Source organism: Emydura macquarii, unplaced genomic scaffold, assembly GCF_026122565.2.
Source record: "Emydura macquarii macquarii isolate MOO-44397 ecotype Brisbane River unplaced genomic scaffold, CSIRO-AGI_Emac_v2 contig_383, whole genome shotgun sequence".
NCBI lineage: Eukaryota > Metazoa > Chordata > Testudines > Chelidae > Emydura > Emydura macquarii.
The window spans coordinates 4,584,241-4,826,411 of record NW_027130520.1 but is presented as its reverse complement, the minus strand read 5'-3'; the positions used below and the strand labels follow the sequence as shown (position 1 = coordinate 4,826,411).

General features: G+C 40.8%; 5 protein-coding genes and 1 non-coding gene across 10 annotated transcripts; 3 read left to right on the top strand and 3 right to left on the bottom strand.

The window, feature by feature from the left end:
* Nucleotides 1–26,938: 26,938 nt before the first annotated feature.
* POP1 (POP1 homolog, ribonuclease P/MRP subunit) lies at nucleotides 26,939–61,733 on the bottom strand. Of its 2 annotated transcripts, none has more exons than XM_067537062.1 (16): nucleotides 61,572–61,733; nucleotides 59,997–60,143; nucleotides 57,685–57,867; nucleotides 56,133–56,308; nucleotides 54,753–55,001; nucleotides 54,049–54,136; nucleotides 53,469–53,656; nucleotides 50,912–51,162; nucleotides 50,674–50,767; nucleotides 49,453–49,564; nucleotides 48,005–48,124; nucleotides 38,174–38,289; nucleotides 36,144–36,335; nucleotides 35,053–35,207; nucleotides 29,265–29,606; nucleotides 26,939–28,297 (listed from the first exon to the last, which is right to left on the bottom strand). In XM_067537062.1, exons 2-16 carry the CDS (start codon nucleotides 60,139–60,141, stop codon nucleotides 27,646–27,648), a joined length of 3,063 nt encoding a protein of 1,020 aa, XP_067393163.1. In that variant the 5' UTR covers nucleotides 60,142–60,143; nucleotides 61,572–61,733; the 3' UTR covers nucleotides 26,939–27,645. The 2 variants fall into 2 exon arrangements, with proteins under 2 accessions (XP_067393163.1, XP_067393173.1); XM_067537072.1 differs by having other exon boundaries at nucleotides 57,685–57,864.
* A 136-nt stretch (nucleotides 61,734–61,869) lies between these two features.
* Nucleotides 61,870–71,018, top strand: RIDA (reactive intermediate imine deaminase A homolog). Its single transcript, XM_067537053.1, has 6 exons — nucleotides 61,870–62,038; nucleotides 64,164–64,269; nucleotides 65,528–65,582; nucleotides 66,895–66,963; nucleotides 69,550–69,605; nucleotides 70,066–71,018. Exons 1-6 carry the CDS (start codon nucleotides 61,974–61,976, stop codon nucleotides 70,126–70,128), a joined length of 414 nt encoding a protein of 137 aa, XP_067393154.1. The 5' UTR covers nucleotides 61,870–61,973; the 3' UTR covers nucleotides 70,129–71,018.
* Nucleotides 71,019–80,102: 9,084 nt separating this feature from the next.
* On the bottom strand, nucleotides 80,103–96,069 carry ERICH5 (glutamate rich 5). 2 transcript variants are annotated; one of them, XM_067537041.1, is made up of 4 exons: nucleotides 95,880–96,069; nucleotides 86,284–86,679; nucleotides 83,734–83,850; nucleotides 80,103–80,413 (listed from the first exon to the last, which is right to left on the bottom strand). In XM_067537041.1, the coding sequence occupies exons 1-4, from the start codon at nucleotides 95,962–95,964 to the stop codon at nucleotides 80,391–80,393; spliced, it is 621 nt and encodes a 206-aa protein (XP_067393142.1). In that variant the 5' UTR covers nucleotides 95,965–96,069; the 3' UTR covers nucleotides 80,103–80,390. The 2 variants fall into 2 exon arrangements, with proteins under 2 accessions (XP_067393142.1, XP_067393132.1); XM_067537031.1 differs by lacking the exons at nucleotides 80,103–80,413; nucleotides 83,734–83,850 and having other exon boundaries at nucleotides 86,041–86,679.
* An 11,054-nt stretch (nucleotides 96,070–107,123) lies between these two features.
* Nucleotides 107,124–111,732, top strand: RPL30 (ribosomal protein L30). The gene is made up of 5 exons (XM_067537020.1): nucleotides 107,124–107,224; nucleotides 107,311–107,361; nucleotides 108,556–108,701; nucleotides 110,066–110,196; nucleotides 111,632–111,732. The coding sequence occupies exons 2-5, from the start codon at nucleotides 107,341–107,343 to the stop codon at nucleotides 111,679–111,681; spliced, it is 348 nt and encodes a 115-aa protein (XP_067393121.1). The 5' UTR covers nucleotides 107,124–107,224; nucleotides 107,311–107,340; the 3' UTR covers nucleotides 111,682–111,732.
* LOC137146206 (small nucleolar RNA SNORA72) lies at nucleotides 111,134–111,261 on the top strand. The gene has a single exon (XR_010917849.1). It is a non-coding gene; the product is annotated as a small nucleolar RNA SNORA72 (small nucleolar RNA).
* Nucleotides 111,733–114,109: 2,377 nt separating the features above from the next.
* Nucleotides 114,110–227,511, bottom strand: MATN2 (matrilin 2). Of its 3 annotated transcripts, XM_067536996.1 has the most exons (23): nucleotides 227,414–227,511; nucleotides 222,149–222,325; nucleotides 198,574–199,143; nucleotides 180,639–180,761; nucleotides 174,938–175,060; nucleotides 166,399–166,521; nucleotides 161,790–161,912; nucleotides 155,802–155,924; nucleotides 153,353–153,475; nucleotides 145,153–145,275; nucleotides 142,251–142,373; nucleotides 141,979–142,101; nucleotides 141,766–141,888; nucleotides 141,482–141,604; nucleotides 141,201–141,323; nucleotides 140,920–141,042; nucleotides 140,453–140,575; nucleotides 131,679–132,092; nucleotides 128,057–128,209; nucleotides 118,949–119,020; nucleotides 118,166–118,279; nucleotides 117,719–117,817; nucleotides 114,110–114,454 (listed from the first exon to the last, which is right to left on the bottom strand). In XM_067536996.1, the coding sequence occupies exons 2-23, from the start codon at nucleotides 222,282–222,284 to the stop codon at nucleotides 114,402–114,404; spliced, it is 3,333 nt and encodes a 1,110-aa protein (XP_067393097.1). In that variant the 5' UTR covers nucleotides 222,285–222,325; nucleotides 227,414–227,511; the 3' UTR covers nucleotides 114,110–114,401. The 3 variants fall into 3 exon arrangements, 2 of the variants coding, with proteins under 2 accessions (XP_067393097.1, XP_067393105.1); XR_010917805.1 differs by lacking the exons at nucleotides 114,110–114,454; nucleotides 117,719–117,817 and adding an exon at nucleotides 119,865–119,908 and having other exon boundaries at nucleotides 118,217–118,279; XM_067537004.1 differs by lacking the exons at nucleotides 114,110–114,454; nucleotides 117,719–117,817; nucleotides 118,166–118,279; nucleotides 118,949–119,020 and adding an exon at nucleotides 118,812–118,910.
* Between the last annotated feature and the right edge of the window lie 14,660 nt (nucleotides 227,512–242,171).

Here is a 242,171-nt window from a genome sequence, read left to right as displayed (position 1 = left end):
GCAGGAATAATACTTCCAACATAAAAGAAATTAAAAAAAAATTGTCAACACAAATCATTGGCCAAACCCCAAATCTTGCTAACTGGCTTTTGATATGCTACGTAATGGCATGAGTAGTGGCATAACCCATTAACCAACCCATTAACACAGGCTGATTGCAGTAGTGTCACATAGAGCAGTGCTTCTCAGTGACCAGCCTGTGGATCTGCACTTATCCCTGAGATCTCCCTGACACAGTTTAGGAAGACAGCAAACCGGTCCCTGGCAGCAGCAAGGTTGAGCACCACTGATACAGAGGAAAGAGTAACCTATGTCTGAAATCCCCGCCATAGCATGCTGCCATTGAAAATGGGGTCAGGTGACCTAAACAAAGAACTAACAAAATGCAGTTGAATTAAAGCACTGCAGAAATGGTTCTAAAATGTAAGATACTTGTCATCATAATTCGATAAATTGTGATGCTAGCAAATCACAGACATCAGAAGAGAGAACACAGTTCTGATGTTTTCTGCTGGCTGTGTTGTAACAATCAAATGGCTGGTTTCAGTTGTTAGCTATTCTGTGAGCTTGTCAGCCATGTGCCTTTCGAACAAGTGACAGACCAGTGCCAGAGCACACAGAACAGATAGAGCCTATAGAATTCCTGCAAGGTATTTACAACCTGTACTTTAGGGGGGAAATTTGTGTTTGCACTCTGATGGGATGTTAGATGGGGTGGGTTCTGAGTTACTGTAGAGAATTCTTTCTGGGTATCTGGCGGGTGAGTCTTGCCCACATGCTCAGGGTTTAGCTGATCACCATATTTGGGGTCAGGAAGGAATTTTCCCCCAGGGCAGATTGGCAGAGGCCCTGGGTTTTTTTTTGCCTTCCTCTGCAGCATGGGGCACGGGTCAGTTGCTGATGGATTCTCTGTACCTTGAAGTTTTTTAACCATGATTTGAGGACTTCAGTAACTCAGTCATAGGTTAGGGGTCTATTACAGGAGTGGGTAGGTGAGGTTCTGTGGCCTGCGTTGTGCAGGAGGTCAGACTAGATGATCATAATGGTCCCTTCTGACCTTAGAGTCTATGAGTTTATGAACTTCACCCTGACTGAACCCATGTAAAGTGGATGCACAGCAGCAATAGAGCCTGCCTACTGTCCCTCGTGGCAGTTGCCCTGCATAGAGGGCCTCTTTTGCTCTATGCCAGCTCCTCTAGGAGCCCCTGCTGCAGGAGGCTGTCTGAGGCATGGCTGGGGTAAACCTATATCCTGGCTATTCCCCAGTAGTGCAAGCACCTTCAGAGGCTGTAGCAACCAAGGTGCACGGTCATCTCAGTGTTACTTTGTGCTTCCCCTGACTCTATTGTACACACCTGTTGTCTGTCATCTTATATTTGGATTGCTGGCTCTATGGGGCAGGAACCATCTTTTTAATGGGTGTCTATACAGAGCCTAGCACAATAGGGTCCTGATCCATGATCAGGGTTCTTAGGCACTACTGCAATATACACAATTGATATAGCAAGCTTGGGCAGTCCCAGGGTAGGGGAGACACAAACCCCCAACTCCTCTATTGATGCACTGGGCTCAGCACCAGTTCAAGGGTGAATTTCCTTCCTGGGACTCTTTCACCAAGAAGCTACCTCTGTCGTATTATGATCCTATAATTCAATTTATTCTTTACATGCAGTCTTGATTTACAAAATATCCAAAGCTATAATGGAAAACATCTCTATACATACCAGGAATCACACTGGCTTAATGTAGCTGAAATGTGAGGAGGGGCAGAGACACATATCTGGACTGAGGAGGTATAGCAATCTCTGCATTTCATGAGCAGCATTTATAAAGAAAAAGTAAAACTCCACCTGAGTTGTGCTCCTGTTGGGACAGGTGTAATAAAGACCCCGGCACCATTTTAGCAGTGTCAGGGTGCTACAAGTGATGGAGCAGAAGTAGTGTATAGGCGCAAGTGTTGTTATGAGCACCACTACCACCTCCAGTCCACATAATCAACATTAGTATTTGGTACACGGCAAAAGTGAATAGCTACGAGAGCGAAGCCAGATAGGCCATTATGTCACGGCTCTGCCCAAGTGCTCTGTAGAACTCACACGGCACATTTTTTCCTCTACAACTGACTAAAAGAGTAAGAGTATTTCTCCTGCAGATCTCCTGAACAAAAACCAACCTCATATGAAATCATCAGCCAGACACACACATCCCAGTGCAGTGTTTCCAAAACCATAGGGGTGCATGGAGAACTACAGTGACTCTAGACACCTCTGTATTCACACCCGACGCACTACTGTGACCTCTAGGCATCCATGTAGCCACACCACTGTAACCCTGGGCAGCCCTGTATTTAAATTCCTCCATTCTACTGCAAAAATATTTATACAAAATATGCTTTCCAAGGTATCATATGAAAGCTAATAACACACACTAGTTATTAATATCACTGTGAAAGGCATGTGTTAACCTTTTATATGACATGAATTCCCTCTGTATGATGTTACTAGAACGTGACAGCCTAGCCTAGATAAAGGTGATAAACAGGCTTGTCCTTTACAGAGGAAGGTAGATTTACCTCAGTTTCTGAATTAGCAGTGAACAAAGCCATTGAGCTAAACCTGAGCCTCAACTCGAGGACAGAGCATTAACATGGCTCTGTACCGCAGATAGACTCAGGAGACTGGATCCCCAGGAGGCCTTCCTGATTTGTAAGCCAAGGGCAATGCCTTTGAGGAATATAAGGAACAGAGGACTCCATCTTCATTCTTCACCTTAGGAGACATAGAACCACACAATTTGACCTATGTGATGGATTCTGGCCAGTAAATGTTAGAAAGGAGATTGTGGGTGAGAGAAACCAACTTGAACAAAGACTGTATCTTGCTAGATTACGTTTTAGACTTTTGGCTGCATGTGCTCACTTTTATCTGTGTGACCATTTCTACCTTTATCAGTTTTACTTGGTATCACTTAATCCCTGCTCTTCTGTTAATCAATTTATTTTACTTTTGCTATAAAGCAGCTCAGGGCTGTGTTTGAAGGGAAGAGTGCATTTATCCCAGTTAAATTAATAAACTGTGATGTACTGACTCTTTAACAGAGCAGTGAATTTAATATCTTCTGTGAATGAACAGTGATAGGGACCACGCACTGCAAAGAAACACCTCTGAGGAGCTTGGGGGCTAGCGTTCACTGACTGTTACCTGCTAGGAGAGGTCTGGGCCAGGAGAGCCTTGAGGAGTTTGCCGGTGAGGAAGACAGATGGGTGTGGCAGGGAGTTGACACACAGTCTAATCACCAGCAAAGCTCTCTCTGGCAGAGGCAGAGGGGTCATACAGTGCCTCACAGCTCTGGGTATCCCCAGAAGCGTGTGACAACTATTCAGTATCGCTCTCCCTTGTTCTTCACAGTTTCAGCTTCCATTTAAAAGTGGGAGCTTATCCCCATGTCCAAAAACTTGGAGGACCGCAGAGGATGAACAAACTAAGATACTTTTAATAACACGTGGGTGGGTTAGGGAGCAGTGATTGGTTTCATTTTTACTGAATGCGGGGGAGGCTCAGCTTTTTTAAAAAATTGGGAAACATTGTCCTAGAGAGTATTTGGTGCCTCAGAAAGAGCTGTAAAATAAGAATCGGACTACAGCTAATAGATGTACAGCCTCTTCTTTTTAAATTTAATTAGGAATGGTCCAAGAGTGGAGATGTCAGGGATTCCATTTTCAATATTCACAAAGGCTTTGCCTTTCTGTTCCTTCTGAGTGAGCTGCATCTTGCTAAGACAGACAAAGATACTCTTTTTGTTTCCTTCTCAGCTGCAGGATAGCAGTACAATTACTGGCATCCTAAACTTACTGGCATCATGCAGAAGTGTAAAAAAGAAAAACAGACAGACAGACTTAAAGAGAGTGAAAAATTAAACTTTTCTTTCAGAAAAAGATTAACAGTTATAATTGGTCCAGATATCTGAATTCTTCTAAAGACTGCACATTTATCATCATGAATGTCAAAATTTCCATTGGCAACCTTCATTAAGTTTCTCAAAGTCAACCATCAACACCCACACACGTTAGCAGACAGCACAGCATAACCAATAATATAGTCAGTAGGTGTAGTAATCATGCTGTTCTCTCTTCCCATCACTTTCTATATATATTTGTAAAGCAGATATAAAATACATCTAGGAAAGCTTTGGTCTTGCTTCTCTTTGTACACATCATGCAAAGATGACTTGTCTTCAAAAGTATTATTCTGAAAAACAGAGACAAGAGCAACATCTCTGCTATATTGTCATAACTACATCCTCCCTACAGTTGCAAGGGTCGTCCCCCCCCCCTCTCCCCAGACCATCACTTACAAAAGTATTAAGTATAATTTGCCACAGAGAACAAAAAAGCACTTTATTACTGAGCATTTTGCTATAGGGAACTGTGTGAGCACATACATATATGATCAGGCATGACAATTACTAACACCTGTGTTTCACACCCCATGGTACAAATGTCAAACCATTCCATGGTTTATACTATGCTGCTAGATGTCTCTGTGCTCCACTGCTCCCAATGACATGGCTTCAGTAGTAACCATGTACTTCAAAGGGGAAAACACTCCACAAGGAGATTAAACACTGAACAGCATGGCATAAACAGAGCCTACAAGTGTGTCAGGGGAACCTCTCAAGATTTTATTGCCACTGGCTTTGGAAGCCTGCACAACGTGATAGAACTACAGATCTTTCAAGTCTGATTTTGAGGTGCTGGCTGGCCACCCTCCCCTGTTGACGTCAGTGGGAACTGGGAGTTTTCAGCATTCTGAAAGTAATGGCTGCTCCCTGCCCACCTTCTGTTTGTCTTGAGTAAATGTATGGCTTCATCTCATCTTCCTCCAGCTAAATGTCATTAAGGCAGAAGTGTTCCTCTGCCCAGAAGGTGAATCCTCAAACACAGCTCAATTGCCTTGCACTCCCTCCTCAGCTCAGGCTTTCCATTAACTCCACTGTTGTTGTCTTCAGGTCTGAACTTTGCTTCTTCCATATCTGCCAATCAGCACATTGTGCACCATTGGGTATGCTGCTGTCTCCATTCCACCTCTGCTGAAATTCTCATCCACACCCAAATCTCTATTCTCTGTGCATTACAGTATTCAGTTTTAAACTCTCCTCCCTCCCCTGTGTTAGCAGCGTGCCTGTCTCACAGAACTTGTCTCCCCCACTCGCTAACTCATCTAGCATCTCCACTCTGCACCACCATATAGTCTTTTTTCTCATGTTGCAGTAACCTTCTGCTTTGCAACTCCTTAACTAAACTAGACTTTCTGTATTGCTCTGCTTCACTACTCTCAGTTCAAATTTCATCTGAAGATACATCTTTTCTTCCTAGATTATACATAACAATTTCTCCCTGCAGCTGTTTTTTAATTTAACCTTTTAACTATTGTTTACTTGGGAAATGGTTTGTATGTAAAGCTATAATGGGTCCATAACTTAAGGTTGGAAAGGGGTTTCCATTATAACCGCATTTTCATTCACTCATAACTTTATGAAACTGTCACCTTTTAAGCTCAGATTTTCCAGGCCTGGAAGCTGCTTAAAGCTATGTGTTTTTTGTTTTCTTGGAAAGCTTGAGCAACAGAAATTCAGCCATTATTGAGTGAGAGGAGAGTGAAAAAAAATACTTTCCCCATTAAAAAAATACCTTTGCAATTCCCCTACCCAACCCCAAACAACTCTTCAGCTTAAATGGCAGAGATTTGGACATTGCCATTTGACATTGAAATAGCCCTCCCTGAATAACAGTGGGGCCTTGTCCTGGAGGAAAAATTTTGAGATTTGACAGAGTTATGGGCATTTGGAAATCAACTAATGAGCATGTGCAGTAGAATGTTATTGTTTTACTAAGCTTATTAAGTGTGCACCTGGTGACTGCATGTGTAACCAATTTAGTTGTGCACTGAGTCGCACAGGCTCCAGAATGGCTGCAAACCAACCATAGGAAACAAAGATATGGAGAAAGGGTTATATCCCATAGCAGGGGTAAGTGCCTGAAAATTTCTTAGCTGTGCAGGAGTGTGCTCTTCTACAGCTCTGCGCCCGTGGCGTTTGGCATCAATTCTGTAGAGCTGACATGACTGAAGCGCTCAGATAAACTGCTGCCCACAGAGTAAGTTCATCTACAGCTATGCTCTGTAGCAGTGTAGCTCTGCTGGAGCTTAGGTTAGCTTCAGGCATAGTGGATTCGACTCACATGGAAAATGCAAACTAGTTCGAATTCTATATGAGCAATATAGTCAACCAAGAAATCATACCAAATACAAACTCTGGATGTGTATTTCTCTGAGAAAAGGAGAGCAAGATACACTATGAATACTGACAATAAATACTCTTCAGAAGTATGCACACAAAAGAATAATGTCCTCAGGGCAGAGACTGACTCTTACCACGTATCAGTACAGTGCCAAGCACAATGGGGTCCTGATCTTGGCTGGGCCCAGTAGGTACCAACATTACACAAATAATACATATTATTCATAATAATATCCTGCTAGACACCTAGTACCTGGGTATGGGGGAAACATTCTAACACATTCCTTAAAAAGAAGAGACCTTGCCCAAATAAACCCACCAAAACTTCCAAATCCATCAGTGGGAGTTGCAGGGACTTATGACCACTCAGGACTTGTTGGTGAGTCAATAAAGCGATATTGAATCAATATAGGAACTGTCATATGAGATAAGATTAGTGATCTAGCCAGACCATTAGCCTGTCTCTGACTCTGGCTAGAACCAGACACTCCAGAGGAAAGTGTAAGAAACGCTGTAGCTGGCAACGGTGGAATCTTCAGGGAGATTCTTTCTAGCCCCCACTAGTTAAAAGTTGATTTATGCACTAAAAATCTGAGAGTTTATTATTACCATAGGACCTAATGGCTCTGATCAGGGCTAAGCACTTTACACATACATAATATCTATCCTGATTCCAGAGATTTTACAGTCTATACAGGTTAAAAAGACATCATCAGGTGAGTAAAACTGAAAAACAACCCTGTGTATTTTAATAAGTGGAAGCATCTGAACCCTTCTACATGTTAAATGTTATCTAATGTAACTGGATGTTCTCATTATCTGTATAAATGTCTAATTACGACAATGATAATTGTCATAGTGTAAGTATATAAGAAAAAATACTGGATGTTACACAAGGATCTCAGCCTGTTGGGGGGAAAAATGTTTGATACAATACCTTCTGATTTGAGAAATGGGATGTGAACATCTAATAGAGGGGGCATCAGCCAGGTAAACACAAGCTGAAATTTTGACATTTGCTGACTTGATTGTTTACTGGTAAAAGCTTAACAGTCTATTAGGATCTGTAGGATTTTTCCATGGAATACAAAACAAGTATTTGAACCCTGCAGAGACTTACACGTGAGTAACTCTATACATGCATAAAGTTATGCATCTGCATAATTATTTGCAGGATCAGCAACTAAAACTTGGATTCTGTTACTCAGGAAAAAAGCAGTCCTGGCAAGATTACTAGCATGGGCATATACATCAAAAATACATAACCAAAGTGAACAATATAAGAAATGTATAAAAGACCTGATGACATAGGAAAGAGAGAAAAATGATGTGGCAAATACAGGGGAAAAGGTCATGAGAAAAACCAAGAAAAGTAAATTGCATTAGCAGGATAATAGAGCATGACCTTACCAATTGGCAAAGAGGTAGAAATCTTAACCCTAGGAGTCCTATTGGTTTGTGGTTGCTGGAAAGTTGGCTAGAAGTGAAGCATTCAAGACTGACTCAGCTCTAGGGTTTCTGCTATACTAAGCAAACTAACACATGAACACACCTCCCAGCTAAGAGTCACTCTCATAATGAACAGTCGTAATAAATATATGTTATTGCTAATATTTTGCTACCCTAGGCAACCACTTATTCTGCCCTGTAAGATACAGCCAGGAAGAACTAGATATTGTAGAATCTCTTTGCTGCTCCAGTTCAGTCCAATTTTATGATCTTAAAAATTGTCATTTGGTAGGGAACAAAATAATCATTGCTCCTTGTTGGGGAGTCATAAATTCTCATTATTCAAGCTGAGTATATTTCTTTACTTCCTTGACGAAGAGACATTGCTTATATGTACTGTTGCAGTTGGGTTTCCCGATTTTATTTGCACTGACTATCACTTGATTAAATGTGAAAAGCCTAAGAGGCTTGATGATTTTATAGCGTGAGTTTTGGTCCAGTTTTCTTGGATCATGCATAGATCCATGTGAGTTCTTCAGCTGTGTGAGCTGGCTCCTAATTATTGCTGGTTCCTATTCCGACCTCTGCCAGTCAGTATTTTTCTTCTTTCAGCATTAGGTTTGATTTGAATTGCCAAAAAACAGAGATTGAGGTTTTTATTTTTTAGAGGAGAGTAATCGGTTTAGAATGTGTGCATGTGCCCAGTGCATTGGATTTTGAAGGAACAAGCACCCTGTAAAGTCAGGGATACTATAGGGTATTCTTGCTTTGAAAGTAGTATTGAGTTAGATTTAATTATAATGGGACGCTTTATGCAAATAGGAAGCATTTTTAATTTATTAGGGAACTGTAATCCTACTGAGTTTTCTATGAGATGTTTTTGCTTGAGATTTGAAGAAAATGTTTGCCAGATGCCTAGAAGGGATAATAAAGTGCCTATGTCTATCTTTTTTACCAAATATTCTGTTCATGAAGAAAATTGTATTTACAATAATGATGAGGTCCTAAGAATCAAAGAAATGAATAGTGGTAAAAATGAATAATGACATGAAGATTTGAAATATCTGCCAGTGTCAGAACACATCCTGAGAAAATATCTTTTGATACTCCCAATCAAAACGCAAGGGAGAAACCCTGAATAATTTTTGGTTCTGTGTTTTGGGATACAAAGCGATTCCATTTTTGAGCAGAAGGGAGATGGGAAACAGTGCTGGACAACTTGTAATTTGCTCACATTTCTTTAGAAGTAGAGTTTAAGTCCAGTAGACAAAACTGGTTGAGGCCTCAATCAAACAAGGTTATATTTTGGGTTTGTTTGTTTTTTTAAACTTTCACTGGTCTCAACTTTTCAGAGACTGGGAATGCTGAGAAAGATCAGGTTGTATGTTTTTATCTCATTCTATATCCTTGTAAGCTAGTTTATATTTCTGAAAGTATGAACATTAATTTTACATTCATTTACTAGTTTAGAAGCATTTCCTATCAGAGATAGGTCAAATGATCCTTGACATAGAGGGAGTTTCTTTTCTTCTTTCCACATACTCCCTAACAACTAGTTGACAAGATCGTGCTATGTTCTGTACGGAAAAGTATGCTTTACCAAGTGAGTCTTTGATATATTCTTCCCTCTCCTTTGAAAGCAAAGATGAAAGCTGGCCAGCTGTACGAAGAACTATGGCTTAGCCTGATGTTTTTGCAGTCTCTGGATTGAATCTAACAGAAAAATATCAACGTGGACTCTTGTTTTGTAGAAAACGTTTGGAGAAAATTGAGTTAAAATCTAATTTCATGCATATTTTTGGTAGTTATTTAGCCATGTAAGTGGAGTTCCTCATTGTACTGTGGGACAGTATTCCTGGTCTCTCACTTCTGTGTCAATCATGGCAAACACAGGTAAAATCAAAACCACTAATAAGCACATTTGAGAAATAATTGCAAAATTAAAGTCAAGATTTAGTATTAGCAAAATGATCTAGAAGACCCAGACATAATGGGAATGAACAAAACTGCAGTTAAAAAAAACATATCACAGGCCTTCCCTTTATCTTTTTCTGTGTCTTGTGATTACTTTTTAATGATACTCCTCCCCACAGAACTAAAGATAGCAAGGGCACTGAGCACACACAAATAACAGAGAAGCCATCAAAGCATTCAGAGGAAACATTTCATCAGAACCATGTTAAGCCAGGGTGAGTGGAGCCTTCAGTATTTTAATTACCATTTTCTAGTAATGGAGTGAGCCGCATGCATGTTTTGAGAAAGTGAACTGTTTCAAAACAAAGCCAGAAACAGCAAGATAGGTCAAAAAGTTAAGAGACCTAATCATGCCTAGTACATATTTTATTACAGCTATTTCAATGGAAACTTCACGTTATTATATTTATTTTTAAACCCTGACCATGTGCTTGGCATGGTACGGGATAGTCCCAGGTCCAGAGACGTTACCATTTTAAAGGTATAAAGGCCCTTAACCTCACAAAAGGGACTAAACTAGGAAAATCAAAACACAAAACAAATTGATCGCTGCCCCCAATTTAGCCCCATCAGATTACTGCAAATCCAAAGAATAGTCTGAAAGAAAGATCCAAAGAATAGTCTGAAAGAAAGATCCAAAGAATAGTCTGAAGGGCCTGTCGCTAGTGTTCCGATGGGTTACAGATCTTGAAGGTCCCCTACAAGTCCTTGGAGAGTACATGTCGCCTAGTGCAAGGTCTGATTGAAAGAATTGCAGGCAGTGGTCCTAATATCATGTGCATACTGCAATTTCTACTCATTAACACTGGAAGAGGAATAGGACCCATCTTAGCCTGATGAGAAAACAATAGTAGCTGCATCTGTCTACCTCAGGAGAGAGAGAGAAAGAGGGTGAGAGAGTATGTGTTTTCAAATGCCTTCTTTTGGAGTCATGTGGTACAACTGACATCTGGGGTAAACACGTATTTTAATATTTTTATAATCTATAATGTAGCTCAGCATTTCCAGGCTCCTTTGAGTAATGGCCACATCTCTGAGGTGATCTATTTTACTGTGTACTGCATCTGCAATGTTATTGCAACAATGCATCCTCGGGCTGTGATGCTGCATAAAAAGGAACTGACCTGAGGCATTTTTACAAGATAAAATATGGCATACTATTAAAATTCCCCTTCTAAATAAAACAGTTTTCAAACTACAGCGTTTTACCAAACTACATTAAAAACATTACTGGCCTTTGGAGATTTAAAATGTAAATCTACTGGCAAGTCTTTCTGAACCCTCATGTGTAGTTATAAATAAAGCAAATTATTTTCATATTCTCCCTACCACAGAAGAGGATGATTTAACCGTTCACGCACTAGGAAGTCATGTCCCTTTGAGCATGTGCATTGCTTGTGGTGCCAAGATGCAACCATCTAAATATTGATACCTTTCAGTGATAGTTAGTTCCAGTTTTACAGTAAACTGACATCTATTGGAAAGCGTTTGATTCTGTGAGAAGTGAGGATCAGGCCCAAGGCTGGGACTTATGACTTCCTCAATGCTTTCAGTCTTACTGTGCAAATCAAATGGGACCAAAGCAAGGCTAGGTACCACATATTTACTAACCTAACCAATTTCTGCTGCAGTAATTTAAAAACAAAACCAGGTCAGGATTTCTGAGCCTTTTCTCATACTATGCCTTCCTCCCACAACATCCAGCAACTCAAAACTGCCTCATCTGCACCACAGTATTCTTTGGGATGGGTACTCAGCACTGTAAAGGAGATGCTGCTTCCACCTTGCCCCAGAATGGGTGCAGCGCAAATCTATGCAAAAGTTTATTGTATTTGCTCCTGTCATCTAAGGTTCACCAAAGCTGTGGCAGGTTATTTAGCACATCTGCTTCAGATACAGGCTAGAGACAAAATCTCTGTAAATCCCTTATGTTCAAAGACAGCTGCTGGTGACTCTTTTGTGGGTTGCCACAATCTACAGGTTGAGAGTCACAGTTTTGGAGGCTGTTTGACTAATATGCTTCCTAAAGACTAAAAGTAGACTGTGAAGAAAGAACTGATTGCTGATTCTTTCTCTCTTTCTTTTGAAGCCTTTTCTGGACTTTTCCTTGCTGTACTAATGCCTATTTTCATCTGCTCTCCTTTGGAAAGATTTGAAGATCCTTGATATATTTGCCAACTAATTTACAAGAATTATTGCATTGTAAAAATATTCAGAAAATCTGGATGCAACTGATTTTTCTAACAAAATGAATTACTGGAAAATATATATTTGTTTAACACGTTAATCCCTAGGGCACTGTACCCAAAGCACTTCCAACTGAGCCTTTTAAAATCACCATATTAACTTAATAAAAATCACACTTTAGGGAGAAATTTTCCCAGTTTAAGAACACTGATCAATCCTTACCCCTGAATAGTAAAAACATGTATATTAGGCCCTGTAGGGGGTAAATAAGAAGTTATGGCCTATGTTGCTTTCAGTATACAGATGACTCAGCTCTCTATGATCTCTCTGTCTCACCATCCAGTGCTGTTGAACAACTGACCTAATGTTTGGCTGAGACTGACACATGGATGAGAACTAGCTCAACTAAAATAAGACTGAGATAAGCTTTGTGGCTTGAGGAAGCAACTATAAAGTATGGCCAGGGTAATCTCTGCTCCATTTACCAAGAGTGCCTGCTCGCCATTTGTTACCACAGTGAACAAACAAAAGGTGTTGCGTGATATACCTTGACTTTAGCAAAGCTTTTGATACGGTCTCCCACAGAAGGTGTTGCGTGAACAAACAGAAGGTGTTGCATGATACACCTTGACTTTAGCAAAGCTTTTGATATGGTCTCTCACAGTATTCTTATCAGCAAGTTAAGGAAGTATGGGTTGGATGAATGGATTATAAAATGGATAGAGAACTGGCTAGAGCATAGGGCTCAACGAGTAGTGATCAATGGCTCCATGTCTAGCTGGCAGCCGATCACAAGCAGAGTGCCCCAGGGGTTGGTCCTGGGGCCAGTTTTGTTCAACATCTTCATCAATGATCTGGAGGATGGGGTAGATTGCACCCTCAGCAAGTTTGCAGATGACACTAAGCTGGAGGGAGTGGTAGATACCCTGGAAGATAGGGATAGGATACAGAAGGACCTAAACAAACTGGAGGATTGGGCCAAAAGAAATCTAATGAGGTTCAACAAGGAGAAGTGCAGAGTCCTGCACCAAGGACGGAAGAATCCCATGCACAGATACAGACTGGGGATCGACGAGCTAGGCAGCAGTTCTGCAGAAAAGGACTTGGGGGTAACAGTGGATAAGAAGCTGGATATGAGTCAGCAGTGTGCCCTGGTTGCCAAGAAGGCTAATTGCATATTGGGCTGCATTAGTAGGAGCATTGCCAGCAGATCACGGGAAGTGATCATTCCCCTCTATTCAGCACTGGTGAGGCCACATTTGGAGTATTGTGTCCAGTTTTGGGCCCCCCACTACAACAAGGATGTGGAGAAGTTAGAAAGAGTCCAGTGGAGGGCAACAAAAATGATTAGGGGGCTGGAGCACAAGACTTATGAGGAGAGGCTGAAGGAACTAGGCTTGTTCAGTCTACAGAAGAGAAGAATGAGGGGGGATTTGATAGCAGCCTTTAACTACCTGAAAGGGGGTTCCAGGGAGGATGGAGCTAGGCTGTTCTCAATGGTAGTAGATGACAGAACAAGGAGCAATGATCTCAAGTTTTAGTGGGGGAGGTCTAGGTTGGATATTACGAGACCGTTTTTCACTAGGAGGGTGGTGAAGCACTGGAATGGGTTACCTAGGGAGGTGGTGGAATCTCCATCTTTAGAGGTTTTTAAGCTGCGGCTTGACAAAACCCTCGCTGGGATGATTTAGCTGAGGTTAGTCCTGCTTTGAGCAGGGGGTTGGAATAGATGACCTCCTGAGGTCCCTTCCAGCTCTATGATTCTATGATTCTACGATCTCTAGTTGCTCATAAATTATCATTGCCAGCAGTGCCTAGGAAGGGCCTTTCCCCCCATTCTTGGTTTGACTAAGAGATTGTAGCTGATGCAGATGTTGCTATTATTATTATTATTATTGTCACATTTAGGAGCCCTACTCATGAACCAGGATCCCATTGTGTAGGCACCATACAAACACAGAACAAAAAGATTAACTGTAACCTCCTTGGGGTAGGGACCAAGTGTACGTATACCACTGTGATCCATACCTTTGCCAGCTCCTAATTACCAATGCAGCATGTTCTACCTGGCACCACCCCTAAGGCAGCCCAGAAATTAGATCGAGTGTAGACCACAGCAACCCAATTATTAAAAAATTCCATCTTATTGTGAGCAATTGAAATCAGTGTGCTAGGATATGTATTGGCTGCCTATTGGTTCCCAGGTGGCATCTAAGTGTCGGTTTTGGTCTATAAAGCCTAAATGGTTTAGGAGCCATCTATTTTGGATTAGCAGAAGTACTGAGGCTGAAACAGCCTCAATTTACAAGCATTCTCCCTGAGGTTGCTGAGACTCAAGGCGCCCTGTGAGACATGTTTACTTGGGCTTTTTAGGAGGACGGGGCTTGATGACGTGAATGCTTATGCAGGTGGAATGTTGCTGGGGCCAAGTCTTACTGGTGGGGGTAAGCTGCAAGTTGTATTTTGATTATATTGTTAATCGATAATAACAGTACCCTGAGGGTGGGAGTCAGAGGCTTCAGCACAGATTGGATTTCTAACCAAAAAAATAAAATGGAATAGATGGCCATTGTTTGAATGCTACTTAAAATAAAAGCAGTTTTTGAAACTTTAGCATTTCACATTTCAAAGCACCCCCTCTCATTTGGTAGTTTACTCCCCTCTTAACATTTTCTTATTGACCTCATCACTGGTACGTGTCAAGGAATCAGATTTTGCTGCAATTGTTTTTCCAGGTTGACGCCACTGGATGAAAATTCTGGTATCATACATTAGGGATAGTTAACTAAAGTTAGCTTAGGTTTGGGTAAGAAAATTATATTTGGTTTATGTTTGTGGCTAGTATGGAAAAGGCTCCAATCAGCAAGTAAAAGAAAGTCATGAGAGTAAGTAATGACCAACATATGCATGTTGCCTGGGCACCCTAGGTACATGTCTGCCATAACCTACTAAGGCTTGCATCATTGTCAAGTAGTACATAGTCCTATAAAATGTTCTCCAAGACTTGTTTCAAATGATGTCTGACACACTGAAACAAGGTGGCCCATGCCACTGCCACACAAACTATATTGCTATTCAAACCATCACCATCGCACCTGCTATGGACTTCCCACCCTCACACCAGAACACAACTGACCAATAACTATGCAGGGTCACCAGCTTCCACACGGTAGTCACCACCCTTCTCTTCCATGGTGAGTAGTGCTTGTGCTCTCATTGGCTAGTGTTGCAATGGTAGGGCTTGCTCACCAGAGGTACAAAAAAGTCTGCTATTTTGAAGTTCTGTAGCCACTACGTTGTGTCCAAAATAGCAAACAACTTAGTGTAAGTGGGAGAATGGTCCCGCTATTGTGGGGAACTTTCCTGGCTCATATACTACTCCTGTGGAATTGGTTAGTGAAAGGATTTGAGTCCTTGCCCCACTCCCTTTATCCAGGGACCTGCCTGACCGCAAGGACTCGGCTTCTACTCTCCTGTGTGAGAGGGTCCTCGTATTAGTTGGGGCATTGCTGCATTAGTAGGAGCATTGCCAGCAGATCGAGGGAAGTGATTATTCCCTTCTATTCGGCATTGGTGAGGCCACATTTGGAGTATTGTGTCCAGTTTTGGGCCCCCCACTACAAAAAGGATGTGGACAAGTTGGAGAGAGTCCAGCGGAGGGCAACAAAAATGATTAGGGGGCTGGAGCACAGGACTTATGAGGAGAGGCTGAGGGAACTGGGCTTGTTTAGTCTGCAAAAGAGAAGAGTGAGGGGGGATTTGATAGCGGCCTTTAACTACCTGAAAGGGGGTTCCAGGGAGGATGGAGCTAGGCTGTTCTCAATGGTAGTAGCTGACAGAAGAAGGAGCAATGGTCTCAAGTTGCAGTGGGGGGAGGTCTAGGTTGGACATTAGGAAAAAGTTTTTCACTAGGAGGGTGGTGAAGCACTGGAATGGGTTACCTAGGGAGGTGATGGAATCTCCATCTTTAAAGGTTTTTAAGCTGTGGCTTGACAAAGCCCTGGCTGGGATGATTTAGCTGAGGTCAGTCCTGCTTTGAGCAGCGGGTTGGACCAGATGACCTCCTCTGGTCCCTTCCAACCCTAGTATTCTAGGATTCTATGACAACGCTGACAAGGCTGGGCCCAGGATCTCTGGGGGCTCGACCCCCAACTTTGTCATCACTTAGGGCAGAGATTTGGTTGTCCTTAGGGCAAGGCCTCTTGGCTGGTAACGTATCCCTGCCCCAGCCTCTGCTCCCCTCTGCTTCATTGTGGCTGTGGGTCTGCTCAGATCAGCTCCCTGGCCTGGGCGTCTTCTCTGGCTTCCCAGCTGCTGGCTGCTTTGTCCTTAGCTCTGCCCCATCACTGCCAGGCAGGCAGCTCCAGCTCACACAGAGGACGGGATCCTCCCCAGGCCTCCTGGCTCCCTCATTGGCCTGCCCACTCTGTCAATCAGGCTGACCTGGAGCGTTGGCCTCTCTACACTGGCCCTGGGGGCTGTCCATCTCAGGGTCCTGATTTCTCATCGACCCTTCCCCTGTCCTTTGGTGCTGAGAGACAGCCAACTAAAAAGACTCACTAAGTTTCAGTACGGGGCTAACAGTCCCCTTACATTAGTCCCCCTAGTCTGTGGTCATGGTCCAAATCCAAGAGAGATGTGTGACCTGGTGAAGTTTATCTTAAGTATTGCACTCATCTGGCTACTCCAGAAATGGGGCATCTGAGGGATGTGTATAATTATTGTAGCAGAGACTGCTGGTCTCCATTTCTAACTCTCTGCAGGTACTGCTGGAATATGCTTTGCTGTCTCACAATTGCTTTTTACACACCTCCAGTCAAAAGTTTCTTGATAAACAAGGAGTAAGACCTGGGCATTCATCTTGGCTTCCATTTTCAGAAAGTTACCAAGAACTGGCATGGAAACCCAAGGATTTTGGGGGTGTTTCCTCAGAAAATTATGGGAATGTCTCAAAATTTCCCACAAGCCACTGCTTCAGTGAGCTGAGCCAGAAACTGTGGGATATTTACCCAAAGGAACTGCAATGGAGTAGAACAGCATAAGGATGGACATGAGACAAAACTGCCCTAGTCAACCTGACTAGTGTGGACATATCGTAAAATTGGTATATATATATCATTGATTTAATTATCCAGTGTTGACACAGTCTTTATGACTAAGTCACCGTCGTGGCACTGAGGATCTGGAAATCCCAACCACAGCTAATAAAAATTTTTCCTTGGAACGACATAGAATGACAGTATTATTTTTTTTTGACTAACTTTGGCTCAGAGCTTCAAGCACTTTTAACTGATCAAGTTTAAACTACATTTTTACAGGGAGGGTGAAGTCCTGAAGCATAAATCATAGGCTTAAAGAAAAACAACTGTGTAACAATGTGAAACCAACTGTATAACAGTATTATAAGATACAGAACAGGATGCACTTGGACACTACTTTTCTGCTCACTGGCTCACCAGTAATGAGGAATCATAAATCAGAGAGAGAGAATGAAAATCAAAGAAAAGAGGAAGTGTCAAAATGAAATCCTGGCAGGAATTACCAGTATGAGAGAAAGGAAAAGACTCCAGATGTTTAAAAAAAAAAAGACCTTGGGGGAGATTCAGTGAACTTAAGATCCACTAGTAGAAAGATAAGCAGGAAAAAAGATGGAAAGACCCCCTCCCCCAAAAAAGGGGGTGCATGAGGGTGTGTGCATAACATACATAAAAGAAACAAATAAGAAGAAATATCCAGCCCTCCCAAAAAACAAAGGCCTGGAAACTCTTATCCTAGAAATATTCCACTTGAGATCTTAAAGTGAAAGTTCATTAAATCCAGCATCACCATGAGTGCACCTGATTTCACTAGAACCCCACAGACTGTAATATTTAAGGATTTATTTTATTTGTACATTCCTACATGCTATAGTAGAGTTCAAAATGACATAGTGAGGACCTAAAACCTAGGACTGAACAAATAATAAAGTTTTTTCCTATGGGGCCATCTAGTGCACAGTTTCTATATAACAGTAAATCGTCAAAATGTCCTTCTGCTTGAAATGGTACAATTTTTCAATTTATTCTCACAATGAAGATTGCTTAATCAGATGTCTATAATGCACATGATCTAGAAACAGTTGTAAACAATATATGATGGAATTCTATTTCACCCTGTAGTTCCTCTGTGACCCAGCATATTCCACACCATGTCTGAATTCTAGCTAGATGAAGTGATGCAAACAATGTTCTTTAATGAGTTACACAAGTGGTGCACACAGTACTCAGGTGAATCACTTAAAAAAATACATTCACCTAATGGGCTACTCAATGAAACTGGGTGTATAATTCTTGTCAGGATCAAAAGGAAAATTATAAAAAATCCAAATCTAAACAGTACTAGGAATGAACTGGTTGGATTTCTGATTAGTCTTATGAAATATCAATCCCCTTTCCACCATCTGAGACTTTCAATAAAATACAAAGCATTACTGTTTTTAAGTTTAATTCAGTAATGGCTACATAACTAATGCAATACAATGTTCAGAATGTTAATGTTTGTGAACATAAAATATATTAAGACTTTAGAAAAAAAATGTTAATTCCTGTCTTTGCAGTTTGGTTTTAAAATTTAAATGTGTGAATTCATTTCCAAATATAGTCTGTAAGGGGATAAATCACTAAAGCATCTATGTTTAGATTTTTAGTTTGAATCTAAAGAAACAATCTCAATTAATGTAATCCAGTATTAAGAGCAAGTCACAACTTTATTTTATATATAAATTAGGGAAAACTCCCACCAGGTGGTAAGTGTGTTTTCCATAGGCTACAGTACATAGTCTAAGACTTTAAAGCCAGATGGGACCACCATGATCATCTAGTCTGGCCTTCTGCACATCTAAAGCCAATGACCTTACCCACCCTCTCCTGTAATAGGCCCATAACCTCTGGCTGAATTACTGAAGTCCTCAAATCTTGATTTAAAGACTTCAAGTTACAGAAAATCTGTCATTTACTCTAGTTCAAACCAGCAAGTGATCCATGTCCCACACTGCAGAGAAAGGCAAAAAAACCCTTTTGCACTAATGTGACCTGGGAGAAAATTCTTTCCCCAAATATAGTGATCATTAGACCTTGAGTATGTGGGCAAGACCCATCAACCAGACATCAGGGAAAGAATTCACTGTAGTAAGTCATCCTCCTCTAGTGTCCCATCTCCGGCCACTGGAGATGTTTGCTACTAGCAGTCATGGATGGACCACCTGCCATTGTAGGCAATCTCACCATACTATCCTCTCCATAAAAAATGGTTACTGTAACTGTGATTCTTCAAGATGTGATACAGATATGTATTCCACTTACATGTGTGCATGCCCTGTGCATCGGAGTCGGAGATTTTGCCTAGCAGTCCCCACGGCACTCATATGCAGTCTGGATATGGGATGTTATCCATCTAGAGATGGTCTCTGAAGAGACAGCTTGACCCTTCTTGTGGTGTGCATATGACAAGAACAGGCAAGGCAAAGTACGAAATGATTCAATCCTATCCAAACAGAAAGCTAGCATCACCTGACATCCAAAGTATGTAGACTCTGATCTTCCAAAGATGAATGTGGCTTAGGAAAAACACAGGGAAATATACTCCTGGTTCAAATGAAACACCGCATTAGGCAAAAATTGTGGGTGTGGTTGTAAAGTTATCTTGGTTTTGAAGAATTGTGTGTAAGGAGGCCCTGCCATCAGAGTCTGCAATTCACCCATCCTCCTTGCGATGTAATCACTATCAGGAATGTGGTTTTCTAACACAAGAAGGGCAGTGGACAGGATGCTAGAGGCTCAAATGGAGGACTGTACAGAGCTGCCAGAACCGTGTTTAGTTCCCAAAAGGGGACTGGCTCTCAGACAAGAAGACGTAGACAGAGAAACTCTTTCAGGAATATTGTCATCATGGCATTGGAGAAGATTGATTTGCCCTCAACAGGGAGATGAAATGCTGATACTGCTGCCAGATGCGCTCTCAATGAACTAAGAGCAAGCCCTGACTTCTGAAGTTGTAGCAGGTACTCCAAGATGTCATGGATAGAAATCCATGTCAGTTGGATCCCACAGGCCAAGGAGCATATAAAAAACCTCTTCCACTTAGAGCTAAGTAGACCATCCTGGTAGAGGACAGCTGCTGAGCACTGCTCTTCATCTTCATTGAACCATGCAGCAGCCATGCTATGAGTTGCAGGAGCAGAGTGTGGGATGCAAGGTGCAGCCATGATTCAGCATGAGCAGTTCAGGATGGAGAGGAAGTGGCAGGGGAGATCGAATCGACAGTGTGAAAAGGTCGGAGAACCAGCACGGTCTCGGCCATGCTAGGGCAATGAGAATGAGCTTGGTTCGATCTGCCTTGAGCTTGAGGATGAGCTGAGGAATGATCAGGATAGGGGAAAGGTATATAGTAGAGTTGACTGCCAACTGCAGTGGAAGGCATCAAACAGAGAGCCCAGACTGGGCAGAACAGGCGACATTTCCTGTTTTCCTTGTAGCAAACAGGTCACTCGTGGGAATGCCTCATGCTGCAAAGGTGATCCGGAGGACACTCGTCTTCAGGGACCACTCATGACTCAGGGAAAAATACCGGCTGAGATTATCTGTGAAATGATTCTGTACTCTGAGCAAGTGAATGGCCATTGGAGTAATGTTCTCCTTGATGTAGAAGTACCACAGATTGATCGCCTTTAGGCAGAGCACCCTGGTGTGCTCCCTCTAATTTTTTCACATAGTACCTCATGGTGGTATTGTCAGTAAGTATGTGAACCACTGAGTGTCTGATACTATCTCGAAAGGCGCAACATGCATTGTAGATGGCCCAAAGCTCCAGTACATGGATATGGAGTGAGGTCTCCTGCTCTGACCACAGTCCCTGTACCTTCACTGACTCTAGGTGCATCTCCCACAACCCATCAGAGAGGTGTTGGTAACAACTGAAGTGGTTGGTGAGGGCCCTGGTAAATGGTGAGGAACGCCCTGGTAAATGTTCTGTGGATGGAGTCAAGGACCAGTGGAGGAAGATGAACCAATCGTCCAGAGGATGAACGGGAGGATGCTAGACCATTTTGAACCACATTTGAAGGGAGAGACGATGCAAACTGGACCACCTGTGTGCAAGCAGATACATGGACCAACAGTCTCAAACTGTTGTGGAAGGCTGAGAGTGCAGAATGAGGCTAAGATGTCGAATAGTCTGAAAATGGTCGGTCAGCAAGAATGCTCTTGACGTCATGGAAGCTAAAGGCCCCCATGAACTTGATTTTTTTGAACAGGAGACCAGATTGATTTTCTGGTGTTTAGAATGAGATCCAGATGGTAGAACAAGTGAAATAATGTGCTGACATGAACAAGAACTTCCTCTCTGGATCTGCCTCTCAGTAACCCGTCGTCGAAATACAGGAAGATGTGTATTCCCCTTTTTCTGAGATATGCCATAACCATGCATTTGGTGAAAACTCAGGGGGCAGAAGAGAGATTGAATGGGAGGACTGTGTATTGAAAGTGGCATTCTCCCTTGACAAAGTGAAGGAATTTTCTGTGGCTCGGTAAAATCACCATATGAAAATAGGTGTCCTGAAAGTCCAGAACAGCAAACCAGTTCTGAGATCACGTGGGGAGGGTAGTTAATAGAGTGACCCTTTGGAACCCCATATATCTGATTTATTTGTTGAGGACATGAAAGTCAAGAATGGGTCTCACCCTCCCTTGGATTTGGGCATCAGGAAGTACCGGGAGTAAAAACTGTGACCCTGGTGTCCTGGTGGAACCTCCTCCACCACTCCCAAAGCCAATTGCGAGCTGACCTGATTGAGAAGCAGTATGTTATGAGAGGGGTCCCTGAAGAGAAAGAGGGCGGGAGGGAGGGGAGGAGGTGTGGAGAAGAACTCGATGGCATAACCCAATCTGACAATGTCTAGGACCCAGCTGTTGGACGTGATCAAGCCCCAGGCATTGTGAAAGTGGGCCAGTCTGTTCCCAATATAGCAGGGGGATAAGGATGGAAGAGCAATGACTGGAACAGTGCTCTGGACCAAGGAGTAAAAATGAGTGCTAGACAGTGCCAGGGGAAGGCAGATGGACTGGTTGAACACTGAGCCCAACTGCTTTCTCCTATGGGATCTATCCCTCTTTTTGGGGTAGTCCTGTTGCTTCAGAAGAGGGAAAGGCTGAGCAAATCACACTGGGAAATACTGCTGTTGCTGATAAGCACCATAGTGGTGTCTGTGCATCAGCAGAGTGTACACTCCCCCAAGAACCCCAGGGTAGCCACTGTCTTTGGTTTTGCCCGAAAACAGGGTCTGGCCATCAAAAGGCAAGTTCTCAATGGTTTGCTGGACAATACCCAAGTTCTGCAGCCAGGAAGCTCTCCTCATGGTGACCACAGAGGACATCCATCTGGCCAAGGTGTCTGCGATATTGAGTGCGGACTGCAAGGATGTCTTAGCCACCAAGCAGCCTTCTGTGACAAATGCCCGAAACGCCTCCTGCAAAGCCTACGGCAGCTGATTCGCAAACTTGGACATAGCTGTCCAGTTATGAAAATCACATTTGGCCAACAGGGCCTGCTGGTTAGTTATCTGCATTTGTAAGGACAAGGATGTGTAAATATTCCTGCTCATAAGGTCCAGTCATTTGGAAACTCTGCTTAGTGGTGGATTTGAATAAGCTCTGCCAGGCCCTATTGTTCACTAGTCATGACTAGAGAATATGAGGCTAGATGGGAATAAAACCTCTCAAATCCCTGCATGGGAATGAAATAGCACTTTTCCATGTGCTTAGCCAGGGGTGATATCGAGGCCAGAGTGCTCCAGAGGGCCTTAGCTGGTTCGAGAAGCGTGTCATTAATACGGAGGGTGGCTCTCGCTGGGGCAGACAGCTGTAAAAGGTCCACCAATTTTTAGGTATTCTCTTGCAAGAAGCCCGCCTGGCTGCTTAGGGAAGAGGCTATGTGGCGTAAGAGGTCTTGGTATGCTTCAAAATCCTCTAATAGTGAAAGGGAGGAGGTCAGCCAGCACTGCATTGTCTAGAGACAAGGATGAGGCCCTTAACTGAGCCAAAGCTGGATCTTATTCCAGGGATGGCATACTCAGATAGGAGGACTCTGGCTCCACAGGGAGAAGACTGGTGACTGGTCCCACAGAGGTTCTACAGCCACCACTGCAGACCTGGCTGGCAATTTCAACTTTGAATGAGACAAGGAGCAGGACCTCCGCAATCGAGGATCATCCCTCATTCCAAGGAGGCCCCTGATCTAGATAAGGAATCGGTGGCTTGTAAGTGCCAGGACAGGACCTCTGTCCCGATCATGAGACGAATACTTATTTTGGGAACTGTAATGGTCCATTAGCAGCCCTTGGTGCTCTCGTTGGGTGATGGGGAATGGAAGGATGATGACACCAACTCAGTTGCAGAAGACACTCGGGATCCTAGTGATAAAAGTGGAGTGAGATCAGAAGGAGCAAGTAGGTGGCTTGACTCATCCATTGCCCAGAATGAGGCAGGAAGCAGTGCTGCAGATGGAGTCAGTACCATCAGTACCAAGCAAGCTGGTGCTGAAAGCGGTGTGACATTACCCATGGTATAATCTGGACAGACAGCTGTGTCTCCTCAGATCTCCAAACTGAGGTGCTTTTTACAGTGCTTTGCTGTGACAGCAACCACTCCTGGTCCTGCTCTCACACAGCGTCCAGCATATAAATTACTCCCAGTTATATTGTATGAGTGCTATCACTAACTAACTACATTACTGGGCGACACCAGCAAATTCCCAATCCCAGACTCTTCCTCAGAAATGTGCATCTTGTCCTGCCCAGCTCTCTCCTTCTGGACAATACAAACTCATGGAAAGTCCATCATTTAATTAACAGAAAATGATATGCTGTTATCTCACCTGAAGGTTCCCAACCACTACAATTCAAACACCCTGGTTTAGATAAAACAAGTTTATTAATTACAGAAAGAAAAATGTTAAATGATTATAAGGAATCAGGCATAAGTCAGAATTGGTTACAAAGAAAATAAAAGATAAAAGACAAACTAATACCTAATTTTGCAAGCTAAATGAATTTAAAGCAATCGTTTTTCTCACCACATGCTGTTTGCAGTCTGAAAGCCTCCAGGACCCCTCCCCCAGTTCAGTGTTTTTTCAGGTGTTGTTGCTGCTGTGAGCAGAGAGGAATGAAGGAGACATGATTTGTGTTGTGTGCTCTCTATTCCTATACCCGTCTCTTCTCTTTGAGGATCATCTCCAACTGGGGTTCAGGAGACTGGAGGTCTGGGGAACAGGAACTCCTGATTGTTTCTTTGCCAATACGAAAATTTCTTGTTCACACCCTTCTTCCTGCCAAAGAATAGCTGCTTAACCAAGTATAGTTAATTTGATTATGTTGACACCTGGCTGAGGCATCAGTTCACCTTTTCATCTCTCAGGAATTGGTTTGGGCTGTTTCCCCAAATTTGGAATATGCCTTAGCAACATCATACAGTAAAATCTTGTAATTTTACATACAACGTTGCCACACATTTTACCAGGACAATAATGATCAGCAAATTATGAGTTTTCAAACAATACTTCATAAGGCATACTTTGTACAAAATTTATCATAGTCTTGTAAAAGTGGTGGTCACAGGGGTACAGTTTGTCACAAGTGGTGTTGGTCCTGACATGAACCAAAGTAACTGAGCCACTGACTGTACCGAAAGTAAGGGTGGTGAAAACCTCCAAAGCAGCACTTGCTGTGCCGAACTTCATTCCTCTGATGGTTAGAAACTTTCATCTGACTTCAAGCCTAAACTTCTTGATGGCCAGTTTATATCCACTTGTTCTTGTGCCAACAGTGACTCTTAACTGTCTCCCTCCCTAGTATTCATCCCTGATAAATTTATAGAGACCAATCATCTCTCCCCTCAACCTTCCTTTTGTTAAAATAAACAAGCGTAGCTCCTTAAGTCTCCTCTTGTAAGATAGGTATTCTATTCCTCTGATCATCCTACTAGCCCTTTGCTGCACTTCTTCCACTTTGAATTAATCTTTCTGAAACATGGGAGACCAGAACTGCACGCAGTATTCCAGATGAGGTCTCAACAAGGCCTTTTATAATGGTAATAACACTTCCCTACCTATACTGGGAATAACTCATTTGCTGCATCCTAGCCTTTTGCACAGCTGCATCACATTGGCAGCTCATAGTGATAGTGTGATTTATCAATACACTCAGGTCTTTTTCCTCCTCTTGGTCATCCAAATCCTCTCGTATGATACTCTGCACCTTCTGTGCATCAGCAACACTTCCCATGTTTGTGTTATACACAAATTTTATTAGTGCACTCTCCTACAAGATTGTCCATGTTACAATTATCAGAGCTCCTTAACTCAAGGAGGATGAAGTTTTAGGCTGTCATTTTTAAAGATGAATTGTAATGTCTTAGAAATTATATAAATGATGGGACAGTGTAGTGATGCTCACTCTGCAAACTTCTCATGCTGTACCAATCTTGTGAATAAAGAAAACTGCAGGTTCCAGCACATTTTACAAAGACTAAATTCACATTAAAAGGAACCATCAGAAATCTAAATCTATCAAAAGAAAATAGATATAAGATATAATTATTTGTCATTAGGGTTAAAGATGAACTAAAGACTTTTTTTAAGTTCCAACAGTTGAGTGAAGGGTTTTGTTGCTCTCCCACAACAGCTGACCTCCTAGACTTAGGGCAGCTCTTCAATTGTTTAAGGTGTTAAGGTCAAATGAAAAAACACCACAACTTATTTCTAGGCAGGTGAGTAAAACACTGATTTTCAGCTCTTATGCTTGAAAGTATATTTACTTATTAAGTGTAACCCATGTAGTCTCTTTATAGTGATCATACTAGGTCAAACCACTGGTCCATCTAGCCTCATGTCCTTGTCTTCCAACAGTGGTCAGAAGCTTGAAAGGGAAGACGAGAACAGAGCAATTAGTCAGTCATCCATCCTCTGTTGCCCAGTCCCAACTTCTGAAAATCAGAGCTTTAGAGACACCCAGAGCATGAGGTTGCATCCCTGACCATCTTGGCTAATAACCACTGATGGACCTACACTCCATGAATTTATCTAATTCTTTTTTTAACCCATTTATATTTTTGGCCTTAACAACATCCCCTGGCAATGAATGCCACACATTGACTGTGCATTGTGTGAAGAAGCACTGCCTTACGTTTCTTTTAAACCTGCTGCCTATTCATTTTATTGGGTGACCCCTAGTTCTTGTGTTATGGGCAAGGGTAAATAACACCTCCTCATTCACTTTCTCCACACCATTCATGATTTTGTAGACTTCTATCCTATCACCCTTGTCATCTCTCTTCTAAGATGTCCACTCCTAGTCTTTTTAATCTCTCCTCACATGAAAAACTATCCTACACACCTAATCATTTTTGTTGCCCTTCTCTGTACTTTTTCCAATTCTAGTGTAACTTTTTTGAGAGGGGGTGACCAGAACTGCATACAGTACTCAAGATGTGGGCATACCATGGATTTATGTAGTGCATATTTTCTGTCTTATTATGGATCACTTGAGGATTACCTGTTTTGTTCATTCTCTCTGAAGCACCTGGCATTGGCCACTGTCAGAAGACAGGAAACTGGATTAGATGGACCATTGGTCTGACCCAGTATGGCCATTCTTATGTTTCTTATTATCTATTCCTGTCCTAATGATTCCTAATGTTCTGTTAGCTTTTTTGAGTGGCACTGCACCGTGAGCGGATGTTTTCAGAGAACTATCCACAATGGTGCCAACATCCCTTTCTTGAGTAGTAACAGCTAATTTAGACCCCATCATTTTGTATGTACAGTAGGGGTTATGTTTTCCAATGTGCATTACTTTGCACTAAGTTTAGGCTCCTAAGCATCTCATTTAAAGCACTTCACCACACCTTTAAATGACGCAGTAGTTCAGATTCCAAGTTGTAAAGTGTTCTCCTTATACAGTAGGCCAAAAGCACTTTTTTAATGATGAAAAAGGTTAACTCTGAAAAGGAAATTACTTTTTAATAAATTCACACACTGATTCAGAAAGAAAAACATGAGCTTTGGTTGATACAGGTTTGAACACATGCTACAATATTTCACAGCCTTTAACAGAGAAAGGTATTATTTATGTTCCATTTAAGCACTGAATTGTTTCAATGAAAACAAGTTATCTACACTGTTTAGAGGTGGTCACAGATCTTTTCTCTGCAGCAGCCAGAACTGTTCAGCTGGAAGATTGAATGGCCCTTGGAAAGCTGTTTGCTATATACACAGGCCCAGACGGCATACATTTACCAGAAGCATGAACTGTAATCAGAATCCAGAAGCCATATGACCAAAAGCCTTTTGAAGTGGAAGCACTGTAAGGGTGAAATATCTTTGATATTGTTGGCTTCAATTGCATTGGAACAGCAACAAAAAAAATAGCACGCCCTTTAGAAAAACAGTATCAGCATAATCGAAGTGTTTCTGGATGCAACCGCCAACAAATGTTTTAAAACAGAAACTGATATAGCCATTCAAAAGAAAGAAAGAACATTATAAATGATAAACAAACAGGTTAATTTGATGGCAGATAAATTGCCCATTACAGACATGGGATACACAAGCATTTCTTGAGATTTGAGACAAGAATTAGAAAGCCCAGACTTTAGACAAGGCATAATTTCTTTGGTAATATCTGTACACTTTTTCATTGCAATATGATGCTTATACCTCAATATTAAGTCTAGCAAATCTGTATTGCAAAGATGCTGGAGTTCTTAACAAAACAAGCCCTGTTTTATCTGCTGGTTGACTGGATAACATATGCAATAATCCTGTCAAATTAACAAATCCCAGTGCTTCTCCACAGCCAGCAGCTAATGAAAAATCCCCTTGAGTGACAAATCCTAATAGAATTCTAGAGCAGTGTGAAGTAACATCTGGTAGAGGGTCAGGCCATAAGCCAAGAATTAGTTCTTTATGCTCCTCAACTGCCTTTTCCTCCAGGGTATCAGAAGCACCACTTTCTAGAGCCTTCCTGTTCTTTTTCTTTTTTCTCTCTTTTAGCTTCAGTATCTTGTGTTTGAATATGTCGCTGTGTTTGGGTTCTTGAGGACCACAGAAGAGCTGGTCTTTGCTTAGCTGTAGAAAATCCTCCTGTGTTGGAATGCATATCATGGCATGTAATTCAGGGCTACCCTTTCTTAGCAGAGACAAGCTGACCCATACCAATGCCCTTGGGTAGCACTTAAAGATCGGTAAGAGGGCATCTTCAGTCATTTCCTTCTGTCCTAGTTTTGAAGCACGGCGTACCCTCTGACCTCTTTCAGAAGTAGGGAGGCACCAGGCTGATAATTGCTTTAATAGTTTTCTGCTCCTGTTTGAAGTTTAAAAGATGCATCAGGTATGCTCAGCAAAGTACAATACAAAAAGACCTCAGGAGTGCCATTGTAAATTAATGTTTTTTTAAAAAAACACTACCTTGGACAGCCTTTGTAAAGCTTTCAAAATTAAAACAAAGAGAAATACAAACAAAGCACAAGTATAGACCTGTTCACTGAAAAAGGGCACACTCACTTAAAAATCAGTTACATTATCAATGCTTTTGACTTCAAATTTCTTTGAAGCCAGATTTGCCTTTCTTCAGTTTTATAATTATTTTCATACACTAATTGCTATGCAAAATGAGACTCACACCCAGGCATTTCTCTTCATGTGTGCTAGCATGGTGTTACCTCATTTAAATACTGTTCTAGAAGTCATGTAAGACCTCCATGTACTCTATAGAAATATGGGTAGTGAGGGCAACTATCCATACCCACGCATTATTGATAGGAATACAAGTAAATGTACCAGAGTGATAATATTTAAGTTGTTAATAGGAGCTTTTCTAGGTGCTTGTTTTCTGTTTTTAATTTTCATTTACAAATTTCTTTAATAAAATATGCCACTTTCTCCCTACCAATGGATCTCTGAGCCCTCCAAATATTCTTCCCACTGGAGGCAAGCAACACATGCCTACTCCGAAGCAACTAACAACCCAAACTGCTTACTAAAAGGGGCTCCCTATAGTAGGCAGTCCCCTCCACCCCCATCCCCAAATGAGGACGGGTGGGATTAAAACTTGCTTCCAATCACTGCAGGTTCTCTCCCTCCCCTCTCCAAGAGGGCTTTTTATCCCACACTTCACCTGGGTAGCAGAGAATCATCAGGTGAGAATTTATTTCCTCTCCAGGAGCAGGGGGACTCAATCAGATGGTGGATCTTTATGGCCTGCCAGTAAATCATTGCTCTTTATAACAAGCATGCAGGATAGTACTTGCTGGTAAGTTACTCCTACATACCTGAGAACCAAGAAGCCACTATTTGTTGCAACTCCATCTTCTTTGCATAAATTTTGAATCTGTGTCATTTCTTCCATCATGTCACCCTGAGAGCATGTTGTTTCCATTCTCTCTTCCAGCTTGCCAGTCTCGGGGGAATCCCCCATGATCAGTCCAGGTTTGGGATCACAAGGGACCTGTCTTTCAGTTGCACAGCTCTTACTGTCTGGGGATGAAGTAGGCATAGATTCTTCCTGAGCTTTGTTTCTTACTTCCCAGTCCCGGGTTAGTTGCCCCCATGGACAGAGGAAAGGTGCAAGGGTGCCAAGTTTGACATAGTTTGCCCTTTTTGCAGGTGGGCGTCTAAAAGAAAGAAATAGAAAAATGTCCCATAATTTGGAAGCAATGAAACAATGCTCATTACAATGCACCTCAAGAATAAAGAAAAAGATGGTTACTGACTTGTAACTGGTGTTCTTGGAGATGAGTTGCTCATGCCCATTCCAAGTAGGTGTGCACGCTGTATGCACAGTTCGCCGGAAAGTTTTCCCTCAGAAGTACCCGCAGAGTTGGCTCTGGTGTCCCCCTGGAGTTGTGCCGCTATGGCGCTCTAAATAGGGGCCTGACGACCCTTTGCCTCCTCAGTTTCTTCTTGCTGGTTGGTTCCGACAGAGGGGTAGGTGGGTGGGTTTTGGAATGGACACGAGCAACACATCTCGAAGAACACCAGTTACAGGTCTGTAATTCTCTTTTCTTCTTTGAGTGCTTGCTCATGTCAATTTCAAGTAGGTGATTCCCAAGCCAGACCAAGAAGGTGGGGTCGGAGCTCAGATAACTACAGACTGGAGCACTGCTCTGCTGAACGCAGAGTCGTCTCTGGCTTGTCGAGTGATTGCATAATGAGCAGCAAAAGTATGGATGGTGGACCATGTGGCTGCTCTGCAAATGTCCTGAATTGGAACTTGGGCCAGATAGGCCACTGAAGAGGCCTGAGCTCTAGCCGAATAGGCCATAATCTTAGGAGCCAGCACTTTCGCTAAGTCATAGTAGGTCCTGATGCACAAGGCAATCCATGAAGAGATGCTCTAGGAAGGAACCGGAAGACCCTTCATCCTCTCTGCCAGCACCATGAAGAGCTGGGTGGTCTTTCTCAACCGTTTGGTTCTCTCTATACAGAAGACCAATGCTCTTCTGACAACCAGGGAATGTAATCTACGTTCCCAACTGTTAATATGCGGCTTCGGATAGAAGACTGGAAGGAAAATATCCTGGTTTACATGAAACCGGGACACCACCTTTGGTAGAAACACCGGGTGGGGTCGGAGTTGAACCTTATCCTTAAAGAACACGGTGTACGGTGGCTCTGATGTGAGTGTCCTGAGTTTGGAGACTCCTCTGGCTGAAGTGATGGTTACGAGAAATGACACTTTCCAGGATAAATATAACGGAGCATGTTGCGAGCGGCTCGCATGGAGGTCCTGGCTAATGAGTAGGAGGATACAGTCCAGTCTAGGCCCTTCAGGAATCGTGACACCAGTGCATTAGTAAAAACTGAGCGACCTGCCTCCCCTGGATGGAAGGCTAAGATCGCCGCCAGGTATACCTTAATTGAAGACTGTGCTAGGCCCAGCTGTTTTAGGTGCAACAAGTAATCCAGGATTGCGGGGATTGGACCTGATTGAGCTTGCATGCCCCTTTGGTTGATCCATGCCGAGAACCTTTTCCACTGAGCCAGACATATAGCCCTTGTGCAGGGCTTCCTACTGCCAAACAGCACGTCCCTTACTGGCTCTGACTATTCGAGTTCCAGGGAATTTAATCATGGAGCTTCCAGACCATGAGATGAAGGGATCGGAGATTGGGGTGGAGAAGCGACCCGTGATCCTGCGTGATAGGATTCGGTAACAGTGGAAGGGTGACCAGACTGTCTACAGAAAGGTTGAGCAGCAAGGTGTACCAATGCTGCCGAGGCCAGTCTGAGGCTATCAGTATCATTGATGCCCTGTCCTGCTTGATCTTTCACAGGACCCTCAGAATGAGTGAGGTAGGTGGAAAAGCACAGAACAGCTGGCCGATCCACAGGGTGGGGAAGGCATCTGTTATTGATCCCTGACTGTGCTTCTGAAAGGAGGAAAATTGGAGACACTTCCTATTGGACCTTTTGGCAAACAAGTCTATCTGTGGAATTCTCTACCTCTGGAAGATGGTGTTCAACACACCCAGACAAATGGAGCATTCATATGCGAGACAGGACCTGCTGAGGTTGTCTGCTAATGTGTTCTGAACTCCCGACAGGTATGAGGTTCCAGGTGTATTGACTGTGCAATGCAGAAGTCCCAGAGTCTGAGGGCTTCCTGACACAGTAGAGAGGAGAGAGCTCGCTGTCGTGTTGTCTGTAAGGGCTGATACCATGTTGTCCTCCAGATGATCTCAGAAGGCCTGACATGCTAGATGTACTGCCCTCAACTCTCTGAGGTGAAGAAGGATCTCTGACTGGGACCAAAGGCCTTGTGTTTTTAGCTCTCCCATGTGGGCTCCCCAGCCCCTCACTGAAACGTCCGTCACGAGGCAAACTGATAGCTGCAATGCTGAAAAGGGGATTCCCAGGCATACAGTGCTCAGGTCGCATCACCAGGTCAGGGATTCGAACACTGATGGAGGGGGGAGATCACATTGTTTATGATGTGGCAAGCCAGCCAGTACGCCATGGCTAACCAGCTCTGTAGAGGTCTGAGGTGCAGCTTTGCATGCTGTACCACATACGTACATGCCACCATATGACCTAACAGCCTCAGGCAGTTTCAGGCTGTCGTGTAAGGATACCGCCTCAGAATTTCTATGAGGGCCTGTAGCGCACAGAAGCAAGATTGTGGAAGGAAGGCTCTGGCGAAATCCACATCCAGCACTGCTCCTATAAACTTTATTCTCTTGGTCGGAATCAAAGACGACTTTTCGACATTGAGAATAGGACCCAATATGTCGAACATGGTCCTGATGAACTGTACCTCCAACTCTACCTGAGCCCTGGTTCGTCCTTTTATTAACCAGTCATTGAGGTAGGGAAATACCTGTAGACCTCTCTTCCTCAGGAATGCCACTACCACCGCCATACACTTGAGGAAAACGCGGGAAGCCGCTGAGAGTCCAAAGGGTAGAACAGTGAATTGGTAATGTGTTTGACCCACAACAACACAAAGGAATTTCCTGTGGCCTGGAAAGATGGCAAAGTGGAAATACACGTCCTTCAAGTTGAGGGTGGCGTACCAATTGCCCAGATGCAGAGAATGGTTACCCTGACCTCGATTATCCTTTCGAAATCTCAACTTCTTCAAGTATTTGTTGAGGTTCCAGAGGTCGAGGATAGGGCAGAGTCCTCCTTTGGTCTTCGGGATTAGGAAATACTGGGAGTAAAACCTCATCCCCCTGAGATCTTGAGGGACCTCTTCCACTGCTCCAACTTCCTGAACCTCCTTTTGCAGGAGTTGCTCATGAGAGGGATCCCTGAAGAGGGACAGGGAAGGGGAAGGAGGATGGGAAGGCGGGTGTGAAATAAACTGGAGAAAATATCCCAGTTTCAAGAAGTGCGGAGGACACACTTATCTGAGGTAATTCGGGACCATGTGTTGTGAAAATGGGATAGACAATGCAAAAAAAAAAAAAGGGGAGAATCTGGGAAACTGAATGCTACGCTGTCCTTGGGCACGCCCTCAAAAGTTCTGCTTGTTTCCCCGAGGACTGTCTTGGGCAGCCGGAGCTCCTGTTGGAGGGGAGATTTTGGGGCCTACATCTATTATTGTTTCTGACCCCTCGGCACTGTGTCCCCCACCTGGATAAGCCCTGGTAGAAGCAGGGCAAGAGTATTGGTCTAAAAGGTCTCCTTTGAGGTGCTGGTATGTGGAGCCCTAAGGACTTTAGGGTGGCTCATGAGTCCTTCAGACTATGCAGTTTATTGTCTGAGAGGAAAAAAGGGCAGAACCCTCAAAGAGGTGGTCTTATATGGTGTTTTGCATCTCCTGAGGCAGTCCTGAAGCCTGGAGCTCAGTCTCCTTGTCACACCTGATGACACTCCGAGGCCGGAGCACTGCTCACTGACACTGATAAGCCTGCTCTCTGGTCTGCAGGTCGAAAAGCGGCTTCCATAAGCAGGAACTTCAAGTGCTGACTGAGCTCCATTTGGGTCCTAGGCTTGAAACCTCTGCAGAGCTTACACTTGTCTTTTAAATGAGACTCCCTGAGGCAGCTGAGACAGCCCATGTCTGAATCGTCCCTTGACATAGGTTTCAAGGAGGACGCACAGGGCTTAAAGCCAGGGATAACCTCCCCATCCCTGCAGGGACGGGTAACGACCCAATAAGCAGGCACTTGCTCTACTGCACTAATTATCTACAGCTAACTAAATGAACTACAGAACTACTTACAGGTACTTGGAAAGAACACAGATACGAGGGAAGCACTTGCTAGGGAAGAGCAGCAGTTCCAGCGACCATCACGGGCGGTAAGAAGGAACTGAGGAGGAGGGTTGGCAGGCCCCTATATAGAGCACCAGAGTGGCACAACTCCAAAGAGCACCAGAGCTGACCCCGCAGGTACTTCTGAGGGAAAACTTTCTGGCAAACTGTGCATGCAGTGTGCGTGCACCTACTTGGAATTGACATGAGCAAGCACTCGAAGAAAAAAATTACAATACTGAAATACCGGATAAAAGGAGAATGTTCTATCCAGCTAACTTTCAAATCATTAGAAAAAATTAAGTGACAGGCCCCAGTTTAACAATAACTAAGCATCTTTTTTCCTTGCATTTTAATCAACTTTTTTTAAAATAGATGGGCAGTTAACGCTTTAATTTTATTAAGCAGGAATTCTGAATCTCTGGAAATTTGACTTCCACACAAAACTGCCATGTATCAGTACTTCCAGAGTGCAAGGGTTCTGGACTGCAGGAGTTCTGCTTGTTAGTTGGAGCTGTTGTGCCTGATGTTACTCAGTCTTCTCCTTAACCTCATTGTCCTCATTAGCAGACAGAACACCTGACACTTATTTGCCCAGATAGTACTTCCACTTGTCCCACATTCTCAGGTAACAGTCGTTCTGCCAAGCTGAAAGAACCTGAGTACTCTATATAGTCACTCTGAGAATAGCACTGACATGCAAGCAATTACCAAGTCTCTTTACAGAGAGACTACATATTGGGCACAAAGGTACAATCAAAGATAACTGCCACTTTTCCAAACACGTACAATATTACATGGGTATTTGACATTAGCTGACAAATGGTGAGTCTACCTCAAATAAAATGAAAAAGCTTTTTAGGTATGCTCTGAGAAGTTATTTTCTCTGAAGATTTGGTAAAAGAATTAGAATATAAGCATTCATTTACTTGGGAAAATAAATATACTCAAGAGTTTTAATAAGCTTCATTATTGTGCTTTCTACAGTTTCCTGCACCCTCTTTAGTAGGTAATACCAAAATGTCTCATCACCAATTTTATCATTCTCCACTTGGTGGACACTGATTTTCTCCCATGTGTTGCTAATGGAACTTGAAACGTATGGCTTTGTTTACTCTGTTGTATTATGCACAATTGTATTATAGCTTTTTTCTGAACATAACTAAAACCTTATTCCCAGAGTTTATTCATGCACCCTATTCAGGGGAGAGCATTTAACATTTTCCATAAAATGAATTTTTGTTTCTTATTATAGTGGGATTTAAAACACTAAGCAAGCCCACCACAAATCACAAGACTAGAAACTGAACAGAGCAACATATAATTTTAAGGCATATCTATCTTGGAGAAATTAACTTCACCTTTTGAATTTTTCAAGGAGATTGTTTTCTAGTTCTTTGGCAAATTGGATTCCAGCAGGACAGTCTGGGTAATCATTTGGAATGTGAGGTGTTCTTTTATATTCGGAATGTTTCAAACCCTCTTGCAAGCCGCCTACTCTTGCACCTCGATATATCTGTAAGGTAATAACATTAGTATTTCTCTAAGGCTCCTAACTGAAGTATCTTGACGCAGCCCTTAGGAGCTACTCTCAGAGTATTGAGCTTCTATCACCTTAGTTTTGAAGATGTGATTAAAGCAAAGATATCACATTCTAAAGACTCATTTGAATGAAATACTAGTTATGCTTTATTGGTTTAATTCTCAAAAAGGTATCAACAAACCTATAGAATGATTTCACAGATTCTGATTGTAAGTGTTGGAAGGAGTGTTATATTATCTCTGCAACAGACCATCACAATTGTTCTATCCATATGCACAGAACTATAAAGTGAACTGCAGAAATGCATAAGAAACCATTCTCTTTAAATTATAAGAACTGTATGTTCCAAACAGCAAAGTAAGAGCAATCAGCACAATTTAAACTTTGCTTTCCTGTTTCAGGTTCCATGAAATTAGAGATTGCCAACCTGTGTTCAATACGAACTCTCAGTTGGCAACATGCTGGTGAGGTTGACCTAGGGCTGGGCTATAAGGACGGCATTAAGTATCAAGTAAGAAGCTTTGCAGACTCTCAGAACGCAACTTTTTCCTTAAAATTTTGTATTTCTTTTATCTTTTAAACCTTAGAAACACGAAAGCTGAAAAACTATAAAGCGGCACTGGTCTGCTCACTCTGCCCCCAGATAAAGCCTCATTTCATGCTCTGTCAAACATCCATGGTGGGTGCAATAAATGGATGTGGACACAATGGTAGGTTGTTTTAATTATTTTTTTAAAACAAACTGTGTCACCTTCATGACAACATTCATCTGTTCTCTTTAAACTGGAATTTTGACCCAGTAGTTGTAAGTGGGTTGCACAAGAACAAGTTTTCCCCCAATATGAATGTATCAGAGAAAATGAACTTATTTATCATATTTGCCTGCAATTTGTAATGAAAGCCACTTACAAAAGGAATCCAGAAAGCCATGCCCCAGCCCTTTGGGAGATAGATATCCCAGCCACTTCCCCATCCTGGTCGATCTTCACCAGCCACTTTTCCTGGCTGCTGAACCAAGAGTATAGGAATCTTGGATTCACGAGGACCCAAGTCAAGCTGTGAGCCGGGTACCAATAGTTCACTTCTCATATGATTTAAATCCTGAGATGGGATAAAAGCAGTTGAGTAAATGCTCAATAATTTAATAGTCATGTTTCTTTTTTCAATAAGCTATTACAGTTGCAGACACAAACTGATTTCTTTATTATAGGCAGTAAAGTAGGTGACCAGAATTCTGCACCGGTTATTCTATGTGCATTTGAATCTGTCTTCACCTATAGATAAAAATCATTCACTTACAACAAAATTTAGGATGTTCCTGGGAGAAATATTAATCTCAGCATGCTTTGTCCCCACTCCCCCTCAAAAAAAAAGTAGTGCAGGATTTTCACGTCAGTGCCCCACGCTATTGCATTGCACAGCAGGTACTGAAGCTTAAGGTAAAGTAGAAACACTGACTTCTGAAGAAACCCCATTAGTAAACAAATTGTGAAAATCAGACTACTAGACAACTTGTATTATGGAGAGAAATTTTGTACCATAATTTAAGGGCTCTTCACATGAGCATTTAAAATTTTGCTGCATAGCAGACTAGCTGCTTTCAGACAGTTTGTTACTCACTATACTGAGCAACAGCTGAGCTGTATCATTTTTAGGATTCAACAGTTCCAAGGAAAAAAGTATCTTTGGTTAAAGCAATGCTGAGAACCGATTTCACAGCCAGTGGCGTAAATGAAAATGAAAATGGCACCCAGGAATTCTCAATCATCTTTTGCTATAACCCCTTGATTCCAAAGATCAAGGACCTAAAAGTATACATAAGCCCTTTCCAAAAACATCCTTTCTGCTTTAAAAACTCTACAGAGCAGCTAGCACTCAAGTTCATGGCAGCATGCAGAATGTCACTAAGTTCATAATGGTTCTCACACTCTGTTTTGCCTGAACACAGTTATTTCTATTCGGCTACACAGGGTCATGCTTTAGAAGTGCTTTGACTGATTGTTTACACAAAGGTGATCATCTAAAGGAATATGATGCCAATTCATACAGAAATTAGTCACAAATATTTTCCTATTTCAAAAAGAGAAGCAATGCAGAACTTGCAAGCAGAGGGAGTGGCAGCTAATGTGACTTGAAGCTACTCTTTTGCCCTTCTGATCCTGGGCTGTTCCACAGCCCCTGGAGAGCCTAAGTTATGGAAGCCTAACCCCACAGCACTGTGTATTGCAACCTCGCTCCAGGCATGACTCTCCAGTCTCCAGATCACCCCTTTGCTAGGATTTGTGAGGCAAATCCTTGCAAGGCATCCTTACAGCTATCTTCCTTCGTTTCTGGGTGCCATGGGATACCTCGCCCAACCAGATCTGAAGCTTTTAGTGTAAAGGCACCAGAGCAAGGGTAAGGCTCTCACCAGTTTTTAGAAAGACAAAGACATTAAATTATTTTATCCTAAACACAAGCCAGTAAAACTTTATTTCAAAGCATAAATTAAGTAACGAACAATACATTACTGTAATGACAACAAGAGATCTGTGGCCGTGATAGATGCCTCTGGATAAGATGTTACCTATTTTCTGTATTACTGTATCTGAAGAAGAGAGCTGAAGTCTCTCGAAAGCTTATGTCTGCAAATATTAAATTTGTTAGTCTTTAAAGTGCCACAGATCTCTTGTTGTTTTTGCTGTATACAGACTAACACGGCTACCCCTCTGGAATTACTGTAATGGTTGTGCAAGATAATTGCATAAGACAACTCCAGTGAACTAAAGAACAGACTCTTCATCTCAGTAACACATAAGATTATTAAATTAGGAAGTTATTGTTTTGTGAATTGCAGGAGGGTTGATCTTTAAACATCACCATATGGATTGTGGGGGGAGGAGGGGAGCAGTAAGATGTTAACCCACAGTTTCTTTATAGTAATGCATGCTGCTAGTTACCTGCTCTGAGATTTTATTTTCAGTGACATTCTTACAGATAGTCTGGTCCCAGATAAAGCTGTGAGCACATTCCACAGGGACACCTTCCAGAAGCAGCTGCCTAACTTTCTCATTATCTGTAAGAGAGAGAACCTTCGTACAAAAACCACATTTCTCAACTTAGATAAGCTACATAAAGGGAATATACAACTAATGTGAGCAAAGTAAGTGGACAGACTATAGCTATGGAAATGGATATATTAAAGCCCTTAATATGAAAAATCAAAGCTCCAAAAGAACTCAGGTACCTTTTAGTTCATGCCAACAACATCCATGTGGGGCAATTACAGCGCAGCGCTTTGGTGTGTGCAGCAATTCACAGCCCTGCAGTTCAAACTGTGCGGCCACACAGACAAGTCTTAAAGCCACTTTAATTCTGAATACGTCCACGTAGGGGTTTAATGTGGTTTAACTAATCCGCTTTAAATTCACACCTTTAGTTAATTCGAACGAACTTTCATCCTTGTATAGACAAGCCTTAAGCATATTAGTTATACTGTTGATTTAAAAATCTGTTTGTGGTTTATGTCTGAGAAATTATTTTAGAGAATTGAACGAGTGGTCTCATCAAAAGTAGTTTCATAGCATAAATTAGTAAGTATATGTTGCCAAGTTTGACAAAAAACGCTACAGATCTGTAGTACACAACCTATTGTTCTCTATAATTTGTGGAACCATCCATTAAGTGAAGAAGGTTGAAATTTACTGGGTTTGGGAAGTCAGCAGAGAAGCTACACTCTCATGTCAACAAACTTGCAGGATAACTGGGGATGATCTTGATAATTTTAAAATGCATTATAAAAATATTATCAGTACCTAGTCTAACACCACCTAATCACTTAATTTGCTGTTCTCATGCTCCCTTCAGTCTGTTTATCTTCTTAGAGCTTTTAGAAGCAGGGACTGTGCCTTTTCCAGGTTTGTAGTGTCTAGACAGTTGTGGGTACCACCAGAAAAACAGTATTTTTAGCCCTATCATTGACTTATTGTGACACCTTAGGCAACTCATTCAGCTTTTCTATGGCTCAGTTACTCTCATCTGCAAAATGGGGATAATGTTTATGCTCTTTTCTAAAGCACTTTGAGATTTATGGAGGAAAAGCACTGTACAAATGCTGCTATTATTATTAAATACATAATACTGGTGCACAAGTTGCCATGTATTACCCTACAAAAACAAGATGATCTCAATACAGTTGATCTTTTTTCAACTTGACAGTGTCCCTTATATACCTATAGAGCTATCAAGATGACACCTCCAAAGCACTCCTGCAGTTCGGCAGACACAAAAATAATTATTAGATCTTCCAGAAGTTAAGATCCCTTAAACTTGAGAGCATAGATCTAGAGGATTATGTTCTGAATCTGGATCTTTTACATCAATCTCTAGCAAAATAAAGGCCGGTTGTAAAACGCTAATATCCACAGGGATTTGAGAAAATGCTTTTTTCAAATAATTTCAACAGATTAATTTATTTCTTCCATCTATGCCGATGCTGAAATAGGAATGGTATTCAACTATGAGCACATAAAAATGACACAAAGATAAGCAGCTATGTTGAACAGATAGTTTAGCATAAGTCATTAGCACATATTCTAAGGGACCATTCAAGTGAAGTAGCCCGTTAGCATCCCATTAGGACAAAAAGGGGGGATGGTGAGTTACACTGTTGTAATAAGCCAGAAATCTTGTTCCTTTCACCAACAGAGGTTGGTCCAATAAAAGATATTACCTCACCCACCTTATCTCTCTAATATCCTGGGACTGACACGGCTACAACAACAGTGAATACAAAGATAAGCAGACTCATCTTTCTCTCACACCCGGTCTCTCTATAATCTGCTTCTCTCTACATATTATCAAAATGTGTCCTAGCTCACTCCTTTGCTTTCTCCTCTTTGGCTTCTCCTCTTTAACTGCTCAGTTAAAGGCATCATAGCTCAAACATTTACATCCATGCCCCATCCTTGAAACCCTTCACTACTTTCTATATTCTATTGCAAGAAGTTAAAGAGCTATCACCGCTGAATTTAAAGGAGCCATCACTGCTGCTATGTCTGTAGTTTTAATTCCCTCTTCTCTCCCCATACATGTCTTCCAGCCTTCTTCTCTATGCCCGATACCTCTTTCTGCTCTTGTCTTTGTGCAGACTCTCATTGCTCCCTATGTTTAGAAGAATCCCATTTGTCTGCCAAACATCCCAAACCCAAATCTCCTCAGCAATGACCTCTTTACACCCACCCCCTCCTGAAGGGCTATCCCTTGCTGTTTTGTTTGAGTTTGTAAAAATCACTGAGGAAGGGACCATGTTCTTGTAAAGCACTGTGTGCATTTAGTTCAATGGCACCTGGCCCCTAAATCCCATTTGGTCCCCTGGAAAATCCCATTTGAAATCTCAGCAGTGTGCACTAAACTATATAAGAACAGAAGACATAGTCCCTGTCCCAAGAAAGTCAGTAGTCAAACCCAAAATGTACAGATTGATAAACATGAGGGAGATACAGAAAAAATGATTTCCTCTAATATAATTAGCATTTTTATTGGTGTGTGAGATTATATCATAAAACTGAATTTAATACAAAGAATTGTGGTGCTAGCCAAAGTCAGTCCAGCAAAGGAAACAAGTGAAGGGGGGGAGGGGAGGGAATTGGACATTTTACTAGGGGGCCAAAAGTTCAAAAGTGGTAAAATGTATGTGCAGAATACAACACATTTCAGTCAAATCAGAACCTTTAGAATGGGCTCAGGTTGTTGTACTTCACAGAAAGCCAAGTTTCAAGAGCAACCTGGTGAGCAGTTTTGTTTCTTGGGCAAGCATGGATGATAAGCCAGTAGATTTAGGGCTGGCAATGGGTAAAGGTACTGCATCCTGAGGCTATCTTCAGTATTTACTACAGGGCAATAATTGCTGCTGTTAGAAATAAAAGAATTTTAAAAGGAAAGATGGGATCCATTTAACGAGGTAGATGAAAGAACTCACTCAACAAGCTTGTAGTTCCCTGGAATCCATACCTTTGGGGATCACCCCTTTGGTCCTCTCCTTTTATTAGAATGGTAGCAGAAATGACCACTACAGGAAGGAAAGTATCTAAACACAGGAAGTTTTGAAAGGATCAAGTTATCCTTAATGTGTTCACGTTATTACCTACAGGAGAGAAATACTCAAGAGCTATTTGAAAGACACTTTCTTGAAGAATAAATGAACTGACGTACCACACCCACTTTATAACACAACACATGAATCCACGAATAAAGGCTAAGACAAGAAATGCTACTTTTCTAAACTGTTTACCTTGGAGAGATTGTAGAGTCTCTATGAATTCAAAGGCTTGCTAAAAACGTGAATAAGATCTTTATACAAAGTTAGAGGATGAAAAACTAAAGTATGCATGACATCTGTTAGGATACCATTTCAAAAACTTATAAATACCTACTCCATTGGGGCTGGAGTTTCCAAGAAGATAAAACACAATCGACAAGTAAAGCAACTGTTTCCTTACTGCTAAGGTGACACCAAGTCCCAAAATTAGCACAAATCAATATGATCATATTTCTTAAACAAGGAAGGGTTTGTCAAATTCAAAAAGTTAAAATGTCTGGCTAGTAATATAAAGATCTGGACTCAAACACAGATAGATAAGAGCCAATGTGTTCTACGATTTGTATGATGATCCAGGGGCATGCATGACTTTGACAGATATTAAGAGACCATAGCTTTATACTCAGCACTGCAAAGTCCTACAAGGAAAAATGTTTAAAAGTACTACATGCTCCAAATTATGAATGTTGCTGTGGGAACACTAAAAGCATCTTTAGCACAGGATGTTCCACAGTGGGGCTGGTTGAAAAGGGCTCACTGCATCACTGGTAATAAAATTATAATGGAATTATGGCTTCTTTCATTGGTTGCTCCTGTTGAGATGGGAAGAAACACATTTCTGTAACAGGCCATCCCCTGCTGCCCACTGGTGTGAGGCACATACAGGCATGCAGCAATTCTCCAAAAGGGGCCATGTTTTGGGAATTTAATGTCTTCACCCTGCACACGCCTACATCACATATCATCCAAAAGTTCATTTTATGTACATTTAGACGAGTTATGATGTGGTGCTGTCAAGTGGTGCCATAAGATGGTAGGCAACATGAAACAATGGTACCCAAAATAAGAAAGTTTCATTTTTACACTGTTCTAGAAATACAGCAAATGTGACTGTAACTACAGTTTTTACTGTTTTCATTACTTTCATCACCAAAATGTGGTGTTTATTGGTCAAAGCGATATAACATACCAAAAGATTTTTTTTTTTTTGGTTTGCAGGGGTATTTTTTTCCAGAAATGAAGAAGTTGTTTAGCATGTGGCAAAAATCAACATTCTGCATTATTCTAGCATGAAATGTTTGACAATTAAGAATATGCAATGTGAAAAGTACCTCACAAGTTTTATAGTTTTCAATTGAAATTTGCTCACCAGATCAGTCTCTCATTGAAGGTTTGCACCAGTAATAATAGATTGCATGTGCACGGTTTGTACTGTATAGTGAACAGATACAAATGTATGTGAATTCCTAATGTAGAGCTTCTCAATGTATAAGCTTTTGTACACACAATGTAGCATCTTGTCTGCCTTGAAGGAGGTTTTAGTTTGTAATTGCCTATAAATGCAGTACAAGCCTTTGAAATATTCTAGAAACTAGCTTTTTAATTCAGGTCACAGGTCAGTATAGTGTTAGAGATGACAGTACACAGCTTCATAATATGAATATGCAAAAGCTACGAGAAATGGCCTAACAAGAAGTAGTGAAGACAAAGTCCACAAACAGGTCCTTGCCTCTGCACTGAAGAGGAATGAAGAGCATGTTACAGCTCTTACCAACCAAGTGATGATGGAACAATGAGAAGAACAGAGAAAGGTGAATTAGGGCATCAACTGGAAGCTCAAGCTGAAAGAATCCATGACCTAGAAGCATGCAACAAAGACACGAGAGTGTACATCAGAAATGCCACGGCTGTCATATAAATGATGACTGGAGACAAATTCCACACATTCGATGAACTGGCTGCTGAGTACTTGAGGCAGGTCCTAAAAGGATTTGACAAAGCTAATTCTGTAATTCAAATGTTTGACAGATATGACTATAGTAACTCCATGAAAACCACCAAGAGACAGCGCTGGAGAGGATCAAAAGTTGGATGCAAGAAATACCAGGTGATTGGAGTACATCCATGGAAAATGTTTTTGAATGTGGCATCCAACAGGCAGTCACTTGTGAATATATGGTTCAAAATGCACTTGAGGAGTATAGATTAACACCCAACACAAACACTCCTTCTTGCTGGAGGCTTTTCCAATGGTGAAGTAATAAAGTCCATCACCAGCAGAGGTGCTGAAGAAGCCCAAGACTTGGACAGTACTCAAAAAGAAGTGGACACAAGGATGCTTCTACATGCTGTATGTGCCAATATAGCTTTTGGATCACTTGGATTATGTCTACACAGCAAAGAAAAACCCAGAGCTGGCCAGTGCCAGCTGACTCAGGCTCGTGGGGCTCAGACTGTAGGGCTGTTTCATTGCTGTGTAGACTTCCAGCTTTGGGCTGAAGCCTGAGCTCTAGGACCCTCCCACCCCACAGGGTCCCACAGCCCAGAAGTCTACGCAGCAATGAAACAGCCCCACATTCAAGTCCCGCAACCTGAGTTGGTTAGCATAGGCCAGCCACGGGTGTCTAGCTGGTGTGTAGACATACCCTCTGTGTCAAAGGAACCATAATAATTGGGTCACCTGAACAAATATTTTGATCCTTGCTGTTCAGTACTTTCCAAACACAGAACACAGAGATAACATGTGGATTGAAAAAGGCATCTTTACCAACACAACTGACAAGAGTTTCTTGTTTGTATCTGTGCATGCAATTTGTGATACATTCACTCCTGACTTCTGTAACATACTTCCTGCTGTACACACTAACAGGAAGTGACTGTCTTCCCTATTTAGTATAGGTAAAAAAAATCCATGTTAAATATCAAAACAAAGGGAACTTACTGCTTCAGAGATCCTCTCAAATTGGGAGAGTGCACCAGACAAGCCACAAATTTCTGCAGCAAGGAAGTTGGTAGCAGTGCTGTATGATGAGCCAAGCATGAAAGAAAAGTAGACCCACAGAGACCTGAATTGCTTGTGCCTCAATCTAGCCATCAAAGAGGACAACTCACTGTCCAAACTCCCACCATATAAGGATAGTTTTGAAGCGCAAATCAAAAGAGCATCTTTGAAAACAAACATTTGGATGTCTTTGTATGTAGGTAAACCAGATATTCTATCACCATAGATAGAAAAAAAAAAGTGGCTTCTGAACTAATTTCAATTATATCTGAGCTTCTACAATACTTTATTAGTGTCTATACCTGTAGGGGTTGCTGTATAATCCACTGTATCTATCGTCAGAACAATCTTCCCTGTACAGAACTGTGTGCATGCCAAGGCAAAGACGACTGTGGTAGCCTACACACTTGACAGATCATAAGGATCAACAAAAGGATAAGAAATGTTACCAGTGCTATTATATTTCAACAATACCTGTACAAAATTTATTAGATTTTGTTTTACCCTTTAGATTGTCTTGAGGTTTTGAGGCCAAAGAAATCCACTTTTAAGTCTTGAAATAATGCATAATTACATTAACAGAACCGATTGCAAATATTTCAAAGTGGTCATTTTAATGTGTTGATGGTGTTATTGTTTCATCTCTGTTTCTATGGTAATAGCACCTTAACTACACATCATACTTCATCTTAAAGCAGACATAATAAGCTTTCAAATGATGTATGATGTGCACATGTATAGAGGGTACAGTAAAGTCAACCAAATTGGTGGTGTTTGCCGCTCACCTACTATGTCTGCAGAATGCTCCACTGAAGGAGACTTCACAGGTGGCAGCAATCGTATGATCACCGAAGATTGTCACTGGTGTGCCCCTACCTACGAAGGCTTCTCTACAATTAATAGGGTGGAGAAGGGCAGTAATTCTTTTACATTTCTGGCACATGCTCCTGTTTTCAATGGACTAAGGGGAATCTAAATGTTTATATAAATGAGTTTTGTGACAAGCCAACTAGAGGAAGTGATGTTTTGCCTTTGACTCAGGTTAGTAAAAAAGAGGTTCCCATGTTCACAGCTGGGGAGCTAGTAGAGAAATGCCCTGCTGAATTAAAGATGTTGGGAGTCATCTTCTTTTGCTCCTCAGAAAGGCATTCAACTCAGCCACTTAAACTTCAGAGTTGCTGCTTTGTCTCAAAACCATTACTACTACTATTTCTTTAAATGTATTTTTCAGAATTATATTTTACCTATACATAATCCTAAATTACCTTTCAAAAATGGTGGTAAAGCCCTGTCGGGTAACAAGCATGGAGCCAGTTATTTAAGGGAATTCAAATTTACAATCAGACATTAGAGATCTGTTAGCAAATGCACTTTTTAGTGTGTGTATTTATCCAAACCAATATGGTCTCAGGTTAAAATATATTAAGGACTTTAAAAGAGGTTTTTTTTTGTTTTGTTTTGTTTTTTTTTTAAATTTAAATGGACCATTAAACTGAAGTACTTAAAAAAAGAAAAAGTGCCATTGAGTTATATTTTTTACATATGTGCATTTAGAAGTTATGTTTTTGTAGGGCTTCTATTAAAATTAAATTGGAGTTACATATACAGTCAAATTATACAGCATTAAGGACGTGCATGGAGTTTGGAAGGCAATAATAAATAACTGGCCAAGTGAAACAAAGCCTAGCACAACTCTATGGCATCTCTCGGCCTGTAGCACAATAACTTTCGCACACTGCATGCTATCAATGGCATTTCCTGAAACTTTAGCATAGGTACCAATGGAAAGAACGTCACTGACTGTGGTGACAACTGGAAACTCTAATTTACACTAAAACCAGGGATTGGCCTCTAATATCACAATTCCACTGGGTGCTTCTGGATGCTGAGGAGAGGCATCAAGGGACCACAGAATCCCTGGCCAAATGGGAAGGGTAATCGAGAACCTTAATAGGGGGAGACAAGGGAATAGATTCCGAGTTCCTGGCCTGGAAGGAAGAGGAAATGACGGCACAGAAGGTTAGAGTTAGTGGGATGGGAGGGGAGGACACAAGGTTAGAGGTAGAGCTGGTTCTAAGTTTTCTGAGGGAATGTGTTTCTGCTTGAAAATGCTGATTTGTCAACACAGAGATGTTCCATGGGAATGTGTCTATTTTGACAAATTTTAGTTGGAAACCAAACTGGCTGGCCTGGCTTCCTAGTCCTGACAGGCAGGTCTTGGAGGGCTGTTTCTGGCTCTCTTACCAGGGAGATGAAAGGGCTAGTTGCCTTTCTTCTGCCTCCTTTCCAATCTGTGGAGGCAGGAAGTGCTCCTTGACTCTTTATATTACTGCTGGACCCTGATTCTTCATCCTCAGCAGGGGAGGGCTCTAGTTCTAGTCTCCCTTACTCTAACTGATGAACTTCTCTTCAGCAGTTGAACTGTGCCCCACTGCTCCTGCCATCTGGCAAGCACTTTCTCAGACACTGTTAGCAAGATACCAGGCTTATTCCTGGTGACAGACATGGTGATGAGTGGACACTCAGAACAACTAAATCCCTTGCCCCTTCAAACCAATTTCTTGATAACTGATCCATATTGGGTTATAGCTGAGTTGGTTTCACCTTTTTTATATAGTAAGGGTCGGGGATACAGCAATTTATCAAAGAGGGACTTGAATGAAAAGGTGGACAAACTGGTTCATGAGGTAGACTGTTCCAGGCACACGAGATAGAATGGAAGGAGGATACAGAAAGAAGGCTTATGGAATGAAAAAAAGACATATAGGTAGGAAGGGGAGCTTTGTAGAGCCCTAAGAAGATCCAGATGAAGACTGAATTTTCCATGGAAGTTGTGTGGATGGAATAAGTGACTGGAAGGGAAAATTGTTTTAAGCAATATTCTGGAGGAAGTCCATCAAAAAAAGAAAACGATTTCCAAGTCTCTGAATCCTTATATCTTTCCTATTCTCTGCTATTAGTTAGTTTACTGCTACGTTTCCCTTAGTAGACAGAAAGGCCATGGCAATATTTTATTATTACTTAATTTGAAATGCCTACATAGTACTATACTTATGTAGTTCCCATTGTATGCTACTGCATGCACTTTGAGATACTCAGACTAGGCTACACTGGACTACAACGTCATCATTGTAATAAATTACTGACGACACATACACATTAGAGTATCAAGTGTGCCTAGTGTTTTTCCTGTCTGACTTCATTAGCTCTCCTTTCTCAAGTAATAAGTTTTTGCAGTTGAGTGTTAACCTTCAGCATACAGGGAGTTTACAGTAGAAACACTAGATCTTTTCTTGTACAGATACAAGCAGTGCCATTATGATCAAAGCAGAACAGAAACTGACAGTGTTATATCTTATCTTGTAGCACCTGGTTGGCCTTGCCAGGATTCGAACCTGGATCATCTGTATGGTTAGACAGAGGCTTCCATTGAGCACAAGACCAGCTTCGGTGCAAGTCCCTTCCTTTCAACTGCTATCCTTAAAGCTACATAGTTTTCAAGCAGTTTCTGTTCTCAAATGCACCTAAAAAAAGCAAAAGGAAGGGTTTGGACTTGGAGTATCATCAGGAAGGAATGACAACATACAATATGCAGAAGGCATATATAAAGGCAGAAATAAAGTGCAGAGATAAATCAGATCTTACCCTATCTTGTTTCTTTACACTCACAATATGAATTAAGTACTTTACCTTGATATTTTTCTGGATTTGGCATAGCTTTTGACCTCTTTTTTGGCAAATTCACTCGAGGATCCCCAACAGTCAGGCCCAGTATAGTACCTGCAGGAATTTCTGACGGAGAGCTTACCCCTTTAAAATACACAAATGCACATCACCATGAAACAGACATTACCAACAGGAAAAAACAGTGGACCAAAACAGGCTTCTCCACATTCTTTACTTGATATATTTTTGCCTTGGGATAGGGTGCCTTTGCAAGCCTGAGAGGCAACATACTGTTTAATATATATTTCTGAAGAATCATTAGTAGTCCAATATATACCCAATATTGTGGAGACAACAGTAGCAATATTAAAGGTAAGGTTATATCAAGATTTGCAAGTGAAATCACTGCTCACACTTTAATGATTGAATATATTCTCCAATTTTGGCATAGTAACTCTTTAGATGACAACTGAATTTTCCATATGCTTTTTTTTTTTTAAATACAAAAATACCAATCAACTTTTTCCAGAGGAAATATTTTTAAAATGCTCCTTTCTGAAGTTCTGTCATGACAATATCAAGTTTTTGTTCCACTTGCTAAGCAGACTTCAAATTTCAAATGCACACCCACCACATCTCTGATGGAGACCACTTTTGAACTAGGGCCAGATCCTCATCTGCACCAGTTCTGCACCCAACATAGCTGGAAGGAGAGGAGAGGCAAATCTGGATTTATGCCATCGTCACATTGCCCCCAATCCTGGTTGTACAGTGTAAGAGAAGAGATACATAAAGATGCAGGTGGTGGGAAGGTAAAGGACACTGAAAATGGGAAGCTGATAAGTGGTGCACCATGGGTTGAATAATTAACTGTTTCTTTCCTTGCTTTTAGGTGGGATATCTAGTTTAGAAATATTAAATCTAAATTAATGAAGTAACATGTGAGTAAATAATTAATTTTACATATCCTAGAATTATAGGCTTAAAGAGAATTAATGTTGCTTTGATTTAAAGTCAGTTTGTATTCTCCAATATGATGCAATTGAAAAGATTAGTCTCAATGTACTTCTTTTTACCTCCTCCCTCACCACTTCATTATTCGGCATTACATACTTACAGTTTGGAAAGTCAAATGGATTGCAATACCAGAGCAACTTCTTGTGAAGCTTGCTTCGTTCCTGCAGTAGCTAACATTTCTCGTTTGTATGATGACTAAGTTACCACCAGTCTTTGACAAGCTGAAGTGATTCTATCTCTAGCCTTCTATTTCTTTGATAAATGAAGCCACACTAACTACACAAGTCCTTTTGCAATATTTTCTGCCTGAGGTAAAAAAAAATCATTTCTCTGTCACTGTAATAAAAGGCAAAAGACACTTTTCTACAGAAGTTACACACGCTGGTTGTGTACCATGTTCATTACTACATAGTTTGAAGAGTTATGTTTTTTTCCTCAAATCCCTTACTATATACCTTGCAACAACTCAAAGATGGCTTCTTGACGTTGATTAAGAGACACCTTCTCAGAATTCTTGCAGTTTTCTACCCACCAGTTGTTAAATTCCATTTCTGCACCTGCCATCTCCTGGAAAACAATGATTTCCTGTGAGGAAGATTAAGTGGCCCCGAAGTGCTTGGTAAGTGCAAATTCACACAATTTTCTATAGTGTTTGTATGTATATGTACATCAGATAATTCTCACAAAATATGCTTTTACTCCTACTCAAAAATTTTGAATGGAAAATCCATTTTTACTGACATCTAAACTGGAGTTTAATTCCTAGATTACTGCAAAAACATGACCAGTTTAATTCTTCGTTCCAAACCCGAAGAACTAATAAGACAGTTTACAAGGTTTCTCAACCTTTTCAGGTTGGTGACCTCTTATTCATGTCAGAAATTTGTGACCCCCTTACACTTACTATAAAAAAGTACGATAAAAATAAGAGTAAAAACAGTAAGCCTGTGTGTGTGTTTCAAGAGAATACTTGACCTTGATGTGTATGGAGAGAGATTTTTTGCTTCAGATTATAACAAAATTGTTCAGTGACTCACAACCCCCTTGACCGCCTTTCAACCTCTGGTGGGTGGTGACCCACTGGTTGAGAAACACTAGTCTACATTATGCTAGACTAAACCTCAAATCAGCCTGGGCCTCTAATGAAAGTTGCAATACACCACTATTCTGAAAATTTGAGAGCTTGCTCCACAACAGTGAAGTTTTGTTTCCCTCTCCCCCCGCCCTTTTTTTTTTTTTTTAACTTTTGATTTCTTCAGGAATCTCCACATCAGATGCCTTAATGGAAAGTATGCTTTAGTCAAATACAAGTTATTGGGTTCAATATAGAGGTAATAACTAGATGAAATTTAATGATCTGTGATATAAAGGAGGTCACACTAGATAATCTTATGGTCCCTTCTGGACTTAAAAAGTCCAAGTATGAATTATACCGTATTTCCCCATGTATAAGATGCTCCCATGTATAAGATGCACCTTAATTTTGGGGCCCGAAATTTGAAAATAAATGTATTACGGTACATCACCGGTAAGTACCACTGTATAAGACGCACCCAGTTTTTAGACCCCAAATTTTTCGAAAAAAGGTGCATCTTATACATGGGGAAATATGGTAGGTATTACTATTCAGTGGTATAGCTTGTGCATCACAAGACGTAAATTGCTGATCTCCTTACAGTTTGGACAGAAGCAGTTTTCAGTGTCTCTGTAAGGACACAGTGCGAGAGTGGGCCAATCAATCGATATCTGAGAATCTCCATCGTCAAATCACTGAAAAAGATAAGTTACATACAAAGTAAAACTTTAAGTGTTCATTCATGCAGCTTGTAGGAATGGCACACTAGTCAGCAGGATTTTATATCAGAGTTTCTAGCTAATTTCTAAGGTTAATAATTTCTGGTACTATAAACATACCTGATCACAATGCCAGTAGTTTGTGATGTCCAGCGGTATGACTGAAGGGGAACCCTGGTTCCATCACCAATAATCTTTTTCACTGGCACAGCTTTCTCTCCTTCATTGTCTTTCCTCTTCCTTTTCTTGCCAACACTCATAGCTACAGCTGTCTGTTTTTCTTCTTGAAGCAATGTGACTATTGGTTCAGGGGAACAGGTTTCTACAGGCTCGAAACACTGAAAGACTGCTTTTAGCTCAGTCAGTATGTCCTAAGGAAAAATGTAATATTGAGTTTGCATTAGCAAAATGAGCAATTTATTTGTAAGATACAAATCTAAGATACAGTTTTAGAATTATGTTGTGCTGATTTCCCTTCCTATAAGGGCTATATTTACAAGAGTACTTTGGCACCTAACTACCACTTTAGACATCCAAATCACAGAATCAGCTGCCCCCAAACCCTGTAAGCACTTAACTCACTTGGGGTTGCCTATATTTTTGCAGTGAAAATTCCTTGGGTGTCTATGTTTCTGCCTCTGAGCATGTGCACTGCAGTGCCACTTCAGGTGTCCAAATACTTAAGCCTCACAGCAATGTTGAAAGAACTGAGAGAATACAGGTGTTCTTCTATCTAACTTGCCTGTGGGGCTTGATCTGGAAGCGCGTTCAGACCTCACCTACTGGATCGGGCTGCTGTAGAGAAGCTTACATAAAACACCGGGCAGGGGCAAGAAGGAAGACAATCTCCCTCAAAATGTTGAGCCCAGTGATTAGGGCAGTGGCTTTCAACCTTTCCAGATTATAATACCCCTTTCTGGAGTGTGATTTGTCTTGTGTACTGCCAAGTTTCACCTCACTTAAAAATTACTTGCTTACAAAAATCAGACAAAAAAATATACAAAAAATTGTCACAGCACACTATTACAGAAAATGTGCTTACTTCCTCATTTTTACCATATAATTATAAAGTAAATCGATTGTAGTATTAATATTGTACTTACATTTCAGTATATAGCATACAGAGCAGCATAAACAAGGCACGGTCTGTATGAAATTTTAGTTTGTACTGACTTTACTAGTGCTTTTTATGTAGCCTGTTGTAAACTGGATAAATATCTAGATAAGTTGATGTACTCTTGGAATACCTCTTTGTACGTCCAGGGGTGCATGAACCACTGGATATGGGTACCGACTTGGGAGACCCCCCAGATCAAGAATCCTCTCCATCTGAGGGGAGGAAAGGAATCTGAACTGGGATCTACCAGCATTAAGTTGAGTGCCCTAACCACTGGGCTGTGTGATAGTCTGATGAAGGACTCCCTCAGTCTCTCTTGTTGAAGCCATTTTAGTCTGGATAAATAAAGAATGACTCACTAGAACAGAAAGAGTGAAAGCATGAGAACAACTCTGTAGACTGGTGATTAGAACACTCCTTTGGAAGGGGAAAAATCCAGGATCCAGTCCCCTGATCCAATGACTTTTTGGACACAGTGTGTGCTAATTACAGAATTTTAAGTTACGTAGTTAAATGCCAGGATACTAAACCTACAATAAAGATGTTCCAAGCTCAGCTTGTTACTAGAAAAAAAAAAGTTAGTCATCACTGTACTTCAAGCATACAACTAACTAATAATTGCATTAGGAGACGCTGCAACAAGCCAGAGGGAATAGAGAAAATAATTCTTGTAAGAATTTAGGCAAACAAATACATGGTTTTTGTGCAAGATCAGCAACATTTATACATAGGTTGTTTTTTTTTTTATTAGTGCTGCAGTAATAATAGAGTTTTCAGGACCTGAGTCAAATGACTTTAGAAATTAGTTAAGCAATTTAATTAAGGTTGTTTTTAACCTTGCTGCCACTTCAAAGAAAAGCAACTTGTGTTTGCTGTTAAATAAAAGACATACATACAAACCAACTATGAGGTTAATTTATTATACTTCTCTAAAAGTGCTATACAATATGAAAATTAAATTGAAAATTACAATGTAAATCAAATTAGTCAAACCAAGGAGTTATCAATAATACAAATTACAATTGGTTAACTAAAAGGGAGAGAACAACTTGAGATTAACAGTTGGTCAAATTATTTCATGAGCACATTCAGCAATCAAATCACAAATTTAACGTAACACCAATGATTAAGATTTTGTCACGGTTATTTTTAGTAAAGTCAGGGACAAGTCATGGGCAATGAACAAAAATTCATGGGCCCCGTGACCTTTCTGTGATTTTACGAAAAATAACAGGGGGCGCATGGTTAGGGAGGGAGGAAAGAGAGCTGGAGCCCCATGGGCTATCAAATAGCGAAATAAAGCTGCTTCAAAAAGTTACTTATTAAATCCCATTAATGTAAACTAAATTAAAAAACATTATAGAAAGAAAATTTAAGGTCTGTGTCTTACAGGATGCAAGAAGCAGCTAGAAATTGTTTTCCTTCTTTGTGTCCATATACCGCACTCAGTTTTCGCAAATCCATCAGAAAATTATTGCATTTCAGATTTCCTGAAGTGAAGATTCCAGAGAGAGACAAAGAGCCTAAAGTTCAACTATTAAGAAATAGAATTAGATATACCTGCTTAAGGGATGGATGTGTCCAGATCCACAACTGTCTCATTTCAGAAGTAATATCAGACCCATCCTTGGGTTTCCAAATGAAAGTAATGGGACCAAGCATATCCTCAGGATAGCGATCTGCCCGGTAAAGGACTAGAGCACCCTGGAATCTTCCAGACAGACAAGGCACAGCTGCAAAAGTCGGTCCTGAAGAAAAAAATATGCACATAAAAAGATACAGAAATATCTTCTATTTCAAAACCTTTCTTCAAATGGACTTTCAGTAGGAAGCTGAGACCCAGAAGGCTCGATCTTGGTATAAAAAGACATTAAAACAATTTCTCCCACCTGACAGATTGAAACAAGATTTTTGTAAGCTATCCCAGCCCTAGTACCCACTACTTTCCTCCAATCATCTTCACAGAAGGATTTTTCAACTACTTAATATAACCAGAGCTCTGTAGTAGCTTTGTTACAAGGATTCAGTTTATTCAGATTGTACTGTACTTTTATTGTACTGCGTTTTCTGCATCATGAGTCAGATTTTAGTCTCTATTTTGAAGCCTACTTTCATTTTCAAGTATTTATGGAAGTTTTACCTGTATCTATACTACACATCCGAGCAAGCACCTTTAGAAGTTCTTCCTCTTTTCCACTCAACTCCAGGCAACAATAATATGATAAATCCTGAAATAGAAGATACTGAAGCTTTATAATAGCATTAAAAATAAACTCTGATAAGGAGATGCCAAGAGAGTTAACTTTCAAGGCTTTGATCAGAAGCAAGAGCTTAAATAACTTAAAATTCAAGTCAAGGGCGTGTAAGTAATTTATATTTTGCTTACTCTGTATTATTTATTTAAAAGTAAATGTTTGATCTCCTCTGCTAATTGCCAGTTTTGATTCAGTAAGCATTTATCGTATATAAAGGCCCAGATGGTCTAACCTCAGACCAACAGAGGAAACAAATTCCCTATCAATGTCTGCCATTGAAAACACCCGGCTTGAGGTGCTGTCCTAGGTGCTAGAGCGTCTAGCTTTTATGGTGATATAAAGGGAACAATATTTGAATACAAAATCTTTCATGTATAGCTAAACATTTCCTGCAAACGTCTGTTTGCCTCATTCTCTTTCCCTCCAATCATTCTCCATCCCACAGACATTTCATAACATCAAATATTAATAGTTACATCATTACACACGCTACCCTATAAGACTGCTCTAATGAGACAGTGAGGCATCTATTATAATTTAAATGTAAATCATCTTGGCAAGGTAAGTGAAACTGATGCAATCACGATACCTGAAGAAGGCAGTGTTTTGTCATGGCTCGATAGCAAGCCCTATAGCTCTTAGTTGTGGGTCTGTCTCCTAAGCAGTATCCCCATTTCTTCACCATATGAAATCTCTTTGCATGCCAAATGTGTGTCTCCAACCAAATATTCTTCTTTTGCCTACGATTAAACTCCACCACCAGGTTTATGTGACGCCTTCGAGCTTTGCGGCACTTGCTCTTTGAATGCTCTTTTTTCTGATGCACAGCTTTCTCTGCCTGTGTTTTCAGGAGAAGAGAGGATATTTCAGTGACAAGTCTGAGAGCACCAGTAAGTTTCTATAGAAGAGAATGGCTGTTCTAAATTAGAGGTAACTGAACATTGCTAACACTTAAACACATGGTACATAGTGTGATTTATTGTTCACAATTAAGATTGTAAGTGTGTAAAACGAGGAAGTATTTCTCTCCCCAAAATTAAAACAAAGAGTAGCAGGCTTTAGTTTTTCACCTAAGAATATACAGGTAAAACATTAATTTTGGAATTTACCAAACAATGAGTTTAACTGCCTATTTTCCAAATTACTGTACAAAAATAAACATATATCACACATTGATAACAGGCTAGAAAAAGACTGAGGGTTTTGAGTCAGTCCTGACGTTTATTCAGCTCTGCTGGTGCAGACTGACCGCAGCCAGTGTTTATTACAGCTCATGCTCACAAGAACCTGCACACAGGTGAATTTCAGCCTTTGCAAGTAGATACTGATCTGTTTAGACAAGCGGCTGACAACTGTTAGCACCAAGAATTAATTTTACTGGATATTGGAGCATGTGGGATGATAGAGATAGATTTAAGGACACAGAGCTCGTCCTTTTCCTAAAGATTTACAAACAGCAGTCCACCATTAAGTCATTATCTTTAAGCATAAGCTGAAGAGAACCTGAATTGCCAGAGGGGTATCACTGAAGTTTGATAATCAAGTCACAAATCACATTAGAGGACACTGAAGGCCACACCATACAGAATAACACAGAATTGGTACAAACATTTTATATTTTGGAAAAAAATTACTTGACATTATACTCACAGATTTTAGAATCTCTGCAGTGACAAGATTTTTTGACTTAAGAACCAGTCATTTTACCAAATACAGATATGTTTAAAGAAATAATTGTTAGCTTAAAGGCAATGGATGAGTGCTACCTTTTAGTAAGTCATGGGTCAAATTACTCATAAAACACATCAGGAATGCTAGACTCAGCAGTGGCAGTAACAAGTTTGAGAATCATGCACACATGAAGAGCAGGAAGGGAAAACATACATAAAACATTCTTTAAAATTAACCAAACGATGCAGTTTACAGACGAGTCATATTTAGACACCAAATGCTATAAGTGAATTTGCACCTCTTTTCTGGCAATCTCACGGAGCCGTCTAGGTAGTCGTTTAATATTGTGACTCATGGCTCGTCTTCGCATGTGCCTAGGTAGAGTCTGAAAGACTAATGAATTGGAAGACTTCTGTGTAACTGCCTTCAACATTGCATTGATTTCAGCAGCACGGGCTTGAGCAAAGGTAGATACTGAAATGAAAAAACAGTCAGATGTGACATAGTGGAAACAAAATTAAATGAGAGGCTCACCTTTTGTTTACTTTGTTTTATAACAATCTGATGCGAAGGGTTTTGCAGCAATAAAGTTTGCACTTTTTAAATTTAGTGTAACTATGTAATTCTAGTATGTTGCTGCTATAATTCCCTAATGATTCTTACAGTATTTACTAAGCAAAACAAAAGTTAACTTCTCAAATATTTGTACCCTATTACTGAAATAATTTGAGCTCTTTAGGTATTTTGATGTTCTCAACAAAAAGCAAACATTCACGTGACACACGATTCTTAAATTGCTGAATATTTTCCTTAGATCACATTTAACTGAAAAAAAGTATCTAATTTATATAAATTTGTTCAGAGACAAAAATAACCAGTGATGCAGAAAACCAAAAGGGCAGCAATTATGGTATCACAGAATGTTAAAAATTCTTTGACAACAATCATCCCTGAACAACTGTTAGTACGGATTGTGCACGCTGATTAAAGATTACCAATTGATACAATGTGCCAAATCATGTAAATTGGTATGTTTTATTTGCCCCTTTGCTCCCATATATGAAGGTTTTTGTCAAAGAAAAAATTGCACTTAAATCATGTGATAAACATTGTAAACAGATTTGCTGACTACATTAAGGCTACGTCTGCACAGTAAAGTACACCACTGGCAGCACCACGTCAGGTATGTGTAGCCATATGTCTCAGTGAAAAGCAGACTGTGTAGCTACACATCAGTGAAAGGCAGCAGGGAAAGGCTCCTGCTGCCGGCGCCTTTCCCCACTTCTATGGGGAAAGACTCCAGGAGCAGGGAGGAAGCAGGACAGTACACTGCTAAAAAGAACAGCATAGATGGGGAAGGCACTGCTTGGGTGAGTAGTGTACACACCCATAGGTTCAGGCATGTCCTTAATTCTACTTGCCAAAATAGTGCCTCGCAAACTACACTGTTGTTTATATCAATGCTAGGGGATGTGTAGCATATGTACTCCACATACCGCCAAAAGTGTGCAGTGCAAACGTATCTTTAAAATGTAGGTCCACTGGCAGCATTCATTTCTCTAAATTACAGAAACTCAGAATATGTATGTCTTTGTGACTAAGTATGTTTAAATCCACAAAACTGGAAGAAAAAAAAAAAAGAGTGGCAAAAAAACAAAGACTTAGTGTTGGTTTCAATCTAGAAGAGTTTTTACTGAGGACAAAAGGACCCTGATAAAACAGAAGTCCACAAATGCATTTCAAATAAGGTCTCAGTTCTTCCAGATATTACTATAATTTAAAAACAAAAAACATGGACCTGAACTGTCAGTCCACAGCAACTCCTAGCAAAAATTTCTACGGACACTTACCTGTTACGTATTTAGGCATTTCTTGAGAAATGTTTTGACGTCCTCCCCTCCAGCTTCCTCTTCCTCTCTCACCTCTATTTTGCCCCTTACAAAAATATTGTTCTTTCCTGTACGAAGGTCCAGGAGACTGATGTTGATGTCTCTGTTGCTGATACTCCTCTGAACTATCAGGATGGACATCTGCTAGCATGATAAAAAAGAAACAGAGGAAGCGAAAAATGCAATCAGACTAGTCAAAATAAATGAACAAATAAAATAGTTTTTCTAGCATGTGACTAGATTTTGTATTCCTTTAAATATGAAGTTAGCCACCCTTTCAGTTTCTATTCTAAATAAGTCAATGGTTTTAAACTGTTTAGTATTTTATTTTTTATACATATTTGAAGAATCTTATAAGAAGACAACACACCATATGTACAAAGGTAAAGGGGCTGCATTATTTATAACTCTGAGGGGAGGAGTCAAGAGCCTTGCTCTATTCAATAGCAAGCCTTCTGCAGATTAAGTAGTTGTTTGTACAGGTTAAAAATGGAGTCCATTCCACTCTTTGGCCTCAATACAGCATTAGTTATGCCAACATGGAACCTTGTGCCCAGACCCATTGACTAAGAGAGGACTGTGTAGGGGTCTATGGTGATGGCTCCCACTGCAAGATCCAAACATCTGACTGGATGATCTGGTGTTTTAGAAATGGGGTTCTAGAAAGACAAATGAAAATAGTATTTTCCCTTAAACTCATAATTGTGTGCTGTGTAAATTATCTGGGTTTCTTCACATAAACTATGGATATACACAAGGGTACTTTTCTAGGTTCTTCTGTCTATCTTAAATATATTGTTACACCTTTGTTTCTGTTAAAAGCACTTATGTTCCAAATATGCAATATTTTATTATTTTTAAGGTTTGTAGTAACAAGTTAAAGTACAGGCTTTCCACTCTGGAGATCCGAGCCAAGATTTTTCAGTAATGGGTGTCTAAAATTAGGACACTAAGACACTTGTTCAGGTGCACAAATAAGTGGCCTGAATTTTCAAATGAGATGATCACACAGTAGCATACACTGAATGTTTCAACAAGGCCTCAGGAGACTAATGAGGTACCCATTTTTAAAAATCTTAGCTATGGTCAATGATCATTTACTTTACATCACAAACATACCTCTTACAATTAGCTGCCTCCAAAGAGGCTTAGCAATGGAGTAGCAAGAAGTCAAGAATGAGAAAAATTAAGATGACACCATCAACCCGAAGCCTAGTCAATTTCTAAAGAAAATTAGAAGTTGCTTCAAGTGCTACACCTCACCACAAGTCCTTTTATCAAGTTTTGTGGTTTTACAATCACAGCTTCCTTTTTTTGAAGAAATGCTTCTCTCTTCTCTGTGTGAAAGACCTATTCTAACAGGAACATGTGGAAACAACAAAACCAACTACACAAAAACAAAATGAAAAAAGAGAAAAGTCATTTTTCTATTCAGATCCAGTTTCAATGAGCTTAAGCAATCCCCTTAAGAAGCAGTATGTAAAAAAAATATCAAAACTGACACTTTTAAAGTTGATTATATCCCTTAAAGACCTTTTAAAAACCTTGCACAAAGTGGACCATAAAAATGGAAATGTTATCAGTTCATCCACTTACAAGCACTTAATTTACCTAAATAGGTGAAGAGAGGAAGAAGGGCCATTGGCTCCAAAGCACTAAAAAAATTGAACCACATACAAAAAGGAGACAGTTCATACACCGACGACCTTACAATCCAAGTCCTTGATTCTGTATGTGGGTCTTCCACAAAGCAACAAGGAAGAGTGAAACATTTAGAAAATAAGAAAATATGATTTAAAAAAAATTGACAGAGAGACATGAAGCAGACATAGAATCTGAACTACTTAAAAAAAAAAAGATGGAAACAACTTGAAACCTAGTCTCTCAGTGTTGACCTGTGACAACTCACTTCTTTGCATGTGCTGGTAGTCTAGGTTGCATCTAAGACAGCTAATCATGTAGTTTTTTAATGAAAGCTGAGGGAACTCCACAGAAAAGTGTTTTCTAAACAGACTTCATTGAAAAAAATCAAGGGTAAAAAACTAAACAAAAGAGATGGGGCATCCTGGGATTTACAGGAATGATCTACTTTGTTAAATATATTTCTCTCTTTATATGCGCTGTAATCAATTATTAAGCTTATTACTTTGTAAATCCATTTCTGTTTTTGGATGTTGGGAAAAAGATTAATTATATTCAATAAATGTTGAAAGTGAACTTCACACATATGTCTAAAGATGCATCCTTCCTTCAAAGTAAACTGCAAAGGCTACCTTGTTTTGGAGATGGAAAAGATCTATTTCCCCCATTACGGTGCTGTATTCCACTATGACATGGTCCACAATCAGCAGATAAGGTGACACTGGCAGGCTGATTTCTCATTTTCTTGGCACGTTTCTTCTCTCTTGCATTAGACATTTCTGGTGAAAGAAAGGAGACTATCAGCACATGCAACTCTTCCACTTGGCATCACAAAGCAACACCTAAGGCCTTGTCTACACACACAAATTGTACCGCTTCAACCACACACCAGGACAGTTTAGTGGTACAACTTCCGCACATGTTGCTGCAATTCTATTGGTAGAAAGGTGCTTTACGCTGGAACAGCAGCTAATCCTGTAGATCAAGAGAAGAGCAACAGACTCTTGTGGTATATATAGGCTAGGTAGAATTCAAATATTTTTTTAAAATGATTTCAACAGATATCATCAATGTTAAAAATAAAAAAATGCTCTAAAATTATCAATTTAAATGTTCAGAGTTGCACAAAATTATAGGGGTCAGATAATTTAATGACAGTCTATGAGATTTAAAAACGTAAAACTCTATAACCGTTAAAACGCAAATCAACAACAACATCACATCAAAATATACAAAGTAAAATTTCTTAAATCAAACTAATAAGTTCTCAAGCAAATTTTTTCTAACTTTCGCTATGTATAAATTTTAGTTGTCATCAGTGGAAATATTTTTTCTTCATTTCTGTATATACAGTAAAGTCAACACTTACCAATAAAAAACTAACCCTTCAAGCTTAGGTAAAAGGCACCTTTACACAGAGAAATGCAACCACACCAGAAATTGCACCAATTTAAAATCACACCCTCGCAGAAATAGCTTTCCTGGTACACAACCAGTGTGCACACAAGGCATAAGGAAAATAAATGAATTCAATGGAAAGTTGCAAGTAGATTCCCTAAAACAATTCAGCAGCGCACAAAGAAATTACTGACAGGTTTGACTGACTGCTGTAGAGTAAAGTGACTCTCTTACAATCTGTGCCGATCCAAATCCCAAACTGAATTTCCTCTGCTGCGGAAAGGGGCGGAGCAAGGCACGAGGCGTTCAGTAGATGGGTGGGTTCCCCGTGTCGGGGGGTAAAGCCGGGGGGAAGGAGGGTGGGGGGGAACGACACACAATGCAGAGGTGTGTGGGTGTCCGACGCTACAGCTGAGCTCACGGCAGCGCAGCCCACGGGCGGGCCCGGCTGATGGGAGCCGGCTATTGCTGCCGCAGCACCTCAGCCAGCCCAGCAATGCAGGGAGGGACCGGACGCCCAGGCCGGCGCGACCCTGGAGCCAGAGCACGAGTGGGATTGGAGCGATGAGCACAGGGCCAGGGGGACCAGGCACCCCCGGGATAGCGGGGCAGGCACCAGCACGCGGGGGCGGGGCGGGGCGGCGAGCCAGGGTCACAGGCACCGCCGGGGATAGCGGGGCACAGCGCACAGGCCCCACACCCGGGACGGGACGGGAGGAGACAGGACTGGGGGGTCCCCCTCCCACCACTCTCGCGCCAGCCTGGGAGGCGCCCCGGCCCCTCCCCACACATTCGCGGCCGAGTGGTACCTGGAAGCGGAAGGCGGTGTTCCCGGCTCGGCTCCCTCTCGGCGGCGATGGCAGTCTCCCCGCTGCTGCTTGCTCCGGCCAAGGCCCGCTCAGCTCGCCAGTCCCCAGCCCCTCAGCAACCAGCACACTGCGCAGGCCGCGGCAGCCCGCTAAAGGGAGGAAGCAAGGGAAAGGGGTTACCGCGCACGCGCTTAAAGACCTCTTTCAGGAAAGACTACATCCCCCAGCATTCCTAGCGGGAGGCGGCCTCGTTCCTCTGGAGGAGCATGCGCAGTTCGGTGCGCTGTGCCCCCACGTGGGAGCGTGGGGGACGGAGCGAGGCTGAGAAAGACCCGCTGACTGTAGCTGTTCTGCGCGGAGAGAGCAAAGTGCAGAGCGAGTCGTGAGTGATCAAAGGCAGCCATGGCCACCCTGATAAAGAGAATAATCAGCACCGCGGGGGCACCGGCTGCAATGGGCCCTTACAGGTAAGGTGCCAGCTTCGTTAGCCTATACAGCAGGAGACGGTGTCTGCCTTGAGGAACGATGGCCCTGATGCTGCAAAGAGACTATTTCCCTCCTCCCCCCGACATCTCCGTGGCTGCAGTGGGCTGCAGAAGCAGGGGCAGAAGGTCGTTGCATGACTGGGGCCCGTAGATAGCCAAGGCAGGACATGCTGAGGGTGGGGAGGCCAAAGGAGCAACTTGGAGAAACTTTACATCTAAACTGGTGGCGCACTGCTGATGGTGGGCATTGTAGAGGACGTGAGACTTTAGGATGGACTTGAAGGAAAAGGTGGCTGAGACGTAATGAACTGGGATAAAGTGGGAATTCCACACGTTGGGAGGTGTGGGAACACACACGGTGATGGGGAAATTACAGCGTCCGTTCTGCAGACATTTTGTAATGAGGAATTGTCCATAATATTCTTGGAAATTCATTTTTAAAAATGATCACTGAAAAGAGGTTAATCATACCTCTGCATAATGTTAGGTTTGTTAGCCTGCATTATGAAATACTGTTTAACTTTTTAATCTCTTTGTTGCAGTAAATAGAAGTATTATTGGGCAACTATTTCAATCCATTTTCTTTTGGCGTCTGTATTATGTTTTGCAATTGGCTTTGAAGTCTTTAATTGTATCCTGTGCGAAATAAGGCTGCTGCTAGCAGAGCACCTAGTTATGTTCAGTGGCAATCAAAATATGCTGAATTTGCTGAGAATGGAGAGGCGTTGTCTCTAAAATTAGCCCATCAGCACACTTGATTTCAGCAATACTGCCAGAGAGCAGGTGTGCAGATTTTTTTAACCTCACAACTATAACAAATGTGTAACTGATTTGTCAGGCAATGTCCAACTGGTGACTAAAAATGTGGATTTAATTTACCACGTTAGATTTTTTTCCATTACTTAGACTACTGTTGAACATTAAAGGCACTTATTTTTAAAAGTCCTAGGTCACCAACATTAGCAAGCCCATGCACTCTTATAATAAAGAAAAATAATCCAGACATTTCCTATGTCTTCCATGTTCTATGTATTTTTAACTCTCAACAATTCCATGTTGAAGTCATGTGGCTTTAAATAATTAAAACACTTCATCATGTGTCCAGGAAATATTAATAGAATATCGACTGGGTTGATCTACTTTTTGTAAATCTTTGGTTTGGCATTTTATTTAATAATAATAATAATAATCTATTACAATAATAATAATATCTATTAGCTATTTGATCAGAATAATTATATTTTAGCAGCTGCACATTTAATTATAGCTTTTATTTCTTACCTCATTTTGAATGGGAGGGCAAGAAGCAAATTCCAATTCAGGTAATTACAAATCCGCCAGTCAAGGGATAGAGTATTCTTCTTTTCCTGCCCTAAACGTTTCTGTAGTCTGTCTGTGCAATGTTAAACAGCTCCTGTGTTTCATTTCAGTGATGGGTAAAGTGATCTTTATAATAACACTTGTATAATGCTTTTCATCTGTAGATCTCACAACTGCTTACAAAGGAAAGTGTTTTCTCTATTTTACAAATGGTGACACTGAGGCACAGAGCTATGAAGTAACTTGCCCAAGGCAATAGTGCTGTAGTGGCAGAGATAAAAATAGAATCCGGATCTCTTGATTCACAATTTAATATTCTATATACTGGTTCAAGCTCCTGTAATGTTGTATCTCTTACCTGAATCTCGATGGTGGTGTTGAGACATAACAATGTTTGTAAAAGCATTTGGAAAGCCTGGGATGGGACCATTTTATTATTATGGACAGGACTTTCGAAAGTGCGTAGGGGGTTGTTGACAGTAGGGAGCTTGAAAGTATCTACCTTTTCGTTAATAGGTTAACTTTTCTCTCTGTCTTTTCTACTACTAAAAATAATGTGGCCCCGTGATTCTTATACAATGCTTTACTTTCCAGAGAGGTGGTATAATCTGTTGCCACCTTCCCAATCCGAGTTTTCTACCTCCATAAAACAGTTATAAATTAATGGGGGAAAAGATGAAATATTTCTATAAGAGGATTGCTCAATATAATGTATAGTTCCGAGTGCTTGGCTGGAAAGTGATTTTGCTGGATGAGCTGTAAACATATGTATGGCTTACAATTTTAGTCAAGCAGTGCTGATAGACCGGACCATGTATATCGCAGGACAATTAGGAACAGATCCTTCTAGTGGGCAGCTTGTACCTGGAGGGGCAAAGGAAGAAGCGAAACAGGTAAGAAGTTACCCTAAGTCTCCTAGCAATAAATTTAATGTTTGAGTCTCTCAGTATTTGGCATGTGTTTAGGCACTGGAACCATTCACAGAGAACAGAAGCCCAGACATGGAGACTGGAGTACTGGAAGCCATCCCTCACAGCAAGCTGGGTGGAGGGATAAATTAGAGGAAAATGCCTCCTCTCCATCCTTACCTTCCACCACCCAAGAAATAGGAAAGCGGAGAGAAAAATTTCCAGCGGGGGGGGAATGGTACTTTAACTTTAATCAGACATTTACTGACTATTTCTAGTGGTGTAGCCTGAGGAAGATCTCTGTGAAGCTCATCCCTTCCAACAGTGGTTCCCAACCTTTTTTGAGTGAAAGCCCCTCTAGTTAACACAAGGTAAAACACTCGCCCCATCCTGCCACCTCACGGGCCATAAACCCATCTAACTGCTATAAACACATATCATGATAATAATAATAACATTAAATTACATTAATAATAATAAATTACTCTTACCTGAATAAGCCTTCCCTCACGCAGCCACCACTGCATGCCCTGTGTGGCCCCACCTCTTCCCGTCCCTCATGGACTGAGAGTAATGGAGGCTGACCATGGTGGGTTTGCGGGGGCTGCTCCAGGTAGGGCTGCTCCTCCTCTTTGGCCGGCGCAGAGCTTGGGGAGGGGAGGGGGACAGACGACTATGCCTGGCTGGTGCAAAGCTCGGGGGGCTGCTGCTGTGCTGCAGCCAGCAGGGAGTTCGGTGCTAAATGACCTCAATATTCGTGAAGGCTTATGGACCCCCTGTAATCTTTGGCACCCCCAAGAGGGTCCTGCACCCCAGTTGGGAACTGTTGCAATAAAAGATATTACCTTGCCTACCTTGTCACTCACTCAGAAGACACTTAAAACAAAGATTGAACCTCCAAGCAGACCCCAGGGAGGGGATCTGAGTAAGAATCCTGGTGGCTTGGGAGGGACAGCTGGCCTACTCGTCAGGGCATTGCCTCTAGACCTTGCTGTTGTGCAGTGGGGAGCCCTTCATCTTGCGTTTTGCCTTTTTCTGAATACCTGACTTAAATCAATGAATGAAAACTACAGAAGATAATTCTTAGCCTATCTTTCTTTTCACTTGTCTAATGAAAAAGTTGGCTACCACCTGAGGTTGTCTGGAGTGAACTTTGATAGCTACAGCTTGAGGTGCTGGTACATAGAGAAGCTATAATTTTAACAATGTCCCTGCCTCAAGGCTCTGTTTTTCTTCTCAATAGGCCCTAAAAAATATAGGGGAAATCCTAAAAGCAGCAGGCTGTGACTACTCCAATGGTGAGTGCCTACGTAATGATAGAGTTGCCCAAATATTTTATTTAGAGAAGAAAATGAAGTGACTTTTAAGAGAGTGTTTTGTTGAACACACAAGTGGCGTGTATAGCTGTGTGATAAAAAAGGAAATATGATCCCAGACCCTAGGATTTTAAAATTGAAAAAGACAATCCAGTAAACGTGGGAAACCCAGGGAAAGATTTTTATTTGAGGGGTGTCTACATTAGGCTGTCTTTTCCCAAATTTCCCACTAGTGATGCTACTGTTTAGCCCCATCTCTGAGAACACTAGTGTAGAAAGGGTTCCAGATGGCTTCTGGCACTTTAAGCATCCTGTGCTCTAACCCAGCTCAGAGCAAGTCTACAGGAACTGGGATAATATTCAGAAAAGTGCTTAGGTCCCTAAGTCCCATTGGCTTCAAGGTGCCTAAACACCTTTGTGAATTCCACTTCTGCGGCTTAAAATGCCAGAGACTGCCAACACTAGTGCTATAAGAGTGGAGCTGAATCAGCATTAGCAATGGGGAAGCGAGGAGACTTGGGGGGGAAATCATAGTGTAGATAAGGCCTTGGAAAGGCAATGGTTGGGGTACAATAATGTTTTTTTTAAATTTGACATGGATTGGAGTATGTGGTCTTTGTGGAAGAAATGAGCTTTGTGAAGAATTTCAGGCTGAGATTTTCAAAACTACTTAGGGACACCCAAGTACCACTAAGTTTAATGAATACTGGGCATCAGAATCCCTTAGGTGGCTTTGAAAATCTCAGCCTGAAAGCTTGAAGTGAGTCTACAGGCCAGGGATGTCAAACTCATTTGCTATGGCGGGCCAGATTTGAATTAAATGTACTTCAGGTGGGCCATACATACCATTAATTGAAATACTAGGCACTTTTGGAGCGCTGTGTCTCGTGTATACAACGTTGTACCTGCTGGCGGCAGGGCGCGCCGCCGTCAGGGGCCAGACCAAAAAGGTTGGCGGGCCGTATGTTTGACACCCCTACTGTCGGCAATGTGGCCACTTTGAAATTCCTGACACTGAACTAATTAGGAAAAATATCTTATGAAAGCAGTAGTGTGTGCTGGGTTTCAGGGCACTTCACTGTTTCTAAAATGTTATGATCTAATGTAATAAGTTGATATGCATGAATCAAAATAAAAATAAATTTAAACAGTAGATGTCAGTGTTCAGAATGGGTGAGGTTTATCACTTGAGATAAAATGAGGTACAAGAACTGACTATTAAAGAAATGCACTAGGATTTTTATGTTGCATGTAACTCAGAGTTCCATAATATCGGCATTTGTGTAACTTCTAGTTGTGAAGACTACTGTTTTGATGGCTGACATGAAGGACTTCAGTGATATTAATGAAATCTACAAGCATTGTAAGTAGATGTTTGTTTTACATTTTAGCAGTATCTTGTACAGTTTTATTACTCACTAAAAGCAAAACTTAATGACAATCGATTTTGTTAGTGTGCTTGCAGATTCTTTAAGGTATGGGTTGAAACTGGATATTCAAAACAAAATGGAAAGTGTCTTTGAAATAATTATAGTTCATATTTAACTTTAGTAAGAAAGTTAATCATTCAGAAAAAAGGTGTCTGTGTTTCAGATGTTCAGATTATTCCTGCTAAATCTCTGCCTTTCTCTATTGACTATTAAGAGCTTGGTACTTATGTAAAAAGGACTATGGTAGGATTCAAATGCTGTACCTATGCTACACAAATCATAGGGCCAGATGTCCATGTCATTCTTGCAGTAGATTTACAAAACTTGGTGTATTAGAAGGGCAGCTTCAGCATTTAACTGACAATCTCCTATATTACTTCATGCTTCAAAGAGACATCTTCCAATTTACGTCTTCATGCTTGTAGAACCCCCCAGAGGGGTATGGCTATGCTAAAAGTGGGTGAAATTGACGACTATATGCTTGCATTCATATGATAGCTAAAACAAATGGATCAGAATGGAAACTTGCACCCTGGAACCTGCTCAGATATGTAGTTGTTAGGGTGTTTAACTGATACTACACATCTCTCTGATAAATTGGTGATCCAGAAACAAAATTTAACATTCACGAACATTGTAGGAGTCTAACACTCTGTGCCTTAATTGGTTTTTATAGGCATAACAAGATAAGTAATATCCCTCGCATAGATAGCATTTAAGATGTTAGCTAATTCTGCTTAAACATCCCTCTGAGATGGGCAAATACAATATTGTCTGTGATATAAATTCGTAAAGAGGAGCTCCCTCGAAACAAGATCTCTGTTTAGTGTGGCTGAATAATAAGTATGAAAATTAATTTGGTATGTTCTTGGCTTTCTCTCTCTCAATCCATGAGAGAGTAAGCACAACAGAATGGAGACTGCATATCCAAAATGAGAGATGGGGACTGCATGTTTGTACCAAATGAGAACTAGCAGTGTTTGAGCACAGCCTAAGTGGTTTACCAGAGCCCAGAATGGGTGTGGCTCTTAAACATTGCAATGCCTAGTCAGGCCCTTTATATTGCTAGACTCACAGGGCCAAATCTGTGCAGATTTTACAATTCCACATGCACAACATTGAATTTTCCCTAATGTTATGCTGCTGTAAGCAGTCTTCAAATTATAAATTTGTTGGGTTGTCTGGAGGTATGTGGGGTTTTTTGTTTTATCTATTGCTATCTTGAAACAATCTGTTGAATCTTCTGTGGGATGCTAGTTGTTTAGTACAAGTATTATAGATAATACCATTCCTATGTGAGACCATAAATCAAAGGATAGTTGGTAAAATCTAGAGTGCATTGAGATAGATAAGCACTTCGTGTACTCAGGATCCCATGTTCTTGTTTCAAAATGCAGAATCGGGCCCTTAAGGATTACCCTCTGTAATCCAAATGCGTTGACTTAGTTTTTAAATTAATAGCAACATCTGGCCTCAAGTAAGTGTATTTTTCTTACATGGCAGGTGGGTTTCTGAATCTGAAGTCTCTCTTTTGCATGACAAAATGCAATTCCATGTGCATATGCACAGTATGCAGAACAGTTAAATACCTTAAAAAACAAAACAAAAAACCCCTCCAAAAAACAAGAGTCCTGTAGCACTTTAAAGACAAACAAATTTAATTTCTGCAGGCATAAGCTTTCGTGGGCTGTAACCCACTTCGTCAGCTGTTAAATTCGTTAAATACCTAGTTGCTCATTACCATGCTCCCATGTACCTGTAATTCATTAACATATCTGGTGTTGCTCTTTCATCGTGACTTATTAACCTGATTCAGTAACAAAAGATCTTTTTATCAGCTGCTGATCATAGAATTAAAACTTACTAGTAAAAGCTGTTGCAACAGCTGAATTCACACAGCATTGTACCCTACTCAGATCTCATACTTTGTTAGCTAGCTATCCTCAAACTAGAAGCCTAATCGTGGAGTTCAGTTAAACTGCATGGAGTGCAGGCTAGAGCATACTTTGTAAAGGTGACTGAAAACTCCCCTTTGCCCTCCATTGATCCTGGTGCTGCTTTGTGCGGGGCTGACCCCTGTGCAGGGCTGGCCCCCATGCTGGGTGAGTTTTATGTAATGCAATGGTGTCTTTGCTATGCCCTTGCTCCTGTGACCATGACCCCTTTTCCTTGCTCATCTGGATGTAAGAGCCTCCACATCAGCTCTGCCTCTGGAAGATCATCTATATACTGTCGTGACCTTTCTTGGGGCAGTTAAACTGGTGTTAGGGCCATGCTATGTCAGTGGCATAAATAGTGGCTACTGGCTGCATCATACCAGAGAAACTGATCTATGTTTCTTCTTGATCATGGAAAATGTAAACTACTGAGATTGTATAACAGGCCAAAAGATCAGCAATTTTTCTGTCAACTATTAATCTGAAAACATTTTACTGTGTCTCTCTCTAGATAACTCTGAACTATGTCTTGTAAGGCAAAGTTAAACTATACGTTCATTCATTTTATTTTTTAAACTGTAGTTTTCAGGAGTAACTTCCCAGCCAGAGCAGCCTACCAGGTTGTTGCTTTGCCAAAAGTGAGTGTCAATTGTTCTTCTATAAATATCTATTCTCTCTAACTTCTTGCAGCTAAAGGATTTTTCTTCAAAGCTAATTTCTCTACATAGTTTGTTTTTAGTGCGTTTTTTCTTAGGTATTACATTTTGTAATCTTTCACACACAAAAGTATTTTAACATTGAGGGGAGGAAGTGTCTCTCCAGGGATAATGGATTATTATTTGTAGAAGAATGATTTAAAGGAAGCTTTCAGTTTTCATTTCAATTGCTGAAGAAATTGCTAATACAAAAAAATTAATCAAGATTATTATAATACGCTGCTTTGTAATACCAAAACCTTTGGTTTTCCACGGTGTTTTTTTTCTAAAGGGTTCTATGCTCAATTAACTTTTTTTTTTTTTTAAATGTTGGGTATCTAAATGTTTAGTTTGTAAGTCTCTCTCTAAATTCTTGTTTTGCTTCAATGTTCCTCCCCCACAGGATGCACGAGTTGAGATTGAAGCTGTAGCCGTCCAGGGACCCATCCAAGAGGCATCAGCATGACTATAACTAGAGTACTCTAATACACTACTTACTGTGTCTGAGGCCCCGTTCCTGTAATTGGCTGCCTGTGGGATCATCCCCACTGAAGTCATGGAAGCTCCATGAAGGCGCAGAGGTGCACCTGTGTGCTGTCAATTGCAGGATGGGGGGGATCTTGCATTGTCTAAAACCCCAATCATGTAATGAGCTCTGTGCCAGCAGGTCCTTATGCCCTGGTGGAACCCCACTGACATCAGTGGGGCTCTGTGCTGGTGTCAGGGTTTGCCTGTGCTTATTGCAAGATTGGGGCCTTAATCTGCAGTGGTGGTGGGTATTGTAACCTTCCTAAAATGTTGTTTCGGGGGAGCTTAACCAATAATGAACAAACTCATAAAATATACAGAGATTGGTAATTACATTGGTAATTGGAGAACTGACAAAATATGCTGTAACCTTTAGAAATCCTGCTAGCACTGTAAGTAAAAACCCAAGTCTATGATTTTATAGCTAATCACTTAATATTTTTATAAAAGAAATAGATGAACTCCACCTCACACTATAGAAAACCTGGTTTGCTGCAGCACCGTGGTGAAAATACATATTTGGGGATTCACTGTATGAACTTTGAACATTTAAAGTGTTGATTAGATCCTGGACCTATACGTCTACATCTGATTTACCTTAAAAGTCTCTTTCTATACATGATTTGGCAGAAATATGGGTAACATGTAAATCAGTTGAAAATGAATGATCTTGAAGCTGTGCCAAAAGATCAAATGTATCTAAAAGCCTACGACTACAACTTTGAATTCCCTTGTTCGTTTTAATTAAAAATAATTGGACACATTCTAGCTTTGGGGAAAACATGTACTAACTAATAGCAATAAATCATCATTGAATATATTCTCTGATTTTGGGAATAAACCTGCTTTTTCATTTAAAAATACACACTTATCGTGGTATGGCATGATGTCCTGGGAGGTGTGCTGCCTGCCACCAAAAGGTTGCCAAGGCACATCTGTCCCTCTGACCACTACCTCATGCTGCTCATCTCGATGGGCACAAATTATATTGCCAGGTCAGACTGAGCAGATCAGCAGTGACTACAGGGCTCTGGGAGCTAGGGTGAAGGAGTGAGGGGCACAGGTTGAATTCTCATCCATCATCCAAGTTGAAGTTTAAGGGTGGAGGCAGGGACATTTGCATCCTGGAGAAGAATGCATGGCTGCACACATGGCATTGGAGAGCTTTGGCTGCCTTGACCATGGAATGCTGTTTGAGAACAAGGTCTGCTGGGAAGAGATGGCATCCACCTTCCCAAGCAGAGAAAGAACATCTTCATGCACTGACTTGCCAACCCAGCGAGTGTGGTGTGAAAACTAGGCTGAAAGGGGGCAGGTGACAACAACCCACAGGTAAGTATAAAAAAAAGACTACATTAATAGTTCTATATGGTGTGAGGGACGGACATGGAAAATTACAAAGGTGTCCTAGGAGCAACGAGGGAAATCCCTTGGAGGAGTCTGCTCAACACCTTGTCTGTACACAAATACAAGGAGTAAGGGAATAAATAGGGAGAAATGGATGTATTAGTACATAAGCTAAATTATGACTTGCCATCAGACTTGGCGAGATAAATCTCATGCTTGGATGATCTCTATGAGCAGGGGTGCTAAAACTAGGGCTGCTGGGGGTGCAGGAGCACCCCCTGACTTAACATGATTTCCATCATGTACAAGGTTTATAGTTTTGTTCAGTAGCCAGTACACACACATCCACCCCCCCATAAAAATTGTTCCAGTGCCATTGGGTATGAGGAGGTAGAGCTTGTTCCAGGGGGATAGAGGAAGGGAGGAGGTGGTGCATTATACATCAGGAATATATACATTTGTTTTGAGGTCCAGACCAGTTTAAAGGCACTGGATAAAGCTAAAAGAAGGGAAAATGGGAGTATGGTCATGATAAGGTCTATTACAGACCACCATATCAGGAAAAGCATAAAGCATTTCTAGAACATGCTAAATACAGAAACATAAATGGCCAAAACACAAGACCTGCTATTAATGGGGGAGTGAAATGGCCCAGATATCTGTTGGAAAAGTAATATGGCAAAACCACACAATTTCCAGTAAGTGTGTGGAATGTATGGGGGGATAGCTTTGTTTAAAAAAAATATAGAGGAAGTAAGCAGGGGACTGGCCATTTTAGACTTGCTGCTGACCCTGAATCTGAAAGGGGAAAGTACTTTGGATGAAAGTGATCATGAAATGATCGATTTCATGATTCTATGAAAAGGAAAAAGTGAGAGCAGCAGAATATGGACAATAGACTCCAAAAAGGCAGACTTTAACAAACTCACAGAACTGGTAGGTAAGAAAAATCTAAGGGATAAAGGAGTTTAGGAGAGCTGGAAGTTCAAGGAGACAATATTAAAGGCACAACTACACACTATCTTGCTGCGAAGAAAAGCTAGGAAGAATAGTAAGAGGCCAATATGGCTCGCTGAGGAGTGCTTAAATGACCTGATAATCAGAATGAATCCCACAAAAAGTGGAAACAGACATACTGTTAAGTAAGAGTACAAAAAATATAGCACAAGCACGTAAGGACAAAAATCAGAAAAGCTAAGGCACAAAATGAGTTACACCAAACAAGTGACATAAAAGACCATACAAAACTTTAAATTTATTAGGAGCAAGAGAAAGATGAAGAAAAGTATAGGTCCTCTACTGTAGGGGGAAGAAGCACTAATAACATCAAGGAGGCTGAGGTGTTTAATGCCTGTTTTGTGTCTAACCACTAAAAAAGGTAATGGTGATCAGATACAACACAATATTAAACAAAGGGGGAAGGAATGCAAGCCAAATTAGGAAAGAACAGGTTAAAGGAGTTAAATGAACTTACATCAGCAAGGCCTGATGCAATTTACCCCATGGTACTTAAGGAACTAGCTAATGCAATTATCTTCAACAACTCATGGAGGATGAGCGAGATCCCAGAAGACTGGAGAAGAGCAAACAGTAATTATCTTTAAAAGGGAGAACAAAGAGGATCTAGGAAATTAAAGATCAGTCAGCATAACTTCAATACATGGAAAGATCCTGAAACACTTATTAACACTACTGTGTCCAAGCCCAATCAGTGTAGGTTTTAAAGAATAGGCTGGCCAAACACCTGTCAGCGATGTTCTAGATTTATTGGTCCTGCCTCAGTGCAAGGGGTGGACTTGCTGACCTCTCGAGGTCCCATCCCATCCTACATTTCTATTGTTCTATGAACATAAAAGGCTTTCTAAAGGAAAGAAATATGGTAGTTTTGAGAAAGTGGCAGGTGTAATCAATCTTGTGTAAACAAATGCTTGTCCCCTAGAGTCCTTTGATGGTTATACTCTCAAGACCAAGAAAAAGCTTCCATTCTATCTTATAACTAATGGGTGTGGATGAAAATAACCTTATATGACAGCAGAAAATTTACTTAGGTTCCCTGTGTATTTTACTATGATGTCACTGTATCAGCAGGTTTGCTTCCAAGATGCAGACCTGTTTACAAGTTAAAAGCACTCTATACATCACCCAATACTAAAACTCACCAAATAGCTTTTTACCTTGTTTTCCTGATACCATGGTGTACCCCTTAGCTCTTATTTTTGAGCACGGCATTCCAAATAAATTGGGCCATCAAGGCACTCCCTGCCTTGTGCTCGGGTAGGACACGCATATACTTTGCTGCTGCAGTGAGGTACCACTGGGTTGTACATAAATACTGGGTAAGGTTTTAATGTAAGATGCAGCTTGCACAAAAAAAAATATAGATGCCACTGGTGATGCATGTCAAATCCTTTGTAAGAAATATGTTACATATCTTTATGTACCTGTAGAAATGGTACATTCATCAAGAAGTCTGGAAAAAAAATATCCAAATGCTTTTTAACCCTCAAAATAGGTTCTAGCTGTGCAGAGCTCCTTGTTGGTTTGGGGCCCAATTTTGTATCTGTATAGTAAAAAAACCCCCATTTAAAATAAAGGTTTGATTTACAATTAAAGTAGTTCTTCAAAAAACAGCCAGTCTTAAATGTGCTTAAACATTTTATTTTTAAAATTAAATTACAACATACTTAACATCACCTCATTTTATTTGTAAAGGCAAAAAGAGCAAGAACACTTCCATTGTTTTAATCCAAAATTCTTCAACATGAAAAATGGGATTAATAGCATGTGTTGTTTTTAGGCCTTAATCCAGCAAAGTACATGAATATAGGAGTAGTCATATGGATTTCAATGGGATTTTTTCATGTGCTTAAAGGTGGACATATACAGAAGGGCTTTGCTGGTTTGGGGCCCTGATACGCACAATATTAACAATTCAGTTTATGATATGCTGTTATAACAAACCATTTACCATTTTAACATTGGTTCAATCACTTTTTTTTAAAATAGGTTTATTTATAGGTTTGGGAGGATTAGATTTTTATTGGTAAATGTTAGTAAAGGTCAATTTCACTGTACACACAAACTGATGGAAAAATATCTCCATTGGTGATAATGAAAATGTACAGATAGGCAAAGTAAGAAAAAAATGTTACTTGGGAACTTATGAGTTTGATTTACGGATATTTACTATGCTGTTGACAATGTGTGTTTTAACGGTGTTTTAACAGTTATAAAGCTTTAACTTTCTGAATCTCAACATCTATTGTTCTTAAATAATTATTGTCTGACATGCGTGCCTATCATCTGACACTTCCACCCCATAACTTCCTGCAACTATGAAAATTTAAAATAGAAAAAACTATAAAATTAAAATTATATTAGAAAAAATCAAATTCTGCCAAGCCTACTTATCTAATAAATTCATCTGAAGGTAAAACCAATTTTAAAAAAGTTTCTGCTACAGTGTGTTCTTTAATATTTTCTCCAAATAATTAAATTCTCTAAAGGAACAAAGCAGAAATAAAAATCAGTGTACATAATCTAACTTTAGTAAAACTACCATCCTTGTCAAAATACATTGCCAACTAATCCTTGACTGAGAGCACCTCATCCTTCTTGATATCAACAGCAACTACTGTATTTATTTGAAAAGACATATGAAATATCTGAATCAGGCTAAGAAAACTGCAAAATAGTTCTGTAAATATGGGACATACTCACTGTGTTCCTACTACAGTATGTGCATGCGTATACACAGTGGATAAGGTCCCAATTTAACAATAAAGGACATCCACCACGAGGCTCAATTAAACAAACAATCCTCCCACTAGATCTTGCTCATGAGCATGGCTATTTGCCTCTGCTGACCTGTCCCTGAACCTCATTCCCTCTGGCATGAAGTGATACACAAACACTTGTTTGGAGCTAATAGGACCCTTTAGGTCTGTCTGTCAGCATGAGCCAATTTTGAGCCAAGTCCTAGGACCGGATACTAGCCCTTTCTACAAATGTTTCTAAAAATGGCTTTTCAGACTAGAATTAATGAAAAATCCCCTTTAAGGTACACAGGCATAACTCTGTAGGTAGGTCTTGTAAACATATCACACCAGCAAATATGAACATTAAGCTTTAACTTGGTGTATCTCCTATTTGAACCAAGAACCAATTTCTGTCCTCAATAACCCCCTTGATTTCACTGGGATTGCAGAGACATATGTCAGGACGTAATTTGGCCCTATGGGACTTAGCAGTGCATAGATGTTTGTCATAGTGTATCCTTTGGTAGCTTAGAGAACATTGGCATTACTAGCAGTAGAATGTTAGTGCTTGTGTTATTTCTGGAGGTAGTGATAGTGTAATTGACTGTAAAAATTGTTTTTGTGGCAGTTTATCTGGGTAAGTTTTAGTTTTCCACATACAGACATAAGAACAGCCATGCTGGGTCAGACCAATGGTTTATCAAGCTCAATATCCTGTCTTCTGACAGTGACCAATGTCAGGTGCTTCAGAGGGAATGAATAGAAGAGGTAATCATCAAGTGATCCATCCATTCCCAGCCACTGGCAAACAGCAATCCCTGCCTATTCTGGCTAATAACGATTAATGGACCTATCCTCCATGAATTTATCTAGTTTTTTTTTTTTTTTTTTTTAACCCCATTATAGTTTTGGCCTTCACAACATCCTCTGGCAAAGAGTTCCACAGGTTTACTGTGCACTGTGTGAAGAAATACTGCCTTTTGTTTGTTTTAAACCTGCTGCCTATTAATTTCATTTGGTGACCCCTAGTCTGTGTGTTATGAGAAGGAATAAATAACACTTCCTTTTTTACTTTCTCCACACCAGTCATGATTTTATAGACCTCTATCATATCCCCCTTAGTCATCCTTTTTCCAAGCTGAAAAGTCCCAGTCTTATTAACCTCTCTGAATATGGAAGTTTTTCCATACACCTAATCATTCTCATTGCCCTTTTCTGTACCTTTTCCAAGTCCAATATATCTTTTTTGAGATGGGACGACCAGATATGCACACAATATTCAAGATGGGGGCATACCATGGATTTATAAAGAGGCAATACGATATTTTCTGTCTTATTATCTATTCCTTTCCTAATGATTCCCTACATTCTGTTGGCTTTTTTGAATGCCAATGCATATTGAGTGGATGTTTTCAGAGAACTATCCACAATGATTCCAAGATCTCTTTTTTGAGTGGTAACAGCTAAAACATCGTTTTATATGTATAGTTGGGATTATGTTTTCCAATGTGCATTACTTTGCATTTATCAATATAGAATTTCATCTGCCATTTTGTTGCTTAGTCACTTAGTTTTGTGAGATCCCTTTGTAACTCTTTGCAGTTTGCTTTGGACTTAACTACCTTGAGAAGTTTTGTATCATCTGCAAATTTTACCACCTCACTGTTTACCCCTTTTTCCAGATCATTTATGAATATGTTTAATAGTACTGGTCCAAGTACAGACCCCTGGGGGACACCAGTATATACCTCTCTCCACTCTGAAAATTGACCATTTATAGCTATCCTATGTTTCCTATCTTTTAACCAGTTACTGATTCAGGAGAGGAACTTTCCTCTTATCCCATGACAGCTTACTTTGATTAACAGCCTTTGGTGAAGTACCTTGTCAAAGGCTTTGTGAAAATCTAAGTACACTATATCCACTGGATCAACCATGTCCATGTTTGTTGACCCCCCTCAAAGAAGTCTAGTAGATTGGTGAGCCACGATTTCCCTTTACATTACAAAGCCATGTTGATTTTTCCTCAACAAATCATATTCATCTATGTGTCTGATCCTTCTGTTCTTTACTGTAGTTTCAACCAATTTGCCTTTTACTGAAGTTAGGCTTACTGGCCTGTAATTGCCAGGATGGCCTCTGGAGCCTTTTTTAAAAATTGGTGTCCCATTAGCTATACTCCAGTCATCTGGTACAGAAGCTGATGTAAATGATAGGTTACATACCACAGTTAGTTCTGCAATTTCACATTTGAGTTCCTTCGGAAAGCTTTGGTGGATACCATCTGGCCCTGGTGACTTATTACTGTTTAATTTATCCATTTGTTCCAAAACCTCCTACAATGACACCTCAATCTGGCACAATTCCTCAGCTTTGTCACCTAAAAAGAATGGCTCAGGTTTGGGAATCTCCCTCACATACTCAGCCGTGAAGATGGATGCAAAGAGTTCATTTAGTTTCTCTGCAATAACCTTATCTTCCTTGAGTGCTTCTTTAGCATCTCAATCATCGAGTGGCCCCAGTGGCTGTTTAACAAGGCTTCCTGCTTCTGATGTACTTAATTTTTTTACTGTTACTTTTTGAGTGTTTGGCTAGCTGTTCTTCAAATTTGTTTTTGGCCTTCCTAATTATATTTTTACACTTCACTTCACCACAGTCAGAAACACTCTCCTGCTTTTAGAATGTATGGGATGAAGTAATAGCTATAGTAGTTGTAATCATCTAGTACATAAGGAAGTGACTGTGTTTGAGAGGCTAGCATTGCTGAGAAATCGGCAGACTCATAGTCCTTTTGCTTCCAATTAAAATTGCTAAGTGACTTTAAAAAAAAGGTGTGTGGTGTGATGTGTATGGATGTTTTCACTTGTTTCTCTGAAAAGGCCACTGATACGCAGTTAGTGCCATAATAATGAGATTGTTTGTGTAGTCACAGGTTGTCTTAATTATTTATAAAGTTACATTTTGAAAGCTAATGAAAGTTCTGCTGCTTCTGCTACTACTGGTCTTGCTGATTGAAATCCTACTGTTAATTACTACTACTATATTTAAATCCTTTAAAAATGTTTAATAATTCTGTGCCAATATTGGAACTGTGTATCATAAAAAAGTAACTAGGGGCAGTTGCTTTGATTTCATTTTAGTCCAATACTAGAGAACTAGTATAAGGCCCCAGCAACATCCAACTACAGAAGTTTTAAAGAAAAAAAAATGACGTGTGTTTTAGATGTAAGTATTTCGTAAAAGCTGCAGCATTTTTAAAATAGCAGGATATTCAGTAGAAAAATTAACTGATTACATTTGTTTCATCTAATGAATTGCAAAGAACATAAAACCCCATCAAAATAACTGTGACTTGATACAACATATAGGCTGCAAATGAGGATAATGGGTACTTTTAACCTAAAATTGGTGATGTTTCCTATCTCAATCAAAACAGTAGATTTCAACAGTCTGAACAGGACATTAAGAAACAGAAAGTGGTAAGAAATAACATAGTAAATATGATCAAGGCATATTAGCTGAAGTGAAAAATTAAAAGGCAGTGGATATAAATCTAAATATTAAACAAACTAAAGCCAGATAGAGTCACGTGTGCATACACAATGCAGACTTTGTCTCTAAGTATTTTATAAATTGTGGGTATCTTTAAAACTTATGTGAAGTCCTCTTAAATGGAACCAATGAGGGTTCATCCATTCTAAAAAACCTTACCTTTTCTCCCTGATTGCAATCCTCTGATTTCTTATACCAGAGTGTTTTGTAAACACAGTCCTAGCCATAATCAGTCGTGCCTTTCTTTCTGTTCAGTATCATGACAGATTTATCCTCTATCACACCCATGAAACCAACTGTTTCAAGGCTCGTTTCCACAGGAAGTTTGTTGAAAGGCTTCATTATTTAACCTCGGCTCCAGAAGAACTATTTAGCATGGTATAAAGCAAGTAAGAATCCATACACTTTACTCTTTTTTTGTAAAGATAACACTATCAGGAAAATGCAATACTTGGAGAGCATGGCATTTCCTCTGTTTATAGTTTCTAAAATACAGTGTATAAATGTAGTTTTATTAATACTTTGCATTCATCTGAGTTTTAGCAATTGCTAAATCCCTTTTATACTTTCTTAGGGCATGTCTACAGTACAATCTACCTACGTTAGATCGACTGAAGAGGGGCAGTGTGAGGGGCTGAGATCTAGGACTCTCAGCCCAGCTGCTTCTCTCCCTCCCACCCCCTCCTGGTCTTCTTGCCTCCTCACTCGCACTGCCAGCCCGGAACAGGAGGGAAATCACCCAGGGCTTCTCGCCTCCACAGGGGAGATCCACACGCAGAGTCTGGTTGGCTGTCACGCTCCCAATGGGCAGCAGGGAGCCAAGTATGTGCGCCATTGCTCTCCTATCGGTAACCTTTTTTTTTTTTTTTTTTTTAAAGTCACCAAAGACATTTGTCATCAGAGGGCATCACATCCTATGTATTCTTTATCTTGAAAAAGTGATTGTTACATCTAGCCAGGTCCTGTTAAATGGGCACACTCAGATCCTAATCCTGCACATACCTACACACATGAGCAACTTGATACATATGAGTAGTCCATGCACTCATCGAAATTACTCACCTGTGTAAGGTTTGGGAATCAGGACTGGACCAGTTTCTGATCTCAACTTAGCACTAATATTTAAAAAAAAAAAAAAAAAGCAATTCTATATTCTTTGCATCCTGTATAATGCTAGTTGATACCAACTATAACAGTGTCCCTCAGACTGATTTTAAGTTACTCATTTTAACCTAGAAAACTCCTCAATGAAAACTGAGCCGTTATACTGTTTTATTATGCCAATTCCACTCTATTAGCAGTGTATAGAAGGCACTCTATGGCAGGTAGGTAAAAGTTCATACAGTTCAATTACTTGAAGTCTTGGCAACTTGACTTCAGGAAAAATACTTAATTTTTTCTGGTGTCCCTTGGTAATGCTTGTAGAGAAGTCCACAACAGCTTTTTTAAAATCCTGGTATTCCCCCCCCCAAAAAGCCCTTAAAGAACGTTCATTTGAACAGCTGAGAGGATCAAGAAGAGGAAGTCCATATAGACATGACACTTACTCCTCGATATTCGTTGCCTCTGAAATAGATATATAAAAAAAAGTTAACTGAATATTAAGATACATATTAAAGGGACATTGTCATCTTGAGAGTCCCTTTAAATAATATGTCCTGAGTAGTATGCCTTTCTGCTAGTATATTTGGAAGGATCTTTTGGGAGGGCTAAGAACTACTATCCATCCTCAGAATTCCTCCTCTTTGCACATGTACCTACGTGCTCAGTTTTAGTTGTGCTGCTTCTGTTACTAGCAAACACCCTCTTGCAAAGATTGGGAAAGATCATTTATGTGAAAGGTCCTCTCAGTTCACTGCATGAGACAACCCATGCAGATGATCATCAACAAACCAGTGACATCGGTTAGACACAAATAAGCAGTTCAAGGGGGAGTCAATGTGGGTGGGCTGTTGTGTACTGCACTAACCACAGTCTGAACTTGCTATTTTAGATCTCAAAAAGGACTATCCCTATCTTTTTTTTTTTTTTTTTTTTAATAAATTATTTTCACTGACATTTTAACTATTCATGAATTTGCTGTCATATATTGGGGACTTCATGTTGCTAATAACTTGAGACAATAGCATTGGTCATGTACACTGGTTGCTAGTCAGGCAAGAGAACTGTAGGCAATTGTTAAAAATTATCAGAGGAATATAGGAATTCCCATACTGCATCAGACTTCAGGGTCATCTAGTCCAGTATCTTGTCTCTGACATTGGCTTATTATAGCCATATAAATATCCAATTTCTTTTTGAATCTTGCCAAATTTTTGGCTTCAAAGATCTCCTGTGGCAGTGAGTTCCACAGTTTAATTACACATTGTATGACAAAGTATATCCTTTTAATAGGTTTGATTTTCCCACCTTTTAATTTCAGGGAAATTGTTTCTGTGTTACAAGACAGGGACAACAGAGATTCTCACTCCACCTTTTCTAGACCATTCATTATTTTATAAACTTTCATTACGTCCCCTCTTATTCATCTCCTAAAGTAACAATCCCAATATTTTTAATCTCTTCATATGAGATTTTTCCAGGCCCCTGATCATTCTTGCCACCATTCTCTGAACCCCTCTCATTCTGCAATATCCTTGTTGAAATGAGGCGACCACTGCCGCACACAGTATTCTAGATAAATCCACACCATGATTCATATAAGGGTATTGTATTCTTTGTAATATTCACCATTGCATTCCTTATGCATCCTAACATAAGGTTCGCTTTTTTGACCGCAGCTGCACATTGAGCAGAGGTTTTCATTGAGCTATCTACAATGACAATAAGGCTTTGCAAAAGCTCAGAAGTGATATGCTGGAACTCACAATACTGAAAGACAAATTCTAGCCATTTAATCCAAAAACTTAATCTTAGAGATGAAAAATGTAAAGGAGAAAACATTTCTGGATATTTAGAGGCAAAGCTGCCTTTGAACACAAATGCCATATTCACCAGATTACAGCAGTCACCATACACATGGTTTCGATTCTTTGGCTCTACATAGTGGCCTAGCGATTAGAAAAAATGAATTGGCACATTATGGCACTGTACAAACCAACAACCTACTAGACCACGTTACAAAGAGGTGAAGAAGTGAGTGCCCTATGCCAGAGATTGCCTCCATAACAACACTTAAATATCAAATCTGCAACAAACAGCAGTGTTCATGCACATTTACACAACTTCATAGCCACTATGCTAGGCACCTTTCAGGATTTATTGCTCTTGGGGGAAAGCTCTTCTCATTATGTCTCTCTGTGCTTCAGTGCCTCATCTGTAAAATATAGATAATGGTACTTCCCTGTCTCACGTGGGTGTTGCAAGGATAAATATATTACAATGTGAGGTGCTCAGGTAATACAGTACCAGGGGCATATAAGTACCTTAGGCTGATATTGCTTGTACACAAAAGGGAGCTATACTTTCAAACTATCCAATACCCATTCTTTATCCTGGACATATCTACAATTTGAGTTTCCCTACAATAGCCTATAAATGAACCATCAATGACCATATAATAAAGGCTTCAAGATTCACCCTCTTTAAAAAAAAAGAGTAATCTATTGCCTAGTGTGCATATGGCACATTTCTTTTCCACAGACAAACTGAACTATGCAGAGAAATACAGACAACACCCCAAGGCATGCAGAAAAGTAGCAGCAGCTCACTTTATATAGACAATAAGCACATCTTTATACTGTGGTGCTAACTATAAAAAACAGCTCCTGGCATTTCTCTTCTTTTATTTCACTGTTATTCAGAATGAGGGCATAAGATCATGGTAATTATATACCTGAGTCCTCCAGCTCTTTTTGATCATGTAGATTTCTGCTTCTAGAGAAATTCACTATCATATTCCTGAGGTCTTAGGATTTGATCCATCAGCTCTTGAACAAGTAGTTCTTATTCATACGAGTAGCCCAATCATAATAATCAGCACTATTTGCGTGACTAATAGCTATTTGTGAGAATAAGAATTTGCAGGAACAGGTTTTAAGAGCCAGATTTTTAAAGATATTTAAGCACCTAAAGATACAAATAGGCACAATGGGTGTTAGGCATCTGGGTGCTTTTGAATATCCCACTAGAAGCCTATCCGTGTCTTTAGGCACCTAAATACCTTTAAAAATATGTCCCTAAGTGACCAACTTCCTTTAAAATTAAATGAAACCTTCTGTTTAAACAGTGAAGGGGAGGAAATACCTCCCAGGAAGTGCACAATGATGGAAGTAAAGATGTATAATTTGAGTGTAATTTTAAATTCTTCTAGAGTGATATTCCTATCCCCCTACATCTATTATTTGTCATGTATTTGTTTTTAAACATTCTCTCTATTCAGCTCATGCTGTCTATTTACCCACATGATTGCCCTGACTCTGGAATTTGCACTTATCCTAGTATTATACTGCTAAAGTCAGCAGGATGATCTAAAATGATCATCATTGAAAGGAAATCTCAGAGCTGTGATAATGAACTATTCATAAGAACAAGTCTAGCAAAAGTAACTATGGGATTCATGCTCTCAGTGAAGCATCTAATTTTCCAGAACTGTGCATTAAAGAAAGTCTACCATTTTTGCCAAATAGGGAATGATTTACTGGTTATAGGAGCTTTATATAAACAAGACCTGATAGAATGCACATCTTACGCTTGATTGCTACCAAAAAAAACCCAAAAAAACCCAACATCTTTTAAGATAAATATGCATCCTGTGTTAATATCAGGAAGCAGTAGCTGCAAATTGATAATGCAATAATAATGAAAGATATGTTCATTATCATTGTACAGCTTTTCTACCTCTTAAATGATAATACACATGGTCCTTCACTCCTCAGTCAACATACCTATCTCTGTTGCTGCTGTAGCATCTGCAGCTTCTCCTGTTTCTTCTTCTTTTGTTTCAGTCCCCTCACTTACTAGCTCACTGAGCTTCTCAGTTTCCACTTTTTCTCCCGTCTCACCTGGAATCAGTAACCATGGATATCAAATTAGGATACCCTTAAACAGTATTAAGTGCCCCAGCTCTTTTCTGCATGACTGATCTGGTTTTGTCAGCCCTGCAACATCTTATATAGACACAGAAATAATTGAATGAATCAATAGGTAAGAGACGTTCAAATGCAACTTACAATTGCTGATGTACATGCATGTTTCATACTCATAAAATACTTCAGCTTCACTTATCATTCATGGCACTCTGACCTGAGGCTTGATTTTATATTTGAACTAGTTTTGTTTTCTTATGTGACTATGATTTTTATTGTAAACTTTTAATATATAAATGTAAGACAACAGAATACAAATAGAAAACATGGTAGCATGCAGTTCTAGTTGAAATATAAAACTAATGATTTGCCTCACTGTCATCCCTCTTAGTAGTATCAATGAATTAAGAAAATTTAAAAAAATGCTGTAAATAGAGGAGCCCAATCATCACATAATTCATGAAAAGAACACTCCACCTATCCCCATAGGTTAATAGTATGTGGTCTATCACCATGTTGAGATAGACATCAGCAAAACTGTACACAGAGTTTGTCCAAAAATGAATCTGGCTTTGAGATGAAGGGGAAAAACAATGACTAGATGGTCAAAATAAACCCCATATCTGTCCTTCAGACAAACAATCAGCTTCTTGATTGCAAAGATGTCCCAATACAGGGTGGATGCTAGATTAGTAGACAAGTGTTCTGCTTCCAAGATCATGCCAGTAAGCTAATAAGGGCCAGTTAATGGAATAATCAACTAATCAAACTAACCAAGTCAGTCATATAGCTTTTATAGAACACAAGTATTTTATTCTAAAAATTTAACATATATGGAGATAAATTACCATCTCATGAAAAAATAGACTCCAAATTCTCTTATATAAAAAAGTGGAGAAGGCAGCACCTGTACCTCAGATATTCCTATGGAAGGGGTATCAGTTCACATCACAGATTCAGGAGAGCTAACACATTTATCGATGATGAAGCTACTTATCCACATGACTGCATGTGCCATTAAGCTCTGCTTGAAGGAGTGACCTTTCCCCCCTCTACAGCAGGAATGTGCAGTGGGAGAGGCTGTGGTGGCATGCACTCCTAGAGAGAAACATACCTTACATGCTTCACCCATTTGTGCTCTCCTAGGGAACACGTCCCCAGGAAGTATCCAATTCTTTAATGAGTAATTTCCACCTATTGTGAAAAACAGTGAGTCCTGTGGCACCTATTATGAGACACCTGATCCCTAATTTAAAATACTCCCTAGACATGCACCTACTACATGTACACTCAGCTAGTGAGCAACCCAATCCATGTGTGAGATACTTTGCCCTCGTGTAAACACTCCCTTGAATCTCAAACTCGCTGAGCAGCCTTCTCCTGAGATAACTTAGCTCCCCTTGCACTTTCCCCTTCCATGCGGTCCCCAGGCCGTCCATGCACATTCCACCTCTTGGGAGGCACTCCAAATGCCCTCTGTTGGGCAGCCACACTCACAATGTGATTTTCCTCCTCAGATATCTACTTTCCCTCTTCTTCGAGAAACCCTCTCCCATCTCCTCCTTTTCTTACACTCACATCTCCTGTGCTTTTCTGCTCATCTAGCAGCCAGCCCTGTCAGATGGACCATCTGCCCTATTTTTCCCCAGCTCATCTCGGGTTTTTTGAATTGGTAAAACACCAAGATAGAAAACAGTGCTCTGTACTGTAAGGCCAAATGCCTCCCTGGCATAACTCCAAAAGAATTACACCGGGAGAAATCTGCCCCACAGTATATAAGTAACAGAGCATAGCAAAGATTGTACTTCTGCTACCCTATCTCAAGTCAAAGAGACCCACTGCCTCACTACAAGCTAAAAGGACTTTCCATGCAGTTAGCTTGATGCCTGTGCCACTTACACTTCTAGAATAACTGCATCCAGCACTCTATAGATGGCTTACAAATAAACTGTACATGGAACAACCCTTCCTTTCTACAGTTTGCAGAGAACCCACTCCCCCCACCAAGAGAACACTACAATAATATTTATGTCAGTTATGTACTGAAATGGGTAATGTGGCCATTGTGGATACTGAGCAACAATACTTCTGCAAAGAAATACCCCTGAGCATTTCAATGAGGAGTCTAAGGGATGTTTTATCTAACCAGAAAACACAGAGTGTAAAATGAAGTAGCACAGTCAACAACTACTAGTGCTGAGAGGCTTTATTACAGTTATTACAGTTTTGACTTCTGTACATGAGGCTTTCCCAACCACATTTTTTCATGTACTACATTGTAAAAACTCTGTGGACTAAATTCTGCCCTCACACACTCCAGTGCAGCATTGACTGAAGTCAACGGGACTGGTACACAAGTCTCTGAAGGCAGAATTTGGCCTCTTGAATCTGCAAAAGCACAAATATTACCCTCGATTAGTTGGTCCTCTTCATTAATTTGTACTTTCCTGATGATTTCTGTTACAGGGCTGACACTTCCCTCTGCCACTCCCGCCGGCGGCGGAATCCCGGTGCCCTCTGCCGCTCCCGCCGGCGGCAGAATCCCGGTGCCCTCCACCAATGATCCAGTGGCCTCCGGTGGTCCTGCAGCTAGTGGCTCAGTGCCCTCCAGATCCACTTTTTTATAGTTAGAATTAACACACTCTGCTGGTCCTGGAATCAAAACTTCTGTCTCCTCTGCTGGAAGATTCTCACTGGGTTTTGTCTCCTCAGGTGAGAGATCCACGTCCTCCATTGGGTCTAACTTTGTCTGGTCAGGTATAGTTTCATTTTCATCTGTGGTTGGAGAATTTTCATCTGAAGTAGCTTTTATGTATTGTAATTAAAAAGAAAGAAAATATGACTTATTAATGAACAGGTATTTATTAGATCAGTACTAGGACAGGATAGCACTTGTGTAATGACGTCACAACTACAGCTGGGTGAAATGTTTTTGGTGAATAGTAAATTAGCTGAAAAATGCATTTTCCAGGACACCAAAACTATTTGCCAATTCAGATCCAATTCAGCTAATAGTTTTGGCCAAAGAAGGAAAAAATATTTTGAAAAATTGGAAGTGTTTTGTTTTGGCCATTTTGAAACACAGTGTTTTGACTTTTCATTTAAAAAAATGTTTTTTGTTTTGATATGTAGCTGATTTTAAAACAAAAAGGAGAAAAATATCCAAAAAACTGGAAAAAAATAATTTGGGGTTGAACAAAATATTTTATTTGGCCTAAAAGGAATATTTTTTTCAGTTCTCTCATTTTGGTGAGAATAACCTTTCAGCTTTGGCCTGAACAAAATCAGTTAAAAAAAAAAAATCAATTATTCATTCAGTTCTAGTTACAACCTGTAAGACAGTTTATCTGTTTATAAAAGTAATTCTTTTAATAGATCTGTCATTCCTATGAGTAAAACATACTGAATATGTAAGTTTTGCCTGAGTCAGGCCCACATGATCAGATACTAATCAAGAAAACAATTTCTACAGCAAAAATATGCATTGAGCCGGTATACTGAGTGTTAAATTCTACCCTGGGATGCACCTGGGTAGCTTACAGATGGGCTGCCATGTCTTTCCTTGAAAATGCAAAACACTGAGCTAGATTTTCTTATTCAACAGAATTAGCAGCCATTAGGTAGATTCTCCACTTGACCCGCCCACACAGTTCCTGTTAATGATAGTGGTGGTAATATGCACACCAGATATGTTGGGGAGGAACATATACTTCAAAGCATGCTGAGACATTTACCTAAATGCTAGCATCTAATTGCTACTAACCTCAGTGAAGATCGGGGCATTGACAACATACTGTACTTCAGATACATGACAAAAAAAAAACATTTACTGTGTTGTAACTTCTTAGAATACAAAACATTTTTAACACTGAACGACTGTACACATTGCAATATCTTATAACACAGGGCATACATTCAAATGTACTCCTCTACCAGTGCGGAAGGAATAATTCAAATATACATGAACTAAACAGTTCTGACTCCTTCATCTGTGATTAGATTACTGAATAAATAAAGCAATGGGTCTGTTAGCCAGATGAAGTTTAGGAGAAGAAAGTAGAACAAAATTGCTTTTATGCATCATTCCAATAGGCATTTTATCATAAAGTTGAAAAAGTCATAGAATGAGCCGTCAAATTAATACCAATCTACCAGGATGATTTAATCATCATTTGATTAAATTTGCAAAGAAATTGGATTTAACTATCTCTCAAAGAATATAAAAGATGCCTTAGGGAGTTCATGAAGGGAATGTGTTAATACAATAATTGCAAGATTCTGACAAATTGCATTTTCTGGTGAAATGATTATTGCAGTGATGAGAGTTGGCAGAAGAATTAAGCAATATTTTAAACATGTAGGTGAATGACTGAAGAATGTAATAAATCTTGTTTTTAATTAGATTATTTGAGTCTGATTGCTTTTGAGATAAATTAATTGTGGTATATCCTTGAAGGGAAAACAACCTTCTGCCAGAGGCAGTCAGACAGAAAACTATTTCTGGGGCACTCCCCTGAGAAGTGCCATCTACAAACTGGCTAAAAGGAGTAGGGGTACAGAGAAAGACAACTGAGGTAAAAGAGTGGCAAGAATAGGGGAGCAAACATGACAACATCTATGGGAAAAAACCTGCTAAACACAGGGAATCCAAAGGAAGCTCTGTCTCATTTGCATAAGAAACCATAATCTGAACCAATGCACTGGGATACCAATAATGGAATTATTCTTTATTTATATGCTAGTATGACTGCAGATCTTGGCTAAATTTGTTGAAAGTGTTATTGAAGTATATTACCATTGGTTACATGATGATTTTTAGTTATATTGCATGGGGTTTATTATTAGGGGTTCATAAGGTATTAATGTTTCAAATGATTGAGTATATTATAAAATACATATTACTGCACTGTTGGGCTTTATAATGGAATAGTAAAAAAAGTTTGCTACTTTAACTTCTCACTAGAAAATCTTCACCACAGTAATAAATAAAAATAATTTGAAAATTAAAAAAAAAAAAAAAAAAAAAAAAAAAAAAAAAAACGTGGCTGTGAATTTTAAAAAAGCTGAAAATGTTTTAAACAATATTGTGTTATAAGGAATTAGATATATACATAAAGCCCCAAAAGTTTCATGTTTTCATGCAAATAAGCATTGTCAAATATTGAAGTCCACAGTAGTTTGCAATGTAATTCAAGGTATAGTGGAAAGAATGACATGAAATGAGGGGTTTTATGTATCTGATTACAAAGAACAAGTCAAACTCAGTCAGAAGGCATGCAGAGTTATTAAGGGGTTATCCAGGAGAAAAGGTACTTTCTGGTCATAGACCATATTTTCAAAAGAAACTAATGATTTTCCCATGCTCCAGTTTTTGTGTGTTTGACTTGAGACAGTTTAAAGGGGTGTGGTTTTCAAGAAGGGGATATGTTCATCATTTCCTGAAAATTAGGCCTTTTTAAAGGTGTCTCAGGTTGGATACCAAAGGTGGAGGCACCCAAAAATCACTAGGCACTTTGAAAATGTGGCTCTTCTGAGCCTAATCCTGCAAACACTAACACGCAAGTTAAGATGTTACTCACATGAGTAAAATTACTGGCATATGTTTACAGAATTGGACCCTTAGTTACATTACATTTCAACATAAATTTAGTTATGACTTTCAAATAGGTGGAAGATTACATTATGTTACAGAATAAAATCCTAATTTTGCTAGAATTATGTGCACTTGACATTTTGCACTTACCAAGACACTGTCAGGTCCATTTACCACTTAGGTTTCATAAAATCAAGGTTTTCAAAATCTACCTACAGAAATATTTCTAGATTTTAAATATTGCAATAGGATTTTTTTTAATTGTTTCTAACTCTTCCCTGCAAATATTACAGCAACTTGGTGTTTTAATAGTACCATAAAGTGAAAATAAATTAAAACTGACTAAATGAAAATTAATTTGAGTAATTATTCTCATTGTTGAAGCATAATATGGTGGAAAAAGTGAACAATAAGCAAATAAAGTGAAGAATTCATTAGATTTATCTAGTACCTTTCATCCAAGGATCTCAAAGCACTTTACAGACATTAACCCATGTATTAATTAATAGTACTTACCTAGAACACCCTACATTTTACCAATGAAAATGAGGCACACAGAGGGTACGTGACTTTACCAAGATCACACAATGATTAAATGGCTGCACAAGGAACAAAATCCAAGCCTCAGCTCCAAGTTCTCTGCTCCAGCCACTAACCCATGCTTCCCTAGTGGCACGTTAAACACAGATCCTCCACGCACAAGGATGCAAAGCTTATGCTGTATGGGCCATTACAATTTTCCTTTGTTTGAATAGACCCTGTGCTAGTCCACAGCCCTGCTGACTGCTTCTACCCCATGGCACATCTATGAAGAGCACAAGCCAACCCCCAATCAAGATCTAAATAAAAATGCCAAATTTTCCTCTTCCCTTTATAGTGTATGGGAAGATGCTGCTGAAGGATGTCTTCTCAGATACCAGCCTTGCAGAGATTAAGCACTCTGTCCTCCATCCTTACCTATAAAATACCATATACACTCAGTGGAGGGGGATTTCACTTTATTGAAATTCCAGTTTACAAGGATTATTCTATACCTTTATTCTCCTCAGCATCATGCATTCGACTCATAGAGATGAATAAGAGTGAAATAAACAAGCAATGAAAACTAGCATATTATATGAAGTTTCAGTCAGTATTCTGCTCATTGTTTCAAATGAAGGTGGCTTTGAAAAATGGAGTTAAAAATATCCTTATCAGGAGTCCTCTGTAGTTCCTATAAATCCAGTGAACATCATTTACAACTACCCCCATATCTAACTGATGACAGGTTTTATATATTATGTACTAGACAAATGTGGATTTTAAAATGGTATCATGCCATATAAAATCCATGTTCTTGGGAATTCAGAGGGCATCCCCCTGCTTTCAATCAAAATAGGGTGGGCTCTCTAAAATGGAAGTAGGGCCCCAATCATCTGCTTCAAATATTAATTCTCCTGAAATATGAATGTATATTGAGTGTTGACTGCCACAATATCTTACAGTGGTAATTTTAAACAACCTTTAAAATATTTTCATTGTTAGAAGATTAAGTTGGCACTAGAAATGGTAAAAAGCATTTTAAGTTTAAGTAGGCAATTCCCACAAACTTTATCTCTCTGTAATATATCCATCTGCCAGCAGTTGTATGTTTTTTGTTCATTTAGATACTTATTATTACAGACACAGTGAAATAGCCACAAACTTTTGCATATTACATTTCAATAGAATGAAATAAGCTTTTCCATAAATTTAGAGAAATCTTTTAAAATGCCTTTTTTCTGTTAAACTAATTCGGAAAGTATCTTGCATCCTGATTGGTTGGTAAAATTTCCAACCCTGAGTAAGTATTTCAGCGTATTTACACAAGTCTACACTTATTAGTACCATAACATTAGTTTAAGACGTTAATATGCCTTATAATATATGCTAACCACCACCACCCCTCTAAATTGAATGACTGAAGTATCTCAGATTCAATAATTTCAGTCTCTTCCAGGAGTTCTTTTCTGCTCAGAAACACTAATACCTTCTATAGAAGCAATCTAGGCAGCTGCAGAATGAAACTGACAAGGAATTTGGCTTTAGCATATTGACCAAATAGACCAAAACAGCAGGAACACTTTCATCAAAATTTTTGGTGGGTTCCTTTTAGGTTGACTAGATAGCAAGTGTGAAAAATTAGTGTTACATTATGGCATTTATGCCAGAGGAGACCTACGTAGGAGTTCGCTGGAGTCAGTGCCCCACAAGGACTGGGAAAATTATACCCTCAGGCAGACACAATTTATCCCATAACTTCTCGATATGCATAAGGGAATGTGCACAATCTATTTCATCCATTAGGATGGATGGGTTGGTGGTGGGGGGCAGGGAAACAGCTCTTTGGCCTGATGGCTCCATTTTCTATCCTGGCTGATGGACCCGTTTCCTGATTATATCTACCAGAGCGTGGCTGGCTACCACAGCATTCACATGACCACCATGAAGAGATTCCTCCATCGCTAAGGTATGTGCGGGGGTTCTGTGGCACAGAAACCAACTGGGCTCATAGCTGCATGTGTACCAACGCCAGGATTTAGCTCTATTGCTTTAAAAAATGTCTTTGAAACAATTTTTATGAACTAAGTTCATGGAGATGCAATGTGTTAAATCTAGGAATATTCTTTAAATCACTGGCACTAGATACAAAGAAATAAGCCAGTTCTGAAAACCCTTATTCATGGGAGTAGCCCTTGCTCATGTACATAATCCCAATGAGTGCAAACAGAAGTACTCAGAATAGTAGAGAGCTAATGTGAGTAAAGGTGTGCGGGATCAGGCCCAGAAAACTAAATAATTTCAAATATGAAATCAGAATAACCTCAAGTCTTCAAAAATTATTTGTTTTAAAAGAAAGCTTATATCTGAAATCTTTGAGAAATATAGAAAATTAAACATCAGATCCTGGGTGCAGTTGAACTACAGAGAATGCAGATCAGGGGCACATGTACCAAGATAACTAAAGGCTCAGGACAGCTCTAACTTAATCTGGCTGCAGCCTGAATACTTGCTCCAAAAAGTTGAAACTGCAGCTCGGGATTGGTGTGATACAAGTGGTCCCTGTGCCTGCCTCCCACCTGGTCCCGGCCAGTCCTGGCGCAAAGCACAGGGCTCCCTAAAGTGCAGGGCCTGAGGCGGTCACCCCGATTCGCCGTACCCTAGGGACGGCTCTGTCCACTGGGACAAATAACACAGTGAGAAGTTAAAGTAAGGATTTTATATTTTGTTTGCATATAGCAGGATGGATATTCTTAAGCAAGTTGAGGACTCAATCCTGTAAAACTTTATTCATGTAGATACTCCATGCTCACACAATTAATTCCTTAGAGCTTGATCCAGCTCAAATGAAGTCAGTGGGAGTTTTGCCATTGAATTAAATGGGATACAAATGGGCCCACTGATTTCATAAGGGCAAGGATGGCAGGATCAAGTCCTAATATCAAACTATAGCCTGAAATTTATTTTTATGCCAAACTACCACTGGCTTCAAAGGATGTTATACAAAAGGATTGATAGCAGGACTTGTCTCTAGCCTAGAAACAAATTATTTAATTAAGAAAGAAAACTGATACCTTATTATCAAATATAAACCATATTTTAATTAACTGCATTAACTGAAGACAACGATAGTCACCCATGTACCTCCAAAGTCAGAATTTGTCTAAAAATCAGGTAAAAATTATTACTGAGTTAAGTATTCTACTCAGTAATTCCTTAAAATACATGTAATGAAACATATATTTCAAGTTGTGAACATTTTCTCTACATTACCTAACTAAAATATCTGAATGCTGTTCATAATTTTATTGACCCTCTGCTTTAGAATCATACACACAAGAAAAATATGTATAAATATTTGTATACACACATATACATGATCTGTTCAACCAATAAAAAATATCAACTGTTTGTGTATTCATGGTGGGATTTTCAAAAGCACCAAGTCACATAGGATCAAAAGTCTGACTTAAAATCCAAAAAGTACCCCTCATGAAATCAGTGACCCATTTAAATCAATGGCAAAACCGTCACTGACTTCATTCAAGCAGGATCCAGCCCACGGCATATCTGCATGAAGGAGATTTTGGAGGTTTGGGTCCTTAACTTGCTTAAGGATATGCTTTCCACTATGTGCAAAGGAAATATCAGAATCATTTCTTACTTCCACTTTTTCACTCTATTATTGGATTATTTGTTCTAATGGACACTTGTGATTGTTAAGGAATCTGAATGCTAAACCTGTAGATGTTAGTGACCAGATTCTCCAGTACACTATAGCCATTTTGTATTGTGCTGATAGTGCAGTCTAACTCAGTGAAGATCAGCCCAGGGTATGGGTGGTTCTCTAGTGGGGTAGAGCTGGTGGAGGCGCTTCTTATAACACCACAGTCAAGGGGATTTGTACTTCTGAGTCACTTAGGCCTTGTCTACACAAGCACTTATGCCGGCAAAACTTTTGTTACTCAGGGGTGTGAACGCCCCCCCCCCAAGAGACATAGGTTTTTCCAGCATAAGCGCTTGTCTGGACAGCACTACTGCCGCTCATTTAGGTGGTTTTATTATGTCAGCGGGACAGCTCTGTCCTGTCAACATAACGTGGCTACACAAGCACTTTTAGGGCAGTACAGCACAATATAGCTGTGCCGCTATAAGTTTTAAGTGTAGACACCTGTGAAAATCCAGTAATATTTATGCCTGATCCTGCAACCCTCACTCGATTAAATTATAAAATTCTAGTGACATGAGAAGATTGCAAGATAGGGCTCAGAATTTCAGTGTGACTCTGCTCTCTTTTTGCCAGTGACAGCAGTTGGAGCACAATTAGGCCTGTTTTTGTAAGATGGACAAACTGTGGTCAGGGAACAATTATGAGAAAGCAGAATATAAAGGTACCATAAATATAAGATATCTAAATGCCATACATGACAGGCATTAAGATCAGTGATGCTAAGCTCTTATAAATAGTAGTTTTTATAACAAGACAATAATTTCATCATTAAGGCAATAACTGATTTGTGTTTTCTCTAAAAATAGTGAGTATTTGTCATCATCTTTCAGAGTTGAGTTACACAAGATGCTTGTGACAATTTTGTAGTACAATGGTTTTTTTCCAAGTTCCTTACAAAATTCTATTGCCAGTCTTAGTTGATGTGGAAGATGGCTGAAGCTGAAATTTAATTTAAAATGCTTATGCATTACAGAAACCACACATACTACTCAATAGTAGACAAAGAATTGTGTCTAGCCTTGAAGGAGCTCAGGAAATTCCGCCATGGAAATGTACCCCAGCTTTTCTATGCTATGGAACAATTGATGACTGTTGGTTTACCAGCTGCTACAAAATAACTTTATTATATTATTGCTTTTCACAAGTTTGCAGGTATGACTAGATTGGGTTTGGGGTTGTTGGGTTTTTTGTTTGTTTGTTTTTGTTTATTTTGTTAATTCTCTAATGAAAGCTGTTAAGATTTTATCTAATGATTTGTTTGGAGTCCTAACATTTCTACTTATCCATAGAAAATATCTATTTAAAAAGAGTTAATGGTTTTAGGCTAAGACTTTGTATGTTATGTTCCAGAACTTTTTATGATCGGTTTACAAACCTGTGAAAACTTGAAAACAGAAATTATGCTGACAAATTCTTAGGGTCCCTAGTGCCTGTCTGAATTATTATTGTAGGTGCATCCTTCACAGTAACTCTGGGAATGGAAGACAAGTAGGATAGTCATTTGATACTAATATGCTTTCTGGTTTTAAAAGAGTTCTTCCTTCAAGCGCTGGATTTACTTTTTAACTTGAAAGTAAGTTTGCTTAGACTGATGTGTTCCTGCAACTTTCCCTTCCTTGTTTGTTGTCATCCTTTGATGTGTTATGACTTATTTGGACCCCAGTCTCATAAATACTTGTGCACATAACTTTATTCATCTGAATAGTCCCATCGAACTCAGCAGCACTACTTGGGTAAAAGAATTCACATGCATATTTACAGGATCCGGCTTCCTAAGGCTGCTCTTCAGAGCAGTGGCCATCAGCTTTTGATTTATTCTGTAAATCACTAAGCACATCTTTGGCTGCATAAACAGCATTTATGTCTGGATAACTAAGTAACCTGGCAGAATTCCCTCAGCCAGAGATAGCACCTGTGTCCACCTTTGCAAAGTGCTCTGGGGGGCTGGGATTAGAAGTGCTAGCGAAGGGCAAAATATAATAAAATCACAGCGATCAATGCTAATAAATAACACCGGCTGCCAAAGAATGCGACCCTCCCTCCTTAGGAAACGGGCAGCGCAGCCCCATGCATGTCTGAGCTGCCCCTTGCCCGGCTCTGGAGACCAGCGCAGCCCCCGTCACACGCCAGAAAGAAGACCCCGCTTGGCCGCTCCGTGCTCACCACATTTCTGCAGCCCGTTGGTGTCGCTGGGTTTTGCAGCCGGCCGCTTGCTGTCCTGGGTCTGGGCGCTGCTAGAACAGCCCATCGCGCCTCGTGCCCTGCGCCCGTCCCGAGGCTAACAGGAGCCCCCGCCGCGAGCCCCACCAAGGCGCGCGCAGCTACCGTCAGAGGATGAAGCCCAGCCGCAGCCGCAGCCGCAGCCCTGCCCTGCCCTGCCCTGCCGCTCTCCCCGCAGCTCGCGTGTTTACGGCTCGCGCTCCGTTGCCATATGAACAGCGCTGGCAGCCGCCGCGCTGGTTTCCCACCCAGCTCAGGGCTCCCAGCAGTGCCCGGTGCAGAGCGCAGGCGCGCGGGGCTCGGGCAGGGCAGCACGAACGCGTGGGGGGCGGGCTTGATCCATGGGGTAGCTGGACCGCGAGGTAGATAGAGCGAGACAGAGCATCCCCGCCTCCTTTGCCATCTCTGCCCTGCCACACCCCCTAGCACCGCGGGTGTTTAACTGTCCCGCGAGGCGGCAGTGCAGAAGAGCATCTCCCCCGGGTGTTAGTTATTAGCACTGCGAGCCAGCACCACGGGACCCAGCTGCAGCCCTGCTCCCCCCAAAGGGCTCGCAACGGTTCCAGCGTTAAACAGAACATAGTAGCAGATGCCGGTGCCAGAACCACGTCGGCGAGGCTGGAAATCCCACCCCCAGTGGGCTCGAGCAGGAGGAAAGCTACAAGCCAAGCGACCCCTTCATGAGCCCACTGGCAGGAAATGCAGAAAGGCAAAGTTGCACAGAGCAGCGCTGTGAGGAGTAAATGAGTTTTAACATTGTTTCAGGTGTAATGATCTGACAAGATGAGGCCTTTAAGTATAATTTAGATCTAAATAAAATCATGGACAATATTTAACTCAAGTTTTTGCTTTTGCAAATTTTTCATCAAAATCATTGCCAAAAATATACCCACAGGAAGACAAAAAACCAAGATTTCATACAGCGCTGTTAAGATAATTTTTTCAAATTTTTTTCTCATTTGCCTTCTAGTTTTCAATATACTACTTAGAGTGAAAATATACATTATGTATGCTATATAACACAAATACCCTTAGAACCTGCAAACCCTTCACTCACAGCAGTAGTCTTTACTCACCCAAATACTCCTAGTCAAATCCCCCTTTGGAAACTGGGACTTATTGTGTAGTTTCATACAAAGTGCATCCCAAATCACTTTCCTTTTAAATGTACATATTGCTATAATCATTTAGAGATGGTCAGGGAGACAAGATATGCTTTACAATGAGATGGAAAAGAGCTGGAGAGTAGATTAACTAGAGACACAGAAGTTTTGTTTCAGTTTGTTGGAGATGCAGATTACCACAGTGATGAGTGCCATACAAGAACTTTCATTGATGGATTGAGGACAGAGATGGACAAGTTTGCTTCTTGCACCAAGAGTGGCAAAATTGTATGACAGAATAGAGAGGAGGTAGCCATTGTTAGGGGAGAGGACAGGAGGCCAAAATACAAAAAAGGACAAGGTCCAGAGTCAGTGGAGGGTTTCCCAGCCTTTTTCTCACAACTTCTCTGTGAAGTAGGGAAGCAAGATTCCCTTGATGCTGTGCAGTCAGAAAACCACGTGGAGTGCTTAGGGGAACTCATGCCAGAGTAGTCATTGCTACGCTCTGAATGCAACAAAAACTCCCCTCTCATCAGGGCTATATGGAGTTTCTTCTACAGTACCATCCACTGTGATACCTGGGTGTCCTGCTGTGAAAGCTCAGAGGAAAAGGGGCTGGAGAGTAGGGCTCCACATTTGCCCTATCCAGCCCATTCCCTTGCAGAGGCTAGATGTCCTTTAGTTTCATGTTCACAAAAATTAAGATTGTGGCTGCCTCAGGTGTGGATATGCAAAGGGAGAAAGTTGCATATACACTCTCCATCCTAACTAGAATCTGGCCCTAAATTAGTAAACACAAGTAAGACCATAACAATGGCCATTCGGGTCAGACCAATGGTCCATCTAGCCCAGTATCCTGTCTTTCAACAATGGCCAATGCCAGGTGCTTCAGAGGGAATTAACAGAAGAGGTAATCATCAAGTGATCCATCCCGTTGTCACCCATTCCTAGCTTCTGGCAAACACAAGTGGTCAAGTTCTGCTCACATTTCATACATGCAACCCCACTGAAGTGAAAGGAAGGTGATTTGGCCTAGAGACTATATTTATAGCAGGATTTTTCCTTCCAATATGAAATATGGATTGCCATGTGTCTAGGACAATGAAGTGCCACACGCTGTATCTATGAGAACTAGATCAGTGTGTCTTGAATATATGAGATGTAATGTAACATATCAACCTAAACATTTTGACTCCCTCCTATTCTGTAGCTCATATTCATTTTACATCATTTTTTGAAATGACACAAATACAGTAGATTCCTTTGAGACTGTTTCCTAAGCCTGTTAATATTGAAGCACGTATTGTTAGTAACCCTTTAGCAAACTGAAGCAATATTGATGTTTGTAGTACACTGTAGTGCAGGTATGAAGTATCCAAGGAATTAAGTAAAGCACAGAAGCTTGTGCAAACATAATTGTTTTACAGAGAGAAGGAAAAAAAGCACTTCATTTTATCCTGAAGTGTAAGTCAGGAAATGAAAACAATGAGAGAGGGGAAAAGGGTTGGAGGAGCTGATAGGTGTCAAACAGGAAACATGGGCACCTGAAGAGGCAGTTTATGCTGTGGACCCAGCAAGAGAGACCCAATTCACCTAACTTAAAAGGAGAAATAAATAAACTCAAAATTAAAAAAAATAAAAATTAAAAAGATAAGGGATGCAGAGAGAAGGAAAGGAGAGGACATCTGAGGAGATGGGTGTGTTGTTTGGAGTTAAATTGGTTTCAGATCAAATATGTGCATTTGTTTTTCCAGGAATAATTGATAATGAACACTCAGTGCCTTATGAAAAACATAAATCATTCCATTTAGTAAAATGCCATCTGACAGTGTAATATATATGATCTGGAGTTTTCATAGCCATTATTTCTAAAGGCATTTACATGGAAACAAATCTTTGCTTCCTTAGACTCCTATCCTGCTAGCATTTGCAAATAGAGCAGATCCTTGTGGGACAGCGGACAGGACTAGGACCAAAGAGTTTACTGATTCTTCCTTATTTGAGGTCACAATTGTGACACTAATTATTATCACAGCAAAAAAGAAACAGAGGATTATGACTTCAAATGGGCAGTAAGCAGCATGAACAGAAAAACTCTTAGGAAGCAAAAATTGACTGTTATTTGTACCTGTTTTCCCGATAATAAGGTAATATATCTATCTATATATAATATATTATATCAGTGAAAGGGCTAGTCCATAAACAACTTTTAAAAGTTTTCCATAAGTCATCAGCATTTTTTTTAAGCTTCTTAGGCCAGAACTACAGGACCTAACTTGTTTCACTCTTCCTTGAGCTCAGTAGCAAATTGTAATTTTGAAATATTTAGCCAGTGAGCCTGCTGCAACTTTAGACTTCCTACATTTTGATATCCTACCCAAGTATTGTCCCAAACTCCCAGGATTCACTAAACCACAAGTCTTTCAAATAAATCTATGGAAGCAAAAAGGTCTTTTCCTCAAGCCACAACTTCTTTTCCTAGATCCTTAGGCTATTCTGTATAGAAAGAACAGGATTGCATAGGCTGGGCAACAAACTATTGGGGCAGCAAATTGTTTGAGAGAAACTGCAGGCCAGATCCTCGACTGGAGTAAATCTGGTGTAACTCCACTGAAATTAATTGAGTGATGCTGATTTACGTCAGCTGAGGATCTGGCTCCATGAAATCCAACTTCTTTAGATTGCCTGAGGCAGCAAAACCTACAGCCATAGTCGACAGAACATGGTTCTTCATTGCCAAGGAAGGAAAGAATCTGAAGGACTTTTCACCAAACTACAATTTTTAGAAACCTGTAGCTGTACATATTTCCTGATATAATTTGGCACTAGGAAAATGTAAATGTATTTTTTGGGTTGGAGAACTTTTAACAACACTTTGAACTTGGCATCTGTAGTACTTAATAAGAAAAGCCTCCTCTGCCATCCTGAAAATAACTGGTCGAGAAGTTATGAATATTTTAAAATAATACACATGCAATATGCTATTTTCTTTGCCAATTTAAGCCTACCTGCATTTAGTGTGCCTATATCCAAATATCCACAAATAGGTATTTAGCTTCATGATTTTCCCTGTATCCCGGCCTTTTTTAAAATTTTTGTAATCATTGGATGGATGATGGACAAGAAATGTGAATGCTAATTCAGCAAATACTTACATTAGTAGGGTTCCAGATTTTAATGTTCTGAAACAATGAGATATATTTGTTTGCCTGACACTAAAGGGATAGCACAGTGCATAACCCGATGAAAATTGGATGAACATGTTTGTATTTGCTTTAAATGTGATCATTATCAAAGAACACAGCCTGTCACTTTTAATACTCATAACAAGTGCAAAAGGGAAAGTAATGAATGTAGGTGTCCACGTGACGTTCTTATGTAACTGTCTATTAATTCTGGTGGGGAAAAATATGCAAAAACAATAACCTTATTCTTCTTGCATATTTTTCCTTTATCAAAATAATTCCAACAGCTTTTACACAATGTTCTAAAAATTAGACTGGTCGCACTGATAAAATAAAGATCATGGACTGTATTTTTAAAAAAGCATCTCCCATTTCTGAATGCATAATCCTACCATTTGGGGATAATTATAACTTCAGGCATTCAGGCATAGCCCTGAGCAAGTAGTGCATGAATGGAACAACCCCAGAGATAGCCCTAGGAAATAGTATGACACACATCTGAATCACAATGCCTCCTTTACTTCATCCTTGCTCCCTGGGTCCTATACCAGTTGTAAAATACTATACCTTCTCCTGACACCCCTACAAGGGAATAAGTATGCACATAGCCCTATTTACTCTGTGTGCCTGGACCCAAGGTCTGAATAAGTCACCCTATTTCGGTCCCGGAAAGTGCAAGCCTGCCAACCGCTAAAGGGCCCTCTCCCACCCTAAGGGGAGGAGTCACTGGGCCCAGGACTCAACTGATTATGGGGGGGGCAACAAATGAGAAAACAGGAATGGGCATGATTTAGATAATAAACCTTTAGTTTTAGTTACTAAAGGATTGGCTGGCAGCGTGGTTTTTTGGGTAAGATCCAAACTTATATTGATCTGGTACTGTGGCTGACCCTTTGGGGTCAGAAGGAAGCTTTTTAGTAAAGAACATAGAGTTTAAATAACTGGTCTCTTTACTGGACCTAGTGGCTGAGTGGGAGCCGGCGACTGGAATGCAATAAAGGGGACTGTGTGTATCTGTATACTGGCTTCTTGATAACCAGTGTGGGAAGTCAAAAGCACAGTTTGTGGCTGGTTGGGAAGTCAGTGCTGAGAGAATCTGCTCTCCTTTTTCCAGCCTGCCCTGACCCTGGCATTCTCAGGTGGCTGCCGTAGGCATGGAAGGGTCACAGGGGTCAAAGGGAACCAGAATGTGACACAGAGCAGAGAACACCGGACAACGCTCTCTGCTCCTTGAAAATGTCTAGGGAGCCAGCGGATACTGCCCAGAGGAACTCTGCCCGGATGTGTGAACGGATAGAGAAACAGAAATAGCTCACAGTCACAGAGCACCCCCTCAGCCAACCTCCTCTCCCTGGTCTTGTAGATGGCCATTTTGGCCAGTGCTAGGAGGTTGATGAGGAGGTCTCACAACTTTGTGAAGCCACGGGTGAGGTGTGCATAAAGGAACAGGTGTGGGGAGAAGTGCAGCCAGAACCTCAGCAAGAGATTCTGGAAGAGCCAGAACAGAGGCTACAGCCTGGCACACTTGAGATAAATGTGCACCAGGTCTCCCTCATGCTACAGAAGGGCAGGTGTCAGGGAGAGGGGTGAACCATGCCAGATACATGCCTATGCTCACAACTCCATGAAGGAGCCGCCAGCTGATGTCCCCGGCAGGCCATGGGGTCAGAGTGGAATAGAGGCTGGCCCACCGGTGTTCCTCACCCTCCACAGGTGGTATAAGGTCCCGCCATCTGGTGTCTGGATGGGACACGAGGGCGAGGAAGTGGAGGGTACGGAGCACAAGCATGTACAGATGGTCCCTCAGCTCAGTTCAGAAATGAACCAGCTGCAAATCTCACAGCTGGCTTGGTGCATGCTCAGGGTGGGGCTGGGGAGAGGCGCGGGCCCGGGGCCTGATGAAGAGATCTGGAGGACTAGGAGTGAGGGGTGGAGAGCCCCCTGCAGTGACCCAGCACCTGGGGATCCACCCAGTTCTCCTGGTAATAGTCCAGGAAGTCTCCAATGCTGGTGACTCCTGCCAGGACCAACCCCATCACACCAAGGTGGTCTGCGCCACCTGCACACGGAGTTGGGGATTGTGTAGCAGGGGTTCCATAAGGAGATCCTCCCCCTCAACAGCCTCCAAAGACCTGGAGACCAGCCTTCAGGCCTGGAGGTGGTCCCACAGAGGTCTCGCAGAAGACCTCTCAGATGGAGATAAAAGAGCTGCCAGTAGTATCACAGCCCTTGGAGTCAGCGGAAGAAGGTGTGCGCCAGCTTGCTCCATGCCGGACTACCTTCACTATAAAGGATGAATAAGTCATGGTAGAGTGGCATATGGATTTTGGTATTAAATCCCAGCACTGGTTCCGGATCAGGTTTTACAAGTCTCATTTGCAAGCTCCTCCCTCAGCTCAGGGTAACTTGTGCTCTACGGAGTCTGCCAATCTACTTCCAGGTGAAAGCCAAGGTGGTAGTTGTGATGCTGTCTGGACTTGGGGTGATCATTTATAATATTGATATCAATATTGTAAAATTACAATAATTCTTATGAGATATGGCATGCCAGCTACCAATGGAAAGGTTATAATTCACTAAGATTGATCTGCATGTTTATATGCATGTGTCTATTTTGTATTATAAGTTCTAAATATGTATGGCATATTTGTATGTCAACTTGTGCTATATTTCTGGGTGACACCCCAGTCAGGCTGGTAGCATCACTGAGCTTGCTTAACAGCCCATCAAGGAACTCAAATGTACTATGAATCTAGTAGAATGCAGGGGCTACACCTTATGAGTCACCAGGATACGTAAGAACATGCCCAGGAAGGGACAGGGGACTCAGGGGCTTTTCCATGCCCTGTGCTGTGTGGCTGTGTTTGCAGCAAGCCCCATGGCAAAGGGACAGAAAAGGCAGCTGTGCCATCCCCATCTTGTCTTCATCCTGCTTCTTAGCTCTGGATCAACTCATCTGCAACTGAAGCCGTGAAAGAAAGGCCTGAGACCCATTCAGATACCGGATGTACACCAGAGGGACTGTACAAGCCTGCAACTGCCACAATTCTGCTAAGAACCTAGTATATATATGGACTCTGAAGTTATTTGTATGTATCTGACTGCTTTGATCATTTAATGTTTCTCTTATCTTTTGTTTCTTTCCTTTTATAATAAACCTTTAGTTTAGTTACTAAAGGATTGACTGGCAGCGTGGTATTTTGGGTATGATCCAAACTTATATTGATCTGGCAATGTTGCTGACCTTTGGAGTCAGAAAAACATTTTGGTAAAGGGAAGAGAGTTTTAAATAACTTACCTCTTTACTGGACCTAGTTCCTGTCTGGGAGCCAGTGACTGAAATGCAGTAAAGGGGGCTGTATAATTTTCTTGTTTTAGCTTCTTGATAACCAGTGTACAGAATCAAAAGCACTGGTTGGGAAATCTAACCACAATGTTAGCCACCAGTTTGGGAGAATCTGCTCTCCTTTTTGTAGCCTGCCCTGGCCCTGGCATTTTCAGGTAGGCAATCCTAGGCACGGACAAGTCACAGTAGTTACAATCTCCAAAACCCTGAATAGCCTGGCCCAATTTACCTGTATGATCATCTCTTCCTTGTTGATCCACCATCAATGTTATTGGTCCAGTTTTCATGAGAACTCCATTCACACAGAAATTTACAGAATGGTGCATCTCTGATAACATACAGTACCTATATATCACAGTATTTGACACTACAGTTTTAGAGTATTCAATGTAATTTTTCCCCTTTCTTCACTAGAGGGAGTTCTTTTCCATTTTTATTATTTTCTTTCTCAGTTGACCATATACTACCTATAAAAGCACATACAGCCACTAAATACGTTTACATTGTATATGCCTCACATTATTGTTGTGGAAATACATGTCATTATTACTCTTTAGGAATTATATACAAAGTACCATCTTTACAGTGATTATCCTATTCTTTTAATCATTATTGCAGTAGTAGCTAGAAGCTCTGACCAAGATTAGGGGCCCATTGTGCTAGATGCTGTACATAACAATTATAGAGAAGGAATAGTAAAAAAATTAAACCATTATTGAGAAGGTCTTAAACAAAGAAGACAAACAAAACATGGGAGAAAAGAAACATCATTCCTTTTTACCAGTGGAGAACTGAGGCACAGAGAGAATAATACAAGTTTATATACTCATCCAATTACAATGAACTTCTACTCTCAGATGTTTTCTCGATAAAGTAACATCTCTGTTCAGTAAAATCCTGCGCTATCACACATTCAATCCACAGAAAGTTCCTCTCTCCTGGTTCATCACCCTATCCCTATTTTAACCAAAAAAGATCTATTTCAATTTTTAAAAAAAATAAAGTTATCCTCCCAGTTCATGACTGCACCATTCCTACATGAAACCCTTGATTAACACTTTATTAAGGTTATATAGGAATCATTCAAACATATAGCACATATGACAATTCCTCATTACGGTGTATTGCCTACTTTAGATATAAAACATATACCCTATTGAATGGTCAAGCTTGTTTTTGTTTAGCTTAACAATATTAAAAATTAATTCTCTCTTTGTACCCTCCAAATGCACCCTCCATCCCAGTTATAGGTAACTTAGAAATATATTAATCTGATTTGGGGCCAAATGCAGCTCTTCCTTGACTGGGTTCAACTACCATTGATTTCATGGGGAATTGTGCCCATTTCCACAAAGGCTGAATTTAGCCTCTTTCTAGCACTATAACAAATAAAACTTACAATGAGAAGTAAATATCAGATCCACAAATATCAAAATGGGTGAGGAAACAGCTGCATATGTATATATAATGAGACTGTAACTAAGGTACATTTATATAGTACCTTTCATCTGGATGGATCACACAACGCTTCACAGATTGTATACAGGGATCATTTCACTCTCCCCCATAAACATACTGCTGAAATTATTCTCCAGGATGATTCTGAGGCAGAGGCATATCCACTAGATATTTAAAGGTTCTGGCTACCTGACTTCTCACAGGGCTCCCCTACCAATGGTTTGTTCATGTAGCAGCTGTGACCAGTGCTTTCCTTCCCAATCTAATTAATATAAGTGCACCAACATTTTAACCAGAGGGAAGCAGAAAGGCCATCCTTATCTTGATTTGAATCAAATTCAGTCTTTTCTCTTGAAACATTTTCTTTCCCCTTGTTATAGTACTCATTCCCCACTGTTTAATTCTGAGTAAACTACAGTGCTAGAGTGGCTATCTACTAACCATTCGCCACTGGACCCATAGACATAGAAATGTAGGGCTAGTAAGGGACCTCGACAAGTAATCAAATCTAGCCCTGTACTGTGGCAGGACCAAGTAAACCTAGACCATGCCGGACAGGTGCTTGTCCAACTTGTTTTTAAAAGCTTCCAATGATGGGGACTCCACAACCTCCTTTGGAAGCCTATTCCAGAGCTTAACTACCCTTATAGTTAGAAAGTTTTTCCTAATATCTAACGTAAGTCACCTTTGCTGCAGATTAAGCCCATTACTTCTTGTCCTACCTTCAGTGGACCTGGAAAACAATTGATTGCTGTCCTCTTTATAGAAGCCCGTAACCTATTGGAAGACTATTAACAGGTCCCACCTGGTTCTTCTTTTCATAAAAGACTAAACATGCCAAGTTACCTTTCTTCATAGGTGAGGTTTTCGAAACCTTGTATCAGTTTTGTTGCTCTCCTCCAATTTGTCCACCTTTTCTAAATTAGGGTGCCCAGAATTAGACACAGCATTCTAACTGGGACCTCATTAGTGCTGAGTAGAGTGGGACAATTGCCTCATCTTAAATACAACACTCCAGCTAATACACCCCAGAATCATATTAGCCTTTTTTTGGCAGCTGCACCACATTGTTGAGTCATATTCATTTTGTGGTCCACTATAATCCCCAGATCCTTTTCAGCAGTACAACCACCTAGTTATTACCCATTTTTTAGTTCTGTATTTGGTTCTTCCTTCCTATGTGAAGTACTTTGCACTATCTTTATTACATTTCATCTTGTTGAATTCAAACCAATCCTCTAATTTGTCAAGGTCATTTTGAATTTTAAACCTGTCCTCCAAAGTGCTAGGGACAGGCCAAGTGCCTGAGACCTACCAAACCTGGGGCTGTATTATCTTACCCAGGGAGGTTTTGTAAGGCCAAAGCCTTCACTTACCTCCACCTCTGCCCTCAGCTGACCTGTCCTGCACTTTTTCCTGGCCCATCAAATCTCAACTTTATCCCTGGCCCCACATCTTCAAGAGGCCTCCATAGAGGGTACAAAAGGAAGGTGTGTGGGGGAAGGAGAGAGACCAGTAAATTACAGGGGCAATTAGACTCCCATTTCCTCACAATAAAGGGGTTTTAGTATTTTTGTGGCCCTCTACTACCTTGAAATTACCCATCCCTGGTTCAAAACTGTTTATATTTGCTTTGTAAAACAGAGACAGCTGTAGGGCTCTTTATATTGTGACTACTGCATTAAACCCCAACACTTTTTGAATATGGCGAGTACTGTTATTTTCTTCCTGGAAAGCAGCGGTGACTTCCCCACAGCCACAAAGTCGGCGAGTAGCAGACCTAGAACACTTAGCTCCCCTGCTCCAATCACTAAATACACTTCCCTAGTCTTTACAGTCTTCTCTTCCACCGTCCTTTCATTACACACGCGTTCATGGCAGAGCGCTCAGCGCTGGCATACATTAGCGCACATCTAGTCGCCCCGCAGCAACAGCAATAGTTGGGTCCGGACGGAACCACTTCCTTCTCCTCCCCCATCGAAAGAGGCTTTTTGCAGCCTCCGCACCTCCCCCTCAGCTCCTCCTCGCGGACACGGAGAGAAGTCAGGCAAAGGCGCAGGCGCATTTTAACCCGGAAGGGGCGGAGTAAGCGCTAACTTCTCGCGAGATCGCGCGCCGGGCGGCGCGGGGATCTGCGCTGCATTGTGGGAATTTCTTCCTTTCTTGTTGCCCGGCCATCTTGGAGGCGCCTCTCGGGTGAGTGGGGCTCCGCGAAGCCGGGCAGGAGCGGGGTGGGCCGGCCGGCACCAGCCACTAACCCTTCCTTCCTCCCTGTGTTTCAGCTACCGCCGGACCCGACACGCGGCAGCAACATGGTGGCCGCGAAGAAGACGGTGAGTGAGTGAGGCGGGCCCGGCCCGGCGCTCACGTGGCGGCGGCAGGAGGCTGCGGGGTGGCCCCGGGACGGGCGGCAGCCTGGGCTCTCGAGGTTGCTGTTGAGAGCTGGGTGGCCAGAGGCCTCCGGGCTCTCTCGGGGGAGACGCGGGGGCGGGGCGATGACCCCGGCCTGCCCCGGTGGGGGGGGAGGGGTTGCAAGGGCCCCCTATGAATGAGGGGAGTGAAGCAGGGCGGCCCTGGGCCTGCCGCTGCCATGGGGCTCCTTCGGCTCGCAGCCTCGGAGGCGCTAGCTCGTGGCGTGGGGCGGCAGCGTCATCCTAGATACGGGGGGCTCCCCCTCGCCTCGCTCTGGCCTCTTCCTTCTAGACCCTCCGTGTGGCAGCACCTCTCGCAGCCAGATGTTCTCTGACGTGCCGATATCCTCCCAGCGAGGCTGTGCTGGGTCAGGAGGGGCTATTAGACAATTATTCTGGAATATGGGGGGTCCGTGCGTTTAAGTGTGCGCTCTCCTGTGTTGTACCTTGGGATGAGCATTTTGCATTCCTTTTTGTAGGCTAGGATGTATGGGCTTCCTGCTGTGAGTTCTCTGTAATTACAAAAATCGCTGCAAAATGCCACAAAGCATTACAGAAAAATCACTTTAGCATTGTGTTGCTGGTGATCACTGTCATTATTATGTTGTTTGAAGTGTTGTGTCTATATAGGACAGGGTCTCACGGTCAGACTGCAGTACACTGGATTTAGAATGGTTCTTGATGCTTCTTTCTAAACCTGGCTTAGCCTTGGTAAATTGAAAAGGGACCTTTGAGTGTAGGATCCCACAAATATTCTGACATGTGAAAGAAAGGGTAAGGTCAGGCTAGAAGTTCAGAACAATATCTCATAATTTGTGTGGTAGTGTTCTGAAAAATAGTCAGTTAATTTCTCCTTGTATTTAAGAGTTGTAGATAAGGAGACTATCTTGAAGTCTGAGGAATGTTGTCATATTGTGTTAAAACAAGAAATTTTTATTTTATTGACAAGCTTTTTCTTCTTGGATATTCAGACACAAACTACTTAACCTTTTGCATTGTAAATAGTAGAAAGCTCAGTGAACCAAAATACTTGTGTTTAGTTAAAGCTCTTCAAAATTGTTCATTCTCTGTGGAAAAATCTGCATTACTTCATATACTTTCTTAACTCTGTTACAGAAAAAGTCTCTAGAGTCCATAAACTCAAGGCTTCAACTGGTTATGAAAAGTGGTAAATATGTGCTAGGGTACAAACAGACTCTGAAAATGATCCGTCAGGGCAAAGCCAAGTTGGTCATCCTAGCCAACAACTGTCCTGCTTTGAGGTAAGTATAGTTGTATTGAAAAATTGACTTCCTGAAAACTGTGCTTTTAGAAAGATACTGCCATCCACATTTGCTTTATGCTGTTCACGGAGTGAAAGTTTATACTATGGTGCACTGAACTGTCCTAGTTCTAGAATGTTATAAATATTTGCTACAAAACAGTGCTGGACTTCTGGTGCAAGTTATACGTGCAAAGAATGCAAGATTGAGCCTGTAAAGTGCTTCTAAATTATGCTGCCCCATTTCTGTACAGCAAAGGATGCTTACATTAAAGAAAAACGTTGTACACCTAGTATGACTAATAATGTTAAGGGTATAGCAAAGTGGCTGTTTATGCATGTGTGCTCAAAATAGTGTATTTAACAACTTTTAGTATACCTGTGTAAAATATTGCAAAGGGGAAGATTGGTTTGAAATATTTGAGTATATTTGAGTAATATTACTCATGGTGTAGTTCTACTCCTCGAGCATAGTTTTGAAATTTAAAGCTCCTGGGCAGTAAAATCTTCTGCAGTGGGGAGATCATAAATGGCTTCTCTCCTCCCCTCCTGCCCCCAAAAGAAAAAAAAAACACTAAAAAACCCACCTCCCTGTTTTGAAACCTCATGCTGTGTGGACTGGACTCTGTTTGTCATCAAATAGGGGTTTGGCGGCTTTGAAAATAACTTTTATGAGGAGTTGCAAGATGCAGAAAAGGGATCCAGACCATGTAGTGACTGGACTAGTCTGTGGAGCTGTTGGGGAGAAAGGGCAGGTTGATGTGGATCTTCCCCTAATTTGGATTGCTGAAGAAAAGATAGGGGAATAGTGGTGTCTGGCAAAATGTGCAGCTGATAGAGGCCAGGTGACAAGGGGGCAGTTAAGAATGTGAAAACTGGATACAGTTCACTTTAGTGCCTCTGTCACCACCAGCAGCTCAGATCTTGCTTCCCTGTCTGGTCAGCATCTGGCTACCTGCCTTCCTTAGTCCTCATCAGCTATAGGTTTCAGTGACCAACCCATCAAGCAGTCCTGCTCAGCTCCTGCTTCCTATCAGCAGTCTACATTTGCATCTCCTCTCAGCCCTTTTTTCCTGGAAAAGACATCTGCACTAACCAGAGCTGCCAAACCCCATTCCTGGCAAACAGTATCAGAGTTATACATCCTAAAGCTCCGATTGGGAAGTGGGAGTCCCTTCAGGGGTAGAAAGGTGGTGACCATGCCCCAACACACACCTCAAGTGGAGGAATAAAAATAATTTCACTGCTTAATAATGTAAAACTTTAAATTCCAGCTACACTTCTAGACTGGTCTAATAATGTCCCATTGAAAGATTCATTTGATGTGAATGCACAGTTTTCTGATACATAGTTTTTAATTTTCAGAAAATCAGAGATTGAGTACTATGCTATGTTGGCAAAGACTGGTGTGCACCACTACAGTGGCAACAATATTGAATTGGGTACAGCATGTGGAAAATACTACAGAGTGTGCACACTGGCTATCATTGATCCAGGTATGTATATTTTGCGGCTTTGAAAGCACACTAACCCATGGTCCACATACTGGCATCCTAGCTTCTTCTGCTTACGTATGGCTCCATCACCATAAAACATTCACTGGATTTGTCATTCTGTTTAAAACCAGGATCCAGTGCATGGACAGGACTTCCATGACACAGAATGTGGGTTTTTTAAAAAACAAAACAGTGAAACTCATCTGCTTGACACACGGCGTGTTCTCTGTATCAGGCTTGCTTCATCTCAGGAACCTATTTTCCCCACAAGCAATGGGGATCCATAGACTACTTTGCAGTTTGTGCTGACCCTGCTTAGAATTGGCCAGTTAATATCGTTTTGAAATATGATCTCTAAGGCCATTTTTCTTATTGGACGTTTAAGCTTGAAAGTGAACAGGATTGCTAAATACTCTATCCTTTGTCATTTAAAATGATTGTCGTCATCTGTGAACAAAGATAATTACCATTGGCTGATGATATCTCTGGGCCCAAAGGCTCACTTAAAATCTCTAAAATGACCACTCTTAATTTAGGCAATTTCTTGTCCTTTGTTTGCCCCAAAGTATCCCTCAACATACAGTCCAGTTCTGCTCTATTTTAGACAGTCCCTCTGTTCAGTTGCTGCTTTGTCAGCCTCTTTGAATGGCTGCTTAAAAATGGGTTTCATAGCATAATATATATTTGTACTGTTGTCCTTGAGTGACCATTTGAATTTTCACTCTAGTTATATCTGCTGATTGCACACATGATGTGAATATAGCAAGTGTTTTTTGCTTTCTGAAACTTATTCCAGCAAAACCTAATTTATCAGATGCTGCTTCAGGATTGCCTTGTGAATAACTATTTTAATATAATAGTTACATGCAACATTTTCTTATTTGTAGCTGTATAATTTAGCTCTTAACTGTATAATATCTCTGCTTTTGAGTTAGTGTTGCAAATATTATTGCTGTCCTGATATTTCAGTGATCAGGGCAGGCTAGACACTCGCTATTTTAAAACTGCAGTGTGTCACCAGGACTTGCTTGTTTTTTTAGTTGTTTGTAATGGTTAGTGACATATATGGAATTGCCATTTTGTGTTGTACGTTAGTATAATTTATACAGAAATTGCTTTGACACCTTGATTTTAAAATCTCTTAATTGCTTTTATTTTAAATGGTATACATCTGAGTATGGTCGCTATCCCTCAAAAGTATTTGTACGTGCAGACACTGAGTTTTTTTAATTAATGTGGTAGAATTTTCAAAAGCCAAATTATAACAGACTTGTAAGTGGAAAATATTTGATCATTGTGGAGTGGCAGACTTAAAATAGCTGTGGATTTCTTACTAAGCTTGGAAACTAACATGAAAATAGTTGTCCTGTATTTGTGAATGGATTTTTCTGTAGCCCCTTTCCTGTGATTTGAATATGGCGCTTTTTATTTACAGGTGATTCTGACATCATCAGAAGCATGCCAGAACAGACCAGCGAGAAGTGAAATCTGTCATCCTTTCTATAATAAAACTGGCTACAGACTTATTTTAAAAAACCTGTATTTTGTATTAATTATACTGTTGCTGTTTGGGGTGCAAGTGTACAAATAGAGACTGATTACCATTGCTGTGCCTTCTTTTCTATTACAAATATGTCTACAGAAAAACAGTCCAACTTTCTAAAGACTTTGGAATTGAATAGAGCAAGTAGAATAAGAATCTATGAAGTTGGTTGTCAAGTCGTAATAGTTTGTGCTTTATTCTGTTTGAGTGGTTAATTTAAGGGTATGACTTAAAACAGCCTAAACACTTAAAATCAGTTTAATTTGAGGTAAGCCTGAGGTAGGTAAGCAAAGTGGGAGAATTTTATATAAAATATATGGCTTATTTGAACTAAAATTAGTTGGGTTTTTTTTTTTTTTAAGATCCAGAAAAGATCTACAGGGGCTTATGCTTCCATCCCCAAAATGGGTGCAGAAAAGGCTACTGCTTTTCTGGAAAGAAGAGTTAGCAAATTACTTCATTCTGGCAAGTTGAAATCAAAAGGGAGCTTGTATGCTGCTTGTTCATACTTTAAATTGTTCCATTCAGAACAAGAAAAAAGCAATATAAAGCACTCTCCAAGGAGAGAAGATGGCAGCAACAAACTAAAGGATTTTGGGGGGAAGGAAGGAGGAGAGAGAGAACAGCCTTCAGGTTTCTTGTGGATAGAGCTTGTTTTTATCTGTGAAAGTGTCCATGTTGTCCTGAGAGAAAACATCTATTGGCACATTTGTGGCCTAAGACATATGAGTGGATTTACTTATGACAAAGCAGGTACCCACAGCTGGTGGACTTTTCAGAGATGAAGCAGAGAGGGTGAAATGGCAGTTCAGGAAAAATTTTGACCAGCTCTGCTAATTTGTAATTGGTTTTTTCTTTGGTGAGAAGAAATAAATTCAGTGTCAGTTTGAAACTGACCCCATTTTTTTGATTTGACCAACACTTTGAAAAATATTGCTCAATTCTACTGTTCTTCAACAGGAATAGGATTGTCCAGCCTGAGAATTTCAGAGAAAACAGTGCCTTCTGTATGGCTCTCAAATTGAAGTATTTGTGAGTGGGGATTCCTCCTAGGACCACTCTCCCTGAAACATTTGGCAACCCCTATTCCACCCCCTAACTAGAGAAACTTGCATGCATCTCCCACTGCAAACTAAATAGAACACATAGCTTTGCATGCTAAAGCCACTACCTCAGGGAGGATTGAAACAGTAGGTGGGAGTCTGTTGTAAACTCTTGATCTTCCTGAGTGGGCTCTGGGCTTAAATTAGGAACAGCAGCTGTGTGGCAGTAGCAGTAAGTCCACTGGACTAGTTTAAAATAACCCAGCAGAAGCTGAGAAACTGCAAGTCCTGGTGAAAGGCGTGACAGTGAAGACTTCTGGACTCCTATAGAGGCTGCTTTGCTTTTGTGGTCCCCTGCAGACACGATTGTAGCTGTGAATGGGCTAACTGTATAGTGCAGATGATATTCTGGATGCCTTACAAATGAGTATAAGATGTTTGACCTGAAGAGTTTACAGACTAGAATGTAGGCTGGGACCAAATTAATTGTGAATTCTGCCCAATGGCTGGTGCTAGAACCCTGCATGGCTACAAAAATGTGGATCTGCATCTGCAAGAATCAACCTCTATTCGACCTGCAATCTGCACTACCTATTTTATATCTATCTGCATCTGCACCACATTTGCAGCCCGTGTTGCTAATCAGCAGTTTGGTGACAAGTTCCCTCTTCTCCCCACTCCCGATCAGCTCTTGTGTGGCCAGCCTCTGCCCCTGACTCTTGGAGGAAACAGCCTCAAAGGGGATGAGCTGTAAACAGCTGCTTCCCTGCCTGTGAGATCTGCAGTTGATCCACAATCTGCAAAAAAAAAAAAAAAAAAAAAAAGGTCTGTGCATTTGCAGGGGCCTATAGAGTCCTAGGTAAGAGGAGATTGTCTGCTACCTCCAGAACTCACAGACAGCTAACTGATACTTTGAGCAGCACCAAATGCCTGTAATAATTCAAGAAAATGCTGCAGTTTGAGTTAGTGCTTCCATTTGTGATGCAACTAAAAACCTATTCAACAGGTCTACACTCATTCCCTCAGATAATGAGTTTTCTATGGGCAATGTTTTATGGTAGGTGAAGGAGAGTATATATGAAACCGAGTTGTTTTATAGTCACATTTATGCTGCACACTTAATATTTTTAGTATGATAGACGGAGCGAGAGATGGAGCACACACAATGAAGCAAAAATGATTTACAGAGTACAATAGATCCTAAGGCCAGAAGAGGACCATTATGATCACTTGTCTGACCTGTGGAACACTGGCCATAGAACTTCCCCAAAATAATAGTGCAGTAAGTAGTTTAAACACACCCAAACACCATGGAGGTTTCATTTAAAAATAACAGCATTTTATTTGTTGCATAGCTTATAAATTCAAGTGTAAATTCTACTTGGAAATTTTGCTAATTACTAAGTTTTTATATAAGTTCCTTTCGACATTTGTCTTACTGCAATCAATGCAAAAGAATATGATGCTATACTTCAGTATGTAAATACTGGGTCCAAAAATGTCCTTTTCCCTTAGACACAAAGATTTGTGCTACATAGCTTTGTACTGCTTTAACAAAATAGCTTTGTTACAACTTGTATGTATAAATATACAGTACGGTGTACACTGTTAAGAACTCATCAGTATTTTAGTCTGTGTTCCAGGGCTTCCATTCTCTTAGTTATTTCTTCCAGTAGTCATAAGTTAAGGAATAAGGTATCTGGAATACACAGTATACTAAAAAAACTTGCCAGAAAATCCTTCAAATATTCATTTGATTTTCCCAACATAGAAGTGAAAGAAATCCTTTTTAAAATGACCATAATTTGACAAACATGTCATGGCAGCCTGTACTGAACTGTATGTTTAACAAAAACTAAATATTATAGTCTTAGAATACATCTGCACTCCGCATATTTTTCTGCTCAGCATTCTGGCAAATATTGCTACACTCTTCTTTCATTATCCTTTAACTGCCCTCCTCCAATTTATTATGGAGGGAAGAGAGAATATAACTGCAGCAGCTGGTGCTGGTAGTGGGGGTTTGTAATCTGTTACTGAGGTGCTTTCACTTTATTATTCTTATTTCACTGCTCAACCCTATTTCCTCATCAACGCAGGGCTGGGCACAGGAACCAAGGGAACTGTATGGAGCCCAATGAAACTTTACAACTGGGTTTCTTTATCTACCCTAAAAGTTGTGTTTTACATTTAAAAGTGCTGGCCACTTGCATTACCAAAAGTATCCACAGACAGAAATTTCAGGCCGCTGCTTATTATGTCTACTTAGCACAGTGCTAGGAGAAAGGGCTTCTACTGCCATTTTAAAGTGAAGTGAAACTTTGTTTCTTGCTAATGCAATCTTTAAAAATGTTTCAGCAACTTACCACTGTGAAGCCTTATTTATATATAAACATGCTGTTTACAGTAGATTAATATGGAAAACACATCGGGTCCCCAACCCACAAATAGGTCTGGTACTGTACTGGAAAATCATATCTAGGGTATTTATGAATACTGTAGTAGTGGAGCACCTCAGGATCTCTTTAATAGGTGTATTCTCAACATTCCTGTGAGGCAGGGAAGTGCTATAGCCCCCTTTTACAGAGAGGCTAAGGGATGGATCCATAAAGTAGACTTTAGGCTCAGTGTTTTGTGGACTCCCCATCACTGGAGGTTTTTAGGAATATATTGCACAAACATCTGTCATGATTGGTCTGGGTTTACTTGGTCCTGCCTCAGTGCTGGGGGCTGGCCTTGATGACCTCTCAAGGTCCCTTGCAGCTCTCCATTTCTGATTCTTTGCAACATCAAGCTTTTAAATGCTCTGCTGCCTAGTGGAATCCACAGAGGAAGAGTTGTGTGCGTAAAAATGGGATCCACAAAAGCCAGCAAGGTGAGGTAGGAGCTGCTTAAACTAGTGAGCAAGAAATTTGTAGGATACAGCTGTGGCTTAAGCAAGCCTGCCCTTCAAAGGGAATTAGGCACTAACTCCAGGCTGCAAGGAGGTGCCTGTTGCTGTTTGGGATTCATAGCAGTGAATCCTTTCCCAGAGTTAGACGTCTAAGGCAGGTCAGCCTTTTCTTGCAAAAATGATGAGGTGGTGGTGATGCCCCCTACAACCTGTAGTCCAGTAGTGAGCGTATTCATTCAGGATGTAGGAAAGATGGGTTCAAGTCCCTACTCTGCCTGATTCAGAGCAAAGAACCCAGGTCTAAGATATGTCTATAGTGCAGTAAAATACCTTGGCTGGCCTAGGTCAACTGACTTGGGCTGGAGCTGTGGGGCTATAAGATTGCAGTGTAGACGTACAGGCTCGGGGGGGAGCCTTGGCTCTGGGACCCTCCCCCCCTCACAGGGACCCTGAGCCCAAATGTCTACACTGCAATTTTACAGCCCTGTGAACCTGAGTCAGCTGCTCCGGGCATTCTATTGTAGTGTAGACATACTTGCCATTCCAAGCTACCACCCTAATGACTGGATCATCCTTCCTATGATCTAATCAGCCCTTGGGACTCACAAGCTCTATGCCCACTACCCTGTTGCTTTGGTGGCTTCTTCCTTTGTGTTGGCTTCTGTAAAGACACCAACTATCCACATTTCCTTAAATCCATTAGTGAAGTCTTTGACTCTGAGCTTTCACCTGCTACTCTTTTAGGCTGTTTACCTCCAATGCTTCTCATGTTATGGTCCCTTCCTCTGAGAATTCATTTACAAATGTTCTTCTCAGCACTACTTAGGGCTTGTTTATACAGGGAAACTTACCTGCATAACTATACCACTTTAATTATGGTATATTTTCCTCTGTGGACACTTATTCTAGAGTAAGAGCTAATAGGGAGAGTAGTAATAGATAACTATAGCAGTATAATTATTCCAGCAAGTTTCCCTATTTAAACAAGCCCAAACTTGTCTCAGCCAGAAAGCTAGCTGTTGAGCTAGTTCAACAAGCCAGTTCCATAAGCACTTATCCTTTGGGAAGCATCCCATTAGGAACTACTCAAATGCCTAATCTCTGCACCCCCCAGGTGAGTAGGTCTGTATTAATCTCAAACACAACCCTTGTGTACAAAACTGAAATTGAAGAGAACATGCAGCCTTTTCTTATTCTCTCAAATATTCAAAAATAGCTTTCATAAAGGTAATGGCTGTGCACCATGGGAAGTTATATAGTAAGTTTACAGTGTTTGTAGCATCAGCCATCTTACGTAGAGCAAATTAAAGCTACAATTTGAAACTACAAATTAAAAATTGTCTATCGCAGCGCTATAATAAAGATTCCTCTGAAGAGAGGCAGCAGACTGCACTATGGAGTAGCTTTGAATTTAAAATTCCAGCCAGAAGGGTTTGTGTGTGCAAAATTAGTCCTTACCACTGTTCTCTATATAATACACTCACATTTTCATTTGGATATTTTTTTAAGTGACTCGTTGCATCTGACCCTTCCCTGAGCAGAGCAGGAGACTTCTGAGATTCAGTATTCTGATATAAAAGTTTCCTGTTGCCAATATACACTACTCAAAAATACTATGATGGAGGATTAAAATTTCAGCAGAAGTAATAGTCAAATCCAGAGAATATGATTATGGTCTCAAAATCAGTTTCTATTTTCTTTGCCTTCTCTTCCACTGACCTGATTCTAAGATGTAGACTTGTCTTGCTATTCAGTGGTTATGAAACATTAAGGTGAACGTTTATGAATAAAAACTTTGGTCCCTTCATTGAAGGAGCTATTGATTTGAAGTCATCATAAGAGCTTTGCCTCTTGTAGACTGTACACAGTAATTCAGTTTTTTCAGTTAATAAATTACCTTTGGACCTAAAGAGACATCTGAGACTAGATGAGTTTTAAGAGTGTGGTCCTAACTAGCATTTACTGTAACTGTCTTTTTTTCCCCTCTTATAAATAACTTCCTTTCTATCTGTGATCCAGAAAACTATTATTCAGAAAGGATATATCGCTGGGTTAGTTTTCTTACTTCAGCGTTTGCATGGTTCTGGAATGTCATGAGATTTTCACAGTTACATTGCTCTTTCTTTTCTTTTGAAGGGTTTGCTAGAAAAGCAGACAGAAGGCATTTAAAGAAATGGTGACAATCTAAAAATACTGAATCTGCACAAGAATGTAACCATTACATGCAGAGTATATTCAATATAGTTTCCTAGCCTCAAAACATAGTATAACAACTATCAAAAAATGCACATATCGGATCCCAGTGAAATACTTAGTTGTAGTCACCACAGAGAAGGAGGCAAGTAGAGAGGGTACTGTGAAGAAACAGGTAGGCAAGAAACACCATTCTGTGGCAGCATTGTTTGAGTTTCCAGATTTGGCCTGCCTTTCTAACTGTGTAATCATAGGGAAGTATGGACAAATATTATCTGAACCATGGTAACTGATTACCTGATCTGACTGTTGACTGTGAAACACTCTCCTCTTCAAAAAGATACTTGTGATGTACTGCAAAATTGGAACAGGCAAGGAGGTCTGTGATGGCTATGCTGGCTGGTTCAGCTCCTGCAGGAATCCCCAAGGCAGAATTGTGGTCAAACTTGATTAACTCATGATTATGCAACACAGCTATTGAATTTTATGTGTAATATCTTATTCAGTTAAAGCCATCTTCTGCCACTCACCCACTGATTAGCTCCTTATCCAGTGGATTTTAGCAGGGACTAATTCATGGTGCAAGGTATTAGGAGTTTGCATTTTACCCAAAGAAGCTGTGGTACAAAGACTTAATGAAGCAGCTGAGCTGTTAGATTGTATTTACTGTAGATAGACTGTTTAAATATTGTATTCCAGACCTGGAGAGAGACTTTAGCTCTGTATCAGTTCCTGTTAAGCCTGGCCACTTTATATTCTATTAAATAACAAATGATCATATAAATCAAAGAAGAACATGCATTAAAGTACATCAACCTCCAAGGATGGTGTAGAAGTTGCAGCCTCCAAATGAAATATTACAGTAGAATAAGGAGGGAACATGCAGCCATGGGCTTGTTGCAGCAAAGCTCAGAAGCTGTGTTGTGCAGAGCAGAAAGGGTTTGTGGGGGAAATTTTATTTTTTGTATGGGAATCCCTCTGGGCTAATGGTGAACTTTCTCTGTAGAGGATGACATGAGAAGAATGCTGAGTGGGGAGCCACCTGCAGTGAAAACAGGACACAGATTTAAAGCATCTTACCTGAAGAATGAGAACCAGTCTTGTGATGCCTCCCTGTCAGTGGATCCTGATGTTGATCTGATTCTTTCAAAGCTGCAGAAACAATTTCCAAAGGGAAAAAGATATTAATAGACAAAAATTATTTGATTTCTTTGCACAGAACAGTAGCTTCCAATGAGAGGAAAATTATAGTTCTTTCCTGTTGATTTTCTGTTAACAGCTTCCTGCCTCATTCATAACAAATTGGTAATGGCTCTCGTGTGGAATTCAGAGGTAGCCCAGCATTTTTGCTGGAAGCTCCAGGACTAAGCCATGCCCTTCAGCTTAGGCCACCAAAAGAGTTCTTCCAAAGCTAGAAACACTTCAGCAACTGACTGCTACCAACTTTAAATTATACTAACTAACCTTAAGTCTTTGTGTGTGTGTGTGTACATATATATATTTGTCTTCCTTTAGAGAAAAATTTCAGATTGTTACAGGTTGGGACACTAGATAGGGAAAGCTCTGAGTTACTACAGAGAATTCTTTCCCAGGTATCTGCCTGGTGGGTCTTGCCCAGATGCTCAGGGTCTAACTGATCACCATATTTGCAGTTAGGAAGGAATTTTTCTCCAGGTCAGATTGGTTGAGACCTTGGAGATGCTTCACCTTTGCAGGATGGGTCACTTACAGGTTTTAACTAGTGTAAATGGTGAATTCTCTGTAACTTGCAGTCTTTAAACCATGATTTGAGGACTTCAGTAATTTAGTCAGAGGTTAGAGGTCTATTTCAGAAGTGGGTGAGGTTCTATGGCCTGCAATATGCAGGTTAGACTAGATGATCACAAGGGTCCCTTCTGACCTTAAAGTCTATGAAATTTTATTCTGGTCATTTACTAGATTATCAGGGTGGGCTGAATGTGGAGAGAAGCTGCTAACAGAATGAGAAATTCCTTACCTGATCATTTTCTTTCTGCAGCACAGTTCTCTTCTACTTCATTACTAGTGAGAAGTAGCAATCAGTGACTCACAGAATAAGGAGGGGGGGGGGGAGCATAAAGCAGAATTTTAAATTATAACACCAAATAAATAGGCAGAAATAGAAGTTTCCCCACAAAGCACAAGTTTTGTAATATAAGGATTTATTTGGGACCTACCCCAGCAGCACCGTCCTACCAAAGGATGCTTTTGCAGAGACATAAAAACCTACTTTGCAAGCCCTCAAGTGAGCTGAGACACTTTCTTCTCACAGTGCCATGAGGGATCTTGTGGAGAGAGCCTTGCTTCCCTCTGTGAAGGGTTTTCCAGAATTTTAGTGCTTTGGCTGCAACAACTTTGAAGCCCTGAGGCCCTGGCATTTTGGATGAAATAAGTTGTACGCTTGAGATATCTTTAGAGCTCTAAGAATGCCAGTTAATTGGCACAAATGATGGGAGAACTATTTCCCAAGAATTGTGGAAAGAATTTACTTTGGGTGGAAAGGTTTCTTGAGCTATATAAATATTTTTTCCTTATAACAGCAGTGGAGTTTTTGTACAGATGGAAGAACTAAGTCCCAGACTTGTTTTACAGAAGTAATGACTGTTGATACTGGATGCTTAGTGATCAGTGTGAATACCAGTGAGACACGGTACACCTGATTTGCAGATCAATAAGGTTTAACGTGCAAGGTTTTCTATAGATATACTAGTTGAATACAAAGCCTAAAATTAACTACAATATATCATACTCACTAAGCCTGGAGAGCTAAGCAGTTACTCAGAAGGCTGTATACAGGAACGGCTTTCTTCAGGGGCCCCGCCAGTGAGTCAGTGGCCTCTGGTCCAACCGGCAGCACCTCCCGCAGAGTCAGGTGTTGATGGAGCACCCCCCTTTGTCTAAGTCAGGGGTGGGGAACCTCCGGCCCACGGGCCGGATCCGGCCCGCGAAAGAATTTGATCCGGCCCGTGGGCGGGCGGGAAGTGCGCGCCGCCGAAACCCTGCCGCCGAAACCCTGCCGCCGTCTGCCCATTTTCGGCGGCGGCGGGAGCTCGGAGGCAGTTACTGGCCCACGGCACCCTGCGGACACTATAAAACCGCGCCGCCGAAAAGGCGGAAACGGCGGCGGCATTTCGGCGGCGAGGGGGTGGAGTCGGCGGCGGCGCGGTTGCGGGGGGGGGGGGGCGGGCAGTTCCTGCCGCCGAAACCCTGCCGCCGTTTGCCCCTTTTCGGCGGCGATGGGGGGAATTCGGCGGCGGAATCGGCGACATGGCCCGCGAATGAAGGTAGGAATATCAAAATGGCCCTTGGCAGGGAAAAGGTTCCCCACCCCTGGTCTAAGTAGTGACTTCTTATACCCTTCTATAAACAGCTTTCATCTAATTACCTCTCTACTCATTTTCATACATGCTAATTACCTACATTGGATTTTTACCCTTGACTACATTCCATTCTCACCATGATAATTGGGGTCATCAACACATCTGGTGATAGGAGGGGTGATGTAAAAATATGCCTCTTGGCAATGAAACAGTGTACCCCCCAGACGTTCAAGGATAACTTGTTGTTCCCATCACCATTATCTATGTGCAGCTGCAAGCATACATGTTGTTATTTTGTCTTATGTGCCGTGGTATGCAGAAACAGACATCTGCAAGGTTACTCAGTAATCCTATTCATCTCTACCAACTGGAAGATGTCGTGCTACAGGGGTCAGAATAGCCAAGCAAGCAACTGAAGCTATGCTAGGCCTGTAGGACAGTGGTCAGGCAACTCAAATTGCACTGGGCCTCCAACACTGGCAATTAGAAACAACAGAAATGGGACTGTCTAATTTGGTTGGTTTGATTAATCTTGACACTTGATAGTGTTCAGCTAGGGAGTTCAGCTGCATGAAAAACGCTGCTAGGATTGGTACCCACTTTATGGTGCTTGATTGTATGATGCTAGTGTACCTAAGAGCATCAGAACTTTGTGATCAGTCATATTAATAATTACTAAGAACCAGGACCCGGTGGTGCTGGGCACTGTTCAACAAATAATTGTAGGTGGGGAGGGTAGCACTACATATTAAGACCGCCTGATGTTTCCTATAATAAGATCCTGTTTTCGGGATCTTGCCAAACTTTAGCTATTTGGGCTGAAATTTTCCTTGCCTGGTGTCTACCTCATCCTGGTTTCTTTCCCCCAGCTGTTTCTAAGAATAAAGTTGGGAGTCAATATGTTGTTTTGCAGTGTTAAAGTTCTGATGACCTTTTCTTTGACAGCAATAGTATGCCCACATTTTGGAGCAGGGCTTGAATTTTAGCAGGGAGTTGGCTTTTGTGTTTGGGATGTGCCTTTTATTGTCCCTGTGAAAATCCACCCACATTATAAGCCTTGAAAAATCTGTTTGCACAGCACAGACTTCTTACAGTTTAGCAGCTAAAGTCTCCAAAGGTTCTATGCTCACTGCATATGCTCCATTCCCTTACAGTTCCTAATGCTGACCCCACTGTGCAGGCCTTCTCCACAGAGCAATGAAACATGCTTTATGCCCAGGGTGGGGCTGGGCAATGGAGATGAGCTCAGGAAGCCTGTCTGTACTGGGTTCTCAATGACAACACCCCCTCCCTCCCCATTCTCACATCCCCCACTGCTGGGCTCAGGCAGTTTGGAGGAGGAAGTTGCTTGATTCAAATGCAGAGGGGACAAGAGCTGGATGAAGAGCTAGGAAAAGGAGTAAACTGAAGCCTGGTGAGACTGGGACTAGAAGAAGAAGAGAAACTGGGAATTGGAGGGGGCCTGGGACTGCTTAGGCAAGAAGATTGGGACTGTAAGGGGGAGCCTAGAACTGGCTGAGCAAGGGGTCTGGGATGGGTTGGGGAGCAAGAGACTAGGAAATGGAGGTTGGGATTGGGAGCCAATTGTGGGGAAGGCATGCTGAGTTCTGATGAGGAGATGTGGGAGTCTAGGAATGCCTGGACAGGAACCAGGGAGCAGGGTGGGATGCTGAGAGCCTGAGACTGGATGGGGAGCCCAAGGTGGGAGAGTGGGACTGGGAGCTACTGGGAGGGGCAGTGACTGGGGGGTCAGGAAGAGGGAGATCAGATGAGGAGCCAGAAGGGAGGGGACAGAGTAACTGGAACCGGCTGGGAAAGGAAACAGGAAGTGGTGGGGGAGACCAGGACTCTGAAAGGGAGCTCAGAGGCAGAAGATGGGGCTGCCTGGCAAGAAAATTGGGATGACAAGTTTGAGGAGTAGAGACTGAGCATAGGTAGGCAAAGAGAATGGGACTGAAATGCCAAGGGTGAGGAAGAAACAGGACTGAGACAGTGTGGAGGAATGGGGCTGAACAGGGGAGGGAGGAAAAGGCAGAAGGGTCTGTGACTACTAGAAAACACTCCCCTTCAGAGCTTGGAATGGAACCCAAGATTCTTGAGTCTGACCATTCCTTTGCTGCCAGCAAATCTTTGTCAATCCCATTGACAAAGTGTGGGACTCATCCCCCTCTAATACAAGTCTACACAGAAGATGACAACCTACTATTGCTATCAGTTACACTTTTAGTGCGAGTGTGAGAGGTCTTTGCAGTGAATGTGGAGGTTCGAACCCTGCTGATGAATCATGTGGGTGTCAATAGAAGGGAATTTGTTTTTTTCAGTTTGTTTTTTTTTAAACTGAGACACTACACACAATACACTACCTGTTCAGGCCTTAATTCTGGCATTTCTCAACTTCTGAATGTTTGACAATGTCACTTTAATTTTCTTTTAAAGATAGGCTTTTGGGTGTGTAATATATATACATGTATATATAAAGGAAACAGTCTCTGTCTCAGAGAACTTAGTGTTAACCTTCACATCAGAAATGAAACTGACCAGATCAATGAATGACAATTTCTGATTGAATTCTGTCTTGGTACCACAGTTATCAATGAGGCTAACAGCATTGCTTCTAAACTACAGTTCTCTTCTGATGCCCTGCTGTTATGTAGGTAATTCGGGTCTGCATGATGAAAGGGTCGCTGGTTCAAGAGGTCAGGTCTTTTCTGCAGTGCAATGGAGGCCCGTTGGCTGTCTATCAAGTCCAAAATAATAGGTCTTGGGGGCACTTAGAGATGCTTATACCTCTGGTTATTCAGTTTTGGAAGGGATAGAAACCATATTTATATCCTAGCATAAGCCAACCTCTAACTACCAAGAGATTTAGAAGGAAATTTTCCCTGTTTGCAAATTATTCCATAACTGCCCACAACAGGGTTTCTCGTATCTCCCTCTGAAGCACCTGGTATCACCCACTGTTGGACAGAATACTGGATTTTGTGAACCACTGATCTGATCTTGTGTGAACACTCATGTTATCATTTAGACATGACACAGAGCTGCAGAATTGCACTGGAAGGATGTGTGCTCAGATTTTGGAAAACTGTACAGCACAAGGCAGGACCTTGAGAGAACTGGATGCTTTCCTTTTTCCAAGTGCATGGCCACAACCTCTTGGTCATCTTGTCTTCCAGGCCCCACTCTGTGAGGCTTGCTTCTATAGCGAGTATGCAAGAGTTTGGAGTAACAATGGGTTAATTGTCAGCATGCTCTTTATATTACCTGCTGCAAGAAGCATTTGGAAGTGATGTATGAATGAAGCCCAATATCGCACTGCATCTGTTGAGTGGTTCAATGTTCTCTGGTGGAATTTCTGGAGGCACATTCTGTGAAATCCCACTTGGGATATCATCGATGCACGACCCTAGCAAACCTAGTTACTGGAGACAATTGGCTACAGGTGACCACTGCCAGATAACGACTGATGTAATGAAGTTTTGGATCTTTGCAAATCTTTACAGGGAGTGGTGGTAAAAGTATGTCCAGAGCTATGACTCTTTTGACACTTGGGTGAACATTTCTGTGGTGGAATCAAAGCTCTTTCTGGTTTTGAACAACTGGTGGGTATGAATCCTTTCCAGCAGCTGGCAAGTTTTGAGTGGGTCTGCTTCTCTGGACAAGGCACTGATTAGGAGGTTGTTCATGAATGGGTAGAGGTATGTAACTTGCAACCTGAACTATGTTCTGACTACTAACAGCCATTTCTCAAGATTTTGGATGCAGAGGGGAGTTCAAAAGGAAGAGTATTGTACAGGAATTGTAAGCTCTCATACACAAAAATTCATTTTGTCTTTGTGATGCTGAGTTGGTTTCAAAGCAAAAATTATATAGGTCCTCCTTGGGAGCTTGTGCTCCAGATTTCACTCTGCAAGGGGAACAGTCTCTTCTTGAATATCTTTGAGTTTATGATTTTATATAATATTGGACCTTAACATTCAGTTTTAATCAAAAATCCCTATTTGGATCTTATGACTTCACAAAGGAGGAGAGTAGAGGAAACCCTGAATTGAATACTGCCTGCAGGGGAAGATATTTGATTAATATTAATGAGTTCTTTGTATGCTACTGGCTTCCTGTCCTGGCAAAGTCATGCAGATTTTGGGTTTTTGGCTTCTTTTGGTTTTGGGGGTGCAGGTGTGGTGCTTCCCCTAGCTGTTTGCAGGGCAGAGATAGCACACGATTTGTCCTGGCCTTGGGACTGTTCAGTTGAGGTGATAGACTAGTACAAATACCCAGCTTATGGCAATGGCCTTCTAGATGGCCCTGGGGACCTGCCAGGATGCCTGCCTGCTCTCTCATGCTGGCCAGCACCCATTTGAGTACTTTAGGAGAGACCTGGTCCCACATGGGGTTTTACTCAGTAAATCCGAATAATTTTGAACATGGGAAGGAGCTTCTCACTTACCCTTCTGTAATTCCATGATGGCACAGCTGCATGGGGAACAGAGTTCTAATGGGCCTCTGTTCTGGGCACAGACCACTGCAGTGCTCCTTGGTCTTTAATGTGGAGTCAGCTGATGGAATGGGGGAAGGGTGGAGAGTCAAGATACTCTTCCCCACCCTTCAGACACTGAGCCCCTTTGCCCTGGCAGAGCGGCAATGGGATGAAAACCCAAAAGATGGGCACAATTCCCATTATACGGCAATCTGAGGAGGGCTGCAGACGTGTGACAGGGTTTTCTGCTTCCCCAGACATGCTGCAGGATGAGTGTAGGGCAGAGAGCATTGTGAGAGAGCCTTGACTAGGAGAAAAGCCCCAGCAAACGCCATCTCAGAGTAGGAAGGCAAAGGAGAAAGGATTTCAACCCCATTTTTTATCCCACTTGCTCATTAGCAATACAAACTGCTTCCTTGCAAAGGTGTGGCTTGCTTTTTGCCTTCTTGGGCACTTGGAGTCTCTCGTGTTTACAAGACCAAACTTAGAGCAGGCTGTGAGAGCTCTTCTCCTGCTCCTGGGTCAAACCTCCCATGGCGGAGTCCAAGTTTTGGGGAGGGATGCCTCTCTCCCTGCTCACTCACTTCTTGGTCAAGCCCTATATAACAGAGTCAAAACCTTGGGCTGTGTGTGTGTGTGTGGCACTGGCCTGCCAGCCTGACTCAAAGCCCCATGGCTTAGCGGAGTAAGAGATGGGGCTTGCAGCAGCAGGGCATAACTTGACCTCAGAGGCTCCTTGAAAGCTGCCTACAGCACCTCCTAGATTTGTCTAGATGCTTGAAGGGCTTCTCTGCTACTGCGGGGGGGAGTAGAGGGAGCCTGCTATAGAGAGGCTGCACTGAAGGATTACAGGTCTGGAGCCAGTGATTCCTCAGCTGAGTGGTGGGTAAGAGGAGCTTCCTGGAATGAAGTCACTGCTTCACAACAACAAGTACAAATTAAACTTACAAATAAAACAAAGTGCTTGTTTGAGATGCCAGTCTGTTCCACCACTTAGGGCAGAATTTCTGGTGGCCCACGTTAAAAAAAGGTGCTTAGTCCTGGAGCTTTCAGCAACAACCCTGGTCTGCCTCTGAACTCCACAGGTAAGAGGCATTACCCATTTGTGATGAATGGAGAGAGAAGCTGTGCAGAAAACTAGGAGGAAGACTGATGGATCACTGGAGGCAGAATTTCTAGTTTGGAAAGTGCCTCAAAGGGGCAAGAGTTACTTATTTTTGGTTTAGCAAATACCACATTTCTGAAAAGGAAATATACAGCAAACAGCATTGCAGCTACTTAAAGGATGTTTGAAAGGGAGAGAGACTTATCAAAAGAGTTGCCAGAGAATTTTGGGCTTGGAATCTCGCTGCGCTTTTGAGATTGTCGTCATCTGTTCGCCTACCTAGTGTGATGGTTGATGAACAGAACCACTTTTCTACAAGCTCAGTATTCTGCATATCAAAAGGAGCTAGCAATAAGATCCTTAGGGCTGAGAGAGAGAGGCAATGGATACACAGTTTGGAGGGTCCCCAGTCATACTCTTTTTTCCTGACTCCTCCCAGATCCCTGTCTAAAAGGAGGAATGTGTTACTTCCTGCCAGGCAATCTTGCACAGCAATTTAAAAAAAAAAAACAAAAAAAACCCTGAACTGCTTTTTTAAGATTAAACACGGTAAAAATTAAAGGGCCCTCTGGGATTCCTGTGCTTCATTCTCCTGTTACATGAAGTGACTTCAGGCACAGATATGAATTAGGCAGTAATACTGAGTGCCAGGTGTATGTGAGTGGGGCACCACTAGATCCCTGGTGAACAGGGGTTGGTTCCAACTCAGAATCCCCTCTTCCCCTTGCACAAATGCTATGGGAAACAGGTCTAGAGCATGGCTGCTTGTGACACAGTGGGGTTGGGGGAATGACTTTGGAAGGTCAGGTTCTGCGCTCATGGATCAAAGGAGTGGTTTGAGGCACAAACTGGTTGGATTTCTGTTTACTTATTAGATACATAGAACTATTTTGTTGTTGTTGCGAACACTGCGCAACAGTCCTTAAGAATAAGTTCTTAAGACTTTTAGCTGCTGAGCCCTTCCACTGATTTAGGTAGTGGGACATCAGCACCATTTCCTTATACAATTTTAAACATGGCTCATATAGACCTTAAGAACAATTATTGTCTCTCAATAAGACATCATTTTGAATTTTTTCCCCAATATTCCTAGTGAAATAGCTCATGTTGTGCTGATCTAACTGTAGCCTAAGGGAAGGGGAGGGCATTACCAATCCTCCTGGGATTTAAGTATATATTTTATGTGTCATTTATTAAAAACCAAAGAGAAGCAAAATATAAATGGCTGTTCACTTTTCTTATATCTCATCAAAACTGGCATGTGGTACCTTCACAGATTCGTTTTTTTAGTTTTTCACTTATCTCCCCCATGGCACTGAAATCCTCAGCATAGAAGAGATGTTTGTCTGGTGGCTCAGAAGCAATTTCCCGCAATTCTTCCTCAATTGCTTTTCCTATTCCAACAGCATAGATAGTTATACCTGGGTGCAAGAGAAATTGCACATTAGTACTACAGCAACATTTTTAAAGTCCACAGTCTAAGTGAAAGCAAGATGTATTATTGATTACTTATAGCACCATAAATGTGCATGCCCTGTAACTCCAAAGATTGTGTTTGATGAATAATCCTAGTTACAATTTGAGTTCCATAATATTTGAAATACTCTAGAAACTCCACTAGCAACAGAATGCTTTACTGTTGGTTTTATTAACAAACAGTTGTTTAGCTAAAGAAACCATGGACAGATTACCACTGATAATAAATGAACCCTGAAAGAGCACTGCGGATGCAACATATTCAGGAAGGGAGAGTACCTCTGATTAATTTAGCAGTGGTACTGAAAGACTGGAGCGACACAGAGCTCATCAGTCCCATTTTTGCTGAAATGATAAATAAGCTTGATGTACTGAGGCAGAAAGGGGGCAGAATCCTGAAAAAGTTCAGTACTTTCCTGAGAAATAAACTTAAATACATAGTCTTCCAATAGAGTCAGCTGGGCAGATTAATGCTAGAGCCTGATCATCTAAGAGAAACCCAGAATTTATGTGGGGAGAAGGGACTGGGAGAGAAGGGCCATTTGTGGGGCTAAAGAAAAAAGATGAATGAGTCCTGGAGTAGGGATCCCAGCTGCAAGTCTCTCCTGCATGAGGTGTCAGGTGTTTTTGGAGGGAGAGGGAAGGAAGAGAACTGGGAGTAAGAGATCAGTTGCTTAAGGGGATTCATGTTCTAGTTAGTCTTAATTCATCCTGGTAGTGGGGCTGGAGACAATGGCTCACAGTCCTCTCAGATAGATTTAACACACACACCACACAAAGCATAGCACACTTCATACTCCTGTTTTCCAACAGTTGGCAATAGTCTTTGCTTCTGGTTTACATGTGATCTGAATATTCATTTCTGGTTACATCACGTCTGTGATTAGAAAATGCTCTTGTCTTGCACTGACCACTCTGGACTTTAAAAAACATTATAAGTTGGTCCTTGTCCTCTCTGCAAAAGGTCTCTGTGAAATGAGTGCAGAATATCTGTCTGTGATCCCAGTCATTTAAAGAAAAAAACCCACAACAATTTTAAGGACTGATGCAATTTTTAAGAGAGCTTCAGTTACCAATAACAAAAACTGAATGTTCAGCTCTGTTTCAGATAAAAAATAGGGCATGGGGTTAGCTTATCTTCTTTTCTTTGTTCAGTGATAACATCTGTGTCCTCACTATGAATCAACACTTTTAAATCTCCACTAGCAATGCAGGAGACTAGATGTGATGACATAGTAAATACACCTCTTCCATCTCCACTGCCTACATTTTTATTAAGCAGTGTCCTCCTTTCTATCAAGATCCTGTATGACATTGTGCTAGTCAGGAAAATAAAACATCCACCATGTTACAGAGGTTGATTCAGTTTAATGAATAGACTATTCATGCTGAGGTCTGCTGCTTTTTAAAGACTTGGAGTTAACAATGATAAAATATCAGTGCCAAATTCCTGCTCAGCATAACTACATTGCTTCCAGTGGATTACACTGGGGATGTATTTGGCTCATGGTGTCTCAAATATCAGTGAAAGCAATACAGTGCTGAGGTTTCTCACAGAAAGTAAGTAGGGTTGGCTTGCACTTCTCTCCAAGTCTTTTACTCCTCAAAGCCTGTAATTGTTCCATACTATGTCCCAAATCCTACTTACCTCACTCCTGTGTATGAAACCATAAGTTATTGGTTTAATTTCCAAAGCTTCAGAAAGAGGCATGGTGTTGACATTTCTTTGTGAATACAAGTTTATTAGCTCTGCTGCCTCCTACTCTGTACTTTCCCACCCTGTTTCTTCCTCATTTCCTCATACCATTACTTCCTCCCTTTTCTCCTTACAAGAGTCACATCAGAACACACTCCAAGCTGGTTGCACAAACAGGTACCCCTGCCTGTATTCAAGTGTGCAACAAACTATCATTGCATCAATATATCAAAAAAGAAGGTCTGAAGCCTCTCTAAAAAACTGGCAGCTTTATTGGTACTACAGTCCATCAGCCCAGGTTAGTAGTAAGGCTCTTGCAAAACATTTCCTATTTTACAAGCGAGTCCTTTATTGTTGAAAATTTTCAGTTTTTAAATCAGCTCTAGCTGTTAGTAGATACTATGTGGAAAAAGTGATTTTTGCCAAGGGTGCTGTACAGAATTGATTTCTGCCACCTTGATCATAGAACCCCCCCGAAAAACCCCAACCAACCAAACTACAACCTATCTTAGACCATGTTTACTGTTCAAAATAACCAGTCTTCAATTAAATCTGAATGTGAGTTATCTTGCTAGGCCCACCTCTACAGCAAAAAATGGGTTTATTTTTCAGCAGGACGGGTAGAATTTGGACAATAAAGCAACTGTCATAGGGTCAGCTCACCGCTAGGGTGCCTCCTCCTGGATGCTCTAGAGATTAGCTTCTTCCAGGTGCTGCGCCCACCTCTAGAGGTCTCCTCACGTGTCATCCTCTCCCTCATCATCATCTCCCTGCGACCTCTTTGTGACTTGGCCTTCTATGTCAAAGTCTTTTGGGGCAAACTGTCCCAGGCAGTCCACTCTCCACTGCCTGGCCTGTGCCACTTCCCTAAAAAGTGGTAGGGGAACTCGGCCCACTGTCCACTCTCAGTTCCAGATCAGGGAACCTCTAGTCAGGAGGCAAGGTCTGTTCCATCCTGGACCGTACTGCCTTCTCCCTGAGCCTTTCCTTACCTTCTGGCTCTCCCCCACTTCTCTGGGTTTGCCAGATGCACAACTCCTTCCTTCCAGAGATTTACTGTAGGCTACTTCCCAGCAGCCTCTGGCTACTCTTAGCTCCAGCCCCTCCTATCCTAGTTCAGCCAAGATTCATCTAATTGATCCCTGCTCCCTGGCTCCTCCTCCATGTGCAGCCTGTGCAGTTAACTGACCCACCAAGACCTTCCGGTCTTGTGTGGGTGGACACCCAATAACAGCAACATATAATTGTGTCCAAGTCTATGCTGTATTCTTTAAAATAATAGCATGAAGCAAAGGCTCTGATTTTTTGAGTGGGATGTTTTATATTAATATTGTGTGTTAAAAGGATTAGTTAATAAAGCTCCTGAGATCTGCAATTGTCCACTTAAATTAAGTACCTTTAGTGGAAACATGCAGGGCACAGCTCAGCATTCAAGGTATGCAATACAACTGCCTTGTGATGATTTGGTACTTCAGTACATAGACCCTCCGAGGATTCATTACTTCCTAGGATAGTAGTTGTAATGTAAAGCTTTGTGGCAAAGCCTCTAGGCAGCAACCCAAACATTTGAGAAAATATTATTCTCTCCAGCAGAGGGCAGTGGTACATGCACTTGCCAGTACATTAGGGCAATTCTGTCTCTTAATTATGTTGAAATACTTTTTAAAATAAATAAACATTATCCTTAAAGAAACAGTGACAAAGAAATATCAGATTACCATTCTGCTTTGTTTTTCTGGCCCACTCAGAGACTTCATCTTGGGCTCGTCCATCTGTAAACACAACAGACACCCTGGGCACGTTTGCTGAAAATGGCCTTGCCCCTTCTGCTTCAGTAAAGCTTTTCTCAAACATTCGTTTCAAGGCAAGTCCAGTCATGGAGCCTTTCCCCATGTATTTCATTTGGGATACTGCTTTCTTCATGTCTTTGGCTGTGCTGAACTGTCTTAATGTGAACTCTGTGCGGACTTGAGTGGAGTACTGCAGCAAACCAACTCGAGCAGCTTTGGGAGAAATCTCAAGAGAATCCAAAATTCCAGAGACAAATTCTTTTACAATTTCAAAATTATCCTCTCCGAGACTTTTTGATCCATCAATCACAAACACCAGATCAATTGGGCCTTCAGTGCATCCTGTACAAACAAAATACAAGCCAAGATTTTAAAGACGGGAAAGATTTCTCAGTAGTTTGGGCACTAGCCTGGGACTATTCAATTCTTTCCCTGCGATCCTGAGCAAATAACTTAATCTATCTGTGCCTCAGTTCCCCATCTGTAAAATGGGGATGATGATACTTCATTACCTCATTGGGGGATTATGAGCATAAATACATTACAGACAACATGGAGACAGAGCCCATAAAAGTATCTAAGATAAAGGAAAATATGACTTCATGAGAGCCCAATAAAGGAGCATGACAAGATCCAGAGTAGATTGAAACCACCTCCCCTAACAATCAGCAGGTCGGGTTAACAGCTCAAATTCTCATATCCCATTTTCATCATTCTTTGAAAAATGTGTAAAAGAAAACTACAGAAGGTACGCCGTATTTAGATTTAGATTTGCAGGGTTATAGTACTACACACACAGCACTCATTACAAGGTTCATACCGGGGTGCAAAAAAACAATACCAGGCAGAGCACACTATGGTAACACACATTACTGTGGCTCACTATTCAAATAGTCTTTCAAAACCTCCCTGAGCCATATAGCTCCCTATTGAGCTCTTCTTATCGCCTTGGTATCTGGCTGCTCAAAATCAGCAGACAACTGTTCCACCTCCACTGTGGCAGAAACTTCCCCCCCTTTGCTTTACAGATATTATGAAGCACACAGCCGGGAGCTAGAAAGATTGGGACCTTTTTTCCACTTAGGTCTAATTTCATGAGTAGACAGCGCAAGCAGCCTTGAAACAGCCAAAAGGCGCATACAGCTGTCATTCTGCACTTGCCGAATCTGTAGTTGAAGTGCTCCTTGCTACTGTCAAGGTGGCCGGTGTATGGCTTCATGGGAGTAAAGGGTAGGCTGGGTCTCCCAGGATCACTCCTGGCATTTCCACATCCCCAGTGGTAATCCTCTGGTCTGGAAAGAAAGTCCCTGCTTGCAGCTTTCTGAACAGGCCTGTGTTCTTAAAGATGCGTGCATCATGCACCTTCCTTGACCATCCTGCATTGATATTGGTAAAATGTCCCTGGTGATCCACCAGCGCTTGCAATACCATAGAAAAGTAGCCCTTTTCTGTTGATGTACTCTGTGGCAAGGTGGTCTGGTGCCAAAATGGGAAAATGTGTGACAGCTATCACCCCACTGCGGTTCAGGAACCCCACTGCTGCAAAACCACCCACCGTGTCCTGCACATTGCCCAGCGTCACAGTCCTTCATAGCAGGATGAGATTAATAGCCCTGCACACTTGCATGACAGCAACCCCTTTGGTGGATTTTCCAGCAGCAAATTGTTTCCCAACTGATCAGCAGCAATTGGGTGATGTAAGCTTCCACACAGTGATTGCCACACACTTCTCCACAGTCAGTCGCAGCTCTCATTTTGGAATCGCTGCGCTGGTGTGCTGGGGCAAGCTGCATATGCACTTCCAGGAACGTGGCCTTGCACATCCAAAAGTTCTGCAGCCACTGCGCATCGTCCCCCATTGCAGCGTAACGATGCTATCCCACTAGCCAGTGCTTGTTCCTCGGGTCCAGAACTGGCACTCCATCATCTGCAGCTGCTCTGTGAACGTCAACAACAACCTTGAATTGTTTCTTTCTATGTCCTGCAGCAAGCGAGCCTGTAAGGGATTGTCATGTTCCCTGTGGCTCCTCTGGCAGGTCTGCACATACTGCAGGATCAGGCGTGTTGTGCTCACAACACTCATCAAAATAGTGCAGAGCTGTGTAGGATCCATGCTTCTCACAGATGGCAGATGTGCGGGGCTTTTGAAAATAGGCGTGAAACATTATAGGATGCAGATAAAACTATGGGATGGAGAAAACTGCATCCTGGACGTTGAAACCACGTTCACAATCACCCCTGTGACTCATTTTTCCCCAGGAGGCATTGCAAACCCTTTCCAAAACACTCTGCACTAGATGGTGGCAATTTGCACAGTGGGATAGCTACCCATGGTGCACTGCTCTCTGCATTGATGCAAGCATTGGTAGCGAGGATGCACACCGTCGACACAACAAGTATAGTGTGGACACACAAAAGTGATTTAATTACTGCCGCAGTTGTACATCGACATAATTTAGGTCAACTCAATTTTGTAGTGTAGACTTGCCCTAAGGCCTAGTCTACACTTAAAAATTAGATCAACCTAGCTATATTGCTCAGGGCCGCAAAAAATTTCTCACCCTCAGTGCCGTGGTTAGTTTGACCTAACCTCTCCGTGTAGACACAGCTTCTTCTGTCAATCTAGCTGCAGCCTCTCGGAAAGGTGGATTAACTACATTGATGGAAAAATCCTTTCCGTCAGTGCAGAAAGTATTTACGCTATAGCTGTAGTGGCCATAGTGTAGACATACCCTAAGATCAATCATGTGAGCTAAAGGAATGGAGAAGAAGGTGTGAAAAACTTTCCGTAGAGCAATCTGAGGGCGCTCAAATCATTCCCAACACCCATTAATGTGCAGGGGGTTGGGTGTCCCTGTGTGTCACAAACTGCTCCCTGAAGTAGACACTAAACCCCTAAATCTGTTACCTCAATAGTAAGAGAATTGTGAGTTAAACAAGTGCTATAAATGTGGGATTCTAGAAAACATTTTGTATCTGTGCAAGACTGCCAGAAATATGCAGACATTGTATTAAAGTGGGGAGGGGAAATAGATTAAATAAACAACAGTTTGATGTAGTTTCTGTTAACAATGAAGCTTAATGGGAGAGAGCAGCCAAAGGAGGAAGTTACTCGGGCCTGGTCTACAATACATGGTTAGGTTGACGTAAGTTGCCTTGTGTCAACCTAGCTGTGGAAGTGTCTTCACTTAAATTGGCTCCTGCTGATGTAAGTGTCGCTGTATGCCGATTTAGTAACATGTCCCTATTCAGCCTAGAGTCATGGTCAATGTAATTAGGTTGATGCAGTGTCAATATAGTCACAGCATTGCTTACATCGACTGTGACTATCTTTCAGTAGCCATCTCACAATGCGCTCCACTGACAATACAACACTGGTGAGGAGATGCACCACCGACACAAGGAGCCAAGCATGCAGACACACGAGTGATTTAATAACTGTTGTGGTTTTACGCGAACGTAGGTTAAGTTGACATAATTTTGTAGATTAGAAATGACCTATGAAATCATTCTGAGGGCTGTATTTCCTTAAAACCAAGGCAATGATTAGACTTTTAACTAAATGACTTAATTCAACAGGAACAGTTTCTCCCCTTAACTTTCCTGTAAAGCATTCATTATAATTAAAGACAATCAATAATTGTAATACTTGGTGAGCCAAATATACTGAACCAGTGACTTACTGATTATATTTCATTCATGATCTTGATTTGATTATTGCACTGTATTACTGTAAATTAGGTTAAGAAAGTTAGGAAAACTATAAGTTAAATTAACCAGTAACATATTTCAATTACATTTATATTTGTTTTATAACTGTTTGCTTAATTTTTTAATACATTTATAAGAGATAAGCCAGCCCAGTGTATCTCTCAAAATTTCAATAAAGACAATTTCAATGTAGGGATAAAAGGGAAGCCATTAAAAAACTTTCCTGAGACCATCCTGTATTTTAATTACTTAAAACAATCCTATTATCCTTAAAATCCTATTATCCCTACAAAATTAAAAGCAATAAGGTGGCAATAACAATGGCCAATCAACATTTTAGTCTTAACACTTTACAGTGACGTGGCGGGGGAGGGAACGGACAAAATGGATTTCTGCAAATAAGTACAAATTGTATGAAAACTGCCCCTCTACACACACACACATCCAATGACTATGTGCAGTAACAATGATATGTATCACCTAGTCATGCAGTGCATAGTCTGCTCTTCAGATCCACACTTCTCTGTGCTTGATTTCTCAGCAAAACTCTCAATGATTTTCACTAGTGTAGGGATAAGTGAAAAATATGAAATTAAGAGGGATCTGCACCAGCGACAGGTGAACAGAATTTGCCCTTGTATTTGACATCAAACACCATTTCCACTGTTCTGGGATCTCGTAGTAGATCCATAATTTATAAGCATCACTTGGAATATAGCACAGAAAAGACAACAAATGAACAAAAATATGAAAACAAAACTCTTCTCCATCACACCATTATTAGGAAATAGCACTTAGTTTCCATTCCATTATTGTCTAGCATGCAGTACTGTGACAGGAGCACTGAGGATTAACAGAAGCAGGGCTGGAATTTGCTTGCTAGGTCTTCCTCTTCCAGCAGCTCTCTTGGGCCAGCACTAGGTTCATGAGAAAATCTCAGAGAGGGGAGGGAACAGAAGTGGGAAGGTTGGTGGCTTTTCTCATGAGTGGAAGGAGACAAGAAAAAGACGGTGCCTTTAGGGTTCAGGGTTCAGTTTAGAGACCTAAGAGCAGGAATATTTTTGGTATTGTTCTAACTATTTAGTAATGTAGGATTTTAACTCAGAGTCTCTTGGATTTGAGTTAATGCCCAAGTCATTTGATAAAAAATTATAAATTGAAAATAGTACTTTTTGCAAATGATTTAAAAAACAAACAAACCCCAAAACTTCAATGTAAAACCTGTTTCAAATATATTCCATATCCATTGGAACCATTAAACTCATCTAGAGACAAAAATGTACATGGACATCTAAAATGAGCAAATAAATTGCAGAGTATATGTGTTTGGGGGTATATTTTATGGTTGGATATACACCTCTATTCTATATCCATCTCTCTCACACACACAGCACATATGCAATCCACAGATTAGTAGAAAGCAGAGGATGGACACTGTTTCTGTCAGGAACTAGGACAGGTTTTCCACTTTTCAACAAAGCAGATACTGCAAACAAAGCAGTTTTTGTGAGAAAGAAGCACATTTAAGGAATTCCTGGAATTAGTTTTCCTTAGAAACAAAATGAAACCTGGTACCAGCATAAACAGTTGTTCATGTAATCATGGAAAAGAACTCAAAACTGCCAAATACTTAGGATATCTTTTATTTTTACTATCGTCTATACTGGATTAAAAATGATTCAAGCAAGAAGCATTTGGAAAGATTAATTTCTTAAAAGGAAGATAAAACCACACTTTTACCATACAACACTAGAGGGAGACAGCTCTATCTAAATCACTATTCAGTCTCTCACCTTGGGGTTCCAGAGAAGGGGTCCCTTATTTGAAATGTTTTGATTCAAATTTTAAAAAATGACATGGATTGCATAGGTGAAGTTTCAGCCTGCATTTTTTTTTAAATTAACATTGTCTTTCCCTAATGTTAAAGCAGTCAGAGTACAGGGAACATGAAAGTGGAATTTGAAAGCAAATTTCAGATACCAAGGCTATGTCTACACTACAGCGTGTGTTGGCAAACCTTATGTCGCACAGGGGTGTGAATATGAGTGACATAAGTTACACCGACATAAGCACTCGTGTGCACAACACTATGTCGGAAGGAGAGCTATGCCATGGAGGTGGTTTTTTTATGCTGATGGTAGAGCTCTCTCCCAATGGCATAGAATGTCTTCACCAGATGCACTGCAGTGGCGCAACTGAATCAGTACAGCATTGTACATGTAGATATGGCCTAAGAAACAATAGTTTACATTTCTGAAGGAGGGCGTTGCAGGCTGTTTCCTTCACAAATTATATTTTCCCATTATGTTCATTATTTGACCTAAATTCGAGTTCTAGCAATATGTATCATGCTAATAGCTGGTACATATATGGATGAAACAACTTTAAGAAACATTCCTTTATGCCAAATCCAGTTCAAGGACAGCTACGGTTCTGAAGATTTTAGTAAACAGTGCCTCACTTTGAAGATGAAGGCCCACGACATAATGATCAGTGTTCTGAGGTGGACTAAGGGTGGGGAGGAGAAGAGGGCACATTTCACAGTAGTGTACCCACACAGGAGGGACCTATAATTTTAGCCAAAGGCAGTGAGGAATGAGAGGTGGGCTAATCATCTTGGCAGTGAACTAGTGGGTCCAGAGGAGGCAAAGCACAGGTAGTGATGCGACTATCCCCAGCAAGGCCTCTACCCGATGGGTTTACCTGTTGTACAGATATACAAATCTCCTCTGCCTTAGACCTCCTTTGTGTCCTTAAGCAAGACACTTAAGAGCTTCATCCTGAAGGTGTTGAGAACTCTGACTCCAATCCAGCAAAACACTTTGATTAATAGATTCTAAGGCCAGAATGGATCATTGTGATCATCTAGTCTGAGGAGCACATGAGTAACCCTATCGGTTTTATGTGCTTAAAGTTACACATACGGGAGTATTCATCTGCTTAAGTGCTCTGGTTGGATCAGAAGCAGCACTTTACTGAATTGAGCCCTTAATCTCTCTGTAACTCAGTTCTTTATTTGTAAAATGGAGATGATAATACACCCCTACCTCACAGGTGTGATGTGATGCTAAATTCATTAATATACACATGGTGTTTAGATAGATTACTGTCACCAGTGCCAAAGAAATCCTTGAAAGGAATGTACCAATTGTGCTGCATTCAGATACATATTTGTCAATTTTGAAAAAAACGAATGACCACCAAACATTTGATCTTATTCTGAAGTTTTCCTCTGCGTTGAAAATCCTGCAAAATATATATTTGTGTTTTCTTTATTTTCCTGTCTCATCTGAAACTTCAGGTTTTTCTCCCTAATTGCTTCATTAGGGAAGAAACACTGAAGGAAATTTAACATAGATCAGATGTTGCCAGCTTCAATCTCATAACTGCTATAAAAATGGACTATTATTGTTGTGAACAGACAGAAAAAAAAATCATTTAATTAGTTAACATTAGGCCAAATATTCCTGTATTCACTCCTTCAAAATTCTTACTAGCTTCTAAGGGAAATGTGACTGAGCGGGGACTGTAGGATTTGTGCCTCTATTTCTTTGGGATTTTCAATGTCTGCTGTGCCCGCCCCAAATTAACTTTGATTTATAACTTCTACTAGTATTAAAATCAGCAAGTACTTTCCTAGTTATAATTCATACTAGGCAATATTAAAATTAATTAGAGATTTTTCTCTCTCCTTTGCTCAGTATTCTAAAAAAACGGTTTGCACAGTGTACTAAAACACTAAGCTGTGGTTAGCTGACCCTGTGACCAACTTAACTATGCTTTTCGTAGTAACAATCACAAACTTAAGCTCATATGTTAATATCAACTAGTAATAAATCCTGTCTACAACTTCTTGGCTTAGTTTCTCAAAATACAAATACATATTGGGATATAGCTGTGTTTACATTCCAGATGCCATTATCCTGTTCCTTTTCTCTACGCAATTTAAAATATTTATTATTCTTTAAATGTAAATAAAACTTAAAAGCCAATGTTCATATATGTTTAGACAGTAACTGGTTAGTGCAACCTAACATAGATCTGTAGGAAAGAGCCAAGAGGTCTTTTAGTATATCCCTCTCATGCCTATGCTTTATAAGTGACTTCTAAAAAGTGTCTATTTATTGTCACAAGGCCCAATTTGGGGTCCTACTTATGTTGCAGGAAAGGGTCTGTAACTTTCTTACCACTGTTTAGGCTGATTGGACACTGGATCCTGAAAGTGATCATCAGCCTGGTGAATGAAAGAGCTGAGGAATGGGGATCTTTGGCAGTGGGAGCTCCCTATTCCCTTAAACAGAACTCCACAGCTCCTTCAGTAAATTCTGCAGCCCAAACAGCGAATGATCCATGGCCAATGGTCCTAGGCAGTGAAGGTTTGGGCAGCTCCACGAGCAAGTCTCCCCACCTAAGATTAGATTAGACATCCATTGTTGTGGAGACGGGCAGGGTCATGCAGCTTTGATGAGCTGCACACTGCATTGGTTCCTAGGCCCAGGGTTTTATATAGTAGCAGAAATGTACAAGATATTTCTGGGGGGTGGGGTGTTTCTGTCCCAAACAGAGAACAATCTAATCAGGAAAACATCGATAAATGGGACAACGGTCAAGGCATTTCATGTTAGAAGACAGGAAAGTTAAGCCTGATGTTCTTTTAAATGAGGAAATACAGCTCTGTGGTACATGAGCCTAATTAAAGCTCAAGTTTCTTGGCATTGTGATTTTTATTTTTGGCTTTTTTCCTGATGTTTGGAAAGAACGATTGCTATACTTGCTAGTTTACAAGGACAATCACTCCTATTTTCTTAATAGCTATTGCTTCCAAAATCTTCAGGGTACGTGGTTCAACTCATTTTCCAGCTGGCTAACATATGCTTTGTGACCTCACATTTTATAGGATTTTTGAAGAAGAGATATAGGATCAGTTCATTTTAAAATCAATGAGCAGTTGCTCAATGAATGAAATGTACAGTAAGGATCAGGTTACTTACTTCTGCATATTTTTCCATCATCTTGTAGTACAAATCCCTCATGGCACTTGCAGACATATGAATTGTCATTATTAACGCAAATATGTTCACAGCCATGATCAACCGTTTTGCAGAGGTCTTTATCTGGGAATAGTTGAGAGAGTTAAAACACTTTTATAAATGGGATTACAAGGGCAACCTGCCTGTAAATATCAGATTACAGTCCTCTCTCAGTACAAATCCCTCATGACACTTACAGACATATAATTGCCAGTATTAATGCAAAAATGTTCACAGCCAGGGCTAACTGATTTGCAGGCATCTTTATCTGAGAATAGATTAGATATTTAATATGGTTTGCTAGCTAAAACACTTTTATAAATGCAAAGATTACAAGGGCAATCTTCCAAGAAAAGGGCACTGAAGTTTTTCATTCTGTCATGTAGTGCTATCAGAATTAAGTGTACAGTAAATATCAAGCTACTTACTTCTGCATGTTTTCCCATCTTTTCGTAGTATGAATCCCTCATAACACTGGCAGGTGTATGAAATGTCATCATTAACACAAACATGTTCACAGCCATGGTCAACTGATTTGCAGAGGTCTTTATCTAAGGACAAGTTAGATATTTAATACAGTTTACTAATTAAAACATTTTCATAAATGCAAATCCCATAAGAACATTATTTCAGTAAAAGAGCAATGAAGTTCTTCCTTTCTTTGCCTGCTGCACACACACAAATTTATAGCAAAAATCAGGTTACTTACTTTGGCATGTTTTCCCATCCTCTCTTAGTATGAATCCCTCATAACACTGGCAGGAGTATGAAATGTCATCATTAACACAAACATGTTCACAGCCATGGTCAACTGATTTGCAGAGGTCTTTATCTAAGGACAATTTAGATATTTAATACAGTTTACTAATTAAAACATTTTCATAAATGCAAATCCTATAAGAACATTATTTCAGTAAAAGAGCAATGAAGTTCTTCCTTTCTTTGCCTGCTGCGCGCACACAAATTTATGGCAAAAATCAGGTTACTTACTTTGGCATGTTTTCCCATCCTCTCTTAGTATGAATCCCTCATGGCACTGACAGGTGTATGAATTATCATTATTTACACAAACATGTTCACAACCATGGTTGACTGATTTGCAGATGTTCTTATCTAGAAACAGTTAAAATATTTAATACAGTTTGCTAGCTAAAACATATTTATAAATGCAAAAATTACAAGAATAATCTTCCAAAAAGAGACCAGTGAAGTTTCTTTTTTTTTTTTTTTTGGTCTGCTGAAGAAAAATGTACAGTAAACATTAAGCTACTTACTTCTGCACGTTTTCCCATCCTCTCTCAGTACAAATCCCTCCTGGCACTTACAGCTGTATGAATCGTCAGTATTAACACAAATATGTTCACAGCCATGGTCAACTGAATTGCAGACATCCTTATCTGAGAACAGTTGAGAGTTTGCTAGTTAAAACACTTTTACAAATATATACAGTACAAGGATAATCTTCCATTAAAGATCAGACTACTTACTTCTGCACATTTTTCCATCCTCTCTTAATACAAATCCCTCACGGCACTTGCAGATGTATGAATTGGCCATATTAACACAAACATGTTCACAGCCATGGTCAACTGATTTGCAGAGGTCTTTACCTGAGGACAGGTTAGATATTTAATACAGTTTACTAATTAGAACATTTTCATAAATGCAAATCCCGTAAGGACATTCTTTCAGTAAAAGAGCAATGAAGATCTTTCCAGCTGCACATACACAAATGTATGGCAAAAATCAGGTTACTTACTTCTGCACGTTTTCCCATCCTCTCTTAGTACAAATCCCTCATGGCACTTGCAGATGTATGAATTGGCCGTATTAACACAAACATGTTCACAACCATGGTCAACTGATTTGCAGACATTTTTACCTGAGAATAATTTAGATAGAAAAGAAAGTTTGCTAGTTCAAATTTTTATAAATGCAAAGATTAGAAGGTCTTAGTTTTACAGTGAAAGAGTCATGTAGCTCATATTCTTTCATGTGTTGGCTTAGTGGAATCCAGCAATGCATTCCCAACAACCTCTGACTCTTTCAACTTTTATTCTTAACAAGCAAGCACATCTTCCTCCTCCTCTTAATCCAGGGTTTCTTTATTAAGAGAAAAAATCAGAAAGTATAGTAATTAGTGGCTAGATTTTCAAAAGGTGTTTAGGTGCCTAAAGATGCAGCTAGACCCCAGTGGGATTTTCAAAAGTACCTAGGTGCCTAACTCTCACTGAAACAAAGGGGAGTTAGGCACCTAAATGCTTCTGAGGCGCTTGTAGGTGCTTTTGAAAATCCCACTAGTGCCCATGTGCATCTTTGAGCATCTAAATACCTTTTAAAAAAATCCAGCCCTGGGTCACTGGCCTATAAGGAATGAGCAGATTTTGAACTGTCAAGTTATTTACATTTCAAATCCAGCTTTTCTTGTGAAAACAAGATATTTCTATCGTCTTCTTACCATCTTTAAGCAAAAAGCCTGCTCAAACTCAAAACACTCAGGCTTCCTTCCCCCCCTCCCCCCCCCGATTTAGTTGAACACAGTAGAACTTCAGCATTATGAACACCTCGGGAATGGAGGCTGTGTGTAATTCGGAAATGTTCATATATTGGAACAAAACATTATGGTTGTTCTTCCAAAAGTTTACAGCTGAACAGTGACTTATTCTAGCTTTGAAACTTTACTGTGCAGAAGAAAAATGCTGCTTTCAATTTACTTTTGTAGTAGTTTACGTTTAACACAATACTGTACTGTATTTCCTCTTTTTTTGTCTCTGATGCTGCCTGATTGCGTACTTCCGGTTCAAAATGAGGTGTGTGGTTGACTGGTCAGTTTGTAACTCTGGTGTTTGTAACACTGGGGTTCTACTGTAAAATAGATATGTCTTTTTGTAAAAAAATAGGATTACAAAAGCTCAGTTTACATGGCGTTTAAGATTGGTGTAAATGATCTGTTGTATTATGTGCTGTGATGTGCACTGGAAATTATCAGCTGATAATGGGTAGGCAGATGGCCTGTGAGAATTGCTGCTATTTAATTTTAGTTATACCTTATATTTAAAATAAAAGCTTTATTTAAAAGCCATACAATTAGCTTGTCAATGTAATCATGCACTAGATATCTTTGTTATGCTCATTTTCCTTCCCTTTTTCTCTCTCTCTGTTTGTTATCCTCCCTTGTTCCATTTTATTAAGCCTCAATCCTACAAGAAGCTTGTCATGGGGTCCACTCAATGCTAGGGCACCTCCTCCTGGATGCTCTGGGGATTAGCTCCTTTCAAGTGCTGCACCCCCCTCTGGCTGTGTGCTGTATGCTTAGTTGCTGGTCTCTTTCCAGGAGCTGCAACTTCCACTTTGTGACTTGTCCTTCTGGCCAGGTCACTGTGTTCCTCCCCTTCCAGAGTATCAAAGTCTTTCAGGGCAAATTGTTCTAGGCAGTCTGCTCTCCACTCTCCGGTCTATACCATTTCCCCAGTGGCTGGTAGGGAAACCTGGGCCCACCCTCTACTACGGGTTCCAGCTCAGGGGTTCTCTCTTCAGCCAAGATTTGCACTATCCTATTCCTTGCTGCTTTTCACGAGCCCTTCCTACCGTTTCTGGCTCTCTCTCTCTGTGGGTTTGCCAGCCCAAACTCCTTCCTCCCAGGGAGTAACTGTCGTTTCCTTGCCGTTATGGCCCCAAACACACCTCCTTTCTCCCAGGGAGTAACTGCAGACTACTTCACTGCAGCCCCCTCTGCTGTCAGTTTCCTGTCTTTATAAACCCAGCCCAACTCCTTCCTCCTTATCTGGGACCCCTCATCACATCAGAAGATTACTTAAACCAGTTGATTCCCCTTAGCTGTAGCCTGTCTCGTTAATTGGCCCCCCACCTTGGTCTACATTAACCCTATCAGGGCAAGTGAGCACCCCATCACAGAGCTCAGTGCGGGTACAGGAGTCCACTTGCACATAATTTCTCGCAGGATCAGGGCCCCAGATTACTACACTTTAGGGAAAGGAGCATGTCTTTCTATATGTTTGCATAGCTTAGCACAATGGGGCCCCAGTTCAGATTGGGGTTTAATACAAATGGTAAATAATGATATTATTGATTTAATTTGTCACCGTAGTATCTGAATGTCTTTGAAAACTTTCCTAACATGCTTTTTTAACATCAGATGTGGATCACTTCAGTGAATTAGACCCCAAAGAACTGGGATTACAATTGCATTACTATACACTTTATACCAAGGTGGCTTTTAAAGATATATCCAAGTTACAGTGACTGAGCAGTAGGGCTGTAATACTGAAAAAAACTTTGCAATGAGTTTTTCAGCTTTATATTTTCATTACAATCTTGCCCAAATTATGTAATCCCTTTTTAACTTTCTCTATCACACACGTGGGGGCAAAGAATGGAAACACCATTAATATTGTGAGCTCCTTGGTTGCAGTACAAGGAAAGTGAGGCCTTAGAAATGTATAATCTTTTAAACATAATCTGTGGAGAAAATTACTGTTGCCTGTTCAAAATACTAATTCTATACTAAAGTATCTCGGTCCCCAAGAGTCCAGTTTCAGAGCTACTGATTCATATTGCATATACTCTTACTGATTTTATATTGTAAAGATGCAGGCAACAAAAGATATGGGGCCATATAATTTAATCTGATAAAAACTTACGTTTACAAGTTTTCCCATCATCACGAAGCCTATATCCTTCAAAGCATTGACAAGTATAAGATTTTTCACTGTTTACACACAAATGTTCACAATCATGGTCAATCAGTGCACAATAGTCCACTCCTGCAAGACCAATCAACATGATTGGAGTTATAAAAAGAGTTAAAAATTCATGAATTTGAAGCTAATTGTGTCTGCATGGCATGCACACAAGCAAATACTGTATTGTTTGAACAATAATTCAGTTCTTTATCCTAAAAATAAATATACCTTAAGAAACAACAAAGGAGTCTTTAGGTATGATTTATAGTGGTCCCTGTGGGCAGCAGTGAGAAAAGGTACCTGCCTGTTTGTAAAATAGCTTAACAAAAACAAAAAAAACCAAAAAAAAGTCCAGATACTTTCTGAACAAACTGTAAAAGATATTTTGCTAATGACTTCATGTAATAAACTGTAACAAACACAAGTTATCAAAACGACAGCGGTTTTCTTCTAAACATTCACCTTTCCTTGATATTTCTGTGTATATATTTGATGTGAAAGCATGAAGTGGGTGAGTCCCAGAACACTCAGCGTATTGACTTCAATGGATTTTGGATTAGACCCTCTGGGCTTTCATGCTGACAATAACTGACACAAATCATTTTAATTCAGTTACATTTGTCATCTTGACCTTCCTAAGGATTTTCTTTTCTTTAATACGAGACCTAGTGCTCTCTGAGAGTTCCATAATCAGCACTCAGTTCAGCTGTGTATGATCTCTGCTGCATATGGAGTTCCATTTGCTGTTGTTGTTTGATGTCAGAGCAGAAGCCAATTTATTACTAGGGTGTTCCCTGAGCTGCCATGAGATACTCTTGCCTGTATATATGACAGCAGTCTCTTGATTCCCAAGTGCTTTTACTCAGAAGTGGTATATATTAAACACATCCATTCAGCTCATTTTACAGATATCTGAAAGACCCAAAAATAGTTTATGATAATCTAAAAGTATTGCCCATGTGATTTTAACTGGGTCAGCTGGCACTCTGGAGCAAAGTCTGTTCCCAAATAGATGGTCAGAGAGGCGTAAACTGGCAAGTAGAGGAAATATTCAAGAGGGATCAAATTCAGTACCCAGAGGAGTCCAGGAGTCACTGTACAGCTTTAATGCTTCTGATGGGAATCCAAGTAACACCTGGAGGAAACTAAATCACCATAGTTAAAAAAACATCTTTTCTACTACCAAGGAAACAGGACTTTCCATTGGAAAGTTGATAAAACTCTTAAAAACAACAGCTCAGCTGCTTGCCTATATCCATTGGTTCAGCTAGAAGCAGTTGGCTGAATCATCCCAAGTAGATCCATCCCCTTCTTTCTGAACAGAAGGCAGGAGTTCTGTCCCGGCAGCATTATTTACCCCACCTCTGGAGGGGTGGATGAATAGATGGAGCTCTGTGGATTTCAGGGACAGGAGAGGGTGGAGCAAAGGAGCTTCCACACTCTGATTTGCATTCTCTTTCCCTGGATCCTCTCTGCGGCTGCAGCTGTGCAGTTGCAGGGGGACCTTGCCAATAGCACTTTCACTCTTGCTGAAACAGTGTTGCCCAAGGGCAGAGAAAGCAGCAGATTCAAGAGCTGTCCATGCAATCAAGAGGCATAGGGGGGGTGTGTGAAAGGATGGAGGCAGACAGGTAGAATGCCTGCTAAAATCTGTGGTGAGGCCTGCCAAGCGCCTCTGACCACGGAGATAATTCCTGGAAGACTCAGCAGGGCAAAATTCACTGAGTTTTTCCTCTCATTGGTCCCTTCTGCAGATTTTTCCACTCGAGGGGGCAAGTTGCTCCACTAACCCTATTAAACTGGAGTGAATCTTAACGCTCATAAGCTATATTAAGAATAGAAATGTTGCAAGGGCTTGTCTAATTTCTAATGTACTGGGGCTGCTATGGAGGCTTCATTAGTGACAGGTCTACTGAGGACTTGAGGCGCTTGAATAAAAAAGAAAGTCACTTAACAGCATGTATTCATCTACACACAGGGCTTCCAGAGCATAGGGTCCATTAATTTGTGCATATGCCCACACATGCAAGAGGGGCAGAAGATGATGAAAGCATCAGCACAACATTTGGGAAGATGGCCAATGAGCTGGCTGGCCTGAGAATAATGCCTGCCATTGATCACTCACAAAACCCTCCTCTTCAACAGTAGAGAGGACAGAATCAAAATACCCAGTATCTTCTTCCCTGCCAGCAGGAGAGAAGAACAGACAGCCAGAGATCCTGGGTGAAGGATAAATGAGACAGAGGCCTTCCCCCACCAAAGAGATTCTAGAACAGCAGCATGAAGATGGACACTTACCTGCTATCTGAAATGTAGCTCACTGACCTACCAACAGAGGTCCAGGAGCTGAAGAGGTGAAGTGGGGAGGGCACATAGAACAAGAGCTTTGAGAACAGATTTCCCCAGGAAGCATGAATTTGGTCTCTCAGAACCCTTTCTTCGGGGGATGTGGTCTTTGTCAGAAGGTATTTTTATATACATATTTAATGGAGAATGATGGTGAATGTTTTTTGGAGGGCTTTGTACATACCTGTATTTTGTGGAAGATGGATGGCATAACCCATATTATGTAGGATGCCTGACTAGATGATCATAAAAGTCCCTTCTGGCCTTAAAAAAAATCTATAAATATGTATCTTTAAACATACTAGGAAGGGGTGGATTTTTTTGCACATATATGGGACATGAAGATATTTGGGGAGCATGGATCCTTAGAAGTATATTTCTATAGTGTGTATAGTCTTTTAGTATTAGTTCGGCTGGGATTTTCAAAGGAACCTATAGGAGTTAGGTGCCCAAATTTCATTGATTTATGTGCCTAACTCCCTTAGGCTCTTTTGAAAACCTCAGCCTTTGTAATTACATTGGCCAGACTTTTATTTCTAATTCCATACACCTGTAAATGTCCATAAGTACTTAGAATTTGTGTCTGTTCTCAGCTCATTATTCCATGCACTTTAAAAATGCAAGATTCCAGGACAAATTGAAGATTCAATCCACTTTTTATATAAAAACGTGCACACTGCAACAGCAGAAAAGACTTTCAATTTGAGCTACATCAAATTCACAGTCTCAGCTGCTCAACTGGAAGCACAGTTGAATGCAGAATAAGCATCTGTCTGCTTTTCTTAAAGTTACTAGGAGTTCTCAGTCATTGGGTGAGAAACAAATCTATATATTGTCATTGGTTAAAAAGGTGGCAAAGAAACAAAGCAAAAAGAAGGATTAAATGGTAAATTTTCATCATGGCAAAAGGTTAGCAGCAGGGTGCCTCAAGGTTGTTTACTATATTTCTTAATTATCTGGAAAAAGGGACAGATGGTGAGGTGACAAAATCTGCAGATTACTTAGGCCATGTCTACACGACACAGTTTTGTCGAAAAAAGTCAGCTTTCGTCAACAAAGCACTGCTATGCTCCTCCTGCCAACTTAAATCTCCTGCTACACCGACATCATAAAACCACCTTGACGAGAGGCACAGAGCTTTTTGCAATGAAGTTAGGATGACGCAGTGTCAGTGTAGATATTGCGTTGCTTATGTTGCCTTAAGTGGCCTCCGGGAAGTGTTCCACAATGCCCATTGTGACCATTCTGGTCACCAGTTTGAACTCCACTGCCCTGCAGCCAGGTACACTGGCATGCATCCCTCCTTCTTTAAAGCCCCAGGAATTTTTGAAATTCCTCTTCCTGTTTGCTTGGCATGGACAGCTCACATAGCATCTTCCCAGCTGCCCATGCTGGCTCCCCACAACAAATGCTTTCCCACCTGGAATACATACACTGGAGTTGTTGAATCTGTTGCATCTGTGGGGAGAGAAAGCTGTGCAGTCACAGCTCTGCTCCAGCTGTAGGAACTTTGATACCTATGGGCAGATTACTTATGGCATGGAGGAGAAGGTGCAAAAAAGGTGCAAAAAAGTGCTGTGCTAAGATAAAAAAGCTGAGGCAGGCATACCAGAAGGCAAGGGAGGCCAATTGTTGGTCTGGTGCATCACCAAAGACATGCTGTTTCTACAAGGAGCTGCATGCCATCCTTGGCATCAACTCCACCTCCACTGCCAAAAGCCCAGTGGATACTTTGGGGGTACTGGAGGCAGCAGCCAGCCCAGTGAATCCTGAGGATGAAGTGATGGACGAGGAATTGGAGTTGGAGAAGGATGGGGGACAGGCTACAGAGTCATCTAGGTGATCTAGGACCTTTTTTTTTTAAACTCTGGAGGGGTCTAGCCAGTCCTAGCACTCTGGCTCTGGCATGCCTGATGCAGGAGAGGGGAGCTTCAGTAAGTGCTCATTGTGCTTTGATACCGCAAGGAGACATGAGGTAGAGCTCCAGTTTGTTTTTTTGGGTTTTTTTTTTTTAAACAGAATAGAAGAGGAATAAGGTATAGAAACACTAGCACCGTTTGCATCTAACTGCACAGGGGAATGAGACGCAGACAGAGGGGGAAAAGTTTGCAGAAAAGTTTGTTAAAGCACACCGGGATGTCCCAGGAATCCTCCATAGAGATCTCTAGGAAGCTTTCCTGGAGGTACTCTGCAATCCTCTGTTAAAGGTTCCTTGAGAGGTCTGCCTTCTTTCTTCCCTTGTGGAAATCAGCAATTACTCCTGTAGACACCAAAGCAGCACACAGATGAGCAGCATACAGACCCGGTCCACATGCAGGAGCTGCACCCTTGCATCCTCAGTTACCCTCAGCAGCGTGAGATCAGCTTCCATCCCCCCGCCTCTGGAAAATGGTGCCAGTATTCAGATTAGTGTCCCTACGTGCTTGTAGTGATCCTCCTCAGAAACTACACCATTCTTTGTCCCATCTTGTCCCTCCACCCGGGCGAACTCACTGTAGTTAAGGCTCTCACCATGCTGTGTGCCTGCCAAGGGAAAATGAGAAAGCGGTGTATCTAATCAAGGCTGTGAGTGCACTCACAGTACTGCCTCTGTCTATTGTTTCTTTAGCTTCTGCAGATGTGCTCTTGAGGGTCGCCTCCTGAACACCAGCTGAGTGGCTTCATCTGATAAGGAGACAAACTTTGAGGAGTAAGGAAGACATGTTTAGGGAGGTGCTGCAATTCTCTGATGCAGCTGATAGCGAGCAGAGAGCATGGAGAGAGACAATCAATGAAAAACTGAAAATGAATAGCCAGGAGATGAAACAGGGACAGGAGAGGATGACACAGCTGCTTGAGGACCAAACTGACATGTTGAGGTCCCTGATTGCACTGCAGGCTGAACACATCAGTGCTCGCCTGTCCCTGCAGCCAATATAGAACTGTCTTCCATGCTCTCCCCATACACAATCCTCGCATGTTCTCAGGCCCCCATGAGCTCCACCCCTAGGGACATGTTTCACAATGACAGATGGACCCAGCTGTGAAAGCCTCATTTTAAAAAGTGCTTTTCATTGTGATGTCCCTTGTAGGAAATAGTAATGTTTGTATAATTGTTCAATAAAAATGTTCATATAGAAATAAAATCAATCTTTATTTTTCTCCTACATTCCTGCTGAAATTCATACACAGTGGCAATTGGTACATTTGCAGACTCAAATTAACGCTCACAGCAATAATTACAAGGATCATTCAATGGTGCTAGAAAACAATTCCTGGCTCAATGTATTATAATACGACACATCCTTCAAAGCCTCCCTGATTCAATTAGCCCCCATCCAACAGCCCTGGAAAAGCAGCTGCCAGCTGATCCACATCAGTGTTCCATCCCTGTGGAAACTTTTCCCCCTTAGCTTCACAAATATTATGCACAGCACAGCAGGCTGCTATGACCATGAGAATATTGTCCTCAGTGAGGTCTAACCTGCCAAAAAGGCATCACCAGTGACCCTTTAATTTGCCAAAGGCACATTCAATGGTCATTCAGCATCTGCTGAGCCTGTTGTTGAAGCTCTCCTTGCTACAGTCAAGGTTTCTGATGTAAGGCTTTATGAGCCATAGGAGCATGAGGCTGGGTCTTCACAGAATCACAATTGGCATTTCCATATCCCCAATTGGAATCTTATGGTTTGGAAAGAAAGTCCCTGCTTGCAGCTTTCTATACAGCCAGTTTCTATGATGATGCTTGCATCATGCACCTTCCCTGACCACCCTGCGTTGATGTTGGTCAAATGACCCCAGTAATCCACCAGCATGTGCAATACCATAGAGAAGTAGCTCTTTCTGTTGATGTGCTCAGTTGCGAGATGGTCTGGGGCCAAAATGGGGATATGCGTGCCATCTATTACCCTGCCTCATTTAAGGAATCCCATTGCCACAAAGCCATCCACTATTTCACGCACATTGCCCAAAGTCACAGTCTTTCGTAGCAGGAGGTGATTAATGGCATGACTGCAACCCCCACAGTGGACTTCCCAACTTCAAACTGATTTGCAACTGATCAATAGCAGTCTGGAGTTGCCAACTTCCAAACAGCGATTGCCAATCGCTTCTCCACCATGAGGGCAGCTCTCATTTTGGTGTCCTTGTGCCAGAGGGCAGGCACGAGCTCTGCACACATTTCCAAGAAGGCAGCTTTGCGCACCCAAAAGTTCTGCAGCCACTGCTCATCATCCCATACCTGCATCATGAAGTGATCCCACCACTCAGTGCTTGTTTCCCAAGCCCAGTAGTGATGGTCCACCATGTGCAGCTGCTCCTTGAATGTCAACAGCAATCTTGAATTGTTTTTTTCCATGGCACACAGCAGGGCAGACACCATGGTTTTATTATCAGATTTGCAGCTCATGAAATACTGGAGGATCATCCACATTGTGTTCATAACACTCATAACAAGACAGGAGAGCAGTGCAGGATCCATGCTTTTAGACAGAGATGGTGGTTGCATAGTTTACAGGGGCTGTTGAAAAGCGGTGTGAAACGTAGTTGGAGGCCCTTGGAATGATGGAGAAAACTGCATCATGGAACAGTAAGCCTCCCTCCCATGAGGCACTGTGATCCATTCCCAGAACACCCAGTGGCAGATGGTGGCGAGTTGCACAGTGGTTTAGCTACCCATGGTACACTGCTCTGTCGATGCAAGAGCACCAACTGTGGACATGCACTGCCATCACAAGAAGTGTTATGTGGATGCCGAAAAGTGGTTTAATTACAGCGGTGAATGATTATCATAACTTGAGTCAACTTAACGTTGTAATGTAGACATAGCCTTAGTTATTTAGGTTAATTAGGACCAAAGAAGTCTGTGAGAAACTTCTGAAAGTCCAAACAAACGAGGTGGATGGGCAATATGATGCCAAATGAAATTCAGTGTAGCTAAATGCAAAATAATTAACACTGCAGGGAAAAAATTAAAGTATTTAAGTATTTGTATGCTTTACAGTTCTAAATTAACTCAAGAGAGGGACTTGGACATCACTGTAGACAAGTCAATACATAGCTGGAATCTAAAAAACTAACAAATATTACAGTGCATCAGGAATGGGATGGTGAATAATATGAAGACTAATATGCCATTAATTGTGTGACCTCAGCTGGAATACTCAAAAAGGCTATTGCAGAACTAAAGGGGATTCAGAAAAGGGCGACAAGAAAGATCAAAAGCTTTCAGAAGAAGAGGCATTGAAAAGATTGTGACTGTTTCATTAGAAAGGAGATGAATAAGAGGGAACATGATTAAAGTATATAAAATAGTGAATGGTGTATAGAGAAGACAGATCATGAGCTTCTGTTCTCCTAATCTCATAACACAAAAACAAGGGGACATTAAATATAATTAAAAGGTGGAAAATTCAAAAATTGATAAAAGGAAATACTTTTTCATACAATAAGTAAATTAAACTGTGGAACTCACTGCCACTGGCAGTCATTGAGGTCAAGACTTGAACAAGAGTCAAATTAACCAGAGCTGTAATAATGGATGATGGTATAAAAATGATGTGGAAGGGATATCAAAGCTCATGTTTTAGAGTTTATGCCAATCTCTAATTATTATGGACCAGGATGAGACCTAATGGTAGGGACAGATTACCCCACATCTGCCTGCTTCAGAGCTTTTTCATCTTTCCCTGAAGCATCTGGTACTAGCCATGGTCAGAGATAGAACACTGGACTACACAGACCTTGGGTCTGATCCAATGTAGTGATTCTTATGTTCCTAGTGTTTGTTTCCCTCCACTTTAATTCGGATCAAATAAATTATCAAGCCACTTACGTGTACAGGTTTTTAGATCTTCATTAATGATGAATCCTTCAGAACACTGACAGACATATGAGTCACCTGTATTCAGGCACAGCTGCTCACAGCCATGGTTATTTTCAGCACAGTGATCCACTCCTAATGGTTTATGTTAGGAATTAAGAAAACATTAGAAATTTAAAGATCAAAACCATGACATTGTACTAAGTGCTGCAGAATCTTTGTGCATATGATTATCAAGAAAAAAATTAATACACTTTTGCACTTATATAGCTATCCCATCTAAGAATCCACTTGAGTAACATGAGTTAATTTGTCCTTATAAAATCTCAGTGAGCTATATATTATTATCCCCATATTACAGATAATGAATGTAAGGCATGGAAAGGTTGCAATTTGCCCAGAATCACACAGGGAGTCTGCAACAGAGCTGGGAACAGAGAATCCAGGAATCCTCATAATCCAGGATTATAAGTAAATTCTGTTTAAACTGATAGATATAGTAATTTAAAAATATTCTTTTGCTGATAAGTTCTATCTCCTAAAGCCAAAATATGGGACACTTAAAAACTCAGAGTGTAGGAAACTTAATGTAACCACTTTGCATTTTCTTGATTCTGTATTTGTGATGGAAATGGTCTCTATAAAAACAGAATGTATGTGTGACAGAGGTGAATTTAGGTTTAAAATCTGGATTGTATCTCATAATAAGAGACCATTGAGAAATATGGTTGATAGTTCATAAAGCAATATATGTGTTTGTGTGATGTGCAGTGTAACTCTACCAATTCTGTAAAAATACAGAACAAAGCACTTTTTAGGAAGCAAAAATCTTAAAAGCTTTTTATAGCAAACTTCCCCCTTAACATTTTATAGTGGATATTCTTCACTGTTCTTAGTCACATGGGTCAAATTCACCTTGGTTTAACTTGACTGAAGTCAGTATGGAATTACATTCAAGATAAATTTGGTCTCTTATATCTCAATTCTGAAAAGCATTTATAGATGCAAGAATTTAATAGATTAACACAGTCAAATCCAAAGCTATTTGTTAAACCTAACAAGGCATCCCTTATTGTATAAGATTTTTTTTTTAAATGAGATACAATACATATACAGTATTTGGTCCAGATTTAACATCATACATAGTTACAAATACTGTTGGCTTGAACAAATGAAGTCAAGACTGGAGTTTTTACTAGTTACAATAAGTTCCAGTTGGCACCTCCTCCTTTTTTCCATGAGTTTACATCATCATAAATGGAGCTGTGCTATGGTGCAGTTATATAAGAGAAAGGCGAAACAACTAAAATAAACAAACCACTATTCTGTTTGGCAAAATACATTCTCAGATTACCATCATCTTTTACAAATACAGATGCCTATTGCAATGTGCATTATTAAGATCACTTTTAAAATCTAAACTATCTAGTTTCTCACACTAAATCTTTCCATATGTTCTTTCAAGTAGCAATGCAATCACAAATCTGCCCATTACCAGGCTTCAGGAAATACAGTAACTATAAATTTAGGTCAACTCTCATGTTTTGATACCTAAATCTGCAAAAAGAAAAACTGAATGCTAAAAAAGAGAAAAGGGCCAAGATTTTCAAAAGTGACTAGTGACTTGTGGTGCCTCGGTGTTGGAGTGCTCAATTTATGACACCTCAAAGGGGTCTGATTTTCAGAAAGTGCCGAATATCTGCCCATCTGAAAATCAATCTAAGTTGTCTAATGTACTTATTTTACAACATATCCATATTTTCTTGTATGCTACAACAGAATCCATCAACATTTTCTTTTGATCATTGTAGAAAATAACTTTCTTAATTGTACAAGCATTTGGGTACTTATTTGGAAAAATATTATGGCATAAAATACATCAAGAAAAATTGCAGCTCTCTGCATTTTTAAAGTGCTGCTTTAAATAAGCAAAATAGTTCTGGGGAAAACAATATCCTTTGACAAATAAATGACTGCAAATCTACAGTGTTGGCATGATTTTTGGCAGAACATCAATCATTCCTTTAACATTATTCTCATTACCATATATATATGTATATAGCAAGAGAGGTATTTATTTCAGATAGACTGCAGAAGAAAAAAAATTAACCAGCCTTTGAGAGGAAAAAATTATTAGTATTAGGTGTGTAACTGTCTAAATATCAGCTAATATTGGATGCATTTTTAACAAGCACTTCAAAATATGTCAGGCACCCCTGCTAAATAAATAACTCCTGTTATTAGAATGTTATAAGACTACACACTTGTTCTCCACTGGGTGGACATATGCAGGCATTTTACCAAGATTACCTCACTAGAGCTGGCTTTTGTTGGAGTTTACAGTATAGCAGTTTACATAGCTCTAAGAGATCTCAGAAGGGCCCCTGGAGAGTTCCCTTATTCTTTTCAGAACTCAGCCCAATGCAATAACGAACTGCTGCAGTTTGTGGGAAACACTCACTTCTGCACGTTTTGCCATCAAGGTTTAGGGTGTATCCACTCTGACATCTGCATACAAAAGAGTCTTCTGTGTTAACACATTCCTGTTCACAGCCATGTCTACCCAAAGCACAGAAGTTTATTCCTATGGAGACAGAGATTAAAGAATACAAGATAAGTACGCTGGTTACTGAACCAAAATGGTTAGAGAACCTCATACTTCCTAAATGGCACTAACTTCTATGTGACAGACAGTTCATAAAACTGTGGGAAGCGGCTAATCTGGTGGCCTATTGATAATACTCTGCATGGCCATGTGCAAGAATTTGCTTTGATTCCCAGACTCTTTCTTCCCCAGCCACCAGAAGTAACATCAACACTTAAGAGAGGATGAGTGCCTGATACTGCTCAGCAGTGACACACTCGACTTGGCTTAGAAAAGAGGGAGTAGAAAAGTCAATGGATTCCTTTACTTTACAAGTCTGTTTAACATGAACCATGAAGTAAAAGGTTTTTGGAATGAGGGCCCCCTTCTGAAAATACTACCCAACTTAAGGGGCTGATCCAAAGTCCACTAAAGTCACTGAAAAGAATACTATTGACATTGGTGGAGACATTAATTATATATTGTCTCCATAATTCACAATTGTACTCCTGGTAATAAACATTATGCTTGGAAATGTTTGCAGGATTGACCCTTTGCTCCTGAGTTCTCAAGGCACATCTGTCCTCTAAAGTCCTGAATATATTCACAATGCTATATAAAATTATAAAATCCAGCAATCCAGATGGCTGTTAAAAATGATAGCAGTACATGAAAGGTGTTTCCTTCATGCAGAAAGCACATACCAAAACACACATCTTTTGTGAAGCTAAAAGACATTTAATCATGTTCCAAAAGAGTCTATTTTCTTAGCTTTACTCTATGTGAGTTTACAATTAGAGAAACATTAATACTACCTCTTCCTCCTGTCTTTCATAGTGCTTAGGTAATAAGAAAAGCAAGTTTCCTTATCTGTGTGCAACTTCAAAATATGCCTTAAGAATATCTCATGATACATCTGCTTTGATGCAAGCTTGCTGGGCCCCACATCAGAGGAGCTGCACCATAGAATCATAGAAATGTAAGACTGGAAGGGACCTCAGTGGATCACCTAGTCCAGTCTCCTGCACTGAGGCCTGGTCTGCACTACAAAGTTAGGTCAACATAAGCTGCCTGGCATCGACCTAGCTGTGCACGTGTCTACACTTACATTCGTCTCCCATCAATGTAAGTGCCACTTTATGCTGACATAGTAGCACCAGCTCCCTAAGCAGCATTGAGCCATGGTCAACGTATGGAGATCAATGCAGCATGAGTGTAGATGCTGTGTTACCTATGTCGACCCTAACAGTCCTCCAGCAGCTGCCCCACAATGCCCAACACTGACCACAATGGTTAACTCCACTGCCCAGAGATCATGTATATCAGAAGCCCCAACCCCTTTAAAACATCTGTGAACTTTTTTAATGTCTTTTCTTGGTTGTCTATCTTGGTGAGCACACCTCCTTTGTTGTGCGCAACTTCCCAGCTGACCATGCCAGCTACATGCTCCAGATGCACTCCTGCCTGGAGTAGACAGGAGATATTAGATCTCCTGGGCCAAGGGTAGAAGAGCCTATGCAGGCACAGCTATGAAGCAGTTTTAGAAACATCAACATCTACGAGCAGATTGCTCAGGGGATGCAGAAGTAGGGCTAAGACAGGGACCAGCAGCAGCGCCACATAAAAGCCAAAGCACTGTAGCAGGCATGTCAGAAGGCCAGGAAGGCCAACAATCGATCTGGTGCCTAGCCACAGACCTGCTACTTTTACAAAGAGCTGCATGCCACACATGTCAGATACCCCACCACCATCCCAAACACCACTGCAGATACCTCTGAGGAGCCTGAGTCATAGGCACCTGCTGTTAACAGAGAGGACGAAGTGGATGAAGAGGAGGAAGAGGAGTATGTGGGACAGTGACCAGGAGGTTCAGTTTTGCTGTGAACCAGGACCTGTTTTTGACTCCACCGCAGTCCAGCCAGTTCCTGAAGTCAAGCATGGGCAAGCCCAGTGCAGGGGAAGGAGCCTCTGGTAAGTGTGTAAATGAATTTCCCATTACAGTCATGGCACCCCCAATTTAGCAAGACACAGCTATTGAATTTCTTTAATTTACTCATACTACAAGAGGGAGTGGTACAACAAAGACAGGTAGAGCTGCTGTCTGCTTTTCATTCTCCTTCAGAGTGAGGTGGGAGAGGGGGCCAGGCAGACAATTTGCTTGTGTGCACAGCGATGTCTCTTGAGTCCTCCTGAGAAATCTTGATGAAACTTCCATGGAGGTTCTCTACAATCCTCTCCCGAAGATTTCTAGGGATGGCAGTCTTCTCTCTTCCTCCACGATAGGACGCTTTCCCACGCCAGTCAACGATAACTTCAGCAGGCACCACTGTCATACACAGATATACAGCATACAGGCTTGGATGACTTCAGAACGCCAGCAGTAGCTCTGCTCTCTGTGCCTCTGTTACCCTCAGGAGTGAGATATCAGCCAAAACCAGCGTCACCTGTGGAAAATGGTGCCAATATTCAGTGCTAGTGCCCTATACTCACAGTTTCATGCAACTCAGCAATTCCTCATTTCCCTCATCCCTGACAGGTCATACTCACCATGGCTTGAGCTGAGAGTGGTTTGAGCACCAGGCACAAGCAGTCCAAAGCAGAAGTGTCAATAAGCATGTTGTTTAACACTTTAGGGCAGCAAGGGAAGGGGGGAGTGGCTGAATCACACATTTCGCTTTCCATTTCTACTATACTGACAATCGTACCTCTGGGTGTTTGAGCTGCCACTGTTATGGCCTTGAAAGTTCCCCCTCTGCACCAGCGGAATGACCGCCCCAGATAAGGAGGAGAAAAAAAGAGGACGCAGGAGGACATGTTCTGTGAAATCCCACAAGCCAGTGCGGCCTCAGACCTTGTTCAGAGGGCCTGGAGGGTAAATATTGCAGATTGTATGGAGGAGGAAAGAGTGGACAGGAGAAAGCCACAGGAAAAGCCAGGAGAGGGAGATACACCAGGGCATAATGGGGCGTCTCCGAATGCAAACTCAGATGCTGGAGACACTCGTGGCCCTCCAGGTTCAATGATCCTGGGCTTGACTCCCATTGCAGTTTGTGCAGAACTGCAGCATAGCGCTTCCCTAAACCACCCCTTCCTCCCAATATTCCACATGGCCTCAGGGCCAGCATGCCTACCCCTCCACACCGGGGAAGCACGGACAACTGCAACTTCACATACACTGACCTAAGAAAGCCACACTTGATGCATGTGTAGCTACAATGGACATCAATGTTCCTTCCTTTTGTTTATTTATTAAGGTACCTAAATATTTTTAAGTTAAAATGTATTTATTTTTGAGTTCTTCAGATTGTTTTTTGGAGCTGTTTTTGTAAGTGAATAAAACTCTTGTTTTGAAAGTTATTCATCTTTAGTAGTTTACAACACGTTTCCAACACAATACCTGCTGGCAGCAAAAGCAGTGGTATTGTATCCTCAGAGCTTATAGGATCAGTGACAAACAGTGTAATTATCATAAACATACAGCAAGCTACCCAACATGAATAGGTGCAGTGTCAGGGATACATTCACAGATGTGCAGCAGGCACCCTGCAATTCCTAACAGGCCCACAAACTGCAGCGCCAGATTGAGCACAGTACACTAGTGCACATTACTGTAGCTCGCTGTTAAAGTGCTCTTTCAAAGCCTCCCTAAACCGTACAGCTTTTCTTTGAGCTCATCTGAGCCCTTGCATCTGGCTAGTCAAACTCAGCAAACAGCCACTCTACCGCCATCCCTGTGGCAAGTTCCCCCCCTTTGCTTCACAAATATTATGCAGCACACAACAAGTAGCTATAACCATTAGGATATTCACTGCGCTGAGATCCAGTCTGGTGTGTAAACCACACCAGTGCCTTTTCAATTCACCAAAAGCACATTCAACTGTCATTCTGCACCTGCTGAGCCTGTGACTGAATCTCTCCTTGCTGCTGCGAGATGGTCAGTGTATGACTTTATGAGACAGAGCAATGAAGTAGGCTGGATCCCCCAGGATCACTCTTGGTATTTCAACATTGCCAATGGTAATCTGTCAGTTAGAAAAAAACGGTCCCTGTTAGTAGCTTTCTGAACAGTCCTGTGTTCTTAAAGATTCGAGCATCATGCCCCTTCCCTGACCAGCAAACACTGATGTCAGTAAAGCAGCTCCGGTGATCTGCCAGCACTTGCATAACCATGGAAAAGTAGCCCTTTCTGTTGATGTACTTTGTGGCAAGGTGATCCAGGACCAAAATAGGGATGTGCGCGCCGTCTGTTCGGGAACCTCATTGCTGTAAATCCATCCACTACGTCCTGCATATTTCTGAGTCACAGTCCCGTGCAGCAGGAGATGATTAATGGCCCAGCACACTTGCATGACAACGGCCCACACTGTGGATTTTCCCACTCCAAAATGACTACCCACTGACTGGTAGCAATCCAGCATTGCAAATGCGAGTGTCACTTGCTTCTCTACTGTCAGTGAAGCTCTCAGTGTGGTATCCCTGTGCTGGAGGGCTGGAATGAGTTTGCCATACAGATCCAGGAATGTGCGTCCAAAAGTTCTGCAACCACTGCTCATCATCCCAAGCCTGCATTATGATGTGATACCACCAGTCAGTGCTCATTTCTCAGGCCGAGAAGTGGTGCTCCACCATCTGCAGCTGCTCCATGAACCCTACCAACAACCTTGAATTGGTTCTCGCTATGTCCCATAGCAAACTGACTGCCAGGAAACCCTCATGTTCACCGCAGCTTTTCTTGTGGCTCTGCAAATACTAGAGAATTGTGTGTCCTGTGCTTGCAGTGCTCATGACAATGGTGCAGAGCTGTGCAGTCTCCAGGTTTCTGCCAGAGACAGTGGGCAGTGACAAGTCCCATGCAGGTTCATGGGAAATTGAAAATAGGTGCAAAAATTATGGGATAGAGATGGTATTATGAGATGGAGAACACTGCATTATAGGAAGTTGATGCCTTGCTCTCAGTCACCCCACTGCGAGTCGTGTCTACTCTAGCATGCATTGCCAAAACTACCTAAAAGACAGTGTGCTGAATGGTGACAGGTTGCACACTGGGATACCCACGGTGCACTGCACTGTGCATCAACACAAGCACTCCTGGAGAGTATGCGCAGCACTGAAGCCAGGAGCCAAGTATGCACATGCACAAGTGATCTATTAACTGCGATGGCTTTATGCTGACGTAACTTGTGTCAGCAAAATTTTGTAGCATAGACATGGCTTACGTATTATCTAGACCATCTGTGATAGGTATTTGTCTAACCTGTTCTTAACCTCCAATAACGGAGATTTCACAACCTCCCTAGGAAATTCATTCTATACCAAGGACCATGCCCCATTTAGGAAGCTGAACAGCTGAGGCTGTTTTCTGTGCTTTATAAGAAACTGGGATGGTGATTTAAAGAACTGTTGTGTTTAAAATATAAATGTAAACTGCTTTTTATAACTAAATAATACATCCCCTACTTTCCCAAAATTAATCAAAGGCATCAGTCCTTGGCTTAAACATAAATCTGAAGTATTTAGGCAAAACTACTTGTTACAACAAGCCCAAGTAAGAACATTTCAAAGAAGTAATAGAAGTCCTGGTTCTGAGCCATCATATGTGCCATATTACTTCCCAGAATTGCTTCAAGCTCTTCAGAAAAATTCTAATGTGGTGTAAAATCTGGTCTGTGAAATATCAAGCAATTTGGTTTAGTTTTTGGCAAAGTTATGGGGTGGAAGAAGGGGCTGAGGTTAAAAATCAACCTTACAACAGGTTTGTTTCAGCATTCACCGTGGAAGAGACTATGATCTTTCCAGAAAGCCATCCATATAGGTTTTGAGAAGTAAAAGCAGATGAACTTTATTACATACTGTAGATCAACTTACTTTTGCAAGTTCTCTTATCTGGATTAAGAGTAAACCCTTGTCGGCATTGACAAATATAGGAATCATCTGTATTAACACATTCCTGTTGACAGCCATGGGTCTGCAAAGCACAGTAATCTAGTCCTGAAAAAGAAAAACATATGCAGCAATGAGGAACACAGACAAATACATTAAATTAAAAACAATTACCTCAGTTTCTTTCAATAACCATCTCTCCTTCTGGACATGCTCCTGACTCCTTGCCATATTGTCGCAAGCTGTGAAAACAGAATGTTTCATTTTCACACAGACTACAATGCACCATGCATATTTTTAATGAACCCTTGGGGATAAGTTTTCAATGGGAGGATGTACAGAAATGAGTATTAGTATTTTTTGAGATTTTTGCAGCTAAATACTCATAGATCACACTGGAAATGTATCTCTTGGTTTTCTGACAAATTGCCTGGTTACACTCAGACTGTAAGGTCAGAAGGGACCAATATGATCATGTAGTCGGACCTTCTGCACAATGCAGGCCACAGAACCTCATCCACCCTTTCCTGTAATAAACCTCTAAGCTATGACTGAGTTAATAAAGTCCTCAAACCATGCTTTAAAGACTTTAAGGTACAGAGAATCCGCCAGCAAGTGAGCCATGCCCCATGCTACAGAGGAAGGCGAAAAACCCCAAAGCCTTTGCCAGTCTGCCCTGGGGGAAAATTCCTTCCCAACCCCAAACCCTGAGCATGTGGGCAAGTCTCACCAGCCAGACATCCAGAAAGAATTCTCTGTAATAACTCAAAATCCATTCCGTCAAACATCCCATCACAGGCCATTGGCATATATACCACCAGTAGTCAAAGATCAGTCAATTGCCAAACTAGACTGTCCCTTCATACCATCTACCATTTATCAAGGTGTTTTGAAGTCATCTAGGTTTTTTGCCCCACTGCTCCCCTTGGAAAGGTATTCCAGAACTTCATTCCTCTGATGGTTAGAAACCTGCGTCTAATTTCAAGTCTAAACTTCTTGATGGCCAGTTTATATCCATTAGTTCTTGTGTCCACATTGGTGCTGAACTTAAATAATTCCTCTCCCTCCCTGATATTTATCACTCTGATGTATTTAGAGAGAGCAATCATATCTCCCCTCAACCTTCTTTTGGTTAGGTTAAACAAGCAAAGCTCTTTGAGTTTCCTCTCATAAGGCATGACTGCATGCAAGTTAGATGATTTATAAGAAGAAGTATATTAGTGTGCTTCTGGGTGCCTTTCACCAGATGAGAGCATTACTTCATCTGCAGTCAGTGTCTGAACAACTCAGATTTGTTTGCTTTGCAGTTCCCTCATATAAGTTGCTCATAAAACGATAGGAAGATTTTCAGGCAACCACTACCACCCATGTATAAAGTATGTTAGAAAAGGAAGCTAACTGTGCAGTGATCACTGGTGTCTGTGCACACCTAGGGCCTGATCTTACACCAGTGAAGTCAATGAGAGTTTTGTCACTTACTTCACTTAGAAGCAGCATTTGGCCATAAGGGCTTCATTGGTTTTATATCAGTATAGCCCCACTGGCTTCAGTGGAGTCACTCCTGATTTACATTAGTCAGATGTAGCCTCTAGCACTTCATTCCTGACAAAATTAGATAAGAGGACAGAGGTTAGTTATTGAAGGTCAGATTTTAAAGGTATTTAGTAGAGCTGGATGGAAAACATGAATCCAATTTGTGAAAATTTTTGAGGTTTAGATATGTGGTTTCATTCTGCATTGGAAGAAAACAGAGACCCTTCAAATTTCTTCATGAAAAGACACAGAGGTGCCTGCCCATTCCAGAACAGCCAATAGTTGGGGGTTAAGGCACTCTCCTGGAAGGTGGGAGAAACCCAGTTTGATTTGCTGCTCTGAATCACTTTCTTACTCTCTCCTTCAGGAGCTCTTCCACTCTGAATCAGGCAGAGCAGGGACTCAAACCCGAATCTTCTACCTCCCACGTGAATGCTCTTGGCACTGGAATACTGGCTATGCTAGTTCCTCTCAGGCATCAGAGACATTCCCAAGGAAAGTTTCATCACGACCGATTTGTTTCCACAACAAGTTTCGGTTTTGACATATCAGCATTTTTTGATGGAAAAACATTTTGTTGAAAAACTCCTGACCAGTTATTGTTTAGGCTCCTAAAGATACAGGTAGGTGCTTAGGTGCTCTTGAAAATAGGTGCCTATCTGCATCTTTAGCAGCCCAGATACCTGTAAAAATCTGACCCTCAGAGGTGAGTCAAAGATCACCTAGATAAACTTCGTGGTGTCTTTTTTATAGGTGTTTGTACAGAGCCTTGCACAGTGGGGCCCTGCTGTATGATTGAGGCTTGGAATGCAGGAGGCTCCTCTCCTTCCCAGAGGTAGAGGCATGGGGTCCCACTGCCCCCCACAGATAACTAAAAGGGCTCCACTTCCCTCAGAAGGAGCAGAATCAGCAACAAGGGTGGTGGCATGAAAGGCCCCTAATAAGTAAGCCAGCAGCCAGGGTGGTACCTGCTTGGGTGGATGGGCTGAGTTCACTGCACTCTTCTCCTTCTGTCACACAGAGTCCTCTGCAAGTGTTGGCAAACCCCCAGAGCAGTGTGTCTTGCCATTAACTTTGAGATGGATGGGTAGTTCACACCTCTCAGAGCTTTTGTTTCAGGCTGTCTGCAAACTCAGGCAGACATCACTGCCTTGGTAACATTTGTTTTCAAACTTTTCTTTGTAACCATAAGGGGCTACATGCTTACTTTATTTTTCCTTTTTGTAAATGAAAGTCAAAATCATGATGTAATCAAATGGCTCTGAGAACTGGAGCCCTAGGCATGGGCCTCCAGTACTTATGCCTTAATCTACCTACTCCTGCATTTATCAAAGTTCCATTTTGGTTCCATCTTTATTAGCTTGGGTTGAATCTTGGCTAGTTTTGTAGCTCTCATTGAGACTTACCCATCAAGCCAAATTTGTAGAAAATAATGTTAAGAGTTTTAAACTTTGAATATTTAAAATGTAGTTGTTCGAAGCTTTTTCTTGTGTGTTGTCTACATTGTTACACTGACCCAAAGCCAGTGTGATTTAGAACACTGGGAAACTCTGATGCATCTTTCCTCTGAATCAATTTAGTCTAGTCCCGGCACTTGCTGATTTTAAAGAACTGGCAACTTTAAAAACTACCGAGTTCATTTTCTTCATTCTTGGTTTGGTTTGCAAGATACAAAAGAAGTCTAGTTTGCAGAGAAGTGATTTGGTAAGTTTTAAAATTATTTATGCTTCAACTCAGCAAATGCATCTTAAACTGGGATGATTTTAGCCAATGCTGTCCTGTCCACAGCCCATTCGTGCTTGACTGCTGCTTCTTATTCAGCATCCCATGCCCCACTCCATCTAACCAACCTGTTTTTCCCAAATTGTAGCTTTTTAAATTTTTTTTGCAGTTTAAACTGATCTAAAGTATTTAAAGCTACTTAGGTTAAAATGCTCCACAGATTTAGATTTGTTTGAAGTGCTCACAACAGTTTAAGATGTATATTAGTTAATCCCTATATCTGATGTAAAGATTTAGCTGGTTTTAAGCTGTTTATGAAGTTTTAAGGTCTTTGATCAGTTTAAACTGAAAAAAAACCCCAACCCCACATTCTAAAATCCTCCACAATTTTGGGGGAACAACCATGGATTTAGATTGCTGCCCAAGGAGCGGGAGGCGCTTATGTCATACTAAGAATATTTTAAACTGCATGCTCATCTGGATATATACACACACACAGGTATGGAAATATGTACTTCACATATAATTCTAATAGATGTTCATCTGACTGGTGCCTGCCAAGGCTACCAGGGCCTGCAAGTTGCCAACTACATTAACTGGCACCAACCCTACTCTGTCTAATAGTGTTTCATTATGATACAGTCTTTTATTACAATCACAGGTTATCTTAGACACCCATGTGTATCTAGAGATGTATAAGACACTGTGACATAATGCACGACATTATTTGAGAAATAGTATTTTTTCACACTGTTAAAAATATGGGCTAAATTCACCACTGGTGTAAGCAGTGTAACTCTACTGAAATTAATAGAGTTGCACCCACTCATACCCACAGCAATTAAGTTTCTTTATCATATTCCAGTCATACAAAGTTAATGTTGTACATTCAGCCTCTCTTTTCATATTTCCTGAATGTGGCATGCTTATCTATGCAACCGTAACAGTGTTTTAATACAGGGCATTTTGCATTTGTTTATAAAACAAGTTCAATAATTAAAGAAAATTTAGGGATTGTGTTGTATAAAATGAAGCTGTTTTTCTGGTCTATTGCATGAGGATGGAGGACACTGTCAAAATATAGGACTCTGGCAATCCAAAGGGATCGTGAAACAAAGACTTTTGATTTTACCATCTAGGGAGAAGCATGGCCTCAGGTTAAGAATTCCCTGATCGCAGAAAAGGAGGAAAATTCCACTGCTTTTTTGACCTATGTCTCCAGGAGGCTAGTCCATCCCTGACATTCTATTGAATGTCCTCAGCAGAGAATCACCACTGGAAATTAGGAGGTAAAAGGAGAGCAAATTTATCTTAGTCCTTAAAATTCATCACAACTTACTTCTGCAAGTTCTTCTGTCTGGATTTAGAATAAATCCTTGATGGCATCTACAGTAGTAGGAGTCATCTGTATTTACACATTCATGTTGACAACCTTGGTTATCCAAAGCACAATGGTCTACAACTGAAAAAGAAAACAAGAAGAGTGAATAGAATTAAGATAAACAGAATCACATAAAAATATTATTAAATATTTATATTATGGCAGTGGCTTGGGCAGAAGCGTAGCTATGGGTGGGCCTGGGTGGACCACGGCCCACCCAATCTGTTGCTTCTACTACTGATGCTCCGCTGCTTTTGGCCAGTGGCTACCCAAACTTTCTGTTTCCGGCCATGTGACCGGAAACAGGAAGTGGCCAAGGCCCATCCGAGTCAATCACAGGCCCTGCCAGAAAATCATTTCTGGTATGCCCCTGGGCTCGGGGTCCTAAGCAGTATCGAGGGCAGAACAAATAATGAATTGACATGATCTCTGCCCTGAACAACTTGTAATTTAAGAACTTCAGTGCAATGATTGATGCACCGATGATTAGGGGCTCGGTCCTTTTTATAAGAAGGAATACATTTTGAATGGCTGTTCAAATTTGTGACTATGTGGCAAGATTCAGTGTGAGATCCTGTCCATCCCCATTGTCTATGTTGAGTAGAGTGGGGACACAGAGCAGATTCTAACCTGAGTTACTTGATGTTAAACCAGGATACTGCCATTGACGCATGAGATTTAGACCAGGGTGAGATTTGAATCTGATTTCTCAGACTGCTTCCCCCACCAACTAGTCACCAGCCCTCTTTTTTCACTGGCTACTTGAAACTTCTGTAACTTTTCAGTATGTCCTCTCAGTTCCTGAAACAGTGCCTTAATCCTACACTCCATACAAGATGCATTTAGAACAGGTTGGGGAGGGGCAATAGTGGTTTTACTCTACTGTTATCTTCTAGCCTCTGCCTCCAATCCTAGAACCAACTGGTGGTGTGCCAGACCCCAGAATAGCTCCTGTAATTTACCCCTAGCTGCTTATGGCATCTATGGGCTGTTCCAGCAGCCACGTGTAAAGAATCCCGGAACACACCCCCTGCACTGGGAACTGGGACAATAGCTTCACTCACCCTCTATGTCACCCCAAGATTCCCATTTGCAAAGCAACTGTAGCAGGATCTGGCCTGGGTCTGGCCTGGGATGTTAGCTTTAGATAGTGCTCTTTGTTTGACAGAAAAAGAATGTCATAGTTACTCCAGTAGCATATTTACAAGACAGAATACAGAAAGGCTAAATCATGCAATTTTTAAGATAAGAGTTGACATATAAGCAAGAGGTTCAAAGCAAAAGTGCTTAAGTAGTCAAATGCAAACAAAACTTTAATTCTCTGCAATTTGAGCTGTTTCTTCATACAATAATTCTTACAATAGAAGCACAATCACAGAGCAGGTGTTCTCTCTACTGCCTGGCTCGCACTAGTCCCATTTTGTCTGATTTAAGTTTTTCTTTCTGCCCAGGACAGCGACATGCCCAACTTCACATTGAAATGTGAGGAAGTTAACTTTTCTGTCACTGCCAATAAAACAACTCTGAGCTAGCTGCTGCTAACCCTTTGTTGCTTTGTTTAATCTGTTTTTACTCTCCCAAATTACATCAAAATTCTCTTCTTAAGAGGTGACAGTTTATTGTTTATATCAATCAATTCTCTAAACCACAACCTCCTCTCGACACTAATGCAGACTTCCTAGGGTATTTATGCACGACCATTTAATCGGGAAAGTAAACAATGCATTTATTCACATTAAAGACATTCCTGCTAACATTTAAGATTATTTTGTTTGGATCCAGGCTATTTGGACTGCCCATCACATATAACCATTTTCCTGGGAATTGTCTTCCTGTTTCCAGACTGAATAGTTTAATATAAAAACATACTTATTGAAAATGTATATTAAAGGTTTAATATATAACACAATAATCAGCCTTCCCCTAAAACCAGATCCAATTATGTACACATTTCCAACAATCCTAAAAAAAGACATTTAAATAAATGAAGTCATCAAAGAACATACACAATTTTCCCAATCAAAGTAAATTTTGTTCTAGTAAAAACAAGCACATCCATAAAGGCTCAACTTGTATCTGGTGTTTAATTAAACAATGTCAAATTGCTCTGTGATTTCTTCCAGCCCAATCCCTTCTCATTGGGATGGCCTGCCTGAGCCTCTCCATAACCTCTCTTCATTCAACTCTCTCATGTAGACCCATTTCTATCATGATGGCTACAAGAAACAGGCCAATGAATTAGAGCAAAGTTGAGGGAAAAATGGAGAAACTCTAATATTTTTAAGATGTTTTATTCATGAGTAACATAGACATCACTCTGACCACTTCACTTGTATTTGGCCCATCATTCCCTCCCTCTTAGATAGATAAGATATATAGTCGATCTATCTATTCAGTGAAGGGATTGTGCCTTCCTATGTCTATACAGCTTCTAGCACACTATGAACTGAAAAATAAATAATACTAATAATTCATACAGAACCTATATTTCTTCAGGTTTTCTCACTAAAGCATAGACTCAGCAACTCTTTTTCATTTTGGTGAGCATATACTTACTGGAGCAATCTTATTGGCTTCTGATAGTGCTTAGTTTGCCAGTTTCTCTAGTGTAAACAAGCCTTGGTGACTGATTGTATGTGGCTGAAGTGCTCTCTTGTCAATTGCTCTCAGAGACAAACATCATTGCACTAGTCTAATATTTTTCATATACAAATTAAACTCACTTCAGGCAGAGTTAGCCCTGCTGGGCTGTGTTAACAGTCTAACTATTTATTCTTTTCATCCTCTTTTACACCAACTATTAGTGGTACTTGCTCAGAATGGAAATCCTCCAACAACATTTCTATTAGTAAATGGGTTATTAAATCCTCCATGGCATTAAATATCCATGGAAAGACAGAAGAATTATAAAGTATACCTGGACTTCTTACACTGAAGCATGGCAACCCTTTGTTTGGTATATGGAAAATGCACGTGATTTGTAGAACGCAGCAACAACTTGCTAGTTTTTCTCCTGATTGATCTGTTTTTTTTTCATTTCAGTTAATAACAGTTTTATTATCTGCATACTTCTGTACTGACTCATAGGATACACTCTTCAGATCTAACACTTTGAGAAGTAGTTCATAGTTTTTAGTGTAAATCTGTGCTTATTTCAATATAATATTTTTTCAGTGGTGCGTTACATATTTTAGTGAACAATGAATTCATATAGTCACCTTACTTTTTTAAAAAAATGGGTTATCAGGATCTACAATATCCATCTGTCACAGCCCTGGTATATCTCCCCCTGCTAGACATTCACCAGGCTGCTCTGTTTGAACCCATATGCTTGGACCCATGTGCTTTTAAACTTCCCTGGGTCTGGGTTGGCTTCAGTACTGTCTCTTGCGTGTCTGGCATAATTCCTCTGAAATCTCCCTGTCAGGTATCCCTTCTGGAAGTGGGACCCCATGGCCCAGCTGCTCTAGGCCTCCAGGATCAATATCAGCATATACGCAATATGCTCAGCCATTCAATGGCATCATCATCAGCCAGGTGGAGGCTCTAGTAGCCCACTGTCAAAATAAGACAGTGGACACTCATCAAGGATATGTGACACAGCCTGAAATTGGCAGCAGTCACATCATGGGTGTGATGCTATATGATTGAAATATGACCACGTATATCACTGATATTGCCATAATTAGACAATTGCAACACATCTTGTACAAAGCATGTCATGTAAGGTGCCAATGGAAAAGCTATGATTTGCTAAATAAGATTATCCTGTTTATATGCATGTATCTTTTTGTATCTGAAATTATAAATATTGACTGTGTACTGGCATCATACATACGTGCTATATTCCTGGGTAACGCCCATCAGGTAAAATCTGTATTGAAGCGAGACAGCTATGTTTTGATGGCCCATTAAAGATAGACACTCACAATGGGCCATAGGAGAAACTCATTCTGCCCAGATGGCTCTTCCTGCTGATTTCAGTCTCCGCACTGTTGGTGAATTGCTGCCTGGGCGGAATCCTTGGAGTATCGATATTTAAGGGTATAACTGGCCCCCTAAGGCAGATGGCATTGTTTTCATTCTTTAACTGGATAACATAAGCCTTTTTTAATAAGAAGAGGGCCTGAATAACTCATTGGGCCCACAAGATGATGTTTGTGTGGTCTACTCTTTATCACTTCCTCTTGCTGTGGTTAAGGTACTGAGATATCTTGGAGAACCATCTCTGCCCCTTTGATAATACTCATGTGTGTCCCATTATCCTTCTCTTCATGCCCCTGATCAAGAGGAGAAAGAATGCCAGCATCTGTAATGAAACCAATGCTTTATGCAGAATTCTGCAGTGTTGTGTTCCCTGCCGTACATGCTATGTATCAGTCACAGCAGGGAATCCAGTGTCGTGCTGCTTTTTTGGCACTCTGCTCTCTGCTTTGCCTGATTGAGCAAATCATTAACTTGGGTTTAAACTTTAGAATTCAGCAAGCAGTGCTCCCCATGTAGCTCAGGGCCTGACCTACGTGCAAGCCTGGTGCAGATAATTAGCTAAAATAAAAACATGGTACACAAACCAGAGGGAAAAGGCTAAAGGTGTTTTTACCTATTATTTTTCTGTCTTTTCATTGGTCTATTGGTATTAGGGAAGGTAGCATCTTGGCCATCACATTTTGACCCATTTGACTGTAAATCTTTAGATACACACTGCATCAGATTTCTCCTTTGATCATTCTTATTTTGTAATAAATCATTTACCTAGTAAATATTATCCACAAAATGAATGATACTTTACTATAAACTAAAGTAAACAGAGTTATAGCTCCTGACTGAATACTGCACATGCTCACATTTACAGGATTTTCTACCAGGGATCAGCATGATCCTTGATGACATTTGCAGAAGCAGGATATTTTTGGCAATAACATATCCATTCTAAAGTCTGAAGTTACTCAAATCATAAAAGTCAATTCCTGCAGATCCACTGCTAATATGAACTGCAAGTTAGCCAATCACTCTTTTCCTTTGCAAAAAATTAGAATGGCTGATTTCTACATAGTTTTAACACTTTATGGAAACATTATTAAAGATTATATATTGACCCCTGCATATGTATTGTGGGGATTCAAAAAAATTAAAAGTGAAATCACATATATGATGCTAACACACACACACACAAAATCTACAAATAAAAGTGTAAGTAGGATGCTTTGCTTTTACACTTGAACCTGTCAGCACTGGCAGCAGGATGAATAGCATTAATTAGGGGATTCCACTAACCTATATAAGTAAGTACTTGAGAGATCAAGTGGAGCTAGGTCAGAAAGAGAATGCAAGATATAAGAGGGATACAAGTTGGAACCAGATCATGCAAATAATTTGGAGTTGAGGATATGAGTGCTTTGAACTTTACCAAGAGAATTTGGAACTTGATTTTCCATTTCAAAGGAAGCCAACACAGTTGTGGGATGAAATGGGAAAAACATGAACAATTAAAGATGCAGCTCAGTTCTGGGTAACACATTACAGACTTTGTAGAGAGGTGGTGAAGAGACTGACAAGACAACAACTAGAATAGTTGAGGCAAGAAATTACATAGAAAGGTACTTAAGTTTTAATAAGAAAAACATGTACATTTTACTTATTAAAGAAAGGATAGGATCTGACATCACAATAGAACCAACACACTATCTTCTATGACATAGGTTTATTTATTTTTATTTGTAGTGCAGTAGAGTCCAGGATCCCAATAAGGATTGGGACCCCATTGTGCTAGTTGCTATAAAAATACAAAAGAAGACAGTTCTTGCCCTGTAGAATTTATAATCTAGTTTAAGACAAGATGCTAAAAGTAGATGTAACAAACAATAGAGGAAATGGTGAGGGAGGATGAGGAAAACAGTGATGATAATAATACCAGGAGGTTATATAGGTTAGTTAATGTGACTAGCTTTCTGATTCAGAGAAACTTAAACTGAATATTTTATATGCTTAAATAGATGTATATCTGCAAACTCCACTAGCCCTCTATATTCAGCACTAATGAGACTGATACTGGAATACTGCATCCAGTTCTGGTGACCACATTTTTGAAAGGATGTTGAAAAACTGGAAAGGTGCAGAGAAGAGCCACAAAAATTATTCTAGGGCTAGAAACAAATGCTTTACAATGATAGACTTTGATAGCTCAATCAGGTTAGTTTATCAAAAAGATTAAGAGGTGACTTGATTATAGTGTATAAATTCTTTGGGCAGCAACGTACTAAAAGGCTCTTTAATCTAGTGGAGAAAGGCATAATAAGAACCAATGGCTGGAAGCTGAAGCCAGATAAATTCAAATTAGAAATAAGGCATACATTTTTAACAGTGAGAGTGATTTACCACTGGAACAAACTAAGAAGGGAAGTAGTGGATTCTGTATCTCTTGATGTCTTCACATCCAGACTGGAGGCCTTTCTGGAGAATATGCTTCAGTCAGACAAGTTATTGGGCTCAACACAGAATTTCACCCAGTTACCCCATGGCCTGTTCTATACAGGAGGCCAGCTGGAAAGAATCCAACTTCAGAGGACAAGAACTTAAAATGGATGCCTGAGTCCTCGGACATGTGGAGAAGCATCAGTTATGTAGCATGAAAATATTCTCATGCATTCATTGTGAAACAAGCAGATTAAGTCCTCTGAAAATCCAGATATGGATCTGATTCTCATTTACTTATGGGTGAAAATGAAACCCATGTGCTTAAATCCTCAAAAAACTGCAAATCCAGGAAAAAACAAAAACAAACAATGAACTAAGAAGAATGCTGGGGCAAGTAAGCATTCCCATATTTAAATCACAAGGCCAAGAGTAAATAAAACATTTCAAAGGAGTAAGCACACATTGGATGCGTCTGCAAAAGGCACATACAACCATAAGTCTAAAACAAAACAAAAAGCCGCCTCATTTGTGTGCATACAATGGGAAATGGCATGCAAAATTCCCATTGGTATGAACAATTACCTGTTTTGCATGCTGAAATAGTATCATCCTGCTTCCTAGGGTATTCTAAGAAATTACTTAAGTGGGCTGTCAAGATGCAGATTACATTATGTTAGAGAGCTTTAAACTGACAAGTAGTAGTTAGCTGGAAAGAAGATACAGCTTTGGGAAGTTATTTCTTATAATTTGAGAAAAATTGGGGTGGGATTATGTTTAGGAGCCTAGTCCCCAATTCAGGAAAGCATTTAAGCACATGCTTAACTTTAAGTATCTGCTTAAGTGCTTTCCTGAACCGAGGCCCTATAGAGAAGAGCAAACGTCTAGCACTAATTAATTCTTTGACAGAAGATACCAGAAGGGGACATTCTCCTGAAACATGAGCAGGAAGGAAGGCTTGTGAGTAGGGAAATAGTCTGAAGAACTAGATTACCCTAAAAACATACTGTGGTATAAGTATGGAAAAAATGAAGAGTGAGTTATTTACAAAGTTATAAGGACTAGCTTGGGTTTCACATTTAATATTTGTTTTCTTGAATTTTCATTCTCTCACTTTCATCTTGCAGTACCCAGGGCCTATGTTTGTTTCTTTACTGCCACTGGTACAAATTAGAGGCACAGAATGGCCAATTCCTTTAGGAGAACTAAGCTTAGCCAACACATTCTACAGACAGACTTGATTCTCATGCAACAAACCACTATCTAGTGTTCTTTTAATGCCATCCCTGGGAAACAGATGTGGAAGGCTTCCTCAGCATGACCCTGCTATGGAAACAGATGTTTCAAGGAATGTCTCCCCTCTCCAAGATTCTACCAGGATCTGACTTCTACCTGAAGAGATAGAAACCCTAGAGCAGTATTACTAACACTCTAAGAGTAACATCTATGCTTTTGTTTGTTTTTATGCTAGCAGTCTAAATAGTGCCATGCAATTGCTGACAACCTATATGGATTCTGAATAGAAAATCAGGTACTTGATTTCAAAATGCCAGCATAAGTCTGTGAAATTAGTTGGGGGCACTTTTTCACCTTTTTACTATTTCAGAGTTCACTGAAAAAAACCCTAATAATAAATCTATATACAACTGGTTGTGCTTAAAGTCTGTGTGAGAAAGTAGAGTTTCCTATCATTGCTTTGTGGCTGTGCTGTACATTTGTACTGAAAGAGTTAAGAACATTCCATGAGCAGAAAATTTCATGGCTATGGAATTACAAAACAATAGGGCTCCTGGAATTCTGTGGCTGTCAAGCTGTGAATAATTGTCAGCACACAGAATTTATTGAAATCTTTCACGCTATTTAGCTTATCCTGACTGCAAAATTTGGTCACAGAAGTCCATGAGATCTGAACAAAATTAATCAGGCTGCTTGTATTAACCTGTCCGCCTCCATCCCCCCCAAAAAACCCCAAACAAACAAACCAACCCCAACCCCAAACCAAAAACAAAAACACAACTGAATCTTGTCTCCCTGTCTCTTTGGCTTGTGTTCAGCAGCCAAGGGGAATTTCTAAGATAATACTTACTGATACACTTCTTTCCATCTTCATCGAGCTCAAAGCCATTGTAACACTGACAGACATAGGACCCAGGTGTGTTCACACATATATGTTCACAGGCATGCTTCTCCACAGCACATAGGTCCTGGGCTGCAAAAAAAATCACATGATTATGAGACTCTTTTACCTTCTATATTGCATAGGTGGGCTACAGATTGAAAATGCTGTTCAGGAAGTTATGAATAACTCATCAGAGAATGACACATGCTAATAAACATCATGTGTTTCCTGGACAAATTTTGAAAAATTTATGCTCTGAGGAGTGACCGCATCCTGCTTAGGGGCCTGATCCTGCACCCATTGAAGTCAATAGCAAAACTCCCATGGACTTGAATGGGGAAGGATCATGCCCTAGTACAGCTGGTCGAAAAATAAATGTTTTGGGGTTTTTGTTTGTTTGAGTATTTGCAGAAAAATTAAAAATAATTTCTGCAGGTGTCTGAATTTAAACAATGTTTCATTTATTCAATTTTTTTTTTCCATTTTTTGGTTTTACTTTTTTCCTTCCCCCTCCTTTTCCTTTTTTTCTTTTCCCCTTTGCCACTGAAAAAATGGGGTGGAGTGAAGAAAAAAGAGGGGGAAAAGGAAATCAATAAATAGAAAAAGCAAGAACGGAGAAAAAGGCCACCGTTTTTTGTTTTTCAATTATATCCAAAAACCCCAGAATATTTCAAAAATAAATCTCACCAAAATTACTAATTTTGAAAAAAGTTATTTTTTGTTTTTACATAACATTTCAATAGGAAAAAAACAGGCCAGCTATACTGCTTACCTTAGTACATTTGGCATTCTTGACAAAAAACTAATGACCTGATCTAAAGATGTGGAGCATTCAAAACTCCCTCGCTGAAATCTCCGTTAACACAGTTAACTCAGCAACACTTAGGATCATGCCCTAATAAGACTGTGAGACACTGAATTATCTTTTACTGGTAGAAAAGTCTCTTTTGGATACTGCTAAGATCATTGGCAAAACAAATATGGATTTTTGTTTTATAGCTATCTGCTTTATATCAAGCAAGATGATAAAGAGCATAAACAGTCCATTAACTTCCTTGCTCACAAATAAACAGGCACAAATAGATCATCCTTCAGTTTCCTTAGCCATGCCTGTCCTTTTTAATTAATTTTATAGCCTCAAGAAATATGAACATGATGATCTTTAGATAGCTCAAGAACAATTTAAGAGATTAAATTAAATACACAAAGTACAATGTAAAATGAATACAATATGAACACTGTTTGTTAAAACAGTTCTTTTCTAGAAATAAAAAGTTAAACCAGAAGCTGATGTACAGAACATTAATGCTTTTCAAAGCTTAGGAAACTGTTTTGAAAATATTGTTCTGTAAAATAACAGTTTGCTTCTCCACAAAATGACAATACAACCAGTAGCCTGTAAAAGAGAAAGAGAGAGAGAGAGAGAGAGAGATGCATAAGCCAAGCACAATTCAGTTACATCATTGCTCCCCAACCTTTCAGTTATAGCCAATTTAATGCTATTTACAGATTTACAAAATGTATTGGGTACCCTGAGTGAACAAATAATTAGAGCCCTGCAAATCTGCGGAAATCCACTTTATAGCCACGGATATCCGCGGACCATATTTGCGGATCATGGACTGGATGTGGATACAAATTTTGTGCATAATAATGCTTAGTACTTATATACCAATGGCATTTTTCAAAAGCATGCTACAAATATTTATTATTTCTTCAAATTTATAAAAACACAGCTAAAGGTGCCTATCTTCCGGCATCCATCTCAAATTAAAAACCATAAAATAAATATAACCATAGAACTGTCCATAAATATATCCACCTGACCCCCTCACACTCCTCCATAGCTTTAACAGAGGAGAAAAAAGAAAAATACTAATTAATCCTTAGAACACTTTTTTGAGCCTGAGCTGGCTAATTTATTTTTCATGAACAATATATTCGGTATATGTAGCCCTTTTTTTCCTGTTTGTGAAGTGTCACGTTTATTACAGACCTGTTAGTTGTTCAAAATTGTTTGACAAATAATTTATGGAAATACATCCAGGCCGAAGGATTGCTTTTCAACTATTCATAGCAGGTATCAACTTGATTAGTGAATAGTCAGATTTCACTACTCTAGTTACATGATTGGTCACCAAAATCATGGTGTTTTTTTTCTTTTTCGTTTTGTTTTTCCGTTTCCTGATTAGATAACACCTTTATAAACCAATTCTGCCCCCTCAAAATTCAGTTTAATCCTAAAACATTTTGCTTCTCGGTTAAACAAATCTTGATTAGTGGGCCAAAATTCACATCCCTCAAACAGTCATAGGACCAATATTTGCTTGTGCAAATATCTGAAAAAATAAGGGAAAAAAGATGCAAACACAGCTAAATCAATATATGAGTCACACGTGGAAAGTAAGGCATAGAGGTTAGGTGGTTTGTCTAAAGACATGGAGAAAATGAATTCTTGCCTCAGACCCCTGCTCAGATTACAGCTCTCCCTCATTCTGCAACATATTTCAACCTAATGTAAAACACAAAATAGATAGTAGAGTGATTTTTTGAACTAACAAGGTACAGTTGTCACACAGTGAGTTATGATTTTTCACATCGTGCTAGACAAATCCTGAGAATTTCTGAACACCCAGCACTTTATTGCTAGCTGCTGACATGCAGTCAGAAATGCACTGCTCTTTTGATTTCCTTTAAGCTTAACGAGGGATTTTTCCTGCTACTGCTGCTCTTGTAAACAGGGCACCAGAATTCTTGTCACTGGCAAATTTCTAGGTATGGCCTCAATATTACAAATGCTGTCACTGCTGCTGCTGCGATGAATGTATGAGCAGTCAAAGGGCAGCAGAAGGAAGAAGATTTGTGCCATTTGGGAGGACAGCTGCTCAAGGGTGGGTTGGTGTCATGGGAGTAGTGCCGCATTGGAAGGCAGTTGAGTTATGAGAGCTGGTGCATAGAGCTGTAACAGCTGCCCCAGAGCTAACGATGGAGTTAGACACCACTCAAAGTAGAGGTGGAATGTTCTATTGGGAGCAATGCATGAGCTGCTGTACCAGTATAGAGTAACAATGCAGAGGTGTCCCCAATGAGATGTACCCCAGGACTGCACCATGACCAGGACACCTGCAGGATAAATAATTATCTCTAATCACAGGAGAGGCGTGGACTAATAGGGGGCACCTATGGGCCAGAAGAGCCCATATCTTCTTTTGAATGTCCTACTAGGGAACAAGCTAGGGACTACTCCTATCGTTTCACTGAAACTGTTGAAGGTAGCATACCTAGGGTATTTGTGACCTTTTCTGCCACACATTGTCAATCAGAGTTTTGTTTAAGCCATGCAGTGGAGTGAACCCACCAGAAGCTAAAGCCCATAGAGCCCAGCAGCTCAAGCACCTTTTCTACTTGCCTGTGGTTGTGGTACAGTCGGCATGCTACTAAGTACTGTATCTGAAATGGGTTGGTGTTTCACAGTGATCTCACTATATTCCTCCTAAATACGCACCAACACACCGTGTATTCTTTAAAGCATGTGCTGTTTTACAAGACAGCCCCATCCTCATGCACTAATCCATGGATTTAAGTTTCTTTGAGAATTTGTTTTGCAGAGCCCAGTCCTACACTCTTCACTCAGGCTAAACTCTCATTTGTTTTAGTGAGAGTTTGCCTAAGTGAAGAAACTTATATTTTATACTCTAATTAACTTGTAGATGGGTAGGCTTACCAATCAGAACAGTTCAATGGCTATCCTAGGCAGTACACTGGTGACAAGGGCTATCCTTCATTGGAGTAATCTGAACTTCTGTAGCAGGAGGACATACGGGGTTTTATTCCCATTATTGCTATGAGCTTCTGAATAATTTGGAGTTCAGCACTGTGATTCATAACCCTGATGCCTTGGATTTGCTGTGGTAATCTCTTACAGTAAATTGTACTTCATCACCAGCTTTTTAAAACTCATTAATATCAACAAAACAGAAATTCAATATTGTCACTCTGTAAAGAACGATTTCTTCTAATATTTTCTGCATTTATTACAAGAAACATTCTACTTACCATTTTAGAATGCATCTGTATTCAGTTTAAGAAGAAAAATGCAATGCTTTATGTTACAAATGTAATTCCAGGAGACCAGAGTTTAAGTGATCTTATATAAAAACTTTACATCAGAAGACAATTAAGGTTGCAGAATTAAGCACTCAAAAGTTAGGAAGTGCCACAATTAAGATTGTGCGTGGAACCATAATTCATCCCCTTGTGTGTATGCATTCTGAGTAGGCGTGGCAGAATTCAATTTTTTTTTTATTATCGACAGATAATATTGATATGTATTTGTAAGCATCTTTTAAAATTATTTTCATCCATTTAAATTTTCACAGTTGCACAAAATTACGGGGAGAGGTCAGACAATAATTATTTAACATCAGTAGATGTTGAGATTTAAAATATTAAAGCTTTTATTAATCATTCTGAAGACAGAATGATTAATGTCCTCATGGGCATTACTATCACACTCATCACTATAGTATCTGAGTGCTTGATAAAATCAATCAATTTAACTTCACAGCACCCCTGTGAGTAATGTGGTATTGTTATTCCCATTTTACAGATGAAAACCATTGCAGAGAAAACCTTAACTCTGGCATTTTCTGACTTTTGGGTGCTTGAATTTGCCAACATAACATTCTTTTAATGTAGTTTTGTGTGTAATTTCCTAGGTTTTAAAAAAGCAAACTATGAGTTTAATATGGGCAAAAGAATATATTTTTCCCTAATCTCTGGGTTTGTCTATGTGACAAGTTATTGAGTGGCAAGCCAGGGTGGACACATGGGTCCATACACCCCTACATGTATGGCCATAGTACCACATATAACAAACAACATGATAGAGGTATTTAAAATGGATGAATAGTACAGAGAAAGTAAATTAGGCATCCCCAATTTACCCACTCATATAATATAAGAATAACATGATACTTAATTAAATTGAAAGGTAAATCGAAAACTGATAAAAAGAAATACTGTTTATACAAAAGATAATTAACCACTGGAACTCATTAATATACAGCATCATGGAGGCCAATTGCTTAGATTTAAAAAATATATTGGCCTTTTACGTGAATAACAAGAACATCCACAATTATGTTAGACAAGAAGATTTAAACGTTTTATTGAAAGGCTATAAAACCTCATGATTTAGATAAGGGTTAGGAAGAAACTTTTCCTCAAGTTATTTCATAATTGTCCCCTATGGAGTTTGTTGCACCCTCCCATAACACCTGGTGCTGGCTATGACCTGAGACAGGATACTGGATGAGATGGACTGTTGGTTAGAGCTGGTATGGAAATGCCTGTGTTTCTGTGTTGGTTCTTTCACAGACCCTCTGGCTTTAATATACCAATAAATATAAATACCATTTCACTTTGTTATAGTACAATGCTAAAATTTTTAAAAATTAACTTAAAGCTGACAGGCTTAAGAAGGGCTCATGAGCGCTTTTCTGTTTACCAAAAAAAGAGGCAAAGCTTTGCCCTTTCTAATTGGTTTTGGAGACCTGCAATGGTTTTATGCTCACCTGAGTCCTCTTTTTCCCCCCCTCACTGAAGATGTGAGAGCTTGCATGTGTCATGGGAATCAGAAACAAAGAAGTTAGGAAAGATAGCTTACTGCTGCAAGTCTTCTGGTCAGCATTCAGAGTGTATCCCTGTTTACATTTGCACACATAGGAGCCAGGAGTATTAATGCAGAAGTGATCACAACCATGTTCACTTAGACTGCACACATGGGGCACTGAAAAAGAAAGTCAAAACATCAGTCATTATTGTGATTAGTTAATGGTGACTATAACTAAACTGAAAACAAATGGATTGTTAAAGTTTATACTATAAAAATCTAGAGGTTCTAAAATTAATTTTCCACAACCAAGACAAACTTGGAAGTCTAAAAACTCTGTTATTGTGAAACATACAACAAAACCATAATAAGTCTACATTTATGCCTAATAATATTTTGTGCCTAAAATATTTCTGTGCCGCATTGAAATTTATTTGATGTTTTTGTGAATGGAATTACACCTGTGCCAGTTTTCTACCTTAACAGTTAAAATTTTACATGGAGTTAATATAGATAAAACACAAATTACATAAGAGTTATTTTCATAAACAATATGGCGGATATCTTAAAATGTTGAATACTGTGCATTTTAAAGAGGTATGGAGTCCAATAAAATAAATATATCACATTAGACTAGTTTGAGAAATAAAATTACTTTAAATAGATTAACTTCTAAGGAGTATTTAATTATATGATTGTTGAACGAAGAAAATAACCCTACATCAGAATAATGAAATAGAGTGAGTTGCAGACAAATTTCCTGATGAGGAAATATGCTCTATTCAGATAATACAGTGAAGAGGATTTTATAAGCATACAGCCAGATTAAATTCAGGCCCATCCATCTGCAGTCCATTACACAGAAACTGAGCACTAGTATTTTTTCCCCAGGAAGAGGAGAGCACCAGCCTTTCTGAATTAAAAAAAAAAGTATTTTTTACTTTCTCACCAAATTAAATTGCAAGTTGAAAGTACCAAAATGCAAAAGAGTTAGAAAGGAGGAAGTTAAGAGAGTAGTTAGGACCACTTCTGCAGTGTTCACTGCTGTTTTATTGGTCTTTGATTTCCAGATCAAACTGGCTCTGAGCATTAAGAATCCCCTCCAATCTTTTCTTTCCACTTGAACATTGTTTATATGTCACTTCTGTTACATATGGTGAAACTCTTTCCAGTGAATACCTAGTTACGGATAAGCATACTTTGTGCAGTAACCAACTAGAATTTAAGGGATCTTTATTGTACTAGAACTAGATGGATGAACCTCAAAATTTATGGATTATATATATTTAACCTCCATATTTTTTAATGGGCCCAACAGTAGCCAGAGAAATATCTCAGCATGTGGTGTGTGGTATTTTTTAAGAAAAAACATTGTGGTTGTGAGAAACACATACCCTGCATCTAGTCTTTGGAACAGTCTCCAGCATTATGAATTCATAACCAATGTACAAACCACCACTATTTCTAACCCTCTGATTAAAATTTTTGGATCACAATATCATTTGCTGTACCTACAGCTTTTTCAAGTGCTTTCATTTATGTGAATAAGGATCTGCTGGGATTCCTTGTCTTTTTCTTTTGCATTAATGCTCTTCTGAAAGTGAAACTTAAGTTATCTGATGCTTCTCCAAGCACAACTGTCCTGCTGGCTGTATGCCACTAGCCATGATAATTAAATACTATCTTATTATGACAAAATGAAAACCTTTTAAATCTGCCAGTTGCTAAGTAGAAAACTAAGTCATTTAATGTTCCAGGCATTAGAGAATCTTCCATTTACAAAGTGAGCAAATGGAACACAAGATGTATTTATAGACTATTACATCAAAAAAAAAAAAAAAAAGCACACCACCTTAGAAGAACATTCAAGCTGCAATGTCAAGTACTCAAAAGTTAGGAAATAAAAGAATTGCATGGGGGTATGTAAGCCCAGGTTCAGACTTAGGCTCAAGCCCAAACCCCCCTTCCATTCATACACAATTTTGTCTGACTTAGGCCTGGATCAAGACCTCAGGACCCCACAGTGGGTGGAGGATTTGAGCCCGGACCCGTGGGGGCTTAGGTCCAAAATGCATCTTTTGCATTGTGGCACAGCTCAGCCTGAGCTCCCTAGACTTGGGCCCTGAGAGTGTACCAGTGCTATCCCACAATTCCATGGGCCGGTGTTCTTTATCTTCTCTATACCAAAAGTAGTCAGTTGACTTCCAGGAAATGGAAGTGTAAGCAAGGTCTGAGTGTCTGAATAAAGGGGGGCACATTATTTGCATGGGCTTTGTATCTGCATGAGTACAATTAAGTACTTAGCATAATTTACCTATGTGCGGAGCATAATGGGAAATGGTTAGCAGGGCTGGGTTTGGGTTACAAACCACTTTTGTGTTAACTGCTGGGGTAATGAAATGTTGTCCTTCAATTGTATGAACAGATGTCAGCAAAACTGTATTTAGTCTGTTATGATAGAACACTTCACCCTAAAATAGACAGAGCTCCCCAAGGGTGGCAGGCCGATGTTTCAGCCTGGAAAAGGTGGAGGAGTCTCCTATTGGGATTGCAGGGGCCAAGCGAAAGGGTGGCCCCCTGGCAGGGAGTGACTCTCACCTCCCATTGTTAAAAGGTAGACTTAATGACTCACCTTGGAGTCTTTTGTCTCTTGAAAGCAGGGACATTCCCTGTATGACAGCAGAGGGTTTACCTATGAGCTGAAATCACTAAGAGCTGAAATCATTAGGAGCTGAAATCACTAAGAGCTGAACTTTGCCTGACCACTAACAGAGCTGAGTGGGCAATAGGAAACTCTGGTGGGAGGCTAGCACAGTCGGTGCCAGCCCGAGGCGGCCAGCGGTCGGCGGAGGGGCCGGCACAGTCGGTGCCAGCCCGGCCAGTGGTCGGTGGGAGCCAGGTGCGGTTGGTGCCAGCAGTCGGTGGGAGGTCGGCGTGGTCGTTGCCAGCGGTGGGGGACTCAGTGAGGCCCACAGGCAATAGGAGACAGCAGCAGAGGGGGCCTGGACAAGCCTGTGTTGGACCGGTGCGGCCTACGGGCTGAGAGGTGGATATTGCAACTACGACGGTCAGTACAGGGGCAAGAAGGAAGGGAGAGGCGAAGGACACACCCTGTACTCTGGGATGGGTTTGGACTCATTGAGTTCATTAACTCTGTCTGCACTGTTTCCCAAACCAGTGCAGTGTTATCTCTGTTTTGCTATTAAAAGGTTTCTTTCTACACTCAGACTCTGTGCTTGCGAGAGGGGAAGTATTGCCCTTTGGGAGGGCGCCCAGGGGATAGTGTGTAATTTCCCAGGTGATTGGGTGGGGGCTCGAGCCAGTTTGGTGTTGCATCATTTACAGGGACCCCTATATATAGAACCCGGCCCTTGCTGCTGCCGACGTGGTCTGGTAGAAGGGTTACAGAAGCAGCCCCTCCCCCTTGTTCGAGTACAGTATCTCAGCGTTTAATTTTATTCTCACAGCTGAGCTGCACACACATTGAACCTTCTCCTGTGTTTGCACTAGCCATCAAGTAGAAGTCCTTTGCCAAGTGTGCTACTTCCTAGTCACAGGAACACAGCCAGATTGTGGTGAATCTCTCATGCAAGGTGAGCAAAAATTCAATTTTAGCAAGTGTCCCAGGAATGACCATGCATACCAAGAAATAGTGAAGAAGCTGACAGCGTTGGGGATTCACCAGACACGCGACCAGTGCAGGGAGAGGATTAAGTGGCTCAAGACTGACTACTGGAAAGGCAGGGATAAGAACCGCACATTTGGGAACTTACTGTTATCCTGCCTCTTTTATAAGGGGTTTGACCAGGTGCTGGGTACTGCACCGAGCAGAGAGCCAGCAGCACTTCACGACAGCCTGGTTTGCCAGGATGGCGATCTTTTCACCTCTGAATCCAGAACAGGACCAGAGGAGACTACTAAATTACTCTCTTCCTGAAACCAGTCCCCAAGGAGATTTTGCTGCTGGAGCAGCTCCAGTGCATCTTGGGTCCTTACTCAGAGGAGTTGTTTGATGCTGCCCCAGAGGAGCAGCCCGCCATGGAACTGGCAACAGAAATGGAAGAGGCAGAAGTTGCCCCAGAGCCTCATAGGCTATAAGGTCATAATGGACCATTATGATCATCTAGTCTGACCTCCTGCGCAGTGCAGGCCACAGAACTTCACCCACCTACTCCTGTAATAGACCCCAACCTAAGACTGAGTTACTGAAGTCCTCAAATCATGGTTTAAAGACTTCAAGGTACAGAGAATCCACCTTTTACTACTAGTTCTAATTCCCTTGCAAGGTCCAACTCTACTTGGCTTCTGGCATTTTTCACTTTATCTCTACATGATCTGACCTCCAAGAGATATCTTTCCTTGCTGATTCCTCCCATCTTCCACTCCTTGTAGGCTTTCTGCTTTCTCTTAATCACCTGTCTGAGATGCTTGCTCATCCAGCTTGGTCTACAACCCTTGCCTATAAATTTTTTCCCCTTCCTTGGATGCAGGCTTTAGATACTTCAAATCAAAGTTGCAGGAACTAATTCCAAGCCTCCTTCCCAAGCACACCCCAAGCACTATCCCAGGGGAACCTCTAGCAGTTTTCTTCCCCAATGTGATTTTTGCTCAGACAGAATCTGAGAATCACTTCTTATTTATTTATTTATTTTTTTAACAGTCTACTTCATCATTGATATACAATGTTACTCCACCACCTTTACCTTTATTTCTGTCTTTCCTAAAGAACACCTACTCATCCCATCATCTTCATTGTCTCTTCCACTGCTTGGATTGCTGCCACTGTATCTGGCATAGCTTCCTCACCTATGTCCTGTCAGAGACCGCACACAAAACAAACCCCTAATGACCACCGCAACAATACCAGAATCCTACACACTCCCTCCCCAAATTCCCCTTTGTAGCTTAGTTTGCTGGCTCCTGTGCACTGCTGTGTCACTACCTGATTGGGTGGCTCCCTTTATAGGCCCCCTAATTAGGGCAGTCCTGCCCCCCTAATCAGGCTCATCTGCTTTTAGTGCCCCACCCAGTACCAGTCCCTGCAAACTGAAAAAAACAAACCACCAAACACACAAAAAACGAAACACAATAAAAGGAACAAACACACAACTCCCACAAAACTCACTCACTGCTCCTAAGGACCAGGGGCTTGACTCCTCCCTTCTCCAACAGAACTCCCACTCAAACTCCTCTGTTTACAGCTCTGTTTGCTGGCTCCTGTGCTGCTGCAGCCGGTAGGTTTCTAGTTCCATTTTTATTAATATAGTAATGGGAGGGATTTCTACATTATGAACCAACGCAAAGGTTATTACCAGCCTCAGGTAGCTGTATGTATCCACTAATAGCCGATTGCACACCAGCAGCTTAGTATCCCTCTATCCCCTACCACCATCCTTGCCACGCGTGGAATTTAAAATGGACACCATGAAATACAAATGGTGAAACAAACATTGAAAAATAAAGTGTTAATAGAAACTCAGACATTCTTGCTATGACATGTAGTGATTTTAAAAATATGAACCTTATACTTACTGCCTTCCCTGTCACTATGGTGCTCCATCCTTCCCCAATGGTTTAACAAGCTTCATGTAAACAGTGCACTGTATGAGGGAGTAGGAGGTGGAATGTAGTCCACTTACAAATGTGGTCCATGTAAGCTAAATGTAGCGCATGTAGCCCTTGAGTAATGAAATAATTTGTCTGAAATATAGCTGGGGGTTCACATATAGTCCAGAAATGTGCCGGGGATAGATGGAGGTAGCTGTGAAATTCTTGGTCAATCTGTATTACCTTGTGTGTTTGCATGCACTCCTAATGGGCTGCATTGGAAGCTGTGGGTGGCAATAATCCATGTAGATGCTGCATATTTCCACCTTCATGATGGTTCCCCTCCTTCTGCATACTTCAACCCTTGTACTGACACCCTCCCCTGAAGGCCCCAGTGATGCCAAGTGCATGCTAAACACACAAGAAAGGGAAAGGAGAACACACCAGAGGACACACAAATTTAGGGGATTGTTCTGATAGCACTGGTTTCACTGTTTGCACTGTTCAATGTTTGATTTATGCACTTTTGTTTTATTACTGGTTAACTAGCTATCTGGCAATGCTAATATTTTATATATAAAGCCCTACTTGAATCCTGGGATGATTGTCCAAACATTGTGACTGAGTTGCAGGCAAGCCATGGAAAATCACGGAAAAGTAATAATGGATCTTCTTATTTATGGTAATTATTTCTGTGATTTTCTGCTGTAGTCCACCTGAGGCTGAGAAAAATTCATAACAATCAATCCTCCCATTCACTGCATACAGTGACAGTACCCTCCCACCTTTCATTGTGTGATGTGACACAACCTCATGTACTGTAAGCATTGCTGTACAAAAACATTCATAAACTTACTAGACTCCCTCCTCCATTGGCCCATGCAAGTCCATAATGTGGGAGCACAGAGCATCCCTGCTTTGTGCTGCCTGGGTGCATCCTACTCCAGCTGTGATAGTTGCACTTTCTGGTTGATTGTACCAGTTTAGCTGTGCTTACTGTCACTGCTCTATTCAGGGGTAAATGTTTCTTCCTTGGCTTCACACAGATTATAAAGAGCACAGCAAGCCACAACAATATGAACAGCATTGATGACACAGACATTCAAATGTGTCTGTAAATAGTGCTCGCGGGATTTCAGTCTGTCAAATGCACATTCAGTTACCATTCTGCACCTGCTGAGAGTGTGACAACCTTCTTTTCCCAGGCCCCTCCAGATCAGGATATGGTTTCATAAACCAAGGCAAAAGAGAGAACGTGGGGTCCCCCAGGATAACACTGGGGACAGTAAGTCCATTTATGACACTGTCACTTGGTGGGAATAGTCTCTCAGCCTGTCCATGAATGTAGACACCCGATTATCAGAAAATGCTGGCATCATGAACTTTTTCATTACAGCTCATGTTGGTGTCCATAAATTGGCCTCTGTGGTCCACAAGAGCCTGCATAATAATGAACTAGCAGCCTTTGCAGTTTACATATTAAGTGCTCCTTGACAAGGATAAACTATGGGCATATGAGTTCCATCAACGGCTCTGATGCACTTTGGAAACCTCATTCTCTCTAAACTGGCAATTATTTCAGGGACATTGTTTGTGCCTACTACCTTTGGGTAAATCACACACCTGATTGCCACAGAAACCTCTGCCACCATTTTACCCACGGACTTTCCAACACCATACTGGTTAGCAACAGACATGTAGCAGTCTGGGGTACTCAATTTCCACATAGTTATAGCAAGATATAGCCACCCTCCTGCATGTGTCGTGATGCAGAAGCACCAGGACAAGCTGCTCACAAAGCTCCAGAAATGTAGCTTTCTTCATGCAAAACTTCTGGACCACTGCTGGTCATCCCAGGTTCACGTGAGGATGTGATCCCGCCAGTCTATGCTTGTGGGCTTGCGCCAGAAGAACCAGTCTACATAGGGGACATCACTGGCTCCATTAAAAGCCATGAGAAGCAACAGCTAGTTCAATTCTTCCATGTCTGTATTGTCCTCCTCCGCCTTCTCATCCTTCTCCTCCTCCTCATCCATTAGGTGCCTTTGGTAGGTCAGAAAATGCCGCTGAAATGTCCATCAGCATCTTATAGAAGTTCAGTTCATTTCCCAAAACAGGAGTGAAAGCACAAGCAAGAGAATATTTTGAAATGGTGACTCCTCCATGTTGCTGACTACAGATGCTGGGAGCATGCAAACCAAAATGATGGCTTGGCAGGATGTGTTGGTAAGTTGTGATAACTTCCTAGGACACGTGGGATGGTCAGTCAAGTTTTCCCACAACACACCATGAACAAAAGGCTAAAGTGGCCTCATTTCGGGAAGGCTCTAGGAAGTCTGGACTCACATCTGCATAATACTACATTTTGATTTCTGTGGCCCCGGCGTGGGGCCCAGGCTCAAAAATTCTTAACCTAGAGTCATCAATCAGCATGGATGCTCAAGCCCTGGGCTTCCAAACCCAGGGTGCACAGATTTGAGTCCCACTAGTGCTGGGTTTATACATTGCAGTATAGACAGACCGTGAAACTTTAATTCAGCCCCATTGTGTGTACATATTATGATACAGTTTTTAATTTCACAATCATATGCTATATTTTCCACAAACTCCTGTCTAATTCAGGGCACAGTATGGATGGTGCTTTGAGAATTAATCATGGTTGTGCAGTGAAGGAGGGCTGTTGTCCATAGGACGTTGGTTTCATTTGTTACAGAAGTTGAATGGTGTGTAACAAATGAGGCAGGGGGTTTCAGGAAAAGGAAGGATGGTCTCATGCCCTGGAGAACTGGATCCTATCCCTGGCTCTGCCACAGAGTTCCTATGTGATGTTGGGCAAGTCACTTAAAGACAGGGTTACACACCTTGTGCAGTAACTGAGGGTCTTCGAGATGTGTGTCCCCGTGGGTGCTCCACTTTAGGTGTCATTGCGTCCCACATCTTTGATCAGAGATCTTTACAGCCGTACTCATCCAGGCTGCGCATGCGCGGCTACTGTCTCGTGGCATCATTGGTGCCTTTTTGGCATGTGTGCGACCCAACCCCTTCTGTTCCTTCTCTACTGTAGAGTCCCATGTTTGAACTCCGAAGTAGAGGGGAGGAGGATAGATAGTGGAGCACCCATAGGGACACACCTCTCGAAGAATCTCAGTTACTGCACAAGGTGAGTAACCATCTCTTCTTCTTCAAGTAATATCCCTGTGGGCGCTCCATTTTAAGTGACTGTATAGCAGTGCCTCTCATTTTGTGGAAGGGACTTCAGATTCAGTTGTTTGGACAGATGAAAAGCACTGTTAGTCCTAATGCAGCATTTCTACTGGATGCATGATCAATTGCGTAACGTTTTGTGAAAATATGTGTGGAGGCCCACATAGCTGCCTTACATATGTCCATGATGGAAATGTTGTTAAGGAACGCTATAGAAGTGGACATTGCTCTGGTTGAGTGTGTTGTGGTTCCTGGGGGAGTTTGTAAGTTCTTTTGTTTATAGCATAAATGGATACATCCTGCTTTCCATTTTGATAGCTTCTGAGTACATTTTGCTTTGCCTTTTGTGTGTTCCGCCACTGATACGAAGAGCTTGCCTGATTTTCTAAAAAGTTTAATCTGATCTAGGTAAAAGGCTAGTGCCCGTCTGACATCCAGAGTGTGGAATGTGGCTTCCTGTGCATTATTACGAGGTTTCAGATAAAAGGTAGGTAAGTGAATAGGTTGGTTCATGTGGAAGTCTGATACTATTACTGGTAAAAACTTTGGGTGAGGTTTAAGAGTGATCTTATCTATGTGAAAAATTGTGTAAGGTGGGTGGGCCATGAGTGTCCCGATCTCCCCTACGTGGCAGGCCGATGTGATGGCTACTAGAAAGGACACTTTCATAAACATATGGAGAAGTGAACACATTGCTAGGGGTTCAAATGGTGTCCTAATAATGGCTTAGTACTAGATTTAGGTCCCACGATACTGTGGGGGCACGTATGATTGGGAATACCCTTTTTAGCCCCACCATGAACCGTTTTACCGTCAGGTGAATGAATACGATTGTGTCATTGATCTTGTCATGGAATACAGTAATGGCTGATAAATGCACCTCTAAGGAGCTAATTGATAAACCTGATCTTTTTAGTTCTAGTGTGAGCCACCCTAAGAATTGTATAAGCAAATCAGATTCCTGGCTCACTAAGAATTGGATTCAAATCAGATTTCTTGTTTAATTGCCTGAGTAAAATAAAAATAGATGTAAATAGATTTTTCCTTTATATTTTTAAGATTGATATAATAATGATTATTGTTTAAAGTATAACATCGCTTAATGATGGAATTTGTTATTGCTTGACATAAGTGAATTCCATTTTGTTAAGTTCCTCCATTTTGCTGTTTTTCTGAACCTTGTACTATTGAACCTAAAAACATTTTGATTAACTGTTTTTTGGGTATGAGTGAGAAATGTGTTTGTAGGATGTGAATAGACAAAGAGAGAAACCAGTCCAAACAATTTGGACAACAAAGAGGGGAGTAAAAACACCAGCTGCAACTATCATCCTGACCCTGAACGCCAAAGAATGCAGATAACAACCCTAAAGCACGGGAGAATTCACCCTGAGAATGGAATAAAGTGTGAAATAAGAAGAGGAGTGGTCATGCTTGTAATTGACTGGTGATTAACTACCATACAGAATCCGGAGGCTGCATGACACAGCAAGACTCATAGGATTGTAAGGGGACTAACTACTACAAAAGACGAGGTGAGAACATGGAAACTTCGGGTTCGTTCTGCAATCATCATGGCACAGCAGATTGCACACCGACAGAGACCCGGCTCCCCCATCCCAGTGCTCAGCCTACCTGGCCAATAGGTTGACTCAAGCAATGTATAATAAAGACTGGCAATTATATTATACCAGCTTGCAGAACTCTTGGGTGTAAATGGGTGGGTGAATGTGTAAATATAATAGCTTTTTAAGATTTTTGTATTTACAATAAACACAGCGTATTGCCTTATCCCCTGAATAAGATCCTGCAGTCTTTTCTTTTACAAGTATAACACTAGACTATATTCCAAGATGGTTGGAATGGATGAGGATATGGCAAAGATTTGCCTATCTTTGCACCATGACTCAAATCTATACCATTTCTGCAGGTACGTTTTCTTTGGTGTGTTTAACTTGTTCTGGGCATTCTAGCTACTCTGGGTGGAACCAGTTAGGAACCATGCTGTTGGATGGAACTTCTGTAACTTGGGGTGAAAAATCTGGCCACTGTCCTGGGATAGGAGATCGCACCAAAGTGGGAGAGTGATCGGTTGACCTCTGCAGTAGGTCAGAGTACCATGTCTGTCTGGGCCATGTGGGTGATATCATTATCACTGTCATCATGTTGGCTCTTATTTTGTGGATGGTTCTGGGTATCATCAGGACAGGTGGAAATGTGTATAGGAGTTCTTTGTTCTAGTTGAGGAGAAAGGCATCCCCCATTGAACCTGGTCCCAGTCCCACCCTTGAACAAAAATGGTGGCATTTGTGCTTTTGTTTTGGGGCAAAGAGATCGACAACTGGATAACCCCACTGTCGAAAAATGTTCTTCACGACATCGTTGTTCAGTTCTGACTCATGATTCTGGCCGAAGTGTCTGCTGAGGGTGTCTGCAGTGGTGTTCTGGCATCTGGGTAAGCACCTATACCAGAGTTTCATGCTCATCCCTGTCGATTGATATAAAACATGCACATGATGTTGTCTGTCATTATCTTTATTGTCTTGTTTTTTATGAACAGTAGAAAATGATAGCAGGCACTGCAAATTGCTTGGTGTTCTAAGAGGTTTATGTGCAGACTGGTTTTGGTTTCTGACCATTGACACTGTATCATATGATTGTGGAGATGCACTCCCACCCTAGGAGTGATGCATCTGTGCTAACCATAAGTGATGGTGGCTGTTGTGAAAATTGGATTCCCATCATCATGTTGCTCTCCCGGGTCCACCATGGTAGGGAATCTTTGTCTTTGTTTGGCATCATCAGTATTCTGTTTAAACTGTTTCTGTGTGGTCTCTCGACCGAAGTGAGCCATCCCTCAAGGCAGCGCATATGCAGTCAGGCTTACTGGACCACTGCCTCCAAATCCATCCCATGTGGCTGCCATAAAACCTACATATCAGACCTGGACATAGAATATGCAAACATTCTTAAACAGTACCAAAACCCCCAATGATCCAGAAATAGCCTACCACTGCCTAGAGACCCTGGATGTAGCCCAAAGATCATGCTGGGGAAAAAGCCATCTCAGAAATCACAGTCAAGATCCATCAGGAAAGCATGGACATTCATCAGAAAATTTAGTGCAGCACAAAACCCAGATGCTGAAAAGAAGGTCTCTCCAAACAGTGTCACCACACACCTGATCAATATTGCTAACACAGACAAAGATAAACATTTTGAGATATCAATCTAAAAAGAGTGGTGTCAATACAAGCAATCTCCGCAGCTTGAACAAGACAAAAACTTTCAACCATTTTCTAGGGGAGAAAGAAAAAAGACACTGAAATAAATGAAATCAGGGAAAGCTTGTGGCTTTGACAATGTATCACCAGAACTACATCATCATCTTGGGAAGAAAAGCCAGTACTGGTTGTCTATCTTCATGTCCCACGTCATACAGGAGAACGACACCCAAGATATGGCAGAAAGTTAAGGTGATAGCTGATAAGGTGATACCAAAGTCATGTAAAGACCACCCTTTAACAGCCAGTTTTCATCACATAACTCTCCTGAATTGTAGTTACAAATTCTCGGAGTGAGTGGTCCTACAGAGAATTATACCCATGAGAGAACAACTTTTGAGTGAGGATCAGGCAGATTTCCAACCAAATAGAAGCACCTGCAGCACTTACTACATAAACTGAAAATGGATTTCAAGAGAAGAAAACTGGAGCTTTTTTTTTAACCTTATAGAAATTTATGACCCCATCTGGCACCCTCGTCTGCTATATAAGATGTCAAGAGTTCTTCCTAGGTGGGTTGTCATGGTACTGGAGCTGATGCTCAGAGGTGGAAATTTCCAGGTGGCTCTGAGCCACAAAACCAGCACCTGGAGATTCCAGAAAAACAGATTCATGCAAAACTCAGCCTGGGCACAAACTTTATATAATGTATTCACTAATTATGTACTGAGAACCACCTGCAGGCAGTTCATGTACATGTCACAAATCTGTCTGGGATAGAGAACCCTCTCTGGGAGCTATGTGGGGAATGTACGTGTGAGAGTCCAATTACCCCCACTCCAGCAGGTGTTGCGGGGTGTATCTTTCTAGCTGGCCAGCACTCAACCCTCCATTCGAGTCCTCTTGACTGTTTCTTCCCCTCTTGGGGCCCCAGATGAAACAACAAAACAGCCTACATTCAACAAACAAGGTAACCTGCCCCCTACCCCATTGCTCATATCGAAACCCCCAACTGCAGCTCCTGGGCTTCCATTTTAATAATGTATAGCAAAACCAACTGAATCCCCTTAACGTTTAATTAAAAAAACTTTGGAAAGGATATTAGATATGCAGTTCCCACGTGCAAGAATTACAGGTTGTAAATATCTCCCCCTAAACTTCATTTGTGGATTTGAAAGAGTCCTTTAAAAATTAGATCATCCATAGAGCTGGAGAGGAAAGAGTTTCCCATCCCGTAAAAATTTTTGAGATTTCAAAAATTTTCCCATTCTTCTCGGAACGAAATGAAGACCTTCCAAAAATTGTAATGAAAAGCCAGAGACAGTATGCGCACCATCCCAGAATAGCCAATAGCTTAGTGGTTAGGGCACAAATAATTATATATTCACTGGGACAGAGAGACACTCACTCTGTAGCCCAATGGTTGAGGCACTCACCTGGGATGTGGGAGATCTGGGTTCATGTTACTGCTCCAATGAACATTTAATTACACAAAGTGGAACAGCTCCAACAGGAGATAGAGACCCAGCCCAGAATAGCCAATAGCCTGGTGGCTAGGGCACTCCTAACCCTAACCACCTAACTATTGGCTATTCTGGGGTGGGTGGAGGTTTTTCTTTTGTTTTGACTAGAAAGTTTTGTCGAAATTGACCCTTTCTTACCAAAGATTTTTATTTTGAGAAACTGGCCTTTTCTGAACAAAAAAAACTGTTGTCAAAAAATTCGCAACCAGCTTTCTTCATCTGTGGCCTAATACTCTACCGTACCATTCAAGAGACTTGGGCTCAACTACCAGCCTAAGATGCTCAAACCTTGAACCAACAAGTGCTGTGGAGGCATTCCCTGAGCACATGAAGTACCTTTGGTCAAGCTGGCCCCACCTCCACATAGTTTAAAATAATAATAATAATTTTAAAAAACAGTTGTGTGCCATTTTACTGTTGACTCTATTTAAATATAATGTTGTCAATCCACTTTTAATTTTTTTAAATGCAACTCATTACCATGGCTAATAATATAGCAGAAAAAATGTCAAATATATTAATTAATATCATAATTATCAATAATAAAAATGTCAAAACAAAATCAAAATGTCATATATATTATTAATTAATATTAATTTCTGTCAGTAGGTTGTGATATCACTGCTTCCACTGGAGCCATGTTATAATATGGAGTGGTTCTAGAAAGGTCAGCCTCTCCACACTGCCATATCATCTGCATCACCCCTATTCTGGTGGGATCACTTCTAGGTGTGAGATGACATTTCGGTCTCCCCTCCCATTCATTGCTTGGAGTCTCTCCTGAGAACGCCAGCAGGAACACAAATTGTGATGGCTCATAGGAAGCAGATGCATATCCACCCGGACCAGGGTTTCACACAATTCTGAACACACTAATTTCTATTAACATCTTCCAAAGCGATGTCTATGCATAAGTATAAGGTAAAATAGAAAAACATATTTAATATATGGATTAGAATAGATCTTCTGTATTAATCTTAATATATATTAGGTATGCCATAGGACTTTTAAAAAGACTGCCTAAATAAATAATTACCTGATATAAAACTGTGACCCAGGGACTTCTTGGTACCCACTAGCAGAAGGAACAGGGATGCATAAGGTTACAGGGATCCCCTGCATCTGATTGTCATGTAAGATCTCTACTGAAAGCCTGCATCACTGATCATCCTAATAATTGAGAAATGTATGTAGGGATAAGATGTAAGCAGCTACACACACACACACACACACACACACACACACACACACACACACACACACACACACACACACACACACACACACACACACACACACACACACACACACACACACACACACACACACACACACACACACACACACACACACACACACACACACACACACACACACACACACTAAATTATACTCATAAGGTCTCAATTGGAATTGGTCACCAGAGAGTGATCGACAAGTTTCTTTCAGGCAGGAGATGCTTATCTACCTATCTGGCTATATGTAAACTGAATATTGTATACTTCACAATGAATGCCTATTTACAGTTTGAGCAAAACACTACACAGGCGAGCAAAATACTTATAAAGAGATTGCAAAGTTTACAGGGGAAATTCTCTAAGGAAAAAACAAGCAGCAGTGGTTACCCTGTTTAGAAGTGAAGACAATGGAGCATCATGATCTATATCTGGGACTATAGAGGTACATCCGGATATTCTACACCTTGATCTGTTTAACCCTGGCAGAGAAACTTTGGTTGAGCTTTCCTTTATGAGACGGGAGAATGTCTTATTAGTTCAGTTTAGGCTCTAGAAAGCATGATCTGATTTTATTTTCTATATAACCATTTGTGTCTATTAAATCTACTTGCTTCTTCTCAAATCTCTGCTCTTAGTTAAAATAAACTCATACTTATTTTCACTATAAATAAATCTAAGTGCTATGAGTCATGGTGGCAGAGGTGAAACTGGTGTGAATATTCTCTTGGGAGTAGCAGATCTGTGCATGTCCAGTGGTACAGAGGCTGGACAATCCAGGGGGATGCCCAGAGGCCTTGGGGTTTGGAGTGTGCCTATTGCTTACCTGCAGAGGGGCTGCAGAGCCTGCGTGGGCTGAGAGGGGAGTGCTTCTGTGGTCTGGGGCTGGTGTAGTTGGGGAGATGACCCCTGGCATGGACAAGGCTTCCTCATGCTAAGGGAAGGTGTTAGTGAGGTGCCTCGCAGCCCCAGGTACCCCCAGGAAGCATCACAGAAGTCATTTGCCTATTGCAAAGTAGTATATATTAGCAAAGGTTACATTTAACTTTTACTGCATGAATGAACAATATCGCAGTAATGGCTGTTCATAAGTTTTTCTACACAAAAAGGACTGTAAATGGAACAAAAATACTACCTAGTTTTCATGTCTTATTTCTAATCTCAAGGCACATACAGAGGTATTTCTTTGCACACTGTCAATATTTAAGGAACTGGAAGGGTTCCATATATACTGCCTGAACTCTGTATTTTGATTATAGCCAAGAGACCATTGTGACCCTAACAGCATCCCAATGCAAGAGGGCAAGAGGCTCATTCATATCTGATAGTAAACTTCAGCTGGTCTGACCAGTTCAGCATACCCCAGTCCATGAATGTCATAAACTATATCTGATATGCGTCATGTACGGTATCACTGGAAAGCTAATAACATTGATCATTAATATTCTTGCAGGTGCATGTACAGTAAATGCCCAAGGAACCATACAAATGTGAAGGAAATGAGAAACTAAACTGTGTTTATCAGACAAGTCTGGTGAGTGGGTAAACAAGTTTCTCTCTGTCAAAGGACAAGCTGATACCTCCAGCCAGGTGTCGTCAGAGTCATTTGGCAATCACATGGCAAGGATTCATTTGCATAGCAGAGGGAGGAACAGATCAATTTGCATTTTTGCAAACACGAAAGGGGGAAGAAACTGGCTTGCAACTTCCTTCGTCACAAGACTCCACATCTCTTTCCCTACAGCTTGAATTAACCTTTCTTAACCTTTTCTTTTTTGGGGCGGGGAACCTTCAGAAGAATCCATTTCAAAAGGTCACTGGACTATGAAAAAGAGAGGCAAAGAATGCCAAGCTACCTTTCAAAGGAACAGAGCACTTTTGACTTTGTGGAAGATCCTGACCAGAGGGGTGGTCTGCCATCTTGCTGGAAGGTAGTGTGGTAAGAATCTGACCTTGAACTAAGACTGTAGTTTTGTTAAGTCTTTTTTGCTAGGAAGCATTTTTCACTTTTATTTGCTTGTAACCATTTCTAACTTTGTTTCATTCTTGAACTTACTTAAAATTCTATCACTTCTTGTTAATCTAAACCAGGGGTGGGGAACCTTTTTTGTGCCAAGGGCCTGATGAGTGTCCGCCGCTGAATTCCCCCCCGCCGCCGAAAAGGGGCAAACGGCGGCAGGGTTTCGGCGGCGGGCACTGCCCCCTCCCCCTCCGGAACCGCGCGCGCCGCCGAATTCCCCCCCACCACCGCCGAATTCCTGCCGAATTCCCCCCCTCCCCCCCACCGCCGAATGGGCCTGCGGGCCGGACCAAATGATTTTGCGGGCCTTATACGGCCCGCGGGCTGGACGTTCCCCACCCCTGATCTAAACCAACCCAGTTCTGCGTTTTGAATTGAAGTGATTGTTAACTCCAGTTAAAGTGATAAGTTGTGCATTTTGTCCTTTTAGAGGAGCAAAAAACCTTATGATTCCTCTGAATGGTTTAGGAAAGGGCTGCACATTGCAGAGCACACAGTCTTGGGAAAACTCAGGACTGTGGAGTGTTGAGGCTACCTTGCCTGGTGCAACCAAACATCTGGTGGATACAAGAGTGTGGCTGGGGTGTAACAAGCAGGCTGCTGGAGTCAGAGCTGCTGGTCCAGAGCTACTTATCACACAGACACTCAGGGCATGCTTGTAAGATGACTTGTAGCATTCAGACAAAGGAGCTACAGCAGCAGAACAATTTAAGGCACCCAGGATTACAGGACTGATAGTGACAGAAACCTTCACTGGTCTGGACTGCACCCAGAATGTGACAACCATGAAGCTTACAAATTTAAAGATCAGTATTAAATGAAATATATTCAAAAAATTATTATAGCTCAAATTACTTATCTGATATTTAAGTAGCAAACGATGGTAAATTCTGCTAAAGTAATAATAAATGGTAAAAAAAAACTGTATGTGTATTTCACCCATTGAATATTTCCACTAGGAATTAAATCACATTTTAATGGTTTCCAACAGGAGAACTGTCTATCTCCCACACAGATATAGCTGCTATTTTGAGTGTCTTTTGGCTAAATCTCTTATTGGTGTATACATTTTATATGAATTAGGCAGAATATATTTTCTGGTTTAGTTAGCTTTCTGCTTAGCTTTTATGTTGCACCACAAAACCTAAGTCATTTTTCTTTTGAAGTTTTTGCATGCTTGTTTTTTACCCCGAATATTTTCACCCAGGCTTTCAAATCCACAAATAATTGTCTTACCACAAAGTTGAGTCTGGAATGCAGAGGTTAGTGTTTCAATCTGACTGAAATTAGCCACCAAAAAGACATGCTCTTCATGAGGTTCACTTCCAATGGACTTCAAGGTGTTCATATCCACTCTTCCGACACCAATGGCAAAAATCAGGATGCCTGAGTTCCGGGCTTTAGCTGCAACCTCTGCCACGGGATCCTGTGGTCTCCCATCTGTCACTATCATGATAATTCTGGGCACATTCTGGCTCAGTGGCCGCGCCCCTTCTGATTCTGAAAATGCAATGTTCAGCGCATACTGAATAGCCAATCCAGTCATGGTGCCAGTGGCCAAGTGCATCATTCTTTTCACTGCTCGTTCCACATCATGTTTCCTCCTGAATGTCTTCAGTGAAAACTCATGTTTGACTGTGCTGCCATACTGAATGAGGCCTACTCTGGTGATGTCAGGACTGATGTCTAGGAACTGCAAGATGGTTAAAATAAATTCCTTCACTTTTTCAAAGTCATAAGGGCGTACGCTGCGAGAGCTGTCGATGATGAAGACGAGATCAAGACGTTTGCGGCTGCAAGCATTCTCTAGAAGGGAAAAAACACAAAGACTTTGACTAGAATTCTAAAATACAAAGCAGATCTGGGTGGCCCAAAGACTCAACTGTGCTGGCAAAACAATGAGCTACCATGTATCTCAAGGGAAAGCAAAGTCCAACCAAGGACCAAGTACTACTTTTCTACAATTCAGCTACTCTTCAATGCAGAAATGTGATCTAAAGAGAGGAAAGTTTCAACCACATGTGCATTTCCTAGTAACATTCTGGTCATTTCCTTCTCTCACTGCACTTTCCTTTCCTTCTCTTATATAGCCTATCCTGCTCTTCTAGCTTTTTCAATGACTGTCATTCCCTCTGCCCTCCTCTCTCCCTCCACCTCATCCTTCTCCTCCATATTGTCCAGCTCCGTCCCATCCTCTTCAATACTTTTTCAGTCCCTCTTGTCCTAACAATCCCTCTTTTTTCCTTCCCCCTCCACTTCCCCTAATCCCAATTTCTCACTCTTTTAGGTATCTCACTAATGTTTTAATCTTTCTCTACTCCCATAACCTGTCAGCACTTTTCACCAGTGTAAGGAGGGAAAGAGGAGGAAGAAGGAACTGGCATAGGTATTTATCATATAGTCTTTAATTACATGGTCACATACTATTTTTTCCACTTGATCCCTGCTTTATTCAGTGCACAAGATGAACAATGTTCACTGAAAGAGCAGCTATTCAATATTTTGTTTTGTCCTCATTATTCAAACCATTGCCCTATGACTTATTTACTGCACACTATTTAAACTCTGCTCTGAAGACAAAATTATTATTTTCCTCATGGGTTTTTCTATGGAACTCATCACTATGGTATCGGATTGCTTCACATACGTTCATTAATTTATTTTTTCTGTGATGAATGGTGAGATTATTATCCCTATCTAAGAGGGGGAACTGAGACAGAGAGTTTAAAGGTTAAAAATGTCTGCTAGTTTTGTGTATCCAATTTGAGATCCAATAGGCCTGATTTTTCATAGACTTTAGCATTATATAGTGCTGTACACATTCAAAGTACAGCTCTCAGTGACTTCAACGGCAGCTGGGAATACTCACCACTTCTGCCAATCAGACCTTAGGTCTCAAGTTGTGCACACAGAAAATAAGGAACATATAATCTGTAGCCAACTGTGTAAAGTTAAGCAACTTGCCTTGCATCACAAAGGAAAATTGGAATCCCATTTTTCACTCTAGAATTCAAGTTCATTAACCATGGGGCCATCTTTTCTCTTCCTGCAGTCCCGTCTCATTCACTACACACTTTCCAAATTCAGCAACAAATTGGGCAGGATTGTATAGACAACAGCCTTCTTCACTACCTAGCCCTGATTCATTCCCAGAGAACCATCTATCTTGTGCTCCAAATGAGGCAGGGGTTCCATGAAAAATATAGTATGTGATCAGGTCCTCAATCAAAAATGTATAATACATATGCACAAGTAGGGTGGCCACTCACAGGTTCTTGGGATATTGGAGGTTCCTGTACTTCCAAGAATGGCTTGACCTAGCCTCCGCCACCGTCACCTTACACACAGAGCGCATGTGAAGTTGTGCTGCATGAGGGGTGCCCCCACTGGTGTGACCTTGCACGCACAGTGCATGTGCGGTCATGCCACATGGAGGGTGCCATCTTTAAGTGCATGCTGCTCTGTCCCACTGGTGTGAACTCACACACACAGTGCAAGAGGTCATGCTGCCTGGTGAGCATCGTGTTTAAGAGCACAACATCCATCAGCATGACCTCATATACATGGTGTGTTCAAGGTCATGCCAGAGGGAGTGGAGAAGCACACTCTTAAAAATGGTGTCCCCCATGCAACACCAGACAAAACCAATTTTGTCCCAGTAATGGATGCAGGACAAATCACCCCAAAAGAGGACTGTCTGGCTCAAAGCCAGATTAGTGGCTTCCCTACACACAAGGGAGCTGATTTAAAGTTAAACCAGTGCAACTTCTGTGTGCAGACAAGCCCTTATTGAAGTTCTTTTGTGAACAGCCGAAGAATATTAACTACATGTTTCTGCCAATGAGAGGGAAAGAAAAGGATCCTGTTTCCATTCACTAAATCAGAGGCCTTCTCATAGGCAACCAAGAACATTTGTAGGCATGGAACAGAAATGCTATTTGCTGACCATAAAATAACTGCATGGATTTATTTCTGTGGAATCTACAGTACAGCTTTATTCATAAGCAGACGAATAAGCAAGAGCTGCATAGTATTTCAAAATCAGAGGATGTTGAACATAAGCCAAAATGAGCAAAAATGGAATTCCAATTTTAATGGGATACAGGCTTGCTGGCATATTAACCAGTTTTCTATATCATTATCATACCGCTGTATCTAATTATTACATGTTTTTTGCTAAAGCAAAATGAAACACTGTCATAATTATACTGCAACACCACACAGGTACAATGTGGGATAATTTACAGGAGTGGGGGCAAAAGGCAAGAAAGCTAACTATTGAAGAAGGGCTAAGGCTGCTTCTCTGGAAAGCTGGCATCAAAACTACTTTATCACCAGTAAAGTTAGGCCAAAATTGGAACCTCATGCCTGAATCTCTTTGAGTTTCAGAGCAGCTTTTCAATTTAAATCTAAGGTTTTGGAATCACCTCAATGGCTCTGGTTCTTGTTGGATCCAAAAAAGGAAGAAGTAGGGGGGTTAGATGCAGATCTCTATATAGAGAAGTTTGGGCAGTATCAGCACAACAGTACTGGACTGTGCTATTGAAATTCTACAGCCCTGAATGGATTGATAGTAAGGGTATAGATTCCATGAAGAGTACAATACATTTCAGTATTATTTTCATCAGTAAAATTCTTATCTATAGTAATATCAGATACTTGAAAATAAGACAATAGTTTCTTTGTGGATTTAAATCTTTGTCTTCAAATGATTTTTTTTTTTAAATCAACAATTAGATTGCTTGGAGGTGCTATTTTGATGGGTTGATGTGATAGCGTTGGCATTATTAATACTGACGTAACTGAACTCAGTTCAGTGAAAAATAAAACTAACCCTTGTATTACGTATAACTCTTTAATTGAGAAAAAGAATGGTATTTTTGAGACCGAAGACTGACCAGTATGAGAACAATTCTTTGTCATTTGCGTTTAAACTTTTGCTAGACTTCTGCCCTTTTGTTTGGCACTTCTTCATTTCCTTGATTTTGCAAATTTTAGTTTACAGGGCAAGTGAGAAGTGATGTCATTTTTCCTTAATTTTGGGAGCTCATCCACTTGTTCATGGAACAGATAAGCAATTCACAACTTTGGCAAACAACTCCATATCCAATAGTGATCACCTTTAGTTGTTCATATGAGAAGCAGCGCATTCATAGATTCTAGAAATGGGAAAGATCTGTTCTGTCATCTAGTCCAACTCCTGGCCAAAGCGAATTTCAGTATTGTCAACCTCAAGAGTCCAAAAATCATGAGTCACATCCTCCAAAATGATGAGACTGGCCCAAAAATCATGACACAAAGAAAAGCTGGTATCATGTTTTGGTTTATTTTATTTTGGTTTATTTTTTTTAACTCCCTCTGCGCACCTCCAGGGTGCATGTAACAATTACAGTGTTGCAACTTTCCCAAATGTAAAGAATACGATGATTTTGGCTCTCATTGAAAGGACCCAAATGAGATCAAATTTCACAGATTTGTATAACATGCTGCTGTACGATCAGCGATCAGGTGGTCACCAAAAGCTTTGGAGACCCAATAAGATCACCAGTGACAGACGTAGTCTGAATCTCAAGCCAGAATGTCTTAAGGAGTAGGTAGAGATCAATCTGGGCGGTGCTCTATCTTCAAGGAGGCCATGTCCCTTGGTGATGATGATGATGTGTAAAAAGCTGCCTGATGGTACAGAGCTCATGGCATCCCTGTCATTGCAGAGGTTTAAGAACAGGTTAGAAAATCAGCTGTCAGGGATGGTCTAGGTATACTTGGTCCTGCCTCAGCATGAGGGGATGGACTAGATGACTTCTTGAGGTCCCTTCCAGCCCTACATTTGGGAATGGAAAGATGTAAATATTTGGGTTCCCCAAGGATCTGTACTGGGACCAGTACTGTTCAATATATTCATAAATTATCTGGAAAAAGGTGAACAGTGAGGTGGCAAAGTTTGAAGATGATACAAAATTATTAAGATATTTAAGTCCAAAGCTGACTACGAAGAGTGACAAGGGGATCTCACAAAACTGGGAGACTGGGCAACAAAATGGCAGATGAAATTCAATATTGATAAATGCAAACATAATTCCAATATCCCAAAATGATGGGGTCTAAATTAGCTGTTGCCATGCAAGAAATATCTTTGAGTCATTCTGGATATCCGCTCAATGTGCTGCAGCAATCAAAATAGCTAATAGACTGTTAGGAACCATTAGGAAAAGGATAGATAATAAGACTGAAGAGATCATACTACCACCACAGAAATCCATGGTATGCCCACACCTTGAATACTGCGTGTGGTTCCAATTGTCCCAATCTGTTAAAAGATATATTACAGGAGTGGCCAAACTCACTGACCTCCCAAGACTTCCCTCCCCACTGAGCAGAATCCTCTAGCCCCAACACCCTGCTGCAGGGCAGAAGCTCTGAGCTCCCCATCCCAGTCTGATAGATGGAGAATGGGGGGGAGGGTGGATTAATAGGGGGCTCCGTGAGCTGCATCTTAACTGTAAAAGAGCTGCATGTGGCTCACAAGCCACAGTTTGGCCACCCCTGATATATTAGAATTGGAAAAGGTATGTAGAAGGGCAACAAAAATGAGTAGGGGTATAGAACAGCTTCCATCAGAGGAGAGATTAAGAAGACTGGGACTGTTCTATTTGAAAAAGAGATGACTAAGAGGATATGATAGAGGTCTATAAAATCATGAATGGTGTGGAGAAAGTGAATAAGGAAATGGTATTTACCCCTTCACATAACACAAGAACCGTGGATTACTCAATGAAAGTAATGGGCAAGAGGTTTAAAACTAACAAAAGGAAATATTTCTTCACACAACGCACAATCAACCTGTGGAACTCGTTGCCAGGGGATGTTGTGAAGGCCAAGACTGTAACTGGGTTCAAAAAAGAATTAAATAAATTCATGGAGGATAGGTTCATCAATGGCTATTAGCCAAGATGATTATGGACACAATCTCATGTCCTGGATGTCCCTAAGCCTCTGACTGCCAGAAGCTGGGAGTGAATGACAGGGGATGGATCACTCACTAATTGCCCTGTTTTGTTTATCCCTTGTGAGGTGTCTGGCATCAGCCACTTCTGGAAGATTATCTAGCCCAGTATTTGATCTGACCCAGATTGATCTGACCCAGTGTGGCCATTCTTATGTTACATTAGTCTTTCCTGGTATGTCAGAATGAATGATTGTTATAGGAAGCAATTATTGTATAAATATAATATAAAGCAACAAAAGACTAGTGCAATTTAGTAAATGTGGAAGTGAAATATATATATATATGCTAACTGCCAAAGCCATTTACAAGAAGCTTATACCAGCACCAGAAAGTTTTTTGTTACACAATAAGACAAACAATTTAAGCAAAAAACAAAGAAAGAGGGATGAGTAGCTTACTTAAGAAAGGATGAGATTATAGAAAAATTATTGCCTAAAAAGGCAATGCAATAAATGACAATTATAAGATTCAATATACTATGTCTCTTAGCTCACTCCAAAACGAATTCTTCTAATCAGATATAAGCACAATTATTAAGTTTATGATGTTGTCAGCAATAACAAGATTATTTTTACATCTTACCTTTACATAGGTAGCAGACAAAAATTCCTCACCCAGGTTTAAACAAAAGGGAAAGAAAAGAAAGCTATTCTCTACTCTTACTTGTCTTGAGGCCATCTCTACTTCACCTTCAATCTCTTCTTCCTCCTTTCACAGTCTCTCATTGCTCTACACTCTCAGCTAGCGCACTACAAAGCCATACCTCTTTCCCTAGTTTCTCACATCTCCTCACTTTCTTCTTGTTTTTGTACAGAATCATAGACATGTAGGGCTGGAAGTGACCTCAAGAGGCTATCTATTCCATTCCCCACGCTTAAGCAAAATTAAATTTCTTCTGGTTTCTTCTCTCTCTCTCTCTCTTCCCCTCTTATTATTACCATCTCCTCTGTAGGATAATGAAAATCTTACCAAGCTTGTTTCAAAATGGGTTCATGATTCATTGTGTGCCAAAAATAGTTCTTAGGCCCTGACATTCACAAAGGTTTGAGTTCTGGTTTTCTTTTGCTGTGAAAACTGACGAAGTTTGGGTTTGACTAGCTCTCACATATTCACGCATATTTGCATAGGATTTCTTGGTTTGTCAGCAGTAGGTCTGGCCTACTGGCCATAATGGCAGATAAATATGACTTTTCCCTAATAAACAATACTCAAACTTAAAATTCATTGGCGAGGAGAGCCTCACATTAGTCACAGATACTCAAGATAAAAAAATCCTTGCAAAAAGCTTAGATAGGAAGGGAGTACAAATAAATAACTCTAGGGAACTGCAGAAGCTTTGCAAAGGCACATCAATTACTGCGCCCTCTTTTCTGTTTGGAAAGTACCTACCACATTTTGTGCTTATTACCAAAAATCTATACATAGGAATAATTCTGAGTGCTCTTCAGTTCCAACTGATTATTTTGCACAGCTTTACTCCACCCTTCATTTTTTCCCCTCTCCTTCCTCCCCTCTCAATCTCTTACTCCATTCCTTATTGTAAAGTCCTTCAGCAGGGTGACTTGGAGAAAAGCATTCTCTAATATTTTAAACCTCCAATCACGACTTCACTACCTCTGCACCAAAACCTTCCATCATGTTCCAGCAGATATCCTGCCCACAGACTTTTCCATTTCCTTCCATACACAAATGCTCTATTACCAAATCACTTCAGAAGATCCTTATATTGTCCCCTTTTTTACCTCTTTCTTCCTATTCACCCCTACCAAAGCACCACAGTAATGATTAATCTGAAGTACCTCTCCTCCCAGAGCACCAAAGAAACAAATGAGTTCAAATACTTCTTTAATTCCATACTCCGTGCTGGAGCTGTGTTTGGCATGAAGCACACCTCCTTGCCATTTACATGGATCATAGGGATACAGATTCTGATGCCTTAGAGTACCTCAGTTGTCCTCCCTTGTTTGAGCTGTTATCAGTGAGGTATGAATGTCATGTCTGCTCCCAGCTGAGAACAGATGATACATGTAGGGGACTAAGGATCTCCTTCCTGAGCAACCAAAGGGATGTGCAGGAACACAACTAGTATTACTTTTAATCCAGTTCCTATGGACAGTTTGAGGCATTTTCTTCTCTTTGCTTCCTCCTCCTCCTGCCTATGTAACAAACCATAACAGAAACATAAACATAAAATTGTGTGTGTGTGTGTATAGAGGAATTCTTCATTTCTTTCTTCTCACAGATCTGAAACTTCTATGTGGCCTACTTCTTAGCTTTCCTAAGGCATCATACTGGGGACATGGAAATAATTATAGCTGAGAAGGGCCAGGTTTAAAAAGTAAATAGCTTTTGGAGGATTTGTGAGGAAAATTCAATGAAAAACAATATAAATTTAATGAGTTTGTACTGTTCTCCTTTCAGGATAGCATATTAAAATTTTGTAAAAAGGTACCTAGCAATCTTTTAAAAAATGTGAATTTCTGACTCTGTATACAAATAGACTTTTCCTATACATTGTAAGCTGTCAGTCATCTCAACATTAATCATTAAAGGGATGACTTGCAACAAGTTACTTTTATCCAGAATGAACAGATTCTCACATTTCAGGAGTTGTCTTTTCTGGTTGCCATAAATTCCTTTGGAAACAATACCATGAGCTAGTGCCAAATAGCGTGCAAATAAATGAAGTGCTTGCTACATCAAACCAGCTGGGACATTACATTTGTACCGCTACTTCACCAATAGCCAGATAAATACTCGGGGCTCCAGAGTTTTCAAAGCAATTTTCTCCACTCTTTGCCCACAAGACTCCCTTTACTGCTTACTTACCTTTCCTGTAAAGTGAAGCAGCTTCTCAGCATCCCCTGAAAAATGCTTCTCTCAGTATTTTCACAATGATTTTGCACATCTGCAGTTTCTTTTAATTGGTAAATTGAAGTGCTTGCACTGGAGCCAGGAACACTACATTTTTGGATGTTTCATGTTCTTTTTGGCCTGACCTTCCCCTTAAGGGAAAATGTGCATAGCAGGTTTAGTGCTATGTATGAACACACACACACACACACCGCCAAGTGGAGTTTTTAATTTTACAGTATGACTCATTTTCAAAGCAGACTGTGTTCCAAACAGATACAGTACATAACAGTAGCTTGGTGGTGGTGTTTTTTAAAACAATCAGTTTCAAGTAGTGAATGCACAATTTAAAAAGAATAAAAAACTTTTGCAGTTTAGTACATGATTTATAGTATTGTCCCCAGAAATAGATGTTCCTTTCATGAATTATAATCCCTATTTAAATAAAAACAGCTAGAGAAATGCCCATGTATCAGAGAAAACTTATAGACAGAATTAGGACAGCTTTCTGGAAAAATCTGGACAAGAACATGTTTTTCTTGTACCACTACCAGAATACTGCCTTCCCAGAGTCAGAATAGTTACTGCATTGGTCACTAACTGCTGGAAAGAGGCCAGTAATGTTGGATTCATGAGTTAAAAATGAGCAGTAAAATCTGAACACAACAACTTGTAAACTATGTTAATGTTAAATATGTGACTAGAGATTGTCCAGGCAGATCAAAATCCCAGACCTAAAAGCTCTTTATTTTTGAGGCATTCAGATTAGAGCTGTGAGATTTAGGCCCATCCCTACATAGAACACAAACCGTCATAGGCAAACAAAAGTTGAAAGTCAGAGAGAACAGAACTTGTTAATTGGAAGTGGCAGTTTGGGTAAAGGACAGGACTTCTATATCACTGTTTCAAAACCACCCAAGTAAGTAGCGATCAAAAGCTATTACCATCTGATAATGTTCAGTGGTCCATGTTAACAGTGTTTGTTGGTCTCAGTCCAGCCCCTATTGGATAAGTGAACCACAATATCACCACCACAACTGGCACTAATTGGCAACCTTGTCAGCAGTCTCAGCAGAAACATCAAAGATTGAATGGGAATGGAGACTGAACCCTCTAACTCCTACAGCTGATGCCTCCATGTCAAGTCAGTATCACAGGGCAATGTGGAAAGCTTCACTGTCACTGTCCTTTTTGTCCTCTCATTGGAAAGACTAATTTAATCCAGGAGTATTAATCTGACATTTTTTGTGAGAAAAAATTTCACACACAACACATACACACAAGTGTAAAAACTAGATGGTATATAATGTATTTTTAGAATAATCTTGTATTGCTTGATTGTCTAGAGTGAATGAATCACAAATGTAGGCAGCACTCCACATGCATTGTATTACTTCCATTCATGCTATTAAGAGAATAACGTGTATAATCAAGGGATAAATCATTATGTCTTTAGTTGCAAAATATAATTCAACAGACATGCAATTTGACTAACAGCAGTTTTTACTGGACATAGTCCAATTACATTTCTTTTTAGGCCTCCTCTCTTTCTCTGAGTGTGTGTATGTGTGTTTCAGTTCCATGCAGATTCATTTAGGTAACTTCTAGTAGTTTAAGTTCCAGTGCTACACATGCCATTGAAAGAAATGTTCCCTACATTAACATTTCCTCTGTTTATATACTTACTCTGAGAAACAGGTAGATATATAATTTATATTCCTAGAAACAGAATGATTGTCATTACCTGACTGCCATTGCAAAGCTCATTCAATTACCCAAATGCATTCAGACTATAACTCCCAGAAATTGGTATGCTTATGTCATATGAAATACATACAGGCTTTACCCAGAGCAGATATCTGTTTAGAAAACAAACTTATTTCTCTAAAAAATATCAATTTGTTGTTTTGTAGAATAAAAGATAAGAACATTGGAGTATTTATATAGCTGTTAGCTGGTCCTCTCAATCTGGTTGCAGAGGTCCAATATTTTATTTTAGTTATATTGTGCTTTACCTTTGCCATATGTGAAATGAACTAGCTAATGTATTCTGATGGGACATTTTGCCCCTTGAACTGTATAGGCAAATCTGCTTCCATAAAGAGTATTATAAATAATCTATTTCACTTAGTTTCCTAAAAACAATATTACACTAGCTATTGAAGTTCTTACTGGGCTGACCCTCAGCTACTTTAAAGATCACTTCACAGCTACAAGATACAACTTTCCTCCCCCTCCAAGTTCAACAAAAGTTCCTTGATAGGAAAATCAACAGCTCAGTATAATAACTGGAACTCTAACTAGAGAGGCATGGAAGACTACCTGACCTTGTGTGGAGAAAGGGGGATTATTCTGCCCCAAGTCACCCTCAACTCAAACACACTATCTACAGATTCAAGTGGACAGGGGAGTTGTGTTGTCTCATGAAGAGGCAGCAGGCTGGAGCAGATGTTCCCAGCAGACAGGAAAGGAGGAAATTCCACAGGCACCCCAGTACTAAGAGATTGAGAGTCCCTGAAGAGGTCCACTCCAGAGTCTGCTCCTGTTGGAGCAGGTACTATCTACCTCCCACAACTATGAATTTGGGTGAATCACAGGAACAGTAGTATCCACTGATTGACCACCAGTGGGTGGAGATGGTGAGTCCTTTGAACCTGACTTGGGTTCCTTGCCTCCTCCTTGGGCAAGCAGATGATCTATATGCCATCTTATGAGGGAATCTTCCACTGCAACCTGACAGGAAAGCAGGCCTGTAACTTTTAGGATCATTCCAGGTAGTCATTTGGGCATTCCTGCAAAGCTAGAAACTCAAACAAGTACTCGAGGAGACAAAAAGCAAGTGCCCTGTTGATGGTCTTAACTGTGTTTCATAGTTTCTTGATGTTGACACACTTGTTTCTCCAGACAAGGTTTCAAGAAACACCAGTAGGTATATATCATCAGTAGGTCTGCAGGCAATACCTTCCACATTGTGGCATGAAGGGTTGTTCTATAATTGCACAAGAACCGAGACAATCTGGACTGCAGCAACCCCTCAGTAACCTTCCTGAGTCCATTTTTAAAGGACTGAACAATCCTCTCTACCATCCCGTTTGTAGACAGGTGGTAAGGAGCAGATGTTCTATATTTGCTTCCATTAGCCCTCAAGAAGGCCCCAAATTTCTTACTGGTAAAGACACTAGTGTTGTCAGAGATCACAGTGTCAGGCAGTCCATGTGCGCTAAACAAAAAAAATGAAGCTCCCCAATAGTTATAGATGAGGTAGCTACTCTGGCCAGAATGACTTCCATCCACTTAAAATGTGCATCCACCATAACAAGGAATGTTGACTCAATGAAGGGGCTGGCATAGTTGATCTTTAGTCTGATCCAAGGCCTTCCTGGCCATTCCCATGGCAATAAGTCTGCTGTGGGAGGCAATTTCCTTAACTGTTGGCCTGTGGGACAGGCCAGTACTGATTATTTTATCTCTCTATCTAGGCTTGGTCAGGAGACATAGCTTCTGGCCAGAGTTTTCATTCAGGTCATCCCAGGGTGAGTTCTATGCAGTTCCTCCAGTATTAACCTTCTTGCCTGGAGAGGTATTACAACTTGAGATCCTCAGAAGAGAACTCCGCCTTGGACACACAGTTCCCAACACCTGTGAAAATAAGGATGTATGTCTGAAGATACCATCAACTTGGGCCATCCATGCTGTACAAAATGAGAGATCTAGGACAGAACAGGGTTTCATTTAGTCCACTGGGTGATCTTCTTAGCTGTTACTGGAGCTTCTTCTACTCTGCCTAAAGCTAGCACCACTTCTTGAGGTACAGAAATATCTTCTGGTGGTCTGCCCACTGGCAGCCAAATGATGCAATCCGCATTGGCAATTGTCAGTCCAGGCTTATATATCGGCTGATGTTGGAAGGCTGTTAGCAATAATGCCCAAAATCAGAAGTTCTAAAAGTGGCTTATGGTCAGTTATTATAATTAATTGTTGCCCATATAGATATTGATGGAACTTCCTGACAGCAAAAACAATAGCCAATCTTTCCTTATCTAACTGGGAATAATGTTGTTCTGGCAATGACAAGGAGCATGAGGCACAAGAGACTGGCCTGTCAGTCCCATCTTCCATTCGATGCAAAAGTACTGCACCCACACTGTAGGGTGAAGTGTAGCAAGTAAGTAAAAGGCACAGTTGGGGTCAAAAAGCACCAGGAGTTTGGCTGACTTTAGAAGGTGATCTCCTGTTCATTATGCCAGGGTCACATTGCCCCTTTCTTTAGCATGAAGAGGGGCAAGCCACATTGACTGATTTGCTAGGAATCATCCATAAGAGTTTAAAAGGCCAAGCTACACCATGAGCTCACTCACATTTTCTGGAACCAGAGCTTCTTTGATGGCTTTAACCTTCTCTTCTAGTGGTTGCAGTCCTTTTTCCAAAACACCATGTCTTAAATAAACCACCTCCTTGGCCATGAATACACATTTTGATCACTTACGTTGCAACCCGGCTTCCTTTGACCTTTGTAGAACTTTGTCTAGGTTCCACAGATGCTCCACTGCTGTCTGTCCTGTCATTAAAGCATCATCTAGGCATACCATGACATGGTGTGATCCAGCCAATAACTCTTCCATCACTCTTTGGAAGATAGCACAGAGGTTCTGAATGCTATGTGGGTATACCTATAGAGTCTTTTATGGGTATTGACAGTGACCGCATCCTGCAAGTCTTTATCCAAGACTGTTGGTAAGCATGCAACATATCTAGCTTGGTAAGGCTCTTCTATACGAGGAAAGGATAGTGCTCCCAGCAGGTAGTCTGGTTTGCAGTTTGTTTGTAATCACAGCATATTCGTATGGAGCCATCAGCTTTCACTACTGGCACTACCAAAACAGCCCATTCAGATAATTTCACTGGTCAGATAACCCCTGTGGTCTCTAACACCAAGTTCCTCTTCTATCCTGGCTTGTAGATCATAAGGAATGGGGTGGTTTTTGAAAAATTAAGGGCATGCAGTGGAATCTACACATATTTTCACCCTGAGATTCCAGAGTTCTCTCAGCTCCTCTCTAAAATACTTGCTCATGTTTTTCCAACAAGTCATTGATTGATCCTGAGCTCATGTGACTGTTTTTCAGCCCAGCTTCAAGGCAGAGAGCCAATTCCATCCAAAAAGGTTTGGCCCTGCCCCAGCTACTAGAAAGAGAGAGAGATGAGCCCTCTGGGGCCCATACCTCACCTTGACTTCTACTCTCCCCAGTGTAGGAATTTTCTCCCCAGTGAAGGACTCGAGTACAGCTCAAGTAGGGGACAAAGTCAAGCTGGGGAATGCATCAGCAATAACTTTGTATGTCTCTTGCCCCAATTCCGTAGCCACTGCTCCTTTGACAAGCTTCATTTTCATGTTCTGCCCATTCAACTGTAACTTGACTAGGATTGGTTCCTTACAAAAATCTGTCTGATTCAAGAAAGCATACACCTCATCTGGCTCCTCTTCTTCCAGTTTAGGGGCCCCTGCTGATGCTCCCCAAATTGTGTGTTCTATTCCCCCTTTTTTCCGGGTATCACCACACTGCCTCTCTTTAGTTCTACAGCACCTAGTCAAATATCTCTTCTTTTTACAATAAAGACACTCTCAGTCTTTATGCCTGCATGCCATGTGAGAATGATTATCCCACATCGATAGCATTCTCTATTCCCTCGAGCATTAATAGGTCTGGAGGTTGGACTTTCCTGCGGTGACTTGACCATCCCTTTCCTATCCCCCAACTTGTTGATCTACTTGGCGGACATTTGGGAAAGTTCATGAGTTCCTCTAGCAGCTGTGTCCAGTGCCACAGCTATATCCATGGCCTTTTGGAGTGTTAGGGTGGGCTCTACCAGAATCCTTTGCTGCATAGCTTCAATATTGAGGCCACAAACAATGTGGTCACGCAACATGTCCTCCAAACCATTTCCAAATTCACACTGGGCTAACAACTGGCACAGATTTTCCACAAATTGCAAGATAGATTCATTAAGGGCTCTGAAGCAGGAGTTAAATTTAAACCATATGACACTAATAGATAGTGTGGGCTCATAATGATCTGTCAGTGCTTCAACTACACCATCAAATGTCACTGTTTCAGGAGTTCTTGGATCCAGGAGATCATGAATCAGTCCACAGGTCTCACAACCCTCAACGCTGAGGATAAATTTCCATTTTGTCTTGTTTGTTACATCTTTAGCCAACAGGTAACAGCAGATGCATTCTGCATAGTATATCCATGTTTCTTTCTGAGGGTCAAATTCATTCACCCTGCCGTAGTGTGCCATTCCATTGAATGGCTGAAGTCTGCACCTCCATGCTTTCCTGGTACTCACTCAGGCTTTTCATGGTAGGTAGGCCCCTTCTCCCCGCTCTGGAAAACAGCCAGCCCCAGGAAGCAGTTTCTCAGGATCACCACAGCCACTTGACAGCACTGTGTCCACATACAGTGCTTTGCATGCGTCAGTCAGTATACCTCGTCACGCACATCAGCTCTGGTCTCAACAACCACTTCTTTATTAACTTACAAAATGGCCCCCAGGGACCAAGTAAACCCCTCTCCCCTCCCCTCAAATACATGTTTAGGGACTATCCTACAATTAATATCCTGAACCACCAGGATACAACAGTGCCAAGGAGGTAAAACTCTTGAGAGCTGGACAGATGTTTTCAAGAGATGCCCCTAAAACTGAGGAACACCTTACTACAAGAGATCAAGAGGAGGCCAAAGGGTGTTTTATGCTTCATTGTGTCTGAATCTTCTGCCATATAAGATCTCACTCTGACACGGGGTTAATTAACAAACTCCAGTTTTATCATGGCTGCTTACAATATAGCTTCTCCAGCCTCATAGCTTCTCAGACATTTCCCCAGGAGGTGTCACTTCCAAACAGTTCCCCACAGGAAACAGTATGCTGCCTGGAAGTGTCTGCTAGCACTTTCATATTCTTATATCCCTTCTCTCTTAAAGGAAACTGTCAAACTTCCCAGCAATAACTGATAACATAATCTAACATATTCTTTTCAGATGCTGACCATTCTTGTGGTTACTGCATTCTTCACCTTACCAGTTTGTCTAGCTATATACTTGTACAATTTGGAAGTCCACCACACAAACTCCCTCATATGAGCAGATCTTTTAACAATCTGCCCTCCTCTACTATGATATGGTTCACTGGTGCCTCCCTGGTGCTGTCTGGTCAACCAGTTTCTGGGCTTGATGTTGCTGGAGTGTCTGTTGAAACACCTTCTTCCTCCTGTCTTTCCTCTGGTATACTCCTGACATAAACTTTCAACAACTCTGGCTCAGGATTCTCCTGCTGAAGAATCCAAAAACATGTGTTGTCCATACTGTCCTTAGAGGTTTCTTGTATTTCCCTGAGGAGCCTATGATTTCATCTCACTGTCTGTCCATTGTCCATTTGCACTTGTTATGATCTTTAGTTTCCTGGTTGCATCATTGCAAATTTGTATAACTGCTCTCCATCCCCAAAATATGCCATTCTGTACACATAACTCATCTCTTATCTGAAACAATGGTGTTCTCTCTTTAGGTACTCAGTCTTTTGTCACTGGCCACCCCTGTAGGATCATGAGTTCCAATGTCTGCACCATTCTGTCTTGTTCTGTAATTAAAATGATTTACAATGACCTAGAAAGGTAGGCATTATTACTAATTTGTGACCATGCCTGGTGTGGGTCATAGCTGAGAAGGCCAAATTCAGGGCAGACAGATAAAAAAAACAGGGCAGTCACTCCCCAAAACTTGTGGTTATTCTAACACTAAAATTCACCAAGCCAGTAACAAAAGTGAGCTCCTGTATCACCGCACTGGTTAACAAAAAGCCAAAACTCAATCCCCTCAATCCAGCTCCTATCATCGCCCAGACATCTGGACTTTATGATGAGAGATTACTGAAAAACAGATTTATCATATATAAGATTCCTCTAATCCCAAAGGATCAGCCATTCTCCTAAATCAATATATATATATACTTTAGATTTTGCCAAATAACATGCTGTAGCCAATTCCTTTAGTAAAACTATAACTAAAGATTTATTAATAAAAAAAGAAAAGAAGAGAGTTATTAAATGATTAAAAGAATCATATACATTACAAGTGATTTCAGAGTCTGTAGATCAGGTTCATAGCCATGATGGTAAATCCGCTCTCTTACAAAAAGTCTCTCTGGATCACCCAAATGGATTGGGGGGGTCATCAGTCCTTTTTTGAAAGATTCCTTTTGTTAGAAAATCACAGTCCAGAGGTGAGGAGCAAGATTGAAGACAAAGAAGTGATGTCACAGTCTCCTTTTATACATTCAGCCCAAGTGCATGGAAAATTACTGGCAAAAGATGGAGTCTTAAATGACATGTCCTTACATGACTTGCTGAATCATGGGGCAGCCATTGCCTCAGGCTTTCTCCAGCACTGGGCAAGCTGATTGATGACCCATTAAAGGACAAGCAGGCTGGCTACTTGAATGCAAATCTATCTTGGGGCGTCACTCAAGAAAGCAATATGTTTGAAATACAAGCACATAGTGAATATTCATAATATCATATACAAAGATGATACATGGATTTAAATAAGATAATACTTAGACTATAACTTTTCCATTGATAACTTACATGACATTCTTTGTACAAGATTTACTGCAATTTTGTAACAGTAGTACTGTATTAGTGAAATTAGTTATATTCCTTTTCATATTGAATCACACCATTGATGTGATAGGTAGAATTAAAGTACTTAAAATAAATGTCCTGCCAACGGTCTTATATTCTTTTTTCATGATTCCCTCTACATCTTTTTAAGAAATTTTAAAAAGCTATTCAGAAATTCCTATGGTCACAACAGAAACCACAAATCAAAAAGCATTGGCTGAAATGTCCAGTTGAAATGGGATGCCAGGCGCTATTAGACTTCAATAGATTCTACAGAGCAACATAAACTAGACCAGTACTGGAATGGTTTTCTAACACAGAGAATCCATCATGGATACAGATGGAACAGAAACTAGCAAACCCAATCTCATTATATGATTGTGTGCTAGACTTGTATTCCAAAATTCTGGCAACCCATTATTTAAAAATGCACTTACTAATTGGGCATAGGTGAAGCACTTGACCTAACAAAAGGAGCAGATCTCAGTAATATCTAAAATAAAAAATAATAGTGCTTTCAAACCCAGGATGAATATGGAAATTATTAGATGTTGGGGAAAATGTCACTATGAGAAGTGAAAGGATTTCTTTAGGGATGGACAATCTTAAAAACAAACAGATGTAGTGGATATATTTAAAAGTGAGAGAAAATGTGCAACCTGAGAAAATGTGCAACTTGAGATTGCTTATGTTATTAAAAAACACTTTCAGAGAAGAAAGGAACCAACAAAATTATCTGTACTAGAAAATTTCATACATAGGTTTGAAGTGTCAGGAATCAAGTTTATAGCTAGAACGTATAACCTCATGACTGTTTTTAAAGGAGAAATGGCATAAAGATATTAAGTCAAGGAGTGCAGACTGTAAATATGAACTAAAAGAATGGAATGGGATAATACAGACGATAAATACTGGCTCTACTACTTGCCAAATAGTGCAAGTTCTGTACATTTTAGTTTACAAAACATATGTTTGTCCACCTCTATATAAAAAACACATAATATTGCCTCATATCTGTATGAAATGCAAAACAGTCAGGCCCTCTTTCATATACATGATATGGGACTTCTGGATGGAACAAAAATTTTGGAAAATCATCCAGAGAGAAATAAAAGAAATATTAGCGATAGAACTCTAACAGGATTTAAAGACATCTATTAGGAGTTCATAGAATCATAGAATATTAGAGTTGGAAGGGACCTCAGGAGGTCATCTAGTCCAACCCCCTGCTCAAAGCAGGACTAACCTCAGCTATATCATCCCAACCAGGGCTTTGTCAAGCCTCAGCTTAAAAACCTCTAAAGATGGAGATTCCACCACCTCCCTAGGTAACCCATTCCAGTGCTTCACCACCCTCCTAGTAAAAAACTTTTTCCTAATGTCCAACCTAGACCTCCCGCCCTGCAACTTGAGACCGTTGCTCCTTGTTCTGTCATCTGCCACCACCGAGAACAGCCTAGCCCCATCCTCCCTGGAACCCCCTTTCAGGTAGTTAAAGGCCGCTATCAAATCCCCCCTCACTCTTCTCTTTTGCAGACTAAACAAGACCAGTTCCCTCAGCCTCTCCTCATAAGTCCTGTGCTCCAGTTGGCCTGTAAGTTTCATATTGGGAATAAGCAAACTACTCCTATTCTTGCTATTTATAGCAAAAGCAGCAATCTTAAATATGTGTACCCAAGCAATGATTCTTAGTGTAGGTCACTGAAAAAAACTATTAATAAAATATATTAGAATGGAAGACTTACATTTTATGAAAACACTGCCAGACAAACTCACCAAAAATGGATAAAAGTAATAGTGTACTTTGTACAGGAAAACAATACAATAGAAATACTAAAATCTTGGAGATGCTTTGATATAGACGTAGTAATCATATATTTATAGGATAGTCAAGAAGAATATATGCTAAGGATAATCCCTCTTCCCTCTTAGTTTTCCTTTCTTTCTATTCTCTTGAGATGCCCCCCACGCTCAGAAAACATTCAACTTCCCCCCAAAAACCAAAGTTAATATGAATGATCACAGACACACACACACACACATATATATGCACCCATCATGTTAAGGTTGTATTTAAATAATTTTGGGGAGAAAAAGAGGGTGAAAATGGTAATGATATAACAAGATATGGTCAACATACAATATGTTGCTTAATGCTGTTAATTCTGTATTAAGATATGTTCCTGTACATATTAAGACAAAGTAATTGTAATGTCTTAATGTCAATAGCTTAAAATATCAATACATAAAATCTCAACCTTCCCCTCAAAAAAAGAAGGCCAAGCTAAGCTGTTTTCAGGACCAAATATAAGATAAGGCAAAATAGGAACCATGTTTTCCTGTGTCTCTTCCTTAGAACCCTGTGAAATTCTTTTACGTTTGTAATTTGTCATTTTATTTTTTGGGATTTTCTTGTTATTTCTTTAAAGTGTTGTTTTATTCCTTTTTATTACATTTACATTAATAAAATACCTCAAATGAACAAATATAAATAAAAACAGTGTATAAACCTGGTTTATCTATACTACATCATTTTATTAAGCATTATTCATTATTCTCCGTCTTGAGACACTCACCAATCTCAGTTACCCTGCCTCCAACAATACCACAGAGAGTTTCTTGAAATTTACCCAGTACTGCAGCCTTCAAATAACCCCCACTTCTCCATCCCACTCAGTAAGACAAAACCCATGTGATGCCACAAATCTTCCCAACCCTTACAGCTTCTTTCTGAAGCTCCCCCCATCCCAGTCCCCAACTTTTTATCCGCAGGGCGCCCCATCCCCCCATATATATTCCTATCTCCCTTTGAACCTCACTCCCTAAGACCCCCATCAGTCCCAAGGAACCTTTCCCATCCCCCTTGTGTATTCCCCCTCTCCCACTGAATCTCACCCCCTTCCACTAATCCTGCTCCCGGGGGATGGGAGGCTTACAGGGGAATTGGGTTCTGTCAGGGAGAACCGGGCCAAACCTGAGCAGCACTGTGACCCCATGTGCCAGGTTGCAATGTGGGAGCTGGGAGTCAGGCCCAGCCCCACAGGACAAGAGCATCAGGAACCTCTGCAGAGGGGGGAGTTGTTCATTGTATATCATTTTGCACATATTTTGGGGGGGATTTTTGGTGGTATTTCACAAATGCAAAATACACACAGCTCTACTCATCCTGCTACAATACTCATATGTTATAATTACCAGTTCTATGAGCCATCCTATCTTCTTCCCCCCAATCTGCAAGGTCTTACATGACCATGCATATCATAGTTTAAACATAACGAGAGAAGTTCATATATAACCAATAACATTTTTTACAGCAACAGCCACTTTGAAATATTTCATTATATTGATTATATATACACAAACACACACACACACACCCTTATTCTTAATCAGTTCAATAATAATACATTACTGTATACTTGTTATAATTAATGTGTTGTAAAAAACTTTAAAGAAAAAAATATATGTAGTGCTAAGAAAGTGAACTGGAACTAAAGTGATTTGATAGCTAGGAATACATGATAACTTTATGGGGAAAAAAGCTTGAAATTAAACCAATTTATACTAGTTCAGCATGCATGGACCAATTCCCGAGAGTGAATTCCAATAACATTATTGCTACTCAGCCCTTGCAAACAAAATGTATTTCAAATCTTTAAAAGAAAATAAATAATAATAATTTTAAAAGATAAGTGGAGCAAAGTAAGCAGTCAAGAAAACAAAAACAAAAAAAAACACAACATATTCTGAAATGTAGGAGAAAGATTGAGGTGAACCAAAAAACAAGTTAAACACCATGGGTCATTCCTTCTGAAACCATTCTTAAACACGCTTCTTCTAATAGATCTAACAAAGTATCCTGGATCATCAGAAAAAAGTTCTTGCTTTATACAGGTACAAGCCTTTTCCTATGATAGCTATCTGATAGCATTTCATACTTACGGTTTTTCATTAAGTCTAGATATTTATCAACCTGTCAAAATGGCAAGGATGAGGAACAACAGAGGTTAAAAACCCAGCCAAACATGTTTCACTGAGCCAGACTCCTAAGCACAATTTCCTCTGAAGTCGGAAAGATAAAATAGCAACCTTTAATAACATATAATGTTTCCCATGTAGTTGGCCTAAAAGAGTTTAATCCTTCAATAAATAAACCAACAACCTCTTCAACAAGAGAGTGCATCAGTAGAACATAGATGATTTCTAATAGTCCAAGAAGATTCTCGTTTCATTATGTTTTTTTTACAGATTTTATTTTAATATTTGTTTTTGTATATTTTAATTCCTGTAAAAGCACCTAATACTGTAAGGATAAGTAATTTACACAAATCAAATTATTTAAGTAAATACATTTCTTCCTCCTTTCAAATGTCAGAGCAATTTTATGGGCTTTGCTTCTTCAGGAAATTCTGGTTCACTATGCCATTTGGCATGTGCAAGATACAAATTATAGCAGCTCTCACTGAGAGAATTTTTACAAGGCATTCATTAATGGTGGAAATGCAAGACATTCTCTGGTCTAGCCCATGAATATACATGACAACTTGGAATCAGACCCTTTGGTATCTGCATCACATTACAATTAACTGAGTCCCCCACCTAGAATTCGATAGCTCTTGGACCATATAATATATATATATATATATATAGTCATTTATTTCAGAATTTAACTAACCGCTGTTTCTCTAAATTCACTTAATAGTTTCTAGATTTCAAAGAAGCCCTGTTTTTCTACCCCATGCAAGTAAGATTCAGACAGCACTAAAGTTTCATTTAGTATAAAATAAGGGTGTTTCTTTGGTGTTCATAAACTGGATGAATTTTGGAAAGCATATATCAGTGCTAACAAGAAACAGTCCCAACAAGAAATGCGTCCGTAGTCCACAACCCACGATGGCTCATTGGAGAATATCTCCACACTGACAAAACTCAGGTGCTCCTTTCTCTTCTGACACTCCAGCCCCACAACCAAACTCAACACCCACTTCTTCCACATGTCCACTGATATCCCCTTGGTTCATTAAGGTCATGCTACATGGTAGACCCAGGGCGATAAATGAGAATGTGTGTGTGTTGGAGGTAATCAGGGGTTTAGGTTGGAGACCAAGGCTGCCCAGTGCAAAGACAGGCTGGCACCAAAAAAAAAAAAAAAAAAAAACTGAAGTAGCTAATAGATTTGAGCAATTCCATCAGCTAAATTTGGTGAAATTCAGTAGGTTACCATGAATTAATGGAATAAATCTGTGTTTAATTCTGAAGTTTCAGAAGTGACTTATATCCATGATATTATCATGCATGGCGGCAGTGTAGTTTGCGAAGATGTAATGAATGGAGCTTAAAAGAAATGCGAAGGGAAAAATGGGCGAAATTTCTGAATAAACAGTTTTAAGTGCTTCTTTTGCAAAAGGAAACATTGAAAAATCATACAGAAAAATTAGTTGTCCTCTGAAGAATTATTGTGCCAAAGCGGGAGTCTAAATTCACTAATAAAGTATAAAGTACAAGGATTTTAGTTCTATTTTAAGAGAGAATCAAAATGCAACCTTGATTATACAGTCAATTTCTGTGGCTCTCTAATATGCCAATTTGCAATTCATCCACTGAGTTAAGTTAGACTGTGAGTAGTGGAACACTACCCTGCCTGACTCATGACCTCCAATAGATGAAAAAGATGACGAGAACACTATATTATGAGGTGGAATCCATGATCAATGAAGATGTACTGGACAGCTTTATGTATTCCAGCCTCCAGCTAAATGTCAGTCTTCACAGCTTCTCAACATAGCAGGGGAAATCTCTACCCATTTGAAAAAAATCAACATAATGAAAATGAAGGGATTATAAGTGAATGATCTAAATTGGAGACTAATAAATCATGTTCATCAGCTGTAAATTAAATCTGGCACAAATTCCCTCAACCCAACACACACATACACAGCTGGAACTTGCTAAAAAGTACAGTGTTAAGACAGCTGTGACAGGACCTCACGTAAACATCCTTTCTCTAAACAGATAAGATAGGGTCTTTCTCCAATGCAATAGTCCCATACCATACATTTATTTGAAGAGAAAACACACCAGTTAGAAATAAATTTCATAGGTCTAGCAAATGGATAGCAAACTCCTTCTCCCAACAAAACTCATAAATCTAAATCTCTCTCATCCCCCCCTGCAGATGACTCCCTTTGAGTATAATTATCTCAGTCAGCATCTGGTCAATAAGCCATGCATTTACAGTTTTTGTGTGAGGGAGGTTTATTACAACTCACCGAGTAAAGTACCTCGTGGGTTAGCATCATTTCTTTGGCTTGAAAATGCTGCTGAAAGATGTCGCTCGCTGGCGGAAGCACTGAAGAGTAGAGTTTGTCCAAATAGCAGTAGGAAGTATGTAATCATTTTCTTCATTTTTGTGAAGTAAAAGCAAGTGGACAATCAGGGATGCAAAACTGTGACAAAGAAAAGACATGAACTCTGATTAACCAAACTATATGCACTTTTTCTGTACTTATGGCAGCCACCCTGCCTTCACTTTCCCCTTCTGTCACACACAAACACCCAGACACATTAATGGATATGAGAGTCATTTTAAACTAAAGAAGGGTCTACATAATTAAGTAATCCCTGTTAGTAGATTTCAGCTTGGCCTTTAGGAGACTGGTATAAATAGATGACCTTCATAGTTGACAAATAAATCTACTCCTAGGTCATTCACAAGAAACAAATGAATGGAAGTCTAGGAAAGGTACTTTCACTCTGTGATTCTACCACTTACTATAAGTGGTTTGGATAAATTCAGCCCAGCTGCTGGACTGGACTGGCATGAATGATCAGTACAGTAGGCTCACAAATAATATGAGCAGTCAGCTATTTTGTCGTAATTCAGGAGAGTAACACAGAGCAACTCTTCCACTAGTTCTGTGACATACCGAATCCCAATATTCTTAGCTATATCAAATTAACTGGAATTTATACTACAATTTTTCAGAAACAACATGAGCAAGCACACAAAAAATTTCATTAGTAGCAATTTTTAGTCATTCAAATTTTATTAGGGAAATTTTTACATAATCTAACACATACGAAAATCATAAATATAGCTAAGCATGTAAGCAGGTACACCCCAGAATACATTGCATGTTGTAATATCATGCATACAGCACACAGTCAGACCTACACCAAATATGTTTTCAGTTTGTATTTGTATAGTTTAATTTTAAACTATAAGTGGTAAAAGAAAAATTTGGAAAGATTTTAGAACCTTTTAATTCTGAGTTTTCTCTTTAAAAAATCCTATTTGACTTACCAATAATATCTGCTAAACCACTGATATTTTATTTGTATGTTACAATAATTTGAGTGTACCTCCTACTTAGATCTCAAGATCTTCACCAGCTTAATCACTCAAAAACAATTATAAGTTCCATATGTTGATACAGTTCAGCAAAAACAAAACAAAAACAACCTCAGTGATCAACTAACAACACCCATTAAAAAATTTACCATGTTTACTTAACATGTTCAACATTTCAGCTTCCACATTACGTCATTGGCCTTTGTAAATGTCATAGTAACACTTGCTCACACTCACTCAATTTAATTATCTAATGAGCTTAGTGAAAGTGTTAAGTATCTTTTCTTTGAGAATACATTTCAAGTTATATTTTATATATCACTTCATTTTCTACAACTCTAAAACATAAGAAACAATAATATAGCATCCGTTAGTTTCTAAGGCACCCATCTTTGTGATCTCTGGACCCATTATTATCACATTGGGTAATACTGACAACATTATTAAAAGCAACTAATGATCACTTCAAGAATTTCAGAAACTTAAAGTTTTCAGTGATCTTGGAGAGCAACACACCTATAGTATGGTTCACTCTGCACAGTTTCCACTGAGTACAATTTACCAAGGGAGGATTCTTATTTTATGATAGCATCAACCTCCCTGTTAGTGATTTTTCTTCAACTGCTGCTTGGACAATAGATCTTTTCATTAAACTTGTTATTTTGGGGCAGATTCATCTGCACTCCCTGATTATGGGTTTGTTCTAGACATCAGAGTTTCCACAAAGTTACCAAAATAGTAGCACTGTGGTGCTGAGAAATTTAGTTTTGTCTGCTCTTAAAAGGCACTATATTTTTAAAGTGCATATTATGTGACATATAATACAAGTGGGCTGTTTAGTTTTGTCTCATGAAGTACAGCTACGTAGTTACAAACTGAAAGCTCTATTAAAAAAAACCAAACACACTAAAAGGAATCAGCTTATCCATCCTGCCCCCAATGCTGCTAAATCAGGTTGAAGAAAGGGTGAACCGTACACCATCATCTGCCTAAAACAAAGGGTTCAGGATATGTAGTACTCCATTTCAGATATTTCTTACTTACAATAAAAGCAAAGTTGAACTGTGAGCATGCTTTATCAGTGAGAACACTCTGTCACTAGTGTTCTGACTATAAGTGAAATAGTAGCAGTTGTTTTTTTCTCCTCACCTGGGTAGAGTATACCAATTATGCTAGGCTCTTTATATCTGATTTAAAAAACGAGAATTCTGTAGCACTTTAAAGACTAAAAAATTTAATTTCAGCAGGCATAAGCTTTCGTGGGCTGATTAGTCTTCCTCTAGTTTGTATAAGTTGCCTAAAATGCCCTTACTATTATATTTTTGGACCTCAATCCTGCACACAAGCATGCATTATTCTTTATTCATGAGTTGTCCCAATGAAGTCATTGGAACCAATTACACAAGTACTGTAGTTAAGCATATGCGTGTTTGCAGGATTAGCGCCTCAATTGCAGCCTCAGATAACCACTTGATGTATTTTCTTTCTTAAAATATTAACATACAAGTGAATTAGATTTAATTTTAATAATGTTTTATTTAAAAGTATACACATAAATATACACACATAATTATATATTATATAAAGCCAAATTTAAAAATCTGTATCTGGAAAACACACATTTGAGGGAAATAATATAGAATATGATTAAAGCTGTTTTCAGTTTCAAACATTTCAGTTTTCGTAGAAAAATCATATGCATGTCTCACTATGTCCATTATTAAAGTCCCTTATCCCTAGATTTGTTGGGATTTGTTAAGACTATGCCTTCTATCATAGCGCCCCTTATTAGCACAGCCATACCACACCACCACATGTAATTTTTTCCAATCTCTCAAAATAAACAGAGTCAGGCCTGTTCACTTCTTGAATGGTGGCCTAAGAAGAAAAGCCAAATATTACAGGAAGTGCTTTGTAAATCAGGAGGTTGCATTCTTCCCCTCTGAGTTAACACTAACCTAATGTCCAGCATCATGTTACAGGTCACTATGATACTGAAATGCTATCTTCTAAAACTGAGATCCTGACCACTTGTGGTCACTGAAGATCCCACTACAATTTTCATTAGGTTAGAGAGTAACATAAACTGGCTAATTTCCAGTTTAACTAAATATATTCTGTCTAACTTACATTCCCCTGCCATTTCAACTGGCTACAGTGTTCTTCAGCACTGTATTGTGAGAGTCCTGTAGCACCTTAAAGACTAACAAATTTCTGCGGGCATAAGCTTTCATGGGCTGCAACCCACTTTGTCAGATGCATCTGCCGCAGAAATTTGTCATTCTTTAAGGTGCTATAGGACTCTCATTGTTTTTGCTGTTTACAGACTTACATGGCTACCCCTCTGGAACTGTATTGCTTTTGTGGTGTAAAAACAGTTCCTATGTTTTACCTCAGAGGTGACCACAATTCAGCGATGAGATGTGTAAAGAGCTTAAGGATAATATATAACCATAAGATATTAAATATACTTTTTGGCAACTACTAATTATTTAAACAGTTATTGTGAGGTCAAATTTGCACCCAAATTTACATTAGTAAGTAGTAGTATTAAAAACAAATTTTTACAAAACCTAAGACCAATGTAAAGGTTAAAAGTTACATAAAATACTGAATCATGAGAATGGCCCACAAAACTGGGATATTAGTCTTACACAGCTCATAGTCATATTGAATATAGGATAGAGCATGAATCACTTCATCCAGCACTGAAATGTAGTTATTTCAGGGAAGAAAGGTATGTCAGTTGTTTGACAGCACACAAAAATGAATGGAATACACTTATATAATGTTCCTCTCCTCCTCACCCCTCAATATTAAACAACACAGTTAATAGCAGAAATTAAAAATCTGTGGCTACTCAGGACTTCATAGTTGTCACAATGTTCCACACTATCGCCACTCAGAACTTTACAGCGGAAACTAGGGACATAACTCAGATTCTCCTACTACAGCAGCACCAGCTCCTACCACCTGAGTTCAAAGGAGAATCTCCTTCAGCTACAGTGAAGTGTTTACGACAAGTTCTGAGACTATCCAGGAGAAAACAATGAGGCTCATACACATTAGCCCTTTCAGTACATATAAAATACAGTCATAAGCATAAAACAGAGTTTGCTAATGGTGTTTTCAGGCGTATGGGGGATTCAGTGTGGCTATTTTCTACTGCTCTAAGGATAGTAGCAAGGATCTGGTTTTCCATAAGAGAGGTGTGTACCTAGATCTTTCCAGTGAGGACTCCAAGCACCAATGAATTTTCTTGCTTCTTCTATAAAAAGGTTTGGCAGAATTTGAGATTTTTTAAAAAAAATAATTTCAACTGACAATATTAATGTTTATTTTTAAGCATTTCTTTCTGTTTTTATTGATGTAAAAGTTCACAGTTGCCCAAAATTATGGGTTGTAACAATGTTTCCCCCCTATTTTTATCATTTATATTTTCACAGTTGTGGGAAATGATGGGCAGGGCTCCATGCTGGGGGAGGAGCAATGACAGTAGGGGTTGAGATTAAAAAGCTAAAGCTTTCTAACCCTCACAACACAAATTGTCAATAGTGCATCGAAATAGGCATAGCAAATATCCTTAAATCAGACTCTAAGAAGTTCTCAAGCAACATTTTTCTTACTTTGCCTCTCTGTAAATATCAAGTCTCCTCAATGGAAATATTATTCCCTCAGTTGGTGTGTGTGGGTGTTTGTGTGGGTGTGTGTGTTTGTGTGAGAAATCCAAACAAACTTGACCCATACACAAAATCCTACCCAAGCCTGGTTATAAATCTGGAGAGCGCGCCTCAAAACCAGAAACGGGCAGTGGCCGCAGGCTTCAGTCGGGAGCTAGATCTCCAAAACTGTCCCAAGAAGCCCTGGAAGGTCAGGAGCTGTTTGGACCCAGCCCTGCCCGCAGCTCTGGTCAAACCACTGCCCTCGGCCAGCCCCGCCTGTGCGCGCCCAGCGGGCTCCTCCGCTGCCTGTGCGCAGTTTTGCGCTCCGGCGGGGGCGCTGCGCTGCGCTTGCAGGCTGCCTCGGAGCCGTGCCCCGCCGCCGCCCGCAGCGCCTGCCCGCTGGCTGGGGAGCCGCACAGGTCGCCCTCGCAGCTCCAGCGAAGGCGCCATCCGCGCGCAGCCCAGCGCTACCCGCGCAGCTTTGGGCTGGGTTCGCGGCGCCGGGCAGAGACGGCGCTTACCTGCGGCGCTGGCGAGGGGCGCCCGGGCGGCTGCAGCCTGCGAGTCTGGGGCAGGCGGAGGGCGACAGCCGGGGCGCACTGCTCGGAGCCGGTGAGCGCCCTCCGGAAGTGTGGCACGCCGGGGAAGAGCCGCCCGCCGCCTCCCAGCCCAGCCCGGCTGTCAGCAGGGGCCGGGGCGGCTCTGCTCGGCCGCTGCGCGCACGCGGCAGGCGGGGAGGGGAAGGGAGGGGGGGCGCGCGGCCGGCTGGGCTGGGGCGGGAGGCGCGGGCGGCAAGTGCCTGGATTGGCAGCGGCGGAGGGGGCCCCCCGGGTTCAGAGCTACAGCTGGAATCGGCTCGTCTCCGCCCCGAGCCGCAGCTGGCCGCAGGGGAAGGACCCCACGCCCCTTGTGCCGGGGGAGGAAGGTCCCGGAGCCGGTCCTTAGTCTGAGCCCTCCCTCCTCTAGACTCGTGTGGGACCAACTGAGGTCCGGCTGAACGTGCTGGGAGAAGCCCTGGGCCGCCTACCCCGCCGGAGGGCTCCGGAATCCCCTGCACCCTGACCCTGGGCTAAGCTCTGCTGCCAGCTCTTGTTCTAGTCCAAAGATGTCTCCCCCTCCCTCTCCCCCACCTCATCCCGTGGCTCAGACCTAGCTCTGCCGAGGAACGTGCTCCCTGCAGAGGATGGCGGGGAGGAGTTCCTGTCGCCGCTCCTGGCGATCCCAGGAAGGAAGGAAAGTCTTTCCTAGCCGGGGGAATCTCCCCTCAGGAGCGGGGCAGGGAGGCTCAGCTCGTGGAAACTGGGAGCGGTTTGGTTTTCCCGGGCACCAGATGTTCGGTCCGGGATCAGCAGCATCCTTCTCCCAGCATCTGAGCGTCAGCCACCGGCCCAAGGCCAGCAGTCAGTGTTTCGTTTCCAGGGAAAGCCACTAAAGGAAAGGTTGGGAAATGGAAATCCCATTCCCCACATGAAGCACCTCTAGGGCCAAAACAGTCTCCAGTGAATCCTGCGGTCTTCCTACCCTCAGACGTGGTTTTCTGTGTCGGCAAGGAGGCTGTGGGAGTTTCTGTAGGGGAAGCAAATTGCAGACACAGTAAAGTAAATGGACCAGATAGGGGTAATGATCATTTATTAGTTAACAGTGCAGTGAAGCCTGCTAAATAATCAATTGCTTAGATGGAAAAAGCTGGGCACGGGCTTCATAGCAACAGCTTTTGCAAGAAATGACTTAAGTCGCTACCCTTCCTTGGAATAAATTGTGATTTCTTCCTTCTGGGAAACAGAGGAATGAAAGTGGGGGTAAGGTCCAAACTGGCAAGGGGGCAAGCTAGCCCCTCTACCAGTACCAGATAAGAAGCTCTAAGCAGAGCCCTGCAATTTTAGGTTACAAAAAGCACACATGAAATGTTGAGTTCAAACACTTGGAAAATTTGTCTGTGCTTTCAACAGTTACTTAAGGGTGGGCAGATGTTTTTCATCAAAAAAAGCTAATTTCATTGCAAGATTTGTAGGAGAAACAACTCACAGTCTGTAAGGTGTGCAAAGGAAATGGATCCTAAGTGTATCATTCTGCACCCAGGAACTACAACTGGGAGACCCTAATATGAAAACATGTAAAGAAATGTTTTTCTTTCAGAGCTGGCTGATACCACGGACTCAGAAGCAAATGACAGAGGAAAAAAAACAACAGAAAATACAAGACCCTAATTTATATAAATGGGGATACAAACCATCCATAAATCTCAAAATGAAGAGGAGATCCAAATCACTGGGTCTTTAGTCTCTCCTCTATCCAAAGGGAACCACAAAATAAAAGTGACTATTTAAAGCTATAGTTGATCAATGTCATAACTTTAAAAATAAATTCTGAAAAGTTACTATTGAGTTCTGTTTCATGGTCAGTATTTATTTGTACTGTAATAGTACCAAGAGGCCTAACTCAGTATCCAACCCCAGTTGCACTAAGTGCTGTGGCCCGCATCCTGAAGAATTTACAATCTGTGATGTGACCCAACAAGTGAGTGACAAAAGGAAGGAAAGGAGTAGGGTAACAAAAGATAACACAACTACATTAGGTAGCTATTGCAAAACTTAGTGATTTCAAATCATCTTACATTTAAAAAAAATGCAGTTGGCTATCCCCAACTGCTGCACAGCTTAGCCATTGTTGGTTGGCTGAATTTTCATAATTGTCATAGCAGAAGAGGGTCTTGAGTAGGGATTTGAAGGCAAGGGCAGTGGCCTCCCTCCTTAATTTAAAGGGGGATAAGCATGGTGTTCCATTCATAAGGGGCAGTTTAGAAAAACCCTAGAAACCTTTGTTAGAGAAGCAAATAGACAGGGATTCAGTGGCAGTGCTGAGTACAGACCCAGTTTCAAGATTCCTTGCCTTGTGCTGTGTAACGACTGGGTCACACACACTGTTGTTTCTGTAAACCAAACTCCTTGCACACATCAGGAACTCCTTGCATTCCTTCATTTCCTCCCAGAAACTCACTGTGTGCTATCCTCCCATCCCCCTCTATCTCAGGGACTCTCTGCAGTTCCGCCATCACCTCCCTCTTCATGCCATGGGCGGTGTCAGCCATTCTCCTTTCCCTTTTTCAGGTGCCCAGTGTGTGCCCTAATTTTGTGTGCCCTAATTTTTTTCTCTGTGTCTGGGATATAATTCCTTCAGGCGCCAACATTTTAAACTGTATTGGGATGATGGTGAGAGCTAAAATGGGGGGTATTTTATGATGGAAGGTGTTAATGGTTGCCATTAACTGGTTCTTTGATCAACATACAATTACAGGGGTGGTTGGAGATGCTGGGTTTGCTAACCAGGTGACAGGGGCACCAGGTGTCTTCCATTTCCCCCTTCTGATTTACCAGTTTTAACCAAAATCAATAGGGTTCTGCCCAGGGATGCTTAGAATAGCCTCTGAACGTTTAGAATTGATTGGATGAAGCATTCAAAAGCTATTTTGTTACTTACTGACAAACCTAGAAATACCATCAAGTTGAGCAGAGGACCTCACTTCACTCGGCAACTAGACTACACTCCTTGTTTAGGGCCTGAGTCCATTGCTTATTGAAATTAAAAGAGTTTCCATTGACATCAATGGGCATTAGAGCAGGCCCTAAATGCAAATGTTGAGTGCCCTTTGAACTCATAATTCTTTTGCTATTTTTGATAGATTGTTCCATAGTTAATCCATCTTTTGTGTCAAGAAGTTCTTTCTGAGTTGCTTAAATGACTGATAATTCTGTCCCAGTATTTTACACCCTTCTAAAGATGTAGTTTCAGCATAGAAATGAAGGCAAAAAAAAATTTTTTTTTAAATCATACGGTTCTCACAAATGGCATGTCCATTCCTTACAGTTTATAATTAGATAAATATATTATTTGGTGCTAATGACTATATTTCCATATTTGTTGATATCTCATACATTGAATATATTTACCAGTCAGGATTTAGGCAAGATTACAGTACTGAAACAGCTCTTGATAGTATCTGAGGGAGTAGTAACTGGTACAGTAGGGTAAATTTTCATCAGGATGTAGTTGGTATTGTACTTGGTATCCCTCTCTGGATTCTGTGCTGGTTGTGATGCTCTTTGGTCTCTGAATGATACCTTTTGAAGAAGTTTTGAGGATTAAGGTCTGGGATGTTCCTCTACTTAGTTCTAACACCTTTCTCAGACTCTTTGGGAAATTTAAGGCAAACACATCACTGACATGTATGGTCAGATGACATTAAAGTGGCTGAATTTAAACTCCATCCACTTGCTAGCATCTCTGTCGTTGCTTCAATCTGAAACTTCCAGCTTTTTGATTTCCCCACAAATAATAAATGCAAGTAACTACAACACCCATTCAGTGGTTTAGTGAAGTTGGATGAAAGATGTTTACATTTAGCTTATTGTAATTCAGCTCTAGCAATTATGAAGGTTTTTCCTATGGAGACTCCCTTGGTTTCCTGAAGATGTTTTTGAAGAATAAAGTGAGAATTCTTGCAGCTAGTGCCTGGACAGCAAAGTTTTGGCATTTTGACAAAGTGGGGGGCAACAGCAGTTGAGCCAGCACTGTACGCACTTCAATTCTAATGATATAGAGTAGACCTCTTTATGAAGAGCTGTGCCTAATTGATGATGGCAATGGGCTAAAGAGAACTATTAGGCAGGCACAGGAAGGAAGTGAGAAGGGGAAAATGAGTTTGCCTGCCTGCCCGCAGAGCTGAGGGCTTCCTAGGACAGTACATGTAAGGCTGCATAGTGTATAAGGGTGGAGGAAATGAACCTTGTAAATAAACTTCATGGGATGTTTTACCAGCAAAAGGTCTCCAAGCCGTTTGTGAGCTTGAAAAGAGGCAGAAGTGAATCCACCCTGCTAGAGGCATATACAGATTTCTTCCTTTCTTCTTTATCCTCAGGACAGCCACAGAGCAGTTTATCATCACTATCCAGATTGCCAAGGAGACATTTCATGATTTTTACCAGTGAAACAAATTTGAGAGATGATTTGAACAGTGGCTGGATTTCAGTTAAATCCATGATTTAAATACAATGAATGCCCTGAATTCTTCTGGAAGATTGTACACTATCTATTTTCATGCAGAACAAATGTACCGGGAAATGTCACTATGTTAAATTCATTCACAGAACTTCACTTGTGCTATGAAAACTGAACATTATGTACTGTCTTTACATTGTTTTCCTAGGTAACTTGAGAGTGGTGTGTTCCCACTTTAGAATCCACTGAAATAATTTCATCTTGGGCCAGATGGAATGGTAGAAATTATTTGCATTTTGGCCTTTAGCGATCTATTATATTTAATGATGAATTCTTTAATTACATGAATTTTTAAATAAATAAAACTTAAATTATGCTGATTTAGAACCGAAACCTGCTGGCTGTGCAGGCAAGTAGTCAATTCAGTGTTCTGCCTTGGTGCTTCAGTGGGACTATTTGTCCCAGCAAGATTGGCCCTTAAGCATTATGGTTCAGTGTTTGAATGGTGTCCTTGACCAGGATTGATGTGCTGGTAGGTTTTATTTTTTATTGAGATTAATTGGCTATATTGCTACTTTAATGAAAGGACTATGCTGTTACAGATACCTAACAAAGAAAATGCATTTTGCTATTTTATACTTGTTACTTCTGTAAACATAGAAAAGCATTCATTAAAACTTACCTGCTTTTAATTAACAAATAGGAATATAATTTGTTAAAAATGTATAAATGAACTATGTCTACCCACTAGAGCCATTTGATGAACATAGCATGTTTTCCCATATAGCTGTTTCTGTTTAAGCGATTTTAGTACTAATATAATACTCATGTATAGAACTGAAATAATTTAATGGAACACTGCAGGTATCAACTACAGCACACACAGACAGAACTCAAACTTCCTACCAACCCCTCTCCCCCCATCAGATACAAGACAACAACTTAACACTAAGATAAAGATACAGCATCATCTACTGGTGGAAGTGCAGTCTACAATGATCATTACCAGTTTCACTTCTATAGCTGAGTAAGAATTTAAAACAGTAACTAAAACTTTAATATTGTTGTAACTCCTAGGAATCCAGAAAGTCTGCCATCCACACAAGTTTCCAGGTTGTTCTGCCTGTTTGAGCACTATATTCAGTTCATGGAGAGATCATTCATAGTTGGATCTAGGTTATCAGTGAATACAGGGTTATCATGTCCTACAGGTTAGGCCTAGCTGTTGTAGACAGACTGTCTGTTGAAGACTTTCAGTAGTGAAGTCTCAAGGACACCTCAGCAATTCTTCACAACCATCCCACCACCACAAGCCACAGAAACCTGCCAAGGTACCTTCAAATCCTCCTCTGCAATCCTTTGGGATGGTTGTTGAGAATCCTTGGTACTTGCACTCACTTTTCTTTCAATGACTCTGTGCACTTGTTCTCTGTGCACTGCAAAGCAGTGATCTCTCACTTTTTGCATCAGTGAAGATAAATTGTTTATTTTCTTACTTAGTACGTAAGGTCACTTCCAAAAAAAGAGTAAGTTTGGGATTTTTCAAGGCTACTTTTTCCAGCTGCATAGCCACACTCTCTCTCTTTCCTGACTGGGCACATAATTCTCCTTTTTTCCTGGCATCTTGTGCTTGGCATGTGCTCTTCCAGCTCTTCTGTTTCTCCGCCTTCTGGAATGCTGTCTTCAGATCACTTACATAAGACTCTGCTGTGTCAAAAACCTGTGTCGGTTCAGGGGGATTTACTGTGTCTAGCTGCCTGAAGATCAAGTCATAGGGAAGCATGGGTTTGTGGAGTCCAAATATAATTTCATAAGGAGAATAATGAATAGTTGGTGCCAGCTGCTGTTATATGCAAAGATGACAAGAAGTGTCTTTGTATTTGTGATGGGATTGCCCCCCTGGGATGCAGCCTGGAAGAAGTGGAACCGCTGTGTCCTCTTGCCCTTGCAGCCTGGACTGGTTCCCAGTAATGCCTCATTGATGATAGACAGCAGACACCTCGGGGTACAGGCAACAGCAAGTGGAGTCCTACACCCAGCTAGCAGAAATGTTTACCTGGGCTGCTTTTGGCTCTGTGATGCTGTTAGTAAGCTACAAACCTCTAGCAGGTAAAGTACTAACACAGGTATCCACAGGCAGAAACCCACCAAATGGTGGTACATGAGTGCTTTCCTTCAGTAACTCATGATCCAACAATTCAGAATGCCATCAGCCAATTCACTCCAAGCTCCCAAGCCGTACACCACCTTGCACTGGCCAGACGACTTACTTAGTATGCCCCTCTCTCGATGTGACTATACACCAGTCTTTGTTAATTGAACTGAGATTTCCCAAACACTACAATCCAAGACACACTGTTTTAGATAAAATTATAAAACAGATTTATTAACTACAGAAAGATAGATTTTTAAGTGATTTTAAGTGTAGGCATAAAGGATTAGAGATAGTTACCAAAGAACTAAAAATAATTTCACAGTCTAAGTTCTTATACACCAAACAAAATTTGAATCAGCAATATCTTACCCTGACTGATGATTCAAGCAGGCTACAGATTCTTGATACACAGGCTGCATCTGCTTTGCAGCATGGGTTTCCCTCTCCCGTTCAAAGTCTTTTCTCTTCCAGATGTTCCTTCAGGTGTTGAGTTGTGGGGGAATGAAGACAAGTGATGAGGTCACTTCCCCCCTTTTATAGCTTTTTCCAGCTTGCTGGAAAGGTCAATGCATGTGAAATGGTCAAGCTGAGTCCACTGTGCACGTGCTTCCTCTGTGAAGTCTTTAGGAATGGGGGTTGGGAGAGTAGATTCCCCTTAATCAGCACGTCTGGCTAGTCCATTGTTGTACCTGAAAAGCAGGTTTGGGCTTTTCCTACCTGACCACATCTTTCAGTAGCACACACATAGCAAAACTTCATAACTTTACATACAATGATAGCACATATAACCCAACAGGATATTAATGTTCAACAGATTAAGACTTAAAATGATACCTTACAAGGCATATTTTGTACAAACATATCATAATTATATGACTATGGTGAATATGTTGATTTCAGGATGCTGTTCTGAGATACAGAGTGTCACAGTCTTGTTGGCCTTCACTGACTTAGACTCTAAACATAGAACCAATAGTGCCATTTACTGTCTCCACTCCCTCATTTTTCACAAGATGGGTAACATTGGTTCTCATCTTGGTTTTCTGGAATTGTCAACAAACCTCATGTAATTAAGTGATTCTTCTGATTGCTGCAGATGTAGCTTGCTGGGCCGAACTGCAACACTATATATTTCATTAATGCATTTGAAATTGTCTCTGTCCTTTTATCTGTTAAAGGTTGCAACACCATGTACTCTGAGGAGGTGTCATACAGTACCAGCAAATACCAGCTTCTGGTATTTCTGACATTTCAAATCAAGTGGAATGATCTCCAATGGCTTACTAGCTTGGGGCATTTGCCCTAAAGGAGTTCTGCCTCTTCTTGCTGCTGCTTTCCTTTCTTGATAGGATAGGAAAGTACCCAGTTCTTAATAGCTGCAGCCATGCCTAGCCAAAGTATCTGTCAGATACCTGGCTCAGTATCTTCATACCACAGATGGCCTGCTGCTTCATTATCATGAAGACACTCTAGTACTGTTCTCTGTAAGCTTTCTGGCATGTCAATCCTGTTCTTGCTTGATGTTGTCACAAGATCAGGCTGAGTTTATTTTCACTGCCCTCACGTACCTTCGAGCATCTGCCATCACATTTTGCTTTCCAGGTTTATAGTGTATATTCAGACAGTTTGTGAATCCACCTCCACAGGCATCCTTCTGGGTTGTAATACTTGCTTATAGAACTCCAAGGATTTGTTGGAACATTGCAAGTAACAACTTTGACACAGACAGGCAGGACTCAAACTTCCAACCACTACCACCCCCACCCTCACTCCCTGGCTCAGATACAACAACAACAAAACATTAAAATAAAGATACAACACCATCTATTGGTGGAAGTGCAGTTAACTGATCATTACACTAGTTAAATGTGCCAGACTAAAAGCAGAAGATCTCCATTGATCCACAGGATAGCTACAATATTGCCCTCAAATGAAGTCTGATTGGAGAACCACTTTGAGAGGATAGGGTATTTCACTCTCCATATGCCCACTGTGGCTCCATTCCAGAACTGATTCCTCTTTGAAGTAGAGCATATCTTTTAGAAAAACATCTGATTGTCATTAAAAATTTCCAGGGATGGAAATTCCACCACAACTCTTGCTAAATTGTTCCAATCATTAGTCATCCTCATCATTAACAATTTGCACCTTATTTCTAGTCTGAATTGGTCTGGCTTCAACTTCCAGACATTGGATCTTGTTGTTCCTTTATTTGCTAGATTGCAGTGCTTTCCATTATCAAATTTCTGTTCCCCGTGCTGGTATTTATAGACTGTGATCAAGTCATCCCTCAACCTTCTCTTTGACAGACTACATAGATTGAACTTCTTGTGTCTGACTGTATAAAACATGTTTTCTAATCTTTTAATCGTTCTTGTCATTCTTTTCTGAACCCTCTCCAATTTATCAACATTCTTCCTGAGCTGTGGATATCAGAACTAGACATAATATTCCAGTAGCAATCACACCTGTGCCCAATATAGAGGTAATATAATCTCTCTACTCTTACTTGAGCTGCCCCTGTTTATACATCCAAGGATCATATTAGCAGTATTGTACTGTAAGCTCGTGTTCACTCGATTTTCCACTATGACCCTCCAAGTCTTTTTCAGTCACTTCATCCTCAAGTAGCATCTCTGTCACAGGCTGTACCTCTAGGTTGCCCCTGTGAGGTGAGGGTGGGCACCTCTCTCATTCCAGAAGCCTCTTCTGGCTGTAGTTGTCGCTGTAGAACTGGTTTGGAGTGTGGGGTGCAGTCTCTTGGTTGTAAGTCTTAAGGAGACAGTTCCCCGCCCTTCAAGAGAAGGCCGCAGTCCAGGATGAAAAATGATAACCAGAATAAATCTGCAGTCTCCAAAACAGTCTGCAATCACCCTGCTGTTCCACTTAAGGCAACAGATAAACAGTCTTTGTGAAGGAGGATGGGTTTCCAGCCCCTGACTATCTGAGGGCCCTGGACTCTAATGAAAAGTAAAGCAAAGTAAAGATGGTCCCTCTACCTGTCCAGGGTGTTTAGGCAGGAGAGGCTCTTTAGCAGCTTTCTGGATAAGCAGCCCCTGCTCTGTGGGTCTAGGAAGATCTAGCTTTGCTTCCCTCTTACTGCCACCCTGAACTAAGCTTGGATCTTCCCTTTTAAGGAGCTGCCCCTCTCCAGGTACAAGAGGCCTGACAGGTGCGCCAGGCTGAGACTGAATGTGCCCAGAGGAGCTCTTTAATTCCTTCCTGGCTAGTGTGAGAGCTGTCCCACAACAGTCCCCTATCCTGTAAATATGACCTACCTTTGTTTCTAGACATATACATTTATATTTGGCAATATTAAAATGCAGTGTTTACTTGCATGCAGTTTACCAAGAAATCTAGATTGCTTTCTGTCAGTGACCTGTTCTTTTCATTATTTACTACTTCTCCAATCTTTGTGTCATCTGCAGAATTTACCAGTAATAATTTTATGTTTTCTTTCAATTCATAGATAAAAATGTGAAATAATGTAGAGCCAAGAACTAGTTCCTGCGAGACACCTACTAGAAACACACCCACTTAATAATGATTCTCTATTTACATTACATTTTGTGACCTATCAGTTAGCCAGTTTTAAATCCATTTAACAGGTCATGTTCATTTTGTTTAGTTTCTTAAACAAAATATCTTGCAATATGAAGTCAAATGCCTTAGAGAAGTTTATGTCAACACTATTACCTTTATCAGCCAAACTTTTAATCTAATAAAAACAAAGATATCATGTTAGTTTGACAAGATCTATTTTCCACATAGGTTCTATGTTCTATTACCAATCTCCTTATCTAGTCTGCCTAAACTATTGCCAAATATGGTTAATCTTCTATCATATCTTATATCCTGTAAGTCATTTGCTTGCTATTTTACCCCTATCTTTTGTTCTTCTAAGGGGAACAAAATACCAGGTTTCTGTTACCCCCAATCAAATTGCCTTATTCATCATAGAGAACTTGTACAAAAACAGCTGTGAAGAAAATAAACATATTAATAAAATTGTTGGTGGCACCATTTGGTCTCTGTCAATTGTTACATTAATTCTTGTCAATATTTTCCCAAGACCGAACTTTTGCTTGCACACTAAGGAAAGGAACTTGGAAGACCCCCATCCCTCCAAAAAAAAAAAGGCTTTCACCACCTCATCCTTGTACTGAGGCGTTCCCAGATGAAATCTGTGGCTAATGGGGCTCTGGCAACCATATTCCCACCATGAAGTTGTAGAAGAGGTTCAGAAATATGCTACTGAGTACGGGGAAACTGGCATGTCACCTCTTGTGATTTTCAGAGAAGGTGTTGACAAATATACTACAGCCATCTTTAACATACTACATGTAATGTAATGGACATCCAGAACCATATCACGGAAGTTGAAAAAGTTCTTCATGAGGAAAATATCCATGTTGCTCCTATTCAAGAAACAAGCTCTTTGTGAAACACAGTGAAAAGAGAATCTGTGGCAAAATGTACCTATGAATAAGAGATTTCCTACAGTATAGAAAAATAACAGGAAGACTAAATGGTACTTTTTTAAAGACAAGGCCACTTATGGCAGGAATTCCTCATGGCTCAGTTTTAAGGTCTCTCCTCTTCCTGATGAACTCCTCTGGACTGTAAGGCTGCTTGAAATCATCTGTATACACATATGTGATAATATTGTGCCATGTATGATGGATCATAAAATATATGTACTGGAGAAAGATTTAAATGAGGACTTGGAAATTGTAACTAAATGGGGAAAGAAATATAACTTCCAGCGAAAACAAAGTCCATCTACTTTACCACAAACTTTAAGAAGTTCAACTACAGTTCAAAATTGATGTTGATGGAGAAGGCATTGCTGCTGAAAGGAGCCAGTATACCTTGGAATGACCTTGGACACAAAAGTAAGGTTTGGACCACAGATCTGAAAGATGACAGTCAACATAAAGAAGAGATTGAATCTTCTACAATGTATATCACCAATTAGGGTTCACTGGAACCGTGAAAACAAAACAGTGTTTGATATTTTGCCAAATACGTGAATATGCCTCACTTGTTTGGTCACATACTGCTCCCAGTAACCTTGCTAAGAGCAATGTTGTGCAGTGTGCACTTCACATGATAATTGGAGCTGTACAGTCTACTCTAATAGCAATTTGTGAACAAGAATCTGATGTTTGACCTCTTGAGAATCCTAGAAAAGATCCGTTAATTTGGTATGGAAATTGCCTTCCTTCCCTACCTGAATGTCAATACTGTTCAGTTCTTCTGTTCAGAAACTGGATATCCAATCAAGGTTGAAAAGATCATCTTTTTTCAAAAGGTACATAAAGGCCACTGAAGAAATTGAAGCATTTGATGATGTTAGCAGGGTAAAGTGTGCAAAGAAGCTTGTATGCCAATTATTCCTCCACATGGACTATTTACTTGAGTAAACTTCTCTCCATTTTGGAACCTTGCTCAGAGGAACACATGGACATGGCTACACAAAATAATATTCCAGAAAAGACCATCCAACAGTATGAATCACAAGGCAAACTGATTATGTATATGTTGATGGTTCATCAGACAAATCCTTCAAGAATAGTGGTTGTGTGTCTTCATCCAGTGGACAAATGGGAAGAGTACAGGAAAGACCATTATTTCAGGATATATCATCTTGAATTATACAGTTGAAATGAAAGATATTCTCAATGTACTGCAAGAAATAAACAGAGCAGAAAGCCGTGGATGTTGTAATGTTTGTTGACAGACAGGCATTGATCCTCAATTCCTTTTAAAGAAAACAGAATGCTATCAACTATGCAATTCAAAAGAAGGCTTAGAGGATCAGAGAGGAAAGCAATACATTGATACCTGTTGGTATATCTGAGTGAGGTAGCTGATGATCTGGCCAAAGTTGGAAAATTGAAAATTCTTGGAATGACAACAGTTGAGGATACTGACATCCTATCAAGGAAAATATTAGCTAAAATAAATGGTTGAAAGATAAAAAAATCTTCTGACTGATATTAAAGCATCTTGAAAAATAACATCTGCTACCGTGAGAGTGCAGACAGAGCACACTTCAGGAATGAAAATCAATGCAGATGAGACCAAGATAAATCCACTCTGCAAGCAAAAACAACGAGAATTCTGTAGCACTTTAAAGACTAACAAATTTAATTTCAGCAGGCATACGCTTTCATGATATGCCTGCTGAAATTAAATTTGTTAGTCTTTAAAGTGCTACAGAATTCTCGTTGTTTTTGCTGTATACAGACTAACACGGCTACCCCTCTGACCCACTCTGCAAGATGTGTCACTTTTGAATGTAATACTGTAAGGAATGTGATGCTCTTAAGATTCGAACCTGTAAGAGTTGCCAAATTCATTCTTGAACTTCATGGGCTGATATGATTTTTGAGGGACAAGATGATGATGACAACAACTTGGAAGATTATGTAACAGTACCACCTGGTGATGCCTGCTGTAAAAGTATTAATGGAAATTATCATTGCTTCTTTAAGGATAGGCATTGACTTCGTTTAAAGATGCATTTAAGAGATGCTCAAGGTGCCATTTCTTGATGCTGATGATCTGGCTTACTATCATCCGGCCTACATTTCTCTTGGTGGTTAATATTACAAAAAAGGTTGAGATGAGACTATTCACACACAATATGTAGATGCCTCAGATTTCTGTGATCCTTGTCCATCTGTTACTGTTGGATGACCAGCTATAAGCAGTAGCCAGAATGGCTCTCTCTCATTTCCATCTGCCCAAGACACAGCAGTCTTTGCCTTTGGACATTAAGTTTGCTACTCTGACTTATTGCTGTTCAATAGTCCAATCTTAAGGTGACAATGCGCTGTACTTGGGGATACCTCTTATACCACTCAGAGTCCAAAACTAGTGTAGGATGTGGCAGTCCACCTCTCAAATGGGGTATCCCTGCAAGATACATTACACCAATACTTTGTATTGGCTGCCCATGGTAGCGTATCAGATGTTTATTTTGAACTATAAACCCTTAAATGGTTTAGTGTAAGGTAGACGCCTCAAAAATAGGAATATTAATAATAATCAAAGAACAGAATGACATGTTTTTAAGGTAAAACAATATCAACTCCCAACACAGATTACAGGGAAATGGTGTTAAAACAAACATCTAAGATATTGAAAGCTTGCCTGAAGTGAATGCTACGTATTTGTAATTTTAAATAATAAGGTGTATTGTATTAATAATGTAAAATAATATAATATGTACTAAGTTTAAACTAGTCTTTCATAGAAAAAGGAGTCAATGCAGAAGCACAAGGTAAGACTGATTATCAAAAGAAGATAGATGGCAATTTCTACATCTTCTCCTGGTACTGAAGTAAACACAAGCAGGTGCTGAGAGGAAGTTGGTGCACCATCATTTATTCCCGTGTTTCCAATCTTGGGGTCACAGGATGGCTTTGGGGGCGGGGTCATAGGTGCAAGGCCGGCATGGGGACTCCACAAAGCTAATTTATATGCTTGAGCCCCCGGGGTGGGGCTGTTAGCCCTCAGGGGCCCGGCTCGGGCTTCGACTTGAGGCCCACTGCAGCAGGGCTCAGGGCTTTCAGGCCCCGGGCAGCCAGGCTCCAGCTTCAGCCCCTTGCGGCTGTGCTCGGGCTCCGGTTTCAGCCCCCATGCGGCGGGACTTGGGCTTCAGCTTGAGCTCCCCCTGCAGGGGAGTTGGGCTTCAGGAGGCAGGGCTCGGGGAGGGAGCACCACCTCCACCCTGACTCACCTGAGTGGGCCACCCAGCCTGTGGGTCAAAATGACTTGGTGCCCAGCGCTGGCTCCACCTCCAAAGATCATCACATGTGCCTTCTGTGGGGCCACAGCAAGTCTGAGGTCAGCCCTGTTTCAGGCAGGCATGTGATTTCATGGAACCATGTGAGCTCACTGCAGCTTCCTGTCCAGACAGTGTTGTACTTTGTGGCTAGCAAGTAGTACTATATACGCACTTTTCACTGAGGTCTTATTGTGCAATGCATACATTTTAAAGCGAATTGAACCAAGTACTTCACAGAATGAAGGAGTGAAGAAGGTGAAGTGCAGAAAATATGATTGCAGCTATTTGAAATATGGTTTAACAGGAATCAAAAATAAACTTCATTCAGTCA

Bases quoted from the DNA above. Each gene is read 5' to 3' on its own strand.
- POP1 (XM_067537062.1), bottom strand. From the start codon at position 60,141: ATGTCTAATGCAAGAGAGAAGAAACGTGCCAAGAAAATGAGAAATCAG. The intron at 51,163-53,468 runs GTATATCTAATT...ATTTTTCCTTAG, and splicing joins CACATCCATCCCTTAAGCAG to GACATACTGACTGAGCTAAA. The intron at 36,336-38,173 runs GTAACTAGCAGC...ATCCCATCTCAG, and splicing joins AAAATAAAATCTCAGAGCAG to GATTTAAATCATATGAGAAG.
- RIDA (XM_067537053.1), top strand. From the start codon at position 61,974: ATGGCCACCCTGATAAAGAGAATAATCAGCACCGCGGGGGCACCGGCT. The intron at 62,039-64,163 runs GTAAGGTGCCAG...TTACAATTTTAG, and splicing joins GCTGCAATGGGCCCTTACAG to TCAAGCAGTGCTGATAGACC. The intron at 65,583-66,894 runs GTGAGTGCCTAC...TGTAACTTCTAG, and splicing joins AGGCTGTGACTACTCCAATG to TTGTGAAGACTACTGTTTTG.
- ERICH5 (XM_067537031.1), bottom strand. From the start codon at position 95,964: ATGGGCTGTTCTAGCAGCGCCCAGACCCAGGACAGCAAGCGGCCGGCT. The intron at 86,680-95,879 runs GTGAGCACGGAG...AATACATAAAAG, and splicing joins CAACGGGCTGCAGAAATGTG to CTACTTCAGATGAAAATTCT.
- RPL30 (XM_067537020.1), top strand. From the start codon at position 107,341: ATGGTGGCCGCGAAGAAGACG. The intron at 108,702-110,065 runs GTAAGTATAGTT...TTTAATTTTCAG, and splicing joins AACAACTGTCCTGCTTTGAG to AAAATCAGAGATTGAGTACT. The intron at 110,197-111,631 runs GTATGTATATTT...TTTTATTTACAG, and splicing joins ACTGGCTATCATTGATCCAG to GTGATTCTGACATCATCAGA.
- MATN2 (XM_067536996.1), bottom strand. From the start codon at position 222,284: ATGAAGAAAATGATTACATACTTCCTACTGCTATTTGGACAAACTCTA. The intron at 161,913-166,398 runs GTAAGTTGTGAT...TTTCTTTTTCAG, and splicing joins AGACAGAAGAACTTGCAGAA to GACTAGATTACTGTGCTTTG. The intron at 128,210-131,678 runs GTAATCTGATAT...TCTTGCACCCAG, and splicing joins CAGAAAAACAAAGCAGAATG to GTATAACTATCTATGCTGTT.